The 204,037-nt window shown below is 53.9% G+C and overlaps 1 protein-coding gene, 1 long non-coding RNA gene and 1 pseudogene across 4 annotated transcripts; all 3 read right to left on the bottom strand.

Moving 5' to 3' along the window:
• Window positions 1-3,338: 3,338 nt before the first annotated feature.
• On the bottom strand, window positions 3,339-189,543 carry CELSR1 (cadherin EGF LAG seven-pass G-type receptor 1). 3 transcript variants are annotated; one of them, XM_033233563.1, is made up of 35 exons: window positions 185,510-189,543; window positions 109,328-109,966; window positions 83,860-84,082; window positions 80,332-80,447; window positions 77,215-77,303; window positions 55,610-55,767; window positions 53,828-53,991; window positions 53,192-53,317; window positions 52,447-52,613; window positions 43,752-43,937; window positions 42,556-42,669; window positions 41,700-41,874; window positions 40,664-40,805; window positions 38,240-38,360; window positions 35,686-35,869; window positions 35,237-35,338; window positions 34,434-34,528; window positions 32,719-32,928; window positions 29,836-30,019; window positions 28,257-28,400; window positions 25,891-26,095; window positions 24,859-25,026; window positions 22,675-22,801; window positions 18,784-18,984; window positions 14,525-14,699; window positions 11,682-11,794; window positions 11,156-11,235; window positions 9,455-9,581; window positions 8,743-8,871; window positions 8,150-8,244; window positions 7,730-7,833; window positions 7,376-7,525; window positions 6,615-6,839; window positions 6,105-6,360; window positions 3,339-5,345 (listed from the first exon to the last, which is right to left on the bottom strand). In XM_033233563.1, the coding sequence occupies exons 1-35, from the start codon at window positions 189,051-189,053 to the stop codon at window positions 5,336-5,338; spliced, it is 9,048 nt and encodes a 3,015-aa protein (XP_033089454.1). In that variant the 5' UTR covers window positions 189,054-189,543; the 3' UTR covers window positions 3,339-5,335. The 3 variants fall into 3 exon arrangements, with proteins under 3 accessions (XP_033089454.1, XP_033089453.1, XP_033089452.1); XM_033233562.1 differs by having other exon boundaries at window positions 3,339-3,977; XM_033233561.1 differs by having other exon boundaries at window positions 5,217-5,378.
• LOC117096316 lies at window positions 125,345-126,131 on the bottom strand. The gene is made up of 2 exons (XR_004442449.1): window positions 126,020-126,131; window positions 125,345-125,395 (listed from the first exon to the last, which is right to left on the bottom strand). It is a non-coding gene; the product is annotated as an uncharacterized LOC117096316 (long non-coding RNA).
• Window positions 127,179-127,645, bottom strand: LOC117096312 (annotated as a pseudogene).
• Window positions 189,544-204,037: the final 14,494 nt, after the last annotated feature.

Genomic DNA, 204,037 nt, shown 5'->3' with positions numbered 1-204,037 from the left:
CCCCAGCACCCAAGGCTGGCACACTCCAGAGGCTGTGCCCCTCAGATGACCTTTTGAAGACCTGGGGGTCCCCAAGAGCACAGGCAGGCAGGTAGCCCCTCCTGCCAGCACAGGCACCCCCAGTGGCCTGGCCTTAGCCACTTGCCACACCTGTCCATGAAGATGGTGGGGGAACATCTTCCGGGCCAAGAGCTGGATGCTTGTATACCTGCTCCCTGCTTGTAATACAAATGAAAGCAAAGCCCTCGCTCTCCTCTCCCCCATGTTGTTCCAGGATAATCTGTGACACACAGGTCCTAGGACAGTGTCCCTTCACCTCACACCTGGGAGGCTCCTTCCCGAGGCCCTGAGCTGGTTTACAAACACCTTGAGCCTGCCTTCTCCCTAGTCCCTGGCTCCCATGTTGTCCTGTGCCGGAACCTTGCCTGGGCCCAAGCCCCTTCTTGGGGATGTTTCTTTTGTTTCCTTTTCAAGAGAAAAGGTCTTGCTCTGTTACCCAGTCTGGAGCGCAGTGGTGTGATCACAGCTCACTGCAGCCTTGACCTGGGCCCAAGCACTCCTGCCCTGACCTCCCAAGTAGCTGGGACAACAGGCATACACCACCATACCCGGCTAATTTTAATTTTGTTTTAGAAACAGTCTTGCTATGTTGTCTAGGCTAGTCTTGAACTCCTGGCCTCAGGTCATCTTGCCTCAGCCTCCCAAAGCACTGGGACTACAGGCATGAGCCACTATGCTAATTTTTAGCAGCTAATTTAAAAAAATTGTAGAGATGGGGTCCTGCTGTGTTGCCCAGTCTGGTCTTGAACTCCTGCCTCAGCCAGCCAGTGTTGGGATTACAGACATGAACCACTGCCTGACTCTCCTAGGGGATCTTAACAAGCCTTGTCTCCAGGCTGGGGAGCCCAGGGCGAGGCTGAAGCTGTGATTGAAGCAGCTGTAGTCACCTGTTACCTGGGCTGGGGGAGTCGACGTCCCGTGGCTCGAACGGTGTTTGTGCTGTTATCTGTTCAGACACGATCACAGAGGGGCTTGTTCTGCCCTCGTCCGTCGCGGTCTGCTGCGGAGGCTCTACGCAGCACTTCGTGGTCCTCGCGTGGACATCCTGGCCTGCCTGACAGGCCTGCTCTGGGCTGCCTGGACTGCTTTCTCTCAGATGCTTCTAGTGTTTTCCTGTTCATCGTGGCTTTGGGGCTGAGGTAGCAATATTCTATCACGTTAGCCACCATGCATTCTGGGATGTCAACATGAGCAGGTGAACTGCGGAGAAAGCAACCTGAAAAATGACCTCAGGCGTGGGGCGTTCGTGGGTTGCTTTTTCTGTCTCAGATTTGACCCGGGGTGGCCCTCATCTGCGGTGCTGTGCAGCCAGCACCAGGGCAGCAACTCGAGAGGGGCCTGGGAAATGGGGGTACTGTGGACCAGAGAGGGCTGGGGTTCCCACTTTTCTCTCTTTGCTGTCACGACTTTTCCTTCAGGCGGGCTCTGGTGGGTGGGAGCGTGAGGCAGTGCAGCTGGCTCGAGCGCGGGGGAAAGACAGTGCAGCTGGCTCGAGCGCGGGGGAAAGACAGTGCAGCTGGCTCGAGCGCTGGGAAAGACAGTGCAGCTGGCTCGAGCGCTGGGAAAGACAGTGCAGCTGGCTCGAGCGCTGGGAAAGACAGTGCAAGCTGGCTCGAGCGCTGGGAAAGACAGTGCAGCTGGCTCGAGCGCGGGGGAAAGACAGTGCAGCTGGCTCGAGCGCGGGGGAAAGACAGTGCAGCTGGCTCGAGCGCGGGGGAAAGACAGGTGCAGCTGGCTCGAGCGCGGGGGAAAGACAGTGCAGCTGGCTCGAGCGCGGGGGAAAGACAGTGCAGCTGGCTCGAGCGCGGGGGAAAGACAGTGCAGCTGGCTCGAGCGCGGGGGAAAGACAGTGCAGCTGGCTCGAGCGCGGGGGAAAGACAGTGCAGCTGGCTCGAGCGCGGGGGAAAGACAGACAGTGCAGCTGGCTCGAGCGCGGGGGAAAGACAGTGCAGCTGGCTCGAGCGCGGGGGAAAGACAGTGCAGCTGGCTCGAGCGCGGGGGAAAGACAGACAGTGCAGCTGGCTCGAGCGCGGGGGAAAGACAGTGCAGCTGGCTCGAGCGCGGGGGAAAGACAGTGCAGCTGGCTCGAGCGCGGGGGAAAGTGCAGCTGGCTCGAGCGCGGGGGAAAGACAGTGCAGCTGGCTCGAGCGCGGGGGAAAGACAGTGCAGCTGGCTCGAGCGCGGGGGAAAGACAGTGCAGCTGGCTCGAGCGCGGGGGAAAGACAGTGCAGCTGGCTCGAGCGCGGGGAAACCCATCTTTCTGGACAGAGAGCAAGAAAAGGACCCGTAAGTGAGAAAACGCCAGTTCCAGCAAGGAGAGGGCTGGAGAAGGGGGACCCCCAAATTCTCCACGTGTGTTGAAACACACCCTGCCCACCCCACCTGTGAGTGCAGGCAGCAACCCCAAACAGCAAAGGCAAAGCCAAGGCCAAGGGCTGACCTGGGGGTGGACCTGCTGCTCGTGGAAAGAGAGAACCAGTGGTCAGAACCTAACCGGGTTGCCTGCTGCTGAAACACATGAAATGACACTGACAGCAAGGGTGTGAACAACCCAGAGTCTAACCTGACATTCCACATGACGAGCGAGGGTTCAACCTGCAGTTACTCAGCACACACAGAACCAAGAAAATGCAAACAGAAAAGAGATTTCAGCCCCAAGATGCTCCAATGTTCAGATTATCCCAGAATTCACAGCAGCCCTAGTTACAACCATGCTTCATGAAGTAAAGGTGAACACTCGGAATGAGTGGAAAACGAAATGCCCAGCAGAGAAATAAAAAGGAACCTAATGGAAAATTTAAAACTCAAGAGTATTTGAAATAAATTCACTGGGTGAGTTCAGTAGCAGAATTAAGCTGACGGAGGAAAAAAATAAGTGAACTTGAAGATGGAACGCCAGAAATAACCAAATCTGAAGGACAGATAGAAAAGAACGAAGAAAGATGAACAGAGCCTCAGGGACCAGTGGGAAAACATCAAGCGGTCTAACATCGGAGTCACTGGAGTCACAGAAGGAGAGGAGAAAGATCAGTACAAGAAAAGAAAATCGAAGAAATAGCAAAAAATTCCTGAAATTTGGTGAAAGACAAAAACTGCCCATCTAGGCTGTGGCAGGCCTACCAGGGAATGGACAAAAGTTCCAGCACAACATTCCACTGGCTGAGGGAGCATGGGATGTGGATAGCTCAGCTGCACGTCCGTAAACCATCCCTTCCACAGCCACCTTGGGCGCGGGGAGGGGCAGGGGTGTGTGTGGAGAAAAACCAGCACCGCAGAAGTACAAATTCAAAAACCTTAATTTATTGTAGACTCTTCTCATTTGTAATTCCAGTGTTTTGAACATTAATAAATACACATCTGTTAAAAACCTCCAGTGTCTAATCTCTCCCATAAAATCTTAATAAAAATAAGTTTACATTTTTCCTGTCTTAATAAAACTGACAGTTGTTTTTTGGTAACAGTTCTGACCAAATTAAAAAGTACACCTCATGATGTTGGCTGTGGAGTATGTGAAAAAAATAAAATAGAACAAAACAATTACACCTCAGGGGGTGGAATCCTGTTAAAGTCATGAAAGCAGACTGTTCGAAGACTTAAAGACCTTTTCGTACTTAGGAAACACCAGTGGCAAACGTTTAAAGGGACTAGAGTTTTGTATCTTCGAAAGACCACTCACCTGGTAAGGCACATGTATAATTCATTCAGGTGTGAGGACTTTGGGATCTCATTTCATCCTCCTGTCTGGACCATTTTCAGATACGCTTTTCCTCTCACAGGCATCTGCTAACAGTGCTCACATTTTTATCAGGGTCAAGTTTACAACTTAGTGTGGACATCTTTGCATTTTACTTGATGTTCATCCTATTTTATGGTTTCTCCTATTTGGAAGCAGCTGTGCTGATCACTTATTTGGGCGCCTGATTTGAAGAACAAAGGAAATGCTAAAATCAAACATGTCTGACAGTTCCGGCCTGTTCCACAGCCCCTCGGGCCACACTGTGCCAGCTGCCGGCCTGCAGCGGGCCCGACCTTGGTGTGAATTGCCAAAAACAGTTTGGTAACCGTTGAAGGCTGTGGCTTTGTCCCTCTGCACAACTGGCCATCTGAAGCAAAAGGAAGTCACTGGTCAGACTCTGGGGCTGGGGGTGGGGTGGGAACCCCTGCCCCTGGAGATCCTCGGAGTCTCAAAGAGCTAGAGAACTGGCAGGACGGATGTAACGGCCTGGAAGGCCCCACACCTCTGTCCAAATCAGGAACCTGCAAGACTGGAAGGTCCCAGGTCCCACAGGGAGCAGGAGGAAAGAACAAATCCGTCCCCACCTGCAGCTCCCAGGCCACCTGGGAGGGGGTGGTGGTCAGGGAATGACCAGGTGAAAAATGACAGCCGTGTGGCAACCATGCCCCACAGTGACCTCAGCAGGGCGCCTCACACCTGCCTAGTCCAGCACTGCCCCGTCTTAAATTCACACAGCCGGGGCAGAGGGCAAACGCACGCACAGCGAACACCAGGGACCCAGGGGGCCGGCGGGGAGGGCCCATGCCATCCTTGCTTCCTGGCCAAAGGCAGCTATAGGGCTTCTAACTGCTTGGTTTCAGCCCCACTGCTGACGTATTTTCCACCTTTGATCTGCTGGGGTACCAGTTTCGTCAACACATGCCAGATTCAAGTACAACTGTGCAATCTTCTTTACATGGAAGACAGCAAGGGATCGTTGCATGGATCTCCTGGGATGACAAAGTCAGCACAAATGCAAAATATATACAGGTTTCACCTCCTCAGAGTCCAATACAAATATATAAAAGTATCTACAGCTTTCCCACGTAGTGAAGTGATTTTAAGACAAGGGGTGCCTTTGCAAAGGGCTGCCGGACTTCCAGCCACGGGTCTGCACTGCCATGAGATGCCCACCTGGGCGGGGCTGGACCACAGTCTTTGGTCTGTGCCTGGCGTCCCTGAACTCTGGGCAGCCTCTGGGCCCTGTCTGGGGTCCCCTCTCAGATCTGGCTCTGGCTGCAGTCTTAGGATCCAGCAGTGCTGGCCCAGTGGTCTGCGCCTCCCTCATGCCTGTGGCCTTTGGCACTTGTCACCAGGTCTGACAGGCCCTGAGCTCCTGGGAGAGCCAAGACCTTTGTGTCTGGATGACCAGTCGGGGGGCTGCCACCGTGGGGACCGCCACACTCTGGGCCCACTCCACTCCAAGGGCAGTGGCCCCTCGGGCTCCAAGGTCTGAGGGCTCGGTGATGCTGCAGCCTGTGTGGGGGTGATGCGCTTGCCTCACGGTTTCCTGATGGTTCAAATTGAAGTTTCATTACTGCCTCTGCGCGTGGGAAGAAGCCATCAAGCAGGTGAAGGGTCAGTGAGGGTAGTGGCTGGGTGGAGCCCAAGGTCACACAGGGGCAGGATCTCCCCATCAGGGTAGAGGGGGCGTCTGGGGGCTCCAGGGAGGGCAAGCTCATGTTGGATGTTGCTGCCTTTGGGAGGCAGGAGAGGGGACCAGGACTAGCCTGTGGGCTTCTCTGCTGCTGGTCTCAGCAGAGCACAAGAAATCCACGTTAGAAACTGGCCATCTCTACAGTGACTTTTGGGAGAGCATCCTGAAGACCTGGCTTCTCCCTTGTGAGTTTGGAGGGAGGGAGGAGGGGCCAGGACTCCAGCTCCACCCCACCCCCTTCACACTGGGCATTCCGGGACCCTCAGTATCCTCAGCTGCAAGGTGGGTGGCAGTGGTCCCAGGCGGAGACAGTGCTGATCAAATGCAGAGCCCAGCACCTTAGGTCCTAGCATTTCGGGGCTGGCCAGGGCTTCAGAGTCCCAGAGGCCTGAGACGTGCCCCCAAGATAGGGGGTCTGCCCGTCTCCAGGCGATCCCCCGACCTCAGCTGTAGCACGCCCCCCAACAACCCCGCATCCCTGCCTGGGCTGCTTCTGCACTCAGGGCTCCAGGTGAGATGAGCGCCAGGTCCCTGACCACTGCCCCCTTTCTCTCTTGACTCAGGACAAGGGGGAAGTGAGTGATCCCCGCTCTGGAGGCCCGGGCTACTCACTCAGAGTCTGAGCCGTCGGCCTGGACGCTCCCAGTACGCACGTTCATGGCCACCCCGTTGAGGTGCTCACGCCCCAGCTCCCTCCCGGGGTTCTTGACGGTGATGGCGCAGTCGGGGCCGCCAGAGCCCAGGGAGGACGTGCGCGAGGATGTGGGGCTCTGCTCACAGTCAGCCAGCTGCTCCCGGAGCCGGCCCTTCAGCGTCTGCTCTGTCAGCGTCAGCGGCGGCGGGTAGGTGACTTTATTTTTCAAGATGCCTGGGAGGAGGAGGCACAACAAGGTCACATCCGGGTGACGCTGCCGGGGGCAGCTGCTGGGCCACGTGCATCAGAGCCAGCCTCAGCCCCTGTCCTTCCTTCTGGTTCCCCGGGTCCCAGGGCTAGGCTGGAAGGCCACATCTGTTCTGCCCAGGCCCTGACCTGCCCCACCAGCCCCACCCCCACCTCTGGACCAGAGACTGGCCCTCCCGGGTCTTCCAGCCTCTCATGGCAGCCCCAGCTTCCCCAGGCACCTTTCCTCTGCTCTGGGGGCTGGCAGCTAGCAGGCCTGGCCGCGCCCCCGCTCTCCCGGTCCGGGGAATTCTCTCCACAGTGACTGCCCTGCTCCTCGCGGTGCAGCTCCACGCTGACCTTGGTCTCCACCTTCAGGCGGGGGTGGCCGCCTGGGTCCTCACTGTCACTCTCAGCCAGGCTCTGGTCAGGCCAGGCGGCTGGAACGTGGTTGGCCACGGCATCCCCTGAGGCACGAGAGCGGTGCTCAGCAGGCAGCGGCACTGCCACTCGAGCTGCGCCCCTGAGAGCCATAGCTCTGGCAGGTCCCGGGTGGCTCTGACGCACCTCTCCCCAACCTGTAGGCCTGGTAGGGCTGAACCCTAAAGGTGGGGAAACTGAGGCCCAGAAGGGAGAGTACTGGCAGCAGGGCCCTTGCTGGGGTCCCCCGCTGCATCTGTACCAGTAACCACACATGGCTACCCACCCCCAGCAGCCTCCGGTGACCACACATGGCTATCCACCCCCGGCAGCCTCACCTGGACCTTGCGGTGACGGTCCACAGAGAACCCCCCGAGATTTCCTGCCTCTGCTCCAGGGATTGGCATGGAGGAGCAGAGGCTGTGGGGGAACCCAGCCAGAGTCCCCCCACCCCGGCTGTCCTTTCATGTGGCTGCAGTGCTGCTGGGCGTATCTTGGGAGGAAGGGACCCAGCCATGGCCAAGACCTGCCCTGAGCCTGCTGTCCACAGCCCAGCCTGGCCCAATGTGCCCCACACGCTCACCTTTGGGGGTGCTATGGATGGCGCCCCTGGCCGGGTCCCATTTTTCCTCAGCCCCTACCCTGTCGTCCTCACTGTCTGACGAGTGTGAGGAGGCGTAAGAGCTGCTCTGCTCATCCAGGGACAGCTCGCTATCTGAGTCGGAATCATGGCCTGTGGATGAGCGGGGAACAGGGAGGCTCAGGCCCTGGGAGGTGCGGGGATCCCACCAAGGCCAGGCAGAGCCACTGGGTCCCCGGCATGCTGACACTAAGCATGGCGAGGCTGCTAGTGCTTCTTCAAGGGCAGAGTCTCCAGTGACCAAAGGGACGTGGGAAAAACAACCCGCAGGGTGCTCCCCCTCCAGGGAGGCTGTACCGGGGGGTTCCTTGGAGCTCCTGGGCACGAAGGATGCGTCTGGCTCTCCGTGGCTGCCCCGCACCAGCCCAGAGGACACGCTGAGCTTCTGGACCCCTTCATCCCTAGAGAGACCAGGGAAAGGTGGGGCTCAGTATCATCCTCAGGGGACAGGAAGTGCTGGAAAGTTCTCCAGAAGATTCTCTGCCCCCACCCTTCTGTGTTACCATGAAGAGCACAGACAAAAGAGCCTCCCAGTGTGTGGGGGAAAGGTGGAGGGGGAAAGGTGGAGGGGGAAAGTCTGTGGGGGGAGAAGTCGGCGGGGGGAAGGTGGTGGGGGAAAAGGTGATGTTGGTTGAATGGCAGGACATAGATGGGGGTGGCGGCAAAGCCTGAGGGAGCTCGAGAGCTACCTCCCCGAACCTGGAGCTGCAGCCTGACCTGACGGTGCTGTCCAGTGAGGCGGTGGACTCGCCCAGGTCCGTGCGCAGCATGTCGGGCCCATCGCCGAAGGTGGTGTTGCAGTTGAGGGAGCGCTGGGGGGAGGGGAAGGGCTGGTCACTGCCAGGTGGAGGCCACCACGTGGGATGACTCTGTCCCCACGACAAACCCCCCACACCCACATCCTGGCTGGGCCCCTCTCCAGCACACAGGAGGAGCTCACTGCAGTCAACCCTCACTGCAGACAAGAGCCTCCTGGCAGTGGAAAGGAGCACATCCTGGCCCACGCTGTGGTCAGGGGTTGCTGCCCTCCCCACAGCCACTGCTTCTGGTCAGGGTCCTCGGGGGTCCTGGCCCCCTCTTTCTAAGGCCTGGAAAAGCAGGGCTAGGATGCGACCGAGGGCCCATCTGGCCGATTCTATCACTTTCTGGTTCTGATGCCGGCAGCCATACCGTGCTCCATGGGCGGCTCTGCCATCCCCACCATGAGGGGCACACAGGCCGCAGGGCTGGGGCTCACGCGCAATACTCCTCCCCCACCACTCAAGATGCTGCGCAGCTCCCAGTCCTGCGGTGTCCCCGGTGCCTCGTACCGTCAGCAGGGTGGCCCTGGTGGTGGTGGTGGAGTCCTCCAGGTGTAGCTTCCTCCCGCCGAGCACACCCTTCAGATGCTTCCGGACCTCCTGGTTAAGCACGCAGTGGAAGAGGAGGACGAAGGGGCCCTGGAGGGAGAAAGGCGGGGTCAGCACCTGCCCTTAGGCGCCCCAGCACAGATGCACACACAGCCTTGAGTGCACACCGCCAGGCCGCCGGGCCCAGGACACGGCCAGGCCTCCCCTCCTTAGGGACTGCTGCTTTCTCGGGGGCAGGTTGAGGAGCTCAGAAACTGAGATGCCTGGGCTGGGCCCCCGGTGTGCTGGAGGCATTGAGGGCCCCAGCTCAGACCAGAGTCTTCTGGGCACTCCTTCCACAGCCCTCGGGGCCCTCTGGTGTCCCCGCTGTGTCGTAAGTCCACTTGCTGGTCAGCCCTTAGTATGACCCGAAATGGCCACTTCTGATCCCTGGAGACACAAGTGGACTTGTGCTGGCCTGGCACTGGGGTCATCGTCCCCAAACACAGTGGGGAGGAGGCACCAAGCCCTGTGCTGGCTGCAAAAGGGACTGAGTCCTTGCAGCCACAGGAGGATCCCACGCGAGGCCCAGGCTGGGCTGGTTTGAGACCGCAGGCCTCCACTGCCTTGCATCACAGCAACGGTGCCACGGCGGCCAGGCAGGGGCGCCACAGGCAACTCCGCCGCCACCTACCTGTAAGCCACTGAAGATGGCGAAGAGGTAGTGGAAGCTCAGTGCATCGCGGTTCACAGCCAGCAGCCCCAGCAGCCAGGTGGCGCTGATGAGCAGCAGCAGGAGGAAGGCGGTCCTCAGCAAGGAGCTGCGGGAGGGCAGGATCAGGCCTGTGCCCACCGTTACCACCTGCTCCCTTCCTCCCTCCCTCCCTCTCTGCACATCCGCCCGTCTATCTGTCCGTCCACTTGTCCATCCAGCCATCATCCACCTTGCTCCCTTCCTCCCCTCCTAGCCAGGAACGGACTCATCCGGGAACCAGACAGAGCTCGTGTTAGTGGGGATGGTGGTGGAATAAATTAGGAAGTAAATAAATGAGAAAGCAGGAGCCAAGACGACTACACTAGGCCAGGGGGCCTGAGCCACGCCCATGGCTGTGCTAGCTCCTGTGACACACCTGTGGAGAGGCGAGAGGAAGAGCCCAGGGCCTGCCCTTGACGAGCTGTGACCCTGCAAGCAGCTTCCTGAGCTCTGCCTCAGTCTCCCCATCTGTAAAAGGGGAAGACAAAGGCGCATCCCCTCCCAGGGTTCAGAGGGGATGGAGTGAATCAGGGTGACAGAGCCTGCAGGTCCACAGGTGAGGGATAGCACTCAAGATAAGGAACGGACAAGGTCCCAGACCCCCCGTGTAACCCCCACATGCAGCCTTCCAGGCCACTCATCACCCTCCCTCTCCATCCTCCTGGGCCGGGAGCCTCACACTCCTCCTGGCAACCCAGCCTCTGTGCAAGCATTCTCCCTTCGCCCATCCCTGGCTCAGTCCCATCTCTGTCAGGTCACCAGCAGCTGCCAGGTCATCAGGGGCCACCTGGTTGTCTGACAGATGCCCCTGTCATCCCCTCCCGACCCTGTCATGGCTCCTGAACGCTGTGCTGAGTCCTCCCACAGTGCCACCTGCCCCTCTGGGGGCCTCGGAGGTTCCCTCCGTGCTGGGCCCCTGTTACGCTGCACCCTCCGATGGTGGGGCTGGGAGGTCTCCTCCACTCCAGTGGCCCCAGCAACACGCGCAACACCCTCATCAACCATCAGAAAGTTCCATCTCCCCCACCCTACCCATTTCCACCCTGGTGATTTCAGGCAGCCCAACACTTCCATGCCAGGCAGAAGGGACTAAGGCCCAGGGTTGGCTGCCGGCCCCTTCTCCTCAGCTAATTTCCCCAGTCCCCTCCCCTCAGCTAACCTCCCCCAACTCCCCTCCCCTCCCCTCAGCTAACCTCCCCCAACTCCCCTCCCCTCAGCTAACCTCCCCCAACCCCCTCCCCTCAGCTAACCTCCCCCAACTCCCCTCCCCTCCCCTCAGCTAACCTCCCCCACTCCCCTCCCCTCAGCTAACCTCCCCCAACCCCCTCCCCTCAGCTAACCTCCCCCAACTCCCCTCCCCTCAGCTAACCTCCCCCAACCCCCCTCCCCTCAGCTAACCTCCCCCAACCCCCCTCCCTTCAGCTAACTTCCCCTAACCCCCCTCTCCCCTCAGCTAACCTCCCCCAGCCCCTGCAGATGCAATGTGGGAAACCTCTCTCGAGCCCTGGTGCTCACTCAGGCTGCCCACAGCCCTCCCCCATGAGGCCCACATGCCCTCGTGGGGCCCCAGCCCAGAGACTGGACATCGGGGTCTCAGGGCCCAGCTGACATGGCTGGTCAGTCAAGTTCAGCCCCACTTACACGATCCCTTTTTTCCCATAATAATGGTGTTTTCTTTGGCAGGAAACCTTTGCAGATAGGACAGAAGTGACTGTGTTGATCTGAAAACAAAACAAGCCGATGGATGTCAGGTGGCGGACTCTTTAGTCTTGTCACTGCAGACCTCCAACTGCCACAAGCACCTGAAGCCCTTTGCCCTGCATCTCAGGGAGGGGTGGCTGGGTGAGGAGGACCCGAGCCTTGGCCTGTGGGGCCAAGCACACCTGTCCACCCACTGCCCCACAGGGCCCACCACACACAGCCTGCCTGTGCGGGACCCTCCTGGGTGCTGGACGCAGACGGTCTCATGCGGACACGACGTGAGCCCCGAATCCACAATCAGAGGGTGAGGTCAGGGAGGGGCCTGGCGGCTTTGCTGTCACAAGATGGCCCTTCCTGCCCTGCTTTGGCTGCTCAGAGGAGTTGGTGGCCCCAGGCAGCCCAGAACAGTCCTTCCAGCTGACGCATGCTCGGAGCACGCGGACTCCCATGAAGGCCCCACACTCACAATTATAACGGCTCCGATGGGCCCCGCAAAGCTCCAAATCAGCGTGTCTTGCAGGGACAGCCAGCAGAAGTCCGGGTTTCCGTAGCCCTGGGGGTCCAGGCCGACTGCCAGTCCTGAACACAGCGGGCAGGAAGGGAAGGGTGAGGGCCACGTGCCCAGTGGCCACCCCATGCCAAGGACCAGCCAGGGTGGGGTGAAATGGGGGACTCAGCATGTCCCTTCTTGGAGGAAAGAGCAAGGAGTTTGGGGAGCCAGCCCGGGGACCCTCTGGGCACAGTCTCTCCGTGTGGGGTCTCAGGCTCACCGGCCCGGGTGGCAGAGGCCTATCTGGGCCAGGGGCTGCTGAGGAAGACCAGAGACCCTGGACGGTGGCAATGACATGGTGCAGGAGGGATCACGAAGGCAGACGGTGCTTGGGAGGGCCCTGCCAGCTGGGCCATGTAGAGGTCAGAAAAGGCTGTGATGGACCCAAGGTGCAAGGAATGAGGCCCCGAAACAGATGGAGGACGGCGTCACGTATGGAGGCCATATGTGAGTGGATCGGGGACACATACACCCCCATACCACATCCAACCATGTGCACATGCCATACACACGTACATACCCTATACACATGCATGCACACACACACGTGTGCAGACACGCATCGCAGATATACATACCATACACGTGTACACTACACATACCCCCGAAACTGCCTCAGCACTGGGCTTGCTATGTGAGCTGCCTGTTTAGATAGGGGAAGAAACACTGAAGCAGTCGCCACTCCTAACCATCGTGTGACAAGCCAGATCCGCCTGTCCATGCAGAGCATCAACCAGCAGGTGTGACCTGGTCTTTCTGTGCCCCTCGCCCCACCTTGGCCTAGGCTATGCTCCTCCCCATTCTCCTTAAATATTTAAAAGATCCCGGCTCCCTGCTGCTTAACACCCTCCAGGACTTCCCACTGCCCTTTGGAGGAGCCAGTTAACCAGGACTACCGAGGACAGTCAGGGAAGCCCCAGACGGCCGGGCGAGGCAGCGGCCACTGACCAGTATCTGCAGCTCAGTCTGAGGCTCCCCGGGAGTTATTTTAAGATCTTGTGCGAGACAGACCTAAGTGTTAAACAAAACAAAACAAAACAAAACCTGTTTTTAAAGCAAGTAGGAAACGTGAGCTATCTGGACTTAGAATCGAAAGGGCAGAGGCATCGCAGAGACCTGCTCTGCCTGGGCATCGAGGTAGCTTTTACACAAAGCCATACGAGGCCCTTTCTAGGCCACATTCATCATCTCAGCGTCTCTCACAGTAAGCACCTAATCTAGGCAAGGTATGGCCTGTCACGTCAGGAAGTGGCGGCTGCTACCCCGCCCACCCTGCCCCCACCTCAGCGGCCCTGGGGGGAGGTGAAAAGCTTCTTCAGGGTCCCTTGGAGTAAGGGAGATCAGTCACATCAGAACACCCTAGCCAGAAGCCTGCCTAGTTGGAGGCTGGTCAGTGACGTCGCTGTGCAGACCAGGACAGTCCAGCAAGTGACCATGGCACTGGCCCCAGGGTGGCTGCTGGGTGCTGCCCTGGGGGCAACTCCCCCCCTCCACCCCAGTGACTCTGGCCTCAGACTGCGTCTAATCCCCAGAACCCAGGGATTACCCAGGAAAAGGGGTTCTTCTTCTTGTGAATAAAGGTAGATCTTTCTCAGTAGGGAGCAAACTGACTTTGATTTTTAGCAAAACGTGTGCTGAGGAAGTACTGTTTGTTCTACTCACTGATTCACTATTTATTCATTCATCCACTCACTCATCACACCCATGCATTGCACCCACCCAGCCACTTAATTTCACTGTCATCCATTAGCTACCAATCCATCCACCCACCCATTTCATCCATCCCTCCATCCATCCTATTCATCCACTCACTTATCCCATCCATCCATCCACCCATCCATCCATCTACTCACTCATCTCTCCATCCCTCCATCCATCCACCTATTCATTCACTCACTTATGCAATCCATCCATCCACCTATTTCTCCATCCCTCCATCCACCCACCCACCCACCCATCCATCCATCTGCTCACTCACTCATTCCTCCATCCACCCACTCACCCCACCCATCTATCATCTACCCACTCACTCAATCCCCACCATCCACCCACCCACCCACCCTATCCACTCACTCACCCCTCCACCCATCCATCCACTCACTCACCCCTCCACCCATCCATCCATCCTCTCACCCCCATCCATCTATCCATCCACTCACTCCTCATCCATCCATCTCGCTCACCCCTCTCCATTTATCCACTCGCTCACCCCATCTATCCATCCACTCACTCACCCTCCATCCATCCATCTACTGACTCATCCATCCATCCACTCACTTACCCCCCGATCCATTCATCCATTCACCCCTCATCCATCCAGCCACTCACTCACCCCCCATCCATTCAGCCACTCACTTACCCCCCCATCCATCCATCCATCTACTCACCCCCCATCCATCCATTCATCCTCTCACTCACCCCCCCATCCATCCACCTGCCCACTCATTCACTCACTTGCTCTTCCCTCCATCCCTCCCGTGCATAGACGTGGAACTTTTGTCTGTTAGGTGCTGCAGAAATAACCCTGAACAGACCTGGACCCAGCTCTCAAGGAGCTCACACCTTACAGAAGACGTTGCCCCAGGTGTCTGCAATTGCCCCTGTGCGTGCAGACAAGTATGCAGGGCCGGGGCCTCCTCTGCTGGGGGCTGGACAAGCATTGGGGCTGGGCAGGGAAGAGAAAGGAGGACAGCTCTCCTGCACAGCTGGGTCTTTTGGAAATCTGTGTTTTTACGCAGGGCCACTCTGTGCATCCTCACCTGTGACAATGGCCGGGATGCCCCAGCCCACGACGTAGTAGAACCGCATGGGCCCCGTGTCGATGTTGCGTGCCTCAGTCAGCATGCGGTAGACATGCAGGCTCTCCACGAGGGTCCAGGCAAAGGTGCTCATGTAGATGTAGTGGAGGAGGATGGCGACCACCGTGCACAGGAACTGCGCAGGGAGGGGCCGGACTCAGCGAGGGCTCCTGCATCCCAGGCTGAGGCCAAACAGGCATGAGGGAGGGGTGGGGGGTGGGAGAGCTAACAATTCGGACCACTCTACGTGTCTGTCCTCAGCTGAGCAGGGCTACGTGTCTGGCCAATGGCTGAGAGCCAGGAATTGAAAATCAACATCCATGGGGCAGCTGAGCCAGCAGGTGAGCGAGCCCTGCCTGTCTGGACACAGAAAGCGGCATGAGAATGACAGCGAGACCAGCTCCGAGGCCACAAACACAAACCTAGTCCCACACGCCCCGGAACTGCACTTGAAGATGTGGCCCTGGGGCAGCTTCACACCCAGTGCTCAGGGAGGGGCAGCTTCACACCCAGTGCTCTGGGAGGGGCAGCTTCACACCCAGCTCTCTGGGAGGGGCAGCTTCACACCCAGCACTCAGGGAGGGGCAGCTTCACACCCAGTGCTCAGGGAGGGGTGGGGGCAGCTTCACACCCAGCGCTCTGGGAGGGGCAGCTTCACACCCAGCGCTCTGGGAGGGGCAGCTTCACACCCAGCGCTCTGGGAGGGGCAGCTTCACACCCAGTGCTCTGGGAGAGGCTGCCCCAATCAGTGCTCCCAAAGCTGCCGCCAGCTGGGAGAGGATGGCAGGCTCCCCTCCGGGTCCCCGGAGGCTGAACCAGCCAAATGGGAGATGGGGGAGAGAGGGAGATGGGGGAGAGGGGGAGAGGGAGATGGGGGAGAGGGAGATGGGAGCACTGGGAGGGTCCCACCCCAACCCCACTCCGACCCCACTCCCAGCCGGCCTGCTCTGGACACACTGTCTAATCCTCAGTAACCATCCCATCAGTCCACTCTACCAGGGGGTCCCAGGGAGACAGCCTTTAACAGACAAAAAGCTTAGGAGGAGAAGGAGTGCCCCCACCTCAGCCCCAGGCTGAAGGCCACTTTGCTCAGACACCGGATCATGGCACCCCAAGGGCGCCCCTGTTGCCACATCAGCCTTGAAGGGCCAGCCACCCTCCAGGAACAATGCTCCGAGGTGGGAGGGCCCAGGTCAGCATCCCATCTGTCAGATACGGAACAGAGCGGGAACCAAAGCAGAGAACCCAGGCTCAAGCTATGCCAGAGGCAGGCCCTTGGCCTCAGACCACACGCTCGACGTCAGGAAACAAGGCACCAGCGTGTGGCTGGTGAACCCTACACCAAACACCCCAGTTTCCTGAATGGAAATCACGCTGGCTTAGGAAAAGGAAGGGGGCAAGAAGGTTGGTTGGCTGGATGGCTGCTTTAAATAATGTGAAAAGTAAATCCACAAAACCACCTTCTGAAAACAGAAACTGCGAGGACTGTGCCATCCTGGCTGCAGCAGGGTTGTACCTGCTTGCCTAACCAACGTACCACCTTTTCCAGAAATACAACAAAGACAAAAGCGGATGCATAATAAATCATTTCAGCCTGCCAGCGCTCTGAGAGATGAAAAACCTCGCCCAGAGATAGGATTGTGGGTTTACAAAAAAACCATAAAGCCCAGGCACGCTGCCAAGCCCCCAGAACGCGGCCGGGGCGCCCTTTCCTTCTCCGTGCTCAGCCGTGCGTGGCTGCCGGGACAGGGCTCACTCCGGCGGGAGATGAGTCAGTGCTGGAACCCAGGGACCGCCTTGGTTTTGCTGGTGGTGTTGAGTTGCAGGGAGTGGCCTGCACAGACTCCCCTCTCCCCCGTTCACGCCACTCAAAAGCACACTAGAGGGGTTTTGAGATGAATCGCACACTTCTCCAGAGCCTTCCTGGTCCAATGCGCGGATGAGAACATGCCCATTGCGCGGATGTGCCTGGCTGCGGGTGTCAAGACCTCCCTCCGCAGCAGCAGCGACTCTGCCATATGGGCCCCGCACCCAGAGCCCCCGCCAGTCCAGGGCCTCAGCCTCGGGGAACACCTGGGAGGCAGTGGGGAAGGTTGGCCCTGGCTGGTCCGACACACGCCTCGGAGCTCGTCCTTTGTGGGCCAGGCCTGGTGCTCCACCTATCGCTGCTGGGAAGCCATGGAGCCTTCTCAAGGGTGACCTGCGAGGTGGGGGTGCCCGCCTTCCCTCTTGAGGTGAGAGGGGTCTGCTCCCACTGCTTGCCATAAAAAAGGAGGGGCAGCTCTGGTCTGCACGTGGCCCTGAGCAGCTCGCTGGAAAGTTCCAGCTTGGTCTTTTTATTCCACTTCCCTTCCCAGGGCCTGTCCACCCCCACAGACACCCTCTCCACCCATGAGTTGGAGGCGGCCTCCCCCGGCTCATGCGGCACAGCTTCCTTGGCCTCCACAGGTGCCCCATCTCACCCGGACCTTGCCTCTCGAAGGTAGTATCTTCATCTACTCATTCTCCCTTCTGGAGACGTCAAAGTCCCCTGACTCCTCCCTTCCTGCCTGCTCCATAATGGGTTGGTCCTGTCCCTCCTTTCTCCCTGTGCCTCCACCCCACCCTTCCAGGCCTGTGCCTTACCATCAGACTGCTCTGATCTTCTGCCTGTCGTCCACGGCTACCAGGCTCCTGTTTCTTTTTCTTTTCTTTTTTTTTTTTTTTGAGACAGGGTCTCACTCTATTGCCCAGGCTATAGTGCCGTGGTGCCATCTTGGCTCACTGCAAACTCTGCCTCCCAGTTTCAAGCGATTCTGGTGTTTCAGCCTCCCAAGTAGCTGGGATTACAGGTGCACACCACTATGCCCAGCTAATCTTTGTATTTTTAGTAAAGACAGGGTTTCACCATGTTGGCCAGGTAGGCCTCGAACTCCTTGACCTCAAGTGATCTGCCTGCCTCGGCCTCCCAAAGTGCTAGGATAATAGGTGTGAGCCAACATGCCAGCCTAATTGTTTCTCATAACATGCCTACAGACTATTTTAGATTTTTCCATGAGATCCTTCATGTTACCTAGTAATGACAGCTTTGTTTCTTCCTTTCTGATCTCTATGTTTTTGTTTTCCTTGTTCATCGCACTGGCAAGGCCGCCCTGCACCACAGTGATTAACAGAGCGGTGAGTGGGCTCCTGACGTTACAGGGGATGCCTCCAGTATCTACCCATTGTTATTTATGTCAACTGTAGGTTTTCTGCAGTTGTCTTTATTAGGTTAAAGTTTCCCCTAGTCCCAGTCTGTTCAAAGGTTTCTTTCTCTTTCTGTTCATTAATGAGCATAACATTAATCAAAATTCTTTTGTACATTCATTTCTGAGAAAAATATTTTTCCCTTAAATGTACTGGTGAGGTAAATGGCATTCACAGATTTTTAAAATATTAAACTATCCTTGCATTCCTAAGATAAACTCAGCCTGGCCATGGTTTTTATACTGCAATGCAAATTCTCTAATGGTGATAGGACTATTCAGGCTTTCTACCTCTTAAATCATTTTGTTTTGTTTTGAGACAGTCTCGCTCTATTGCCCAGGCTGGAGTGCAGTGGTTCCATCTCTGCTCACTGCAACCTCCGCCTCCCAGGCTCAAGCAATTCTCCTGCCTCAGCCTCCTGAGTAGCTGGGATTACAGGTGCCTGGCACCATGCCCAGCTGATTTTTGTATTTTTAGCAGAGATGGGGTTTTACCATGTTGGCCAGGTCTTCCTGACCTCAAGTGATCTGCCTGCCTCAGCCTCCCAAAGGAATCCTGGTGGGATTACAGGCGTGAGCCACTGCACCCGGCCCTTAAATCAGTTTTGGCAAGAGTTGTATTTTCCTGGGGATATACACAAGAATTGCTTGAACCCAGAAGGTGGAGGCTGCAGTGAGCTGAGACCATGCCATTGCACTCCAGCCTGGGTTGACAGAGCAAGACTCTATCTCATTAAAAAAAAAAAAAAAAGAAAAGAAAAGAAAGCGCCCCCCATCTCCCAACAGAGTCAAGGTAGTAAAGTGCTTGGACCTGCCAGTGAATCCCACGTCTCCACCCACAGCCTGTGACATGGCACGTTCCTCAAAGGGCATCTGTGAAGCGGAGGTATGGGTGGTGAGGAGCCAGCCAGGGTGCTTGGAATGGCCAGGAAAAGACTACGGTAGCCGCTCCAAGGTGCGGCCCAGACAGTGGGGAGGGGAGCAGAGTGGCCATACCGGGTTTTCCGTCTGGTTGATCCCAATCACGAACACCAGCTGAGAGAGGAACAGCGCTGCGGCGAGATGCTTGTGAATGCTGTGCAGGTTGGAGTGCAGCGTGCGGACCAGGCTCAGGAGGACGAAGGCCACCAGCAGGGCCACTAGCGACAAGGACACAGCGGCATAGGTGACGATCTTCAGGGGCAGGACCTCCCCGTTCTGTGGGCAGGAGGGTTAAAGGCAGGAGAGAAGGTAAGGGCCAAGACTCAGATCTGGTCGTTGCATAATAGAGACAAATTACACACTTGCTTATTAAATGATCAAAGGTTGGCAGGAACCAGCGTGACTGGGACATGGTTCTCAGGGCGGCACAAAACAAGCACAAAGCGGCAATGAACAGTGTGGGGTGACAACAGGTTCTGGAGGCGGACGGTGGTGATGGCGGCACAGCAACAGGCTGTGCCACCGGCTTAATGCCACTGGCTGTACATTTCAATGGGAAATTGTGTTATGTATATTTTGCCACATTACAAAACAACCATACTGGCCAGGTATGGTGGCTTATGCCTGTAATCCCAGCACTTTGGGAGGCTGAGGCGGGCAGATCACCTGAGGTCAGGAGTTTGAGACCAGCCTGCCCAACATGGTGAAACCCTGTCTTCACTAAAAATACAAAAATTAGCCAGGCGTAGTGGCATGTGTGCCTGTAATCTCAGCTACCCAGGAGGCTGAGGCAGGAGAATCGCTTGAACCCAGGAGGCAGAGGTTGCAATGAGCTGAGATGGCACCACTGCACTCCAGCCTGGGTGACAGAGCAAGACTCCATCTCAAAAAACAACAAAACAAAAAGCAAAAAAAAAAACCAACCCCACAAGTAAATCCTGCTGTCGGGAGGGGCTCAGCCTGTCCACCCAAAATTCTGGGCTAGCAGAAACCTTCCAAAGAGATCCTCAGCTTACGCAAAAGATAAAGGCGTCTCCGCCACAGGTGCACGCAGTACCTCTTGGACTTTCATTTAATCCTATCATGGACTTATTCTTTTGGCTGAAAGACTTAATGCCTGCTTTACAAAGAAAAATGGGTAACTGTGGTAATACCAAGAATGTCATTTCCTTTGTTCAGCAAAAGCTTTTACTGAGCACTTATTGTGTGGCAAAGGTTCTGACAGACCTGCTAAGGGCACCATTTCTTTTTTTTGGAGATGGAGTCTTGCTCTGTCGCCCAGGCTGGAGTGCAGTGTCCTGATCTCGGCTCACTGCAAGCTCTGCCTCCCGGGTTCAAGCAGTTCTCGTGCCTCAGCCTCCTGAGTATCTGGGACTACAGGTGTGCACCACCACGCCCAGCTAATTTTTCTATTTTTAGTAGAGACAGGGTTTCACCATGTTGGCCAGGCTGGTCTTTAACTCCTGACCTCAGGTGATCTGCCCGCCTTGGCCTTCCAAAGTGCTGGGATTACAGGAGTAACCCACTGCGCCTGGCCTCCAAGGGCATCATTTCATATCATCCTTAGATCACAGCTATGAGGAGGGTGTGAAATGCAACCCTCATCTTCCAGGTGAGAAAACCAATGCTTAATGAAGCTATAACAACCTGCCGGAAGTCAAACAGCTGGGCAGGGGCGGAACTTCAGGTTTCGGTTATGTGGACTGGCAGGCTCGATGCTTCAGACTGCCACAGCGCTGGACACCTGTACCCTTCCTATCTGTTCTGTTTTACCTACTTATCCCTCAATATGACATGTTCTATCAGCGGATGGATGTCCTGTCCCAGCTGCACATGTCTCTATCATAGCTCGCTATATGGAATTACTTTTTAAACTTCCAGATCCCTTATTATACATTTCTTTTTTTCTTTCTGAGACAGAGTCTGCCTCTGTTGCCCAGGCCGGAGTGAAGAGGCACAATCTAGGCTCACTGCAGCCTCCGCCTCCTAGGCTCAAGCCATCCTCCTACCTCAGTCTGCCCAGTAGCTGGACTATAGGCAGGCGCCACTATGCTGGGCTAATTTTTGTATTTTTGGTAGAGACAGGGTTTCACAGTGTTGCTCAGGGTGGTCTCGAACTTGTAAGCTCAAGTGATCTGCCCGCTTCAGCCTCCCAAAGTGCTGGGATTATAAGTGTGAGCCAGCGCACGCAACCTTATTATGCATTTCTTACAGGTAGTACACTTTAAAAAAAAAAAAAAAAAAAGGCTGGGGTCAGGAGTTCAAGACCAGCCTGGCCAACATGGTGGAACTCCATCTCTACTAAAAATAAAAAAATTAGCCAGGCGTGGTGGCGGGAGCCTGTAATCTGAGCTACTTGGGAGGCTGGGACAGGAGAATCGCTTGAATCTAGGAGGCGGAGGTTGCAGTGAGCTACAGTTGCACCACTGCACTTCAGCATGGGAGACAACAGCAAACACCGTCTCAAAAAACAAAAAGCAAAAAAGGAAAATGGTGCTAAAATATACGTGCCATAAAACGTTACCATCTTGGCCACTTTGAAGTGTGCAGTTCAGCAGTGTGTATGTTCACGCTGCTGTTTTCTGTGCTTTTACAAACCAAGACACCTGTCTAAGACCCAGGTCCCTGGGGAGTTTCTGCATTTGGGGAACAACAAGCTCTGGTTCTCTAGTAACTTCTGAAGATGTTTACCAAGTGGAGCTACGAGCCGGGAAGCCAGGATCAGGCTGGGCTGGGGAGGCTGAGTGCTCATGGCCCTGGGTCTGGAACTGCCCCTCCCGAGGCTCCTTCAATGCCCTGGGCCCCTGGACATCCCTGGGGCCTGCAGCAGCACCCCAGGCTCCCTCCACTGGCTTGCGGGCTGTTCAGAGACCTCTGGCTTTGGGGCACCCAGGCCATGGGAGCCTTGGACTCTCACTCCAGCCCCCTTTCTTCTGACTCCATTTCAGTTTCCTTGGCCCACATGTCACCCGGCGTCCTGGCCATGAGACAAGCCCCAACCCTGCCCTTAGATGGACAAAGTCCACTAATCACTGACCCCCTCTCCAGGCTGGGTCCTGCTGGGGAGTGCCATTTGCCCATGAAATGGGAGCAGTGGCAGGGCAGCTTCACCTACACATTGCACAGAAGGCCTCTGCCCTCCTCCAGCCCAGCCTGAGGACTGACTCACCCTTCCAAGAATGTGACAGAAACCAGGGCCACTTCACATCAGAAAGCCCTCGGGAAGGACAGTGGCCTGAGCCCTTGAGCCACAGTGCAGCTCTGGGGAGGGGCCGGGGGAGGTCACCCAGGCCTCTGGTTCTGACTCCAAGACACCAGGGTCCCACACAGGCCGAGGCCAGGCTGGCTCCCACGTCCTTCCTGTCTGGGTAACGGGAGGCCAGGACAGCCCTCAGAACACTCCCCAATTCATCTGCAGGCCCACAATGTCCGGCTCACATTCCCAGGCTGCTTAAAATGCCAGAGGTTAAACATTAGCCGCTCAGCCTTTTGTCCTGCGGCCCTGCGTGTGGCCCTGAGGGAGAGTGCCCAGCAGCTGTCACATCCCTTAGGATCAAAGTGAGTGGGGAGCGGCACCATCCAACAGACCCGCTCTGAAGAGAGGGGCAGGTTCCGAGAGCTCCTTGGAGCCTGAGCTTTGGGTCTGCCATTCCGGGATTTAAGGCCTAACCAGGGCTCTCTGAAAACCCTTAGAATGGGGCTTTGTTATGGAAATCCTCGCAGACTCTGGCCAATCCTGGAATATGTGTTTTAATCGGTTGATTTGTTTTGTTCAAAGCGCTTAGAATGGAAGATTTAGTGTGAGGAGGGGCAGCTTTGGGGGTAGGCTCAGCGGGTTTGACGAGGGGCAGGTTTGGGGGTAGGCTCAGCAGGTTTGAGGAGGGGCAGGTTTGCCGCAGTGAGGGGCAGGTTTGGGAGTAGGCTCGGTAGGCTCAGCAGGCACAGTGGCCACAGGAGGATGCCCACCTCACGCCTGGAGATGTCCATGAGCACCGCAAAGCTGGCTGTGTGGCTACACTGGCAGGCGACGTGTGTCCGGTTCCTGGACAGGAGCTCGCAGCCCCGGGCAGACCACCCTCCCGTCCCACTGACGCTGTGGAGAGAAGAGAGAAGGGGCAGGGGTAAGATGGTTCCCTCCACCCGTGAGTCTGTAGGGGGCAGCCTTTGCCCAGCCCTGGGGGCTCCCAGGCCATCCTGTGCCGAAAGCCTGGTACCCTCGCAGGCAGCTCTCCACTGTGTTCCACACCAGGCCCCTGCACCAAAGACAATAGCCACCTGGCTGTAAGAATAGCAGCCTTGCTGCAGCGGAGGCAGGACCACGCGAACAGTCTCCCTTCCCTTCTGTGTCTGGTCAGGGCCTCCAAGGAGCACCCTCTGAAGTTCAAGTTCTACGTGTCATCTAGCAGCAAAACTCAAATGGGGCTGTCTCGCGTCCACCACACGCCCCGCCACTGGAACTACCGGGGTTCACACAGCTGCGATGCACTCCTGTCTCTTTCTGAGGGTGGAGCTTTCAGAAATAACATCTGACCTTCCTCTAACATTTTCACCTTCAGGTTGCACAATGTTTAATGGGGACTGCCCAGAAGCCAGGGCCCCATTATGACTCCCGCCTCACTGATGGGAAGGTCCAAATAACAAGCTGTTACAAGGTGTGCCTCGCCTTCCGACAGGGCCCTGCCCTCGCGCACGCTGGGAAAATCACATAACCTCTCAGATCCTTACTTTGCTAATCTGTAAAATGGGATGTGAATGTGAATACGTCTGGCACCAACTTTACAATGTGGGAATAATAGGTGCAACTTAAAGCAGAGAGCAGGTCATTAGAGCTGCAGCTAATTGGCAGGACGCAGATGAATGCCCGGCACAGACAGCCGGGCCTGACGTCCCCTCGTCGTGAAAGGGGCTCCTTTCTTCTCTCTTGTATAAGCCACAAGTGCCTATTACATTCCAGGTGCCATGCTGGTTGCTTATTAACCAGAACTTGGAAAGCACAGAAGCAGGATAAGAATGAGGCTGGGCTCAACGGGCTTGCTCCCCCCAGCGCCGCCCCCACTCATGGCTCTCTACTGTGCCCAGGGGAACTGTGATGGGGGGAGTGTTCCTGCTGCACAGACGCCCCTAGATGAACAACGTTCAGCAGATTCGAGCCTGACTCACTGAGTCCTGCATGGCATCTCCCCTTCCTGGCACTCCCGCCTGGTGTGTGGAGAGGCAGTGGGCCTTCCCCTCCCTGACTGTGCTCCCATCCCGGCAATAGACCCCTTCCTACCACACCCCAGTTCCAGTGTTTTCTTCTAAACAGAGACAGCAAAAGTGAAAACCGACCAGCAGAGAAAAAGCAAGCTCCCTGTAAAAACACAGCAACTCAAATGTCCACACCTCACGTCAACTCTGCCGCTAAAAAGCAAAACCAAGGCACAAACACTACTGGCTCCAGCAGACGGGAGCCACACCGCGGCGCCGAATCCACAGTCTCACGTGTGGGTGAGAATCACTAATTTTGCATTTTTCTAACTACGAAACGCCTTTCCCTCACTTGAACGGATGCTAGAACACAGACTCTTGTGCACCACCCTCCTGCCTGCGCCACTCTACCGGCTGACTCTCCGATGCTGCTTCTGAAACAGGCCAGATAAACCGTGCTGCGGCCAGGTGTGGCCTCTTGGGGGTAAAGCCAGTCCCCAAAGCTGGACTGTGTCAGCCTCGCGGGCAAGACCGTCAGCAGATAGGCTCCTAGGCCACTCTCTGGGTTCTGTCTCCTGCGTGTGAGCAGAACAGGCCTCTGTCTTATACGGTGGTGAACTGGGCGCTACGCTGGTGTTGGCGGCTGCATCCTGGGAGTCCCGCAGGCGAGGGGCCCCTTCCTGGCTGTCAGCCTTGAGGGATCTCTCTGTGTGCCTGCACCTCTGTGTCTCCATGTGCAGGTCTGTGTGCATCTGTGTGTGGGCATCTGCGGGGCGACTCTGATGTTCCCACAGAAGCAGAGCAGGAGGCTCACTGCCCCACGGGGGGGCTAAAAGGGGAAACACAGACCACAAGAGACAGTCCTCTTGGGGCGCTCTGCCACTGAGCCCCCAACCCTGCGTGTGCACTCTGCCGCGGCAAAGCCCTCACGTGGAGATGCGGGGCTCCCGGAGTCACACTTACGCCAGGGAGTGGTTCCAGAACACGCAGACCGGCTTGGTTCGCTCCTCCACCTCCAGCAGGGCAAACTCCACCAGGACGGGCTTCTCCAGGGGTCTCGGGAGCGGAGCCCCCTCGCTGTACACCAGTGCGCTCACCATCGGGGTATTAATGACGGGCCGGTGAGGCAGCCTGAGGTCAAGAAGCCAGAGCACGGGGACAAACACGGTCAGGAAACATGTGCTTAAATCACTAGCACAAATGCCCTGAGGACACACCACGTCGTGTTTCTAGGGGAGACAGAATCACACTCCGAGAGCTCGGATGCACGGGCCGCACCGCATCTTCGTCCGTACAGCAGGTTTTATCACGGACAGGGCACACAGAGAGATGTGTCCCCTCTGGGTCAAATTGGGACTTCAGAAATTTACAAAGCAAGAGAAGGCACAGGTGCAAAGATGTCACAGCCCATAACAGCTAATGGCAGAAACACAGGAGATGGCTTCAGTGTCCAGCAAAGGACACCAAAATAATGGCAGCTCATGGGGATGAATCAGCGGGTCACTGAGACCCCAGAACCAGGGATGTATCTGGGAAACAGCAGGAAGAAGGTAGAGCCTCGGGCTGCTCCCACCGAGCAGGTCACAAAGCTGCTTCTGGGACATTCATCCTTTCCAGCCAGGACTAGCTGAGCAGCCCTAACCCTGGGGCCAGCAGCATGCACTACCCACGACAGCCTCGGTCAGGTGTGTGGGGACAGAATGGGGTCCCTCTAGGCACAAGATGGGGCATATCAGGGAGGGGGCATTTTCTGGCGGAAACACTGGGATAAGCCCAGGCAAAGGGTGTGGAATGTTCTAGGGTGTAGCGTGCCGTGGCAGCCCCACAACCTCCCTCCAAGGAACACCACAAAGCAACGGTCTCTGTCTCTGGGCCAGGTCACGGGGAAATGTCACTGTGAAGACCTGTGCTTGATCAGGATCAGGATTTTGACTTGTGGAAGCCTCAGGGCCCTCCGAATGGGCCCTCCTCATGTGCCCCGTGCCCAGGCCTTACCGGAGGCTGCGACGGTCGGGGTCGTAGCGCTCGGGCAGGAGCTGCCCCAGGGTGCGGTAGATGATGACCAGAGCGACGGCGAACTGGCCAGCGTCATCAGGATGGCGCCTCCGCCTGCTCATTGGGGCCTCCCTCTCGGTGCCAGGCTCCGGGCGCGGGGTCTGAGGGCTGGTCCTCCGGCCGGCCGGCCTCACCAGGGGGCCTTCTGCAACGTGAGCAGAGCATGAGAACCCCGGCAGGAGCATCTGCATTCCCCAAGACGGCTGTCAGTGCTAGCAGGTGCTTCTCAAAAACCAACAGATGTTCCACAGAAAACAGTACAGCGCATCCTCAAAAAATCAAAAACAGGACTTACCACACGACCCAGCAAGCCCACTTCTGAGTATATACCCCAAAGAACTGCAGGCAGGGACCCAGATACTTCCACGCCCACATTCACAGCAGCACCATCCACACAGGCCAAAAGGTGGAAACAGCCCAGGCATGCGCCAACTGGTGAGTGGATAAACTAAGAGTGGTCCATCCACACAACGGAATGTTACTCAGCCTTCAAAAGGAGGGAAAGTCTGACACTTGCTACAATGCGGGTGAACCTACAGGACGTTCCGCTCAGTGAAATAAGCCAATCACAAAAGGACAAATAGTGTGGGATTCCTCTTATAGGAGGTCCCTAGAGGAGTCAAATTCAAAGACAGAGAGACAGGTGGGCACCAGGGGCTGGGGAGGGGAGTGAGTGTTTTGTGGGCTGGAGTTTCAGATCTGCAGGATGAAGAGTTCTAGAGATGGACCCCTTGAACATGAAGGTATCCGATGCAGTCTGGATGTGTGGCCCCTCCAAATCTCATGTGAAAATGTGATCAGAGTTGAAAACGGGCCTGGTGGGGGGTGTTTGGGTCATGGGTGTGGATCCCCCAGGAATGGCTTGGTGCCCAGCCCTTGGTAATAAGCGAGTTCTCACTCTATTAGTTCCAGAGAGAGCTGGCTGCAATGGAGAGTCGGGGACCTCGTCCTCTCAGTTTCAAGCATGACCCCACATCAGAGTCACCCCTCTTTTTAAGACACGAGATAACATCATATACCTGACAAAATCCATTTACTAACAAGGTTTCCAATTTTAAACTGTCCATTATGGAGTTTACCTTTTCACGTCCTTTTTATTTGGGGAAGTTTTTAGTAATTGTCATGGATCTGTAAAGAAGCACCTTAAGAAAATTCAAAATGTTCCAACTGTTTTGAATTATAATCTCAATCCAGGATTGAAGACTTGTTCATACACAGACAGCATTCTGGCTTTTTTTGTTTTTGTTGTTCTTTGCGGGGAGGGGAAGGTGATTCTAAAATGTCTATTTCTATTTAGAAGCAGCTTTCCCCCCACCAGACAGGTTCTTGCTCTGCTGCCCAGGCTGGGCTGTAGTGGCATAATCACAGCTCACTGCAGCCTCTATCTCCTGGACTCAAGCAATCCTCCTGCCTTAGCCTCCTAAGTAGGTGGGACTACAGGCATGCGCCACCATGCCCAGGTAATTAAACAAAACTTTTTTGGTAGAGATGGGGTTTCCCTATGTTGTCCAGGTTGGTCTTGAATTTCTGGTCTTGAAATTCTGGGTGTCGGCCTCCCAAAGTGTTGGGGTTACAGGCGTGAGCCATCACGCCTGCCTAGAAGCAGCTTTTCACTGCACATCAAAGATAACCAGCTCACACAAAAATTTCAGTTCTTCTTCTCACACTATCAATTACATGGCTGAGTATCCCTTAGCTGAAATGCTTGGGAACATTTTGGAATTTTTTTTTTTTTTTTTTTTGAGAGGGAGTCTACTGTGCAGCCCAGGCTGGTGCACCTCAGCTCACTGCAACCTCTGCCTCCCGGGCTCAAGCAATTCTCATGCCTCAGCCGCCTGAGTAGCTGGGATTACAGGGGCCCGCCACCACAGTGGCTCTTTTCTTTGTATTTTAGACATGCGGTTTTACACCACGTTGGTCAGGCTGGTCTCGAACTGCTGACCTCAGGTCATCTGCCCACCTTGGTCTCTCACAGTGCTGGGATTACAGGTGTGAGCCACCGCACCTGGCCTGGATTTTGATTTTTTTATCGTTTCATACTTATGTTCCAATGAGCACTTCCTTTAAGTGCTCAAGAAGGTTCAGGTTCTGGAGCATTTCAGGTTTCAGGATGAGGATGCTCAGCCTGTACCTAAGCATTTGCACAAAACAACCCTGCTGTCACCAGCAAGACCTGGCACCAGCGAGCACTCGGAACACTCCAGCCCAGAGCTTCAGTGCGCAGTCCCGTGATTCCCGCAGCGGGGGCCTCCCCTCCCTGAACGCTGGGGACTCCGAGGGAAGCAGCAGGTTTCTAACGGTTCTACCTTTTTCTTCAGGTGATTTGAAGAAGTCGGCTGGGAAGGAGACGGAGGACTCCAGCTCCCTGGGGAACTCTTCGTGGATGGCGTCGAACTGCGGGACCCTGGCTCCCGTAAAGTTGAACTTGTCAAAGATGTCGACAGCCAGAACTGGGGGGGACAGTTCCTTTAATCAGACATAACTCCCAGGGCTTTCTTGAACCCTTGGTGTTTTCAAAATGACCACAACTGTCACACTGACACTGGCTGGCCATATTTATTATTTATATTTTATTATTTTTTTTTTTTGAGGCAGAGTCTCGCAGTGTCTCCCAGGCTGGAGCGCAGTGGTGCGATCTCAGCTCACTGCAACCTCCGCCTCCCAGGTTCAAGCAACTCTCCTGCCTCAGTCTCCCAAGTAGCTGGGACTACAGGCAGGCACGACCACGCCTGGCTTTTTGTATTTTTGGTAGATGGGGTTTCATCATGTTGGCCAGGCTGGTCTCAAACTCCTGACCTCAAGTGATTTGCATGTTCTGGCTTCCCAAAGTGCTGGGATTACAGGCATGAACCACCACACTCAGACTATTTACTTATATTTATTTTTTGAGACAGGGCCTCACTCTGTCACCCAGGCTGGAGTGCAGTAGCAGAATCTCAGCTCACTGTAGCCTCATCCTCCTGGGCTCAAGCGATCCTCCCATCTCTGCCTCCTGAGTAGCTGGGAATACAAGAGCATGCTACCACACCTGGCTAATTTTTATTTTATTTTTTTAATAGAGACAGGGTCTCACTATGGCGCCCTGCTGGTCTCAAACTCCTGGGCTCAAGGAATCTGCCCACCTCGGCCTCCCACAGTGCTGGGATTACAAGGTGTGAACTACTACGCCCAGCTGACTGACCATCTTTAGAACAGAATTGACTTCCAACTTCCTGCATCCCACCTGTACCTGCACCTGTCTGCAGCGAGCCTGGAGTGAGGCAGGGCTCTCGACACCCATCCTTCTAGAGTCTCACACTTGAGGGTCTGGAAGGCCTGCTGGACCCCCAAGATCATGGCCCAACATTTTCCAAGCCCAGGACCTGTCCTGTGGGAGCCATGGGTGTGTCATCGCAGACTGTCTTCTCAAAGGCTCCATTTACAGACGACGAAACAGAGGCCTAGCTGCTGAATCTTTTTTTTTTTTTTTTTTGAGATGGAGTCTTGCTCTGTCACCCAGGCTGGAGCGCAATGACGCAATCTTGGTTCACTGCAACCTCTGCCTCCCAGGTTCAGGTGATTCTCTTGCCTCAGCCTCCCGAGTAGCTGGGATTACAGGCATGTACCACCACGCCTGGTTACTTTTTATATTTTTAGTAGAGACGGGTTTCACCATTTTGCCCAGGTTGGTCTCCAACTCCTGACCTCACGTGATCTGCCTGTCTCGGCCTCCCGAAGTGCTAGGATTACAGGTATGAGCCACTGCGCCTGGCCTCAGAATCATTTTTCTAAGAGCATGGCCAAGGGGGGACCAGGAGCCCACCTGCTTCACCCCATGGGGGCCTAGCTCTGGGGAACACCCCTGATGGTAGCAGGGTTCCACCCCCCACGCAGCCAGGGCCTTACTCATGTTGGTGGTGACGATGACAAAGGGACGCAGGTAGGTCCGTCGCACGTTGCGTGCCACGTTGCTGAAGTAGCCCTCGAGGCGCTGGAGCAGCTGTGCCGTGCCACCCTCACTCCGCTGGATCTGCTCCCATGCCGCCCTGGTGGCCGGGGCCAGGAGGGCACTGCCCGAGCGGATGACGTCCTGGTCAGATAGACAGCGCTCAATACTCAGCCTGAGGGGGCCTGGCTCGCGGGACTGAGGGACAGCAGCCCTGAAAGCCTTTGCTTGCCTGATGGGCTCATTCATTCCAGCCCTACACTTCAGATTGTGCTCTTTAATATTAGTGTTTATTTTTATTTATTTATTTATTTTTGAGACAGACTTCCGCTCTTGTTGCCCAGGCTGGAGTACAGTGGCGCGATCTCACCTCACTGCAACCTCTGCCTCCTGGGTTCAAGCAATTCTCTTGCTTCAGCCTCCTGAGTAGCTGGGATTACAGGCACACATGTGCCACCACACCCGGCTAATTTTTGTATTTTTAGTAGAGACGGGGTTTCACCATGTTGGCCAGGCTGGTCTTGAACTCCTGACTTCAGGTGATTCACCTGCCTCGGCCTCCCAAAGTGCTGGGATTACAAGCGTGAGCCACTGCGCCTGGCCTAGCTCCCAAATTTTTTTTTTCAAAAAGTTTATCTTAGGAGGAATAGAAAAACGTTACTAAGCTCATAAAGTATATTAAAATCCAGAGAATTAAAGATGCTTCATATTTTTAGCTTAATTTACTAGATTTACAAGCACTGTTTAAATGCTTGGAAGGTCTGTTTGCTAGCCGAACAACTGAAATACAAAAAGAAAAATCGAATATATAACATATATTAATTCCATTTAAAATACTTAGGGGAATTTCATGGTCTAAGTTTATAAATAGGATCAAACATTAATCAAAGTTGAATTCAAATAGATAAGGAAGTCTGTTTGTTTTGTTTTTGGAGACAGAGTTTCACTTTGTTGCCCAGGCTGGAGTACAGTGGCATGGTCTTGGCTCACTGCAACCTCCGCCTCCCAGGTTCCAGCAATTCTCATGCCTCAGCCTCCCATGTAGCTGGGATTACAGGCGCCCACCACCCCGCCCGGCAGATTTTTTTTGTATTTTAGAAGAGACGGGGTTTCACCATGTTGCCCAGGCTGGTCTCAAACTCCTGGGCTCAGGCAATCTGCCCATCTCGGCCTCCCAAAGTGCTGGGATTACAGGTGTGAGCCACCACGCCCAGCCACAAGTCATTTTTTAATGTGTGATTTTTATAAATCCTGAATCCCATCACATAAACCACAGGGACTGTGGGGGATTCAATGTCAGAGGATGGGACTCTGTCAGAGTGAACCCTGCCAGGGTTTTTTCCACACACACCCCAAGACGCTAAGGCAGGGAAGACATGTGGAGACGCCCCTGGTCATATCAGAAGTCCTCCTGAACCCCACCACGTACAGCAGTGCTGGAACCACCACAACCTGGGCTGAGCAGAGGACCCACATTGAGGCCGCTGTGGACACGTGGGCAGCTCCTCCGAGGGTTACCCTCAGCCTCCGCGCACCCCAGGGTCTATGTGAACAACTGGGTGCAGGCATGAGGCTGTGCTCAGGGGCCTGGGGACCACACCCAAGACAGAAACCAGGGCTGGGCACGTGGCTCATGCCTGTAATCCCGACACTTTGGGTGGCTGAGGCGGGTGGATCACCTGAAGTCAGGAGTTCGAGACCAGCCTGGCCAACACGGTGAAACCCTAACTCTACCAAAAATACAAAAAATTAGCCAGGCATGGTGGTGGGCGCCTGTAATCCCAGCTACTTGGCAGGCTGCGGCAGAAGAATTGCTGGAACCCGGGAGGTGGAGGTTGCAGTGAGCTAAGATCGCACCACTGCACTCCAGCCTGGACAACAGAACAAGACCCAAGACCCCATCTCCAAAAAAAAAAAAAAAAAAAAAAAAAAAGAAACAGAAACCAGGAAGGACACTTGTTTGCAGAGTCACGCGTGGAGAATAAACGCCACTGGCCCGACTCTCAGGCTGGAACTCAAATCCCAGCAAGGGGACCCTGTCTGGTCTCTGGCGTCCTTATGCAGACCGGAAGGTTCCGTGGGGGCCCTGCATGGACTGGAGGCCCTTTGTAGATGAGGAGGTCCCTGAGGGCTCCGTGTGGATGGGTGGGAGGGACAGGGAGTCCCCCGTGGGCTCTTTGTGGACAGGCGCTCCACTGGGGGTCCTGTCTGAAGAGGCCTGCAGTGGAGCCACAAGGAAACTTCTGGAGTCCCCAAGGGCAGTTTCCAAATATCAGGCTGCATGAGCCTCCTCTGCATTCACCCTAAAAAGACACTGCTCAGGGGCTGACAAGTTCCACACACAGAGCTGGAGGGTTGAGGTGGAGGCATGGCCCTCTGAAAGCAGGACCTCAGAGCTGCAGGTGGGGGTGGACATGGGGGCCCACTGCCGGGCCCTGCGCCTTACGAGCTGCGCCTTTGGGCAAACTCCTTAGCTCTCCGTGCCTGTTTCGGTGCCTGTCAAATGGGTGGACAATACTACATCACAGGCTACGTGGAAGGGAGGGGCTGATTCAGGTGGGCCACTTAGAACCCCTCAGAAGCCACTTAGATCACACTACAGGCCCTACTAGGATCACCGGCAAGGCTGTGACCTGCCCGTTTCCTTCCGGAACACTCTGTAGAGCTCGTCAGTTGAGCCAGGTGCTGCACCCGCCACGGCTCACATTTGAGAAATGAGGCGTTGCCTCGGGGATCCCAGACACAACCATCTTCCACAAGCTGAGGTGGATGCCCAGCCCCACAGCGTCTGCCCATGGGTATTCCCGAGTGTCCCCGAGCCAGGGCAGCGGCCACCCTCCTACCTCGTGGAAGTCGGCATCCTGTGTGGCTGCCAGGTCGAAGCCCTGCTGCCAGCTCTCGTGCTGAAGGACGCGGCTCAGCAGCTGGTAGGCCGTGCGCACGTCATTGCCAAAGAGCGTGCCCGTGTGCTGTGTAGCGTTGCGCAGCGCCCTCACCAGCCGCAGGGCCCCGGCACCATCCACCTGTGTCTCGTTGCGGCTCAGCTTCTCATTCTGCAACAGGGAGGTGGTCGCGATGTGTGCAAACCCACTTTGGCTGCTTTCGGTTCCTGCGGTTACTCAGCAACTCACTACTGTCCGGTGCAAGTTTCCTTGTCAGAAAAGAACTTAAAAAAATCCAAAAGCCTGGCTGGGCACGGTGGCTTCTGCCTGTAATCCCAGCACTTTGGGAGGCCGAGGCAGGTAGATCATTTGAGGTCAGGAGTTCGAGATCAGCCTGGCCAACACGGTGAAAACCCGTCTCTACTCTCTATTTTAAAAATACTTGGCCGGGCGCGGTGGCTCAAGCCTGTAATCCCAGCACTTTGGGAGGCCGAGACGGGCGGATCACGAGGTCAGGAGATCGAGACCATCCTGGCTAACATGGTGAAACCCCGTCTCTACTAAAAATACAAAAAACTAGCCGGGCGAGGTGGCGGGCGCCTGTAGTCCCAGCTACTCGGGAGGCTGAGGCAGGAGAATGGCGTGAACCCGGGAGGCGGAGCTTGCAGTGAGCCGAGATTGCGCCACTGCACTCCAGTCTGGGCGACAGAGCGAGACTCTGCCTCAAAAAAAAAAAAAAAAAAAAAAAAAAAAAAAAAAAAAATACTCTGTCGCACTTTGGGAGGCCGAGATGGGCGGATCACGAGGTCAGGAGATCGAGACCATCCTGGCTAACACGGTGAAACCCCGTTTCTACAAAAATACAAAAAAAACCTAGCCGGGCGTAGTGGCGGGCGCCTGTAGTCCCAGCTACTCGGAAGGCTGAGGCAGGAGAATGGTGTGAACCTGGGAGGCGGAGCTTGCAGTGAGCCAAGATCGCGCCACCGCACTCCAGCCTGGCCAACTGACCAAGACTCTGTCTCAAAAAAGAAAAAAAAAATACTCTATGTCTCTATCTTAAAAGTAAAAAATTTAGCAGGGTGTGGTGGTGGGCACCCGTAAGTCCCAACTACTGGGGAGGCTCAGGCAGGAGAATTGCTTGAATCCGGGAAGCAGAGGTTGCAGTGAGCTGAGACCGTGACACTGCCCTCCAGCTTGGGAGATAGAGTGAGACTCCGTCTTCAAAAAAAAAAAAACCAAAAAAAAACCAGAAGCCCAAAAAATGAGCACCGCTGACAGCTAGAACATGGAAAACATGGAAATAAGGGTCTGGTGAGCCAAAGAGGGCTCGGAGAAAGACAGCAAGCAGGAGACATGGGAACAAATGCTATGAAATAGGGCGGGATCAGGGGGCAAATGGAGACAAATGCAGGGACCCTGCGTTTTCAGAACCAAAGACACAGAGCTGGGTCCTCTGGGGGACAGAAGTGCACATGGGGGTGCCCGGCTCAGGTGCCAGTGCCCCCAGGTCCACAGGAACCTGCTGACTCCAGGCTGCGGGCCCGTGGGGCTGTCCCTGCGGCACCACAGCTGCCCTAACCCTCCCCAGCCCAGGAGCCTCGGCCCACACAAACCCTTGCATGCACACACGAACACACACGTGCCCCGTTGAACACGCATCCTCGAGGCGCCCCTACCATGGCCCTGAGGTCCACGAAGGAGATGGTAGTGCAGTTAAAGAGCTCTGGGGGCAGCCAGCCCTTCTCCCCGCTGCAGTGTCGGACCGCATTTCCTAGGGAAGCAGAGCAGGTGTGCAAATCCTGAAACTTAAATTGTTGATCAATGCTTGTGTATTTCAATCCCCAATCCAAATGTACTTAAACACAGAACACCGCGTGGCGGTGAGAACCCCGGGGGGGCTGGAAGGCCAACACCAGCGCCCCTCTTTCATGTCAGGGCCACGGCCGAAGCTGCTCTGACACTGACAACCAGGTGTTTCAGGCGCCCAGCCAACAGGAGCCAGCGCCTCCGAGCAAGTCTGCAAGGAAAGAAATCAGCAACACCATCCGCCGGGCGGCCATGAACCCACGTGCCAGGAATCTGTCTCGGCCAGGCCTTTCTTTGCCTCACTGCACTCCCCAGATGCCCCTCACAGCGTGGACAAAGTCACTGTCCCCATTTCACAGAGGAAATCCAATGCTATAAACAGTGAAGCCATTTGTCCAGGTGCCCCAGCCTGAGCGGCAGAGCAGGGACTGGCTGGGTCTGACTGGCAGGCGTCCCCACAGGCACTACGCTGTTCATGTTTCTGTTACATCCTCTGCCTGTTTTGTGTATTTATGGGTAGGGAAAAGGTGATCTGATTTCTCCCCAGCACTTTGCCTGCTGATGTTTCTTCAGCACGAAACATTCCGTGAGTCCCCACATCTCGACCGGCTCTCCCACAAGGACGCGTGCCTCAGTTCCCTACCCGTGGATGCCACAGGCCCCAGGGACTCACCAACGGATCCCTTGGGGCACGGCACCGCAGCTGGCTGCCCGAACTTGGTCTGTGGCCACCAAATGCCGGCCTCAAACGCTTTGGGACAGCCGTTGTAGATCACTGGGGTAGAGAGGAGAGAAGGCTGCTCAGCAGGGCATGCCGTGCCCACCACCACAAACAGGCACCACTGTCTGCATGTGCCTCCCTGCAGGAGGCCCCGCTCCCACCAAAAACCGAACCCTAGCATCTCCCCTGCCCCCATCCACGTCAGAGCTGGAGAGGGGGTGACCAGGCTCTGACCCACACCCCCTCACGCAGAACCAGGTTTCCAGAAGGTCAAGAGAAAGCAGAACACAAGGGAGCCCAGAGTTCCCCCAAACAGCCGGCGTGCATGCACACATGTGCACGCCAGGGCAGCAGCCTGTCCCTGCGCTGTAACCTGCAGGGTGTCAAGGGGCAACACAGACCTTCACAGCCGAATGTGGTGACCTCAGCAAACGGGTTGTCACAGCGGTTGCACTGGCGGCCGATGACGCCGGGCTTGCAGGCACACTGCCCGGTGGCCATGTCGCAGGTGCGGCTGTGGGAGCCATGGGGAAAGCAGTCGCAGGGCAGACAGGTATCCTGGGCTGGGGGTTTATAGTAATTCTCCTGCAAAAGCCAGAGGCAGGGCCTGTGACTTCAGATGCCCAGGAGAGGCCCTACCTTGCAGCGCATTTCCCGAGCAACGTCCAGACTCCCACCCAGGTGCGTGTGTCGGCCGCCAGCCATCTCACCCCTCATGGCTACCTTCTGCCCACATCCCACACCCAACGAGGGCTGCCTCCCAGGGCCCCACAAGGCCAGACCCAGGAGAGCAGTTCTTCTGGGAAGCATGCCCTCCCTCATGTCTTAGCAAATCTCAGCAGTGAGCACCTTCGTATTTGTCCTAAAAAGAATCAGAGATCCAAATGGAGGCTTACGCATGGGGATAGCCCTTGGGCATTTTTTTTAAGTTGTTTGGAAAAATTAGAAGCCACCTGAACGTCCACCATTGGGTGGACCAGGGTGACAATCAAGAGCTTGTACTTTGGGTTCAGAAAGTCCTGGGTTCATGCCTGACCCTTGCCATTTACTGGCTACACTGCCTGGGCCAGTCACTGGACCTCCCCAGGCCCAAGTAGCAACCCCCCAACACCGCCCCAGAAAATGGGGCAGGCCATGACTTGGGGAGACTCGTGAGCAATGTTCAGACTTGTGTGACAGGCGGGGACTCCAACTGTGTGCAAAATGGTGGTAAGCGGCAGGCCCAGAAGACATGCTAAAACACTAACAATCACAGCTGGGAGGCGACATGGGGTGACTGCGATCTTTATGTTTTTTTATTACATTTTCTGTAACTTTGCTTTTCTATTTTTTGGAGATGGGGTCTCACTCTGTTGCCCAGGCTGGAATGCAGTGGTACAATCACAGCTCACTGCAGCCTTAACCTCCAGGGCTCAAGTGATCCTCCCACCTCAGCCTCCCGAGTAGCTGGGATCACAGGCATGCACCAGCACGCTCAGCTAATGTTTTTATTTTTTGTAGAAATGGGAGTCTCACTATGTTGCCCAGGGTAGTCTTGAATTCCTGGGCTCAAGTAATCCCTCCTGCTTCGGCCTCCAGAGTAGCTGCGATTGCAAGCATGAGCCATCACACCCTGCCTATAACTTTGGATGAGAAAAAAATCATAGGCAGGTTTTCGCCAATTCACTTCCAACGTCCCCTCTGCTCTGCCACCCACTGTGCCACCACCACCATCTGGTGACGTGTGTGGACCAACCTGGACCCAGGAGAGCTGTTTAATTTGAGCCTTTTAGGACACAAGTCCCACTTGCTGTTGGAACCACTGCGGGCACTCAGGACACTACTGACATCACGGGATGGCATCCATGGGTACCCTGATGCCAGCTTCCCTCCTAGGGCCGGCCGCATCTGCAGGAAGCTCATGTCCCTCGCCCAGGCTCCTGTTACCCTCAGACCTAACATCTGGATTTCAAGTTACTGTGAGTGTTATGGCTGTGGTGCACACGAAGATCCTGAAGGAGGTGATGTATCCTGAGAGGGGTGGGGAGGGGTCCCTAGAGTCTGCACTGAGAACACGTGTGCATATCTGGAGATGTGAGACGTGAGTTCTGTGCTGCACGCAGGTCAGGACGGACAGCCCTGGACGGGGGTGGGGCATAACGCACTTAGTGACGCTTTCTATTTTAAAACTGCTGTTGTCATGGGACGTCAGCTTGGTGAAGACCAGGAAAATGGCCGGGCACGGTGGCTCATACCTGTAATCCCAGCACGTTGGAAGGCTGAGGCGGGTGGATCACCTGAGGTCAAGAGTTCAAGACCAGCCTGGCCAACATGGTGAAATCCTGTCTCTGCTAAAAATATAAAAATTAGCTGGGCGTGGTGGTGGGCACCTGTAATCCCAGCCACTCAGGAGGCTGAGGCAGAAGAATCGCTGGAACCCGGGAGGCAGAGGCTGCAGTGAGCCGAGATTGTACCACTGCATTCCAGTCTGGGCAACACAGCAAGATTCCGTCTCAAAAAAAAAAGACCAGGAAAATGGCCAACCAGGAGGCCAGGAGGGCCGGGGTGGTGCCAGAGATGAGCCAGCCCTCAGAAATGGCTGGGCTGCCCACAGCCATAGGCAGTGGGCCGGCAGCAGGAAGGGATTCCTGTTCCACGGGCGGGGGCTGGCGGGGCTGAACCCGTAGTTTACATGTAGAAAACAGCCATGGAGTAGTCACAGAGCACGGGGGAACAGCAAGGAAACCAAAAACCACATCTGGACACAAATGTGTGAGTGGGCACAGGTGTGTGTGCAGGTGTGTGTACAGGCAGGGTGTGTGCAGGCATGTGTGTATGTAGGGGGTGTGTACAGGCAGGGTGTGTAGGCGTGTGTATATGTAAGGGCATCTGTGCATGTGTGTTAGCACACACAGCCATCTCCCTGGGCTCAGGGCCTGGGGTGGACGTGCAGGGACCATGGGGGCTGGGCCTCACCTTGCATTGGCACTGGCCGTTGGTCTTATTACAATCAGGATCAAAGCCTTTGCTGACAGCACAGTGGCAGGGTCCACAGACAGGGTTCCCCCACCAGCCTCTGGGGCACGGAAGGTCGAGTCTGTGGGGAAAATAAGAGGGCAGCTGGAAGGTTTATGCAACTGTGCTTTCTGGAACGAGAAAAGGCCCGCTGGCAGTGTGGAGATGGCTGTCCAGGAGACCTGGCTGGGTCCAGCTCTGGGAGCTTCCCTTTCGCATTATGTGGCCTCAGTCTCCCCTCTACTGGCTCCCAACCTCACCCCCCACCCACAGATCCGCCATGCCCAAAGTGACTGGGACGGCATCTATGTCCACTGTGTGCCCCACGTCCACATGATGCCTGGCTCACTAGGGCTTAATGACAGTGAACCCTACTGCAAGGGCTGACCTTTCACGATGCAGCCCCACACAGGCAGACTGAACTCAGCTGCCTGGCACAACTTCTCAAAGTGCGCTTGGGGTGAGTGCCAGCATGAGATGCCCGCGGGAAGCTCCTAAACAGGGAGTTTGGCAGCTTCTGTTGTCCCCCAGGTCCCCTGGCCACCAGCCCCACAGATGCTCAGGGCAGCCCTGGTGTAGCGTGCCCCTTAGGTCAGCAGCACACGTCCATGCACTCAGAACCCAGTGGAAGCCAGTCCTGCCTCCCCGAGCCTCCCCCGGCGGACAGCAACAGACACTGAAGATGAGCAACACTGCAGGGACAGAGCCAGGCCTCAGAGGTGCCGGTCGCTGCTGTGCCTGAGTTGTCCTACCTGTCCCTGATGGGGGCTGCACCTGCTTGCAACAGCCCCGCCCGAGTGTCCTGCAGGCTCCTGCATTCCCCATCCTGGCTAACCGAGTTCCCTCTACCCAGCTGCCAGCCTCTAGCATTCACTCCCTTGATGAGCAAGTATTAAGGACTGTGTACAAATCAGGGTCACAAAGACAACCGGCCAGAGATAGAGTGTGGTGTTTCTGGATGTGTGTGTGCAGTGGGGGCCCCAGAGCCTTCATCTCCCTGCAGCCCTGGTGACTGCGGCACCGGGCATGGAGACGCTGATCGGCCTCTTCGCAACCCCCCTGCTCCAAGTTGTGCTCCATGCGGCAGCTGGGGGTTCCTTAAGACCAGACCTGGTTCTGCCACTTTAGTGCTGGGCCCCCCAGGGCCTCCACACAGCCAAGCTCTGTTCCTGGCTTGTGGGCCCACCCCCGTCCCCACCCAGGCCTCCCTAGACCAGCCTCATCCCCTTACTCCTCTCCAGCTTGGCTCTGTTGCTTTCGTTCCCAGAAAGCCCTCTGGCTTCAGCCTCACTGGCTCCCACCTCCCTCTCCACTCGCAGGGCACCTCCTCTAAGCTCTCCCTTGCATTAGATCTTGGTGGTATCCAAGAATGACGTGGTGCCATCTTCTCGTGAGGTCACCAGCTCCAGGGCACAGGCTGCTTCCCGCTCATGGGGTCACAGCCGGGATCACAGCACCTGCTCTAGGCTCAGGTGGACAAAGAACAGAGCGTAGCAGGTGTCCCCACACCTGAGGGCCACCAGCAGCTGAGGACAATGAGCCATGGGGGCATCACCTCCACGGCGGCCCAGAACCTTGGTTTATGAAGAACCAAGCAGCTCCACCTTAGACAAAGTGACACTTGTAATGACTACACACTGCGCCCAGCGATCCCTGTGCAAAGGGCACTCTGGGAGCCCAGAGAGCATGCTGCTGCCTGTCCTAACCACACCAGGATCTCCACACTCATCAGACACGACCTCAACCCCACCGACTCGAGGGAGAAAGCATTCTCTATAAATCGCACGTCTGGCTGCATCTCATGGGGTCTGTTCGCTCTGGGCACAGCAAGGACTCCAGGTGAGTCATATTGCACGTTTCTGGCGTGGACACATGATCCAATGGAGTTAGTTTGAGATGTCCCAATCGATTCTCATTGCTCAGGCGTGGTGGCTCACACTCATAATCGCAGTACTTTAGGAGGCTGAGACAGGTGGATCTCCTGAGGTCAGGAGTTCGAGACCAGCCTGACCAATATGGTGAAATCCCATCTCTACTAAAAATACAAAATATTAGCTGGGCATGGTGGCAGGCACCTGTAGGACCAGCTACTCGGGAGGCTGAGGCAGGAGAATCGCTTGAGCCCAGGAGGCAGAGGTTGCAGGGAGCCAAGATCGCACCATTGCCCTCCAGTCTGGATGACAGAGTAAGACTCTGTCTCAAAAAAAAAAAAAAAAAAAAAAATTATCATTTAATTCATGCCAATTTTGAAAAAAAAAGTATGTCCTGTTATCCAGAATTACACATATCTTCGGGTCAAAATAAGAAAGAGAAGACACTGACTTAAGAGGGAACACAGCCATGTGGACTCTGAAGGCACAGGGAGGTCCCCGGGGCTGCTCTTACTTGTTCTCGCAGTACGGCCCGTAGTGGCTGGGCCCGCACTCGCACACGTAGCCCTGCGGGGAGCCGGGGGAGCGTATGCAGGCCCCCATGTTCTCGCAGGGGTTCAGGTGACAGGCATCCACACAGTTTATTCCAAGGTACCCTGCAAGGACAGAGCGAGCATTACCTCCACCCAGAATCCATGAGATCTTCCACGTTAAACTATCTGGAGCAACCTGTCTCCCCGAGATCTGACTTTCCCTGGTACTCAGCAGAGGGAAGAGAAAGGCTGCCAGAGTCCCCAGAAACACAGCGTTAGGCGGGTTAGACTCGGTGAATGCAGAGAGGAAGGCCTTCCTGGCTGCCCCAAGGAGGCTGAGAGCCTTGGAACACGGGGCCCAGGCCCACCCCAGGACACATGGGGAACGGCCACCAGCAGATGACTTCAGCACCTCAAAACTCAGAGGCCACCCTGAAGGGAGGATATCCTTAATGTGTACTTTTCACTAATTCATTCATTCATTCATTCATTGAGACAGAGTCTTGCTCTGTTGCCCAGGCTGAAGTGCAGTGGCATGATCTCAGCTCACTGCAACCTTTGCCTAACAGGCTCAAGTGATCCTCCCACCTCAGTCTCCCACGTAGCTGGGACCACAGGTGCATGCCACCACGCCTGGCTAACTTTTTTTTTGGTAGAGATGGGGTTTCATCATGTTGCCTGACTGGTCTTGAACTCCTGGTCTCAAGTGACCCACCCACTTTGGCCCCCCAATGTGCTGGGATTACAGGTGCGATCCACTGTGCCCAGCCTTACTTTTCATTATTTCTTTGCTGATCACCCCATGTGCTGAGGAGAGCACCTGGGGCACTCTGTGCCTCGAGTAAGGAAGAGGCTCAGAGTCTCTCTCTAGGCAGACCCACTTGTTATAAAGCTCAGGGCTCCACGGAACCACAGGGAGTCGGCTGGGGACACCAATGTCCAAACTGAGACCCCCTCCTGTGTTTCAGTCATGAGAGGCCTCCCTGTCACTGAAGGGCCCCGGGAGGGCGGTCCCACCTTTGTCACAGATGCAGCTGTAGTCCTCCCAGGCGTCATGGCAGCGGCTGTGGGGGGGACAGGGGCTCGAGGTACACGGGTCCCCCACATCACAGCCGTCCTTCACCCTGACCTTGAGCGCATTGTTCATGTTCAGGGTGGCGACGTTGGTGGGCGTCCCCCCCATCCTCACTCCCTGCATTAAGGAAAGGGCATTGGGGCTGCAGGAGCCCGGAAAGGTAAGTAGGGGTTAAGGGAACCCTGAGACCTCTCTGGTCCCTCGCGAGGCATTCATTTGTGACACCTCATTTATCTGCAGAGCTGGGGTGGGCAGGGCTGCTCCTCTCGCCCCATGGCCTAGTGGCCGGAGTGTAGTGGAGAGCTGGGTGAGGAGCTCAGAGGGCACGCCGGCCCGATCTCCTGGGGTGCATGGTGGGAGTGTGAGTAGTGGACATCGCTGCCGAGAGGGCTGAGAGCCGAGGGGGCTGAGAGCCGAGGGGGCTGAGAGCTGAGCGACTCTGAGAGCAGCTCCCTCGGCTGTAGCTGGAACCCCTGGCTCCAGGGCACAGGCGGCAGCGAGGGGCTCGATTCAGGACGCTTCACAAAGGCAGAGGGGCAGGTGGCTGGCATGGCAGTGGGGGGCAGTGGGGAGCTGTGGGGGCCAGGGACGGCCAGGATGCCAAGGGAACCGCAGGGAAGGATGGGTCTAAAGAAGAAACAGGATCTGTTAAAGTGGGGATGTCTATCAGACAAATTCTTCACTCATTGAAAGCTAACAGGGTGACCAACGGCACCAACGGCGGTGCTGGCAGCCTCGGAGCCACCTGTGAGGGACAGGCCCCCCCCCACCCACTCCACCGCCACCAGCCCCACCTACCTGCATGCAGCCTCGGAATCCACGGCGCACGGAGACCTTGTCTTCAGAGGCGCCCCCGAGCACCACGCTCCTGACTGTCAGCCCGGGAAGCATGCCCCCGATATCTGCCCTGTTCTGTGTGGAGAGAGGGGCGGAGCTCTGGGGGCAGAGTCCACCACCCTAGAAGCGTCTTCCAGCCTGAAGAATGTGCTGGAAGCCTAAACAGTCGCTTCAACAAGCTCCCCAGAGCCTGAGGACATCTGGGCCTCCAAAGAGAGAGCTGGGCCCAGGTGGACAGCATGGCTGGCTGTGATGATCAGGGCGAGGGGACCAGGCCAGAGGATGGGTGTCCATGTCCCAGCCTAGCCAAAGCAGCCAGTGGGGTCAACGTGGGCAACTGTCCCGCCTCTGTCAAGGGCACAACGCTAAACCAGCCCCGCTGTCACAGACACTGTGACAGAGAGTCTGGCGAATCAGGAAGACAGCAGTGAACGGAAATTCGTTCACCCATTAACACTGTGGGAACCCAAGAGGGTCTTGGCTGAGATCCAGTCCCAGAAAAGCAGGTGCCTGGAACACACCTATTTACTCCCAGGTCTGTGTTGTAAGATGAGCCTTGGCTCCAAGAGCTCTTGGAAATCCCAGGTAGAAGTGTGTGGGCATTTCACAGACAACATGTTGAGTCACCCGCCTGCAAACTGTGGAAACCCAGTTTGGTTCAGTAAGTGTTCTGAACATTGTCTGGGATAACGCCATCTGCCTGCTAGGACAGGTGTGGCTCCCTGGTGTCTCACAGGCCTGTCCAGGGCCTGGGTCTCACTGCTCTCCCAGTTTTTCTCCCCATCCATGCTCTGAGGGCACGGGCCCTGGCATTGCTACTTCAGTACCCTAAAGACACAGTACTGAGCCTGCAGGTGTTGCTCAAGATGGCTTTGCTAAAAGAAACCACTGCTGAAGGCACTAACAGCACCACGCTGAGAAATGCAGCTGGAGGAAGTCAGCTGCTGACTGCCCGGGGCGGGGCATCCGGGTAAAGGAGGTGAGGAAGATGCCAGTGACCTCAGTACAGGGCAGAACAGAAGCCCACTTGCGGGGGCCCAGAAAGTGCCTCCCCAAATCCACAAGGTCTCTGGCGGGTCCTGGCACATCAAGGGGTCATTCTGTCCTTCCCTGGGCCAGACGGTCTATCCCCAGAGGAGGTGCAGGTACCAGCTCACCTGGTCCATCCCATAATCCAAAGTCATGGTGACCAGGTGCTTCATCTCACTGTCCTCCTTAACATTCTTCAGCTCGATGAGCAGGTGGTGCCACTCCCCGTCGGTCACCCGCAGCCCGGACAGCATCACAAACTCCACATCGGAGGGGCCATGGGACACCTCAAACTGGAGGTAGTTGTTCAGGATCTGGAGCAGGGAGAGCCACACCAACTGATTGGTACAATGGCAATGAACGAGACAATGCTTTGCAGTCACTTAAGGAAGCTGTGAAGGGAGACTGATGCTGTGGTACCAGATACAAGATGGGTTTAAAAATTAGGCCAAGTTGGCCGGGTGCGGTGGCTCAGGCCTGTAATCTCAGCACTCTGGGAGGCTGAGGCGGGTGGATCACCTGAAGTCAAAAGTTCGTGACCAGCTTGGCCAACATGGTGAAACCCCATCTTTACTAAAAATACAGAAATTAGCTAGGTGTGGTGGTGGGTGCCTGTAATCCTAGCTACTCAGAGGCTGAGGCAGGAGAACTGCTTGAACCCGGGAGGTGGAGGGTGCAGTGAGCTGAGATTGTGCCATTGCACTCCAGCCTGGGTGACAGAATGAGACTTGGTATCAAGAAAAAGAAAAAAAAAAAAAAAAAAAAGGCAAAGTTGGCTGTCTGTGGTGGCTCAGGCCTTTAATCCCAGCACTTTGGGAGACCGTAGCAGGCGGATCACCTGAGATCAGGAGTTCAAGACCAGCCTAGCCAACATGGTGACACCCCATCTCTACTAAAAATACTAAAATTAGCCTGGCATGGTGGCGGGCACCTGTAAGTCCAGCTACTCGGGAGGCTAAGGCAGCAGAATCACTTGAACCTGGGAGGTAGAGGTTGCAGTGAGCTGAGATTGCATTACTGCACTCCAGCCTGGGAGACAAGGGCAAGACTGTCTCAAAATCATAATAATTAGACAAAGCTGGCTGGGTGGGGTGGCTCACACCTGTAATTTCAGCACTTTGGCAAGTCAAGGCGGGCGGATTGCTTGAGGCCAGGAAGTCAAGGCCAGCCTGGCAAACATGGCAAAACCTCGTGTCTACTAAAAATTCAAAAATTAGCCGGGCATGGTGGTGTGTTCCTGTAATCCCAGTTACTTGGGAGGCTGAGGTGTGAGGATCACTCAAGCCCAGAGTTGGAGGTTGCTGTGAGCCAAGATAGCACTACTGTACGCTTCAGTTTGGGTGACAGAGCTAGACCTTGTCTCAAAAAAAAAAAAAAAAAAAAAAAAAAAAAGTAGGCAAAGTTGTTCTTTGTTGCTGCTGCTGTTAACACTCATCAGAACTGCTTGTCTTATTCTATGGGAAAAAGCATCCATCGCTTCATGGAGGTCAAGTAAGGGAAGGGCCAAGACCAAGCCCCATTAGGCTTTTAAGTATTGGGAACCAGCTCGATTCAGGTAACGATTGGCCTCCTATTTTTGGATGCAAACATTATACTTTATAAGACAAGATTTAATCCTCTGTATTTAATTCCATGCATGAAAAAAACAAAAATCAGCATTGCAACTGGCCTAAGATGCTCATATTGTAAAATAAGGTAGGCCAAGGACAGTGTCAAAATCTTAGTTCTCCTAAGAAAGGACTCGGCAATTTGGACCAACTCTCCTCTTGAAATCACCTACGAACATGAGACAAAATATTAAAGAATGTCTGTTTGAAGGTACTGAAGTGGCTCCAGGCAAAACAGACTTTCAGGCTCATGACCAAGGAAAAGACAGAATCTGCAAAACAGCGTGGCATGTTTCCCTGCAAGGCTGTCAGCTGCTTCTGGAAGACACAGTGGAGGCTGAGCGTGCAATCAGGTCACGGCTGCCAGGTACCTGAAACCTTGCCCTCCTTGGCACGCTTCAGCCCGGTCAGCAGGTGGTGCCATGCCTCATCAGTCACCTGTGACCTGGAGTCTCAGGATGCCTCAAAGCTTTCTAGGTTCATGGGGCTGGAGGATTAAAAACAGGTTCACGGACTGCCGAGGGTTGTTCCTTGGCTTCTGGTTGGAACCCTGAGGGGTTTACACTAACAATAAAAAATGAAAAAGACCCACCCTTGCAGGACTGGAAGCCCAGCTTTGAACCATCTCAGTCTGTGACTGCATTAAAGTCTGTGACTTTGGGAGGCCGAGGCAGGCGGATCACCTGAGGTCAGGAGTTCGAGACCAGCCTGACCAACAAGGTGAAATCCCATCTCTACTGAAAATACAAAATTTAGCTGGGTGTGGTGGCAGGTGCCTGTAGTTCCAGCTACTTGGGAGGCTGAGACAGGAGAATTGCTTGAACCCGGGAGGCGGGGGTTGCAGTGAGCAGAGATCATGCCACTGCACTCCATCCTGGGTGACGGAGCCAGACTGTGTCTCAAAAAAAAAAAAAAAAAAAAAAGTCTGTGACTGCATTCAAGTGCTCTGGGAGGGCAAGTGCTCCCAGTGGTTGCCAGAAGCAAACATGGAAGATAATGACATCCCCATTCTAGTTTCTCTTTTTCTTTGTGTGTGTGGTTTTTTTTGTGTGTTTGTTTTTGTTTGTTGTGAGACAGAGTTCCATTCTTGTTGCCCAGGCTGGAATGCAATGGCACAATCTCAGCTCACTGTAAACTCCACCTCCGAGGTTCAAGTGATTCTCCTGCCTCAGCCTCCCGAGTAGCTGGGATTACAGGCACCCACTACCACACCCAGCTAATTTGTTTATATTTTTAGTAGAGACGGGGCTTCTCCATGTTGGTCAGGTTGGTCTGAAACTCCTGACCCCAGGTGATCTGCCTGTCTTGGCCTCCCAAAGTGTTGGGATTACACGCATGAGCCACTGCACCTGGCCCCCATTCTAGTTTCAAATGCTCTCTAGTTTTTAAATAAAATGTCTAGCACTCAATAAAAAGCAGCCAAGTATATGAGGATATAAGGTAATACACTTGAAAACCAAGAGAAGCAAGGACGAGTGGTAACAGATCACAGAATCATCAGACACAGACTCAAAAATAACACTGGGAACCACAAAACTTTCAAGCAAACAGACTCAGTGAGATCATTAGACTTACTTCTGGGTGTAGGTGTTACAGAGAGATAAGGGTCAAATGGCCATGTTTAAATACATGTAAGAAGAATCAGAAAACAAGGTTGTAACTAAGATGCTCATACTTAAAGATAACTGTAAAAAAAAAATAGCCTAGATTTTAGAAAAACAACTATTAGCACACTGCTTATATTCTACCTGAAATATAAGGATACAGAAAATGTTGACAGTAAAAGGATAGAAGAAAATACATCACATAAACATCAACCAAAAGAAAAATGGTATAGCTATGTTAATATGAGACAAAGTAGATTTAAGGCAGAAATCCTTACTACAGAAGGAAGAGGAATTTCATAATGGTAACCGAGTCAATTTGATTTGAAGATAAATCAACTCTAAATTTGTATGCACCTAATAACCTGGCCTCAAAATCTATATAGCAAAAATCAAGATTACTAAGAGAAGTAATAGACAAATCTACAGTCAAGGTAGGAGATCTATAACTAACTTCTCTCAATAAGTGAGAAGACAAAGACAAAAAAAAAATTAAAACCAAAATGATAAAGAATATTTGAATACCACAGTCAACAAACTTTACCTACTTGACATAAACAGAATATTATGGATAACAACTGCAGAGTACATAGTGGTATGTGTACAAAACTGGCTAGAGGCCGGGCACAGTGGCTCCAGACTCTAATCCCAACACTTTGGGAGGCCAAGGCGGGCAGATCACCTGAGGTCAGGGGATCGAGACCAGCACGGCCTACGTGGTGAAACCCTGTCTCTACTAAAAATACAAAATTTATCTGGATGTGGTGGCAGGCACCTATAATTCCAGCTATTCAAGAGGTTGAGGCAGGAAAATCACTCGAACCTGGGAGATGGAGGCTGCAGTGAGCTGAGATTGCACCACTGCACTCCAGCCTGGTGACAGAATGAAACTCCGTCTCGAAAAGAAAAAAAAAAGACGACTAGATCTGGGCTGTAAACCACATTTCGAAGCTCTGAAACCACATGGTATAAGTTCTTTGACCTGCCATTATGCTAAAAACAATACCAAAATGATTTACTAGAAAATGCTACATGAGGCTGGGCACAGTGGCTCATGCCTGAAATCCCAGCACTTTGGGAGATCGAGGCGGGTAGATCACCTGAGGTCAGGAGTTGGAGACCAGCCTGGCCAATATGGTGAAAACCTGTCTCTACTAAAAATACAAAAATTAGCTGGGCGTGGTGGCACACACCTGTAATCCCAGCTACTCGGGAGGCTGAGGCAGGAGAATCACTTGAAACTGGGAGGCAGAGGTTGCAGTGAGCAAAGATCGCACCACTGCACTCCAGCCTGAGAGACAGAGTGAGACTCCAACTCAAAAGAAAAAAGAAAAGAACATGCTACATGCTTGCTAACCTAGAAATCTACTTCTAAATATCACATCAGTCTAAGATAAATTCATGAGAGAAAATGGGATACAGGTTTTAACCGGTTGTAAAGGTTGTGTAACTAAAACTGTATTTCATTTTTTGGTCTCTATTGATAGTTTGGGGGTTTTTTGTTTGGGGACACACACACACACACACACACACACACAAACATGAGCCGCACACCTGGCTAATTTTTGTATTTTTAGTAGAAACGAGGTTTCTCCATGACAGCCAGGCTGGTCTTGAACTCCCGACCTCAGGTGATCCACCTGCCTTGGCCTCCCAAAATAGTGGGATTACATCCAAGAGCCACTGTGCCTGGCCTGATAGTTAAGAAGATAACTTTTCACCTTTTTCTATTATTTTCTTTTTTTTTTTTTTTTTTGTTTTTTTTTTTTGAGACAGAGTTTCGCCCAGGCTGGAGTGCCGTGGCTCAGTCTTGACTCACTGCAACCTCTGCCTCCTGTGTTCAAGTGATTCTCCTGCTTCAGCCTCCCGAGTAGCTGGGATTACAGGTATGCACCACCATGCCCAGCTAATTTTTGTATTTTTAGTAGAGACAGGGTTTTCCCATGTTGGCCGGGCTGGTCTCGAACTCCTGACCTCAGGTGATCCACCCGCCTGGGCCTCCCAAAGTGCTAGGATTACAGGCGTGAGCCACCACGCCTGGCCTCCATTTTGTTTTCTTTTGTTCTACAGAAGTCAGCTTATTAATTTCCTTTGCCATTCTCTTGCATTGTTTTTGCTTTAAAAACTCCAAAGTGAGCAGATCAGCGATAAAAGTGACGTTATGTGTACAAACAAAAGTGATATCCACAGAATGAACCTGTTTCGTGGGTGGTAACTGCCTCTGCTCTTAGGCGTGTCCCCAGCTCTCATTCCGAGAGGAATTCAGCAATCACAAGGTTAACCCACCTGACAAGGTGGGTGGATTCTGGGTGCCTGAGAGCAATTATCCAAATTGCTTGGGCTGTGGGATGACAATGGAGTCTTACTTGTCCCACCACAGTGGCAGGGGAGCAGGGCACATCCTTTGAGGAACACCGAAACCGCTGCTTTACAGAGTTCACAGGCCCACAGGAGGCCTGCAAGCTGATGGTGGCAAGGAGAAATCCCCCAGAACCTTCAGTAACACGCGGCTGACCGGCCTCTGGGAGCTGCCCTGTGGGCCTTCTGGGTGCCCACTGGGGTCTGTAACATCCTTCCAGCCACCCAGACTTCCACAGGGAGGGCTGGCTGTAGTCCCTGGCAGAATTCCTAATTTTTGGATGAGCTCTCCATGATGTAATTACGCAAACAGCACAGCGTCTGTGGCTTCCAGTGCCGTTCCTACTGAAAGCGCTTGTTTTTCCTACAGAGACCCCACTGCCAAATGACAACTTGCAAGCTCCAATTCATCACCTGCATCCAAACAGCCAATTTAATTTGTTCCGACAGTGAAACCACCACATAGAAGTTTTGGCCTGAAGGAAGCTTCTGGGGCTGCCTGGGAGACTCATGAAATGACAAGTTTAACAAGAGCCCACAGGCCAGCTATAATCATCCCTGGTGCAGGCCGTACCTTCCAGGCAATCCGAGTGATCTGTGCTGGAAAATGCTCCCGAGCTGTGACCGGGAGGAACAGGAGGCTCCCTGTCCAGGCCTGAGCCCCTGCCCCAGCCCCGACCCAACTCCTGAGCCCTCACTGATCTGCTGAGGGACTGACCTCCACCAGCCTGCTGGGAGCACTCTCGGTCCTGCCCCCGCCGCCCTCCAACCAGGCACTCACGGCAGGGAGGGCAAGTGCCAGGCAGCTCCTCTGTCTCCCCACCAACCCTCATGCCAATCTTGGCCATACAGAACTGTTTCTAGATGGGCTGTCCATAGGGGTGAGAGAGGGGCCTGTGGCCGTCCCAGGAACCTGGGCAGTAAAAGAACCACGGGGTCCAGAGTAAAGAGCCTCTATGCCTCAGTTTCCCCTGTGTGGAACAAGAGCTTGGAGCAGGCACTCCATAAAATCTATCTCACCTCTCAACATCTGACCCCAGCCCAGCCTCCCCTGATGGGGGATGGCATCCAGGACACACCGGGCAGCATAAGAAGGCCCAGAGTCCAGTGGAGGAAAGGCAACAAGGCATGGTTCCGCACGGCACACTGCTGACAGCAGAGGACACGCAGCTGGTGCAGACCCCGCTTTGGAAGGGACTTCCTGACCGCAGGAGCCTGGGGGGGGGGTCATCCTGGGAGGACAGGGTGAGTGTTCCCATGTGGCCAACTCCAAGGCAGGAGAGGAGGCTAACCTAAGGGCAGCATCTCTATGCACTGAAGGGAGGGCAGGAGGGCGCCCCAGGCTCACTCTGGTCAGAGATAATGAACAACCAGCAGGAAGTCAGTGCTGCTCTGAGACCGTGTGCACCCAGGTCTCATCACATGCAGGCACATGCATACATATACAGCCACATGCACTGAGACATGCACAAATGTGCATACATGGAGAGACGCACATATAGATGTGCACACGTGCACATGCACATACACACTGACACACACACACACACACACACTTGCACAGAGATACGCACGCACACACATGTATACAAACTTGGAAAAAAGCCTAGGAGTCACGCCTGTAATCCCAGCACTGTAGGAGGCTGAGGTGGGTGGATCACCTGAGGTCAGGAGTTCAAGACCAGCCTGAGCAACATGGCAAAACCCCATCTCTACTAAAAACACAACAAATTTAGCCGGGTGTGGTGGTAAGCTCCTGTAACCCCAGCTACTCTGGAGGCTGAGGCAGGAGAATCGCTTGAACCTGGGAGGCAGAAGTTGCAGTGAGCTGAGGTTGCACCACTGCACTCCAGCCTGGGCAACAGAGCAAAACTCCATCTCAAAAAAAAAAAAAAAACCTAGGAAGAAGGAAGGAACAACCCAGTTACAAATCTGTCAAATTAAGACAGAGTGCCCTGCTCAGGCCCGACTCCCACGGGCCACTCCCATGCCAGGGTATGAGAATTAGGTCTAAGGAGAGACATAAAGGGAGCTTTTTAGGAGGCAGAATTGCCCAGTGAATTTTCAGAGCTAGACTCTGATCAGAAACGGTCACAGCAGCTGGAGAGCGCCCGTGCCCTCCATCACTACAGACGGGAATGACCTTGAGATGCACAGGCAGAAGGGCAAGAGGGCAAGCCGAGGGCCGGGCGCCCTCCCGGAGAGGGTCCCGGTGGCTGCCTCATGCGGTGGAGTCTGCAGGGTGTGGCAGAAGGACAGCGCATGAGAGAAGACAGGGTTCATAACTGTTTCCCAAACAAAGTGTCTACGGAGCATGGAAGACACAAGCGGAAACTGTGTAGCGCAGGAAACCGGAGGAAAGAGTGCATTTAAATCACCTTCTAAAAGCTGTTCAGAATCATCTAGCAAATAAACTTCTGTTTCAAACAAACAAAACAGTAAAGACCAACAAGACAGAGAAAACATGCAGACAGCGACCACGCGGGGCTTTAGGCATCTCCGGGCTGAGCCAAGCTCCGGGAGACAGTGGACGTGCACTGGTGCCAACCACCACCTGGCCGCAGCTCTTTTTTTTCTTTTTGAGACGGAGTCTCAGTCTTGTCGCCCAGGCTGGAGCGTAGTGGCACGTTCTCTGGTCACTGCAACCTCCGCCTCCCAGATTCAAGCGATTCCCCTGCCTCAGCCTCCCGGGTAGTTTTCAAAGTTAGACCCTGATCAGAAAGCACCCACCACCACACCTGGCTAATTTTTTTGTAGTTTTAGTCGAGACGGGGTTTCACCATGTTGGCCAGGCTGGTCTCAAACTCCTGACCTCAGGTGATCCTCCTGCTTCGGCCTCCCAAAGTGTTGGGATTACAGGCATGAGCCACCACCCCAGCCTGCACCTGGCTGCCACTTTAACTGGCAAGGCCCACTGTTTCCACCTGAAGGATGGGCACCTCCCTCAGCTCTGCAGTGCCCACGCTCCAGCCAAACCCTCAGGCTAGAGGGAGACCAGAGCGGCCACGCACCTCATCTGAGCTCTGCTAGTCCCCGAGGTTGGTCCAGTCCCATACTCACTCACTCCATCTCCGCCTCCCGGAGGAAAGAAAGAGCCCACATTCCCCCCTCCTCCTCTTCGGAGAACCCCAGGGGTAGGCGCCACAGGAAGGGCGAGCAGCAAGTGCCCCAGTGTGCACCAGGAAGCCCAGCGCCTGGGTCCCTCCCTCGGGCACCCACCTAGCAGGTGCCTTGTGGCACAGGGCCCCAGTCACCTGGAGGCGAAAGCTGGTGGGCCCACCGCTGGTGGCCTCCATCAGAACGCTGTCCCCCTTCCGGGTCCGGAACATGAGCCCCAGGTACCAGGGCACAGAGATGATGACGTTCAGGTCGCTCCAGGACACGACACTCTCACCGCTGAAGAGCTGGGGGTGGGGCATGGCTGCGGACACAGGCCGAGGGACCTCAGGTGTCTCCTGAAATCACGCGGCCGCAGACTCTTGGCTGCATGGGTGGGGGATGGGCCTGCAGGATGGGCCTGGACCTTTCTCACTTTAACACGAAGGCTGGTCTGAGCCTCCCCTCTATGACGCATCCAGCCCTTGCAGTCAGCCACGTGGGCTCCACAGAAGCCAACCCTGGGATGTAACCCTCCTTCCTGGGAAGCATGAAGACCTACAGGCTCCCAGCCACAGATGGGCGTGGCAAGGGGCTCCCAGGCTTGACAGGAGGCAGATGGGAGTGGGTTCAGGATCCCTGGGCTCAGTGGCTGGGGGTGCTAGGGCTGGGCCCTGCTGGCCCAGCCTACCTGTCCCACCCCACACCTGAGGGACTGGGGAAAGGGTCTCTGCAGGGGACAGTCTCTTGGAGAGGGCAGTGAGTCCACAGTAAACGCAGCATATGCAGTCAGAGGCTGCCGGAGCTGGACATGAAACCGCCTCACAGTGGTCCTGGGCACATCAAGGAGCAATGCCTCCCAGGCCGCCACGAGCGGGGGGACGGACGATGCCAGCCACTCACCTTGCTCGCAGTTCTTCCCGCCAAATCGGAGCGGACACTCACACAGATACATGTTCCATCTGTTGACACAGGTGCCTCCGTTCTGACAGCGCCTCCCGTCGCAGAAGTTCCTCCGAGCGGCGCAGCCTGGCAACACAGAGCGTGCGGCAGGGCCTGACTCGAGGAACCGCCAGGGGTCCCCGGTGCCAGACGTGGTGTGGGAAACCAGGATGAAATGGACACGGGGCTGGACAGAAGTCAGACTAGGTCTGAACGCCCCTGGCAATGGCAGGAACATGGGAACTGAGAAGGTGCTGAATGCAATGACCACATTTGGAGACGCGAGGGCTCCAGGCCATCATGGCAGCTGGCCCGGTCACCTGGTGACACATACAAGACCCTAGGATCATGTGTGCCTCGGGTTAGCTGGCTGGGCCAGCAGAGCCAAGGCAACCCCAAACGGCAGAAACTGCGGAGAGGCACATCTGGCAAGCCTGGACTCCGGGTTCCAACCCAGGAGCTTCCCACAGCTGGACACAGACATTTCTAAGAAAAAGACGGCTCCCCAGGGATCTGCAAGTGGCGACCTCTGTGTGGCTGCCGACATGCAGCCAGATGCCACTGCGGTGGCCCCAGCGTCCTGATGGCCACCCGTACCTTCCCTGGTGCCGTTGTTGGCGATGAATCCAGCCATGTCCACATTTTTGCCGTCGACTGACAGGTTCCGCATGCAGCCCACAAACTGCCGGTTGTGCACTGGGAAGTCTTCTGGCAGGTTGGGGATGCCACCCAGGAGCAGAGGACCGGTCAGATCCAGGGACCTGGGGAGGTAAAGCCATCTTCTGTGACGTCCGGGCGGCGAGAGGCGGCCACAGCGGGCTGGGCTCTGCAGTTGCCTCTGTGTCGCCTCTGCCACCGTAACTACTTCAGAAACCAAGCAGGCAGGCGGGCAGAGGCCAGAATCAGAGGGGGCTCCTGTGTCTGGTGCCACGTTTGCTCACACTTGCGTTCGGTCCTGACGATCTGGGTGTTTCACACTCACCAGTGACCACCAAGCCCCGCCCACCCAGGTTGGTCCACACCTAGACAGGATGTGAGCACAGGGAGCACAGGTCAAGGCCAGCAGGGACTATACTTTACTTTGGCCTCTGAGACTTTCCAGGAAAAGGAAGGGACTTGAAGGGAGGCCAGAAGAAAATGAGAACCCTGGCTGGGCGTGGTGGCTCACACCTGTAATCCCAGCACTTTGGGAGGCTGAGGTGGGCAGATCACGAGGTCAAGAGATTGATACCATCCTGGCCAACAGGATGGTCTCTACTAAAAATACAAAAATTAGCTGGGCGTGGTGGCGCACACCTGTTAGTTGCAGCTACTTGGGAGGCTGAGGCAGTAGAATCGCTTGAACCCGGGAGGTGGAGGTTGCAGTGAGCCAAGATCACGCCACTGCACTCTAGCCTGGCGACAGTGAGACTCCATCTCAAAAAAATAAAAATTAAAAAAAAAAGAAAAAGAAAATAAGAACCCTGGAGGCACCCCAGAGGTAGTGCAAACTCAGGCAAGGGCTGTGACCTCTCCAGGGCACAGTTTGCTTCTCAGCAAAAGAGCACCGTCCCGCCTCCATCCCAGGCGGGCAGGATCAGACAGAACAGGTAAGGGACTGCCCGCAGGCCCCCATCAGGTGCTCAGGATGTATCAGGGCTATCTATATGATCTTCAAAAAGGTGATTCGTTATTCTGTGGTTATTTAGTGGCTTGTTCATGTAATCCCAGCACTTCAGGAGGCCAGGGTCAGAGAACAGCTTGAGCACAGGAGTTCGAGACCAGCCTGGGCAACACAGGGAGACCTCGTCTCTGTAAAAAATTTAAAAACTTAGCTGGGTGTGGTGGTGTGTGCCTGTGGTCCCAGCTACTCGGGAGGCTGTGGCAGGAGGATGGTTTGAGCCCAGGAGGTCAAGGCTTCAGTGAGCTAGGATTGTGCCACTGCACTCCAGCCTGGGCAACAGAGCAAGACCCCATCTCAGAAAAAAACAAAACGACAAAAAAAAAAAAAAACACATAAACCTCTGGGACCAGCTGGCTGACATAGTGCTTCACTTAACAGACTCCTGGAGTCCCAGGTACCAGAATTTGCAAGGACAAAGTCAGTGATCCGTGTAGACAGGGCCGGAGACTGTCTCTGGGTCTGTAAGCTGGCCATCACAACCCTGGGGTCAGCCTGGCCAATCTTGACACATACTTAGGGAGACTTATTCTAGAAGGTTCTAACATGTCAGAGGGAAGGTGCCGCAACCATGCAGAGGGAGTCTGACTCCAGCCTGGACTGAGGTCGCCAGGGTACTGCACCCAGAGTGCCTGCATGGGGCCCTGCCCTGGGAAGGCTGCAGGGTGAGCATGTTTGGGGGTGCAGACCCCCAGGGCCTCCCCTCCTGGGATGCTCACTTCTTGGAGCCGGTCTGAGTGCCCTGGGCAGCGCAACTGTAGTTCCCGATGTCCTTTCCAAAGCGCACAGCCATGGTTGTGTCACAATCATCCACCGTCACCACGGCCATCTTCTCCCCGGACGGCCCATGGGGCAGGCCCAGGTGGCCGATGTTGGGCTGTAAGAAGAGAAAGCACAGAAGGCATCAGCATTTTCCCCGCCAGGGCCCTCAGCAGGCGCCCCTGTCACTCCCAGAGTGGGGAGGACACGGCACTGGGTGGGCAGCACGTGGACAAGGGACGAGGAGCCCCTGGCTGTTAGTTCCCTAAACTAGCTGTGCTGGGCTGCTTGGTGCCCCCTCAAGTTCTGTTTCCCAGAATCTCAGAATGTGGCCTGGTCTGGACAAAGAGCTGGTGCCGATGGAATCAACTAAGATGCAGACGTCCTGGAGTAGGCAGGTCCTGATCCAAGATGACTGGTGTCCTCTTAAGAGGACAGATGCTGAGATGCAAAGGCACGCAGGGGAGAAGCCGCGTGACTGTGGAAGCAGCTGCTGGAGCAGCTGTTAATAAGCCAAGGGCCACCTGGGCCACCAACCCCTAGGAAAAGGCAGGAAGGGTCCACCCCTTGAGCCTTCGGAGGAGGCACAGCCCTGCCCACGCCTTGACTTCTAAGCGCCAGACTGAGAGAGAATCGTGTCTGTTGTTTGAGCCGCCCTATCCATGGTACTTGGTGACGGTGGCCCCAGAAAATGACGATAGCAGCCAACACCCAAGCCCCGGGGCCCCTCCTGTGAACACCCGCTTCTGCTCTTCCGGGGGTGTCCTCCTGACCATGGCGCCTGGCCAGGCTCATGCTCCTGGAGTACAGATACCAGGAGGCTGCTGCCCGGCCCGCAGACGGCCCCACATCTCCCCTCTAAGGCGTGGAGCTCCCTCTCTGGGCCAGGAGCACGTTCCAGGGCTGGGTACAAGAGTTCTTCTGAATCAGTGACCTCAGGTGACACTTTTCCTTTCTCAAAGAGACTGTGGTTCGCCATCTGGGGACGAGCCTACTTTCCCCAGGCAGCCCTCACAGGTCTCACCTCCTGGTCAGTCCCTCCCGGGACATGGAGCATATCCACCCAGCCAGCTCAGATGCCCTTCCAGCAGGAAAAGCAGCACCAGCCCTGCACGATCCATGCAGCCATGGATGGATCTCAAAGATCTCATGTGGGTCTCAAAGTTCCAGAAACCCAGTTGGTGCCAGCTCCAACCGGAACAGGCAACAGAATGTCCTTCATCTGCATAACCTGGATAGCAAAACCTACATCCCACGGGTGGCCATGACGATGAGCCAGGAGATCGCCAGGGAAGCACCACCATGCCCCGCAATCGGCACACAATGCGCAGCAGAGCCTCCCCCTCCACCCCAGAGAGAACCTTTTCTTCCAGTCCCAGCAGGGTCCCTCCCACCATCCCTATAAAGGATGGGTTCAATGCCTCCTCTTGATAGTTCTGGGGTCAGTTTGAGTTTATAGCATGATACAATCTCATGCTTCTTTATAAAACTTGGAAATAGATCGTTGTAAAAACATAGAATTTAATTAAATCATCCTCAGTGCCTTTTAACAGGAAAATAACCACCATATAGTTCATTCAAAAATAAATCTTCAGTTTTTAATAGGAACAAAGTATCTATTTGATCAGGGAAACTAGGCAGAAAGGCAGGACACAGAACTGGAAACAGGAGCTCAGCCGGATGGCCAAGGTGCATGACTTCAGGGGACCCTGGACACCCAGGCAGCATGTCCTGCCTGGAGTTGTGCAGTGGGCAGCCTGCACGACTGTATGTGGCCACCCCAGCTGAGGTTTCTACTCCCTCTTATCCAATCATCTAAGGCGGATGAGACCCACCACCGTACCTCAATTTCTTTTTGTGCAAGATAATGATTTACTATTAGAACACACATCCCCTCTGTGTTACAGGGAATTGAGGGTGATAGCAACAGAGATACGTGAGTTTCCCACACACCCTTCTCTATAAATCCAAGCGAGGCTTCTACCATGACCCCTGGTATTTGAGTGCACGGATCACCTTTTTCATTTGTCTTTTACATCAGGTGATGAAATCACAAGGTCTGATAAGCTGTCTCCTTAAAGATTTCACTTTTGGTTAAGCAACAGGTAGGTGAGAGCATTAAAAATCATCTGTTTTCTCGCTCTGTAACTCGGCCCACTTTGGAAAATGCGTGGAAGTGCTCATTATGGGATGCTTAAATGTGAGGTGCGGTCCCAGGGAAAGAAGAACCTCCCCTCACTGTGTGAGCCCCACATTATCTTTACAACTTATAATTTACATGTTTGGGGCTGGGCATGAGACTTCTGGAGGAAGAGTGTAAGTAGCATTTACACTGGGAAGGCTTTCATGAAACTAAGCTGCTCTTTACAAAACTGCAGTTGTTGTAAACGGCTGCTAGTAATCAACGGCTCAGAGCTACGGATTCAAGCAAAAACAGCACGATAAAGCAAGTTGGAGGCAAAAGACAAAACCACTACAGTCCATGCTTGTTTTTCGAGTGGCACGGACTCATGTGAGACGCCCACCGCGAGGACACCCGAGTTCAGTCTGGCCTTCGTGAATCAGAGCAGCAGGCAGAGGGTGTTTAGGAAATGGTCTCTGATAGACAGCACCCAGCCTGTGCTGCTCGGTTCTGACTCCCAGAGAGACCCACCAGCAGCCACTGGGTCAAAAGTAACAGCACTTTTGACGAAAGAGCCGAATGTTCTCAGGTGGAGAGCTGGAAACACCAGCAGGAGGGCTGCACGGAGGAGCGGGGGGGCTTGTGGGGTCTGAGGTCCCTGATGCTCGGAGAAGCAATCACAGACTCCCGATGGCCCATCCCTCTCCTGCCGCCCCAGAAGAGGTGCTGAGTGGGGCACTGGTTTAAGATGCCCGCCTCTCAGTGAGTGTGGGTTTAACGCACAGGCTGACCGTCCACTCTCCCGCCTCTCGGTGAGTGTGGGTTTAACATACAGGCTGACCGTCCACTCTGCAGTTGAGGCCAGCAAGTGACGGGGAGGCAGGGAGTGCATGGACATGGTGCTGTGGGTGACTTGAGACGCACGGGCGTTCAGACCAAAGCATTGAACGCAGAAGTACTACATGACCCAGCACCACCTCCCCCAGGCGTATACCCAACAGAACTGAAAACAGGAACTCAAAAACCAGTTCGTGAGTGTGGATGGCATTGATGGCATTGCCATTTACAACTCAGAAAAAGTGGAAACCACCGAGATGTCTATCAGTAGATGAGTGGGCAAACGGTGGCCCATCCCTGCACCGGAATCCCAGCCACTGAAAGGTACAAAGCGCTGACACACGACGGCGCAGGGGTCCCGGCACACATCGCACTCGGTGAAAGCAGCCAGACACGAAAGCCAACACACCGCGCAACTCCATTTCTACACAATGTCCAGGACAGGCACATCCACAGACACAGAGCAGACAGGTATTGCCAGGGGCTCGGGGAGGAGGATGGGGGCGACTGCTAATGGTATGGGGTGATGAAAATACTTCTTTTGAGGTGGCATCTCACTCTGTCCCCCAGGCTGGAGTGCCATGGCGAGATCTCGGCTCACTGCAACCTCCGCCTCCCAGGTTCAAGCGATTCTCCCACCTCAGCCTCCCAAGTAACTGGGACTATAGGTATGCACCACCACACCTGGCTAATTTTTGAATTTTTAGTAGAGACGGGGTTTTCCCATGTTGGCCAGGCTGGTCTCGAACTCCTGACCTCAGGTGATCCACCCGCCTTGGCCTCCCAAAGTGCTGGGATTACAGGTGTGAGTCACCACACCCGGCCTGGGTGATGAAAATATTTTATTCTTTAAAAGTTACTATTGGTCAAGTGATGGCATGAAAATATTTTAGACCCCAATAGAGGCGGTATGGCACAACACTGTGAATATACTAAATGCCCCTTTAAAACTTACTTTTATGCTATGTGAACTTCACCTCAATAAGGCCAAAAAAAAAAAAAATCCTGGGTTGGCATCCTCCCCTCCCCAGCCACCTGCCACTCTCCACCTGAAGAACTTTTGGGAAGATCCTTCCAATTTTTCCCTCTGACATGGAGAGAAAATGCATTATTTGACCTTCCTGGCAGCTATGAGTGATAAAACGCAGAGAGGTGAACAATCTCCGGGAGGGGTGGAGAGGTGCGTAGACAATTACATAGGCGGCTTGAATGGGGATAGGTGAAGACAACAGCAGGTGTGTGTGGGCTCAGGTCCTCCATTTTTGTCAAAGGAAGACAAAGCGCGTCTCCGCTGAAAGGCTGGCGTGGAGCACGAGGCGGCAGCACAGAGGAGACTACGTGGTGGTAATAGCTCCAGAATGTGGGGCGGCACATTCGCCTCTGAGTTTTACACAGAGAAAGCAGCTCAAGCAGCTTCCGCAGGGCACTGGCATGGCAGCATCTGGCCAGGAAAAGCACTCGGTGGCTTGGCTGGGTCACAGCTGATGATGAATGATACAGGTCGGGGGGATAAGCAATAAGACAGACGAACCGCCCCCTCACATTTCTAGGAGGAATTTTTAAAGTCTGCCACATATTTATACAAAAGAAAACGTGTGGGAATGAAGGGGGCCACATGGTCGTATCTGAGTTTTTTCTTAATTCTTGTGTTGGAAGGCTCCAGGCACAGGATAGGCCAAGGCCAGCATGGTGGAGGCACCAGCGCCCCGGCACCCGCCCTCCCAGGGCTCAGCTGGGTACTGCGCAGCAGCCGGCCAGACCCAGAGGACTCCCCTAACCCCTGCACCAACACCCCTTGTGGGAAAGGCCTCAATTCCCAGGCCTCGCTTCCAGGACGTAAAGCTCAGTAGCTGGACCTGGTCACTCAGGCAGAGCAAGGCAGGCAGTGCGCACAGCAATTGGAGAAAGCAGGGGCTGCCCATGGTGCCTCTACACCCCTCAGCGGGCAACCCTGGCCGGCACAGGCTCCCTGGGGCAGGCAGAAACATAGCCAGTGAGGAAAGACCACATCTCACTCCTGTCACCACCTGAGAAAAAACTTACGGTGCCGCTGAGCACTGCAAGGAGTGGCCCAGAGGCACCAAGCTGTGCAGATCTGGATTCCTGCTCCAGGAGTCATCCCTAGGGTCCACCCTCTTTTTTTCCTTCAAGGTATTTTCTTCCCTGCGTGCAGGCCCTCCCCCTTGGCTTCCACTCAGCCGCTCTACGCAGTGCAGGGAGTTTTTGTGTGCGCACAAAAGCATTTGGTCCTTACGAAGAGCTCACATTTCTCCAGCCTTTTAACCTGCTGCAGACGATTCTGCATTGGGAGGCCGGTGGGGGTACGGTTTCAACGCTGGGGAAAGTGGCAGGGGAAGGCGGTGTGGGGGTGGGAGGGGCACGTCTTAGGAAATGAATGAATTCATGCTCTGTGTCAGAAATGATTAACCAACGTTCATATCAAAGAATTCACAGATGGCTGGACCTCAGGAATGTCTGTACAGAGTCAAACTGCAGCGCTGAACGTTCCATGCTGTCATTTCTCAAGTTGACAAGGTTCAGGCCTGACTGGCCGACAAATGCCCCAGGAAATGTGGGCAAGACCCTGTGCCAGTTCTGGCACGGAGATGACAAGCCCTCCCTCGGAGGCAGTCACCGCAGTTCTCTGAAGCTGCTTGGGAAAGTGGTGGGAAGGGTCACGAGGAGCAAATTCATGCAGATGCACGCAACCTTCCAGAATTCAAGCCGGACTCCCAGGAGCCTCGGACAGGACTTTGCCAGAACGCAAAGCTCAGACCGAGCTGCTACTTCCTGGGGGGTCCCAATACCCCCAGGCAGGTAACAGGACCGTGTTCCGCCGGGTAGCCACCCTCTACACAGGGACTGCCGGTTGCCTTTGATGACCTGGCTCAAAGGGTGCGGCATCCCCCCAGGGCTTCGAGCAGCAAACCGTCCGTAAGCCCAACTGAGCCACTGGGCCACCCAGTGGGGAGAGCGGCTCCACACTATCCCACGTTGTAAGGGGACCTTGAGTTCCTCTGCCCAGCTCCGGCTGAGTGGGGCAGGTGCTCCTGAATCCCTCACCTGCCAGGGACTCGGGGCAGAAGACATACTCTATGAGCCTAGGCAGGCTCTTCTAGAAAGTGTGTAAGTGCATAGCTGCTATCTCTAGGGCTGTTTAGAAATGAAACGAAAGGACAGATCTGAAACTCTTTGCGATGTCTGAGCTGGCATGGCGGATGTTACTATCATCCTCATTCTCAACTCAGGGTCCAGCTGGGCGGACCCAAGGCCGGCAGGGGCTCACAGGACAGCAGTGGCCACAGCTTCCAATGAACATCACCTCCTTAAAGCCAAGGGTTCATATCCCACCCCCACTTGAGAAAGTCACAAGACTTCCCTGCATGCCAGGACTTGGTTGTACAACTGGGGGTAAGAATAACATCTTCCTCGTGGGATGAAATGAATATGTGTGAAGTGCTTGCAGCCATGTCTGCTGCTATTGTTATTTCTCAAAAAAGATGACATTCAAGTGGTTCTCTCAAGTTTTGCTGTTTGAATACTTCCCTATATTAAAATAACATAATATAGAGGCTGAACGCAGTGGCTCACGCCTGTAATCCTAGCACTTCGGGAGGCCGAGGTGGGCGGATCGCTTGCAGTCAGGAGTTTGAAACCAGCCTGGCCAACAAGGTGAAACCCCATCTCTACTAAAAAAAAATACAAAAAAATTAGCCAGGCATGGTGGTGGGGGCCTGTCATCCCAGCTACTTGGGTGGCTGAGATGGAGAATCGCTTGAACCCAGGAGGCAGAGGTTGCAGTGAGCCGAAATCATGTCACTGCACTCCAGCCTGGGTGACAGAGCAAGATTCCGTCTCAAAATAAATAAATAAATAAATAAAAATAATACAATAATAAAGTTGATTTTTACATTTTTAAAGGAAAAAGAAGCAATTCAGCAGTTCGTGCAATTAGCCTCTCCGCTGAACCCTCAGGGTCTTCCCTAGGAGGTGAGACACCAAGTCACCTGCAGCTCGGAGTTCTGTCACTGGCATGCCATTTCCTCCATTTATTCAACTACCCAAGAAAGTGATGCAGAGTGCTGTTAGGCTTATTGTGGAGCATTAGAAAAGTTTTCCACAAAGGTCAAAACCAACTGCTCACCTGCAGATTCTTAAAAATTCACACCAAAATCTTTTATTTCTCAGGCAAGGGGGTCTAACCCCAGTTTCCCTGACGATTCTGGCCAAAGACAAAAGTGAGGAGTTCTCTGCTTTCCTGATGGACGCACAGTGCATTTGGAAACGCGAGAACCGTGGGTCCGGAGGCAGGAGTCCCCTGCGCATGCGTGCTCAGCGCCGGACGGAGCTAAGCTCCTCCTCCAGGGCTCCATGATCCCCGGGGCAGTTAATTTTGTTCTGGAAATGATCCAGCAGGGCACTGTGCCAGCCCCCACTGAGCCAGACCCTTGACCAAAGCCTCCAGTTCCGCGGGAGGAAGCCAGGGGCATCTCAGCCCTGCCCCTTTGGGGCTCAGCCATCGGGACCAGGTCCCCTCTGCAGCCAGGCTGCTCCCCCAGGTGTTCTGGGAGCCTGGGAATTTATGGGGATTTGCTCAGAGGGGGGTCTGCTTGCCAATGACAAATGAAGGGCCAACATGCAGTGAGATAGAGCCTTACTGGAAAGCAACACGTTCCCTCTCTTGGGGGTTTTATAGACAAAAACTTGCTTGGTACAAACTGAGCGACCCTCAAGCACCCAGTGAGCAGCTCATTCACGTTCGTCTAATTCATGTTCGTCTAATTCATATTCGTCTACGGGCAGGAGGCATCTAAATCCTACTGCTACTCCCAGCTGCAGAAATCCTGACAAGCGAGACAAGGGGCGCGCAGGCTTCTGAGCTGCAGCCTCCTGGGGCCTCCTCCACATGGGCACGGGGACAGAGTCCCTGGGACGGGGCCTCTGAGCTTAACCCCCACAACACAGTAGCCTGAGTGTCCCGGGAAAAACAGGACAAAGCTGCAGGAAGGATGGCAGGTGGGCTACAGTTCCCGCCAAAACGACTTTTCTGAGCAAGGAGAAAACGCTTACCAGAAATGTGCACACTCGCCCACTCACACTCCTGTTCATTCACCCACACTCGTGCATACTCAAACCCACGTGCCCACCTGCCCACTCATACTCGTGTGTTCACTCACCCACACTCGTGCATACTCAAACCCACATGTGCACATTCACCACTCACATTCAAGTGTGCCCTCACCCACGCACATGCACTTATACTCGTGCATTTACCCACGCTCACGTGCATACCCACACACACCCACATGCACACTCCCATCCACGTGCTGTCACTCACATTCATGTGCACTTACCCATACGCTCACACATGCACACTTACCCATACTCACGCACACTCACCCACGAACACGTGCACTCACCCTCATGTGTACTCAATCATGCATACTCAAACCCACGTGCACTTACCCACACACTCAAATGTGCCCTCACCCACACGCACACTCATACATGTGCACTTACCCACACTCGTGCATACTCATCCACATTCACAGACATATACACTCACCCACAAACTCAAATGTGCCCCCACACGTGCACTCATACATGCGCACACCCACACTCGTGCATACTCATCCACATTCACTCACATATACATTCACCCACACATGTGCACTCACCCACTCACACAGGTGCATTCATATATGCACACCTAGCCACTCATGTGCACTCACTCACGGGTGCACTCACTCACCTACTCATGCACACATGCATATTTACCCCATGCTCACCCACACTCAAATGTGCACGCACCCACATTTACACGTGTGCTTATTCACACATGCACACATCCGCACTCACATGCATACTCACCCAGGTGCCCACTCGCCCACGTGCACACTCACATGTGGACACCCACTCACATCATTCATACTTGCATGTGCACACACGTGCAGTCACATGTTCATACTCAGATATACTAGCACACACTTGTGTGCACACATGCTCACCCACACTCGTGCTCAAGCTTGCTTGTACAATATACTCACTGTGCACACTCACTTTGTGTATACGTGCAGCTTGCACACTAACACATGCTCATACAAAGCCATGGCCTGCTCCTGTTAAGACCTGATAGTCCCCTCTCTGTCCTTGATCTGGGCCCACAGGACCCCCTTCCTCCTGTGGTCAGTCCCCCTGCCTCCTTTTGCCCTGACGACCTTTTTGACCAGCCTCCCCTCCCTCCCGGTCTGCAAGCCACTAAGGGGTGACATGCTCAGAATCCATGTGATAAGATGAAGGTGGGGAGAGGGCTGAATTGGGGAAGAGAGCATGGAAGTGTTTGGAAAAGACAGGGAGAAGGTGGGCCCAGGGATGGTCACGGCAGGAAAACACGACAGCCCTGGGATGGGACGTCCCAGAGCAGCGAATACACGGGTGGGTGAGAGATGCTGGGTCCGTGGCTCTGCCTAACCCTGGCCCTCCCATCATCTACTCTGTGCCTCAGTTTCCTCATCTGTGAAACAGCAACAGCACCTCCTCCAGGAGCTGACATGAGGATCACGTGGGGGACACACGCGAGCCTGGCGCAAGACAGGACATCAGTCAGTACCCTTCAGCCACCACCACCTTCCCTGCCGAGGTGCTGGGGGGCAGAGGCAGGAAGGGCCGGGAGCCCTGAGAGGGGAGGGAGGCAGCCACGGGGCAGGGCATCTCAGAGCCCCAGCAGCGAGGGGCCGGGTGGGGTGGGAAGCATGCAGGTGAGACAGAGGCTGGAGGACAGTGGCTATGATGCCAGACAGGAAGCAACCTCAACCGGTGTGAAACTGAGGGCTGCCCCAGCCCTGGGGCGACTTTCCAAAACAGGGTTCTGTAATACAAAGGCCCAGGGTGGGGCAGCGCTTGCCCCCAGGAATCACCCTGTTTCCGTAACAAGTGACTTTCTACCACCTGACCAGGCCCATGTTTGGGAACGGAAACCAAGTGACTTATCTATTTCTGTCACATCGCACACCAGCAGCGGGGCACCCCCACCTGCCACAGCGCCTGCAGGCAGGGCCCCGCACCACCTTTCTGGCAGGGCTCGCTGGCCACCCGAAGGCCCCTCTGTCGGCTTCTGTGCCCCCATTACTTGGGCTCAAAGAGGCAGGAACATCCTGAGTCCGAGATGCAGGGTAAGTAAAGGCAGTGGTCGCAGATTTCACCACCCGACGGGACCATGTGCCGACTGCCTTCGCAGAGGCCCCACTACTGGATGTAAGGAACACCTGCTGGGGCTGGGGGAGCCAGGGAGGGTGTGACCTTTCACGCAGCCACAGAACACCTGGGGAGTATCCCCATCCCCTCCCCTGAAACATGCAACTTCCTATGAGACAGAAGTAAACCCAACAAGGCCACAGGGGGGCAAATCACGAGCCCGCGTGGCTGCCTCCTTTATCATCAGGATTTTATAGACTTTGCGAGGCTTAATTAACTTTGTAAAAGTTTAGCTTCTTTATCTTACATATTCTATAAATCCAATTCTCTTTTTATTATTTTTTTATATTTGAGACGGAGTCTCACTCTGTCACCCAGGCTGGAGTGCAGCAGTGCGGTCTTGGCTCACTGCAATCTCCACCTCCCAGGTTCAAGTGATTCTCCTGCCTCAGCCTCCCAAGTAGCTGAGATTACAGGCACCTGCCACCACGCCCGGCTAATTTTTTTGTATTTTTTAGTAGAGACGGGGTTTTACCATGTTGGCCAGCCTAGTTTTGAACTCCTGACTTCAAGTGATCTGCCTGCCTTGGCCACCCAAAGTGTTAGGATTATAGGCATGAGCCACCGTGCCTGGCCCTCCAATGATTTTCTTAAACAGAATATTTAAAAGAGAAAAACAAAAATGGCTCATAATCCCATGACCCAGAGAACTGCTGTATTATTTTTTTAAATACAAAGAATAACTCAAGTACACGTAAGAAGGCACAGAAGGGCCTAAAAGGAACACGAAATCCACCTCGCTTTGCATCCTTCTTCCCACTGGTATCCACCTTTGCCGTAAGGGCCGCCACGATGCCTCCTGCACTGCATGTCTGGCCTCTGCAATGCCACCTCCTGGCTCTTGTCACCAATGGTCCATGTCTCTACCCTAGAGGCTCGGCTTGGCCACATGACCTGGGCAACAGGACATTAGGGCACAAGGACATGAGAGAAGTCCTGGAAAGCACCGTGCACTGGGACTCGCCCTCTCTGGCTGCTAGGAACCCCCTGCCACCAGGTGAACAGCCAGGCTAGCCTGCTGGAAGATGAGAGGCCCCAGATGCCATGGCTAAGGGCCAAGTCATATGAGTGAAGCCTTCACACAGCCCTGGCTGAATTGCGTAGTCCGGAAGAACCAGTAGCGAAACCACTACATCACGAGGAATAATAAATACCTGATTAAGACTCCATGCTTTAGGCAGTCTGTGACCTTGAAACAGCTATCCGATGAGAACTATTAACAAGTTTAGGCCGGGTGCAGTGGATTATGCCTGTAATCCCAGCACTCTGGGAGGCCGAGGCGGGCGGATCACCTGAGGTCAGGAGTTCGAGACCAGCCTGGCCAACATGGTGAAATCCCATCTCTACTAAAAATACAAAAATCAGCCAGGCGTGGTGGTGGGCGCCTGTAATCCCAGCTATTCGGGAGGCTGAGGCAGAAGAATCGCTTGAACCCAGGAGGTGGAGGTTGCAGTGAGCCGAGATGGCACCAGCTTGGGTGACAGAGTGAGACTCCATCTCAAAACAAACAAAAAAAACACAAGTTTGTTGTTTTAGAGAGCATAGAGTTATCCTTCAGAAAAAAAACATATGTATATACCAGCATATATTTTAAATCTTTAAAAAAAAAATTTTTTTTTTGAGACAAGAGTCTCACTTTTTCACCCAGGTTGGAGTGCAGTGGTACAATCATGGCTCACTGCAGCCTCGACCTTCCAGGCCCAAGTGATCCTCCTCAGCCTCCCAAGACCACAGGCACATGAACCACACACCCGGCTTTTTTTTTTACTTTATATTTTGAAGAAATGTGTTCTCCCTATGTTGCCCAGGCTGATCTTGAACTCCTGGGCTCAAGCAATCCTCCCACCTCAGCCTCCCAAAGTGCTGGGGTTACAGGCGTGAGCCACCACGCCTGGCCTAAAAGTTATTTTGATGAAACTTTCTATTTTGAGACAAGTTTAGATGTACATGCAATTGTAAAAAATAATACAGAGAGATCCCATGTACCCCTTACAGTTTCCATCCATGGAAACACCCTGCAAAAAGATAGTGTAGTATCAAACCCAGGTACAGACACTGACACAGTCGAGACAGAACGTTCCATCACTGCAAGGACCCTGCCTGTGGTCCTGTCATAGCCACACCCACTTCCCTCCTGTCCCCAGCCCAATACCAGGCAACCACTACTCTGTTTTCCATTGTTATTTTGTCATATTAAGAATGTCATAAAGGCCGGGTGTAGTGGCTTACGCCTGTAATTGCAACACTTTGAGAGCCCAAGGTGGGTGGATCACTTGAGGTCAGGAGTTCGAGACCAGCCTGACCAACACGGTGAAACCCCTTCTCTACTAAAAATATAAAATTAGCCGAGCGTGGTGGTACGTGCCTGTAATCCCAGCTACTTGGGAGCCTGAGGCAGGAGAATCACTTGAACCCAGGATGTGGAGGTTGCAGTGAGCTGAGATCGTGCCACTGCACTCCAGCCTGGGATACGAGGCAAAACTCTAAAAAAAAAACAAAAACACAGACAAAAAAACACAATGTCACACAAATGGAATCACACAGTATAATCCCTTTGGTGGTTGCCTTTTCCCACTCAGCAGAGTGAGAAGTTGTTTGGTGCTAAGATGTACTCCCTGTTCGTATCAGTTTGTTTAACCATTCACCCAGTGACAGCCATCTGGGCTGTTTCCCATTTGGGGATATTATGAAAAGCTGCTGTACGACTTGTGCGCATGTTTCTGCGTCAACATGAATTGCATCTATATTCATGAGGAACAGTGGTCTGGGATTTCGTCTGTCTTTGTCTGGTATTGGGATCAGGGTAATGCTTCATGAACTGAACTGGGAAATGTTCTCTATTTTCTGGAAGAGACGTTGCAGAATTGACGTCATTCTTTAAATATTTGTTAGAATTCTCTTGTGAAGCCATCTGGGCCTGGAGATTTCCTTTTTGAGAATGTTAAACTACAATTTCTATTTCCTCAATAGTTATACGGTCATTCAAATGACCAATTTCATCTTGGGTGAGTAGCAGTAGTTTTTTGAGGAGTTGGTCCGTGCATCTGGGTTTTAAATGTACACATGTAGAGTTGTTTTTATTATTCCCTTATTACCCCTTTTAATGTCTACAGAGCCTATTTTATTCCTGATATTAGTAATTTGTCTTCTCTTTTTTCCCTTATCAGTCACACCAGGAGTTTCTCCCTCTTTGAAAAGATTTTGTTAATCTTGTTAAAGAATCAGCTCTTCATTTCACTGATTTTCTCTATTGTTCTGTTGTTTCAGTTCCACTGACTGCTATTCTTATCTTTATTATTTCCTTCTTTCTGCTGGCTTTGGGTTTATTTTATTCTTATTCTAGGTTCTTGAAGTAAAAGCTTAGATTACTGATCTGAGACATCCCCCTTTTCTAATGTAAGTATTTAGTGCTATACATTTCCCTCTCAGCACTGCTTTAGCTGCATTCCACAGCTTTTCATATTTTGGATTTTTATTTGCTTTAAATTTGTTTTAAAAACCTTCCTGGCCGGGCGCGGTGGCTCAAGCCTGTAATCCCAGCACTTTGGGAGGCCGAGACGGGCGGATCACGAGGTCAGGAGATCGAGACCATCCTGGCTAATACGGCGAAACCCCGTCTCTACTAAAAAATACAAAAAACTAGCCGGGCGACGAGGCGGGCGCCTGTAGTCCCAGCTACTCGGGAGGCTGAGACAGGAGAATGGCGTGAACCCGGGAGGCGGAGCTTGCAGTGAGCTGAGAGCCGGCCACTGCACTCCAGCCTGGGCGGCAGAGCAAGACTCCGTCTCAAAAAAAAAAAAAAAAACCTTCCTTCTTCCCTTCCTCCCTTCTTTTTTGAATAATGAAATGTTTCGGTCAAGTCTCTGCAGACCCATCTCCAACTGCTGGAGTCAGCTGGTGCCATCAGGGCTGAGTGAGGCAGAGCAGCAAGGCTGGGGAGGGGGCAGCCGGGGAGGGGGCTGAGTGAAGCTGCAGCCTGGTGGGGTTGGAAGGTTATTTAAATAATGGAAGGTTGAGAAAAATCAATAACTATAATGAGGAAAATGAGAACAAGGTTCCTAACTGATAAAGATTTACAAATACAGAAGAGGAAAAACAACAAGAATGAACTCTAACTCTGCTTGGGCTGCTGTAACAAAATACCAGAGGCTGAGTGGCTTGTAAACAACACACATCCGTTTCTCGCAGCTCTGGAGGTTGTGAGTCCAACATCAAGGTGCTGGCTGATTCAACGTCTGGGGAGGGTCTGTCCCCTGGTTCCTAGACCAGCACCTTCTTGCCACGCCCTCACATGACAGAAGGGGTGAGGAGCAGTCTTGAGGCTCTTTTATAAGGACGTTCATTCCACTCATGGGAGACCCTGATCACCTCCCAAAGGCTCCACTTCCTAATACTATCATCTTGGGGGTGAGGATTTCAATATATGAATTTGGGGGTGCTATGGTCTGAAGTGTCCTCCAAAGTTCACGTGTTGAAACTTCATGGCCAGTGGGATGGTATCAAGAGATGGGCCCTTTAGGAGGTGGTAAAGTCATGAGGGTGGGCCCCTCAAGGATGGGATAAGGGCCTCAATAAACGGGCCCACGGGAGTGGGTCCACCCTCTTGCATTCTTCTGCCACGTGAGGACACCTGGACGCTGCCATTTATGAGGAATGGGCCTTCGCCAGGCCCCAAACCTGCAGGTGCTCAGGCTTCCAGCCTCCGGGACTCAGAGAAATCAATCTCTGTGGTTTGTAAGTACCCAGCCTCGGGTGTTCTGTTACCAAGCAGCACGAATGGATTGGGACGGCATCAGGGGGACGTGAACGTGCAGAGCAGAGCAAACGCGGCAGTGCTGCAGTGAAGTTTATAGCTTCCAATAGGGAGTGATAGGTAAATAGGAAAAAAGAACCAATATGAAGTGTGCGTGCGTGTATATATGTACACACACACACCTACACAGACGTCTATGTCCTAGTTCTGCCCAGTAAGAGACACTGGGAGTGAGACAACCCAAAGCAATGAGCACACCAAGCACCCAGATCTGGAGTTCTAAATGCCACCCTCCACTAAAAGAACCAGGCTTGGCCGGGTGCAGTGGCTCACGCCTGTAATCTAACACTTTGAGGGGCCAAGGCAGGTGGATCACTTGAGGTCAGGAGTTAGAGAACAGCCTGGCCAACAGAGTGAAACCCCAATCTCTACTAAAAATATAGAAATTAACCAGGTCTGGTGGTGAGCAGCTGTAATCCCAGCTACTCAGGAGGCTGAGGCAGGAGAATTGCTTGAACCCAGGAGGCTGAGATTGCAGTGAGCCAAGACAGCGACAGAGGCACCTGGGCGACAGAGTGGGACTTCATCTCAAAATAAAATAAAATAAAATACACCCTACAACTAGGGCTTTTAAAATCTAGTAACAATATCCTGGGAGCTCCTCCCCTCATCGCTGCACAGAACCCCACCGCGCTGTTGACAATGGCTGTTGATGTTCCACTGTCGGAGGACCTTACTGCACACAACCCCACTGCACTGTTGGCAATGGCTGTTGATGTTCCACTGTCAGAGGACCTTACTGCACACAATCCCACCGCACTGTTGGCAATGGTTGTTGACATTCCACTGTCAGAGGACCTTATTGCACAGAACCCCAATGGTTGTTGACGTTCCACTGTTGGAGGACCTTCTATTCTATTCAATACCTTCCGAGTTCGTTTCTGTAAGTTGGATTCTGTGCTTGTAGTTGGCACTCAATTAACATGGAAGGGAGGGAAAGAGAGGGTCAGGTGGCCTCACCCAGGGGACCACACAACTGTCTAACCATGGCAGATCTGTAGAGCCCAGGAAGAGTCCCATCAAAAAATCGCACCCTGACACAAGTGTCTAGGTGGAAGCCCTCGAGTTTTTAGAACATTTGCAGAAACAGAGAAGCTCCCCCGACCCCAGGGGTGCTCTGGGGGCACACTGCTCACTCTCCTTGGAACTTTGGGGTTTCATGTGCAGCATAGACCCAAGAGGTTTTGAATGACCTGACAAGCAACAGGTGAGCAATCCCTAACGACAGCAGGACCTAGGGGTCATCTCAAGGTCCTGGAAATCTCAAAGCACTTAGATCCTCTGGCTCAACAGAAGCAGAGGCTGGTCGTCCAGAGGAGGTTCGTTGCAACCGGGCCTCATGCTGTCTTTATAAAAGCACTTTCCACAGCATGCCAAAGACAGCCCCGCACCATCTCAGAATCACCAGAACCAGAGGAAGCCAAATTGCCGAGGCAGGGTTCTTGAGGACTGCAGCAGCCAGCTCAGGCATGGGGCTTCACCGCGTGTGGTCTAGCCACATGTGGCCAGCACGGCGATCGCGACAAGCACAGCACCGTCCCCGGCCACGTGATGGATGCCGAGCGCCCCTTGAAGACCACCTGCCGCCCACGTAGAGGCTGCTGCCTCAAGCCCCGGCCCAGGGTCTTGCATCTCCACCTGAAGCTACCAGGACTCCGTCTAGCTGAGCTCCCGTCTCACTAGCCCAGTGGTTCTCATCCAGGGCATGACCTCAGGGCCCTGACAATGATGAAGACCTCTTGGTTGTCAAAACTGGGTTAGGGGAACAGCTGCAGTCTAGCGACCAGAGGTCAGCAATGCTGCCCAGAACAGGCCTCCCAATGAAGGATCATCGTCCCCAAGGGGCAGCAGCGCCCAGGTGGGAAATCCCAGCACAGCTGCTCACCACCTCCCACATCTGCTTCATGCGGATCTCCCAGCAGCTCTGGGCCTCCTGGCGCCCCACCTCACTGCCTCACCTCACAGCCCACTCACGGGTCCCCAGCAGGCCACACTGCCTCGTGTCCATGTCAGGCACTACCTTCCCAGCATGTCCTTGCCTCCACAGCTGGCAAGAAGGTTGTGCTCCAAGCTCCGGGCAGGCTCAGCTGGCTTTGGAAGACACCGGGGCCAGGTGGGCACGAGCCACCCTTGCTTCCCCAGGGCCCCGTTAAACATCTTGCTGGCACATCTGTGCCCCCAACTCTGCCAGGAGCTCCTGGAGCAAGGTAGCATCTAAACGTGATCCCCGCAGGCAGCCTCAGGGAAGCACCATCAGGGAGTGAGCGCTCAGTGCAGCCCCGAGGGTCCCCGTCCTCCCAGACGGCCCCTCCCCAGCACTGCCTCTGTGGGGAGGAAGCTTCTCCCCACACCTCCTGAACACCCAGGATGCCCAGGGCAATGGGGGAGCAGCAAACACTTAAAGCTAATGAGGGCAAAACCTGATTCTCAAGTGGGAAGAACGGTTTTCCTTTTCCGTCAGGCACTTTCGCCCTTTTGGAAGTTTGTGGTGGAAACACTTTCAAACCAGCCTTGGGGGAAAAACAAACAAACAATCACGCTGGGGGTGAAGCAATGACTGAAACCGCTCCACGCGGCCCCAAACCTCCCGGGGTGGTTGCGGGATGGGGGCGACGTCGTTTCATCTGTGCTTGGCGGAGCTCCACACAAATGTACAAGTGCCTGCCTTTGAAAAGACCTTCCTGGAAGCATGTCCGACTCCAATGCACCCTTTGGTTTTGCTGAAGGTGAATTAGACCAATAAACCTTCTCGTCTAAAACGTCATCAAGCAGAAAGGAAAAATAAACAGACTGCCTGCTCCCTGCCCGGGAGGGTTCCCTACCCCGTGGCTTCTGGTGGCGTGGGCCAGTGGCAAGCCACATGGGAGGATAGAGTGAGGGAGGGGAGGGTACCAGGAGGGCCCCAGGCTGGCTGTGCCTCTAACACAAGGGTGGCCTGTGCCCCTCTCCTGTGGCTTCTGACCAGGACCCCTTCTCTCTGGACTCCAATCTGCCATTTCCCTTGATGCTCAAGGACAAGGACTAAGGGCTCAAGGACTGTTCCCTGTCACAGCTCTGCTGGCACTGCCTCTAGCCGTGGGTTCCACACTGCCCCTCATGGATGCCCCACGCCCTGCCCAGCCCTTTGTAAATAACTCTTCCAGGGCTGGTCCCACTGGAGCACCCCATCTGCTTCCTGTGAGGACCCTGACTGCTCCACTAGCCTGGCAGCTCCCAGGCCCTGTGCACTGGCGGGTGGGGGAAGGGTCCCCGCAGGTTGCACATGGACGCAGTGCAGGAAGCCACTGACAGGCGATACCCAGGAGGTCATGCTCAGACCTAAAATGCAGGTGGCCCACGCCTCAGAGACACAGCCGCCCTGGAGGGCGGGGGACAGAGAACGAGACTCAAGAGAGGAGGCTGGGCAGCGGCGCGGCCCCCACCAATGCTTCCATCCTCACCACACTGTTGTATGCTGAATTTTTTCAAGTATGTTTTCTTAGTCATCCCTAAAAATACAAAAACCAAAAGCAGCAAGGTGGCGCAGCAGGTGAATGCAGCGTGCTGGGGAAAGGACACAGCTCGGTGGGGCAGGGGGGACGACCCTCCGCATCAGCCAAGGCAGGTGGGGACGCATGTGCAGGGGGGTTCCCTCGGTCATGTCACCCACCGCCCTCAAGACCACCCTTGTAGCCCTAGCCTTGAGCCCCTCAACCCCTCATTGTCCAGCCCCAACACCTCCTTCCCGTGTGGGTCCCCCCCACCCTGAGCCTGTCCTCTTCCCCAAAGCCTTCCCTGGTGGCCCAAGGTCACCTCCAAGGTGGCTGCCGGAGGACGGGACCAGAGGTAACCTTGGAGACAAAGCGGAGGCCCAGAGAGGAAAGGAACCAGCCCCCAGAAGATTGTCTTCCTGACCTCAAGCTGGCCCTGCCACCCCTCCAGGCCCCCATACCGCTCACAACCTGACTGGCCCCGCCCCCAGCTCAGGCACACTGCAGAGGAGACCGCTGCACCCGGGTTTGTCAGAGCTGCCACTCAGAGACAAGGTCACGGAGCAGCGGTGCCGTCTCCTCCCCGGGCAGATGCTCATCATCTCTGCTAACACATTCCTAGTGTGTGGCCCCGTCAGACCTCCTAATGGACGCCTAAAGACACAGTCAAAACTGGTTGGTTTCCTCCATCAAATAACCTCAGGCAAGACAGAGAAGCATCCAGCGCTCACAGGAAAGGCCTAATCCCGCACGGGAGGCTGCGCTCAGGCACCGCTGAAAGGACCTGGCCCTAGACACGGAAGCCGTGGATCCCGGTAATCCACCGTCCTCTGTTTATCTTCTTACGTGAGGCCCCTCTCCTCCGGGACAGTGCAGGTGGCGTCCTGCACGGTGACTTTGCTCCTCTGAGCACCCGGAAGGGGGCGGCGGCAGGCGGGCCCCAGTAAACACTCACTGTGTTCAGAGCCAGGGCCGAGTGTGGACAGAGGTGACCGCAGCGGTGTCCTGGCTGCGAGTCCCTCCACAACTGCGGGCACACTGTTGCTTCTGCCATAGGCAGACGATGATTCTGGAGTATTGGGCACCGACGGGGAGACCAAGGCGGACTCAACCTCCCCCCGCCCACCCCCTCCCCAGCAAAAAACGTTCATCCCTGGACTTCGTTTTCTGACACGCGCAGGAAGGAAAATGTGCCACCTATGCCCTACGCTTCCCTGACGATGGGGCACAGTCTCCAGGGTCCCCTGTGGCCCAGCCCTTGGGAGGCACCACCCCAGGGGGCATCAAGCTCTGATGTCCAGCCCCAGCTGGCTGGAAGGGTCACAGGGCCAGAGCAGGCAGCGCCAGGCAGCAGGACGCAGGGGCCACCCGTGCAGCTCACCCAGGTGAATGCACTTAACACTGGCTAGCACTGCCCCACACAGCCAAAGGACGGCACCGTATCAAGAAAAGACTCAGTCTTTGAAATGGACAATGGCAGCAAACGGATCCGCGTCTGTGAGAGCTGCCCTATTCCTTTTGCTCAGCCCTGAGCCCCTCATCCCACCAGCCCCCGCGCCTCTGTCGAGCACACGGGCTCTCCATCCATCAGCCAGGCCCCACTAGGGGTGACATCCAACGTGCGGCAGCCCAGACCCCGCCCAGACACCTGCCAGCCTTCTCTTAATATCCCCCCAAACCCCACCAGCACCTCCCATCTGTCCTCCTCCCAAACGAGGCTCAAGCTCCACCTGCCCTGGGCTGGCACTGATGGGACAGAGGACAAAAACCATGGTCTCTGTGCAGGTGACCACTACTTGGAGTCTGTGTGGCATGCCTGGGAGATGATGGGATATTCAAGGCAGATGTGAGGGGCGGGTCAGGGAGGTAGAGGGACACCGGTGGACAGCACGGAAAGGAGAGTGAAAGCCGGTGGACGCAGCACTGCGACCTCAGGCCCAGTGACTGGACCCCAAATGCTGGCGAGTCACAGCCAGACATAGTGGCTGTGAAAGAAGGAAGACGCTGTCTCCACGGAAGGACTGGCTCAATTCTCCTGGAGGACAGAGGATCCCTCATCTGCCAACCAAGCTTAAGCCTCGGCCTTGTGGAAGTCTGGGAAGTGGGGCACGGGGGGGCGACTGGGCTCCAGGAGGGGCCAGTAAGACCCCCGCAGACCCATGAGCACGTGGGGGCACACCCTGGAGCTTCCCAAGAAGAGAAAAGGGGTTTGCACAATCACAGCCGTGGAAAGCATGGCATTTTGATGCAAAAAACAATTGTGTTTCCTTACAAGCCAAGGAACAGCAAAATAAAGCGAAACCAAAACCACCTGGGTGGCCTTCACGGCACTTCCTTGGACAGTGTTGTGGCTTTCCAGTTTACATCCAGGGAGAGTGGACAATCTTGGCTACAGAATCGTGTATCAACGGCCCTGAATTTCAGCCACTAGTAAATACTCTGGCCAAGGTAGCTGCAAATGAATAAGCCTTTTCTGTGTCCTTCCCCCAGCGAAGATGATCTCCAAGGTCCATGTCCCTCCCCGACACAAAGCTCCAGGTGGGAGGACTATGACCCCACCACAGGGCTCAGGTGTATTTACACAGACCCTCCACAAATGTGCATTTCCTAAACCACTTTTTCCAGTAGCACATTTAAAAAACATTTCAGAGCACAAATGTCTTAAGACAGAAAACCTACCAGGGCACCTTTTTTCCTTTCTTTTCATTTTTTTTTTTTTTCCAGATGGAGTTTTACTCTGTTACCTAGGCTGGAACACAGTGACACAATCTCGGCTCACCGTAACTTTCGCCTCCCAGGCTCAAGTGATTCTCCTGCCTCAGCCTCCTGAGTAGCTGGGATCACAGGCACCCACCACCACGCCCAGCTACTTTTTTAATTTTTGTATTTTTGGTAGAGACAGGGTTTCACCACATTGGCCAAGCTGGTCTCAAACTCCTGACCTCAGGTAATCCACCCACCTCGGCTTCTCAAAGTGCTGGGATTACAGGCATGAGCCACTGCGCCCTGCTCCAGGGCACCTTCTTGAGCCACCCTGGGGCCGGGGGGAAGTGGTGGGGACCGTCTTACCTTGTTATAGTACTGCACCTGCACAGAATGCCACCTCCCGTCACTTACACCGCCGGGAACCTTCGGTGCCACAGTCGTCGTCGTCTCACCTGCACGGTGGGAGGGAGATCCAGAGAGAAAGCAGAGGTTGGAAGGGCCTACTGGGGACTGAGGATCGGGCTGTGAGGCATTGGGGGAGACAGGTGCACATGGCCACATCCTCCCTCCCCTCCCCACGGCACCATGGTGGGAGGTGCCCACCACTCCATCCATTTTCTTTTCTGGTTACAAAAGTAATTCTTGTTCCTCTTTTCTGGTTTTGTTTGTTTTGAGATGGAGTCTCACTCTGTCACCCAGGCTGGAATGCAGTGGCGTGATCTCGGCTTACTGTCACCTCCGCCTCCTGGGTTCAAGCGATTCTCCTGCCTCCGCCTCCTGAGTAGCTGGGATTACAGGCGCCTGCCATCATGCCCAGCTAATTTTTGTATTTTTAGTAGAGATGGGGTTTTGCCATGTTGGCCAGGCTGGTCTTGAACTCCTGACCTCGTGATCTGCCTGCCTTGGCCTCCCAAAGTGCTGAGATTACAGGTGTGAGCCACTGCACCTGGCCTTGTTCCTCTTTTTTAAATATGACAAAATGTAAGCACAGAAAACCCATCTGTCTGTACCAGCAGCAGTCACACCTACACCGCACCAGTGGTCGAATTGTTTTTCCTATGCATTGCATCAATGTAGACAAAATCATCAAAACCAATTCCCCTTTAGGTCACTTAATCAAATAAATGTCATCTCAGGTTTTTAACAACTCTTAAATCACATAACATGTCCCATCGTGAGGTTGCAGATGCGTCTCTTGTGCATCTTTGCTTCGGGGTGGTTGTTACTTTCACCCCTTGAGCTCCTGCTGCAGTGGGGCGGGCGAGTCCCTTTGGGGATTCTGGAGCACAACCCTGAATCAGCAGCAGCTGGGAGGAAGGAGGTTCGGGGCACCAAAGGACAGGTGCGGTGGGTACCAGGTCCCAGGCAGGGAATGCCATCTCCAGGGAACCAGCAGGAGTTCTGGAAACAGGGGTGTGGGAGACACCGGCCAGAGGAATAGCCTAATCCCAACTCACAGAGCCTGGAGGGCTGTGGCCACCGTTCCCACAGTGGCTGGCTGCTGTTACAGGTGCCGCCCTTTCTTTACTGTGTATAGAAAACCAAGCTCCATCCTCCACCATCACACACATGTCATTCAACACGGGCCAGGGTTCCAGAGACGGAAGCACCTCTGAGCCATCGTGGTGAACTTCCAGGTGGAGGAGGAGATGGCAGAATTTACTCCTAAAAGTCAAGTGTGCCATGTTGAGCCTGGTGGCTCACACCTGTAATCCCGGCACTTTGGGAGGCCAAGGTGGGAGGATCACTTGAGGTCAGGAGTTCAAGACCAGCCTGGCCAACACAGTGAAACCCAGTCTCTACTAAAAATACAAAAATTAGCCAGGCATGGTGAAATGTGCCTGTATTCCCAGCTACTTGAGAGACTGAGGCATGGGAATCGCTTGAACCTGGGAGGTGGAGGTTGCAGTGAGCCAAGATTGCACCACTGTACTCCAGCCTGGGTGAAAGAGTGAGACTGTCTCAAAACAAGAACAAAAACAAAAAAAAGTCATGTGTGCCAGAAAAACACAGATACCTGTTGGAAGTCTGGAGAAATGTTCTTTCCTAACAACTGGAATAACATGTTTAATGGCCTTGTCAATATATATATATTTTTTAAAGAGACAGGGTCTCGCTATGTTGCCTAGGCTGGTCTTGAACTTCTGGGCTCAGTCTGCCTGCCTTAGCCTCTCAAAATGCTAGGATTACAGGCATGAGCCACCTTGCCTGGCCAACCTTTTCATGGAGTCTCTGTCACCCAGGTTGGAGAGCAATGGCATGATCTCGGCTCGCTGCAACCTCCACCTCCCAGGTTCAAGCGATTCTCCTGCCTCAGCCTCCTGAGTAGCTGGGATTAGAGGCACGTGCCACCACACCCAGTTAATTTTTGTATTTTTAGTAGAGACAGGGTTTCACCATGTTGGCCAGGCTGGTCTCTTAACTCCTGACCTCAGGTGATCTGCCCACCTCGGCCTCCCAAAGTGCTGGGGATTACAGGTATGAGCCACTGCACCCAGCCAGCATCAATATTTTTAATCTAGAGATGTACCACAATGTAATGATTCCTTGGTTTCTGAAAACATGAACCAGATCATCCACATTTCCAGCACTATAAATAACACTGTTATGAACATCTTTTATTATTATTTTTTGAGACGGAGTCTCGCTCCATCACCAGGCTGGGGTGCAGTGGCGCAATCTCGGCTCACTGCAATCTCTGCTTCCTGGGTTCAAGCAATTCTCCTGCCTCAGCCTCCTGGGTAGCTGAGATTACAGGTGTCCGCCACCATGCCCAGCTAACTTTTGTATTTTTAGTACAGATGGGGTTTCACTATGTTGGTCGGGCTGGTCTTGATCTCATGACCTCGTGATTCACCCGCCTTGGCCTCCCAAAGTGCTGGGATTACAGGTGTGAGCCACCGCGCCTGGCCTAGTTTCCTTTCTAGTGAGTTTGAAGGTTTTTGCACATTAGGAGATGGTCTTATCATTTTTCCTACATTGACTACATTGTCAGGCTGCCTTTTTTTTTTTTTTTTTTTTTTTTAAAAAAACAGAGTCTTGCTTTGTCGCCCAGGCTGGAGTGCAGTGGTGCGGTCTCGGCTCACTGCAACCTCGACCTCCTGCGTTCAAGCAATTCTCCTGTCTCACCCTCCCAAGTAGCTGGGATTATAGGCACACATCAATTCGCCCAGCTAATTTTATTTTTAGCAGAGACAGGGTTTCACCATGTTGATCAGGCTGGTCTCTATCTTGTGACCTCGTGATTCGCCTGCCTTGACCTCCCAAAGTGCTGGGATTACAGGCATGAGCCACCGCGCCAGGCCTGTTATGAACATCTTTTTGCACTTTGGATTTCTTCAATAAGACAGGTTCCTAGACCTACAATTGAGGGATGAAAGGATAAGCAGCTTGGAGGTGCTGCACAGGGCGAGGGTCGTTTTAACCCACGAAGTATCTGTGAATTGCTCAGAGCTGCCCTTCCTAAGGAGAAGGCCCCACCTGCAGAGAAGGTGAGCTGCACCTGCTCGTCCACGATCTCCAGAGCAATGAAGTCATGCTTCTCATTGAAGCGTCCATTGTAGAGCAGCAAGCCATTCCTTTCCTGGGTGGCAAACCTGCAGAGCCAAGCAGAGGCATATCATGGGATGAAGACTCCAGGGTCAAAAGGCTGCCTAGGGGCCGGGTGCGGAGGCTCACGCCTGTAATCCCAGCACTTTGGGAGGCCGAGGAGGGCAGATCACGAGGTCAGGAGATCAAGACCATTCTGGCTAACATGGTGAAACCCTGTCTCTACTAAAAAAAAAAAAAAATAGAAAAAATGAGCCGGGCGTGGTGGCGGGTGCCTGTAGTCCCAGCTACTCAGGAGGCTGAGGCAGGAGAATGGCGTGAACCCCGGAGGCAGAGCTTGCAGTGAGCCGAGATCGCGCCACTGCACTCCAGCCTGGGCAAGAGAGCGAGACTCCATCTCGGGAAAACAAACAAACAAAATGGCTGCCTAGGAATGACAAGCCCAGTCAGAGGAGGGCAAGCACGTGGGGCTACAATTCAGGAAAGAATGGTGTCAGGCATGCATCCCTCTCATGGGAGCAGACAGCCCATCAAGCTTGATAAGCAGTGTTCTTTTCTGGAAGTAGCAAACCAGAATCCATGGAGAATCTGGTTACTATGGCCTGTAGAATGCAAAAAAATATCCCATTTGCACAACATGCTACAAGTATGACCAGGAGCCAGGACACCTGTTACAGATGTGTTTGAACACAGCACTGCTGCTGTGAACAGATCCCCTCGTGTGTGCACCAGGGCATGGGGACCTGGTACCTTCCCAGGAGGGGATGATGCTGTTGGAAGGACCCCTCTTAGCCCCGCCCCCCCGCCCGTAGTCAGCCACAATAGCATCTTTTGGTGCCCAAACATGGGTCAAAAAGACCCCAGGGCCTTTGCACCAGCTGCCCCCTACGCCAGAAACAATCTTCCCAGGCTTTGCAGATTGCTCAGGGGTCAACTCAGCTGTACCTGCCCTGACTCATTTTACTCCAAGTTGCCCTCAACTCCCATGAGCCTATGACATCACTCAGTTAGTTTCTGAAATCATGCTGCTGACTCACTGGTTTATAAGAATGCATGATCCATAAGGGGAGGAAGTGCAGCTCTCATTCCCTGCTGCATTCCAGAGCCCAAAGAGGATCTGGTCCATATCAGCGCTGAATATGGGCTGTGTGAATAAATGAAAGGAAGGGGCATGAACAGACGCCTGAACATGAACAGGCCTGTCAGAACTCAGAGCATGCAGAGCAAAAAACCACCTGCTCTGGCAGGAGATCATCGAATTCTCAGAAATCCTTCTCCCACCCAGAGGCCCAGGCAGGGGGTCTTCAGACCCAAATCACCACAACACCTCCCCCACCTCCCTGGTTTCCGAGAACTTGGCAAACCTTCTGAGTGAGCTTGGGACGGGTTCCTGAACTAGCTGGGTGTCTCCACCATCAGAGATCAGTGGCAGGAACTCCTTTTGACTTAAGGTTGGTTTATCCATTTTCCCGCAGGAGTCGGCCTGAGCCAGCCTGGAGCATCTGACCTCAGCCTTTTTCTTGAGTTAAAATTGATGGTTTCGGCTAGCCGGTGGCTCACACCTGTAATCCCAGCACTGTGGGAAGCCGAGGTGGGTGGATCACCTGAGGTCAGGTTGACCCGCCCAGCCAACATGGTGAAACCTTGTCTCTACTAAAAATACATTTAGCCAAATCTACTAAATCTAATCTACTAAATCTACTAATCTACTAAAAATGAGCCAGCATGGTGGTGGGCACCTGTAATTCCAGCAACTTGGGAGGCTGAGGCAGGAGAATTGCTTGAACCTGGGAGGCGGAAGTTGCAGTGAGCCGAGATCCCACCGCCACTGCACTCCAGCCTGGCAACAAAGCGAGACTCCGTCTCAAAAACCAAGAAACAAACAAAAAACTGACAGTTCCCAACTGTCCCTCGAACCCCCTCTATTTAGAACGCCAGCAAGAACTGACCACCAACACTAAAGAAAAACACCCACACAGCACACTGATGCTTGGGCAGGGAATGAGCAGGGAGAAGGGATCTTAATGACCATGGGGCCAACTCAGTGCAGGTTTGTTTCCCGAGACTCAGCCCCTGGGTCACACCCGAGACTCAGCCCCTGGGTCACACCCGAGACTCAGCCCCTGGGTCACACCCGAGACTCAGCCCCTGGGTCACACCCGAGACTCAGCCCCTGGGTCACACCCGAGACTCAGCCCCTGGGTCACACCCGAGACTCAGCCCCTGGGTCACACCCAAGACTCAGCCCCTGGGTCACACCTGATTCCCTTTGGTTGGTTTCACTTCTGTGCGGTTCCCTTTGGACCCAGGTGGGGGCTGTTGGGCGGTGTCAGCGTCCAACAGTCCTGCATGGCTCCCCTGGCAAGCACACATACACCACTGGCACAGAGCAATAAAGAAGGGACCCAAAGCTGAGGGGAGGGCTGGAAGAATGCAAGCAAAAAGAGGAAAGGCCAGAAAACAGAAACCGAGGCCCGGAGAGGGGGGCCGGGGAAGGGGGAGGAAAGAACAAAGGGCCGGGCGGATGAGAGGCAGCTGGGAACAGAGCCCGGAGCCCACTTGGGAGCCTGGACACTTGGCAAAGAGAAACTAGAAAGAGGAGAAGGAGCATGAAAGCACCCACCTGAAACAAAAGCAGCTAGGCACCCCCAACCCGGCCCCTCACAGCGGCTCTCAGAGGCTCAGGAGGGTTCTGCCCACAGCCCCCACCACTCCCAAAGTGTAACTGCCCTGGAAGCTTGGTGAGGGACCTTACGATTTTACTTTTAAAGGCATTCCCTACAAAACCCTGAGTGATGTAGTGTCAGCTCTGATTGTTTAGCCACCATCACACATAAGGGAAATCCTTCCTAACTGTCCAGTGCAATAATCTCAGAAATTCAGAATCTGACAAGCAGCAGCGGATCATTCCCTTGTGCAGACATTTAATCAAACATGATCAGAGGTGGAGAGGAGAGTGGTGGTCACCAGAGGCTGGGAAGGGGCTGAAGAGAAGTGGGTTAAGGGGTACAAAGAAAGACACAGAAGGAGTAAGTTTGTGTGTGTGTGTTTTTGACATGGATTCTCGCTCTGTTGCCCAGGTTGGAGTGCAGTGGCACAATCTTGGCTCACTGCAACCTCCACCTTCTGGTTCTAGTGATTCACATCTCAGCCTCCCAAGGAGTTGGGATTGCAGGTGTAAACCACCACATCCAGCTAATTTTTGTATTTTTAGTAGAGACGGGATTTTGCCATGTTGAGCAGGCTGGTCTCAAACTCCCAACCTCAGGTGATTCGCCCGCCTCGACCTCCCAAAGTGCTGGGATTACAGGTGTGAGCCACCGCACCTGGCCTGGAGCTACTGAACTATCAAAGGCCACACAGGGAGGACACTGACATCACGGTCTGAAGGGATGGGGTGCACAGAGAAGCCCGCCCCTTTCCTGAAGAGACCTGTGTGGTGCGGCAGGACACACTCACGTGAGGGAGACGGTGAAGTGGAAACGCTGTCTCAGGCCCCGGAAGGTGACGAAGGACCGGGGCGGGAAGCTCCTGGTGGTCACCTCGCAGTAGGGCCTCTCGTACTCGCCGGGAGGACAGACGCAGTGGAAGCCGCCGATGAGCAGGTTCACGCAGGTGCCTCCGTTCTTGCACACCCCGTTGGCACAGCGGCCTGAGCGGGCATCCACCTCACAGTGCTCTCCTGGGGGGCGAGAGGAAGACGCCAGAGAGGTTACCAACCAGCCAGGGAAGAGCCAATGAGCCTGTCACAGACCCCAGACATGCCCCAGCCACAGAGTCAGCTGCTGAAAGAAAACCTGACTGACTCCAGGTCAGGTCTGTGACATGAACAGAAACCCCTGAGTTCTTGAGGACTTGCCCAGAGCCGTGCCAGAGTTGGCTGCACCCAGCTACTGGTGGGCGAGCTAAGGATGGTGGCTGGGGGGTTTCCACAAAGCTCTCTCCGGGGTCAAAGAAACAGCAGCAATGAGCCGTTCCCAACCTCCAGCCCCGTTCAGAGCACCCTGCAGGCTGAGCTGGACTCCTCTGAGCAGAACGCCTAGAAACAGACCAGAGGGCCTCACGCCTTCTCCCCACACCTATGCCTGTGCGATAGCAGAACACGGCAAAGTCTCATCAGAGATTCGGAGCATGCTGTCATCACTAGACCCAAAGGCCACCTTCTCAGCAGGCCGCCTGCCCTGCCTGCCGTCCGCCCTCCCACAGACACCTCACACTGGCCACCCCTGGATTCCAACTCAGTTCTAATCTGGCCCGTCTCGACCACCAGCCTGTGAGCTCCTGAAGGGCAGGCACCACCCTACTCTGATGTCCTCCTCAGAGTTTAAACTCTTCTGTGACAGGAAGGTTCTGGAAGCTTTCCAAGAAAACCAGCCGGGCAGCCCACAGCACACTGCCTGTCTCCCCGTCTGCCCTCAGACCAGGAATGCTCAGAACCTCATCTGCTCGGAGGGGCTCAGCATTCGCCACGCTTTGAACAAGTTGTTCCTGCACTGGCCACTGCATCCTCCAGCAGCCAGGTGTATGGCTGGTGACACTCCCGCCCCCAGACGGGGATGGTGGCCCACAACCCGCACAGCCCATACTGCCTCCTCTGCCTCCGCCACCTGGGGTGGACCTTGGCCAGAGACCCCTCACAGACCTTTAGAGGCTTCCAACAACCAGAAAATTCCCAGCAACATTCTCTCCCAGGTACAAAATTTTAAATGAATGCATTTTAAAATAAAAGTATTATGTTCACAAACAAACAAAAAAACACAGTGTAAAAAGTATGGCGAGGGCCGGGCGTGGTGGCTCGTGCCTGTAATCCCAGCACTTTGGGAGGCCAAGGTGGATGGATCACCTGAGATCAGGAGTGTGAGACCAGCCTGGCCAAACTGGGGAAACCCTGTCTCTACTAAAAATACAAAAATTAGCTGGGTGTGGTGGCGCACACCTGTAATCCCCGCGACTTAGGAGGCTGAGGCGGGAGAATTGCTGGAACCAGGGAGGCGGAGGCTGCAGTGAGCGGAGATTGCGCCACTGCACTCTAACCTGGGCAACAGAGCAAGACTCCGTCTCAAGTCATAGTATTCCATCAGAGGACCACGTCAAAACTTACATCACTCCAGTCAACGGGCATGTGCGCTATTTATAGTTTTCGTTTATGGCAAGTGACTTTTCAGTAAACATTCTCCCGTATAAACCCTGATGTGCTTTAAGATTCTGGAGAAAATCCCTAACACTACTGAGTCAAAGGTCACACACAAGTGACTTTTTTTTTTTTTTGAGACAGAGTCTCACTCTGTCGCCCAGGCTGGAGTGCAGTGCTGTGATCTAGGCTCACTGCAACCTCTGCCTCCTGGATCCAATCAATTAGCCACCATGCCCGGCTAGTTTTTGTATTTTTAGTAGAGACAGCGTTTCACCATGTTGGCTGGGCTGGTCTCAAGGGATCAGCCTGCCTCAGCCTCCCAAAATGCTGGGATTACAGACATGAGCCACTGCACCTGGCCACAAGCGACATTTTGATGGATATTTCCAAACCACCATCTTCAAAAGGCTACACATACCCACTCCCACCAACGCAGAGGAGAGAATTTTGTTCTGTCTTCAACACTAGGTATGATCAGTCTTTAAAATATTTTGCATCTCTGACAAATGGATCTCAATGATGTTTTCATTTGCATTTATCTTTGATGAGGCCAGCATGTCTTCCTATTTTATTATCAATTTACACTCTCTTTCCTGGAAGCTACCTGATCATTCCTGTGTTTGTCTTTCTGCTGGGTTGTTGGTCTTGCTTTTATCATGTTATGCAAGTTCCTTGTAAATTATGAAAACGAACAGTTCTGTCATTTTCGTGGCAATTTCCCCCAGCTTAATGTTTAAAATTAGGTTTTATGTATTTCTAGTCCCATAGAAATTTTTTGTCTGTATATGATCATATTTATCCATTTTTTTCCTTCATGGCTCTGGTCATCTTGGGTTGTTAAAAGACTGCAACAGGCCAGACGCGATGGCTCACGCCTGTAATCCCAGCACTTTGGGAGGCTGAGGTGGGTAGATGTCTGAAGCCAGGAGTTAAAGACCAGCCTGACCAACATGGTGAAACCCTGTCTCTACTAAAAATACAAACATCAGCCAGGCATGGTGGCAGGCGCCTGTAATCCCATCTACTCGGAAGGCTGACGCAGGAGAACTGCTTCAACCCGGGAGGCGGAAGTTGTAGTGAGCCAAGATCACACCACTGCACTCCAGCCTAGGTGACAGAGCAAGACTTCATTTAAAAAAAAAAAAGACTGCTACAAAGATGGAACTCGGGGGACATCCAACGTGAGGACGCTCAGTGCATGACCCAGCGTACCCTTCAAACGACAACATCTTACTGGAGCCCAGACCTCACCGGAGTCCCCAGAGTGGGATGGCTCCATGATGGGCCCTTGGGACAGGCACTTGCAATGTCTCCCAAGAGGCCTCCAGCCACGCTCCGGATGGCCAGCGGGATTCACACAGCCGCTGCCGTGCGCGGCGGCCTAATTTGATGCCAACTCAGACAGAATGAAAACACATTTGCAACGCCAGAGTCTGCCTAGGCTGCCATAATGAATCACCGCAGACGGGGGCTTATACAACAGACACTTATTTCTCAGAGCTCTGGAGGGTGGAAGCCCAACACCAACCATGGTTCCCGCTGAGGTGGCCCCTGCGGAGGCCTATCTTTCTAGCCTGCAGACGGTGCTTTCCTGCTGCATACGGGAGAGGGCTGTGGTCTCTTCCTCTCCTCACAAGGACTCCAATCGCAGTCTGGGGGCCCCACCCCATGACCTCGCCTAAACCTAATCACCTCCTAAAGCGCCCATCATGGGGCATAGGGCTTCAGTGTAGAAATTTATGAGGGCACAATTCTGGCCAGAGCAGATATGTATGAGACAACTGGCGATTTTAAAAGACTAGTGAACATTAAACTTTATTACCCATTTTTAAAAATAAAGAAATCACAGTGGCTCACACCTGTAATCCCAGCACTTGGGGAGGCCGAGGCAGGCGGATCACCTGAGGTCAGGAGTTCAAGACTAGCCTGACCAACATGGTGAAACCCCATCTCTATTAAAAATACAAAAATTAGCTGGATGTGGTGGCACATGCCTGAAATCCCAGCTACTCGGGAGGCTGAGGCAGAATTGCTTGAACCCAGAGAGCGGAGGCTGCAGTGAGCCGAGATGGCACCACTGCACTCCAGCCTGGGCAACAAGAGTGACACTTATCTTAAACAAACAACAACAACAAGAAAAAAAAGAAATCAGGTGCTATCAAGGGTGGGTGCTGAGGTATACCCCGCACCATTCCCCTCCAGGATGGCTCTGGGGTGTGGGTTGCTGATGGCTCATAGCTGAGACCCTGCACTCAGATTTTGCCCTCGCTGAGGCAGCCCCCATCCAGCAACGGGTCAGTGTGGACACAGTGACCAGACTGCCCAACGCAGGCCATCCCTGAGGGACCATCCCAGCTCTGCAGCATGCTGTGGGGTGGCCGAGGCCTTGTATACCTGCAGGGCAGTCCGACCTTCCCTCTGTCCAGGCCAGGGCCCCTCACTGCCCCCAGCTGTGGCTCCTGAAGGCTCCTCCACACCTGCTGCCTCCTAAGCTGGGGCTTGGAGTCTGTTTCTCAGGAAGGCCAACCTCAACCACGTGCTCATTTCAGTGAGTTCAGTTGTTAGTTTTAGGAAATCCTGTCAATCCTCCAAGAGAATGCTTCAAATGAGCTTTTGAGGAACAAATGAAAATGATTTATAATTAGCATAACAATCATCAGAGGTAAATGGTGCCCCTGAAGAATCTGAGTTCTCCCTCTACTTCCCCCAGGCATCTCCCAGTCTCCATTACCAGGCTGCAACACCTAAGAATGTGTAACTGGGCTGGGTGCAGCGGCTCACACCTGTAATCCCAGCACTTTGGGAGGCCAAGGCGGGTGGATCACGAGGTCAGGAAATCAAGACCATCCTGGCTAACGTGGTGAAACCCCGTCTACACTAGAAATGCAAAAAATTAGCCGGGCGAGGTGGCGGCGTCTGTAGTCCCAGCTACTCAGGAGGCTGAGGCAGGAGAATGGCGTGAACCGGGGAGGCGGAGCTTGCAGTGAGCCGAGATCGCGCCACTGCACTCCAGCCTGGGAGAAAGAGCGAGACTCCGTCTCTTTAAAAAAACAGATTCCAGTATGAGCCCTCTCAAATAGGAGGAGGGCTGAAATCGCTAACCTTTTGCTGAATTTCATGAGCATGCACAGCCTCCACGCCAATAACCCCAAAGGCTCGCAGGCACCAGAGCTGACGAAGGGTCAGAGCCAGGCACAGGCCAGGGGGTGCTTTCTCCTCCTCCCCAGGAGTCAGGACAGGATCCCACCCACCTGTTCTGCACTGGCAGGGGCTGCCCCCAGGGAAATGGGAACAGAGGGGTTTCCCACCCCACTCAGAGTTAAAGCAGACGGAGAGGAGGCAGTCCTAGGCCCTCATCCAGGCTCCCAGCACCCATGGAGGCTAACCTCCCCACCACTCCCCGCTACTGGGGGTGAGCCCACCACAGATGCCGCACCCTGCCACCCTGCAGGCAGGCCATGTGCACACACACACCTGCACACACGTTTGCACAATGCTTATAACCTCCCACATGTATTCACACTTGCAGTGTCCCCCCAGCTACACACACATCCATACACACCTGTTCACACACACACACATTGACACGCCCTCATATACACCTCACATCCTGTCACACACAGGTGCATACCTGCACACCCACCTACACACTCATGGGCAAGTCACTGCTCGTGGCTTCCTGTACAGGTGGGCGGCTGGCCTTTATAAATCCTGTGTGTTCACAGGAAGTGTGAAGCTTAAGGTCTATTTCTCCTCCTTTGGACACTTCAAATTACCTTGTTTCTACTTTTAAAATACGTGACATTTGGGAGTGTTTGCTTTCTAAGTTCCAGCCAGTGGCCAAGCACAGCACACTCTGAAATAACGAAGCCACGGGGAGAGGCTGGGTGTACTCACCCAACCGAGACGGCAAACAAAGGGCCTGTGGGGCCCAGCTCTGCCCTTCCCACAGCCGCCTCTGTCTGTTCCAGGTACTGAGAACCCAGCCTGCGCCCGGGGCTCAAACTCTCCCAGAGGAAGGTGAAGCCCAGGCCCATGACCCCCACGCAGCCGCCCAGTCCCACCTGCCCCGGGCTGGAACTCACTCCCCACTCATCCGAGGGCTGGAAGACTCAACTTCTCACCTCCAGCCTGGGGTTTCCTCGAAAAGGCCCAGGAAAAGGCGGTCCAGCCCTGAGTGAAGACAGCACTTTGCCTGTATCTGGAAGGTTTGAATTTGAACTCGCAGACTGGCATTCCTGCTTCCAAATTTGATTTCTAGTGGCCCCCGACGTCCTCAGGCTTCCCTGTGAAAGGGAGGCTGATGGATACAAGCTTGTCCTGCCCCGTGCAGGGACTGGAGATCAACAGATGGCTGCTAACACCCGTGTCCTTGAGAGCACAGAGAACCCAAGCACAGGTGTTTGCCCTGCGCTGAAAAGGTCTTGCTCCTTTACATATGTTGCAAATAAAACTAATCTCCAGAGAATCGTTTGGTTTGCTTTTTTAATGTAGAGTTCTGTTTGCTTTGTTTTCTGTTTGTTTTCATTTTCAGAAAGTAGCTGTATGTGTTTCCCGTGGCTGCCATAACAGATGACCCCAAACTGGAGGCTTAAAACAACTGAAATTCATCCTCTCAGAGTCGCACAGGCCAGGAGTCTGAAATCAAGGTATCAGCAGGGCCCAGCTCCCTCTGGAGGCTCCAGGGTGGATCCCTCCTGCCTCTCCCAGCATCCCAGCGTACCACCGTTCCAATCTCTGCTCTGTCCTCACAAGGCTGTCAAATCTCCCTCTCCTTCCTGTTATTAAACACACCACGCTGGCAGCGGTGGCTCACGCCTGTAATCCCAGCACTTTGGGAGGCTGAGGCGGGTAGATCACCTGAGATCAGGAGTTCGCTAGCCTGGCCAACGTGGTGAAACCCAGTCTCTAATACAAAAATTAACCCAGCGTGGTGGCGAGCGCCTGTAATCTCAGCTACTTGGGAGGCTGAGGCAGGAGAATCCTTTGAACCCAGGAGGCGGAGTTTGCAGTGAGCCAAGGTCACACCACTACAATCCAGCCTGGGTGACAAGAGCGAAACTCCATCTCAAAAATAAAAAACAAGGCAGAGTGAGTGAAGTGGCTCACGCCTGTCATTCCAGCACTTTGGGAGGCCAAGGCGAGTGGATCACCTGAGGTCAGGAGTTCGAGACCAACCTGGCCAACATGGCAAAACCCCGTCTCTACTAAAAATACAAAAAATTAGCCAGGTATGGTGGCACGTGCCTGTAGTCCCGGCTACTCAGCAGGCTGAGGCAGGAGAATCTCTTGAACCCAGGAGGTGGAGGTTGCCAAAAATTGCACCACTGCACTCCAGCGTGGGTGACAGAGCAAGGCTGTCTCAAAAAATAATAATAAAGAAAAGACATGAGTCACTGGATTAAGGGCCCGCTCTAAACCCATGATGCTTAATCTCAAGGACCCAAATTCATTTACATCTGGAAAGACCCTATTTCCAACTGAAGTCTCATTCTGAGATTGTGCGTGGACACGGATTTGGAAGCCACTGCTGAATTCACTACAGTGTCCCTCCGCGTTTGTCCCGGAATTGCAATCGCGTACATTCTGGCCTCTGTAAACCCGGTGCCCCGAGAGCAGTAGCGCCTGGCTGGTGGAGCCTTTCCCACGGACACTTCAGAAGTTGAAGTGTCCAGGACTCCCCGGGTGCTGCTCTCCCTGCTTGCAGGAGATGTTGCTCCCGGCCTTTGCCAGCTCATCCTCCCCTACCCAGCCAGGGAGAGGTGGAGTCCTCATTGCAGCCCCTCCTGCCTCCAGCAGGCCCCTGCACAGCCACAGGCCCCCTCGCCTCACAGCCCCTGCTCCTGCCCCACCCACAGCCTCCAGACCTACTTGTCCCTTGCATCACGACGGCAGAGTGCTCCATGACACTGGACTCACCACGTGTCAGTCCCACGGCTAGAATCCCACTGCTCCATAAAGACCCAGCCTAAGGGGTCTCAGGGCCCGGCCCCCAGCCACACACCCAGCCCCCTCCACACTACACTCATGAGCCTGTGCCGGCCCCACTGTCTCCTTCCTCCTGGGGCGGCTACAGATGGCCCTGAGCAGAGCATACACTGCAGGCCATCCTCCAGCCCCACGTCCTCTCTCGGTCTCTCTTGGCTTTCCAGTGCCTGGAGGCCACCCGCATCCCCTCACAGTACCTAAGCTCGGCCCACCTGCCTGCTCAGGGTGCCCCTGGGGGCTCTCATCGACTCCAAATCTCCCCTCTCTAGCAATCGCCCCACCAGCTCCACATCCAGCCCTGCCTGTATGATGGTTCCCCCACGCGTTTCTCTCCCCAGCTCTGTGCAGGCAATGACAGGGTCTGTTTGGGGGCCAGTCTGAGACTGTCAGGCACACAGTGAGTGCCCAATAAATGCCTGGTGTGTGCAGGGCATATGCTGAGCACCTGGCAGGGAGGGTTGGCGGGGGTGGGGGAGTGGCGGGGAAGCTGGGTCCATAGCAGGTACTGACAGACACTTGTGAAATGAAGTCATAAAGTACCAGGATTTCCCCTGTTCCAAGCCAATGATTAATGCCCGCACTTAATCCATGAGTTACAAAACCACATCATGCATGTATTTGATTCAAACAGTGCAGGAAAGCTGTTGATGAGGTGAAATAATTTTACAGTTAAAACATCTTTTCTGGCCGGGCGCGGTGGCTCAAGCCTGTAATCCCAGCACTTTGGGAGGCCGAGACGGGCGGATCACGAGGTCAGGAGATTGAGACCATCCTGGCTAACACGGTGAAACCCCATCTCTACTAAAAAAAATACAAAAAACTAGCCGGGCGAGGTGGCGGGCGCCTGTAGTCCCAGCTACTCTGGAGGCTGAGGCAGGAGAATGGCGTGAACCCGGAAGGCGGAGCTTGCAGTGAGCTGAGATCCGGCCACTGCACTCCAGCCTGGGCGGCAGAGCGAGACACCGTCTCAAAAAAAAACAAAAAAACAAACAAAAAAAATCTTTTCTTTTTTTACTAAAGGACCATGAGAACTGTGCAGCAACTGGGCTCTGGATGAACTGGACGAGCTGGGGAAGGTCCTATCTCTGGTTTCCTTAGGGCTGACCCCCAGCACCTCCAGCCTGTACAACGGGGCCAATTCAGGATTCCCCGCAAGGGTTGGTTGTTAAGTATTTGCAGCACAGCACTGCACAAAAGATAACGTAAAGCAAAGCGTGAGTGGATTACGGTGCTGTTTATAGGCAGCTGGAGGGCTCGTTCCTCACCAACCCTCAGGGAGAATCCCAAATTGGGGGCATTTGTAAACGTTCCCACCACGGCTGGGTTGAAAAGAGATGTGATACGACAGTTTTTCATTCTAAAATCATCTGAAGGTAAATAATTCAGGTCAAATTTAGTGAGCTCTGTGTCTTTTAGCTCTATATCTTTTATTTTCTAATAAAGCTTTTATAAGACACACTTTTAATAAAATAAATGTTCAACTATGCTCACTATCAGGATTTAACTTTATCTTTCCTTTTCCAGGAATTCTCATTCAAAATAAATTTGGTGTTCCCTTTACACCCTAGAATTCCGCTTGGAGTCAAAGGCTTGCTGAGTCATTCAAACCTGGGGGAAATTCCCCCGTACTCTGCACACCCCCATTACAATGGCAGCCTCGCCTCCCGCACCAAGGATAGAGTCCACTGAGCAAACCGACTGCTGTACTCAATCACGCATGCAGACCGCCAAAAGCTCCCGCTCTCCCCGTAGGAGGGATGCAGGGCTCAGCTTCCTGACTATGGTACAGAAAAGTTTGTTTGTTTGTTTGTTTGTTTGTTTGTTTTTTTAATAGAGACAGAGTCTCACTCTGTCGCCCAGGCTGGAGTGCAATGGTGCGATCTCGGCTCACAACCTCTACCTCCCAGGTTCAAGCGATTCTCCTGCCTCAGCCTCCTGAGTTGCTGGGATTACAGGTACACACCACCACGCCTGGCTAATTTTTGTATTTTTAGTAGAGACGGGGTTTCACCATGTTGGCCAGGCTGGTCTCAAACTCCTGACCTCAGGTGATCTGCTCGCCTTAGCCTCCCAAAGTGGCGGGATTACAGGTGCGAGCCTCCACACTCGGCCAAAAAAGCATTCTTAATGACAAAATAAAAGCTCCCATGAGCCAAGGCCCATCCAGTCCTCATGGCCTCATGCACCTGCCCCGCTACTGGGGACCTGTCCCACACCAGGCTTGGGGCTGGTGCCTGCCCAGAGACCGGAGCACCAGAGCCATCAACCCTCAGCCTAAGGGGCTTCCAGAAAAGCACTAGCTGCACAGGGCTTCAGCAAACGGCTCACCTGCTGCAAGCAGGGACCAGGTGCTGGTCTGTGAACAAGGAAGGGGATGTCCAGAGGGTCTCCGCGTCATTACATGGAGACTCTGGCAGGGGGCTGGACACAAGCCCAGGGAAGATAGAGGGCATGGGGACAGGTGCAGAGGGCCCAGGCCAGGGGATGCTGATGTGAACCCCTAGCTCAGGAGCTCCAGAACTTACCTCTGGGGGGCTGCTCTAGGAGCTGGGAGAAGAGAGACGCAGGGTCCCAGGGTTCACCCAGAGAGGGGACACAGCAGGCAGAGAACCTCAGGACCTGGGGGAGGGCTGGGAACGTGCTCCAAGAGGGCAAGGGCGTGTAAAGATTGACCACTTAAGTTCTTAAATAAATAAAAAGACAATTCCTTTCTGGTCCTAAGAGACAGGTAAGAGCTTTGAACTAGAAAAACTAGAATTTCCAAAGGCCACAGTGGTAAAACTCAAGCACTTGAGGAAGCCTTAGTTTATGCAGAATTAATGATCAACATGAAACACATGAACAGAGAACAAGGAGTGAATGGAAGGGCCCAGGAGCAGGAACATAGGACAATTTCAAAGTCAGGTCATTTCACACAAACACACAAAAACCTCAAGTCAACTCAAAGCCCCATCAAAGAGCTCAGTCCTAACACTGGATCCTAGGATGCAGAAAGCACAGTCTTGAAGACACAACCCAGCAGCGTGGCTCATGTGTCAGAAACTTCACTACCAGAGAAAACACACAGATAGGAGGCAAAGAGGGGAACACTACAGGGTTTCTAAGAGAAAAAGGGCATGTCAGAAATGATAAAACACTGCACGAATTTGCCCATCTGTTATTCCAGTCACTCATCCATCCATCCTCCCACACACCCACCCCCACTCATTAACCCACCCCTCCACCCTTCCATCCATCCACTTATTCACCCATGAAGCCGTCCACCCATCCATTGTTCATCCACCCACCCACCCACCCAGCTTCCAAGCACTCACCCAGCTTCCATCCAACGACCCATCACACATCCATCCATCCAGCCAGCCATCCCACCACCCATCATGCATCAACCCACCCATCCAACTATCCATCATTCATCCATCTAACCACCATCACACATCCATCCATCCATCCATCCAATCAACCACCCATCACACATCCATCTAGTCATCCAACCACCCATCATGCATCAACCCACCCATCCAACTATCAATCATTCATCCATCTATCCACCTTTCCACCTACTCACCTGCCCACCCGTCCCTCTACCCACTTATCCATCTAATAAACTGCCAGCATGGGCCATTCTTTAGGCACTGGAGTTATAAGAATGAACAAAACAGATCCCTGCCTTCATGGAGTTTCCATCTAGATAAAAAAAAAGTCAGACGTTCAGAAAAACCAAAAATACATGAAGAATCTTACAGCAAATGGAAAAAGCAGAGGGGGAAGCTTTGAAGGGGTGCTGGCATGGAGGCTGAGGGGGAGGGGAGAGGAGGGGAGGGGAGGGGAGAGGAGGGGAGAGGAGGGGAGAGGAGGGGAGAGGAGGGGAGGGGAGAGGAGGGGAGAGGAGGGGAGGGGAGAGGAGGGGAGGGGAGAGGAGGGGAAGGAGGGGAGGGGAGAGGGGAGAGGAGGGGAAGAGAGGGGAGAGGAGGGGAAGAGAGGGGAGAGGAGGGGAAGGGAGGGGAGGGGAGGGGAGGGGAAGGTAGAGAAGGAGAGGGGAGAGGAGGGGAGGGGAGGCTGAGGGGAGGAGAGAGGAGGGGAGGAGAGAGGAGGGGAGGGGAGGAGGGGAGGAGAGAGGAGGGGAGGGGAAGGTAGAGAAGGAGAAGGGAGAGGAGGAGAGGGGAGGGGAGGCTGAGGGGAGGAGAGAGGAGGGGAGGGGAGGGGTCAGGCTGCAGAATTCAGGCAGGGCAGCCATCAAAGTAGGGTCAGGACCAGAAACGGTGAGCACAGCTGGGGCTCCTGGCTAAGCCCTTTCCACCCCACCAGATTCCAATCAAACCTGAGAAAGTACCTCCAGCCTCCAACATACATGGCTCACGTGCTCACACACACTCACCTGAATGCCCTCAGGCACGCACAGGGGTTCCTACCACAGGGCAGTGGAGGCAAAGCCCTAGACCTTTCCTGTTCTGCAACATGACAGTCCCACACCAGTGAGGCCCCACCAGGCACAGGAACTGCACAGAAAAGCCAGGCAGCTGCAGCCTGGGCAATGGGTCATGTACAGCAGTCCACTGCCAGTCAGGATGATGCCTCTTCCCGGGGACCTCAGAACCCCTGTGGCATGCAGACCCAGGCAGAAGCCAGGCCAGCAGAGGCCCCCAGCCACCAAGGCCTTTGTCCAGCAACAGAGCTGTAGGGGAGGACATGCTACCAACTCGGCCCTGCAAGGCAGGCTGACATAGAGATGGAGGGACAGACACAAAGGGCAGGGCCACGTGGTGCCCCAACAGCTCAGGTGACGCTCTCTGAGCTTGCCTATCCCCAGGTCCACATTTGGGGACGAGGACATGAGGAGCACTCTCACAGCAACCTCCTCCAGAGGTGAGCATAATCCACACATGACCTTCTCTACAAGGCAGGCTGCAGCACCTGGCTGGTAGATGAGTGCACGAAGGCTCAGAGAGGGCAGTAACTGGTGCTGGGTCACACAGCTGCATGGGTGGGAGCTGGAGTGAAGCCTGTATCCGCCTTAGTGTCCACACAGGCTTGCAGGGATGGGTCTAGAGAATAAGTCCACCTCACCACCTTCCCTGGACAGGTGCCCCTCTGAAATGTCCCTGTAGGTAGGAGGGGCTGCCCAGGGGGCAGAATTGCATGGACCTAAGCACTCCATTCCAAACCCCTATGGCACGGCTGTCAGGACACAGATTTCCTGAGCAAGATCCTGGCTGGTGCCTCAGTTTCCCCAGCTGTAATAAATCCATCCCCCGAGGCAGGGATTTCTGTCTATCTTGGCCAGGAGCATTCCCCAGCACTAACAGGCTGGTGTGAGGGAAACAGCTCATTTGCTACGGCTGTGAGCTACGCACCTGCACAAGGGCAAGATTACTATCACTGGTCCCTGTTCCTCCTGTTCCTCACTGCCTGCCTGAGACTGGAGGCACCCTCTGTTCACCCCTCCACGCCCTACGCCCTCTCCTCCCCAGCTCCCACCGGGAACTGCGTTCCTGTCAGCGCCCCTGTCTGCCCCTGGGTTTCATGCATTGTTTGACTTTCTCACCTCCTGGTGACTTGCTCTGCACCTGGAATCCCTCCTGAGTCACACCTACAGGCAGCCCAGCCCCGCCCCACCTGGCAAGGCGACCAGGAAAGGCCTCGGCGGGAGGGCCCAGATCCCCACCCCACAAGGAGGGAGCTGGGAAGGGGGAGGCCCGGGGAGCCCAGCACTGCAGAAGCCGCTTGTCCAGGGCTGGCCTTCTCTGCATGACTTCATTAGTGTCTCTGAAGCAAATTCCCAGGTCTCCAGACACACCCATTTAAAAAAGTAAGAAACGCATTCCAGCAGCAAAGAAAAATGATTCCCACTGATCCACTGCTTTGCTGTTTCTTACAGGAGCCATCTCCACGCTGAGGGCTGGAAATCCTGCCGAAGCTGAAGGATGGGTACACGCGGGACAGTCTCCCGGTGCTTGCAGCAGCTCCAAGCCGAAGGCTCCAGCAGCACACAGGCCCAGCAGGCCCAGGCGACCCCAGCCTGGAATCATCCCTGGGGGCACAGCCTTTCAGAAGAGGGGCTCCCTACAACCTCCCTCTCCACGATGCCGACGATGGAGGGAAGACTAGGAAATAACCCGCCCCACAGTGGGCTACACAGTGGCCCCAAGAGGATGTGTCCACATCGTAATTCCTAAAATCTAGGAATGTTACCTTACGTAGCAAAACAAGGAATTTTACTTATATGGCAAAACCGCAATTAAGTTAAGGATCTTGAGACGAGACGATCGGATTAGCAGGTGGGCTCCATGCAATCACAACATGAATTATCATAAAATGAGCACAGAGGAAGATTAGAAACAAGAGGAAGGGCTGGTGCAGAGGGAGGCAGAGCCTGGAGGCAGACAGCCACAAGCCAAGGCCTGCAGCCACCAGGCGCTGGGAGGCAGGGGGCTCCTCCTAGAGCCTCCGGGAAGCGCAGCCGGCCCTGCCAACACCTCGACTTCAGCCTTCCAGCTGCAGAACTGAGGGGAGGCATGTCTGTTGTTTTCAGCGCCCCGTGTGTGATCACTTATCACACAAGTCCTAGGAGAATGAGACCCAGAACACACCGAGGGAACCAGCCAGAGTCAGCAGGAACCCTCTTCTGGGGGTCAATCCCCTGAGAAAGCAGCACCCTGAAACCTCCCAGCAGCTCCCGGAGCCTACACAGACCTGGAGCACGGGAGATAAAACACCTCGTGTTTCCCAGGGTTCTTGTGGCACCGGGAAGACAGCGGCATGAGGACCCGGTGCGCCGAACACACACAGCGTCTCCTGGGCCCGAGTGGACTCAGAAAGTCCTGGTTGCCAAGACTGGTAGGAGAGGGGCAACCACAGGTCTCTGGATACCACCACACCTGGTCCCTGGCACCGGGGGTACACATAGCTGGCACTTAGGGGGCGGTCAGCCCTGCTGATCACGAGGACCTGAGTGTCCCTGCAGCCCCAGCACCACCCTGGGGTACAGAACCCCATCTCGGCTCCCCCTGCAGGGCACTTCCTACCCCCTCAAAACCAACCCACGGTCCTTCCAAGCCAAGGGGTGGGCCAGGGACTTGGCTCTCTTTAGAAGGACATTGGTGGCAGCTCAGGAGGCCTCCAGGACCTGACATGAGGCAGAGCCTGGTGGGGGGTCCTACCTAGGGTGGACAGGGCCCAGTCAACACTCTCTCTCTGGGTCCTGGAGTGGGGGGATGCAGCCTTCACGCTGCCCTGGGGCCCAGCACACGCCAAGAAGAGCGTGCCACGGTGGGGCAGGCAGGGCTCCCCTGTGCCCTGCAGGCCTCGGCAGTTGCTTTTCTCCAGGGACCATGGGGGTGGGCACAGCCTGGAAACAGCCTTGTCCAGGGAGGGTAGGGTTGAATGGGGACATTCGGGTGGGATGGGCCTGGGTCTGGCACTCAGGGAGAGGGCACTGTGCCATCTGGCGCCCCACTGAGCGCTTGGCTCCTGATGGTACGGAGAGGGCTGGCCCTGCCATGCCTCGGTGGAAGGCGGGTTGAGGGGCCTGGATGTGGGGCCAGGGTCTGGTCACGCTCCTGCTAGACATGGAAAGACAACCGAGGAAGGTGAGCCAGGCAGCTGTGCATAGCAGGGCTGGAAGGGGCGTGCCCAGTGCGTTATCAGCATGCAGGGAGACCGTGCCAACTACAAACAGCAGCGTGCCCGGGCTCAGCGGGAATGCCAGCCAAAACCTCACTCATCACGAAAAAAGGCTGCTCAGCACCCCAACGGTTCAAATTCCCCTGGCCACACCAGTGCGGGCCAGGACAGACAGTGCCCTAGGGACAGATCAACGTCCAGAAAAAATGAGCGCGAATTCTTCATTCATCACTTGGAGTTAGGGGTAACGAACTGCCCTCATTAATACGAAGTCTACCCCCACTATGTCCAGCCAGCTTCATCTGATAAATGTCACCCCCCCACACCCAGCCCTGGCAGGCCAGAGGCGTGTGATCAACCTGTCCCTTGGCCCCCAGCACAGAGGCGGCTTTGTCTGTCCACACCAGAGAAAGGGCTTGACAGTGGTGACCGGAAGGGGGTGAGGGAGCAGAGAGCACTTGCCCCCGAGGTCATCTGGGTCACCGCTCTCAGGGCAGAGGCTCAGTTCGGACTCCCCAACAGCTCCCGGCAGCCCTGGGTCCAGGTCACGGCCGGTTATAAACAGCAGGGACTGCCAGACCCCCACCACAGCGCCAAAGGTGGGGCCTGTTCGCTATGCATGCCTCCGACAAATATTGACTGGTTGCTGACTGAATGCCGCGGTTGTGGTTAGTAAAATAATGGCCCCCAAAAGGTGTCCACATCCTCATCTCTGAAAGCCAAGAATGTGCGACCTCACACGACCTAAGGGACTTTGCGTACGTGACTAAGGATCTTGAGATGGGGTGGCCATCCTGGATTACTGTGTGGCCCCAAAGTCATCACAAGGCTCCTTGTCAGAGGTGGGAGGGTGAGGGGCAGAAGGTGCTACAGTGGTGGAAGCAGGGGTCGGAGTGAGGTGAGGAAGGCACCAGCGGCCAAGGACCAGGTGACCTCCGGCAGCTGAGGAAGGCAGAACCGGAGGCCCTCCCCAGGGCCTCCCGGAGCAGCCCTGCCCACGCCCAACTGCCCTCCAGAACAGTAAGAACGAATCCAGGCTGCGTTAAGCCCCTCGTATGTGGAAATGTTACAGCAGCCACAGAAGACTCGTGCAGGGGTGAGTGAGCGAGCCCAGCCCTGCTCTCATGGAGCTTGTACTCCCTCTGCAGAAGCAGCATCCCTCCAGTGCACGCACAGACGCCCACCACCTGCAGCCAGCCCGGCCAGGCAGCCTGTTCTTCCCTCAACAGCACGGACTTCGAAGTCACGGGGAACGGCGTGCGCTTTAAACCACAGTGAGGTTTCTATTGCATGCGGCTCATCTTCGGGCCACTTTTCTAACTGTGGGCCAGACATTGCTGGGCAGATGTTCGTTTCTCACTGACTCACATTCTACACCTAGTTCAGCTCTCTCACCTCCAGGCTGTCCGGGTGGAACGTGGGGAACCCTCTGCTCCCGTACTTAGCGTTCGCAAAGGTAAACACACCATAGAAACCTACCTCCCACCCCGGAGTGGCCTGGGGCCCTAGCAGACACGCGACACGCAGGCCACTGAGAAGCGCCAGCTTGAGGAGCTCCTCCCCAGCTAAGGAGCACTCAAGGCTGAATTGTGTCCCCAGATATGCTCAGTTCCTAACTCCCAGTACCCTTGAAAGTGACCTTGTTTGGAAACAGGGTCTTTGTAATCAACTTAGGATAAGGTCATTAGGGTAGGTCCTAATCCAATGACCAGTGTCCTTACAATGAGAGGGAAACCTGGACAGAGACAGACGTGCACAGGAAGAACAGTGTGAGGACGGAGACGGAGACTGCAGTGATGCATCCGTGAGTCAGACACCACCTGGGGCTACCAGAAGCTGGGAGAGGCCAGGAAGGGTCCTCCCCTAAGGCCTTCAGAAAGAGCACAGCCCTGCAGGGACCATGGTTTTGTACTTCTGGCCTCCAGAACACTGAGACAAGAGATTGTTTTTTTCTTTTTTAGACAGAGTCTTGCTCTGTCACCCAGGGTGGAGTGCAGTGGTGGGATCTCGGCTCACTGTAACTTCCACCTCCCAGGTTCAAGTGATTCTCCTGCCTCAGCCTCCCAAGTAGCTGGGATTACAGGTGCCTGCCACCACACCTGGCTAGTTTTTGTGTTTTTAGTAGAGACGGTGTTTCACCATGTTGGTCAGGCTAGTCTCGAAGTCCTGACCTCAGGTGATCCACCTGCCTTGGCCTCCCAAAGGGCTTGGATTACAGAGGCTCTAGTCTTGAACTCCTGACCTCAAGTGATCCGTCTGCCTCATCCACCCAAAGTGCTGGGATTACAGGCGTGAGCCACTGCGCTTGGCTTAGAGACAACAGATTTCTGTTGTCTTCAGCCACTCAGTTTGTGAGGATTGGTTACAGCAGCCCTAGGAAGCTCATGGAAGCCCAAGGAGGACTGCAGGGCGAGTGCGAGGACCGTGCTGGGCCCCAGTGCTGGTGGGCTGTGCCTACACACCCCGCACAGGACACTAATTCTGTTTATTAAAAGCCCCAGCTTTGGGGGAAGAAATTGTGTGGAGGAGAACAGGAGATACCTGGCTAAATTTACCCACACCCCGATCCCCCAGCATGATTTTAATAGAAAACAGAGTTACCCAGAAATGAAATAAAGCCCCAGCTTTCCAGGAACGTACCAGAGACACAGCAAATCTCAAAACCTGGACTCTGTAGAAAAAGCCTAATGCGAAAGACTTGAGAAGCACCAAGCAAATAAAAACTTGAAGTAATCCTGAATTATCTGAAAAGCATGTTTTCCCAAGAAAGGATTCTGTTTCTGCTTTATTTGAGATTTTAATTATAGGCTATGTAATGATTTTCATTTTGAATGATAATTAACTCTCAAGTTTAAGGACTAACTGCGACTTTACTAGGAATATCTGGAAGTGAAGCTTTAATCCTGGAAGCCGCAGTGAGCACTGGCCCACGCGTGACCCTGCGCTAAGCAGACGTCACTCCGCAGGGTGATGGCACAGCTCGCCATGAATGAGGACCTTGTTTAAAAGTGCAGAACCTGCAGGCTGGGATGGATGAGTGTGCCAACAGATCACAGGAAGATGGAAACCCCATGACTCTGATAAGAGAACCCAAAATAAAACTCACAGCTGGAGTGACACACACATTTTACAACAGAATCGGAGAGGGGCCAGAATTTATTTTTAACATTTTCCCATGAGCACACAGGTGATTATATTTTCACACCAAAAGTTTCTCTGTCCTTGAAACTACATAGATTGTCCTTGGTCCCAGGAGGCCCTCGCAGGGGCAGTTAGGACCCCGACAGGGGAGGAGCGGGGGGGCCCTCACACAGGACAATTGCTGTTGTCCCAGCCTAAGGAGTTTGTACAAAGCTCAAAGCCAGCAGCACTGAAGTGCTCCCAAGTGGCTACTCACCGACTCGGTTCCTGACCAAGCTAAGGTCCCAGCTAGGGAGCACCCAACACTCCTGGAAGTCCAGGTGGTGTGGGCACACAGGGCCCAGGGACGGCCCCCACTGGCAGGCTTTGAGCTCAGCAGCCTCATAAAGACTATTCTTGGCCAAGTGCGGTGGCTCATGCCTGTGATCCCAGCACTTTGGGAGGCAAAGGCGGGCGGATCAGAAGATCAGGAGTTCAAGAACAGTTTGGCCAACATGGTAAAACCCTGTCCCTACTAAAAATACAAAAATTAACCAAGCGTGGTGGTGCATGCCCATAATCCCAGCTACTCAGGAGGCTGAGGCCGGAGAATTACTTGAACTCAGGAGGCAGATGTTGCAGTGAGCCAAGGTCATGCCACGGCACTCCAGCCTGGGTGACAGAATGAGACTCATCTTGGCGGAGTGGGAGAGAAGATTATTCTCACAGCCCCTGGGGTCCTAAAAGCAGGAGATCAAGAATAAACTCGACCCTAAGAAAGAAGCCCTGGCCCACTGGCGCACACAGGAGGGCACCCGGGTCTGCCTTTACCCAGACATGAGGTGAGTGAAGGTCACTTGTTGCCGTCCCCCTCCAAGACGTTCAGCCTTGCAGAGAAACCCGCCTTTTCTGTGATATCAGAGCTGCCACTCAGGAATGCGCCCCATGGGAAGACGAAGACCTTACTGTGGTGACAAATCACCTGTTCACAGCGTGGAGAGATGAGGAAGGGAAGTGCTTCCCGGGAAGGCCCAGAGGCTTGGAGCCCACGCTCCCGCTCACGGCTGTGATGAGCACGAGGGCAGACCCACGTGGGAGCTTAGCCGGTGCCCACACGGGCAGGACAAAGTCAGACATACCTCAGCACCCCCTAGGAAGGGGCAAAGGAGACAGGGAAGGGAGATGTGCGTTCTTGGAGGGTCCTGTTCCTCCCAGCTCAACACCAGAGGCAGCACAGGCGGCACTTGGACCACACACAGAATGAGTTTCAGGCCCTGAGGGCATTATCTCTGGCCTATCTGGAGGGGTGGGATGGCCAGCCCTCGTCTCATTTGCACATGGTACCTGCTGCAGGCCCGTGGGCATGTTCTGTTGGGCAGAGGACGCTGCTGTCTGCATCTAGTGCAGAGGGAGGAAGGTGACAATGGCAAGCGAACACCGCCATGGGGGTGAGGGCTGCATGGAGGACAGAGGAGCGGGGACAGGGAGGGGACATTCAGGGAAGACCTGGGGGAAGGTGCGCTGGAGGGGCAGGTGCCACGGTGAGAGGGGCCAGTGTGTGTCCCGAAGGCCAGAGTGACCTGAGCATGGGGAGCCGGGGGTGAGGCTAGACCTCTGAGTGCCACAGGCCCAGTGACTACACTTTATACTGGAGCACCGGTCACCCCAGGAAGGCTTGAACACTGATGTGACAAACACGTGCATTCTGGGCACTCGCTGAAGAAGGGATCGTCAGGGCAGGATGAGGGTGGCAGGGAGGGCAGGAGGAGGCCCAAGGTGATAACATGAAAACAGGGACAGGCAGCAGAGAGAAGAGCTGGGCTGGGGAGGCAGAGTCATTAGGCTGTGGCAAGAGGCTGAACGTGGGGCCAAGGGGCATCCACCGCGAGCCCGTGGGCTGAAATGAGGGACAGGGAGAGGAAGCAGGGTCAGAGCAGGGAGTATCTGGAGTTGGTACTGGGGACATCCTCCAGGGGACCAGAAGGGAGAGGCTGGAGGCCTGGGGCACCCGACCCTCCCCGGGGCGGCTGTGAAACTCACCTCTCACAAGAGATTCCTGAGTCGGATCCCGGACCCGCCCGCCCAGTGCTGCACCTGGGTGTTGACAGAACTGGGATGACAACTGTCCCACCTCCTGGGTTGTCACAGACACATGGGAAAGGCAGAGGAAGAGCAGAGCCCAGGACTTGCGTTCTTGGTAACCAGTAGAGAGTACTGTTCCTAGGTTTGTCTTTTTTTTTTTTTTTTAAGACAGTCTCGCTCTGTCGCTCAGGCTGGAGTGCAGTGGCGTGATCTCGGGTCACTGCAACTTCCGCCTCCTGGGTTCAAGCAATTATCCTGCTTCAGCCTCCTGAGTAGCTGGGACTACAGGCACCCGGCCACCACGCCCGGTTAATTTTTTGTATTTTTAGTAGAGACAAGGTTTCACCATGTTGGCCAGGATGGTCTCAATCTCCTGACCTCGTGATCCACGTGCCTCGGCCTCCCAAAGTGCTGGGATTACAGATGTGAGCCACCGCGCCCAGCCTGTTCCCATTTTAGTAATGAGTGAGTGGTCATGATTGTTTAATCAGGGAGAGGAGACACCAAGAGCAGCACCAGGATTCAAAACCGAGTTCTAAGGCCAGGCCTGATTTAATGAGGTCAGGTTTCTTGTGGGGAAGGAACCGTGTCCTCCCAGCCCCTCGGGAGCGAGGTTAACAGCTGCTAAGCCCCTCCTGGGCCGCTGCAGACCGCCCATCACACTGGCCCTTTGAACCAGTACAGAAGGTGCCTTTTACAAAATGCTGTTAAAGAAATGATGCAGGAGGAAGGATCTAAGCTGGTAAACCTGGCCGGCCGTTCCCCCCTCGAGGGTCAACAGCTGCAGCTCAGAAGCCAGAATGCCCGGGTTTGAGTCCTGACCCCACCCTCCGCAGGGCCAGCAGCAGGGTCCTTGCCCTCAGCAATGAGGCCGGTTCTGTGCCGTGGGGCGGTCCCGTGCACTCCACATGCCAAGCAGCATTCCTGGCCTCATCCCACCAGCACCCCCGCCCCCAGCTGTGACAACCAAAAATGTCTGATTTTGTCAAATGTCCCTGGGGACAAAATCACCCCTAGTGGAGAACCACCGGGCTAGAGGCTTTGATGTCTTGTACCCATTATAAAATGAGGTCCTAGAGCTGCCTCGAGAAGTAAATGAGAAAATACATGGAGAATCATCTAGAGCAGTAACCAGCACAGCAGAGCACTCACTAAACATTAGCTACAGTCCGGCCAGGCGTGGTGGCTCACGCCTGCAAACCCAGCACTTTGGGAAGCCAAGGCACACGAATCACATGAGGTCAGGAGTTTGAGACCAGCCTGGCCAACAAGGCAAAACCCAGCCTCTACTAAAAATACAAAATACTAGCGGGGCGTGGTGATGCATGCCTCTAGTCCCAGCTACCCAGGAGGCTGAGGCAGGAGAATCACTTGAACCCGAGAGGTACAGGCTGCAGTGAGCTGAGATCACACCACTGAACTCCAGCCTGGGTGACACAGTGAGATTCTGTCTCAAAACACGTGCACGCACACACACACACACACGACCATTAGCTATAGTCCCTGCCATCTTGAGGGACAGAGACATGGAAGTGTGTGAACCACACCCAGCATGGGGGTCGACCGACAAAAGCATAAACAAGGCACCCAGGAAGCTTCAAGGGAGGAAACCTATGACCCATCCGAGGAGGTCAGGAAACTTCCAGAACCTTCTCAGCAGAGGACAGCTGCTGAAGCAGATTTTCAGAGAGGCCCGTGATGGGCAGATGGATGGGGAGGAGACGCGTTTCAGATGAAGGGATAGCAGGTGCAGAGGGGAGATGGAACAGGGCCCTGTGTCTGGACCCACAGGGGCCAGGTCGGAGCCTGCCACACCTCCTTGAGCAGTTTAACAAAAACCAGAACTACACTGTTTACGAAAAGACCGAGGGGCTGACAACCGAGGAACACAAGCCCATGCTTCTCACGGTTGATTAGAACTCTCTGCGGAGCGGAGAAACCTGGGAGGGCGTCCCAGGCACATCTGAGATGCCGGAGGCTTAATGCTTCCTATCCTTGTCCCTTCGGAGAGTGGGATGGCGGCAGACCCCAACCACAGTCCCAACGCCGGGAGCGGGTGGCAGCCCTCCTTTCCCTGCAAAGATCAGGGGAATCCACAGATCCTGGGGCCTTGGACTTCTCTAAGGCCCAAATGGATTTCAGGGACATGGGAGAGCTGTATTTTCTCCGGCATCAAATTTGTTGAGCTTTTCCTGAAATTAATCGCTACTTCCTTCATCCAGCTCCTGCTGTCTCCAGTCCCGCAACACAGGAAGCCAGGGGCTTTCAGCAGCCACTTGGGCTGATTCCAGCCTTGCAACTGTGAGGCCCCCGAGCTCAGCTTACCAGAGAGCAAGTAATAAAACCCCTGTGACGACAGCGCCACTTTCATCGTGAATAAATGAGCTCAATTACCTCCATGCAGAAAAAGGAGCGCTTCAAAGGGAAAGAGGGAAAAGGGGAGGAAGAGGGACGGAGTAGAAATAATCAGTCTTAATTAGCCTTATCTCCGAGGGAAATACATATGATAATTTTGGTAGCCAAAGAGATTCAAATTAGTCTCATGCCAATCATTATATGTGAGTGGGTCTTATTGGTGATGACAGACTTGGCCGTTCCCCAGTCATTAGTTTTCTAAAAATGACTCTCCTAATGAAAAGAAAACCCGAGCAGCTCAGAATGTGGATTACCCCCAATGGGTCAGTCATCTTCAGAGAGGACCTGCTGGCACAGGGATCCCCAGAGGCCTCGGCCACCCCTGCCCAGTGCGGCCCCAAGCTTACTGCAGCCTGGACTGGCGGCCTGGGAGGCCCAGGCCGGGTCTCAAAGCCACGTGAGACGTTGCCCTAAGGCTTCTGACTCATCTGACAAAGCCAGAGGTGGGAGGTGCTTACATGGTCCCCTCTACCCACGAAAGAGCCAATGGCGCAAATGAACTTGGTCACCCCCCGGAACGGGCCGGGGGAGGTCTGGCTGTGTGCGCTGGCCTGGTATACAGTAGGTACTCGGTATCTGCGGAGTAAAGAGGGTGCCCTTGCCAACTCCTGGGAGTGCAACAGGCCCCTCCCAGGGACCCGCAGCCATGGCTTCTTCATCTGAAGCAGGAAAGTCGGCGAAGCGCCCTTCACCCAGGCCACATGGCGGGCACTGGCTCGGGGAAGGGGCACTTACCATGCTGGCCGCTGCTACATCCAAGCTGACGCTTCAGAGAGGCACAGCAGCCCGCTCAAGGCCGTGAGGGGCAAAGGGAAGGAAGGGGACCTTGGGAAGCTGACACAGAACAGGAATCCACCGAAACTCAGAGCAGGGGAGGGGGCCTGGTTCAGGCCTGCTCACACCTGGAGCCATCCCCACCCCCAAACCCAATGCAGGTATGAGCTGTGGGAGGCGGGGGTCTCCCGCCGTCTCTGCCTGCCTGCCTTGCCCACAGCCAAGCTCCGGTATAGCCAGGAATCTAGGATTAGCACTCAGTGAGAGACAGCGGGGCGAGAGCACCAGATGCAGACGGCACCAACAGACAGCCACAGACTAACAGACTAGCAGGCGTGGGAACACCACCGGGCAGGTGACCACAGTGCCTTCCTTCCACCCGCTGTATGACCAGAAGGCCACCAACCTGGGGTGCAAGAGGTCAGAGCCGGGAGCCCTGTTGCATCGGGCTGCCAACACCCACGCCGGTGGTTTTCCCTCCACTTCTGATGCAGAAAACCTCGGAAGCCATCCTTCCTCTCTCTCTGCTCCCCTGCGCTCTTCCTGCCTGATAAATACCTGCTAATACCTCAAACCCTTGTTATAAACTCGATAAACTTGTGCTATGTGCTGCTAACGAGCAGCTAACGATTGCTCAGGTGTTTATATTAAACAGATTAATCCAGGACTCAGTAGATGGAAGAGTCTCAACGTTATCTCCGGTATGAACCAAATCCCGCCTAATCCCAGAGAGCTTTCGGAAAAAAAAAAAAGAGACTATTCACCACTGGGACCATTGTAAACTCATTTTTCAAATGAGCCATCATTTTATGGAACAGACGATCTAAGACCAAAGCAAGATTTGTGGCTGAGATGCAGAGAACGTGTGTTTTTGTACCTCTCGGGGTGGCTCTTTATTTTTAAAAAACACCGTTGGCTACATTTGGAGTAATTCATCTTGGTGATGAGTCAGGACGTATCAAGGAAAGAACGTCTTCAGAAGCAGGGGAATGAGTCACGAAATTTCTACGGTGACAGGGAGCATGAAACAACAGGATTTCAAGACCCAAATGATTAATGGCTCAACACTTTCCACCCGGTTCCGCTGTTTTACGCTAACCAATTAAGCCTGCAATCTGGAATAAAGTACTTTAACCTGAGAGCCACTTAAAAGCAACTCATGTCACTTCATGCGTTTAGGTTTTCTTTTAAGTGTATCTCACCCTTGTCCTACTGTTCTCCTAAAGCAGGCAGTTAAGTCGGGCAGGGGAGGTGAGTAAGCCGTGGGCTACGGTCAGGGAAGCCCCGAGCTGGCTAAGAAAGTGCCATTGCTGGCCGGGTGCAGGGGCTCACGCTTGTAATCCCAGCACTTTGGGAGGCCGAGGGTGGAACACATGAGGTCAAGAGTTCAAGACCAGCCTGACCAATGTAGTGAAACCCTGTCTCTACTAAAAATACAAAAATTAGCCGAGCGTGGTTGCATGTGCCTGTAATCCCAGCTACTTGCGGGGCTGAGGCAGGGGAATCGCTTGAACCCGGCAGGCGGAGGTTGCAGCGAGCCAAGACTGTGCCACTGCACTCCAGCCTGGGCGACCGAGTGGGACTCCATCTCAAAAAAGAAAAAAAAAAAGTACCATTACTGAAATCATCTCAAAGTTCATGGAGCCCACACCTGGGCCCAGCGCCCGTCCTCCAACTGTTTTCCCTGGACAGAAGTAAACAGAGGAAACCACCCAAAACCCTCGGCCATGCGACCTGGGGACGCGTGCACAAAGCCAGGGTGAGCCCAGCCACCTGCAGGCCCCAGGCACCTACCAGTGAAGTCCTGGAAGCACTCGCAGGTGTAGCCGCCCTCCCGGCTGCGGCAGCGGCCGTTGGCGCCACACGGGTTGGAGTAGCAGAGGTTGATCTCCGTCTCACAGTAGTCCCCGGTGAAGCCGGGCGGGCAGCGGCAGCGCAGGCCGTTGATGGGGTGGATGGGCCGAAAGAGCACGGTGGTGGAGCTGAGGAAGGGCGCCGAGCTGTCGAAGCGTAGCACGGACACGCACTTCATGTAGTTCTCGCAGGGCTCGCGCAGGCAGATGTTGTCGTCGAAGGGCAACACGCGCTGTGTGGAGATGGTGGTCAGCAGTGTCCGGTTCAGGTAGATCTGCTCCTGCAGGTCCTCTGATGGGAAGAACTGGCCGCGGACGCCGCCAGGCAGCAGCGCCGAGAAGGTCACGTTCAGAATGTTGGAGCTGACGTCGGTGTCGTTCTGAACGTTGAAGACGAAGACGTCATCCTTGGTGGTGGACAGCACCGCGGCCACCCCTTCCACGAAGAGGGCCAGCAGCGGGGACAGGAACTTCTCCTGGGACATGTTCTCCAGGCGGACAGTGATGCTGTTGGTCAGCATGTCGTCCGTGATGATGGTGACACGCAGGGTGCAGAAGGCCATGACGCTGTGGATGCCGTCTGCAGACACAAGGAAAGTCAGGGTCATTCAGATGCTGCCGGAGTCACAGGTCCTACAGGCCCCATCCCAGGAGCAGCCTCAGGCATGCTTGCCAAAGGAGAGAGCATGGGCATCCCCACTCCCCACTCCCTATTCCCCACCCACGACCACCACCTTGACCATCCCTCCTCCAGCACCCTGGCCCCCACCCTGGCTTCCTAAAGCACAGCTCCAATCACATATTTCTCTGGCTCCAAAGCCCTCAGAGGGCCCCAAAGCGCTCAGCAGGGCACCCTGACGACCACTGGGATTCAGCCCCTCACTGCCGAAACTCCTCACACGCTTTAGTCCAGCCACATGGGGACTCGAAGCCCTCTTTTACCTCCTCTGCACCTACCCTGGCCTCCAGGGATCCTACCCTGCCCAATCTCCCAACCGTTCTTCCTGTCCTCACAGCTCAGCTCAAACTCTGCAGTGCCTGGCAAGCCCCCCTGGTCCTGCCCAGGGGATATCCTCACCGACATGCTGTGCTGAGAGTCCCACTTAGCTCGGCTACACCCCATGCAAGTCCACATGCCCAGCACACAGGAGGCACTGAGGAGCACCGCTTTACAAAGATACGCAGTGGCCTCTCCGCCAGCAGTAAATACATGAAGTACAGTACTTAGGAGTCTGAGGCCAAGACGGTGGAACACCTTGTTTACAAAGGCGCATGCATCACCGGTTCCAGGCCCAGAATCGGACAAGACATTTGAGGGGCGGACCATGGGTACCAGTGGCTCCCAGGGACAGAGCAGCGGCCTATGCCCAGGGGCCTTCACCTGCCACCTCCAGGCCCGGGCTCAGATGTGGGGTGGGATTTGCCAAATAGCCTGCCAAGTCCAGGTCCTCCAGGCCTGGCTCGGATTCTGTGTTCCAGGAGCCCCCACCCCATGAGGCCCCTGCCTGTGGCCCCCACGAGAGCTCCCACCCTGGTTTCCATGGAGTGTGGGGCCCCTGTCACCCCCTCAGAGTCCTAGGCCTCAGTAACTGCCCCAGTCAGGAGGACAGGAGCCGGGCAGGGAGCCAGAGAGGGCCAGGCCCTCTGCCCTCTCGTTCTGGGGACCGTGAGGAAGTGTCTGGGCCTTTGGAGGGTGATGAGGCCCAGAGGCCGCCTTGTCACCCCGAGCCCAGCAACGTGCCCGACAAGCACAGTGGCACGCGGGGAGCCCGAGAGGAAACAGAATGAGAGCAGCAGGTGGCTCCACACCCGGCACGTCCCCAGCACCAGGAGCCACCAGTCACATATGAGAGGGACTTGGAGTCATGTAGTTTGTCTAAACAACAAAGAAATGCAACCACTCCAGAAGCCACAGATGCGTCCAGGTGCAGTGGACCCAAGATCCCAAGAGATTATAACAGAACCAGCATCACCCCCGGTTCACAGGTGAGGAAAACAGAGGCAGAAGCCAAATTTCACACCCAGGAACGTGGGCCCGGCTGGGGATGCCCAGCTCCCACCCCAGTAACGACACCCGGCTGGGGGTGCCCAGCTCCCATTCCAGTAACGACACCCGAGCCGTGCCCTGGGTGCTGTTGCTCTGCCAGGTGGCCCTCAGGACAGTGTGGCAAGTCAGGACTCAGAACATGACATGAATATTTGTACAACCTCGGGGTGGGGAGGTTGCCTCTGGCTCTGGTATAAACCTAGAGCCCTTCGAGGCTACACAGTTGTGTTGGCAAGTGCCACAGAGCACCTCCGAGCGGGAAGGAGCAGCCCAGAGGGTGTCCGCAGGGCCCAGAGGCAGAGGACCGGTGGCTGTAAGAAGTGGGGAAGAACAACAACGAGGCAAAAAGGTCCGAGGCAAAGGACATGGTGGGAGACGGCCTGAGAGTGCGTTCCTTCCCTCCCTGAGCCCAGGTGCTCCCGCTGCGAAGGGAGCCTCTACTCCTCTGCTCTGGGGCAGGGTGGCCCTGAGATGGGTCCCACAGGATGTGGCAGGAAACACATCTCCAGTTCCTGGCCCAGGCCCCAAGAGGGCTGGAAGGTTCTGCCTCTTTCCTCCTGGTGCCCAGACCCCACACTAGAGAGGGCATGTCACGGAGAAGGCAGCACTCCCGTCCAGGGCCCTGGCCAACGGAAGCCCCAGACCCCAGATGTGACCCGCCGGGCTGCTGAGGCTTGAGCCACCCCAGGGAGAGCCCAGACACCACAGAGCAGAGACCAGCCCCTCAATGAGCCTGGCCACACTGTGAGTAGACAACACGCCTGGAGTTAGAGGCCATAGGTTTGAGATGCTTTGTTACACAGCACCAGACGACCAAAACCAATACAGCCCACTCATGGACCAACCGCTCATCAACTTAAAACAGTAAACCTCGGCCGGGCGCGGTGGCTCAAGCCTGTCATCCCAGCACTTTGGGAGGTCGAGACGGGCGGATCACGAGGTCAGGAGATCGAGACCATCCTGGCTAACACGGTGAAACCCCGTCTCTACTAAAAAATACAAAAAACTAGCCGGGCGAGGTGGCGGCGCCTGTAGTCCCAGCTACTCAGGAGGCTGAGGCAGGAGAATGGCGTAAACCCATGAGGCGGAGCTTGCAGTGAGCTGAGATCTGGCCATTGCACTCTCAGCCCGGGCGACAGAGCGAGACTCTGTCTCAAAAAAAAAAAAAAAAAAAAAACCAAAAAAACACATTAAACCTCACTGCCCAGCATATACAATACTAATGTGTTGCTGGTAACCAAACTGTGTCTCCTCAAAATTCTAACCCAAGGTGAGGGGTTTTGGAGATGAGGCCTCTGGGGGTAATGAGGGTTAATGATGAGGTTACGGGGCGGGGGGGGGGGCCCACGAGGGGATTTGCATCCTCACAGGAAGAGACAGCAGAGAGCTCTCTCCTCTCCTCTACATCAGGACGCAGCAAGAAGGCACTGTCTACCAGCCAGGAGAACAAAGCCCACGGGAATTCGGCCGCACTGCCTTCCTGATTTTGGACTTGCAGCCTCAAGAACTGTAAGAACACAAATGTTCGTCGTTTAAGCCACCCAATCTGTGGTATTTTTAAATGGTAGCCCCAGCAGACTGACATATATTAATATAATTCAATTAAAATAAATTAACATGCTAAACAATGTTATACAATGTTAACCTAAGTTAATATCGTTTTGCCTTATGCAATGCTCATAAATAACTTTAATTTGCTACATCCCGTTTATATATTCCTTTGCCAAAAATAAATTGTAAACATTCGGCGACCCTAAGCTTAAGCAATCATTCCTTCTGGAAGCCAAAACACACAAACCAAAGACAAAGAAACCACCTAAACACCTATCAGCTGGGAAACGTATAACCCAGTGAGAGGGGCCACACAATGGACTATTACGCTGTCATCAACATCAGTGTGTCTAAAATATGTGCAAATAAAATGAAAGGGCTATGCACCGCGTGATCCCATTTTGTGAGGGGCTGCTTTACTTATGCACGAACATGTTATGTATGTATAGAAAACTCTGGAAGGATGCTGCAGCGACTCCTACAAAGGACCTACAAGGATGGGGTGGCAGAGAGAGAACGGCCTTTCTACTTCACTGCTCATGTTGTGTTATGGAGATGTCTTACAATTAGCATGTACTATTTGGGTTGCTACAAATGCAATCCTTTTGTAACAAAATAGAAAGATGAGTCAACCACACCTTTGTTCACAGCAGCGCTATTCACCAGAGCTAAAACACGGAAGTGATCCAGGTCCACCCACAGATTAATGGATAAAAAAAATGTGGCCCGGCCAGGCGCAGTGGCTCACGCCTCTAATCGTAACACTTTGGGAGGCTGAGGCGGGTGGATCACGAGGTCAGGAGTTCGAGACCAGCCTGGGTAATGTGGCGAAACCATGTCTCTACTAAAAATACAAAAATTAGCTGGACGTGGTGGTGCATGCCTGTAATCTTAGCTACTTGGGAGGCTGAGGCATGAGAATCGCTTGAACCTGGGAGGCGGAGGTTGCAGTGAGCTGAGATTGCGCCGCTGCACTCCAGCCTAGGGGACAGAGCAAGGCTCTGTCTCCCCCCAAAAAAGAAAAATCTTAAAAATAGCCTATGACCCATAGGCATTGCTTGGCCACATGCTGAACACCCCTGGGGTCTGCCAGCCTCAGTTTCCCTCCACCATCATCCTCATGTGGCAGCCAGAGTGGTCTTCCTAAAATATTGACCTCATCACCCTGCTCCCTTGTGGCCCCTAACGGCACCCAGCATAAAATCCACACCCCTCTGTCCTGTGGTCTACGTGATCTGTCCCTGTCATTCTGTGACAGCTTTTCCTGCCCCAGGGCCTTTGGACGTCCCCTTGCTGGAGCACTGCCCACCTTCTCAGACACTAGCTTCACCCCTAGGTCCCTCACTGGAGGACCCACCATGCTGACCCCTCACTCCCATCTGCCACATCCCAACTTCAGTTCTTGCACAGGAGTGCCAGGACTCTCTCTGTTTGTTTGTTTGTTTTGAGACGGAGTCTCACTCTGTTGCCCAGGCTGCAGTGCAATGACATGATCTCGGCTCACCGCAACTTCTGCCTCCCGAGTTCAAGTGATTCTCCTGCCTCAGTCTCCCAAGTAGCTGGGATTACGGACATGTGCCACCACGCCCAGCTAATTTTTGTATTTTTAGTAGAGACGAGGTTTCACCATGTTGGCCAGGCTGGTCTCGAACTCCTGACCTCAAGTGATCCACGCACTTCGGCCTCCCAAAGTGCTGGGATTATAGGTGTGAGCCACCACACCCGGCCTAGGGCTCTGATTTTTTTATTTGTTTACATCTGTTTCTTTCCCCATGAGTCCCTGAGGACCCAGAGTCTGTAGGTCTTGTTCCTGCTGCACCCCTCACCTCTAGAACAGCTCCTGGCACTCAGAGCCACTGGATAAACGTTTGTAGAAGAAAGGGAAGGAGGGAGGAGCAGGGAGAGGGGGAGGGAGAGGCAAAGGGGCCAGAGAAGCATGGTGTCGCTTTAACTCCAACATCAACATTTACGCAAACAGCATAATGAGACTCCATGTTTTCATGTAAGCTATTTTTTTGTGTCTGTTTGACTTTTTTTTTTTTAATGTCCATTACAATAATACAGATAGGGTACTGTTTACTTCCTCATGGCAGTTGTTATGAAACATGCTTTTATCTTAAACCACACATGGATGTGTTTGTTCTGGACCAACGTGTAAAGGCCGTACTGATTTTAAGCTAAAAGCCCAGGCCTTCTTGGGGTGCCCTGAGCTAGTCTGATCCCCACACGGTGGGTGGAGGCTGCAGCACTGGGGTCTTCCTGGGGGCAGCCCAGGAAGGCAGAGCACAGAGAAACACCCCGGAACAAGGATCCATATTCTAGGGACATCTATCTTCACTCAGGCACAAAACGATGACGTAACAGACAGAAAATAGCATTAAATATTAACGACCGTGAAGTGTGCTAGAGAACACGAGGAGTGCCTTAATATTAATCCTAACATCAATTTCCTTCGAGACCACAGCCCTGCCCAGGTTACCCAGCCACAGTGAATTTGCTTTTTACTTAAGTAGTCTGGGTTGGATTTTGAACCAACCTGGAGCTTAAGCCTTCATACACACACATCTAAACACCACCAATACGGGAACGCTGAGCCAAGCACAGCCTATCCCCACGATGGAATATGACGCAGCTAAACCACACAGTAGCACAAACCTCCGTTTTTGGCAGAGATATAGATCAAGACAACATGATGTTAGGTTACAAGAAATAGGCCAGGCGCAGTGGCTCACATCTGTAATCCCAGCACTTTGGGAGGCCGAGGTGCGCGGATCACCAGAGGTCAGGAGTTCGAGACCAGCCTGGCCAACATGGCGAAACCCCGTCTCTACTAAAAATACAAAAATCAGTGGGGCATTGTGGTGCACATCTGTAATCCCAGCTACTTGGGAGACTGAGGCAGGGGAATCACTTGAACCTGGGAGTCGGAGGTTGCAGTGAGTCAAGATGGCACCACTGCAGCCTGGGTGACAGAGTGAGACTCCATCTCAAAAAAAATAAATAAATAAAAATAGAAAAGGAAGGAGTTACTCTTTCACACAAAGCAAAAACTGTTTCTACGTGAGCCCAGAGAGCTATCGGCACTGCTGACAGTAGTTCTGTCTGCATTGCTGACTTTTTTTTTAAACCTAATTTTGAAACAGTTTTAGATTTATACAAAAAATTACTAATACAGAAGGTTCCCAGCAATCCCACACCCAGGCCCCTATTAGTTATGTTATTACATTAGCACAGTAGGTTTGGGGGTTTTTGCTTGTTTGTTTTGAGACAGAGTCTCATTCTGTTGCCCAGGTTGGAATGCAGGGGTGTGATTATTGCAACCTTGAGCTTTGAGCTCCTAGGCTCAAGTGGTCCTCCTGCCTCAGCCTCCTGAGAAGCTAGGACTATAGGAGCATGCCACCATGCCTGGCTGGGTTTTCTGTTTTTGTTTTATCTAGAGGTGAGGCCTTGCGATGTTGCCCAGGCTGGTCTCGCACTCCTGGCCTCAAGCGATCCTCCCGCCTCAGCCTCCCAAAGTGCTGGGATTCACGGGTGTGAGCGGCTGCACCTGGCCTCAGCATTTGTCATAAGGAATGAGCCGGTATTGACATGTTATTAACTGAAGCCATTCCTTCTGCAGGTTTCCCTCGTTTCCACCCGTTGTCCTCTCATGTCCCAGGACCCCACACCACATAGCTCCCCTGCACTGTGGTGGCTTCTGGCCTTCCCTGGGTCTGGGACCTGTACAGTTTTCAGGGGCTACGGTCTATGGCCTTTAGGTGATGATGACTTTCAGCCTCACACTGTCCCCCATGGTTTTATTTCTGTGCATGAGTACAGGTCAGGTTCACAGTCTGGGGTCTGTTTGATTTGGGCAGGCACAGAGCCCGCCCAGCACTCCCTCTGCCCGTGCTCCAGGCATTCCTCCCAGGCCTGGAGCGGCTCCGCGGCACCTCAAAAGCGATCAAGTACCATCCCCTGCTTTCCCGGGAAGGGTGAGTCACCTCATTGTGGCTGAGATGTGGGAAGGAGACAGAGCAGATGACAGAGTGGAGGCTGCAGGGCCCTCCTCAGCAGGTGCTGCACAAACCTGAACCACGTCATGGGAAGGAACTTTCTGGGTCTTCATGGAGGTTGGGACCTGTCCAGTCCCCCCGACTTTTCGTGAAAGACTTTGCAGTTGGATAATGGTCATCGGCGATCGTGTTCCCCATGGTGGGCTCATGCTGTGGGGCAGTGGGGGCAGAGGTCATATCATGGCCTTCAAGGAGCAGGCAGCCCTCAGGGGGCAGGGGGCAGTGCCACAGTTCCAAGACTCGGTGGCAGGTGACAGGCGGCTGTGGGTGAAGAGCAGCGCAGCCGATGCTGGACGGCCCCAGAGGACAGGGGAGTGGGTTTCCTAGGAAGAATGGAGTTTGCCACACCAAGTGGAGGGAACAGTCCTCCTGGGAGCACAATGCTTGTCTTCTGTTCACCGCACCAGAAGCCAGTACGGCCTCAGGTCAGCATCTCAATTTCAATTACAGCTGCAAAGAGCCTAATTCCAAATAACATCCCACTCTGAGGTTCCAGGTGGATGTGAATTTTGGGGGGACATAAATCGACCCCAGGAATGCAGAGTAGCAGGGAGACATGGGCATGGAGGCAGGGAGTGGGTGGACCTCCGATTGCTGCCAGCTTCATGGGCTCTTGGTGCAGGGCAGTGGGGGTGGCTGAAGAGGAAATGTCCGCAGAGGCGTGGACAGGACCCACGCACCACGAGGAACCATCACTGGCCCCTTGACAAGCGAGGACACCAAGGCACAAAGAAGCTGAATGTGCCTGGTAAGGTGACTCGGGCTGAGCAGCAGGGCCCAGAATAACCTGAGGCCAAGTCCCCACCGATGGTGGATGGGATGACAGAGGGGATGGTCCAAGAAGACCCTAGTCCTGGCATGGGAGGGTCTGCTGAGGGCATGGAGAAGGAAAGGCCAGTTTCTGAAACATCTGGGGCCTTGGGGATGAGCCTGTGAGATGGAGCCACAGGCAGCTGGAGAGGCAGCCAGTGCTGGGAGGGAAGCAGGGGCCCACTGGCTCACTGTGAGTCTCTGTCACCACCCCGTGCACCACAGCCTGGGGGGCTCCTCCACTCTCCCATCACCAGTGCCCCTGGAGGCCTGGCTGGGGCAGCTCATGATGCCCTCAGGGTCCAGAGTCATCCCCCGTGGCCGGCTGTGGTCACATCCACAGGGCGTTGCTTGCTGTCCAGCCGGTAAGAGACACAGGGTACGTGCCTGTCCTTCCCGAGGCCTTCACGGCAGGCAGGGAGGGCCCTGCTTGGTGGCTCCTGGTGGCTCTCATTCAAAGCCAGGGAACTTTGAAGTGACTGTGTACATCTCTCCCTCTTCTGGGTTTGTTTTGTTTTGTTTTAGAGGCCAGACTGGGGCCAGACAACAGGTGCGATGTGTTGATCCTGCTACCTGAGGGCGTCTGGCTTTTCTCCTTTCTGGGCAACAACCTAGGACCTGTGTCTCACGAATGCAGGTTCGCTTCACAGGAACAAGGGGACACGTGCTTTCAGGGTTGGGTGCTCAGTGCATGTCAGGATGTCAAGCCATGAGAGGAGGAGTGAGCCTCGGACCCAGGAGAGCAGAGTCTCATCCCAGCACGAGCGTCTCCAGCAAGCTGGACTGTAGAAAAGCCCAGGTGCTGCTCACGATGCCTCAGGAACAAAGTCCTGTGTTGGCCTTGCAGTCAAGGTAAAGGGCGCAGCTCTGCCCAGGGTTAGGGGTGGGGAGGGCAGAGCCAGCCTCCTATTCCTCCTTGTCCCCATCTGTGCCATTGGCTAGACAATGGAGAAGGAGGAGCCCTTCGCACACCCCAAGGAAGCCCACACCTTGGTTTCCTTGGTTTCTCCTCTTTGGAATCCAAGTCCGCACCCTGTAACCCCACCACTGCCATCCCCTCGGGTTGCTGCAGGTGGGTCCTCACACGTCCTCCTCTGTCGGTCCCACCTAGTCTTAGCCTCAGACAAGCACCCCCAGCAGCCAGCACCCACCCCGACCCTGCCCCAGTGTCTGTCCCAGTGCCTGGTCCTGACCCCTAGACATCGTGTAAAACTCAAATAAGTGTATTTAATATATCCATTAATTGTACATTTATCATTTCTTTGTGGTGAGAATGTTCAAAATCCTTTCTCTAGCTATTTTGAAATATACAATATAATACTATTAACCATAGTTATCCTACTGTACAATAGAGCAACAGAACTTATTCCTGCCATCCTACTGTAACTTTGTACTCTTTGACCAATCTCTCCCCAACCCCCTCTTCCTCCTCACCTCCCCGGATTATGGTGATCATTATTCTATTCTCTACTTCTTTTTTTTTTTTTTTTAAGACAGAGTCTCACTCTGTCATCCACCCTGAACCCAAGCTGCAAGTCCCAGGCAAGTCACTTAACTTGTTGGGGAGGCTGCTGGGATCTGCTGAGAACAGCAAACCACTTCTCCCATGGCCAAGCACAGATCAAATGGAAACGCACAGGCAGGCCCTGGGAAGCCCATCAACGGGCAAATTAGGAGCATGTTAAAAGCTCTGAAAAGCTTCTAGAGCTTCAAATACGCAATCATTCAAATACATACACCATTTTATCTTGCCGCATCATTCTGTTTCCAAGGCACATTTTTTCATTTAACATCCTTCCTCGTCTCCTAAATTATAAAATCCTAGAAATGACAAGAATTATTCATCAAGATAGGGAGGACAGCACGAAAGAACCACGTGCCCAGACCATCAGCATTAGATGCGTCAGGATACACATTACACATTATTATTACTGAAAACACCCAACTTCAGGTAGCACAAAAAATAAGGAGGCCTTAAAAAGGACGGACACCCTGACACACGCTACAACACGGATGAGCCTTGAAGACATCACACTGAGTGAAAGAGGCCGGTCACAGAACAACAAATACTGTCTGCTTCCACTTACGAGAGGTTCTGAGAATAGTCAAATCCATAGAGACAGAAAGTAGGATGGTGGGAGCCAGGGACTAGGGGAGGGCCATGGGGAGGTGGTGTTGAATGGGGACAGAGTCTAGTCTGGGAAGATGAGGAAGCTCTGGAGGTGGATGGTGGTGACGGCTACACAACAATGTGAACGCACTTAATGCCACTAAACTGAACTTAAAAATGGTTGTTTTATAAGGTTTATTGCAATTAAAAACAAATACATGAATGGGGGGAAAGAAAGGAGGAGAAATGAAGCTACGAAGATACCTAAAACCTCCTTCTCAATGTCACTCCCACATTTATTATTTATGGTAAAATCACATAATCCTTGATAACACTGATTAAGAAATGTTCTCTCCTGATTTCATGTTTAAAATAAAGCTCATATCCCAAGGCAGAAGTTAGAATCTAATTCAGGACTTAATACTATTAAGTTGTTCCATGTTATTCCAACGCAGCTCATCATGTCTCTGCTTGATGGAACCTTCTGGAAGCCTGAAATCATAACAGGCCCCACTGTGCCCCAGGAAGGTGTGTTCACACACCAACATGGCCAGCCCAACCCCAGCCTAAAGAAGTTGTGGGCTGAGACGCTGAGCAAGTGCATTCTTGTCAGGAGGCAGAACTTCCATTTAAGAGTTAAAGACTGCTTCCTCAGAAAGTTCAACATAGAATTAACACATTACCCAGAATTCTATCCCCAGGTGCAATTCAAAAACATTGAAAACATACATCCACACAACTTGTACACAAATGCTCACCACAGCATGATTCACAATAACCCAAAGTGGAAATCCAAACATCCACCAATGTATGAATGGACAAACCCAGTATCTTCCAATCATACAACGGGATACTATTCAGCCATAAAGAGGAAGTAGGCTGGGCGTGATGGCTTATGCCTGCAATCCCAGCACTTTGAGAGACCAAGGTGGGCTGATTGCTGAGCTCAGGAGTTCGAGACCAGCCTGGGCAACATGGTGAAACCCCATCTCTACCAAAACACAAAAAATTAGCCAGACATGGTGGTGCACACCTGTGGCCCCAGCTACTCAGGAGGCTGGGGTGGGAGAATTGCTTGAACCCGGGAGGCAGAGGTTGCAGTAAACTGAGATGGTGCCACTTCACTCCAGCCTGGGCAACAGAGTAAGATCCATCTCAAAAGAAGAAAAAGAGAGGAAGTACTGACCAGGCTACAACGTGTGTGAAACTCACGCACCTTCTGCCAAGTGAAAGAAGCCAGACACAAAAGGCCACATAATCATGGTTTCATTGATAGAAAACACAGAATCCACAGAGGCAGAAGCCATGCTGCTTGCCAAGAGCAAGGGGCAAGATGGACCGGAAGTGATTAAGCTTACTGGGTATGGGGCTTTCTCAAGTGATGAGAATGTTCTAGAACTGCACAGAGGAAGAGGTTGCACAACATCATGAATGTAATAAATGCCACTGAAGTGTTCATTTTAAACTGGCTAATTTTGGCTGGGACGGTGGCTCACACCTGGAATCCCAGCACTTTGGGAGGCCGAGGCTGGCGGATCACGAGGTCTGGACATCGAGACCATCCTGGCTAACACGGTGAAACCTCGTCTCTACTAAAAATACAAAAAATGAGCCGTGCATGGTGGTGGGCGTCTGTAGTCCCAGCTACTCAGGAGGCTGAGGCAGGAGAATGGCGTGAACCCAGGAGGCAGAGCTTGCAGTGAGCCAAGATCGCGCCACTGCACTGCAGCCTGGGTGACAGAGCAAGACACCGTCTCTAAATAAACAAACACACAAATAAATAAATAAATAAATAAAGTGGTTAATTTTATCTTATGTGAGTTTCACCTCAACTTTTTTAAAAGGAAAAAAGAGTTAAGAATTGATTCCCAGTAAAACTTTGTCTCATTTTGGCATGAGATTGTCCAAAAGGAGAAAGCAATTCTAAAGGGTATTTCAAGAACAATTTCCTTCAAACCAAGCTGTCAAAGAAGTCAGAAATGAACAGACATTCTAAGACGCGGAACCGCTTCTCCTCCTAAGAGCAGGAAGCCACTTTCCAACCCTGGAGACACCAAACTCCCCCACCTTAAAGATGCTGAGTATGGCTTGGGCAGAGCCAAAGTCACCATCCATTTACACCATGAGCTAAATATCATGGGAGAAGCCCACAGAGGCCCACGCGCCACAGTGAAGGCACCAGCCAGGACTTCGACAGGGATCAAACACCCGGAGTTTATCAGGGATCTTCCATTGTCTCTGCTTTGCTTCAAGTCCTCACAGAACAATCTGAAGGCATTCGTTTGCTGAACAGGAATCCAAATGTCTGACCACAAGAAACCCCTTGTTGGGGAGTGCTGGGAACTCCTGTGGGGAGATGCTGAGTGACCAACAAGCCTGATTTGGTTTTTTTGTTTTTTTGGCTTTTTTTTTTTTGAGACGGAGTCTTGCTCTGTCACCAGGCTGGAGTGTGGCGGCGCAATTGGCTTACTGCAACCTCCACTTCCCAAGTTCAAACGATTCCCCTGCCTCAGCCTCCCGAGTAACTGGGGCTACAGGTGTGTGCCACCACACCAGGCTAATTTTTTGTATTTTAGAGTAGAGATGGGGTTTCACCATGTTGGACTGGATGGTCTTGATCTCCTGGCCTCATGATCCACCTGCCTCTACCTCCCAAAGTACTGGGATTACAGCCCGAGCCATGGTGCCCGGCCAAGCCTGCTTTAAGATAAGAAGAAAAAGAGGAACCCCTGGGCTTCAGCTTACAGGGCAGGTTCCCCATGGCAGCGCTGTTGACTCTTGTGGGGGCTGGATAACTCTCTGTGGGGTGCCAGCCGCCGGGAGGATGGTGGGCAGCATCCCTGGCCTCCACCCACTGGATGTCAGCAGCACCCCCACCCCAGGCCGTGACGACCACATATGTCTCCAGACAATGTCTGCCAGGGCAGCAGCGCACCAGCTGACAACCCAGCCCTCGGAAATGATGATCCAAACCTCTGGACCCCTTCTGGCCTGAGACTCTCAGCACGTACCAGGAGCCCAGGAAGCACGGAGCTCAAGGCTCTGTGGCTCAGCACCCGGCTATGCCAGACCACTCGGGCCTTTGTGCCTCCCAACAGTGCCTTCTGGGGCATTCCCCTGCCAGCTGGGCCCCGAGAGCGACACGGGCTGGGCCAACGGGGAGCCATTCCAGCCTCGCTCTTCCCTGCCAGAACCAGAAAGCCACCTCTCTGCCCCCGTCCTGGAAAAACGGGCCAAGTTCCCCAAGGCAAAGATTAAACGACAAAGCAAATTTAAAAGAACAAGTGGGCGCCTGGTTCTGAGCCGAATGACACCTTCCAGCATGATAACGTGACCCTGAGCACCTGCCAGGAGACAACCATATGTTCCCAGGCCCGATGTGTCCACGAGCCATTGCCAGCCGAAGAGAGCTGTGGCCAATAAAGATGAGAACTTTTTCTTTTTTTTTTTTTTTGAGATGGAGTCTCGCACTGTAACCCAGGCTGGAGTGCGGTGGCGTAATCTCGGCTCACTGCAACCTCCGCCTCCCAGGCTCAAGCGATTCTCCTGCCTTAGCCTCCCTAGTAACTGGGATTACAGGCGCACGCCACCATGCCCAGCTAATTTTGTTGTTGTTGTTGTTGTTATGTTTTGTATTTTTAGTAGAGCCAGACTGGTCTTGAACTCCTGACCTTGTGATCTACCCACCTCGGCCTCCCAAAGCGCTGGGATTATAGGTGTGAGCCACTGCGCCCAGCTGAAGATGAGATGTTTTAGCAAACACAGCAACCAGCCCAACCCAGCCCTGTAGCAGGTCCTGCTCAGAGCTCTCAAGTTTTTCAGCCACTGCTCACCGCAGGCCCAGGGAGTCAGGAATGACCAGGGCCAGTCTGGAACATTCCAGGCTCCAGGTCTACAAGTGCCATCCAGCACCCAGCTACACTCCTCATCCAGCCACCTCAGTGGCCAGAGCAGCAGGTGACCCTCGGCCTCCCTCTGCATGTCCCTGTGCCATTCTCTCCATCTTCCTCCTCTCGTTGCCCGGACTCCCGCATGCTCACACCTGCAGCTGGTGCAGCATCTGCCGACAGATGCTCCCAGAGTTTTGCTGAATCCTGGGAGCTTCTCTCTCTCCAACATGACCTGCTGGACTCAGGTCTGTACCGAGCCCCATGCTGGTCAGCAGTGCCTCTGAAATGCTGGCTCATCTCTAGGGACAGGGATCAAACACCCGGAGTTTATCAGGGACCTTCCATTGCCTCTGCTTTGCTTCAAGTCCTCACAGAACAATCTGAAGGCATTTGTTTGCTGAACAAGAATCCAAATGTCTGAACCCTTGTTCAGGAACCCCTTGTTGGGGAGTGCCAGGAACTCCCGTGGGGAGATGCCGAGTGACCAACAAGCCTGTTTTGGTTTTTTTGTTTTTTTTGGCGTCAAGCCGCTCCTATCCCTGAGCCCGAAGGCCCTCCTGTGCAGAAAGGCTGCAGTGGCTGCCAGGCGAAAACTGTCTGGACCCTGCCCTGGCCCCTGCCACTCCACATGTGCCTCAAGCAGACGCCTCGTCTTTGGGAAAAAGCTTCCCATGGTGGCTGAACCGGCACCGCAGCCATGTCCCCCGTGAGGTCATCACGGAGCCAGAGACCACAACTGGGCAGGAGATGCCGGGTTCCAGGGGCCACGGATAGTGAGCTGAGACTTTCTGTGGTTATCTGGACTTTTTTTTTTGGGGGGGGGGCATAGAAAATTACATCTTATTTATTTTTAAAGCCAAACCACTAGGAAAATATATCACAGCCGGGAAGCAGCAAATGGACAGGTTGCCCTATCATTTCAAGTAATAAGCTGGTGAAAATACAATGAGGTTGCTATCAAAACAATAAGGTGCCATGCTGGGGCAGGAGCACTGCAAGCTACGAAAGCCCCAGGCAGAAATGGCATTTGGTAATGGGGGCTGCCTCTCCTTTGCTCTCAGGGAGTCAGCTCATCCTAGCCCAAGTTGCTTCCTTTTTCTCCCTTGAATTTCCTATTGCCAGGGGTTTGTCTTGACTGCACTCTGTTAATTCAGAGGGCTAAGTAGGCAATGCTAGGTTTAGGTCTTCATTCCATTTGTTCTATAAAAACCAGGTTTTTCCAAATCCAGTACTTCATAACTCTGTTATAATCAAGTAATCAAATGCTCCTCTTTTACTGTTCACTCCTGTTCACTCCCATATACTAGTATATACCACAATCAAAACCCCCTTCTCTTCATGGGCAAAGCGTTACTGCAAAGATTGCCCTGTCATTTTGCTACACACAGCCTCAGGGCCCATCAGCCAGTAATCCTGCTTCCCATAATTAGTGTGTCATCGCCTCTCATGTTTTTGCATGGTCTCCAGGCTGAAAGATGCAGATATCATAATTTTAAGAAATGTACATCCATATCCTGATGACCAGAAATGGGGATCCACAAGGAACCTTTCTTTTTTCTTTTTTTTTTTTTTTGAGACGGAGTCTCGCTCTGTCGCCCAGGCTGGAGTGCAGTAGCGCAATCTCGGCTCACTGCAAGCTCCACCTCCCGGGTTCACGCCACTCTCCAGCCTCAGCCTCCCAAGTAGCTGGGACTACAGGTGCCCGCCACCTCGCCCGGCTACTTGTTTGTATTTTTTAGTAGAGACGGGGTTTCACCGTGTTAGCCAGGATGGTCTTGATCTTCTGACCTCGTGATCCGCCCGTCTCGGCCTCCCAAAGTGCTGGGATTACAGGCTTGAGCCACTGCGCCTGGCCTGAACCTTTCAAACTTCTTTTTTTTTTTGAGACGGAGTCTCACTCTGTCACCCAGGCTAGAGTGCAGTGGTGCCATCTCGGCTCACTGCAAGCTCCACCTTCCGGTTCACGCCATTCTCCTGCCTCAGGCTCCCGAGTAGCTGGACTACAGGCGCCCGCCACCACACCTGGCTAATTTCTTTTCGTATTTTTAATAGAAACGGGGTTTCGTTGTGTTAGCCAGGACGGTCTCGCTCTCCTGACCTCATGATTTGCCCATCTTGGCCTCCCAAAGTGCTGGGATTATAGGCGTGAGCCACCACGCCCGGCGGGAACCTTTCAAAGTTCGTATCCAAACGAGTCTCCCTCCCAATTCCACATCTTAAAATCAACTTGTATGACCTTGTATAAATTACACAAAACCAGGAAAACAAAGACACAGAAAACTTTTTTTCCTTCTAAGTGAATGACCTCATGGATTTTGTTTCACAGCTTATGGAAAACGATGTGGAGACACTCCTGGTAAACAGGATGTTGGCAACGAAGAGGAAATATCTCTCCTCAAACTCCACCAACTCTAACCTGCCAGCCTGTTGGTACCTGTGTAGTAAGAAGAGTCCGGTACCTTGGAGGGCTCTGGCTTGTTAGAGGGGAGATCCTTATTGCCAGGACAAGCACTGGCCCAGGAAATACAAGCTCTAAAACTCTCCTGTAATATCTCTGACCCAATTTAGCACCACTTTTTTCCATTTCATTTTTTAGGACTAAAACATAAAAAAACCAGTGTCCAGAGGCAAGTGACATATGCCTTACACTTACGGCCATCCTTCATTTTTTTTTTTTTTTTGAGACGGAGTCTCGCTCTGTCGCCCAGGCTGGAGTGCAGTGGCCGGATCTCAGCTCACTGCAAGCTCCGCCTCCTGGGTTCACGCCATTCTCCTGCCTCAGCCTCCCGAGTAGCTGGGACTACAGGCGCCCGCCACCTCGCCCGGCTAGTTTTTTGTATTTTTTAGTAGAGACAGGGTTTCACCGTGTTAGCCAGGATGGTCTCGATCTCCTGACCTCATGATCCGCCCGTCTCGGCCTCCCAAAGTGCTGGGATTACAGGCTTGAGCCACCGCGCCCAGCCTTTCCTTCATTTCTTCATTCATCAACTTTGCTTAAAAGACTAAAATTCCGGCCAGGTCCAGTGGCTCATGCCTGTAATCCCAGCACTTTGGGAGGCCGAGGCAGATGGACCACGAGGTCAGAAGTTTGAGACCAGCCTGACCAACATGGTGAAATCCCATCTCTACTAAAAATTAAAAAATCAGTTGGGCGTGGTGGTGCGCGCCTGTAGTCCCAACTACTCAGAAGGCTGAGGCAGAAGAACAGCTTGAAACTGGGAGGCAGAGGTTGCAGTCAGCTGAGATCATACCATTGCACTCCAGCCTGGGCAAAAGAGCAAGACCATGTCTCCAAAAAAAAAAAAAAAGACTAAAATTCCCAATTCCTTATAAAAAATATATTCTTGTCCTCGGCCCCGATGGCCACTGGCAAAAACTTTTATTTCCCAATGGATGAGAGAGCCTCCTTCATCTTCTCAGTCATAGTTGGGATGAGGTGCATGTGGTCATCTACATACTTGGTCACACAACTGTCCAGCTTCTGCTTCACCTGAAGCTCCTTACTCCCAGCATCTATTGAATATTTGGCTTTGTCGTTGCAACGCATGGTTCACCAGACCAGGCGGTCCTAGAACTTCTCCAACTCACTGGTGATCAAAGCCTGGGCTTGAGCCAGGGGCACATGGCAGCACTTAATGCACTGGTGCACCTGCTGCATGGAGGCCTGACTGTCCTCACAACAGTTGGTGCTGCACTAGAACATGAAACCCTGTATCTTCCAGATGTTCTCTCCCTCCAGACTTTTCACCATGGAGTCCACTGCCTCCTGCACCTGCAGCTGCTGCAGCTCCACCATGGCGACCCCACGCTGCCCCAGTTACTTGGACTTTTATAAATCTTTTTTTTTTTTTTGAGACGGAGTCTCACTCTTGCCTAGGCTGGAGTGCAGTGGCATGATCGCAACTCACTGCAGCCTCTGCCTCCTGGGTTCAAGCGATTCTCCTACCTCAGCCTCTCAAGTAGCTGGGATTACAGGCATGTGCCACCACCCCCGGCTAATTTTTGTATTTTTAGTAGAGATGGGGTTTCGCCACGTTGGACAGGCTGGTCTCAAACTCCTGAGCTCAGGTGATCCACAAGCCTCGGCCTCCCAAAGTGTTGGGATTATAGACATGAGCTACTGCACCTGGCTGACTTTTATAAATCTTGGCCATGGCCATGTGTGGTAGACAAAATAATGTTTCCCCCTCACCTCCCAAGAAGAGGTCCATGTCTCAATCCCCAGAAGCCGTGTCTGTGTTATGCCACATGGCACAGGGGTACACTGGCTCACCAGTGACCTTAACCCAAGAGAGTATCCTGGAGGATCTGGGTGGGCCCAGTGTTGCCACAGGATCCTTAAAAGCAGAGAAGGGAGGAAGAGTGGAAGAAAGAGCTTATGGGGACAGAGGAAGTCAGCAGATTCTATGCTGCTGGCCCTGAAGACAGAGGAAGGGCCACGAGCCACAGCAGAATCTGCTCTGCCTCCCTAGGTAGTTGGAGAGGCAATAGCAGATAATGAGAGCAAAGACTTACGTAGCTCTTGCAATCCTCAGGGGACTCCAGGAGGCAGGAAATCCAATCACCCAGTTTTACTGATGGGGAAACCAAAGCACATAGAGGTTAAGTGACTTGCCCAAGGTCACAGAGGAAGTGGGTGGCAGAGCAGGATTGCACATGCCTGTAAACTCAGCTACTTAAAAGGCTGAGGCACAAGAATCACTTGAACCCAGGAGGCAGAGGTTGCAGTGAGCTGAGCTTGTGCCACTGCACTCCAGCCTGGGTGACAGAATAAGACCCCATCTCAAAAAAAAAAAAAATTATCTACAGGGTCCTTCATAGGGAACTCACAAGATGATTCTCTAATCTCTACAGAAAACCAATAGGTCAAGAATAGCTAAGGCATCCCTGGAGAACAGGGGAGGGGAACAAGCTCTAATCTGATGTCAGGACTTATAACATATAGACAAAGGAGTGCTGGCATGGAGCAGACCAACAGACCAATGGACAGAAGATGGAGCCCAGAAACAGGTCCACACACACACAACAGAGTTGGCAACCGGGAAAGAGGAGCATTCCCACACATGGTCCCAAGCCACTCAGCTGTCTACATGGCAGACAAAGTGAAACTAGATCCCTACCTCACACCAAGCACAAACATCAATTCCAGGTGAACTAAGGACTTACACAGGAAAGGCAAAGCCTATTTTAGCAAAGACCATTCAAAATCATGTTTATGATCTTGAGATGGGTAAGCAATTCTTAAATATGACATACAAAACACAATCATAAAGGAAAAAAACTATGATTTTGATTACATTAAAAACAAGGACTTTAAAAAGAACCTTATTAGAAAATTAATGATGAGACATTAACATAAGCCACAAACTATGAGACCCGCCTCACTGGGTGTCTAGGGTGTGGTCCTCACAGTTGAGCACACCCTCTTTATGGAAACATGCTCTTCCTGATTTTTTTTTTTTTTTTTTTTTTTTGAGATAGAGTCTTGCTCTGTCACCCAGGCTGGAGTGCAGTGGCAGCCCACAGGTTTTCCGTTCAAGGTGCTTTCCCTGACAATCCCACTCTGCCACCCACTTCCTCTGTGACCTTGGGCAAGTCACTTAACCTCAATGTGCTTTGGTTTCCTCATCATTAAAACCGGGTAACTGGATTTCCTGCCTCCTGGAGACCACTGGGGATTGCAAGAGCTACGTAAGTCTTTGCTCTCAGTATCTGCTATTGCCTCTCCAACTACCCAGGGAGGCAGAGCAGATTCTGCTACCCCAGTGACAAGAGACGTGGGGCCCAGAGAGGCTCAGGAACTGTGCCCAGGACACACAGCTGTCTGTTGGGGATGCAGGTGGCCATCTTCCTGCCAAGGTAGAGCGAGGCCTGCAGTCTTCACGTGTCTATTCAGCTCTTTCACACCAACACTTTCAGAGAGAAAAATAATTATTAACTGCAGAGGCTTAATGAGGATATGGAGCTGCAAGGCTCTCTAATACCAATAATTTGTACCTATTTAAGAGCAAAGGTGTAACAACAAAGGCACTGGCACCAACAGGCTCAGATACCATATCCCTTGCCCCCAGGTAAAGGAGCACAACTGTCAGTTTCACTGAGCACAGAACATTCCCAGGCTCCCACGAGCTCCCACAATCTGCCCGGGCTCTCAGACTCACCTGTAGGGAGGAACGCCCCAGGCCTTCTGCCCAGAAATCCAGGGGTACAGGGCAAGAGAAGGGGAGCTGCTGGGGAAAGCCGTTACAACAGTGGGGACAGGTCCGAGGTCTGAACTGGGCACCAGTAAACCGTGGCATACACAGGGCCCACCAGCCCCAGCTGTTCAGTCCCAAGCAAGACCACTGGGAGGGTCCTGCAGGGGACAGATTCCCACCTTCCACCAGCCCAGCCCAGCCCAGCCCCTGGCGGCAGCTGCCTCAGGCCCAGCCCTCCCCAGAAATGCAGGGTGCAGCATCTGCCAGGAACTTGGAGGAGCCACCCCTGCTAGCCCTGAAATGTATCCCCACTCAGGGGCCCTGAAATCCCTTCCAGAATAATTTCACAGAGACCTCTTTTAAAATGCAAATACCATGGAGAGGCTATATTAAGCCACTGACCCCTGGGGGGGTTAGGGCCTCAAGTTAGAACTGGGGGCAGCCCGGGACAGCCTGGCAAGGGGCAGCTGTGCTCACATAGCATGAGGGCTACCTGGCCCACTCACTGCAGCACCTGTTTTGGCTGGGCATGGGGCTTCTGCCCCAGAGACCCCGCGGCCATCAGAGTTGCCGGAGTCAGCGCTCACAGGGATCCCGCCCAGGTGCTGGGGAGGTCTGGCTGCTGCCTGAGGTCTCCAAACACTAGCGAAGTCCCCCTCCAAGAGCAAGGAGACCATCCTTGTTACTTCCAGGGATCCCTCCCTCCAATTTAGTGAATGGCAAGCAAATCATTCTCTTTGGGGGAAAAGATCAAATATTGGCCCAGACGTCTATTAATTTGCAACTTGCATCGAAACTGCTGAGAACAGAAAAGCCGGGATTTCGTTTTTCTAGTTAAATATTTGCTGAGAAAATTCCAGTCCTAAATTTCAAGAGACTGATTCAGCATGACATTAGAAGGGTGGTTTTAGATGATTAACTAGAGGCTCTCGTGGAAGAAACCTGAGAGAAACAGGATGCAGGCCTCCCTATAAAAACGCTGTTTTAGCCAACAGAGAAAGTGTGTGTTAGCATCCTTGCTTTTGTCTTGATTTTTTTCTTCAATGTTTTTCTGTAGTTGAGTATTTTAATTTACTTCTTTCAGGCCCCTCTCCCCTGCCACCTCCAGATGGTGAGATTCGTTTCCAGTATTCAAAGACTGGAATAAAAACTCTCACCTCACATTGGGTTCTGCTGGAAAACAAGCCCTCCATCCTGACCCTGGCTCTGGTTCCTCTTCCAAGGCCTTTGTGAGTGGCCCCCGCCCAACTCCCTCTCCCTGAAGCTAATGAGTCGGATGCTTATTCTGAAGCCAGTGAGTAAGAAGATTCAAGCAAAGACTCAAAGCTCCACTTGGACGGAAGGAGGCCCATGTGCCGGGAGGTGCACGCGAGGCCGCCAGGCTGCACGCGGGGCCGCCAGGCAGCTTATGTCTGGCTCATTATGGAGGAGCTGGGAAAGAAGTGCACGTTGCAAGTAAAGCTGAAAATAAAATCTAGCTGGCTGACACCTCCCCATTCATCACACATCCCATGCCTGAGCATCTCCAAATTGCCGAGGAGCAAAACGCTCATCTCCAAGACAGGTGGCCAGCAGGCTCCATGCACCTCTCCATCCACACATGCACTGTCTGCGCCCTGTGGAGCTTGTGTGGCAGGGACCGTTGACACTCAGGTTCTGCACAGTGCCTCCCACAGTCTAGGGAAATGGGTGCCCTGGAACTATCAGAGCCCACAGAGAGAGAAAGAGAACCTGTTCTGCAAACGTGAACCAGTTTTGGTCAGCATGTCTTGCTTCTGTCATTTGTCTATGACAATGACACGTGTCATGGTCCAAACTAATCTACTCTTAATATGCTCTAACCTTTCAGGTACGCATCAAGGCTGGGTGCGGCGGCTCATGCCTGCACTTTGGGAGGTGAAGCGGGCGGATCACTTGAGGCCAGGAATTCGAGACCAGCTTGGTCAACATGGTGAAATCCCATCTCTACTAAAAACACAAAAATTAGCCAGGCGTGGTGGTGGGTGCCTGTAATCCCAGCTACTTGGGAGACTGAGGCATGAGAATTGTTTGAGTCTAGAAGGCAGAAGCTGCAGTGAGCCAAGATCATGCCCCTGTACTCCGGCCTGGCCGACAGACTGAGACTCTGTCTCAAAAAAAAAAGGCTGGATGCAGGGGCTCATGCCCGTAATCCCAGCACTTTGGGAGCAAGGCAGGTGGATCACCTGAGGTCAGGAGTTTGAGACCAGCCTGGCCAACATAGTGAAACTCCCTCTCTACTAAAAATACAAAAATTAGCCAGGCGTGGTGGCACGCACCTGTAATCCCAGCTACTCGGGAGGCTGCAGCAGGAGAAAGGGTGTGTGTTAGCATCCTTGAACCTGGTAGGTGGAGGTTGCAGTGAGCAGAGATCGTGCCACTGCACTCCAGCCTGGGCGACAGAGCACGACTCCATCTCAAAACAAAAAAATAAAAATAAAGTCATGCATCAGGACACATCCACACGGAATGTCTTCTGAGATGCCTCCAGGCCCATATTCCCCCACCTCTCTCCAACAGTTTCTGTTCTGGCCCCTGCTCCCCACTCATTACAAGTTTACTGAGTACCTACTGTGTGTCTGGTCCCGCCCCCTGCCCCCCTCCACTTCCTGCCCTCACTCCCACTCCCACTCCCACATACCCAAGGTCTCAAGAACCGCAGCTCCAAATTCTTCCCATGGCGCCTTTGGCTCAGGTCTGGACAGATGGAAGAGCTGACGCTAATATCACATATCCTGCTATTACATGATTAAGAGATGACTTACAAGTAACAAACTGGATTTCCCTCTTAGAGGATCCCAAGGGTCCTGAAAGAGGATTTCAGTTCTCACACTAATTACTGCAGCTGACGATGTTTGCAATTCATTCATAGTCAAAAATTATTTGGTATAATATCTTTTTAAAGATTCTAATCTGCAACCTAAACTCAAAGAAACTCTAATTAAAATTGCCGTCACTCATTAATTCAACAAACGTTTGTGGGCCCTGTGTGTGCAAGGCTGAGATCCAGGGATGCCAAGAGGGAAAAACCACAGTCCTGCCCTCAAAGTGTCCTTGGCCTGGTGGAAAAGACAAATGCGGCCAATTAGCATGGTAGCCCTATGGGGGAGGGGAGTCCGGTGGGGGGTGCAGGGGAGGGGAGTCCAGGGTGCTGGGGGGGAGTGCGGGGGAGGGGAGTCCAGGGTGCAGGTGGGGAGTGCGGGGGAGGGGAGTCCAGGGTGCGGGTGGAGGGTGGGGGGGAGGGGGAGGGGAGTCCAGAGTGCGGTGGAGGTGGGGGAGGGGAGTCCAGGTGCAGGTGGGGGGTATGGGGGAGGGGGTCCAGGGTGCAGGTGGGGGGTATGGGGGAGGGGAGTCCAGGGTGCAGGTGGGGGGTGCGGGGGAGGGGAGTCCAGGGTGCAGGTGGGGGGTGCGGGGGTGAGGGGCCAGGGTGCAGGTGGGGGGTGCGGGGGAGGGGAGTCCAGGGTGCAGGTGGCGGGGGTGGGGGAGGGGAGTCCAGGGTGCAGGTTGGGGGTATGGGGGAGGGGAGAGTCCAGGGTGCAGGTGGGGGGTATGGGTGAAGGGAGTCCAGGGTGCAGGTGGGGGATGTGGGGGAGGGGAGTCCAGAGTGCAGGGGGGGAGGTGTGGGGGAGGGGAGTCCAGAGTGCAGGTGGGCGGTGCGGGGGAGGGGAGTCCAGAGTGCAGGTGGGGAAGTGCGGGGGGGGAGTCCAGAGTGCAGGTGGGGAGGGGAGGGGAGTCCAGAGTGCAGGTGGGAGGTGCGGGGGAGGGGAGTCCAGGGGCAGGTGGGGGGTGCGGGGGAGGGGGAGTCCAGGGTGCAGGTGGGGGGTGCGGGGGAGGGGAGTCCAGGGTCCAGGTGGGGGGTGCGGGGAAGGGAGTCCAGGGCCAGGTGGGGGGGGGGGGAGGGGAGTCCGGGTGCAGGTGGGGGGATGCGGGGGCGGGGAGTCCAGGGTGCAGGTGGGGGGTGCGGGGGAGGGGATTCCAGGGTGCAGGTGGGGGGTGCGGGGGAGGGGAGTCAGGGTGCAGGGGGGGGTGCGGGGGAGGGGAGTCCAGGGTGCAGGCGGGGGGTGCGGGGGAGGGGAGTCCAGGGTGCAGGGGGGGGTGCGGGGGAGGGGAGTCCAGGGTGCAGGTGGGGGGTGCGGGGGAGGGGAGTCCAGGGTGCAGGTGGGGGGTTTGGGGGAGGGGAGTCCAGGGTGCAGGTGGGGGGTGTGGGGGGGGAGTCCAGGGTGCAGGTGGGGGGTGTGGGGGAGGGGAGTCCAGGGTGCAGGTGGGGGGTTGTGGGGGAGGGGAGTCCAGGGTGCAGGTGGGGGGTGTGGGGGAGGGGAGTCCAGGGTGCAGGTGGGGGGTGTGGGGGAGGGGAGTCCAGGGTGCAGGTGGGGGGTGTGGGGGGGGGGAGTCCAGGGTGTAGGTGGGAGGTGTGGGGGAGGGGAGTCCAGGGTGCAGGTGGGGGGTGTGGGGGAGGGGAGTCCAGGGTGCAGGTGGGGGTGTCCGGGGCGGGGAGTCCAGGATACTGACAGGAATAGAGGGAAGGATATCCAAGGTTCTGAAGGGGTTGGGAAGAGGAGAGTCCAGGGTGCTACTGAGGATTGTGGGGGAGGGGTATCCAGCTGATGAGGTTGTGGGGGAGGGGCGTCCAGCTGATGGGGGTGTGGGGGAGGGGTGTCCAGCTAATGGGGGTATATATGGGAGGGGTGTCCAGCTGGTGGGGGAGGGGTGTCCAGTTACTGGGGGTATATGGGAGGGGCACCCAGCTGACAGGGGTGTGGGGAGGGGTGTCCGGGGTGCTGACAGGACCAGCTGATGGGGGCATGGGGGAGGAGTGTCAAGTGCCAATGGAGGCACAGGGAGGGGCCTGCCCTGCACCTCAGTTTCAGGGGAGGTCTCTGCAGGTGGACAGCAGTGGGGTGACAGCAGGAAGCAGCTGTGGTCAGCACCTGCTCAGGGCTGACATTCATCCTATTGTCTCACTGAAACTGATGACAGTGGGAGGTACAGGTGCCCCCTGGATAGTTCCCGGAGCCAGTGCTACATGGGAAGCCCTGCCCTCTTGGGGACAGGGGGATGGTCTTGGGAGATGAGAGTCCCGCTAAGGAGCTGAGCCCTTCCTGCTCCTAAGCCCGCAGCTGTCCTGTTCGCCTACAGCCAGCGAGTGAGGCACAGGAGGCCACCATAGTGCCATGAAGCATGTACCTAGGCATGCATGCCGGTGAGCTCAGTGGGATGGTTCAGCGGGAACACGGCTTGAACCCACATCAAGGCAGGACTCGGCACAGGCCAGAGAGAAGTCACACAGGCCTGGCTGAGGGACACAAAAAGAACAAATGCACCCCTGGCGCCACAGTGGCAAGTCCCCAGAAGCAGCAGTTTCTACCGCACAGCAGTGACCACTCCCGTACCACAGCCTTGCCCTTTTGAGCATGCAGCAGTTGGGGTCACTGTGGCAGGAAGGGACATGTCAGCTCAGACCCTCAGACGCACCCACACCCCACGGCAGGGCAGGGCCACCTTCCTGCTGGTCACCCAGACTAACCTAGAGAATAACTGCAATTCAGCTCTTCCAAATGCATGATTATTTCCCGTTTGGAACCCGGCTTGGGGAGAGGGAAGTGCGCTTTCTCTGCTTGCAATGCTAAGCCAACCAACTGCTCTCATCCCCAATTCCTCATCACAACCAAAACTGCCACCGGTCACTGTCCTGGGGCACCTTCCCGCTGGCTCAGCAGGGCAGGTGGATGCCATGCTCTCTGACGAGGGTGCTTTTGACTATTAACCCGTCACCACCAGCCTGGCGACAGATCAAGACTCCTTCCCAAAAACAAAAAGCCCAGGCCGGGCGCGGTGGCTCAAGCCTGTAATCCCAGCACTTTGGGAGGCCGAGACGGGCGGCTCACGAGGTCAGGAGATCGAGACCATCCTGGCTAACACGGTGAAACCCCATCTCTACTAAAAAAAATACAAAAACTAGCCGGGCGCGGTGGCGAGCGCCTGTAGTCCCAGCTACTCGGGAGGCTGAGGCAGGAGAATGGCGTGAACCCGGGAGGCAGAGCTTGCAGTGAGCTGAGATCCGGCCACTGCACTCCAGCCTGGGCGACAGAGCGAGACTCCGTCTCAAAAAAAAAAAAAAAAGCCCATCTTTCTTGCACTCTGTGGCCTCCAGGTTCCAAGGACAGTAAACTCCCGGGTCCGGATGTGCTGCCCAGCCTGGTTAGTGAGAGAGCATCCTCCTGGCCATCTCAGCATCTACCCCCGCAGTGGAAACACCTACCGTGACCACCCCACAGGGCTGCACAGAGACCCAGGGAGCCGCCTTCTGAGAGCCAGCGTTCCCAAGGGCAAAGTGCACACATGTTGACATGGCACGTCGACCTGGAGTGTGTGGGTCCTGGTCTCCTCCAGCCACAGGACACACTCAGACACACAGGGTCCTACCCTCTAATTTCCATCTCATGAGACAGGAGCCAAGAGAGGGATTCCCCAGGGTCACCTGGAGAGGTTTTATTTTTATTTTATTTTATTTTACTTTATTTTTATTTTTGAGACAGTCTTGCTCTGTCACCGAGGCTGGAGTATAGTGGCACAATCTTGGCTCACTCCAACTTCCGCCTCCTGAGTTCACCAATTCTCCTCCCTCAGCCTCCTGAGTAGCTGGGACTACAGGCGCCCACCATCTCATCTGGCTAATTTTTGTATTTTTAGTAGAGACGGGGTTTTACCACGTTGGTCAGGCTGGTCTCGAACTCCTGACCTCAGGCGATCCATCCACCTCGGCCTCCCAAAGTGTTGAGATGAGACAACCAAAACCCACTTTTCAAGCAGGACCTGGGAGGGAAATGTTCTAAGCAGAGTGAGCATCACAGAGTCTCCCTCAGGCATGGCTGCGAGCGCCACAGCTGCAGACCTAGGAAGGTGCTGGGTGTGGAGAGACACTTACAAATCCCAGAAAAATCTACAAAACCAACTCCTGCAGCCACCACAATGACCTGTCCTGAGGCACAGAGTGAGTTTCTGGTTTTGCCACTCTTGTGAACAACCGCACCCACCATCAGGCACCCAGCTGGCCTGGGGCTGCTGCAAGTGCCGCACCCTGATCCTCCAGGCAGTCCCAAATGGCCAGGTGTCATTTTCCCTGCTCTACAGACCAGGCCTCAGAGGATCCGGAGGTCCAGCGACTTGCCCAAGGCCACTTGAGGGCTGCCTCTGCACCCACAGGCAGGGGATTGTGTTCCCCTACAAGTTCAGCACCTCGGGAGTCAGAAGACGCCCGCACAGGGAGGGCCCCGCAACATCCATGCTCGCCAGGTCTCCTGAGGTAGCGTCCCCACCCCGGGCCCTTGGACATGGCGTATGGGATCATTCTCTCCTGTGTGGGGCTGTCCCATGCACACCGGGGCACGGAGGAGCATCCCCCGCACCTCCACCTACCAGACACCAGTAGCACCGCCCTCCATACTGTGACAACGGAAACATCTACAGACATGGCCACATGTCTCCTGGGGGAAAAGCAGCCCCATGTGAGTGCCACTGTACTAAAGAAATCTAGTCAGAAACTAACTTTTTAAAAGTTTTTCTTGTAAACTAGCAGAAAGGAAACATACATTTAAAGTCTCTACTCTTTCCCTTTTTTTTTTTTTTTTTTTTTTTTTGACAGGGTCTCACTCTGTCACCCAGGCTGGAGTGCAGTGGGGCAATCTCGGCTTACTGCAACATCCACCTCCCGGGTTCAAGCAATTCTCCTGCCTCAGCCTCCCAGGTAGCTGGGATTACAGGCATGCACCACCATGCCCGGCTAATTTTTGTAGTTTTGGTAGAGACGGGGTTTCACCATGTTGGCCAGGCTGGTCTCGAACTCCTGACCTCGGGTGATCCACCTGCCTCAGCCTCCCGAAGTGTGGGGATTACAGGTGTGAGCCACCATGCCCCACCTCTCTATTCTTTTTAATATTTTCAGGTAAGTGATGTCTGTTTCACCAGTACCTCACATGTGCCCGGCAAAAGGCTAGGCGAGGCTGAGCTAAGACACACAAAGAACCAACTGTCACAAGAAGGAAGAAGGCAACGGTCAGGGTGCAGCGACCTGCAACAGCAGAAGCAGGACGTTCCCTCGGGGCTGCTTCCCAGGCTCCAGCAGGTCTGCAGGCTCAGTCATTCCTCCAGGGATGGAGCCAGCCAACATGCCAGATGCTACCAGACAGATGTCCACATTCACAGGCTAGTCTCATTTCAAAATGCAAGTTCCACGTCTCACTGTAAAATTCTCCGTTAAAACATGTCAGCCCTCAATGGTCTCAGTCACGGGTTTCTTATCTACGTACGCTAACAACATGGGGCACACTGATACACAGTCCTGCTTTAATTCCCAGCACAAAGTCTTTCTGGCCTAATTTCTACCAGGGACAAAAATTACCTCCTTTTTCTTTTCCATAAAAATGTACCCCTTCATTTTAAAAACTGATAACTTGTGTTATTCTCACCTGGATATATATTCTTCCAGATTAGAAACAGGCTCTTGGGGCCAGGCGCAGTGGCTCATACCTGTAAACCCAGCACTTTGGGAGGCTGAGGCAGGCAGATCACCTGAAGTCAGGAGTTCAAGACTAGCCTGCCCAACACGGTGAAACCCCGTCTCTACTAAAAATAACAAAAATTAGCTGGGTGTGTAAGTGATCCCAGCTACTTGGGAGGCTGAGGCAGGAGAATCACTTGAGGCAAGATCCACCGTGCCCAGCCAAAACCCAGGAGGAAGGTGGAGGTTGCAATGAGCCAAGATCACGCCACTGTACTCCAGCCTGGGCGACAGTGACTCTCCATCTCAAAAAATAAAACAGGCTCTTGGTAACAGGACAAAATATCAGAAGGTAGACAAAAAGAGCATGGAAAACGTTTAATATTTCTCTGGGAGAGAAAAAGTATGTAAGAGAACAGACTAAGCCAAGCACGTGTCTATAATCCCAGTGCTTTGGGAAACCGAGATGGGAAGATCGCTTGAGGCTGGGAATTCCAGACAAGCCTGGGCAACATAGCCAGATCCTATTTCTACAAAAAATAAAAGTTAAAAAATTAGCCAGGCATGCTGGCTCACCCTTGTGGTCCCAGCTACTTGGGAGGCTGAGGCAGGAAGACCAGTCGAGCCCAGGAGTTGGAGGCTGCAGTGAGCCATGATGGCACCACTGGACTCCAGCCTGGGCAACAGAAAAAGACCCTAACTCAAAAAATAAAAACAAAAACGGCTAGAGTAAGCCAAACCCTGCTTGAAGCCAGTGGGGGCCTGTGAAGCACCGTCCTCACCTCTTTTCTGTGAGTTTCTCTCTCGCCCACAGGGAGTGTGAGGTCCTGGTGGCTGCTCTGCTAGAAGTTTATTGGTCCCCAGTGCCTGTTCAGGGACGGTGACAAATGGGCGGGGAGGTGACCTCTGACATCTAGGTGCCCAGGTGTGTCTGCAGGAACCACAAGCGAACACCGTTCAGGGCCCTCACCCATTGGGTGCAGGGCTCCATGGGTCGGGGAGGCGCCACTGAGCCCCCATAGAAAGGAGCAGTGACCCAGCTGGGCACGGTGGCTCACGCCTACAATCCTTTGGGAGGCCAAGGAGGGCAGATCACCTGAGGTCGGAGTTCAAGACAAGCCTGGCCAACATGGTGAAACAGTAGTATAAATATAATGAGCCAGGCGTGCTGGCGCACACCTGTAGTCCTAGCTACTCGGAAGGCTGAGGTGGGAGGATCACTTGAGCACTGGAGGTCGAGGCTGCAGTGAACCATGCTCACATCACTGCACTTCAGCCTGGGTGACAGAGTGACCTCCTATCTCAAAAAAAAGGGGGGGAAGTCATGGATGGCATCACAGTGAGTCTATTTCTGTTTTCTGATTCTACACAGTGACACAGGCTCTAACACTCCTAGCAAATCTCTTCTAAGTATGTTAGGAAGAGAAAAGATCCTATGTGGCTGGAAAGTTCCTAGGCCCACAGGCTATTTCATTGGCTAACAGGCTATCGATACGTGTAACTCAGCAAATATTCTGCATCCACGTCCCCAGAACAAGCCTGCAGGAAGCTCCCATTCACAAACATGTTGTAAAATTCTGCAGCTCAGATCACATTTCCCATGGAAGCAGCGTGATCAATGACGGTTACATCCAACAGCTAAGAAATAGCACATTCTTGTGAGAAGGAGTGAGGAGCAGCAGTACACACAGAACTTCCATGTCCCTAGCTCACCCACAGGAGGGGCACCCACCAAGGACCAGGCATGGAGGCACCCCTGACCACAGCTCATGCTGGATCTGGTATTTGCTAGCCACTGCTGGTCAAGCAGTCAATTCCTGATAGATGATGGTGACCTCAGATAGCTAGGAGCTCTGACCCAACAGAACCCAACACAAATCTCTCTAGAGGAAGACGACAGCATCCTAGGCCCCATGTTCCTCCTATAATTATGATAATGCAATGTCCAGTACATAAAAAATAACCAGGCATACAAAGTCAACAAGACAACCTGAATGAAAATCAACAGACACTGCGAGAACAGGAAACAAACCACGGAAGAGTTATAAAAACAAAGACATTATAAAAACACAGAGAACTGCTGCTCTCACTATGTTCAGACAAATAAAAGATAAGATTGAAAATTTTGGCCTGGGGTGGCTCACGCCTGTAATCCCAGCACTTTGGGAGGCCGAGGCAGGTGGATCACCTGAGATCAGGAGTCCAAGACCAGCCTGCCAAACATGGTGAAACCCCGTCTCTACTAAAAACACAAAAATTAGCTGGGTGTGGTGGCGGGCACTGTAATCCCAGCTACCTGGGTGGCTGAGGTAGGAGAATCGCTTGAACCTGGGAGGCAGAGGTTGCAGTGAGCCAACATCATGCCATTGCACTCCAACCTGGGGGACAGAACGAGACTCCGTCTCAAAATAAAAAAAAAAAAAGATTACAATTTCATTAGTGATATGGTTTGGCTGTGTCCCCACCCAAATCTCATCTTGAATTGTAGCTCCTATGATTCCCACATGTCGTGGCAAGGACCCAGTGGGAGGTAACTGAATTATGGGGGCAGGTCTTTTCTGTGCCGTTCTCATGATAGTGAAGAAGTCCCATGAGATCTGATGTTTTCAGAGAGGAGTTCCCTGCACAAGCTCTCTCTTGCCTGCCACCATGTAAGACGTGACTTTGCTCCTCCTTTGCTTTTCACCACGATTATGAGGCCTCCCCAGCCATGTGGAACTGTGAGTTAATGAAATCATTTTTCTTTATAAATTACCCAGTCTCAGGTATGTCTCAGAACAGACTAGAACAATTAGCAACCAGGTAACCACAGAAAAGAGCATGGCAGCTCAGAGTCCATCTAGAACCAAATAACACAATAATCAAAAAGAAAAACTCAACAGATGAGAGTGTACCCAGCTAAGAAAGCTAGTAAACTGGAAAACAGGTCAAAAAAGAATATTAAGAATGAAACAGATTCAGAAAAAAAGGCAGACACAGAATCTACCCTCCTGGAGGACAATTCAGCTCTTTGATTTCTTTATTCCTTGTGACTTGACTGGCTACACTGTTAAATCTGTTGAATCTGTTTTCTGAGCTCTCTCTTCCATTCTGCCGGCCTATCTGGCTGTCCTTGGCCACTCTTGACGACACACTCTCCTAATTACAGTGGCTCTATAACAAGTCTTGACATCCGGCCAACCAAGTCCTCCTACCTCGGCTCTTCCTCAAAATGGCCTTGGCTATTCTCAGCCAATTTTATTTACAGATAAATTTTAGAATCAGATTGCCAATTTTTTTCAACTTCCTCTAAATTATTCCATACCAATTTGATTAGTACTGTACTGAATCTACAGACCAATCTGGGGAGAAATGATATCTTTATAACACTGAGTCTTCTAATCCATAAACATGGTTAAGCCCTCCATTTATTTAAGTCCCTCTTAATTTATTTTATTTTTTTGAGATGTAGTTTCATTCCGTTGCCCAGGCTGGAATGCAGCAGTATGATCTAGGCTCACTGCAACCTCTGCCTCCCAGGTGCAAGCGACTCTTGTGCCTCAGCTTCCAGAGTAGCCAGGATTACAGGCACATACCACCATACCTGGCTAATTTTTGTATTTTTAGTAGAGACGGAGGTTTCACCATGTTGGCCAGGCTGGTCTTGAACTACTGACCTCAAGTGATCCACCAGCCTCAGCCTCCCCAAAGTATTGGGATTACAGACATGAGCCACTGTGCCCAGCCCTGAATCTCTCTGAGTAACATTTTATGGTGTTCTGCTCATCTTTCATTAGATTTATTCTTAGGTATGTTATCTTTTTATACTATTGTAGGTTATATATTTCACTTTTCATTTATTGCCAGCACACAGAAACACATTTTTAAAAATAGTACAATCATGCATCACTTAAAGACTGGGGAAAACATCCTGAGAAATGCGTTGTTAGATGACTTCACCATTGGGTGAACATCACAGAGTGTCCTTAGACAAACCCAGCTAGACCCAGCTGGTACAGCCCACTACACACCTAGGCTGTGGTATAATCGACTGCTTCTAGGTTTAGACCCAGCTGGAACAGCCCACGACACACCTAGGCTGTGGTATAACCGACTGCTTCTAGGTTTAGACCCAGCTGGTACAGCCCACTGCACACCTAGGCTGTGGTATAACCGACTGCTTCTAGGTTTAGACCCAGCTGGTACAGCCCACTGCACACCTAGGCTGTGGTATAATCGACTGCTTCTAGGTTTAGACCCAGCTGGTACAGCCCACTACACACCTAGGCTGTGGTATAACTGACTGCTTCTAGGCTACACACCTGTACAGCATGTTACTGTACTGCGTACTGCAAGCAACTGTAACACAATGGTAAATATTTGTACATCTAAACATATGTAAATATAGAAAAGGCACAGTGAGAACACGGTATAAAATTAAGAACAGTATACGTATATAGGGTACTTGCCACGAATGAAGCTTTCAAGACTGGAAGCTGCCCTGGGTAAGCGCGTGATGGTGAGTGACTGTGAAGGCCTAGCACATGACTGTACACTCCCGTAGACTTCATCAACACTGAACCCTCAGGCCACTGCTGTGGACTTCAGCAACACCGAACACTCAGGCTGCACGACATTTATTCAGAAGAGTTTTCTTGGCCGGGCGCGGTGGCTCACGCCTGTAATCCCAGCACTTTGGGAGGCCGAGGTAGGCAGATCACCTGAGGTCAGGAGTTCAAGACCAGCCTGGCTAACATGATGAAATCCCATTTAGCCGGGCATGGTGGTGGGCGCCTGCAGTCCCAGCTACTTGGAGGCTGAGGCAGGAGAATCGCTTGAACCTGGGAGGCGGAGGTTGCAGTGAGCCGAGATCGTGCCATTGTACTCCAGCTCGGGCAACATGAGTGAAACTCCATCTCAAAAAATATATATTTTTTTCTTTATTTGATAATGAATTAACCTCAGCTTACCATAACATTTTTACTTAATAAAGTTTTTAATTTAAAAAATTTACTGACTGGGCACGGTGGCTCATGCCTGTAATCCCAGCACTTTGGGAGGCCGAGGCGGGCAGATCACCTGAGGTCAGGAGTTCAAGACCAGCCTGACCAACATGGTGAAACCCTGTCCCTACTAAAAATATAAAAATTAGCTGGACGTGGTGGTGCATGCTTGTAATCCTAGGTACTCGGGAGGCTGAGGCAGGAGAATCACTTGAACTCTGGAGGTGGAGGTTGCATTGAGCCAAGATGGCACCACTGCACTCTGCACTCCAGCCTGGGCAATAGAATGAGACTCTGTTTCAGGAAAAAAAAAAAAAAAATTGACTCTTTTGTAACAATACTTAGCTGAAAACGCACATTGTACAGCTGTTCAAAAATATTTTCTTGGGCCAGGCACAGTGGCTCACACCTGTAATCCCAACACTTTGGGAGGCGAGGCAGGTGGATCACCTGAGGTCAGGAGTTTGAGTCCAGCCTGGCCAACATGGTGAAACCCTGTCTCTACTAAAAATACAAAAACTAGCGGGGTGTGGTGGCAGGCACCTGTCATCCCAGCTACTCAGGAGGCTGAGGCAGGAAAATCACTTGAGCCCAGGAGATGGAGATTACAGCGAGCCAAGATCACGCCACTGCACTGCAGCCTGGGTAACAGAGTAAAACTCTATCTCAAAATATATATATATTTTTTTCTTTCTTTATATCCTTATTCTATGAGCTTTTATCTATTAAATTTTCTTTACTTTGTATTAAAAACCAAGACATAAACACACACCTTAGCCTAGGCCTACGCAGGGTCAGGATCATCAATATCACTGTCTTCCATCTCCACATCTTGTCCCACTGGGAGGTCTTCTGAGGCAATAGCACACAGGGAGCTGTCACCATCTATAACACTCATACCTTCTTCTGGAAAACCTGAAGGTCCAGCCTGAGGCTGTTTTACAGTTAACTTTTTAAAAATATAAGCAGAAGGAGTACACACTGAAATAATAATAAAAAGTATAGTACAGTAAATATACACAGGAAATGGCCAGTAACATAATCATTTATTATATTGATCAACTATCATGTAGTATACATAACCATGTGTGCTAGAATTTTATACGACTGGTAGCACAGGTTTGCTTACCCCAGCATCACCACAAACACGTGAGTAAATGTGTTTCGCTACAACATTACCATGGCTGTGACTGTAAGGAGGTAATAAGAATTTTTCATCTCCATTACAATCACATGACACCACCATCCTATATGCAGCCCGTCCTTGACAGAAACATGGTTATGCCTCGCCTGACTATGAGTATCCAGCAATCCTGCTGAAAGCACTTATTATTTACTCTTTATTTGCATGTTTTATTTGATTTTCTTTATATGTAACTATATCGTCTGTGAATAATGGCAATGTTATATCATCTTTTTCAATGTTTATAGCAATTCTTTTTCTTGTCTGACTGCATTGGCTAAGACTTCCATTACAATGTTGTATACTGGGACTTAATACAAAGTCTGGCAGGGAGAATCTCTTTCCCAGGGAGAATCTGTCCCAGGCCTCTAGTAGCAGCCAGAGGAGTTCCTTGGGTTGGGGCTACATCATCCTAATCTCTGGTCTTCACACATTCTCTTTGCTCTATGTCTGTGTCTTCTCCTCTCTTCTTTTAGAAGGACTTGCCATTGGATTTAGGGCCCCTAATCCAGGATGATCCCGTCTCAAAAATCCTTAGTTTAGTTATATCTACAAAGACCCTTTTTCCAAATAAGTCGCATGTTACATGTTCTGCACAATCGACCCCCACCTTTGGGGTGGGGTGCACTGTTCAACCTACTACACGAAGTAACCCTTAAACACAATGTCATTCTTACCAGAATTCCTATGGGGTTTTCTTTTCTACTTCAACAGACCTTCATAATGTATTTATTGAGCTCACATAGAAGAGAGTACTCATTAGAATAACTTAAGAAAACTATGTAAAACAACAATGGAAGAAAATGTGCTCCGGCTCTCAGAATATGCTAGAATGTAACTGTGATTAAGATAGTCCAATGGGGCCAGGTGCAGTGGCTCATGCCTGTAATCCCAGCACTTTGGGAGGCCAAGGTGGGTGTACAGCCTGAGGTCAGGAGTTGGAGACCAGCCTGACCAACATGGAGAAACCCCATATCTAATAAAAATACAAAATTACCCGGGTGTGGTGGCGCATGCCTGTAGTCCCAGCTACTTGGGAGGCTGAGGCAGGACAATTGCTTGAACCCAGGAGGTGGAGGTTGCAAAGAGCTGAGATCGTGCCATTGCACTCCAGCCAGGGCAACAAGAGCGAAAGTCTGTCTCGAAAAAAAAAAGGTAGTCCAGTGAGGCCAGGCACAGTGGCTCATGCCTGTAATCTCAGCACTTTGGGAGGCCGAGGCAGGTGGATTACCTGAGGTCAGGAGTTCGAGACTAGCATGGCCAACATAGTGAAACTCCACCTCTACTAAAAATACAAAAAATTAGCCGGGCATGGTGGTGGGGTGACCGTAATTCCAGGTACTCAGGAGGCTGAGGCAGGAGACTCGCTTGAATCCAGGAGGTGGAGGTTGCAGTGAGCTGTGATTGTGCCACTCTACTGTACCCTGGGGACAGAGCGAGACTCAAAAGAAAAAAAAAACAGAGAGTCTGGTGGTATGGGATCGGAACAAACACAGACAGAGAGGGGACAGACGCTCCCTCTTGTGTGGCTGTGGAATGAGGTTTATGATAAAGGTGGCATTTCAGGGATGGTGGAAGAGACTCTTCAAACAAAAGATATTGAGACAACTGGGAAAACTAAGCCTCTGCCCCCTACCATTACCCCAAAATTAACTCAATAAATTAAAGACAACCCATGATGGGAAGATAAGCCTATAAACCATTAAAGTAAAACATGGGGCTGGGCTCGGTAATCCCAGCACTTTGGGAGACCGAGGTGGGCAGATTACCTGAGGTCAGAAGTTCAAGATCAGCCTGGCCAACATGGTGAAACCTCGTCTCTACTAAAAATACAAAAATTAGCCGGGCATGGTGGCAGGCACCTGTAATCCCAGCTATTCGGGAGACTGAGACAGGAAAATTGCTTGAGCCCGGAAGATGGAGGTTGCAGTGAGCTGAGATCACGCCACTGCATTCCAGTCTGGGTGATAGAGTAAGACTTTGTCTCAAATGTGGAGGAAAAAAAAAAAAGGAAAACATGGGAGAGTTTTACTCTCCTGGGCTCAGCAATGCTAACCCCCACACAGAAACCACAGAGGAAAAGTGAGACAGGACAGGAATTGGCAGACCACAGAGGAAATACAGACAACCAGCCAACATCTGAAAAGCAGCTTCCTGGCCAAGGAATCAGAGGAAGGTGAAAATCACAGGCTACTTAGTACCCATCAGATTGGCAAAAATCTTAGACAATGATAACATCAGGCCTGCGAGGACATAGACAAATAGGCTTAGATGCCAGTGGCGAGAATATCAATCAGCAAAGCACTTTTTTTGGACAACTTGGTAATGTGATCAAGCTTTAAACATGATAAATCCATCCAATCGTATATATCTATTTTCAGGAAGCCCTGGCACAGGTATGCAAAGACTTGTCCCAAGGACGGTCACCACTGCGTCACAAGAGCAAGAAATGGAACATGACTCACACCCCCATCTGTCCCCACCATGGGAGATTTTGCGGGAATTTTCTCAAACTGTATCCAGGCAGCTTCCCGTGTGCTCCTGTCCCCACCCTTGGGGCACCATCTCCCAGCATCCTCAGCTCTCGTCCCTCAGAACCCCAAGCCATTAGGTGCTGGCCCGGGATGACTCTCTTCTGGATCCTTCTCACCTGTCAGACTTAAAACCCCTCCACCATCTGCAAACCCCCCTCCCGAAAACTAGAACCGTGCCTCTTCCTCTCCTCCAGAACACACCAGACTCCAGGAGTGACCATCATCATCCAGCGGCCACCCCCACCACCCTGAACGTCCATTTCCACCCCACGCCTGGCTCAGGGCTCAGCAGGAACCTCTCCCGCTTATCTTCCCGAACAGGTTGTTTTCTGTGAGTCCGGATTCTCTGCTCTGATCCCACCCCAGCCCCCGGTCCTCCCAGCATGGCTCAGCAGGAAAGCCGGGCTCACGGCGTCTGCAGGACTCAAGGAGGGGACAAAACGGCAGCAAAACCCTGGCGCCCGGTTTTCAGCACTGCCCTGGGTTTTAACCGCCTGCTGGAGATGACCTTTTATATGCAGCCGCTGACAGCCCCTCCCCCACGGTGCAGAGATCACATTTACAGCGGTGGCGGTAACCATGGAAACTGGCAGCCAGTGCAGGAGGGCGAATGGTTGATGGGCAACCATGAGGACAATGACAGGGCTCTGGGCTTATTCAGAGGACTGGGGCGCGTTGAACGGGCTCCGAGCACAAAGGCCACTGGGAGCTCTGGGAGCTTCCAAAGGGGGCGTAAATGACACTCATAACTTGTCACAAAAGAACAGAGGCCTGAGCTAGCCCACACCTGTGTTTTCTGATCTCTGGGGGAGTTTACAACAATGACTCCGCAGGCCTTTTGTCAGATGCCATTTTTCTGACTTCATTGTAATTATCTGGTCTGTTTTCTGGGTGACCTGGGAGCCTCCAACTGCAGTGTCAGAATGAAGCTCACCACCGTGTCCCCACCACTGGAGCTGCCCAGGAGGCCAGCGGCAGGTCAGGCCACTACACTGCGTCCCTCAGGCCCAGAACATCCCCCATCTGCGGGCAGAGCTGTCCTTTTGAGCAGGCATGGTCGACAGGACTTGAAAATCTGTCCATTTACATGCCAAGTGCTGAGAATCCTGTTTCTAACGCCCCTCCGAAGATCCAAAGGTCTGAAATAAAATGTTTCCACTAAGAAAAGTTTGTTTGTTTATTTATTTATTTATTTTATTTTGAGACGGACTCTTGCTCTGTCACCCAGGTTAGAGTGCAATGGCACGATCTTGCCTCACTGCAACCTCTGCCTCCCAGGTCCAAGCAATTCTCCTGCCTTGGCCTCCCAAGTAGCTGGGATTACAGGCACCGCCACCATGCCTGGTTAATTTTTTTTTTTTTTTTTTTGAGACAGAGTCTTGCTCTGTTGCCCGGGCTGGAGTGCAGTAGTGTGATCTCAGCTCACTGTAACTTCCGCCTCCCGTTCAAGCCATTCTCCTGCCTTAGCCTCCCAAGTAGCTGGGATTACAGGCACACACCACCACACTGGGCTAACTTTTGTATTTTTAGTAGAGACGGGGGTTCACCATGTTGGCCATGCTGGTCTCGAACTCCTGACCTCAGGTGATCCACCCACCTTGGCCTCCCAGAGTGCTGGGATGACAGGCATGAGCCACCGCGCCCGTCCCCACTAAGAAAAGTTTTAAACGGACATTTAAAGAAGCCAATAGGAGACCTTTCCGTGAAGCAGGATCTCATAGGAACCTACGGAACAGCAAATATTCAGCCCTGAACGCTGAAAACAAGCTGTGAACCAAAACACTGAATGATGTGCCCTTTTTCCATCAGTCAGTGCAACAAGGACCTGAAATGTTATGTTTTTTCTAAATGCCAAACATCACTCCCTTCAACATTGACATCTCAGATAAGAAATAACAGAATGGGCCGGGCGCGGTGGCTCAAGCCTGTAATCCCAGCACTTTGGGAGGCCGAGACGGGCGGATCACGAGGTCAGGAGATCGAGACCATCCTGGCTAACACAGTGAAACCCCGTCTCTACTAAAAAATACAAAAAACTAGCCGGGCGAGGTGGCGGGCGCCTGTAGTCCCAGCTACTCGGGAGGCTGAGGCAGGAGAATGGCGTAAACCGGGAGGCGGAGCTTGCAGTGAGCTGAGATCCGGCCACTGCACTCCAGCCTGGGCGACAGAGCCAGACTCTGTCTCAAAAAAAAAAAAAAAAAAAAAAAAAAAGAAATAACAGAATGGATCTTTCCATGAACTCCAAGAGTAATTCCCCGAAAAGAATTCCCAAAGATCTCCCCCTCTGGCACAGTCATGAGCTTCCTTGTCTTGAAGAGAAAACAAAGAAAAATCATCTGATCTGTACCCTCTAGGGAGCGATATGTGACTCACTTCATTCTGAAGGAGCAGAGGAAGTTCACTACATTCTTACAAACTACTCAGAAAACTGCCGTATAGAAAACAGGGCTGGGCGTGGTGGTTCAGATCTGTAACCCCAACACTTTGGGAGGCCAAAGTAGGAGGATCCCTTGAGCCCAGGATTTTGAGACCAGTCTGTGCAAGGCAGCAAGAACTCATCTCTAGAAAAAATAAATTAGCTGGGCACAGTGGCACACAAGTCTGCAGTCCCAGCTACTCAGGAGGCTGAGGTGGGAGGATCGCTTGAGCCTAGGAGGTCAAGGTTGCAGTGAGCTATGATCGTGCCACTGCACTCCAGTCTGGGTGACAGAGTGAGACCTCATCTCAAGAAACGAAAGGGAAGGCAAGGGAAAGGGGAAGGAGGGGGAGGGAAGGAAGGTGGGAGGAGGGAGGGGGAGGGGAGGGAGGGGGAGGGGAGGAAGGTGGGGGAGGCGAGGAAGGGAGAGGGAGGGAAGGAGGAAGAAAGGGAGGGAGGGAGGAATGGAGGGAGGGACGGACGTTATTGATAAATTGGTGATCAAAGTCACTAGTGACAAAGGTGACTCTTCCGAAGCCCCAGTGGCATGGCCAATACTTTGTTCTCTGCTTTGCAAATCCCTGTGAAACTGGTCTCACCACCTCGCTGTCACATGAGGAAATCGAAGTTCTCAGAAGCTGAGTGACAAACCTGAGGTCACCAGGCAAGTGACATATGAACCCCACGATCACAGCCCCACACTCTCCTGCCTCTCTCTGACTGTTCCCCCTTAACCTTAACTATTAAACTACCCTGGCCAAAATCAGCAGCAAGGCGTTTTTAAAGACGCACGCTCCGTAAGAGGTGGTACAGCCACTGCTGACTTTAACATAATTCCCGGGAGACAGCAAGCTGCACAAGAGTGTGCACCCTGGCAGCAGGTCCCCCCAGGCCAGAGTACTTGCAGAGCAGATCAAAGGCTCGAGTTGGAAGCGCCCACTCCAAGGGCAACTCCAGGACATCCCCCCTTCTCCGTGCCCACCCTCTGCAGCAGCTTTGTCCCTTAACAGTCAGGGAAGGCTCTCTCCTGATGAGGTAAGTGGCCTCAGATGGCCTCAGACGGACAAGACTCAGCTTAGCTATAATCCCAGGACAGGGACAGGACCTAAGAACCAAGTAGACTCAGAGTCCTTGGAATAGAGGCCAGCCCCCAGCAATCCCACCTGCCTCGCTCCAGCCAGGAGGGCAGCAGACCCTTTGCTGGGAGACTCAGTATCTGCTTCCAGCGACCCTTTCGTGGCAGACGCTACCAGGGCAGCTGAGAGGGTGCTGAGCACGCAGGACAGGAGCCCACCTGTACTTCCTTCTGGTTCCCAACCTGGGGGCACCGATCTCCCCTCCCAGTCATGCCTCGTGGTGGTGAGGGCACAGGGGAGGCCCCTATAGCCGTCCCTACTGTGACCACGGGAAACTACTGAGATACAGAAAGAACCAATTCACTATGAACCCAACCAACTGCATCCCAGCAAGAGGAAGCCAAGAGGCCAGAGGTCAGACCAGGCACTTCTTGCTCCGCCTGTTCCTTCAATGACGCCTCACATAACCCTACGGGGTATTACTGTCCCTATTTTAAAAAACAGAAAACGGGGCCCAAAGAAGTTAAGCAAGTTGTCCAACGGCACACAGAAGCCACTAAGGAAGAAGACGGAGATCCCACAACGAAAAATATTTGAGGCTGGGCGATTCTAGCACTTTGGGAGGCTGAGGCGGGAGAACTGCTTAAGGCCAGGAGTTTGAGATCAGCCCTGGCAACACAGCAAGACCTCGTACAAAAACTAAAAGATGTAAAAAGTAGCCAGGTGTGGCGATGTGCATCTGTAGTCCCAGCTACTTAGGAGGCTGAGGCAGGAGGATGGCTTCAGCCCAGGATTTGAGGTTACAGTGAGCTATGACAGTACCACTGCACTCTGGCCTGGGCGACAGAGCAAGACCTTATCTCAAGAAAAGAAAAAGAAAAACATAAACATTTAAAACCTACATGGCAAAACGATACCACTGAGTTAAAAAAAAATTCAGGCGGGCGCAGTGGCTCCAGCCTGTAATCCCAGCACTTTGGGAGGCCGAGACGGGCGGCTCACGAGGTCAGGAGATCGAGACCATCCTGGCTAACACGTTGAAACCCCGTCTCTACTAAAAAATACAAAAAACTAGCCGGGCAAGGTGGCGGGCGCCTGTAGTCCCAGCTACTCAGAAGGCTGAGGCAGGAGAATGGCGTAAACCCGGGAGGCGGAGCTTGCAGTGAGCTGAGATCCGGCCACTGCACTCCAGCCTGGCCACAGAGCGAGACTCCGTCTCAAAAAAAAAAAAAAAAAATCAAAATTATGAAAGATACTTGCAAGAAGTTAAAAATTCAAAATAGTTAAAGAAATGTAAATCGATAAAAGATAAGCAATCTAACTGAAACCGTAGACTGGCAATTCATAGAGAAAACAGGAATGGCTGGCCAGGCGCGGTGGCTCACACCTGTAATCCCAGCACCTTGGTAGGCCAAGGCAGGTGGATCACTTGAGGTCAGGAGTTTAAGACCAGCCTGGCCAACGTGGTGAAACCCTGTCTCTACCAAAAATACAAAAATGAGCCAGGCACGGTGGCGGGCACCTATAATCCCAGCTACTCGGGAGGCTGAGGCAAGAGAATCACTTGAACCCAGGAGGAAGAGGTTGCAGTGAGCTGAAATCACGGCACTACACTCCAGCCTGGGCAACTGAGACTATGTCAAAAAAAAAAAAAAAAGAAAGAAAAGGAAAGAGACTATTGACGGACTGCTGGGTTCTGGATGGACGTGCAGAGCACTCGCCATGATCCCTCCAAGCCTGGCACCTCCACCGTGCCTGGTGTGGGGGAGCAGCAGAGCCCCACAGGCCCTGTGGGGGGTTGGGGAGGTCCCTCCTTCCTCCTCAGACATCCTGAGCCCCTCAGTTTCCCAGATCTCAGACCTGGACTCAACCCCCGCAGGCCTCAGACTAGGCCTCCCTTTATGTATCAAAGTCCAGCAAGAGTCCAGCCCACCTGGCCCTGCCCCAGGTCTCCCTTCTGCCCCCCTCAGCCCCAGCCCCCCAAGTCTCACAAGTCCAGAGAGCTGTCTCACCTCCTGGAATTGTCACCCATTTCCAAGACCACTTCCTTAGGGTGATGTTCACTTTTTTTTTTTTTGAGACGGAGTCTTGCTCTGTTACCCAGGCTGGAGTGCAGTGGCCGGATCTCAGCTCACTGCAAGCTCCACCTCCCGGGTTTACGCCATTCTCCTGCCTCAGCCTCCCGAGTAGCTGGGACTACAGGCGCCCGCCACCTCACCCGGCTAGTTTTTGTATTTTTTTAGTAGAGACGGGGTTTCACCATGTTAGCCAGGATGGTCTCGATCTCCTGACCTCATGATCCGCCCGCCTCGGGATCCCAAAGTGCTGGGATTACAGGCTTGAGCCACCGCGCCCGGCCTGGGTGATGTTTCTAGGACTTTCAACATCTAAATTCTAGAACAGTTTTCAGGGCACACCCTCCCTACCCACAGTGACACACAGCCGCTGAGACAAACCGAAATCGAGAGTTACGTCCTAATTTTAAGATCTGTGTGCCACCATCCAAATGTGGACAGATGCTGAGATCCCTCTGGAAAGATGCCCAATAACAGGAAGCTGAGGTCAAGCCCGGGGGCGTCTTCTCCATGGTCTGTCACCCGCACAGCCAGGACACAGCCTGCACACACAGGAAGTCCTCTATTCCAACACACAAAAACCGATTCCAGGCCAGGCGTGGCGGCTCATGTTTGTAATCCCAGCACTTTGGGAGGCTGAGGTGGGCGGATCACCTGAGGTCAGGAGCCTGGCCAACATGGGGAAACCCGTCTCTACTAAAAATACAAAAATTAGCCGGGCATGGTGGCGTGTGCCTGTTGTCTCAGCTACTCAGGAGGCTGAGGTAGGAGAATCGCTTGAACCCAGGAGGCGGAGGATGCAGTGAGCTGAGACTGCGCCACTGCACTCCAGCCTGGGCAACAAGACTGAAACTGCGTCTCCAAAAAAAAAAAAACAGATAAAAAACAAATAAAACAGAAAAAAAAACAAACCGATTCCAGTGGAGCCACCGGAGCAGCAGCCCCGAGCACCCCAGAGAGAGCACAGAGGCCACAGGTGAAAGGCCAGAGCTGGGGGGCCTCCGTCCAGCGCCACAATGCCTGCTGAAGTCGGGGGGGACCAGGGAGCTGCTGGACTTCCAAGAAGACCACCATCACTGCCTCCCCTTCAGCAGCCCAGGCAGGGTGCCCATGACGACCCCCACAGCACCCTGAGCAGCAGAGCACACTCCAGCTGCCCCCGCGCCTCCCTCCCTCCCCATCCTCTGTCCTGCCCTGGCTCAGGTGGGCTCTACTGGGTGTGCCCCAGGCCCCAACAGCCTGCGGTGTGAGTGGAGACCCAGCCCCAACACTCCTCCCCAACCTCTCACCAGGCCATGAACACCCCTCAGCCCCAGGTCCCCGCTGTGACCCGCCTCCTCCTCCTGCCTCGCCCGCAGTCCGGGCTCAGAGGCTGCAGTCTGAACTCCCTCTCCCATCCCTGAAACTGGCTGGCTCTGCTGCCCGGAGCCAGGCCCCTAGAGTACTGGGGAGCCTGTTCAGTGGGGCAGGGGCCCCACTACAGGTAAGCACTGTGAAGCCAGTGAGCCTGCCTCTCTCCCAGAACCTAACACAGCCCAGAGTACAGCGGGCACTCAGAGGAGGCACTGGAGGGCTGGATGGAGAAAGGGCATGGCCAGCTCCTCACATGCCCCAACCTCCCCCCCCCTCAGCTGTCCTGTGCCAAGGCCACCCATCTGGCTCTTCCCACGCTGCAGGCTCCTAGGTGGGATAACCATGCTGGGGACAGCTTGGTGCCGCTGGAATAGCCCTGGCTGCCAGCAACACTGTCACCGTCACTGCCCGGCTCTGGTCCTGGCCCATGGGCCTTCCATAAACCAGCACAGCCTGTACATGTCCCTTTGTGACTCAGCCCTGCAGGCACAGACCCCCCCACCCATGGCTCCTGGGACGCCAACTGACCCCCTCCCACCCACTCTTGCCACTCGCTGCCCTGCCACGGCCACAGAGGTGAACAGACCCTGGGCGCTGACTGGCCCCCACAGGACAGAAGCCAGCCCTGCTCGTCCACACCCAGCAGGTGTGTGGGAAGATCTGCCCCGGGAGGAAGGTGGGGGTGATGGGGGTGGAGAGTGGGACGGGAGGGGCACATGGGCTCTGCTTCCTCCCTGTTTCCCCGGCTGTCCTCTGGTCCTCTGCGTGGTCGTCATCCCCACCCTGTGGGCCCCCCGGCCCCTCGCTGTCCCCTCTCTGTCCTCCTGCCAGAGCCCTTTGTTGCTGGGCATTTCTCACAGCCTGGGCCCCCTCCCTACCAAACAGCCTCACTTACTTGCCAAATTCCAGCTGTCCCTCAGCCCCCTTCACAGTGGCCTCCCACCCTCTCCCCGCCTGGGGCGTCCAGGGCTCAGGAAGGGGCCTCTCCACAGCCACCCCCACCCCATGGCTCGTCGCCTTCCAAGGCTGTGTGAGTCTCAGTTTGGCTGGAATTTAGAAATGTCAGATTTCTAAGAATGAATATGTTAAACAGTTTATAAATAACACAATCCCCATGGGATTGCTGAGACAAGCCTGCCGCGGGAGAATGGTCTCTGAGGCCCTGAGACGCTCCCTGTGTCTGTGAACCTGGGAAACTGAGCCCCAGGGACCACCATGCAGTCAGACCCTGCTGTTCTCTCTGCCAAGGCCAGCAGCTACCATGGTCAAAGCAACCCCGAGCTTCCGTAAGGCTCCAGGATAGCTGCGACCCTCACCTCTTTCCAACCAGTGGCCTCCACCTGGGCAGGACAACCCAGCACTCAGCCGTTTTCTCTGCTAGATTTTAAAGGCATCATCATAACACAACACCTCCTAGACATCCTGTCCCTGTATCTGGCACCCCTCCAGTGCCCAGGGCCTGCACTGAGCGAGGGGCTGGGGTGCCGTGAGGACACTTCTCTGCTCCCATGGCCAAGTCCTAGGGAGTCCCCAAGATGGCCAGGCACACAGGCACCACAGGGGCTGGACGAGGGGGTGAGACCTGCAAAGTGGGGGCTCCAATGACCCCGTGTGCCATGACACCTGCAAGGCAGCTCTCATCACGGCCTTCTACAGATGAGGAGATGGGGTGCAGAGGGGGTGATGGGCACCCCAAACCACTGAGCAGGGCAGGGTTGGGCCAAGCCAGCCTCCTCTCTACCCGAGACCCACAGGCTACTGTTCTGTCGGTATTGGTCACTGCACTACCACAGCGTAAGGAGCCCTGAGTCCACGCCACTGGCCATCCAGTGGGCAGCCCAGTTCCATGGCAGTTGTCTCAGTGGGGGAGAGGGACCAGGAGACATCTGGCAAGGTCTGAAACATTTTGGGTCATCTTAACTGGACGGTGGGTGCTACTGGCTCCCATTACGTGGTAGGTAAAGGCCAGGTCGCTGCTCTGTACCCGGCAGTGCTCAGGACGTCCCGTCAGAGGCCCTGCCCGTCCTGAACATCAGCAGTGCCAGGGGTGCAGGGGGAGACCTTGCTGTCAGCTCAGGCAAGTAGTGAGTACAAGAGTGAGGTGGCAGGGTCTGTGGGGCTCCTGAGGACGGCTGGCCTCAGGGAACTGGGAAGAGGGGTCTGATGAGGGGTGGCTGGTGGGGTAAACAGGGTAGCAGCGGAGGCAGGGCAGTACCCATGCACAACGCAGGGGCTCAGCCCAGGGAACCGGCACACAGGTGGGTCCTTCTCCAAGACGTCATGATGATATCCAGTGAGGAACGAGAGACGTGAAGTGCCCCCCGCCCAGCTCCACTCACAGGGCGCAGGTGACAAGGCTGGGGACTTCATGCCACATCTGGCCACAGGGCTGGAGGCCGTGCAGGGGGACGGACCATGTCCCTTTCCAGGGCAGGAGGCAAGAACATGCTCAGAAGGCTGGCTCTAAAACCAGTGAACTGGGCTAGCTCTGAACCCTCTGCATCCAGCAGACGAGGATGGCCCATGTGGCACCCTCTGAGTCTGTCTCTGACCCATTTAGGTGAAGCCGTAACAGCTACGGTCTTCTGCTGTGAAATTAAAAAAAACAAAAATGATTTCTTAAAAACGAGGGATCCAGGCTCACGCATTTTCAGGAAAGGAAACATCTAGTTGCTGGCTCATGCCACGGAGGCCGGCACGCACCCCCTTTCCGGGCTTCCCCTTGGAGGGAATTAAAGTGAGCCAGACACACAAATAGCCCTTCAGGGCCCCATTGTCCCTGGACAAAGGGACCGCTCTTCAATGTAAGGGCCCCATAAGGGCCCCACGAGGTGCCCCCTTGGCTCAGGGAGGGCACATCGCCATGACAACCCCTGCCAACAGGAGAGGTGCTGCGGTAACTGCTGGGGGGACGAGAGCCGCCTCCATCTCGGCTCACACACAGCCCAGAAAGTCAGAGCACAGGGGAAGAAAAATTAAGACATAAAGAAAAAGCCCCTGGGCTTGGCTTTGGGGTGTTTTCTCCTTTATGCCTTTTGGTACAGCCAAAATGTTCTAGAGTGGGCGTGCGTATCTCTGTGAACAAACCAAAAAGATTCCTATTCCAAAAAGCAACTTCTAGCGCTCCTGATAAAGCTTTAAAGATTTAAAAACACAAAGTGCTGGCTGGGCGTGGTGGCTCACGCCTGCAATCCCAGCACTTTGGGAGGCCGAGGCGGGTGGATCACCTGAGGTCAGGAGCTCGAGACCAGCCTGACTAACATGACGAAACCCTGTCTCTACTAAAAATAGAAAAATTAGCCGGGCATGGTGGTGGGCACCTGTCATCCCAGCTACCAGGAGGCTGAGGGGGGAGAATCGCTTGAACCCGGGAGGTGGAGGTTGCAGTGAGCCGAGATCACACCATCACTCTCCAGCCTGGGTGGCAGAGCAAGACTCCATTTCAAAAAGAGAAAAAATACCACACACACAAAGTGCTGGTTTTCTTCCCGTTATAGATCCTGGGCAGTTTTTCCAGTTTTGTTTTTACGTAGAAGACGGACACCAAAGGTGGGACAGAAATATGATTAACACAGAGAAAAAACACAGGCAACAAGGGCACAGCTGGAGGCTCCCTGAGGACCACACGCAAAGCCGCCTCTCCCGGTGCCCCCAGCTCTTCCAGTCTACACAGCTGGCCGCTCACCACAGCCCAGGGTCCCCACCACAACCTCCCGGCCGGGAATCCCCACCGGGACCAACACGTGTCAAACATCACTCCAAAACAGAGCGTGGCATGGAGTAGACTTTCCTTCTGCTCTATTTCATAACACAACAGTGACTGTGCTGAGTTTCTTTGGCATGCTGTCGTTCATTCCTTCAACAAACGCTGACTATGCCTTGACTTCGGGCCAGGCACCCAAAGCTCAGAGAGCTGTGGATCCCAGGACTTGAGAAGCTCAGGGCAGTCAGTGGGGCTGACAGAGCCGACACCCTCCCCCCAATGAAACACTCCCCCCCAGTGCCATGTTCCCCCCAGTGCCACACTCCCCCGGGGGCAGCAGGCATCATGAGACACCCCACAGGGTGATGCGCTGAAGGCCAACAGTGGGGAAGGCAGGGAGAGCAGGGGGCAGACGAAGGGTAAGAGGGTGAGGAGGGAAGGGGCAGCCCCAGGAAAAGCCACCTTTCCCACTGACGGGAGCCACCAGCTCTGTAAACATCCCTCGGTCATCAGACACAATGACCCGCCTCTCTGCTCATGGCTCAGCCCAGGGACTAGGTAAGAGCATCCCCTGCCCAGATGACATGACAGTCACCTCTTACTTTCCTCCTGGTGTCAGCTCTTACTATTCTGCCAGGATGTCCTTCATGCTGCCTCCAAGAAATGCAGCAAGTCATTTAGGTCCCGGGGTCCTGAAGTGCCCCGAGCCCACCCCCAGATCCCAGCCCAGTGGCCCCCATGCTGCCAGGTGCTCTGGGTGTGGCAACCGCAGCAGTCAGTGAGAGTGATGGCGGTGCTCACAACCCCTTACTAAGCGTGCTGCCCTCAAGGGCTCACAGCTAGGGGCAGGTGTTCCAGATTTACAGAAGAGGCCCAAGAAGCACTCAGGGACTGAGATGTCAGCCCCCAAATCAAGGCCCAATACTGGCCAGGTGTGGTGGCACATGCCTGTAATCCCAGCACGTTGGGAGGCCAAGGCAAGTGGATCCCATGAGGTCAGGAGATTGAGACCATCCTGGCCAACATGGTGAAATCCCATCTCTAGTAAAATACAAAAAATTAGCCTGATGTCATGATGTACACCTGTAATCCCAGCTACTCAGAAGGCTGAGGCACAAGAATTGCTTGAACCCAGGAGGTGGAGGTTTCAGTGAGCCGAGATCACGCCACCGCACTCCAGCCTGGGCGACAGAGTGAGACTCCATCTCAAAAAAACAAAAAAATCAAGGCCCAATACTATGCATTGCCTTGACATCTACTGAAACCAGGAGGCCTCAAATGGCCTCGCCACAGGTCCCCCAGCCCACTCTGCTCCTTCAGATAAGATCTCTCCACAGTCAACCCTTCTCATCACGGGGATTAGGCGTAGTTCCTGCTTATAGAGGGTAGCGGGTTTCCGTTCCCTGCCACCCAGAGGAATTATTCAGACAAGCCACCCATGTGGCCCTGCAGGAACCAGAGGCCCCCACCCTCTTGTTCCTACCGGGTCTGCCCCCCATAGCACCTGGCTGTCCTCTGCTCCTGAGTGCTGCCCCATGTGGCCCTGCATGGCAGGCGGTGCCCTCCAGGCTGTGCCTCTGTGCTACTCATGCCCTGCTGCTGACCTCATCTGTCCAGTGTCAGGTGCTCAGCAATCCCCCTCCTAACACGGGAATCCGTCCCTCCCCAGTGGAGTGAACAGGAGGCCATTTAACCAGTGAGTGACTTCCGGGGCGACATTCAAACCCGCGACCACCATCACAGGTGCCTCTCAAAATCACGCGGCTGGGGACAGTACACCTGGGGACCAGGCCATGTGGGCTCGACGCTGCTGCAGTGAGCCAGAACGCATGAAGGAAACACTCAAGGAAAGGTGGTATCCAACTATTGCCTTTATTCCTCTACTATCAGGCAACACGGGGAAGAGCGTTCATGATCACGTGAGGCAACACGGTCTCTAAGTCTGCAAGAGGATTAAAAATGCAAGTTCAAAAGCATTCCCCACATGGGGTCCTGAGTTTTACAGGACACTTAAACCAGCCCACATACCTGACCATACCAAGAAATCCAATGCAGTTACACAAAAACATGTACACTAAAAGGGAGGCAATCCAACACACTTCAAGTTGCGACTTGAGTATTTCAAGCAATATTCTCAACTATAAAATCTTAGGAGCCAAGATCAATTTGGGGAGGCCTTTAGGTTTACCATAATGAGACACTGCCTGTAGACGGTTACAATTGACCCTTATCTCATCCGCCAGGGAAAGGAGTCCCAGCCCTGCAGTGTGCACTTACTATGGGCAGCAATACTTCTGTCTAGTTCATCACTACATCCCCAGAGCCAACAGTCACCTGCGCAGACAGCCTCCTAATAAATACTGGTTGGAACATGGCCCAGAAGCTCAAACCCATAGATAAGTTTATCAACACATTCTTTTTTTTTTTTTTTTTTTTTTTTTGAGACGGAGTCTCGCTCTGTAGCCCGGGCTGGAGTGCAGTGGCCGGATCTCAGCTCACTGCAAGCTCCGCCTCCTGGGTTTACGCCATTCTCCTGCCTCAGCCTCCCGAGTAACTGGGACTACAGGCGCCTGCCACCTCGTCCGGCTAGTCTTTTTGTATTTTTTTTTTAGTAGAGACGGGGTTTCACCATGTTAGCCAGGATGGTCTCGATCTCCTGACCTCGTGGTCCACCCGTCTCGGCCTCCCAAAGTGCTGGGATTACAGGCTTGAGCCACCACGCCCGGCCAACACATTCTTTATTGTTTTTTCTTTTTTTTTTTTTGAGATGGAGTCTTGCTCCATTGCCCAGGCTGGAGTGCAGTGGCACAATCTCAGCTCGCTGCAGCCCCTGCCTCCCAGGGTTTAAGCCATTCTCCTGCCTCGGCCTCCTGAGTGGCTGGGACTACAGGTGCACACCGCCACACCCAGCTAGTTTTTGTATTTTTAGTAGAGACGGGGTTTCATCTTGTTGGCCAGGCTGGTCTCGAACTCCTGACCTTGTGATCCACCCGCCTCGGCCTCCCAAAGTGCTGGGATTACAGGCGTGAGCCACGGCGCCCAGCCCTCATTTGTAATTTTTCACAGCTCTTTACTTGTCATGTCTACACTTTTCTCACATCCCAGCACCCACAGGGGAAAGGTTTCTGAGGTCAGAATCATCTAACCTTGACTGTGGCTCTTTCCCACCCAGGTGGGTCCCAACCCCAGGGGAATCCCACCCAGCCCTCAGGATGACAGTGTCAAAAACCCCGTGTGCAAGACTACCCACAGTGAGGCCGGCATTTCTGAAAGGTGATTATTTAAGCCACGCCTCAACTGCGGGTCTATGTGATGCTGAGGCTCTTCCACCCAGACGTTTAACCAGGCCCCGACAGTCCACCCAGGTCGGGGCTGGAGTCTGAGGTCCACCCTGCACTCTGATCCCCGGAGGCCCAAGGCCACACACCTCTGGCCGCCAGTCAGTCAGAACCAGTCCTGGTGAGGTGGGAAGTGGGGCCATGAAGGACGTGGCCTGAGGACACCTCAACAGCATCTGTGTATCACCACCAGACCCTTGCTGAAAGTCAGGGATAACGCAACGGCCACTCTCGGCACCTCCCCAGACCTCTCCAGACTCTGTGGTCCCTCCTCCCAGCATCAAAGAGAAGAGTCCCTCCTCGGAGGGAGCCAGGGCTGCAGGGCCGAGGCTCATGGCTGGCTCTGCAATAAGAGGGGTGTTTCCGAATGAACTGCCCAGCCCTGTCCTGCCTCGCTGAGTCATTCCCAAGTCAGCAAGCACAAGCCACTGCGGGAAAAGCTCTGGGCTCCCACCCCTCCCCACCCTCAGGGATGCCTGTCCGCACCCGCCGTCAATCCAGCCCTCAGGCCTGGGGGATGAGCACCCCAGACGTGCTCTTTGCTGCTGGCATCTGCTCCAAACTCCACGCCTCCCCACAAAAGTGGCTCTGTCCAAACCCCAGTCCTCTTGGGCCCTGGCAACCAGCCTAGCCCTGGCCAGCCCCTTCTAGACATCACCCCTTCAGCTTCGGCCTGGGCTGAGAAAAGGCTGTCTGGCAGCATGGACCCCCCTCAGGGTCCCAGCAGAGCCAACCCCCCGGGGACACTCATGGGACACAGCATGGGTGGCAGGAGCCATTCCACCCGTGGATGAGCCCTCTGGCCAGACTCTGGTACCTCACGGTCCTGCCCACCACTCCCAGCCCACAGCCAGGCACGTGGCCCCCGACCTGGGCCCTCCTGGAGAGAGCTGCACAGCCGTCAGCAGCACAGCTGGGACCACAGCCCATCGGTCTCAGTGCATATCACAATGGCCAGCTTGTGAGTGGATGCTCCAAGTCCCATGACCCCCAGATAGGAAGGTTTGCGCATGTTTCATCAGGATAAAGGGAAAGAAGCTCACCTTAAACTCTATGAAGGCTTTAGACAGAAAACAGGAAAGCATGACAGTCTGTGTCTCCATGGTGAGGTCAGTTCTGGGAGGGCTGAGCCTGATGCAGAGTGGGTGTGCACAAGCTGCGGGGCACCCAGGGCTGCAGGTGGAGGACACAGCCAATAGGATGGGCCTCAGTCACACAGTGCTCAGGGCTGGGGACTCAAAGGCACAGAGGCTGAGGCTTTGTAAGTACTGCTGGAGGGCTGGGGGATGACTAAGTCACTGGGGCCTTCCCAGCCTGGCAGTCTCCTATCTGTGTAACAAGCTCCCAGCAGCCAGTGTAGGATGGCAGCCCCGGCAGGAGGATACACTGGGACATTCTGCCCGTCCTGCAGATCTCCAGCACTGACCAGCATCCACAGCACAGTCAACTGGGGTTAAGAAAGTACGAATGAGTCAGGTGTGGTAGCTCACATCTGTAATCCCCGCACTTTGGGAGGCCGAGGCAGGTGAATCACGAGGTCAGGAGATTCAGACCACCCTGGCCAACATGGTGAAACCCCACTCTGCTAAAACACAAAAAATTAGCCGGTCAAGGTGGCGTGTGCCTGTAGTCCCAGCTACTCGGGAGGCTGAGACAGTGGATTCGCTTGAACCCAGGAGGCGGAGGTTGCAGTGAGCCAAGATCACACTGCTGCACTCCAGCCTGGTGACAGACAGAGTGGGACTCTGTCTCAAAAAAAAGAAGGAGGAATGAAAAACCTTCAGAATGGTCCCACCCACCCTCTGGTCCACTCCTAGAATGTTACTCTAGAAAAATCAGCCAGGTGTGGTGGCTCACGCCTGTAATCTCAGCACTTTGGGAGGCTGAGACAGTTCATGAGGTCAGGAGTTTGAGACCAGCCTGGCTAACATATTGAAACCCCATCTCTACTAAAAATACAAAAAATTAGCTGGACGTGGTGGCACACACCTGTAATCCCAGCTACTCAGGAGGCTGAGGCAGAAGAATCACTTGAACCCGGGAGGCAGAGGTTGCAGTGAGCTGAGATCCTACTGCTGCACTCCAGCCCAGGAGACAGTGCGAGACTGTCTCAAAAAAAAAAAAAAAAAGAAAGAAAGAAAGAAGAAAAGAAAAACCAAGGGCCAGGCACAGTGGCTGATGCCTGTAATCCCAGCACTTTGGGAGGCTGAGACAGGTGGATGACCTGAGGTCAGGAGTTCCAGACCAGCTTGGCCAACATGGCAAAATCCATCTCTACTAAAAATACAAAAATTAGCCAGGCATGGTGGTGGATGCCTGTAGTACCAGCTACACCGAGCGTGGTGACAGGTGACTGCAGTCCCAGCTACTCAGGAAGCTGAGACAGAAGAACTGCTTGAGCCCAGGTGGCAGGGGTTGCAGTGACCCAAGATCGCGCCACTGCACTCCAGTCTGGGTGACACAGCAAGATTCTGTCTCAAGAGAAAAAAAAAAAAAAGAAAATACGGCCGGGCGCGGTGGCTCAATCCTGTAATCCCAGCACCTTGGGAGGCCAAGGCGGGCGGATCACAAGGTCAGGAGATCAAAGACCATCCCGGCCAATATGGTGAAACCCCATCTCTACTAAAAATACAAAAAGTAGCTGGGTGTAGTGGTGCGTGCCTGTAGTCTCAGCTACTTGGGAGGCTGAGGCAGGAGAAACACTTGAACCCTGACTAGGGTAGGTGGAGGTTGCAGTGAGCCAAGATCATGCCACTGCACTCCAGCCTGGCAACAGAGCGAGACTCCATTCCAAAAAAAAAAAGAAAATACTGACCCCAGCACACAGTTAAATAAATCTCAGCACACTCATACAGAGACATGCTATCCAGTCACTCAAAAGGATAATGGAGCCACATATTCATTAATATGCCTACAATAGAGTTTACTGAAAATAGCAAGTCATCAAACCATGTTTCTACAGTGATGTTTTGGAAAAATGAACATGTGAATACACACTGCCTTAGTTCATTTTGTGGTGCTATAACAGAATACCACAGACTGGGTAACTTATTTGTAAAAAACAGGAAGGAAGGAAGGAAGGAAGGAAGGAAGGAAGGAAGGAAGGAAGGAAGTTTTTTACAGTTCTAGAGGCTGGGAACTCCAAGGTCAAGGAGCTGGTGAGGGCTTTGTGTATTACCCCCAGGCAGAAGGCAAAGGGCAAGAGAACAAGCCAGCAAGAGGGGACAGATTCCCTCTTTTTTTTTTTGAGATGGAATTTCGCTCTTGTTGCCCAGGCTGGAGTGCAGTGGCACGATCTCAGCTCACCACAACCTCCGCCCCCTGGGTTCAAGTGATTCTCCTGCCTCAGCCTCCCGAGTAGCTGGGATGACAGGCACGTGCCACCACACCTGGTTAATTTTTGTATTTGTAGAGACAGGGTTTCACCATGTTGGCCAGGCTGGTCTCAAATTCCTGATCTCAAGCGATCCGCCCACATAGGCCTCCCGAAGTTCTGGGCTTACAGGCATGAGCCACCGCGCCCAGCCCCAAATTTGCTTTAAAACAAGCTTGCTCCCAAGATAACAGCACTAATCCATTCGTGAGGGCAGAGCTTGATGACCTAATCACCTCTCACTAGGCCTCACCTCCCAACACTGTTGCACTGGGGATTAAGGTTCTAATACATGAACTTCAGAGGACACATTCAAACCACAGCAGGTACACGAAAATATCTGGTAAGATAGTCTACATTCAAAATTATTAGGCTGGGCCCGGTGGTTCACGCCTGTAATCCTAGCACTCTTGGGAGGCCAAGGCGGGCAGATTACGAAGTCAGGAGTTCAAGACCGGCCTGGCCAGCATGGTGAAACCCCATCTCTACTAAAAATACAAAAATTAGCCAGGCGTGGTGGCACGTACCTATAACCCAGCTACTTAGGAGGCTGAGGCAGGAGAATCGCTTGAAACCAGGAAGCAGAGGTTGCAGCGGGCCGAGATCGCACCATTGCACTCCAGTCTGGTGACAGGGTGAAACACTGCCTCAAAAGAAAAAAAAAAAATTATTATTCCTGGGCGGTAAGATTTTAGGGTCTTTCTTTTTACCTTACCGCGTTGAGCAGACAAGTTAGTAAAGATGTTCTTAATGACACCAGATACTATCTTGGTACTCAGCCCTCTTGTTGCCCTTCAGTGCCCTTCTTTGCAAAGCAGGGGGCTGGAAGCCCTGATCTGTGGGGTCTTAACAGAGGGAGGCATTTGTGCTCATGAGAAGGAGGGAGGAACCCATGCTGCTCTGGGCAGTGGCAGTGGGACAGAAGTGAGAACAGCCTCTCAGGGTCCTGTCATGCTGGTGAGGTGCACAGGACTCATGGAGGAGTTGCCTGGGATCGGAGGAGGGTGGGTTCTCAGTAGGCCTCTGTAGTGGGTGGGAGGCAGCAGGGAACAAATGGCCCCTTTTGTGCCTCCAGCTCCAATTCCCTGTATTAAATCCCTTTCTGCTTGAAATACCTAGAGTGGCTTCTGTTTTCCTGACTGGACACTGACTGGTTCATCTGATTAATAAAATTCTTTCTTTTCTTTTCTTTTCTTTTCTTTTCTTTTCTTTTCTTTTCCTTTCTTTCCTTCTTTTCTTTCTTTCTTTCTTTCTTTCCTTCTTTCCTTCTTCTTTCTTTCCTTTCTTTTTTCTCTCTCTCTCTCTCTCTCTTTCTTTCGAGATGGAGTCTCACTCTGTCCCCCAGGCTGGAGTGCCGTGGCGCAATCTTGGTTCACTGCAACCTCCGCCTCCTGGGTTCAAGCCATTCTCCCGCCTCAGCCTCCCGAGCAGCTGGGACTACAGGCATGCACTAACACACGCAGCTAATTTTTGTATTTTTAGTAGAGACAGGATTTCACCATATTGGCCAGTCTAGTCTCGAACTCCTGACCTCGTGATCTGCCCACCTCGGCCTCCCTAAGTGCTGGAATTACAGTGTGAGCCACCACATCCAGCCAAAATTCCTTGTTTTAAAAGCAGGGAAGTGTAGAGAAAATCTCAGAGCATGCGATTTTTCTGTGTCAAGTATTAAATCCTGCTTCTCTGGAAACACGCTCACAATTTGATGGGGTCCCAGTACCTCCCAAGAACACAGGTGTGTGCAGCCAGCCAGCAGTGTGGTGACAGTACCAGCAGCTCACAGGAGGACACATCACTCGGATGGCTGCTGGGGAAGGCGGTGGGGTATACACAGAGCTGACCTGGCAAGCACATGGCAGGATGAACAACAAACATCCTCGAAGCAGAAGCCGCGAGGCCACAGGGGCCACACACTGAGGTCGATTCCACCACATGGCATTTATCTCCTGAGCAAGTAAGTCCCAGCAGTCCCAGGTCACCCAGAAGAAGCTCTCAGGACATAACACATGGCTGGGCCAGGTGTCTGGCAGCAGGTGCTATCAGGGCTGTGGCTGAAGCTCTGGGAGGCAGGGAGACTAGGGTGGGGAGTGGGGAGCAGAACTGCAGTCAGGAGCCAGGAGTGCAGGCTGAATAAAATACTGAAATACCACCTGGCCAGTGCAGCTGAGGACACTCATGGATAAGGCAGCACCCCCCTCCAGAGGCAGGAGAACCTCAGAGCTCCAACCATAGGCCCCAGTGGAAGTGGCACAGGCCCAGGGCTCAGGTGCAGTCCAGGGCGGCCATGTGAGAGGCATCATGGGAGAGGGACAGTCAGGGGTGACACCGAGGTGACCAACTTGGCCTGGTTTAGCCAGGACTTTCCCATTTTATAACTGAAAGTCCCATGTTCCAAAACCCCTCAGTCCCAGGCAAACTGGGCCAGTTGGTGACTTTAGTCCCAGCCTACAGGTGGGAGGGAAAGGATTAAGGCAAGACCCTGAAGCCACTGGGAACCACCACTGGGCAGAATCCCCACTCTGTCCCCATGCAGACAGGCAGGTACTGGACCCTGGGCTGCAGCCTCCCCCTCAGTCCCTTCCTCACACTGCCAGGTGTCTCCCTCCCCGCCAGCACCTCTCCACTGAAAACTACCAACCACCATTCAGTGACACAGAGAAGTCTTGTGAGTTGACAGTATCTTTCCAAAAATCAATACAAGAAACCCAAAATGATATTGAATATTCTGTTTGAATAATATCATCTGATTTTAAAATGTTCTTTTAGAAGTGTACAATTTCAGGACAGGTGCAGTGGCTCACACCTGTAAGCCAGCACTTTGGAGGACAAGGCGGGCGGATCACGAGGTCAGGAGATCGAGACCATCCTGGCTAAGAAGGTGAAACCCCGTCTCTACTAAAAATACAAAAAAATTAACCGGGTGTGGTGGCGGGTGCCTGTAGTCCCAGCTACTTGAGAGGCTGAGGCAGGAGAATGGTGTGAACCTGGGAGGCGGAGCTTGCAGTGAGCCGAGATTGCACCACTGCACTCCAGCCTGGGTGACAGAGTGAGACTCTGTCTCAAAAAAAAAAAAATAGTGTATAACTTCAGGCTAGACACAGTGGCTCATGCCTGTAATCCCAGCACTTTGGGAGGCTGAGGCAGGCAGATCACCCGAGGTCAGGAGTTCAAGGCCAGCCTGGCCAATATGGTGAAACCCCATCTCTACTAAAAATACAAAAAACAGTCCAGGCACAGTGGCTCAGACCTGTAATCTCAGCATTTTGGGAGGCCGAAGCAGGTAGATCACCTGAGGTCAGGAGTTCGAGAGCAGCCTGGCCAACATGGCGAAACCCTGTCTCTACTGAAAATACAAAAATTAGCCAGGCATGGTGGCGCACACCTGTAATTCCAGCTACTCAGGAGGCTGAGGCAAGAAAATCGCTCGAACCCGGGAGGTAGAGGTTGTAGTGAGCCAAGATCGTGCCACTGCATTCCAGCCTGGGCGACAGAGTGAGACTGTGTCTCAACAACAAAAGAAAGCAGTATACAGTTTCAGGATGATGAAAACATTCTGCAATAAACAGTGGTGATGGCTGCACAACATGTGAATGTACTAAATGCCACTAAATCGTATGCCTCCGAATGGCTAAGACAGTGAATTTCAGGTTCAGTGAACTGTACCACAATTCAGAACAAAAGGTAACCAAGGCTTCCCTCAGAAATCAGAAATCCTGGCAGTGTGAATCGGGGTAACCTATCACCAGCTGCTGATGGCACCAAGGTCACCCTCCCTAGAAGAAGAGGCCAACCCTGCCAAGAGAGCCCGGGGAGGTCGCAGCCTCTGACAATGATGATGCAGGTGCTGTCTTGTAAGTAAACAGAAGGAAAGAACATGCTTTTACCTTATTTTATTGAGACGGGGCCTCACTCTGTCGCCCAGGCTGGCGTGCAATGGTGCGATCATGGCTCACTCAGCCTCAAACTTCCGGGCTCAAGTGATCCTCCCGCCTCAGCCTCCTGAGTCACTGGGACTACAGGCACTTGCCACCACACCAGTTTTGGGGTTTTTTTTTTTTTTAATTAATTACTTTTTGTAGAGACAGGGTCTCGCCATGTTGCCCAGGCTGGTCTTGAACTCCCAGCCTCAAGCAAGCCTCCTGCCTCAGACTCCCAAAGTGCTGGGATTAGAAGCATGAGCCACCACACCCAGCCAGAGGCTTTTCAAAGCTCATTTTCTGCCACCTTGACACCTCCTGGGTAATTTCCTCGACCAGCTCATGTTATGTTGCTCCTCCGGCCCAACGGACCACAAAATCCATTCCCTCCACTTCTCACCCAGGCACATAACTCTCTCAGGACACAGGCAACACCCTGTGTTGGACCAGGCAGGAAACTGTGGGGTGGGGACAGGCAGGAAGGCAGACGGCCGAGGGCTGTCCCCTCACACTCCCTCCCCGTTTCCCACTGCTGCTGACCCCCACTGACCCATGCCCAGAACCCCACCAAAACCCATGTCACAGTTGGCAAAGCCATGGGACGCCCTTTTTGTGTTTTAAAGCAAGGGGACCCTTATCACCTCTAAGGGATGAGCTGGGCTCATCCACTTCCTGAGGCTGGTGACTCTGGAGCAGAATCCAGAGGGTCTGGCTCTGGCCGGGGCAGGTTCTCGCCCCAATGGATCATTCCCCTGAGGTATAAAAACCACCTCCCCATCCCCCACTGCCTCAGTTTCCCCAGCTGCAGAGCACGGAGTTGCCAGGGGCAAAAATGGTCCGTGAAGAGGCTTGGCCCATTTTCCCACTGCTTCGCCTTTGCTCTGGCAAAAATGCTGGGCCGATGAGCCACAGGAAAAACAGGAGGGAACGGAGAATTCCTGCCGTACACGCAATGGGTTTCCCAGGCCAAACCGGAGACTCAGACGGCCGTCCAACACCAAAGCAACCGGTTTCCTGCCTACGGGGTCATCCCGGCCTGGTTTCCCCCCAAAACAGACTCCATCTGGTACTTGTCATCTTCCACAAGGCACAAGGCGGTGTCTGGAGGGCAGAACCACAGTGGCTGGTATGCACCGTCCCGGCGCCCCAGGCCAGATCTTCTCTTGGTACCTCTGTCCACAGTGAGGTGCCCCTGAGCTTCCTGTCCTGCACACACAGACGCACCCCTGACCTCTGACGGCCACGTGCAGGATGGATAGGAAGTGTCACAGAACAATAAACCTTCATATTTTCCATTCTCTTCTCTTTGAAGAATTGGGAAAACTTGTGATGACACGTTAGAATTTTCCATGCTTAGAAGCAAGGGCTGCATTGAAGAGGTGACTCCCATGGCTATGGTACTTGGCATCGAGACCCAGAGGGAAAGGGAGGGCGTGCTGTCATCTGAAAGCACCCACCATCCCGTGTCCCCATATTCTGTTTACTACACACTTCCCACGGTGTCCCTTTTTTTTTTTTTTTTTTTTAATTGAGACAGTTTCACTCTTGTTGCCCAGGCCAGAGTGTAACGGCAGGACCTCGGCTCACTGCAACTTCCGCCTCCTAGGTTCAAGCAATTCTCCTGCCTCAGCCTCCCAAGTAGGTGGGATTACAGGTGTGTGCCACCACACCCAGCTAATTTTTTTGTATTTTTAGTAGAGATGGGGTTTCTCCACGTTGGTCAGGCTGGTCTCGAACTCATGACCTCAGGTGATGTGATCCGCCCATCTCGGCCTCCCAGAGTGCTGGGATCGCAGGCGTGAGCCACTGTGCCTGGCCTCGGCATCCCCTTTCTAAAGGACATCTCGAAGCACAGCGCGGCCCCTTAGCCCAGACGCTGCTATCACGGCAAACCTTACTGAGAAGTCAGAGCCTGTGGAGGCACTATCAGAAGCGACGCTCAGCCCGTGCCACACTCGGTCTCGTTAGAGGAGAACAAAGGGAGTGGGCTCCCACAGACCACATCACACTGTGACAAGGGAAACGGATGGTGTGCTCGGGGCATTCGGGTGGACAGACTTCAGATTCCACCGAGAAGGGAGACCCGGCTATCTGAATTAACACAAAGAAACCAGTCATGCCGGGTGCGGTGGCTCAAGCCTGTAATCCCAGCACTTTGGGAGGCCGAGACGGGCAAATCACGAGGTCAGGAGATCGAGACCATCCTGGCTAACACGGTGAAACCCCGTCTCTACTAAAAATACAAAAAAAATAGCCGGGCATGGTGGTGGGCGCCTGTAGTCTCAGCTACTCGGGAGGCTGAGGCAGAAGAATGGCGTGAACCCGGGAGGCGGAGCTTGCAGTGAGCTGAGATTGCGCCACTGCACTCCAGCCTGGGCGACAGAGCGAGACTCCGTCTCAAAAAAAGAAAAACACCAGTCACACACACGAACATGAAGGCGGGCGTGGCCATGGGTTCACTATCCTGCCCTAATACCCAGTACCTGTGGATATGACCTAACTTGGAAATAAAGGCTGCAGATTAAGATATAAATTAAGATGGGGCCAGGCACGGTGGCTCACGCCTGTAATCCCAGCATAGCTGCAGTCTCTGCCTCCATCTTCACGTTGCGGCCTCCTCATTGTGTGTCTGTCTCTGTGTCTTCTCTCTTATAAAGACTCCAGTTGTGGCCAGGCGCAGTGGCTCATGCCTGTAATTCAGCACTTTGGGAGGCCGAGGCGGGTGGATCACTTGAGGTCGGGAGATCGAGAGCAGCCTGGCCAACCTGGTGAAACCTCATCTCTACTAAAAATACAAAAATTAGCTGGACGTGGTGGCGCATGCCTGTAATCCCAGCTACTCGGGAGGCTGAGGCAGGAGAATCGCTTAAACCCGGGAGGCAAAGGTTGCAATGACTCAAGATCACACCACTGCACTCCAGCCTGGGTGACAGAGTGAGACTCCATATCAAAAAATTAAAAACAAACAAAAAAACAACCACCAACATAAAGACAAGAAAATACTGACACATGCTGCACTGCGCATGACTCGGAAAGCATGACGTTGGCCGGGGAGAAGACAGACACAAAACAAAAGCTCACGGGTTGAGGCTGCCAGAGGGTATGGGCTTTCCCTTGGGGGGAATGAAAATGTTTTGGAACTGGACAGGTGGGGGTGTTGCACACCACAGTGATGTTCTAAATGCCACAAAATGGCTCACATTAAAATGGTTAACTTCACTTTCTGTGAATTTCACCTCCGTAGAAACAAACAAGGACAGAGATCCAGCCAAATTGCTTCAATGTATCCAAATGCCGATACAAACACACTTGAACCAGCGGGTGTCCGGGTGGTTTTGGACCCAAGGCTTGGTCATGAAGAGAGGGGGCTGAGGGCCAGCACTGGGCGGCACAGAGCACAGGGCTAGGATTTGGGAGTCCCTGGGTTGGCCCGGGGAGCATCGGTCTCAGTTGCCCACCACAGCTCACCTCTTGTCCGAGTTGGTGGAACCAGGCGGAGGCTGGGCATCAGGCCTGAATGCCCAGCTGGTCTCCCTTCCCGGGCGGGGCTGGGAGATGCCTGAGACACCCACATACCCAGGGACCCCCTCCCATGCCCCTGAGATGCAAGGTCCCAGAACCTGCAGAAAAACCAGGAAACACTGGACCCTGCAGAGGTGCCTCCAGAAACACAGAGCCTTCCTTGCACTCAGGGCTCCTAAAACAGGGAACATGTTCGTGTGTGTGGCTGTCAATATGCAGTCAAACAACCAGAGATTTCATCCACATACCAGGTGCAAGATTTGTATTTCAGTACCTACCCCATTGCTTTTTTTTTTGAGACAGAGTTTCGCTCTTGTCACCCAGGCTGGAGTGCAATGGCATAATCTCGGCTCGCGGCAACCTCCACCTCCTGGGTTCAAGCGATTCTCCTGCCTTACCCACCCGAGTAGGTGGGATTATAGGTGCCCGCTACCACGCCCAGCTAATTTTTGTATTTTTTTAGTAGAGATGGGGTTTCATCAGGTTGGCCAGGCTGGTCTCCAACTCCTGACCTCAGGTGATCCACCCGCCTCGGCTTCCTAAAGTGCTGGGATTCCAGGCATGGGCCACTGCACCCAGTCCCCTATTGCCATTTATGATGGCAAGACACAGGCTGAGAGCACAAGAAAAGGCACAGAAGGAAGAAGAGCCCCAAGCCCGGCAGGAGGCTCTGGATGGCCTCAACCCCCAGGACAGGACCAAAGGAACCCGCTCAGTGCTCAAGCTCTCAGGGAAATCACACCCCGAACTGCAGACACAGGCACCTGCTCCCACGCCTCCCACACCTGAGTGTCTGCAACAGTTTGCATTAGTTCTTCTAGCATTTTTTTCTTGTAATAAAATGTACATAACACGGAACTTAACACGGTAACCACTTTTTTTTTTTTGAGACACAGTCTTGCTCTTGTCACCCAGGCTAGAGTAAAATGGCACGATCTCAGCTCACTGCAACCTCCACCTCCCCAGTTCAAGCAATTCTCCTACCTCAGCCTCCCGAGTAGCCGGGATTACAGGCACCCGTCATCAGGCCCGGCTAATTTTTTGTATTTTTAGTAGAGACAGGGTTTCACCAGGTTGGTCAGGCTGATCTCGAGCTCCTGACCTCATGTGATCCACCTGCCTCGGCCTCCCAAAGTGCTGGGATTACAGGCATGAGCCACGGTACCTGGCCCACTGTAACCATTTTTAAATGCACCCACAGTTTAGGGGCATGAAGTACGTTCACACTGTTATACAACCATCACCACCCTCCATCTCCAGAGCCTTTCATATTCCCAAAGTGAAACTCTGTCGCCATTAAACACCAACTCCTGTCCCCTCCCCACCCCCTGGCACCCACTTCCTGTCTCTATGAATTTGACTCCTCTAGGGACCTCAGTGGAATCATACAGAATTTGTGCTTTTGCATCTTGCTCATTTCACTTAGCATAATGTCCTAATATCCTCAAGGTTCATCCACATTGAAGTAAGTGTCAGAACTTCTGTCCTTTTCCAGGCTGAGTAGTATTCCACCGTGCAAATGAACCACACATGTTGCTTATCCATTCATCTGTCCACGGACATCTGGGGTGCTTCCACCTTTTGGTTACTGTGAGTAACACTGCTATGAACATGGGTGTACAAATACCTCTTTAAAGATCTTATTTTCAGCCAGGCCAGGCGTGGTGGCTCACGCCTGTAATCCCAACACTTTGGGAGGCTTGAGGCAGGCAGGTCACCTGAGGTCAGAAATTTGAGACCATCCTGGCCAACATGGAGAAACCCCGTCTCTACTAAAAATATAAAAATTAGCCAGGTGTGGCGGTACACGCCTGTAATCCCAGCTGCTTGGGAGGCAGAGGCAGGAGAATTGCTTAAACCCAGGAGGTGGAGGCTGCAGTGAGCCGAGATCGCACCACTGCACTCCAGCCTGGGCAACAGAGTGAGACTCCATCTCAAAAACAAAAATAAAAATAAAGATCTTGTTTTCAATTAGGTTATACCCAGAAGTGGGATTGCTGGAGCATATGGTAGTTCTATTTTTCATATTTTGCAGAACCTCCATACTGTGTTCCCTAGCAGCTGCACCATTTTATACCCCACCAAAAGAGCAAAAGGGTTCCAGTTTCCATGCATCCTTCAACACGTGTTTTCTGAGTTTTTTTTGACCACAGTCATCCTAATGGGTATGCAGTAGTATCTCCTTGCAGGTTTGGGGCTTTTTTGTGTCTGTGTCAGTCAACTCACTGGCAAATGGTTATTTCCCTGCAAGAGCGTGTATGTGTGAGACAGGGTCTGACTCTGTTGCCCAGGCTGGAGTGCAGTGATGCAATCTCAGCTCACTGCAACCTCCACCTCACAGGCTGAGGAGAACCTCCCGCCTCAGCCTCTTGTGTAGCTGAGACTAGAGGCCCATGCTACCAAGCCCAGCTAATTTTTTTATATTTTGTATATTATTTTGGTAGAAATTGCCAATTGCTGGGCTCAAGCAATCCTCCTGCCTCAGAGTCCAAAAGTGCCGGGATTAAAAGCTGGAGTCCCCATGCCTGCGGTTTTGACTTGAATTTCCCTGTTGACTAATGATGCTGAGCATCTTTTTTTGTGCTTATTGGCCATTTGTATCTTTTTTTTTTTTTTTTTTTTTTTGTGAGACGGAGTCTCGCTCTGTCGCCCAGCCTGGAGTGCAGTGGCCGGATCTCAGCTCACTGCAAGCTCCGCCTCCTGGGTTTATGCCATTCTCTCGCCTCAGCCTCCCGAGTAGCTGGGACTACAGGCGCCCGCCACCTCGCCCGGCTAGTTTTTTGTATTTTTTAGTAGAGACGGGGTTTCACTGTGTTAGCCAGGATGGTCTCGATCTCCTGACCTCGTGATCCACCCATCTCGGCCTCCCAAAGTGCTGGGATTACAGGCTTGAGCCACCGCGCCCGGCCGGCCATTTGTATCTTTGGAAGAAATGTCTACTCAAGTTCTTTGCTCATTTTTTAATTCCATTGTTTTCTTGTTGCTAAATTGTAGGAGTTCTTTATATGGTCCGGATATTAATGCCTCATCATATATATAATTTGCAAATATTTTATAACAGTTTTTAAATGGGATAATATCTCATTTTTTCCTTGTGACACACATGGAAAAGAAAAGGGAGGTTTCCCAAATCACAGTCAGATCTCCAGGCTGGATCTCTGCTTTTCCAATCCCTAACCTACAGAAGGGTGAGAGGCAGCAGGGAACGGGCCCCAGGCAATGGCCTTCTACCTTCTGAGGTCCAGAGGGGCCAGGCTGACCTAGCGTCAGGTAATCTGCACAGGGCAGCGAGTGGGGCACAGCTCAGGCCTCACCTCTGGTGAAATCTCAGGCCGTCTCCAATGCCGGGAGAACACTCGCTCAGCGGGCCTGCATCGCATGCCCGGCGTCACCACACATCACAGGACAGCCGCTGGGGCCTTGGCCGACGGTGGAACTGCAGGGCAGCTGAACAACTTCATTCTGATGATGAAAACCGCCCTGCAACAATCAACTCACTGACAAATGGTTATTGCCCTGCAAGAGCATTCTTATCTCCGAATGCTAACAGGGCATGTGATTTTATTTGAATTAGTTGCTGTTAGTTTACTTTAACCAAGTGTCATTTAGATTAGATATGAAAAAAAAAATCCTAAAAAATATTTAAAAGACGATACAAAACTAAGAATAAAAACAGACTTTTAAGAAAGAAAAATCTTAGCCTGGTGCAGTGGCTCATGCCTGTAATCCCAGCACTTTGGGAGGCCAAGGCAGGCGGATCAGCTGAGGTCAGGAGTTCGAGACCAGCCTGGCCAACGTGGTGAAACCCTGTCTCTACTAAAAATACAAAAATTAGCTGGCTGTGGTAGCGGGTGCCTGTAGTCCAGATACTCAAGGGGCTGAGGCCTAAGAATGGCTTGAACTTGTGAGGTGGAGGTTGCAGTGAGTTGAGATCGCACGACTGCCCTCCAGCCTGGGTGCCAGAGCGACTCTGTCTCAAATAAATAAATTAATTAAATTAAAAGAAAGAAAAATCTTGATGGGTGGATGGACAGTTTGAGGGAGGGAGGGAGGCAAAAAGAGAGGGCAGGAGAAAGGCAGCTCCCTGGCCAGTAGAATCCCGCTTCTCTGTGCTGGAAGGTCCCTCAACAGGCTTGCGTCAGCCCCTACTCCGAGCAGGCTCCTTATCTGGTATCTCCCTCCCCAGGCTCCCCAAATAGAGCCTCCAGCTCTGACCAGCGACATGCCTGCCTCCCTGCACCTGGTGTCCACCAGTCCTGCACTCCACAGCTTCTTGTGACAGCTCTACCACAAGAGACCCCACAGGGACCCAGAGAAGGCTCCCAGGAGCCCCTTCTTCTGCCTTAGCCCCTCCCACAATCCTGTAGCAGGCTGCTACCGTCGCCCACCCCTGCAATCAGGCACCATGTGCAGGCAACTCTCAGCCATCCTGTTTCAGGCAATGCAGTCACTTGCACTGAGCTTCCGTCCTCAGAAATCCCCAACTTTGTGTCCCAGGGCCTCGCCACTGGCAGACAGAGGGGACCGAAGGTGGTGGTCAATACCACGATTAGAGCACTCAGACCCCAGAGTCTGCGCCTGGCTCTTCCTGCCGCTACAAGCTCTCTAGCCTCAGATTCTCTGCCCTTACCATGGGGATCCTGTAAGATCTCACTGAGATGATGCAGGCACAGCCCAAACAGGCACCAGGGTGGTGGGAAGCACACAGACTCAGGCGGGCCAGGAACAGCACTCTCGCCCCGCGCCCACTTCTCAATCACCCCTGCTCTGGCCAGCTTCCTTGGCTACCTGATTCCCCTCTTACAGGCCAGCCCCTTGTGCCTGGGACACGCTCAAGCCCCCAGACAAGGCCCGCAGCTCTGAGGGACACCCCCTGTGCCCTGCACATTTCCCATGACAACTGGAAGGGGCGAAGTTGGTGTGTCGGGCGGCTGGAAGGAAAGGTGTTACCTCACACAATGACCTTGAAAGTGGCCCCCACCCCCGCTGTGTGTGTGTGTGTGTGTGTGTGTGTGTGTGTGTGTTTTGTTTGTTTTTTAAGAGCCCCTGGCCTTTATCCAGGACAAGAGAACAGGCGCTAGAGGGATGACACCACTAAAAGGCTGGTGTGGGGCTTTTCCCAGCTATGGAATGTTCACGCCCAAAAAGGGGACCTGATTGCTAAGATATCCACAAGTCCTTACCTGAAGCAAAAGCCTAAGAATTCAGCCACTGGTGTTTTCCTGAAAAACGCCCATCCCTTCACCCGAGGCTAAGTCCCTTAGCACGTACGGGAGGAACCGAAAATGGCTCCTGGGGGCTGCCCGTGCTTCTGCGTGGCTCCCTTTGTAACCCAAGTAAAGGCACTGGGCCCTCCACCTGGCAGGCAGCCCCCTCCCGTCACCCCTCCGAGGGCCCCCTCTGGCTCATTCCAGAAACAATCCACACCTCCTACCAGGCCCCAGGCTCACAGGCCACACGAGAGGGAAGCCCAGGGGCCTCCACGAGGAGCAGCCACTAATGCAAGACTGGCCTCTGGACCCTCACAGCTTGAACTTCCGCCTGCATTTCCTCCCAAAACAAGCAAGAGAAAGGCTGGGTCGCTGGATTAAAGAGGGTCGTTTATGACCAGCCACGGTGGCTCATGCCTATAATCCCAACACTTTGGGAGGCCGAAGCGGGTGGATCACCTGAGGTCAGGAGTTCAAGACCAGCCTGATCAACATGGAGAAACCCCATCTCTACCAAAAATACAAAATTAGCTGGGCGTGTTGGCGCATGCCTGTCATCTCAGCTACTCAGGAGGCTCAGGCAGGAGAATCACTTGAACTCGGGGGACAGAGGTTGCAGTGAGCTGAGATCGCGCCATTGCACTCCAGCCTGGGCAACAAGAGTGAAACTCTGTCTCAAAAAAAAAAAGGGGGGGGTCGTTTACTACAGTCCCTCCCAGCATTCAGGAATTTCATTCTAGGGAATTTGGGGCATTTATATGAACCTGTGCGTTCAGGTTACAGGAAAAGAAGAAAAAACTTAGAAAACGATTTCCCCCAAGGCTGTGAACTGAAGAAATCACGCCAAACTCAGGATTATTTTCTACATGCTGCACCCACACGATAAAATCTACTTCTGTTTGTATCCAAGTGCTGGCAGGGATGAGCCCCGTGGCACCAGGCCACAGGCCACACCCCAGCTAAGGTGGCCCCTGCCAGGGGTCCCAGCCCCCATCTACCCACCTATCCCGTTCCTAAACAGGTTCTGCTATCGGGTTTCAAAATGTGCAGGCATAGGCACCAGCCCAAACCCAAGGGGACTGTCAGCAGTGACACTGGGGCCGGCATGGAGTTCTGGCATGCCCAGCAACATGGGCCCGTCCCAGGCATGGCCAGCACCGCCCCTCCTGCCGGCTCCGGCCCAGGGCTCCAGGAACTCGCCCGGAATTTCACCTGCCTGCTGCTTCACCTGGACTTTTACAAATGGTCTCTCAACACCCTGGTCAGTACATGGGGCCAGTCATAGACCTCTTGTCCCCAGGCAGCTGGTGCTGAGGGGGTGCCCTGCCCTGGTGAGTCCATGTCCCATGGGGCTATGGCCCCTTGCATTCTCCCAGGCCCCCTTTTCCCATCTGCCTCTTGCTGCTCCATCCCCTCCAGGTCTGATGACTCAGAGACTGAGGCAGAAGTTACTATCCTGGCAAACCCATCTATGGAGCTTGGGCCACAGCAGCCCTTTGGGAGACACTGAGGAAGACCTGACACAGCCCACTCCCAACGCCCCTGCGAGGGGCCGGTGCCCACGCTAGGCTGCAGGACAGCTAGATGCTGTCCGTAACCTGCCAATTCTGCTGGGCCTTTAGCTCGGCCTTGTGCAGACCCCGTCCCCATGACACCCCGCCTTCCCTCTGAGGCTGGATCCCGTTCCCACCCCACTCATGCCAGCGACCTTGTCATCTGCTCCTCAGAGGCACCCCCAAACCACTCCACTCAGATCTCACAGAGGCCACCAAGGACCTGCCCTTGGCTAACCCATCACATCTCTGTCCCCACGCTCTCCAACCGCCAGATGGCATCCATCACGGATGACCCCCTCGGAGACCCTTACCCTCCCTCAGCCTCCAGGGCCTTCACCCGTGGGACCTCCCCTGCACGTGGTTATTCCTGCTCCAGTTCCCAAGCAGACCATTCCCCACCCAGCAGGCTACTCAGGCCATAGCTCCTCAAGACTGGGCCTGGGTCCCCTCCTAACTGCCGGCGCCCTCACTTCTGTGTCCATAATCTGAGCTGGTCTCCCCAGTCCGGACCGGCACACACAATCAACTTCAGGACAGTCTCAAAGACACCCAGCCACATGGGGCCAAAAATGGCCTCATGTCTTCTCCCCAGAGTCGATTCCCAGTAAGGACTCTGGCTCAGGGAACGCGCCTCTCTCAGTTTCACTCTCATCTTCCCAGAGCCAGTTTTTTCTGGAAGGCACAGACACGGAATATGCCTCAGGAGCTGCTCGGTCCAGGTTCAAATCCCACTGTTGCCACCACAAGCTGGTGCCCTGGGAGCCCTGTCCTCCTTTCTGCTCATCTCTGGGATGGAGGTGGCAACAGTACTTTGCACGCCGTAGGGTGGCAGCGGGAGAACTGCAAGTGATGGGGCCGGCAGAGCCTGGGAGGGTTCCTGGCACATGCAGCATGTCGACTGGGATATGTCTGACCATCTAAGCTGGCAAATCCCTCCTCAGCCACCCCCATGCTGGAGCAAGCATGATGTTCCCAGTTTCCCTCCCCTCCACTCTCACCGCCCAGCAGCTGGGACACGGGCCCCAGCTCTTGCCCAAATCCTCCCGAGGAGGCCCACCAAACCCTCCAAAGTCAGCCCTCTCCCGACCCAGGGGATCCCCCCCACTCCTGGTCTCCCTGCCTGGCACACACTGCACATGCCTAGGGGGGTACAGAAGGGTCCCAGCCCATCCTTGCCTGCACCTGGCGTCACCACCCTGCCCCTGAGCTCAGCCCCCTGGCTCATCCGATGGTCCATCTCCACCCAGCTGCAGAAGTCATGATCGCAATGGCTCTCCAAGCTTTCGCACACAGCAGGTGTTCAATAAATGAATCCACACTCCTCATTTCTGAGGCAGTGTTTCTCAAGGTGTGAGCAAGCCACTATCTGCAGACTTATCAGAGCTCTGAAACGGTTAACTCATTGCCAAAAGCACTGAACTCTCCTGGGAAGGTGTGACACTCGCAGAATCCTGCTTGGCCACTGAAGCAATTTAAGATGGTCCGACCCAGGCTGGGTGCGGTGGCTCACGCCTGTAATCCCAGCATTTTGGGAGGCTGAGGCGGGCGGATCGCCTGAGGTCAGGAGTTGGAGACCAGCCTGGCCAGCACGGTGAAACCCCATCTCCACAAAAATACAAAAATTAGCCAAGCATGATGGCAGGTGCCTGTAATCCCAGGTACTTGGGAAGCCGAGGCAGCTGAGGCAGGAGAATCACTTGAACCCGGGAGGCGGAGGTTGCAGTGAGCCAAATCATGCCATTGCACTCTAGCCTGGGAGACAGAGCAAAACTCTGTCTCAAAAAATAAAAGGTCCAATCCTTCTCTACCCTGTGAGTTCCAGAAAAGCACGATGCTGTGCATCCAGACAATGCCTGAACAGCAGCCCGCCCCTACTTCCTTCTTTGCAATCGTCTGTTTAAAAGTCACTGCGATATCCTGTATTTAACCAGGCAAACACTTAGGGAAGCTTATCAAGCCTAGACGACTTTATACCATCCACTCCCCACCAAAGTCAATGGCAAGAAGGTTACTCAATCCTGTTATTTCACCGAGTTTCAGTATTTTCTGACATGCCTGAATGACTCATCCGCCAATCATTCTCACCCACAAACGCCACTTTCCCCACATCCATGGGTCTACAACACACACAGCGGGAGAGGCGGGGACATCGTCTTTCTCCCAAGCACCTCATTCTGCAACGAGAGGCCTACAACCCTGTACCCACGGACACACACTCAAAGTGAATTAAAAATAACACGGCCCGGCAACAGATGACTGGATAAAAGAAATGTGGCATTGGCCGGGCGCGGTGGCTCAAGCCTGTAATCCCAGCACTTTGGGAGGCCGAGACGGGTGGATCGCGAGGTCAGGAGATCGAGACCATCCTGGCTAACACGGCGAAACCCCGTCTCTACTAAAAATAGAAAAAACTAGCCGGGCGAGTTGGCGGGCGCCTGTAGTCCCAGCTACTCGGGAGGCTGAGGCAGGAGAATGGCGTAAACCCGGGAGGCGGAGCTTGCAGTGAGCTGAGATCCGGCCACTGCACTCCAGCCTGGGCGACTGCGAGACTCTGTCTCAAAAAAAAAAAAAAGAAATGTGGCACATATACACCGTGGTGTACTCTTCCACTATAAAAAAGAATGAGATCCTGGGCTGGGCATGGTGGCTCACGCCTGTAACCAGCACTTTGGGAGGCCGAGGCAGGCAGATCACTTGAGGTCAGAAGTTGGAGACCAGCCTGGCCAACATGGTGAAACGTTGTCTCTACTAAACATACAAAAATGAGCTGGGTGTGGTGGTGTGCACCTGTAATCCCACCTACTCAGAAGGCTGAGGTAGGAGAATCACTTGAACCCCGGAGGTAGAGGTTGCAGTGAGCTGAGATCATGCCACTGCACTCCTGGCTGGGAGACAGAGTAAGACTCCGTCTCAAAAAAAAAAAGAATAAGACCTAGTATTTAGCGCAACAGCAAGACTATAGTCAATAATAATTTAACTGTACATTCAAAAATAACTAAAAGAGTATAACTGGACTGTTTATAATACAAAGGATAAATGCTTGAGGGGGTGGAGACCCCATTCTCCATGATGTGATCATTATACATTGCATACCGGTGCCAAAATATCTCACATACCTCATAAATATATACACCTGGCCAGGCACAGTGGCTCATGCCTATAATTTCAGCACTCTGGGAGGCCAAGGCAGATGGATCACTTGAGCTCAAGAGCTGGAGACCAGACTGAATAACATAGTGAGCCCTTGTCTCTACTACAAATTAAAAAAAAAAATCAGCCAGGTGTGGTGGTGGAATGAGCTGAGATCAAGGCTGACGTGAGTCGTGATCATGCCCCACTGCACTCCAGCTGGGGCAACAGAGCAAGACCCTGTCTCATACACACACCCCCATATATACACATACACACACATAAGTTTATGTATGTAACTTACACATAATTCATTATAATGTATATGATCCATTATATATAAATTGTTTTTTTAATTAAACATAAAAATAAAAATAAAATGAAGAATGTCAATATTTCTGAAAGACCACTGTCCAGAAAGAACACCAAAGCATATTCAAGGCTTGAGTTGTCCATTGGCTCATCAGCCACATTGCTCTGAAAAATGCAAACACAGCTTTTATACAAGCTCATCATAAAAAGTCCCTATCACAGAATTTAAAATCTCATTCAAAAGCCATCGCAAAAAATGAACATCTTGTATCGCTGGCTGTCATTCAAATAGCTGGCAGCTATTTGAATTTCACTATATTCTGACGTCAAAAAATTTTCAAAAAATGTTCTGTTCTTGGTGGGCTATATAAAACCGTCAACGACTATCTAGTCACAGTCACAGTGATTGTGTTCAACCCCACGCCAGACTAAATGAACTGCCTCCACCATGCGTGCCTTCCCAGGCCCTGCCCTCAGTGCACCCATCCCTCCTGGGCTCCTCTGCGGAAAGCTGGCAGCCGTTCCTGGAATGGCTCCCACTAAACCCAGTTGATGGCTGGCCTGTTCCATACAGCATTTCCAGGCCAGTCGTACTGCATCAAAGACTTTAGGGCATGGCTGTAAATCCTAAGGAACCAACAACACTCAACTGAAAACAGTGGATGAGTTTGAAACCACCGCTTCCCTGTATTGTTCCTTAATAAAACCTCCGCTTAATTCAAGGGCTGATCTTTCTGTCTGGTCTGTTTTCTACCCAGTGCTTTGCCGTCTGGAACCATAGATCTTCTAGTCAATAGTGATTTGCTTATTTGGAGCATTAAATCCTAGTCAAACGGTCTGAGATTTCCGCACGTCCTTTTATGTGTTTATTTATTTTGAGACAATCTCACTCTGTCGCCCAGGCTACAGTGCAGCAGTGGGATCTCGGCTCACTGCAACCTCCGCCTCCCAGATCCAAGCCATTTTCCTGCCTCAGCCTCCCGAGCAGCTGGAACTACAGGTGCTCACCACCACACCTGGCTAATTTTTGTATTTTTGGTAGAGACAGTTTCACCATGTTGGCCAGGCTGGTCTCGAACTCCCGACCTCAGGTGATCCGCCCACCTCGGCCTCCCACAGTGCTGGGATTACAGGCGTGAGCCACGGCACCCGGTTGTATGCCTACTTTAAAGCAGAGTACCCATTTGACCCTGGAGTAATTCAGTTCAGCAACTAATTCGTCAAAAATGTTCTCCGAAGAAAGAGAGGGGAATGTGAAGGGCGGGCTTTTTCTGTAGATCGTGGTTTAACACCAAGTGCCCCTGCCCACTGGCTGTGCAGCCCTGAGAAGGTCTCTCAACACTCCTGGGCCTCAGTGTCTGCATCTGTAAAATGAGCAGCAGTATGACACCAGTCGGCTCCCAATTACCAGGGAAACACATGACAGTGCAAATAAAAGAGTAAAGAAAACCACTTGCTGGAACCCAGTCAAAGGTAACCACTGTCATCTGGGTGTGTGTTGGGGCGGTTGGGTGGGTGGGGGAGGCGTAGTATGGATGCATGAGGACCCAGTGTGTGATTTACACGAGAGTATGAGCGTGTCTGCAAAAGAGCAGAGCCAATAACTGGATGGTTGAGACAGTGACTACATAGCATGGAGCCCTCAACCCATCTTCAACTGTGGTCCAAGCTGTGCGCCCCAGGTGAGACAGCCCTCAGGAACCAACCTGCCTGGAAGGGAATCCATCCTAAACCCTGCTGTCTGGCTAACAGTGGGGGGACCCACATTACTGATACCACAGACATGTAAAACATCCCTGCCCCCAGCACGGATCTGTTCCCACTATCTCGTCCCTTGTTGAATCTAAACCGTATTATCGGGCCAAGTCGTTTTTAAACAGGCCAAATTTCCCATCCCGCTTTATCTATCAGATAAAGGGGTACAGAAGAAGAACTTCCTAAGAATATCCATAGCCCCGGTTAATTCGCCCTTAAGGGCCTATTCCACATTCTGCACACATTTTTACAGTCTCACAAAACCTAAAATATCCACCAGCAAATAGACTGTGCTGCCAGAACTGTGCTGAAAGTTTGTGTCGTATCAAAACTGAATCTGTAAGGTTCACATCTTATAAGCAAACAACTGTAACTGGCAGCTGTTAGCTATCCAACCCTTCCTATATGACAGAAGGACAGCCAACTTCAGAAACGAAACAAATCACAAAGTTAACTTTTTAATTCTTCCAGGGCTCCTGTGGCAACGTTGTCCTAATAACTCACTGTTTAAACAATTCCTCTGAAACACTGACTCAAACAGCCCGCCAATCTGAGGTCTTCTTGGCAGTAGTTTGGGTTTACAAATAAGGTCATCTGCCTGCACCAGCATCCTTGGATGTCAGGCAAACCTCAAAGAGCCACTAGGGGACCTTTATTGTTCCCCCAACCCCCGCGAAGTTCTTCTGCCTCTTCTGTGTCTCCCAATTCCAACACCTCCCCAGTCCCGCAGGCCAGCCCTGGCACACAGGGTCAGAGGCGTGGAGGACCAGCCAAACTTCCGACAGCTGAGCCGAGGCTTCCCCTCCCTTCTGTTCACCTCCAGCCCCAGAGCAGGCGAGCAAGGTTCCCACACTGGCTCCACCACTAACTGGGCAGGCCTCTTCAACAGCACCCAAATTACAAGCCCACGTCCAGGGGCAGAAGCCAAGATCAAATGAGGCTATGCTTTTCAAAGAGCTTGCACAAAGCCCTACACACGTAAGGCCGACTGTTATTATCTGCAGGAGACAGAAAAACCAGACCAAGGGAACACCGGCTGCATTACAGGGTGACTCAGGGACCCATCTGACAATTTCCAACGGTCCCACCCTGGATTTAATTGGCACATGGAAGGGGCAGTGACCTCTGATCTTCCCAGAGACCCCTGTGGCTGGCTGATGAAAGAGCACCCCCAAGCAAACCCTGTGACCCAGATCACCTGGAGGCCACATTTTAATAGCTGTACTCAGGAGTCACTAGCCTGCTGAGAAAGGTGCTGAGCCCCGGTCTTGAACTTGGAGAACCGCAGGCCTGCTCCCAGCATGCTGACGGAAGCGGCGTGGTGCCTCTCCCCCTCGCTGGGCCTAGGTGGGGTGCTCACCCCCAGCATCCAACCAGCAGCAACAAATCCTTGCAGAGCCGCCCGGGCCCGGCCCAAATGCGCCCTGGCATGCCAGGCGGGGCCCTTGGCGGGTTCCTGAGGCTCTCCAGGAGGCCCATCCGGAGCCGCTCCTCCCACCCCGACGGCCACTCACCAGACACAGACACCTCCATGAGCGCCTCCAGCGGCCGGTTGTTGTCCAGGTCGCGGCTGAGCTGCAGCTCACCCGTGGCAGGGTCCAACAGCAACAGACGCAGCTCATTGCCCTGCAGGAAGGTGTAGTTGAGGCTGTCTGACACGTCGGGGTCATGGGCCGGGATGCGGCCGATCACCCCAGTGGGGAAGTTGTTGGACTTGTTGGTGACATAGTTGTTGAAGAGGATCTGGAAGTCGGGCAGCACGGGCGGGTTGTCATTCTGGTCCACGAGAAGGATGTGGACCGTGGCTCGGCTCACCAGCGGAGCCGATGTGGCCTGCACCACCAGCACATACTCCCGCCGGACCTCAAAGTCCAGCTCCACCATGGCACGCAGGTCCCCATTGAGCAGGTCCAGCTGGAAGAAATGCCGCATATCCCCTTCCACGATCTGATACATGATCTGGGCATTGGGGCCTTCATCGGGGTCGTTAGCACGGATCTTTGCCACCACCGACCCCACTGGGTTGTTCTCCTCAACAAACAGCTCCAGCTCATCCTTCTCAAACATGGGGGCATTGTCATTAATGTCCAAGATGGTCACCTGGATTTCCACCGAGGCGCTAAGGGGAGTGGGACTGCCCCGATCCACAGCCAGAGCCCAAAGGTTATACACAGCCACATTCTCCCGGTCCAGCCGGCGCTGGGTGCGGATCACACCAGACGTGGGCTCGATGTAGAAGTCCCCATCGCCGTCATCCCCACCCTGGAAGGTGTACAGCAGACGTCCATTGGGACCTGAGTCCCGGTCCGTGGCAGAGACCTGGAGGATGCTGGTTGAGGGTGGAGCATCCTCAAAGATGGAACCCTGGTAGAAATCCCACAGGAACTGGGGCGCATTGTCATTGGCATCAAGGATGAGGATCTCCAGGGTGGTGGTGTCTGACTTCTGCGGGATGCCGTTGTCCTGGGCCATAATGGTCAGTGTGTAGGCGACCTGGTTCTCATAGTCCAACTCCATCATGGTGTACATGGTGCCACTGTCGGGGTCGATGCGGAACTGCGGCACAGGGTCCTGAATCACATAGGTGATGCGGGCATTCTCTCCCGTGTCCTCATCGTTGGCACTGAGGGTAGCAATGGAGGTGCCCACGGGTCTGTCCTCACTGACACTCACTGTGTAATGGGAGCTCTGAAAGACGGGCCTGTGGGTGTTGGCGTCGGTGACATTGATGAGGACATGTGCAGTGTGTGACCGTGTGCCGTCGGAGGCCGTCACTGCCAGCACGTACTGCTGCTCCTGCTTGTAGTCCAGAGGTAGCGCGAGGGTGATGAGGCCGCCCCCTCTCTGGCTGCTGAGTGCAAAGCGGTTCCGGGTGTTGCCCGCCGTGAGCTGGTAGGTAATCACACTGTTAGCGTCACGGTCGCGGGCCTGCAGGGTCAGCACGCTGCTCCCCACAGCCGCATCCTCATTCAGACGAAGCTCGTAGGTGGGCTGCGTGAACACCGGGTCGTTGTCATTCACATCCAGCACCGTGATGGACACACTGGTGGAGGAGCTCATGGGGGGCGAGCCATGGTCCACCGCCTCCACCCCGAAGCTGTAGTGCTCCACCTCCTCGCGGTCCAGCTCGGCACACACTGTGATCCAACCGGAGCTGTTGTGGATCTGAAAGGGGAAGTCAGGGGTGGGAGCAGGGTTCTTAGGCCCAGCACTGCCACCCCCCAAAAAGGCGGAGGCTGTGTCCACCAGGCGATAGTGCAGCCGGGCATTCTCCCCTGAGTCCGCGTCCACCGCCTGAATGTGCACCACGGGGTAGCCCAGGGGCACGTTCTCCAGCACCGTGGCCTGGAATGGGCTGCTCACAAAGATAGGCTCGTTGTCGTTGACATCCAGCACCTGCACAGACACCACCCCGGAAGAATTGATGAGTGGGGGCCGGCCCCCATCCTGGGCCTTGATGCTCAGCGAGTACTTCTGGACATCCTCGAAATCCAGGGGGTTGATCACATCCAGGATCCCGCTCAGTGAGTGCAGGTAGAACTGGCCGGCCACGTTCCCGCTGAGGATGCTGTAGTGAATGGCCGCGTTCTGGCCCTGGTCCCGGTCCGTGGCCTGCACTCGCAGCACAGCGGTGTTGAGCCCTACGTCCTCGGGCACCTGGACCACGTAGTTCTGCTCACTGAACTGGGGGTAGTTGTCGTTCTCGTCCTCCACCTCGATGTACACGGTGGCCGTGGCGCTGAGCGGGCCTGGGTTGCGCCCCTGGTCGTTGGCCTCCACCAGCAGCTGGTACTCGGCCGCCTCCTCCCGGTCCAGCACCGCCCTCGTGCTCACCACGCCGGAGCTCTCGTTGAGCTGGAAGACATCCCACGCGCCCCCCAGCACGCGGTAGCGCAAGTTGGCGTTGACAGGCGAGTCGCGGTCGCTGGCGCGGATGGTCAGCACCTCGTAGCCCACCTCCAGGTTCTCCCGCACGCGCTCGCGGTACTCCGACTGCTCGAAGACCGGGCTGTGGTCGTTGGTGTCTTTGACCAAGACAGTGATGTAGGTGGTGGCCGAGCGCGGCGGCGTGCTGTAGTCGACGGCCTTCACCCTGAGGACGTGCGTCTCCTTGGTCTCGCGGTCCAGCACGCTGTCCGTGCTCACAGCACCCGTGGCGGAGTCGATGCGGAAGTAGTCCCGGGAGCGCTCGTCGAACAGCCCCTCCATGTAATAGCTCACTCGCTCCTCCTCGCCCTCGATGGTGTAGTGCGCGTGCAGCTGGAGGATGAGGGTGCCCGCCGGCTCGTTCTCAAACAACGCCACCTGGTAGTTGGGCATCGGGAACTTCAGGCTCCCTCTGCCACTCGTGCCCCGCCGGGCCCGTCGCGCCGGCCCCGCCCGAACTTGGGGCAAGTTCGGCGGCAGCGGCGATGGGGATGGCGACGCAGAGGGCGTCCCCGCGGTGGTTGCCTCCAGCGCCAGTCCCACCCGTACAGAGCCAGCCGCGCGCCAAAGGGCGCACAGCAGACGCAAGCGGACCGAACTGCCCGGCGGCAGGCAGATGGGGCGGCCGGGACAGCGGGGCCCGGGGCGCGGCGGGCAGCTGCAGGCGGGTAAGGTAGTCGGAGCTGCGAGCGCCGAATGCTGCGCGGCCGCGCCGTCGCCGAGGACCGGGAAGCAGAACGCCCCGCAGAGCCGGGCACGGGCTCCGCAGTCGGGATGGTGCGCGCGCGCCCGCAGGCGGCGACTCAGCGCCGTCGGGGCACCGCGGGCCGCCACGCGGACTTGCAGCGGCAGCGGGCGCCCAGCCAGGCGCACGCAGCCCCGGGGCCCGGCGCCCGAGACGCGCCGCCGTCCTGCCAGCCGCCCATCGCGGCCCACGTCCAGCAGCTCCCGCGGCGCCCGGGACGTGCGCGCGGCTCCCACCGCGTAGGTACAGCCTGGCCCGAGGGCGAAGGCGCGGGCCCCGCCGGGTACGCGCGGCTCCCAGGCGGCCGCTCGCAGCCCCAGCGCCGGCAGGGCGGCGGCGGCAGCCAGGAGCAGCAGCATGGGCAGCACGGGCGGCGGCGGCGCCATGGCCCGGAGCCCGAGCCCGAGCCGGGCGCCCAAACACAATCCATGCACCCGGCGCGCCTCCGCATCCACCCGGCGCGGCCGGGGAGCGGCTTGCGGGCGCCTGGCGCCCGGCCCTCGGGGCGGTCCGCGTCCCGCCTCCCCGGGGGCCCTGGCAGGGACTGTGAGGACGGCGCGCCTGGCCTCCCCCGCAGCTTCCACTTCGAGAGCACTTTGCGAAAGTTTGCGAAGTTGGTTTCAAGATGGCTCCTCCGCGCGTCCCGGGAGGGCGCCGCGCATCAACCTGCGGCGGCGGCGGCTCCAGGCAGCTCCAGGTGGCTCCGGCGCGGGCTCGGCCGGACGGGCGTGGGAAGCGGGGCGGGCCCGGCGCGGGGCGGGGGCTGAGTTCCCGGAGCGGGCTGGGCAGTTCCGCGCCGCGCAGACCCCGGCGGCCGGCTGCTGCCTGGGCGGTGCGCTTGGCCCGCGCCCCCTCCGCCCGCACTCTCCCCGCCCCCGGCCCGGCCCCGCCCCGCCCCCGGCCCAGCCGCGTATTGTTCGGCCCGCGGGGGAGCCGGCTCGGAGGTGAGCGCCGAGAGGATCGCTATGGAGACGCGAGGGCGCGGCCAGGGCGGGGGCTGGGGGCCTAGTCCCCGGAGGCCTCCCCACCCAACCTCCCGGGGGGGCGGGGCTGAGGGAACAGGGCCGGGAAAGGTGGGGCTGGGGCTCCCGGTGGCCGCTACCCGTGGGGCGGTGGCTCTGCACCTCAGGCCCGGGGCCGAGGCTCAGAGCATGGCTCCCCACCCCGGCAGAAAGATACGCTGAGGCCGCCGCAAAGAGTGCTGCGCGGGTAGGACCCGGGGGCGGAGGACTGGGGCCGAGGGGGCCAGGGAGCCCCCCCATTAAGGACTGTGGAGGCTGTCGAGGGGGTTACCCATTTTACACCAAGACGCACGGAGGCTAAAATGCTTCACCCCAGCTAAAACTCCCTGGACTTTGAAACCCAATAGGCAGCTACCGGATCTGCGTCCCACTTGGCTTAAAGCGCAACTTTTAAATGAAAGAAGAAAACCCCGGTTGACATAAGGGATTTGGAGAGGACGGCGGAGGCGCGCTCATCTCTCGCGTGCGGCCCGGCCCGAGCGTTCGCGGACGCGTAGCGGAGTCCCAGAGCGTCCGGCTCCTCCCGAAGCGTGTTGCGGGGGAGCGGGAACCAGGGGCCCTGGAAACCGCCTGGGGCTAGCAAGCACCCGCAGGGATTTAGAGCTGTGCCACAGCCCCTGCTCAGCCTCCTACAGAGGACCGCGGGGGGCGGGGGGCAGAGACCTTAGAGCTTTCAGAAAAGCCACACACACCCCTGCCTCCTGCGGGGAACCACGGGGGCCCGGGGGCAGCTTTAGGTCTGCCGTCATGGGTACACCTGCCTCCGGATGGTGCAGAGCCATAGAGGGGGTGTAGGCTTAGGACTTCGCGACCCCCGCATGGGCGGGGCTTTGGGACTGTGCAACCAGAGCCTGGGAAGGGCGCGCAGTCTCCCTCCGTGGCGCTCGGGGCGCGGGAATCCAGTGCAGCCCTTAGGCCTCCCAGTGGTCGGGGATGGTAGGTGGGGGGCGCCTCTCCTAGAAGGGCTTCTCCTGGGGCCGGTCGGAGCGGTGGGGGTGGAAGTAATGCGCAGTCACCCCTAGAGCGGGTCTTTTTGGCAAGGGAGGGTCGGATCCTGCAGCCAAATCTCTGAGCTGAGCTCAGATGAGTCCAGTCTCGACGAGGACCGTGGGCGGCTGTGGAGATCCGGAGGAGTTTCTCCCCCGGAGCGATGTGTCTGTGTGTGTCACACGCACACTCAGCCAACGTCGCGCAAAGCTGCTGAAACCATGTCTTTGGGCTGAAGCCCAACGTGAGCATTTTCTTCCCAGTAGCAAGGCTTTGAAGAGGTTATATTGGTCTAAAAGGTGGAGTTGCTTTGGAACCTTTTAATTCGGGGTTTCCACTGGAGAGTCCTGTTAGGAAATGTGTGTGTGGAGGGAGAGGAAGAAGGAGAAAAGTTCATCCCTTAATGTGACCGGTCCAGGACCTCCCCACCCCCCATATACCCTTCCACTGGAATTGTCCGGGGAAGGATGAAAGGACAGTTCTGGGACAGGAAGGCAGGGCGGGTCCCTGAGCCTGGAGCCTCCCAGTAAAAGGCTGCTGGGCGGACCTGAAGGGGACCCAGGCAGCAGGAAAGCCAGAGAACCCCAGGAGCGCATATTTTGCAATAAGGCTTTAAGCAGAGTGGGTTGGGTTTAGATAAACAAAACTCAGCTGCAGCCAGTGGGTTCAGGTGTGGGCCTGTTTTTCTGGAATAAGACACCTGCAGGCTGCGAGGTAACCACAGGGACTGCCCAGCACCATTTCCAGGTCCTAGGGACAGGGGAGGATGGATGAATCTCACTAACAGGACGTCCAGCAAAGACAAAAGATCATTTCATTCACACTTAGACCGACAGCAAGCCTAACTCCACCATAACGTTTAGGGGTGTGCACAAATAGGAAAGATGAAGAAAAGCAATGAGGTGACTATGCGCACATTCAGGAGGGCTCTGGGGGGCGGGGGCGTCCCCTTCTGGACCTGAGGGTTACCGGATTGTGGGCTTCATGATCATACATTGAACTCCACACACGATTTGTGTACTTTCTCCTGCGCCTGCATCTAGAGTACGCAGTTTTATTTTTATTTATTTTTATTTTTATTATTTTTTTTTTTTGAGACAGAGTCTCGCTCTGTCACCCAGGCTGGAGTGCTGTGGCTGGATCTCAGCTGACTGCAAGCTCCGCCTCCCGGGTTCACGCCATTCTCCTGCCTCAGCCTCCCGGGTAGCTGGGACTACAGACACTGCCACCTCGCCCGGCTAGTTTTTTGTAGTTTTTTATTTTTAGTAGAGACGGGGTTTCACCGTGTTAGCCAGGATGGTCTCGATCTCCTGACCTCGTGATCCGCCCGTCTCGGCCTCCCAAAGTGCTGGGATTACAGGCTTGAGCCACCGCGCCCGGCCTATTTATTTTTAAATATAGATGGGGTCTTGCTATGTTGCCCAGGTTGGTCTCAAACTTCTGGGCTCAAGAGATCCTCCCACTTCAGCCTCTCAAAGTGCTAGGTATGAGCCACCACACCCTATTTAGAGTCCACAGTTTTTATTTTTATTTTATTTTATTTATTTTTTAGATGGAGTTTTGCTCTTTCACCCAGGCTGGAGGACAGTGGCGTGATCTCGGCTTACTGCAACATCCGGTCCTGGGTTTAAGCAGTTCTCCTGCCTCAGCCTGTGGAGTAGCTGGGATTATAGGCACACACCACCAGTCCTGGCTAATTTGTGTATTTTTAGTAGAGACAGGGTTTCACCATGTTGGCCAGGCTGGTCTGGAACTCCTGACCCCAGGTGATCTGCCCACTTCAGCCTCCCAAAGTGCTGGGATTACAGGCGTGAGCCACCACACCCAGCCTAGAATCCACAATTTTAAATAAGTGGGGAGGGGAGAGAGACTAAAAAGACAGAGGCTGCAGCTTGTGCTGAGATGGCCTAGTGGTCCGGCCACATCAGAAATCACAAGTTTAGAATGACTGGCACCTTCAAGGGGTTGAGCTTTAATTCTGCCACTAACTAGTTGTGTGACCTTCGCCAGGGCCTAACTCCTCGTTCTAACTGGACACAATAGTCCTAGACTGCTAGCGTTGCTGAAGGATTAACAAGACAATCTGCACGGAGCAGTTGGCATAGGGCCAGGCTCAGGCATGGATCTGCCAGGAATAGCATTTACTACTATCACAGTTGCTGTTTCCTAGCATGAGTTCAAGGCTGCCTCCTCTCTGTCTTCATTATGTGAATTGAATGTGGTCACACCTCTGTGTTGGAGCAGAGGCAGGGGCGGCAGCTTTCAGCTGATTTCCCAAGGGGTCCGTACTCGCACACTGATCCAGTCCACCCAATGTGTTTGCAGAAAGTGGAACTGGTTCCTGGAGAGTGGAAGGGATATACGTGGGGGCTTTGTAAAGGGCAGCTACCTATGTGGTGGGCTCGTCCACTGCCTGAGTCTGTGGCTCCCACAGGTTACTGCCCGGCTCATGTCATTCCCCTTTGGGGTTGGCTTGGAACAGGGTCTCTCCTCCCTGACCCCCATGTGCCCACCATCTCTGGGGGTCAGTGGCCCACTCATGACTCTCAGGGTGGGGAGGGGGCTTGGAGTTGAGTAACAGCGAACTGGGTCATTCTTGCACCTGTCACCCTGAGAGCCACTGACCAGTTTTCTGTGCCTAGAATTGCTGCTTGCGGCCTTTCTTGGGCTCAGTGGATTGTAATTGATGTTTGTATTTTGCACTTGCCCAGAGGTGTTTCACGGGAAGTGAGCATTTTCTAAAACAAAAATATAATTTAGAAAAAAAAAAAAAAAGAAGGCAGACACGATGGATTTCTAGTGTTGTACATAGTGTAGAAAGCTCTTCAAAATGCTTTTTGCCAGGAGCTGGAACCAGAAGCTACATGACTTCTGGAATCTGCTCCTTACACAGTAAATTCCTGGGTCGTTCAACAGCAAGGAGCCACAAGAAATCACCCACAGGCAAAAGCCGAGTGAGTCCAGACCAAGGTCCATTTTGCCCTATTTTTGGAATTCAGGGGGAAGCTTCTTGGGAACAGGCCCGTTGCACCCCCTGCCTCCCCCCGAGTGCCTTACAGTTGGTGGGGTTTGATATATGGAAAATTGTGAAAGTTAAAACACAGAACAAAAATGAAGCCTCGACACAGAGTTAATAGAGGCAAGGGGCTACAGGGAATTTAGATCCTAATCAAGCACGTCTTATGCACTAGCGCTTCCCTGGAAGGCCAGCATAACGTTGCGACTACAAAGAAAAAATGTTTTCCTGCTTGGAAGTTGCAGAACTTGTCTAATACAAATGCTGGGATTTCTTGCCCGTGGGCTGTCGCGTTCAGCTACCCCGGCCCCCTCGTGAAGGCTCCTCCTGGGAGCTCGGTGCCCTCAGGTGCTCCCTGAGATGCCAGCACCTGAACAACCTGCTCCAGAGAGGCTTTAGCTCCGAGAAGGTTCTGGAAAGCTCCAGGAAGGTTAGCTGGCATGCACGAAAGCCCGAGACGAATCTCTAGCCTGCCTGGAAATGCTGTGGGCTCAGGTCTTGTGTCCAGAGCTGCTCTTGCATCTCCCTGGGCAGCCTAGGTGGGGAGGAACAACAGGGTCCCGTGGCCATGCCCTTACCCCATGCTCACCCACCTTGCCTGTGCCCGCTGGGCCCATCTCAGAGCTGCACTGGCCCCTAGTGGCCAAGCACAGGCTCTACCCCACTGCGCCTGGATGGCTCCCTGTGCAGGTACCCACCACACTGTCCCTGAGCAGAGCAGAGACCAGCCTGAGGCCCAGGCTCCGTGGATACCATGCTGAGAGTGAACCCTGTGCACACACCCACATGTAGGATGCTGCTGGCCCCGAGCAGTGGCCGGCCACATAGGCTACTGGTCATACTGTCCGCTGCTCCTGGGACTCCTGAGCCCCTCACTCTCTACAGGGTGAAGATGCCCAGCTCTGCAAGACACACAGCAAACGGAGGCTCAGAATGCACAGCACGGAGGTGGGGCTCCCCCCGCACACCGCACCTCCATCTAGTCCCAGGGAACGAGAATGAAGGGCCCAGATGAGCACACAAGCCCCAGGAGGGCACGGGAGCTGCATTTGGGGGCAGTGACTGGGAGGGCTGCTAACTCCAGGCTCAGGGAAGGGGGATGCAAGTGCTCCCAGAAGAGGGTTCACACCTGCTGAGTTCACGCTGCTGGATATGCTCCTAACACTATTACTATCATGGTCGTGGTCCATCTTGTTTCCTGGCCCCACACCTGATGCACATAAACGTTATCATGGAGCCGATACAGGGGAATGTTATCTCACTTGATTACTGTTCTTCTTTACATACCTCCCTCCCTTTTTATTTCCCTGAAACTGGGGCTCACTCTGTCACCCAGGCTGGAGGGCAGTGGCGTGACTATAGCTCACTGCAGCCTCAAACCCCTGGGCCCAAGTGATCCTCCTGCCTCAGCCTCCTGAGTAGCTGGGACTATAGGCACATACCACTATGCTTGGCTAATTTTTTCTTTTTAAAGTTTGTAGTGACAGGGTCTTGCTACATTGCCCAGACTGGTCTCAAACTCCCAACCTCAAGCTCTCTTCCCTCCTCTGCCTTCCTAGAGTGCTGGGATTACAGGCGTAAGCCTCTATGCCTGGCCTTATTTATTTATTTTTGAGACAGAGTTTCACTCTTGTCACCCAGGCTGGAGTGCAATGGTATGATCTTGGCTCACCACAACCTCCAACTCCCGAGTTCAAGTGATTCTCCTGCCTCAGCCTCCTGAGTAGTTGAGATTACAGGCATGCCCCATCCCGCCCAGCTAATTTTTTGTATTTTTAGTAGAGACAGTGTGTCTCCATATTGGTCAGGCCGGTCTCAAACTCCTGACCTCAGGTGACACCTGCCTCAGCCTCCCAAAGCACTAGGATTACAGGCATGAGCCACTGCGATCAGCAAAACCTGCATTTTCGTGTGCCATCTCCATCTCTAAAAGAAGTCTGAGTGACCTACCTTTAAGTTCTCAAGTTAAACTATTACATTTCCCTGCAACTACTGCTTCCCGGGTTCAAGCGATTCTCCTGCCTTAGCCTGCCTTGTAGCTGGGATTATAAGCACGTGCTACCATTCTTGGCCTTCTTTTAAAAATGAGATGAGGCCGGGCACGGTGGCTCACGCCTATAATCCCAGTACTTTGGGAGGCCGAGACGGGTGGATCAAGAGGTCAGGAGATCGAGACCATCCTGGCTAACATGGTGAAATGCTGTCTCTACTAAAAATACAAAAAAATTAGCCGGGCGAGGTGGCGGGCGCCTGTAGTCCCAGCTATTCAGAAGGCTGAGGCAGGAGAATGGCGTGAACCCGGGAGGCAGAGCTTGCAGTGAGCTGAGATACGGCCACTGCACTCCAGCCTGGGCCACAGAGCGAGACTCCATCTCAAAACAAATAAAACTAAAAATAAGATGCAAGGGCCAGGTACGGTGGCACATGCCTGCAATCCCAACACTTTGGGAGGCCAAGGTAGGTGGATCGCTTGAGCCCAGGAGTTCAGGACCAGCCTGGGTAACATAATGAAACCTCGTCTCTAAAAAAAAAAATTTTTTTTTTTTTGAGACGTAGTCCACCCCGTCCCCAGACTGGAGTGCAATGGCGCAATCTCAGCTCACTGCAACCTCCACCTCCCAGGTTCAAGCGATTCTCCTGCCTCAGCCTCCTGAGTGACTGGGACTACAAGTGTGCACCACCATGCCCAGCTCATTTTTGTATTTTTAGTGGAGACGGAGTTTCACCCTGTTGGCCAGGATGGTCTCAATCTCTTGACCTCGTGATCCTCCCGCCTTGACCTCCCAAAGTGCTGGGATTACAGGCATGAGCCACTGCACCTGGCCCAAAAAATAAATTTAAAAAGAAAAAAAAAAATTGAGACACATTTCACATGCCTTAAAAATTACCTACTTTAAAGTGTACAATACAATGCTTTTAGTATATTCACAGAGTTGTGCAGTCATCACCACTGTCTAATTCCAAAACATTGAATCACCCCAAAAAGAAGCCCCAAAGTCATCATCAATCCCCTGCAGCCCCCAGCAACTGATAACTGGCTTCCTGACTCTATGGATTTGCCTGTCCTGGGTGGTTTGTGTCAGCGGAATCACACACTTTGTGGCCTCTTGCGCCTGGCCTCTTAGCGCCACGTTTCATGGTTCCTGCATAAATTAGTGCTTAACACGTTGGAGCATAAATTAGTGCTTCCTTCCTTTTGAAGGCCGAGTAACGTTATGGATACACTACAGTTTGTTTATCTTCTCACCAGCCAGTGGGGATTTGGACTGTCCCCACTTTTTGACTATTTTGAATAACCTCCCTTCCTTTTGAGTGGAGAAAAAAGGGCAAGACATTCCCTCTGCAAAATTGCACACGAAATCTTTCTATTTTATTTTTTATATTTTGGCATTGTAACTACTACTAACCATGCTGTCATCAATGGCTCATAGAAGACTTTCCCTGGGGACTTTCCTCTGCCCCTGCTGGATACAGGGAGGAGCACTAAAGTTACCCCGGGAGCCGGGTGTGGTGGTTCATGCTCATAATCCCAGCACTTTGGGAGACCAAGGTAGGTGAACTCCTGACCTAAGGTCAGGAGTTCGAGACCAACCTGGCCACCATGGTGAAACCCCCATCTCTACTAAAAATACAAAAATTAGCTGGGCATGGTGGTGCGCACCTGTAGTCCTGCTACTCAGGAAGCTGAGGCAAGAGAATTGCTTGAATCAGGGAGGCAGAGGTTTCAGTGAGCCAAGATCAAGCCACTGCACTCCAGCCTGGGTGACAGAGCGAGATTCTGTCTCAAAAAAAAAAAAAACTGCCCTGAGGTAGGATTGGCAGAGTGGGGGCTGGGGGAAGCCAGTGGCCCCTGCTTTTCTGTCTCCTCCGAACACCTTCACCCACCCGCTGATGCTGTGACTGGACAGGAGGGCCACTCACCCCAGTAACCATGAGTTAATGACACTCTTCCAGCCTGGCCCTGTCCTCCCTGGCCCCCTGCTTATGGCCTGCCTGAAATGGGGAAGCAAGAACCGTACTTGAACCACCCACCATCTCCTTTCCTTCGTGCACATTCAGCCATTTGTTCAATATTCATTCAATACCATGGTGGACACAGACACATGAACACTCCTCCCCACATAGATTATGGTCATGGGAGAATACAGACAGTACATATCAGATTATTTTTTTCTCTTCCTCAACTTGCAAAACTTTTCTGGGATGCAAGAGAGATGGGCAGGTGATTGTGGGCAAGAACAATTCTACAGGAATGAGAGAGACCCAGAAGAGGTAGCGACAGTGTCAGCATCCTAATTATTATTACTGTTTTGTTTTGTTTTTTGAGACGGAATTTTGCTCTGTCACCCAGGCTGGAGTGCAGCAACTGCTGCCTCCCCGGTTCAAGCGATCCTCCTGCCTCAGCCTCCTGAGTAGCTGAGATCACACCCGGCTCATTTTATTGTATTTTTAGTAGAGACAGGATTTCACCATGTTGGCCAGGCTGGTCTCAAACTCCTGACCTCAAGTGATCTGCCCGCCTTGGCCTCCCAAAGTGCTGGGATTGCGGCATCCAAATTATATCATTGTATCTTCTTTTTAAACATTAAAAGACAGACCGTAACACTGGGATTGCCGAGCTCAGAAGCCAGGCCTGGCCCCCTGCCTCCTCCCTCATGAGGTTCCCCTGATCCCTAGGACCTTGGCTTCCACATCTGCACATCTGGGAGACAAAGGCACCATCGGGGAGGGCAAATCATACCTGGGAAGGGCCCGACTCCAGCAGTTTCAGCAGTGGCTGAAAGATCATGGCTATTTTTGCCATCATTACAATGGAATGTCCACTCCCCCCAGCCACCTCCACAGCACTCAACACCGGTGTCCAGCCGCTCTACGTGGACGTGTGGGGAACAGAGCACAGGCCTCTTGGCTTGGCTGTAGTCACTGGGAGGGAGCAGGGAGGGACAGCTGCCAAGAGGATGGGGGAGGGAGCCCGCTACTCAGAAATGCTGAGGCAGGACGTGGGACAAAGGGCTGCCTCTACCCACCAGTGGAAGCCTGACCCTGAGCCCAAAGAAACTGGCCACCTGTGTGCTGACCCCAGGGCCTGAGGACAGGTCCCCAAGTGGACGTCTCCAAGAGAGTCCCACATTCCAGGGCACATGGGAACTCTGGCCATCTGGCAGCTGGAGGGGAGCAGGAAGGGCACAGCTGTCCGAGACCCGTGTGGCTTCCCAGAAAGAGGTGCACCCCTGAGGAGGCACCAGTGCTCATGGACTCCTGGTTGCCAGGCTTGCCAGGGCACAAAGGCAAGCGAAGGAAATCCTCCCTTCATGGAACACTCTGCCTTGCAGTGTCAGGTGAGATCCCCGGGAGGGAAAACTAGTTTGAGCTCCTCTGGAATGTGCAGGGAGGACTCCGTCAGGCCTGGCTCTGGCTCCAAGCTGGGCAGCAGGCGAGCCCCGGAGCTCCACCAGTCCCACTGGCAGTGGAAGGCCCTCACGAGGCAGGAGCCCATGATTCATGCCCTGCTGGAATTTGTCGAGCATGCCGAGATTTGCTGCTCCTCCGAGATCAGGTCCTGCCCTGATCAAAAGAAAAGAAGATGGATGAGGACACTATAAATAGGCCAGAGCCACCCAGCTGGCCTGGGGGATGCAGGTGGTGTGTGTTCTGGGTTCTCACGAAGCTAACAAACTCTAAATCCAGTTTGACATTGTGGCACACCGCCACCTGCTTCGGGGGACGCAGGGGACAAGGAGGAGCTACTGGCAGAGCGTTTGATTCCTGCAAGTTCTAACTTCTGCTAAAATTGGTTCATTGGTTCTTTTGCATGGTTCAGGGCACACGGGCTTCTCTGACCACAGAATTTGCTCACTCGCCCACCCAGAGAAATGGACTTGGCTTGCTCTTTGCAACCTTTTGCCTCTGCAGAATCAGCAGTGGATATGTGAGCTGGGGCCTCTGTGCCTGTCATGTGAGGAGGTCAGGCAGGATAGGCAGGGAGCACCGGGCAATGAGTCAGGAGGCCTGGTGGAGCTTGGGCAAGTCTGTTTTCCTCTCTGGGCCTCAGTCTTCTCCTCTGGTTGATGTAATAAAATCCTACAAAGTTAGTAATTTTTTTTTTTTTTTTTTGAGACAGTCTCACTCTCTCACCCAGGCTGGAGTGCAATGGCACGATCTCAGCTCACTGAAACCTTCACCTCCCAGGTTCAAGCGATTCTCCTGCCTCAGCCTCCCGAGCAGCTGGGATTACAGGCATATGCCACCATGCCCGGCTAATTTTTGTGTTTTTAGTAGAGATGAGGTTTCACCATGTTGGCCAGGCTGGTCTTGAACTCCTGACCTCAGGTGATCCACCCACCTTGGCCTCCCAAAGTGCTGGGATTACAGGTATGAGCCACCGCGCCAGGCCACACAAACTTAATCTTAAAGTTAACTTAGTCTTAAACAAGACGCTGATTATCTGCTGGTTGCGGAGGTCAGCGGTCTGAGATGGCTCTCTCTTCATGGGCTGACATCACAATGTCTGCCATGTTGGGGTCAAGCCAGGTTCTGCTGGGAAGGCAGTGCTCACGGTCTGCCAGAGCCCAGGAAGGGGCTGTACAGTCAGCAGGAGGGTGAGTGGTCCATCAGTGTCACTCCTGGCCAGGGTGTTCTGGGAGGAGAAGGGGGAGATTTGTTCGAGTGGAAGCCAGGAGCATTCCTGAGGCTGGCCTTTGAGGGTACCCACTGTGACCCCCAAATCGTCACACTTCAGAGATGCTTCCTGGGGCCACCAAGACGGGGGAAAGCTGCTTCATTTCATCTGGGTCATGCTCCATTGTTGGGGGCCTGCCTGTGCCCAGCCCTGTGCTGGACTCGGCACCTCATTTTTGAGATGTGTGGCCCGCCCTTGGTCAGTCCCGTCTGCTGTGCTGGGGAGACAGACGTACACACATACTCAGTCAAGTACTGTGGAGCAAAACCAAGGGACAGGTCACTCTAGACAGACAGTGAAGGGGGCTGTCTGTGAAAGCTGTCCAGGGTAACTGGGTTTTGAAGATTCACCAGGCAGATAAGAATGTGGAATTCCAGCCAAGGGGAAAAACGTATACAAAGACCTAGAGGAATCAAACAGAGTCTGTGTGGCAGGGGAGGGTTTGGGACTATAAGCAATTTAATAATACTGAGGGGTGAAATCGCAGGGGTGGAGAGGGGGGTGGGAGATGAGGCCAGAGGTAGGCAGGGGTGGGTTAAGGGGTCTGGCCTTTGTACTGCAGGCACTGGGGATTTTCAGCTGTGGAGGGACAAGGTCAGCTGTGCATCTGAGAGCATGGGTGGCTGGGGAGGAGCAGGGGTTGGGGAGAAGACCAGCTGAGCACAGAACCAGATGCCCACGGAGGACACGGGAAAAGGCGGCTTTCCATCCTGAAAGGATGTCTGCCCAGAACAACACACAGGGCACCAGAACCCACCCACAGTGACTCTGGACAGCCAAGAGGTGGGTCACCCCAAAGTCCCACCCAGGAGCTGCTTTGGTGGAGGAGGGGGCTACTGTCCCCAGGCTGCCAGTCTCAGGGATAAGAGAGTTCTTGTCTTTCTCATAGTCAGCAATTCCAACATTTGCGAGTCACTCCTTTGACTGTGACCTGCTCACCCACCCACAGTGATGAGGGGAGTTGAATCTCTTTGTTTCTGCCTCTGTAAATGTGGACGCCTGGCTCCTTTACTGTGGCAATACTGCCGGGTGAGGCCCCCCAACCCATATGGAGAAGGGGCTCCGAGAGGCCCCCGCTGCTGCACCCCAGTCAGGTGAATATGACCGTGTCCTTTTGTGATCAATGTGGGGACAGCAGCAGGAATTAGAGCAGTGGGGCAGGCACCAGCACCCACTCCTTCAGGCCGGGTTTCTCCCCATCTCCCACGCTGTTCCCTCCTGCGAGGGGCTCTTCTCCAGCCAGTGAGGCAAAGGCCAGAGGGGAGGGGTGGGGAGGCCTACCCTGTCCTACCTGCCTTCACCGTGGAGCAGGGCAGTCGGGGCCAGTCCATGCGTCAGGTTCTGGCTCATGGGACAGGCCCAGAGCCAGGCAGCCTTTCTCACCGGGTCCATCTGAGTGGGCTGCTGTAGGTGGGGACGGAATCTCCAAGGAGAGGACTGGAGGTGAGGCTTGCGGAGGGGAAGGCGGACCTGGGAAAGGAGGGAGGGATTCCAGAAGCTTCTGGATGGGAGGTGGACTACAGGGAATGTGGGATCTCCCCAGAGAGAGGCCAGACATCCCTGGTGTTGGGAGCCTGGCCGCTGATGGGGTGTTTGGTGAATGCCCTGGCCATGGCCCAACAGGACAGAGCTTTGGCTTTAGCGTAAACCAGAATCTCCGCTCTACTTCCGCATGGGCTGTGGACATGGTAACAAATTGGGGCTCTTCTGAAAATAAGAGGGGGATGGAGCCCACGCTTCCAGGGTCCAAAAAATCTCCACCTCCCTCTATGCCCCACACGCCCAGAAAAGGTATAGCTTCTCTGCGTTGCCTGTAACCCTCTGAGTGTCCTCCTGAGCCCCTCCTGCTGGGCAGTGGGCACAAAATGAGGCCAGCCCAGCCGGGCACAGTGCCTCATGCCTATAATCCCAGCACTTTGGGAGGCCGAGGTGGGCGGATCACAAGGTCAGGAGTTTGAGACCAGCCTGGACAACATGATGAAACCCCGTTTCTACTAAAAATACAAAAATTCTCCAGGTGTGGTGGCAGGTGCCTGTAATCCCAGCTACTCGGAGGCTGAGGCAGAAGAATCACTTGAACCTGGGAGGCAGAGTTTGCAGTGAGCCAAGATCACGCCATTGCACTCCAGCCTAGACAACAGAGTGAGACTCCGTCCAAAAAAAAAAAAAAAAATGAGGCCAGCCCATGGCATCACACCCCAGGTCCCTCCCCTTCTCCACTGCCATCTCCCCAGTTTCTGGGTGCTTGAGGGGACAATGTGGCTTATGTGGCCACCTGGTTACAAGGGTTCTCAGGGCCTCCAGCCTGAGTCTCTGCCTCCTCATCCTCCAGCCTGCTGTCCCCTGGAGGACCCATGTCCGGCTGTCCTGGCTCCCACTGGCATTGGCAGGTGGGGGACTAGGGATAGGTCTCCTGGCCTCTTGCCCTAGAACTTGGACCCTCAGTCTGCTACCCCCGCTCCCATGCCCCTGCAGGCCCCGACAGTCTCCCAGCTGCTTCCGGGTCCCAGGAATGCCAAACCCCCAGCCTCTAGCTCTCTGGCCACACGGACCGCATTGCACAGGCTGGTGCTGGAGCAGCCCGTGAGGCCATCTCCATCTGGGGAGCAGAATTCTGACATGGACCCAAAAGGAGCTTTGTGGCTCTCTACAGAGTTGATGGCCCAGGAAGCATCTCAAGTTTAAAGCAATAATGCCACTAGACGGGCAGAGCTGAGGAAATGCTACATGGCCAGGACAGGCGAGGGTGGGCCCAGCACCTGGAAGCCCCCCGGACCCAGGGCAGTCCTCCTGTGGGGTCGTGGGGAGCCTTCTCCCTCTCTCCCCCAAAATGGCCTCCCTCAGCCCCTGCCTTTCTTCTTCTTCCTCTCTCTGAGCTGCTTTCTCTGCTTCTCCAGGCACCCTGTCATCGGCCAGAGCTCCTGGGCTCAGCTCTCTCTCCAGTTCAAATGAACAGCTCCTGGTGAAGGAGAATGCTGTTTCTTTTTTTTTTTTTTTTTTGAGACGGAGTCTTGCTCTGTTGCCCAGGCTGGAGTGCAGCGGCCGGATCTCAGCTCACTGCAATCTCCGCCTCCCGGGTTCACGCCATTCTCCTGCCTCAGCCTCCCGAGTAGCTGGGACTACAGGCGCCCGCCACCTCGCCCGGCTAGTTTTTTTGTGTTATTAGTAGAGACAGGGTTTCACCGTGTTAGCCAGGATGGTCTCGATCTCCTGACCTCGTGATCCGCCCGCCTCGGCCTCCCAAAGTGCTGGGATTACAGGCTTGAGCCACCGCGCCCGGCCGAGAATCCTGTTTCTAATTTCCAGTTCCCAAGCTGGCCCGGTCTGTGTGAAGCAGCCACATGGTCGTCATCAGGGTCGGACAGGGTCATGAGAGTACACACAAAGGTGTCTACCGAGTGCTGCACCGGGCCCGAAACCCAGCCCTGCCTGGCTCACCTAGCCTGGCTACCTGGCATGGGCTGGCTGCTGCCGGGAAGGGCACCTCTCAAATGGACACAGACACAATGGCAGCTGATGTACAAATGGCTCCACTCCTTCCTGCCTTCATGCCTTCTGCGAGGTAACATTTCAGCTCATGGGAAGGTGGGAGCTATTTCGCCACCCCTGCAATCTGGCAGATGGCCTCATGATTTGTTTTGACCATACAGTGAGGTGGAGGTGATG

The sequence above is a fragment of the Trachypithecus francoisi genome, unplaced genomic scaffold (genome assembly GCF_009764315.1).
Source record: "Trachypithecus francoisi isolate TF-2019V2 unplaced genomic scaffold, Tfra_2.0 Lachesis_group14, whole genome shotgun sequence".
NCBI lineage: Eukaryota > Metazoa > Chordata > Mammalia > Primates > Cercopithecidae > Trachypithecus > Trachypithecus francoisi.
The sequence above is the reverse complement of the archived record's forward strand: the minus strand, read 5'-3'. Positions and strand labels throughout refer to the sequence as shown.

Coding starts and splice junctions, on each gene's coding strand:
- CELSR1 (XM_033233561.1), bottom strand. CDS start 189,053: ATGGCGCCGCCGCCGCCCGTGCTGCCCATGCTGCTGCTCCTGGCTGCC. Junction 35,339..35,685: donor CACCACATTCGGCTGTGAAG/GTCTGTGTTGCC, acceptor TCTCTACCCCAG/TGATCTACAACGGCTGTCCC. Junction 8,245..8,742: donor CCAGGGCCACCCTGCTGACG/GTACGAGGCACC, acceptor CCCTCCCCCCAG/CGCTCCCTCAACTGCAACAC.